Source organism: Lagenorhynchus albirostris, chromosome 20 (genome assembly GCF_949774975.1).
Source record: "Lagenorhynchus albirostris chromosome 20, mLagAlb1.1, whole genome shotgun sequence".
NCBI classification, from domain to species: Eukaryota; Metazoa; Chordata; class Mammalia; order Artiodactyla; family Delphinidae; genus Lagenorhynchus; species Lagenorhynchus albirostris.
In genome coordinates this window covers 9749422-10022245 of record NC_083114.1, presented here as the reverse complement: position 1 = coordinate 10022245, position 272824 = coordinate 9749422, and the positions used below count along the sequence as shown (strand labels likewise).

Sequence of the window (272824 nt, the reverse complement as noted above, 5' to 3'; positions counted from 1 at the left end):
TACATTTTCACTCCTTACTTTATCATCAGAGGTCTCACACCACAGGGAAATCTTGCAAATGGAAGAACTTGCTTGTAAAGCACCTACATCATCACAAAATTGTGTCCTTGTGTGTCTTCTTCAGCAGCACCAGGAATCTAATAACTTTTCCCATCTTTTTATCCATAATATGAACTGTACCAAGGGAATATAAGATAGGTGTGATATCCTGAACTCTAGAATGAATGGCTCTTCCTGGGACAGAGTCTAATCCAAAAGTCTGAAAATGGTCCTGATGTTTTCTCATTAGAATAAATGTCAATAAAAAGAGTAGATTAGGGAGTTTGAGCTTGTTCTTCCATTCCTAGTAAAATCAGATACAGAAGCAGCTAGTTTAATTAGGAAAAGGAAGTGACTAGTAAATCATAGGACAGTTACCTTCTTTCATATAAGGGTAGAAGTTGTGATGAAATCTCTTCTGTAGGATTTTAAAGTATAATGGCACTTTGGAATCTGACATACTGAAATCCAGGTTCTGTCACTTTTAATCTATGTAATCTTAGGCAATTTTTTTTTATGTTTCTGAGCCTTGGTTTTCTCATATGTAAAATCAAGATAACAATACCTCCCTTGGGCTATCGTGAAGATTAAATGAGACAGTTTTGTTAAGCATTTAGCAAAGTTCTAGACACATAGTATACAACAAATGATAGATGTTTTTATCAGTAGTTCCTATGGGCAGTGATTATCTAAGGCATTTTGAAGGAAAGGAGACAACATATTCTCCCAGGCTAAAGCCTTCTGGAAAATTACATGATTCTGCATTTCCTGATCCTACTTGAAGTCAGAAGGGGCTTGGCTTAGTGTAAGTAAATGGTAAGGATTGGGGAAAGTGGGGGTGGGGGGGATTTATACAAATTTTCAAGGATGCTGTGTCTTTTTTCTTCTTTTATTATTTTTTTTTTGTGGTAAGAACACTCAACATGAGATTAACCCTCTTAACAAATTTTTAAGTGTATGACACAGTCTTTTAACTATAGGCACAGTGTTGAACAGCAGACCCCTAGAACTTACTTATCTTCCATAACTGAAACTGCACCTGCCAAATAGCAACTCCCTATTTCTCCCTCCCCCCAACCCCTGGCAACCACTATCCTACGCTTTGCTTCTGTGACTTTGACTATTTTAGGTACTTCGTATAAGTGGAATCATGCAGTATTTGTCCTTCTGTAGGATGCTGTATCTTGGAATAATAAAGTTAGCAGTGAATCTGAGAAAAGTTATATAGCACTATAGAGTTGAATTAAGATTTTTCTTGGAGAGGCTAGCGTTAAGCTGAAAGTATTAAGAGGTCAAATCAATAAGTATCTTGCAAATATGATAGTGAACTTTAATTCCTGTAGGTGGCTTAACTGGTTTTGAGACAGTAATAATCAGAGAAAATAAGGAGGTCTCAACTTTTTCACATGGTAGAAGGCAACAAACAAAAGTCCAGGACCAGATGGCTTCACAGGCAAATTCTATCAAACTTTTAGAGAAGAGTTAACAAAACCCTGATACCAAAACCAGACAAAGATATCAAAGAAAGAAAGGAAGGAAGGAAGGGGGAGGGAGAGAGAGAGAGAAAGAAAGAAAGAAGGAAAGGATGAAAGGAAAGGGAAGGGAAGGAAGAAAGAAAGATGGAAGGGAGCAAATTACATGCCATATCATAAAAGGCAAATTGTAGTGAGTTGGAAAGGCTCTTTCGACCATCTGAACTATTTCAAAGGCGTCAAGGCACTGTTGTATGGTTTAATTTTTGTGTTCTTATAACTCATCGGGTCTCCAGTCCAGTGACCTTTCTATCCATTGTCCCTCCCTGGTTTTTACCCTTTCCTATTAGATACCTCTGTCCAACACTTCAGCCACTCTTTTACCAATATCCTTTTTGCCTCATTCTTCAGTCACGTGTACCTGGCCAAAAGAAAACTACCATGGACAGTCCTAATTGTCCTTCCCTGAGCCTGCACCTGGGTTGAGGAAGAAAATCACAAACCTAGGGAGACATAGGCCTTTGGGCACTCAACACTAATACAATTCTAGTCGGCACTCTCTCCCATTGTCTGTAATACCACTTAACACCTCCCCCTCTCTTTGCACATCTAACCACCCACCCACCGCCCTTCTTAGCACGCGATCTCTTCACAAAGAAAGTAGAGACCTTTGCACAGAAACATTTTTAACTTTCTGCTTCCATTCCTTTCCCTCACACATCTCTCATATACTGTACCCAACTTTGCTCCCTTCTTAATAGAACTGCTTTTTCTCATATCTAGGGGGTCACCTTTCTGTCTGTGCTTTCTATCCCACTCCCTCTGGGACCTCACCGCATCCCATTATCCCATCTCCTTCCTGTATCTTCACCTCTCTTCTCCACTGCCCCTTCCCAGCTGTGTACAAATATGTTCAAGTATCTTGCATCCTAAAAACCAAACAAAATTCAACCCCAACCCATTTTTTCCCTATATCATCTCCCTTTGTAGCCAGTTTTTGCAGGATCTTAGTTCCCCAACCAGGGATCAAAACCGCAGTGAAAGCACAGAGTCCTAACCACTGGACCACCAGGGGATTCCCACATTGTCTCCAATTCTTAACTCTCTTCCTCAACCCATTGAGGTCTCTCTCCCAACACACTATCAAATCTGTCTTTACCAAGCACACCAGTGACATTGGTCACTAAATCTCCTCTTGAGCTGGCTCCTTTCCTCCAAACCATTTCTTCCCTGAAGCAGGATGGGTTTGAATGTAGCAGTTGAGGATGTTGAAAATAGAGCAGGTAAATATGTTGATGTCCTTTGGCTGCAGCTAGAGTACAAATAATTTCTCCTTTCAGCTTCTGAATCTCTCATGAAATAAAGATTTGGAGGAAATTTCTCCCTACCTCTGATGTTTATGAGATTAGAAGACCTAAAATTCTGGTCAGTCATGTGACACTATGCCCATGTCTTGTATGGTTGGGCATGAGTTAAGCCTATGGTGAAGAGGGCCTTGAACAGCTGGGGACGAGCTTGGAAGGACTGGTTTCTCTGTCTCTGGAGTTTTATTAGAATCTTGGGTAAAATGATTTTTCCTCATTACCTCTGAAGGGTATCCATGACCATTTTTTGGATGTGTGATCAAGGAGACTGTACCCCCATGTGCTTTCTTTCCTCTTAGCATAAAGAATCTGGATCAGATCTGGCAGCACCTTGAGATCCTGAGAGTGAAAGTGAACTTGGCTTCTCTGAGCCTTGGTCTTCCATTGCTGTTCTACTTGCCTCAGAACTGTTCACCTTTTTAATCCATCATACACACCACTATTTGATTTTCTTGAAATACTGCTTTTATTATCCCACACACAGACATGCAAACTCACATTCAGAAAGTAGCCAGTGGCTGCCCATTACCTAAAGTACAAGTTCTTGGCTTGGCATTTAGTTTGAGGTCTGGTCTAATTACTGTCCCTAAACAGCTAATGCATTGTCCTGACTCTTATCTCAGGCTCTCCTGATCCCCTGCGGCATTCAGAGTCCCCACCGCTTAAACTAACTTTTTCTTTAAATACAGGCAACGTGTCTGACAGGTTCTGGCACACACTCAATTCTTTAAAGGAAAATGCCTTGTCGCTTTTTGTTTTTACATTGTTCATTGTAAGAAAAATTCAAACACTGAAGCATGACTTGTTTGAATGAACAAACCAAAGTCCTTTGTTTCTCCAGTCTCACAGCTTACAGGAAGCCATTATTACATTGTAAATCTTTTATGCATGTTCTTTTTTCTTCACACTCCCTACACATTTAGCTTTTTTTTTTTTTTTTTTTTTTTTTTTTTTTTTTTTGCGGTACGCGGGCCTCTCACTGTTGTGGCCTCTCCCGTTGCGGAGCACAGGCTCCGGACGCGCAGGCTCAGCGGCCATGGCTCACGGGCCCAGCCGCTCCGCGGCATGTGGGATCTTCCCAGACCAGGGCACGAACCCGCGTCCCCTGCATCGGCAGGCGGACTCGCAACCGCTGCGCCACCAGGGAAGCCCCACATTTAGCTTTTTGAAAGCAGGGAACTACGTTTTTGTATCCCCTCTCCTCCAACACAGACCTAGATTTACATATATATTTTTGTTCAATAAATGTTTGAATGAATGTCCGAGTTTATAATTTTCTAGTTTTGTGGCAGTTGTTGAAAACTATAGTCATCACAGGAGCACAGTATGTGTAATTTCCTTTCTTTTCTTTCCATTCCAGATGTGACCATAAACTAGTCACTGCAGAAAAAAATTCAGGTTAAATTATATTTTGCTTGCTTGGTCAAAGTATCCATTTATTTCAAATTAAACTTGGTGACTGGTTTCTAGTTGAGCGTTTTTGTTGTTTTGGCTGTGCCACGCAGCTTGTGGGATCTTAGTTCCCTGACTAGAGATCCAACCCGGGCCCGGAAGTGAAAGTGCCAGAGTTCTAACCACTGGACCTCCAGGGAATTCCCTCTAGTTAAGTATTTTAATGATTCCCATTTAAAACTCAGTTGTTTGCCGAAAGTGGTGCTTCATGTTACATCTAAATGTAATTGCTCTCTAGCACTTTCTTGGGGTCTTCTTACCCATCCCCTGCCACCCCCAGTCAGGGTTGTTTTATATACATTTGGCTGGTGCACAAAATTTTGGTAATTTATATTTTGCCAGAAGATCATCCATTTCATCTAGGTTTTCCAATATCCTACCCTAAAGTCCTACCCTAATGAAATGGTCTCTAATTCTTTTCATCTCTTCTGATTCTATGGTTATGTTCTATTTCTCATTCCCATTCTGGTTAATTTTTCTTTTTCTTAATAAGGCTTTAAACAAGTTTATCGGCTTTATTGCTCATTTCAAAGAAATTAGCATTTGAATTTATCTCTTCTTTTTAATTTTTCCATGTTTTTTTTAAAGTATTTATTTACTTATTTATTTGGCTGCACTGGGTCTTAGTTGCAGCATGGGGGATCTTTTTTTTAGTTGCAGCCTGTGAACTCTTAGTTGCGGCATGTGGGATCTAGTCCCCCTGCATTGGGAGCACGGAGTCTTAGCCACTGTGCCACCAGGGAAGTCCCCATTAATTAGTTTTTATCTTTACTGATTCATTCTTCTTTGCTTCTTTGGGTTTATTTTACTATGATTTTAAAGTTTCTTGGGACTTCCCTGGTGGCACAGTGGTTAAGAATCCGCCTGCCAATGCAGGGGACACGGGTTCGAGCCCTGGTCCGGGAAGATCCCACTGGCCGCGGAGCAACTAAGCCCGTGCGCCACAACTACTGAGCCTGCACTCTAGAGCCCGCGAGACACAACTACTGAAACCTGCGCACCTAGAGCCCGTGCTCTGCAACAAGAGAAGCCACCGCAATAAGAAGCCCATGCACTGCAACGAAGAGTAGCCCCCGCTCGCTGCAACTAGAAAAAGCCTGGGAGCAGCAACAAAGACCCAACACAGTCAATAATTAATTAATTAATTTTTAAAAAAAGAAAATTCAGCTTAAAAAAAAAGTTTCTTAAGGTGACTTAAATTGTTTTATATCTATTTTAATTAACAAGTGAGGTAGTTAAGGTTATACATTTTCAAGCATGGCTGTTGCTAGGTCCTATAGATTTTACCACGAAGTGTTCTGTTTATTGCCTGTCCCTAAACAGCTAATGAATTGTCCAAATTCTTATCTCAGGCTTTCCTGATCCCCCCTGCAGAATTCAAGAGTTTGTAATTTCGCTTTTGATTTCCTCTTTTGATCCAGTTGGATTCTTTTCTTTCTGATTTTTACTAGTTTGCTCAAGTTCTGGTGCATCCTATTTTTTCCCTTGTTAATTTGGACGTTCTACTGTACTTTTCCATTCTCATAATGGTTACCTCCCCTAGAACTCATAATCAGACGCATATTTCTCTCATTATTGGAAAAGAAGATGGCAGTGATTTCCTCTATCAACAAGTCCTTTTTCCCCTACCCCAGTAAACTGCAACCTTATATTTCTTCTTACTCCTCCGCAGGAATTGTTTTTTATTTACTAACGGACACGCATAGGCCGGTGGTTGGGAATATTTTCTCCCTGGGGGTAACTTCCTCCTCGGCTGTGACCCTTTAATCAGGTCTGGGAAGATGTAACGAGAAAACAGAACGCAGAGGAGGAAACGCTGCAAAGAGGCCACGCACAGGCTGGAATTTCCCTGCCGTTTAAATCGGCTTGGACGGCCCCTGGGCCTACAACTGAACAGAAAAGCGAGGCCCTCCAGCCATTAAGCCAAAAGGCCCGCTCACGCCAGCCCCGCTCCCCTGTCCAAGGACTGCGATTCCCAGAGCCCTCCGCGACCGGAGAGGTCGCGGCCGCGGGTGCGCAGGCGCACACCTGCCCCCGCGGGTGGGCTGGAACCGCGCTACGCAGAAGTGGTCAGATGGGAGCTCCGGGACCTGCGAGGTGAGTCTTAGCGGCGGCGCCCCGGGTGTCGCTCTTTGGCCCGCGCTGCTATGGCCAGTCCCGGAAGGCAGCGGCGGTTTCTGCAGTGAGCACACCCCGCAGGCAACCCTGTGAGGAGCCGAGGCCAGACCGCGCGGAACGGGGTCCGGGTCCCCACGGTTCCCGCGCCCGGTTGCACGGATTACGTCACGTGTTGTGGAGGGCGGTGGCTGGCCCGGTGCGCCTCTTCTCTTCTCTGGAGATCCCAGGGGTTAAAGTGAAGGGTGGGGAATTGTAACTGGTATGGAGGACAGCCCCCTCCCCAGGCGATCGGGCGGTCCCCTGCCCAGTGCCGTGCGCAGGAGTTCAGCTGCGGGCTGGCGCCGCCGGAACATCACCCCGAGAAACAGCCTTCTGCGCTCGTCTTCCGTGCTTCCTTTGTCCTCGGCCAGCGCCCCTGTTTGTGTGCCTTTAATGGCCTCTGGGTGCGTCCCACCTCCTTCCCTTTAGATTTTCCTGACGCTGGACACCTTACCCGAGACCACGTCTTGCCCATAGCAGCCGCATCTCAGGACCCTACTACAGATCCTGGGCGTTTGAATAAGATTGCCTCATAGGAATTTTAAATTTTTCTTTTGTTGTGGCCACTACAGAAACTTGAGAAAGAGTGGAGAGGCCATCTGGGAGGAGGCTGCCTCTTCAACACCTCTGAGAGTCAGTCACCTTGCACTGAAACGTTTCTCAGCTCTGAGCTCTGGAAACTTGGGTTTTGCTTAAGACTTGTTTCTTCCAGTGGGATCCCGGAACACTTTTTTTTTTCCTGCTGTTTTCTCCTGCTATAGCATTTATCTAGTTGTATTATCTAGTGTAGCAAACTCTACATATCTGTCTACCAGATTGTAAGTATCTCAAAGGCAATGACTCTTACTGGAATAAGAATCTGGAGAGGAATGGAGAAAAAAGTATTAAAGGGTATAGTACAAGGTTTGACTCTTGGTAGATTCTGAGTGTGTGTTAATGAATTAAAAAAAAAAAAAAAAAAGAATGGGACTTCCCTGGTGGCACAGTGGTTGAGAGTCCGCCTGCCGATGCAGGTGACGCCGGTTCGTGCCCCGGTCCGGGAAGATCCCACATGCCGCGGAGCGGCTGGGCCCGTGAGCCATGGCCGCTGAGCCTGCGCGTCCGGCGCCTGTGCTCCGCAACGGGAGAGGCCACAACAGTGAGAGGCCCACGTACAGAAAAAAAAAAAAAAAGAAAAAAGAATGATTTCTACTTATGTTACAGGGTGCCCCTGAAAGACTCCTGCTAGTATGGGCCTTCTACAGAGCCAGTCCAGGCTAGGATGGCTGGATCACTAACAGCAGCTGAAACTCTGGCCCTTCAGGATACACAGGGTCAAGAGAAGATTATGATGATGGAGCCAAAGGAAGAGGAACAGTCTTGGGAGTGTGAGACCAGGCTACATGGGAACCGCTCTCCCAGTCAGGAGATCTTCCGCCAACGCTTCAGGCAGCTCTGCTACCAGGAGACTCCTGGTCCCCGGGAGGCCCTGAGCCGACTAAGGGTGCTCTGCTGTGAGTGGCTAAGGCCCGAGAGGCACACCAAGGAGCAGATCCTGGAGTTGCTGGTGCTGGAACAATTCCTGACCATCCTACCGGAGAAGCTCCAGTCCTGGGTGCGGGGACATCACCCTGAGAGTGGAGAGGAGGCTGTGACTGTGCTGGAGGATTTAGAGAAAGGACTTGATGAACCAGGACTGCAGGTGGGAAGGGGAACATACGATCTGTTGTGGGAGCCAGATCAATGACCTTCAGGCTGGACAGAGGGGCAGCAGTAGGGGGAGTTGCCAAGTTCAAAACTCTTTTGGGCCAGGCAGAGCAGTGAGTGTGTGTTTCTGTGTGTTTTTTCTGCCCTCAAGTCCTGAATAAGACTCTAGCTCCTCTTCCTGCCCCTGTGCTGACTCTGAGGAGGCTCTCCAAAGTCTCCTTGGAAGCTTTGGCTCCACAGAAACCGAGTGGTGCCTGATCACCTCCAGGTCCCAGGCCCGGTACACGGACCTGCACAGGAAGAGCCGTGGGAGGAGAAGGAGCCTGTGGGAGCAGCCCAGGAGAAACCAAGCATCCAGCTCCAGCCTAAGGAGACCCAGCCTTTCCCAGAGCGTGGTGAGGAGCAGGATTCTGTGGGGAGGGAGAGGAGGAGGAGAGGGTGTAAAGGGCACAGAGGAGGTGGTCAAGAGTTGGCTATCCTCATCTTGCCCTTACTATTCTTACCTCTTAGGTGAGAGACGTAGCCTGTTTCATCACTCACAAAATTAGGAATAACGATAACCTACCTCATGTAGTAGCTGTAAGGATTAAATTTCAATCATAACCTGGCTGTAAAGCCTCACCAGCATCTCCGGGCTTTAGAGGGCCCTAAAACAGGACCAGAAAATACTTCATTCACTTCCTGCCTCATCATCTCCACTGCCCTGGGCTACAGGCCAGCCTGGAAATCTTTTTCAACTTTCTCATGACTCCCAAAACATACTTTTTAAGCCATAACACACTCCGCGTGAGACACAGCCTGTCATCACCTTTATCTACCACCTACGCCCCACCTAAAAACCCTATTTGATACTCTCTTCTATCTACACTTCTGCCCTTCAGATTCACCACAAAAACTTCCTTTCCGGCCTGCCTTCATCCCCACAAACATCCTCTCCTCCTTCCTACGGCAAACTCTAGAGGGAGAGCTTCAGGACCACACACTGGCCTTGCTGAGTGCTGTATAACCTCATGAACCATCGGGAACGTGACATGAATATTTTGCTAATCAAGAAGACTCTATTTAAATACTTCATTTTACACCACAACCCCACCACCATCAGACAAAAGCCTATGAAAATTCAAATTCTTGTTGGCAACAAAATGGGAAAAACTAGAAATGGAGATTAATCTTAGTGTCTGCTCCATAAGTATGTTTTTATTTCCCAGCACTTCCTTGCCTTTCTTGCAGAGTTCTCCTTGTCTCCTTTACTTCTGTTTTGTAAGTCTCTCTTCAAAGCTAACTACTGTTTGACTTTTTTTTTCAGCAAGCATGTTTCAGATTTCTTTAACCACAAGCATTTAACCTGAAAAAAAATGTATTTTTAAAGTCTTGCATTACCTTATAGCAATTGCTTTTTGTCCTCTTTAGACTACAGAAAGCATTACAATTAAAAGACAAAAAGCGTTAGAGATGTTTTAAAAACCAAAACGCAAAGCACTCTTCTCTTCGTTTTTTAAGGAGCAGGTCAAAGGGAAAGGCAGAAAGCACCAAGAAGGCAGTCGTCCCTTCAGTAAAGGAGCCAGCTGCTTGGGGATCCTTTTCTGTGGCTAGAGATTTGTGGGGCAGGGAATGACAGGGAAGAGGTGAAGGTCACGGAGTCAGGAGGAGCAGGGTCTTTGCGCGTTTAGGAACGTCCCTTTTCCCTCAACCTGTGATTCTCATTTTCCCCTTCCCACACAACATCACTCCCCAGTTTCTTGAAAATATTATTTTTGCTCATATTTTTTAAGAGTAAATCCTAAAAAAGAAGGTCCTGCCTTGAAATTTATTTTTCAAATAACATTTTTGCAGTGTTCCGTTAAGGAAAATTTAGAAAAAACAGATAAGGGGGAGGGGTGAGAAAAAAGGAGAAACCTTCTGCCCTACAAAATCCCATCACCAACAGATGACCAGTGTTCATATTTAAATGACTTTCCTTCTGAATTTTCTCGTGTGTGTATATTGAATATTTTTTAAGCTTTTATTTTCATGCCAGAAATCCTAATCCAAGTGTCATTTCTCTATACATCCAGAACAGGTATATTTACATTTTCCATCAGTTGTTGCAGAAGATGATGCAGAGCCCAAGGACAAAGGGTCGTTGCCAGAACCACCCATTACTGACGTGGAATCACAGGTGCTCAGAGAAAAACTCACCACCAGCACCTCTACATTTGAAGCTGCCTCTGAAGTTAAGGCCCCTTTAGAGCAGCAGCAGAGAAATCTCAAAGGGGAAAGGCTGAAGCAGTCCCCCGCTCAGGGGAAAAGCTTCAGGCAGATGGTCGTCACCCTTAAGACAACTCCCACAGGGAAGAAAGACCATGAATGCAGTGAATGTGGTAAAGCCTTCATTTATAACTCACACCTTATAATCCACCAGAGAATCCATTCTGGAGAGAAACCCTATAAGTGCAGTGACTGTGGGAAAACTTTCAACCAGAGCTCAAACCTCATTCAGCATCAGAGAATTCATACAGGAGAGAAACCCTACGAATGTCATGTGTGTGGGAAGTCCTTCAGGTGGAGTGCTCACCTTGTTCAACATCAGAGGGTTCATTCAGGGGAGAAGCCCTACGAGTGTAATGAGTGTGGGAAGGCCTTCAGTCAAAGCTCATATCTAAGTCAGCATCTGAGAATCCACAGTGGAGAGAAACCTTTCCTATGTAAAGAATGTGGGAAGGCCTACAGATGGAGTTCTGAGCTTATCAGACATCAGAGAGTTCATGCCAGAAAAGAGCCTTCCCAATGGACTATGGGTGAGAAAGTCTCCAGACAGAATTGTACTTTTGTCTGATCAGTTTTAGGACTATATTCCATAAAAGTTATAAGCACCTTAAGATTTTTCCTGTGTCTTTCTTGATTTAGGAAAAAATGTTTACCTAGTCCCACCTTCAGCTCATCGCCTCATGCCCTCTGTTTGAGATGACTGTATCAACTAGCATGCCTTTGGCTGCGAGTAACAGCCAAGATGCCGACTTCATTAGGGTTCTGGGCCTGGCACAGAGCAGCTGTGCAGGCAGTGGCCATCCTATATTAGTATTATTGTGAATGGGCCTTTGGTCCTGGCCCTTCCTCGGCCCCATACTGAGCTGCCTCTTGGGACAGGGTCACATCTACAAGTGTCCAGGCATGAGACAGAAACCACACTTGTTCTTTGAGCAGGAAACGTTTAATACAAAGAAGTGCTAGCTAGTAAAGGGGGATTATCTGTTAAAGGAGGTAACGAGATCTTAATATAGGAATAGCAGCATGGGGAACAGCTACTACCTCTAGGACTGAGGGAGAGCATCAGAGGAAGAAGCAGACCTAGGAGAGCCAACCCTCCCCCGCACCCCCAGCCCAAGACTGGACAGGTGAAATTCAGGCCTGACTGGACAGGTGTGGCTGCCCCAGGGGTATGTGCGAGCTGGTCTGTACAGGCTTGCAACAGCCAGTTCTGCACTTCTTTTTGCCAGCCTGCACTGAAATTGGTCATGGTGAGAGTATTCATGCCGTGGAAATCAGGAATGCTACAAATCAGGGCTTTTCTTTTTTAACTAGTTGTTAAATATTGACACTGGCTGGTGAAGTTCATCAAGGCGCTGCAGGTCAGAGCAGGAAGCCACTGGTCGAGGTGCCCGCAAACTCACCAGAGGACGGGTGCTGCACTGTAAGGACAAGAAGGAAAACTACCAGAAGGACAAGCCCCCTCCTCTTTGCTTTGTCCCTCCAGTGCCCTTTACTGGCAAAGCCTGACACTGTGCCAGCTGGCAAAGGGGAGATGTCGACAGTTCCAGCTCCAGTCTCATAGAGTACGGCAGGGGACGGCAGACTTGGAGTGAGGAGGTGATTACTTGCTAACTGGCCCGTGTTATAAACTCCTTTCCACCTCAGGACCTCTGTCCTCATTCTCCATTCCCTAACTCCATGCTCTCCTCCCAGATAGTTACATAAGTCACATTTTACTTTGTCTAGATCTCCACTTAAGTGTCACCTCTTGAGAGAGGCCTTCCCTGATTCTGAGATACAAGTTTTATTTCTCTCTCACATAAATGTCCAGACATGAGCAGGTGGTCAGCAAACAGCCCACAGGCCAAATCCATCTTGCGGCCTGTTTTTTTAAAGCCCACAAGCTAAGAATGGTTTTTGCATTTTTTTAAGTGTAAAAAGCAGGAAAGAAGAGTTAAGTGACAGACTGTGGCTCACAAAGCCTAAAATATTTACTTCTGGCCCCTTACAGGAAATTTTTTTCAAGCCCTGGTCTAAGGGACAGCTCAGTTTAATTTCACCAGGTACGTCAGGGACCCACCTTGCTCCTCTGTCCCCTGGATTAGGATGTGTTTGTCTGCATGGTTGATGCTGGATCCTTACCGTATCCACATTCCATTTCCCAGGAAGAGTGAAGAAATGGTCTCAAGGACTGGCAATTTCCTTTTCAGCAGGTGTCGCAGAAGGGGACCCAATCCTTTGGTGAAGATTCAACTACACAGCCACATCTACCTACCAGGGAGGCTGGAAAACACCTCTAGCAGGGTGACAATTTGCCCAATTAAAACTGGAGAAGGAGAGAACAAATTTGGGAAGACCATGAGCGTGCTCCACCCCATGGAACATCTCCCCACTTCTGCAGCCTGGTGCTGCGGACTGACTGGCGAAGGAGAGTCCTGGTCCCTGAAAGGGCAGAGCAGGATCTGGGAGGCAGATGATGTGGTCAAGACGTCAAGGGTATGGATTAGAGCTCTGGTCTTGGTGGTGGTCACTCCAGAAATAGCCATCATTTTGACTGCAGCACCCTGTATTCATCACTGAAAAGAGCTGAAACCAGAATATTTTGTAGGCAAAATGTTGACCTGAGGCCATCTCTTCTGACTTCCTTAGTGCAAAAGAAGCTATTCCAACAGCAGAGGTTCTGTATACTTAGTTTGGTTGTATTACAGGAACTAGTTCCGTATCCAAGAGGGGCTCCTGGGATTTAAAGGTGCCATACTGGTCCAATCATAATCTGTTCGTGTTTCTATGTATGAGTGCCCTGCTCACATGTGCATTTTGGAATTCACTGATAGCAGAAAGTTCCCCTAGCTGTGCAGCTGAATAAACAAAAGAACTTGTACCTGCTAACGAGTGTGGTCTTTTGTCCACAGCAGGAGATAGAGGAAGAAACAGATTGTTCCCCCTCTCAGGAAGCTGATAGGCAGCCTGTAGTTGAGAGAACCCTTTCAGCAGCAGTGGTCAGTTCAACAGTGGTGGGCTCTGCAGGCAGGCAGCCAGTACAGATCCCAAAGCTCAGGACTCACTAGCTGTGGTGATCCTGTGAGTTCATGAGGGCTGCCCGAACAAAGTACAATAGACTGGGTGGCTGAAACAATAGAAATTTATTTTCTTAAGATTCTGGAAGCTAGAAGTCCAAGATCAAAGTGTTGGTAGGGCTGGTTTCTTCTGAGGTCTCTCCCCTTGGCTTGCAGATGACCACCATCTCCCTGTGTCTTCACATGGTCTTCCCTCTCTGCATATCTGTGGCCTAAATTCCTCTTATAAGAGCACCAGTCATCATGGGTTAGGGCCCACCCTAATAACCTCATTTTAACTTCACTACCTCTTTTTTTTTTTTTTTTTTACGTACGCGGGCCTCTCACTGTTGTGGCCTCTCCCGTTGCGGAGCACAGGCTCCGGATGCACAGGCTCAGCGGCCATGGCTCACGGGCCCAGCCACTCCACGGCATGTGGGATCTTCCCGGACCAGGGCACGAACCCGTGTCCCCTGCATCGGCAGGCGGACTCTCAACCACTGTGCCACCAGGGAAGCCCTCACTACCTCTTTATAGACCCTATCTCCAAATGCAGACACATTCTGAGGTACTGGGGATTAGGACTTCAACATGAATTCTGTGGGACACATAACTCAGCCTTGGGTAAATCACTCTCCTAGTCTCAGCTTTCTCTTCTGTAAAATGGGGGAAATAATAGTACCCATCCATAGGTCGTGATAGGGATTAAATTCAATAACACCTAGCCCAGTGACCGGAACAGGTAACATTAAAAAATGTTAGCTTAGGGCTTCCCAGGTCAAAAATATTTAAAGGAATTAAAAAAAAAAAAAAAGTACCCAACAACATACAATTTACAATGCCTGGCACCCAATCAAAAAGGCATGCAAGAAAAAGGAAAACATGATCCATAATGAGGAGAAAAAATTGATAGAAACAGATCCAGCAATGACACAGATGATAATTATTAGACAAGGACACTGAATGCAGCTATTATACTCCGTATGTTCAAAAAGGTAAAGGAAAACATGAGCACGGAGAAAGACAGAGAAGAGATATTAACAAGACCCAAACTGAATTCTAGAGATGAAAGATATGTCTGAGATGGAAAATGTACTGGATAGAAACTATCCAAAATGAAATACAGAGATTAAAAAATACATTTTAAAAAAAATAGATGAACAAAGCATCAATCAGTAAGTTGTGAGACAACTTTAATCAACCTAATACATGTGTAATTAGAGTCCCAAGGGGAAGAAAGAGGAAAGCAGAAAAACATTTGAAGAAGTAACAGCTAACAACTTTCCAAATTTGCTGTAAACTATAAATCTACAGATCCAAGAAGTTCAACAAACACAAAGCAGAAGAAACGTGAAGACAGATACACCAAGGTACTATCAAAATCGAATTGCTTAAAGCCAGTAATAAATACATAGGCAGCAGAATTGGCTGAGATATGGAATTTCATTTTAGAAACAAGAACTAAAACTTATAAGCAGTAGAAAGAAGTTTTGACTTTTCCTATAAGCACTTCACAATGGAATTCCCACTTGTAAAGGAAGAAATCTTCTGTGGTAGACCTGCAAACATAATACATTGGCCCTGACAAAGAAACAGTGTTATAATGGTAATTAGATTCCCATGTCAACTCACAAGGGCTACTTAGTGTCCTTAAGGTAGATGAAATAATGTACATTTAAGACAAAACACAGAAAGAAAAAAAAAACAGGAAATAAAAATAAGTACAATGTAGTGGTTAAGATGCAATTTTTATTCTCTTTGAATTCTAACGCTTGTGGGAAAGCATCTTTAACTTGGGGTAAATCAGAGGAGAAAGAAAGTGGGTAAAAGAGAAAAAGAAACTGCATTTATTGGGCTCCTACTATACACAAAGCAGTGGACTGTCAGATATACCATTTTGTACTATACTCCCACAAACTTGAAGCGTGGGTATTTTCCCCACTTTATGGATGAGGAAATTGAAATTCAGGGAATAACCAAGATTAGACAATCCACGATGAATTCTGAAGGGATTTCTGGGTGTGTTTGGGGTCTTTACAGGCTGGTGGCACTGGTTATTTGGTTGTTTGCCTTAAAAACAAATGGCTACTTTTTCCTTGATTCACTTGCATTTCCTGCATTACTGCTGTTTCTTTGCTTAATTGGAATTTATTTCTAGCTAATGAACGGGTCCACGTGGCATAGAGAGAAAAAAGGGACACTTTTCCCCAAGGTACCTGAGAAAACATTTTAAGAGAAAAAGAAGCTCTCCCGCTCTCCCTCTCTTCCTTCTTTCCTCTTTCCCTCCCTCTCCCTCCACCATGTGAGGACATAGTGAGAACATGGTCACCCACAGCCAGGAAGAGAGCTCTCAGTAGGAACCAAATTGGCTGGCATCTCAATCTGGGATTTGTAGCCTCCAGAACAGTGAGAAAATAAATTTCTGTAGAAAGGAATGAAGGAAGGAAAGAAAGAGAGAGAGAGAGAGAGAGAGAGAGAGAGAGAGAGGAAGGAAGGAGGGAAGGAAGGAAGGAAGAAAGAAAGAAGGAAAGAAAGAGAAAGGAAGGAAGGAAGGAAAGAAGAAAGGAGGAAGGAGGAAGGAAGGGAGAAAGGAAGAAAGAAAGAAAGAAAGGAGTTAAAGAGGCGTTGCCTGTATTCAACGGACAGAACATCCAGCCTGGCAGGGTTCTGCTGTAGATAGTGAGGCTCCCAACATATGGTTTGTCCTGCAATAGATTCTAATCCTTTCAATAACAAGTCATTTAAAAACTAATTTTCAAGGAATTCCCTGGCCATCCAGTGGTTAGGACTCCACGCTTTCACTGCTGAGGGCCCAGGTTCAACCCCTGCTCAGGGAACTAAGATCCCACAAGCTGTGTGGCTCAGCCAACAAAACAAAACAAAACACACAAGAACAACTAATTTTCAAGATTATCCTGAGCATACTACTACATATGAAGAAAACATAAGCCTGTGATGATGCTGAAGCAGCTGCAAAAGTAAGAATACTGAATCCCAGCAAATACATTTAAGATATAGCTCACATGAAGAAAAAAATATAATATATCCAAGAAGATGGAAATAATGTATAAAAACAGAAACGAGATCAAGAAGTAAACAAAGCCTCTTATGAAAGAAAGATTTTGAGGATGGTACAGGTGAAGTATCTGATTTGGGTTTTGTTTTGTTTCAGTGCTGAAAGTTGCAAGGAGAAGAGGTGTGTTTAAAGCAATCTGTGGCTATCTTGTATTTGAGTAAATCGTATAGTGGATCAATTCCCTCAGCTAAAGAAAGGTTTTGGTTCAATGTTTAACATTTTACGTGTCCCCATATCACATAAAGAGATATAATTTATATTAGATGGGTGATATAGACCTTTAATGCCATGGCCATCATTTTAGGGGATAAAGGATCTGCATAGAAAAATAAAGGACAGCAAAGGCATTATGATTCTACATTCAGTTAATTAAATTTGAAATGTCCAATTCATCATTTATGGCCTCTTATTTATTTAAGTCATTCATTGGTTAATTTTTGAGTGGCAACCCTGGGCTGAATGCGATACGCTCTTCTACAACAAGGTAGCCCTGTCCTCAAGGAGCAGGACAAAATTAGCTGGCACAAAGGGCATTTCCAGTCTAGTGACATCGGTAGAGAAGAGGAAAGATCAGAGCAAAGTTTCAGGTCGGAATGAAAGTGTCCTACAGTGAGTAAATCCCCAGATCGCTGTGCACTGTGGATGCTCTGATGCTGAAACTGGTGAGAGTTCTGATCAGAGGCTTTTCTGCATTGGTATTCCAAGGGCCTCTCCAGTACAAGTTTTCTGATGAATTCCAAGGTGGGAATTCTGTCTGAAGGTGGAATTCATTACATTAGCAGGGTTGCTCACCAGTGTGAACTCTCTGATGCAGAGAATCTCAGCTCCACCCGACCGCATGAAGACCCCTCGGGTCTCTCCCACATTCGCCGCACTCCTGGGATTCCTCCCACTTGGGAGTCAATGAAGTGGAGTGTGGATTATAGTCCTGTGACTAAAGTTCCGCCCTGTCCCCACCACAACCCAGCTCAGAGAATGCCGACATAACCAGCAGATCAGGGGCACAGAAGCATTTTTCTCCTTTCTAGATGATGTTTTGGGTAATCTGCCCATCCAATGCTTAATCACCCTTCTTAGCAAAAGGCCTCAAATAATCAACTCTGCTGGCCACCCTGCGCTCATTCCCTCCACATCTGTCGTCTCAGTTCCTCCAGCAGCCTCAGAGGATAGTGCTTTCTTCCTTCTTTCTGAAGCAAAACCTGCCTTCTGTACCTTGAGTATGTCCTTTCCCACTGCCACTAAATTAAATTTTAATAATTAGTTATTAGATAAGTATCTTAATTGGCCTGGTTGGAAATTCGAAAGAACCTGGGCCGCGGCAAGGACTCCATGAACATCAGGGAACGGCGGAATAGATCCCACCCTGGGATGTGAAACGTCCTCACAAACGACAAATCACGGCGGCCTGAGAGCCGCCAGCCCAGGTCCCGTCCGGCGGGCGCCCCAGTACTTGACTTCGGGGTCAGCAGCGCGCAGTAGCCCACTCTCGGGGCCCTCGCACCTCAGCCTCCGGCCCCCACCGGTTACCAGCAAAAAGGCACCCCGGGCCTCGACCAATCACGCCGCGCGCCGCCCTGGCCCGCCCCCGCCCGCCAGGTGGCGCACGGACAAGGGTCCCCAGGCTTCCGAGAGCGGCCCCAGCCTCAGGGCTCGATGAGGCTCTTATCAGTACCTCTTGGTCCCGGAGGCAGTGGTGGCCGAGCGCTTTCGATGACTTAGAGGTTCGTCGGTGCCGGCAAAGTTGGGTCCACCGATGAAAACACTGTCTGCAAAGCGTAGTACAAATAAACATCAGCATTCTCGTCAGCGGCACCGCAGGAGAGATGCGAGTCGCGGCCGAGCCCCAGTGCGAGGCCCGGGCTGGAGAAAAGGACGTGGCAGGGACGGCCAGCGGGTGCAGAGGGGTGAGCTCGCGTCCTGGGGCTCGAGGAGGGGGCCGCGCCTGCCTCGTCGGCCGCCGCTCCCCAGCTCTCAGGGAGGAGGCGGGCTTCCTGCTCCGTGGGAGAATCGAAGCCTTCTCGCCTACTCCCCACTCCGCAGCGCTGACCTCTCCTGCATAGCTCAAGTCCCCACCAGCCTCTTAGCGCTTAGCCCCCCGCGCGTTGCACAGGTCCCAACGCGTTGTAGGGGCTCAGCAGGTGGTTGATGAATGTGCAGGGGCCCCGTTATTGAGGCTCCTCTCCTCAGGTTATCACCAGAATCACCACGTCCCGCTTCCCACTGGATTTTACTGAGGCTCCAACTCCCGTTCACTTTCAGGGGTTCACCCAGGCGGATAGTCTTGGCATAGCTTCATCCCCAAAGCTGAGGGATGTGATGAGGTAGAGGTTATTGCGGGTTACTTGGTAATTTGTTTTATAGGTAAAAGTTTGATTTCAGGACCGTGTAAAGGACTACAGAGGTCCAAAGATGAGTTTCAGATGGTCCATGAGTTCCCTGAATTTGCATGCACATTTTTCTAGATAGAGCTTTCCTGAGTCTCAAAGACCCTGTACCTAACAACCTAAGGAAACTGCCTCAGACCAGGAGTCACACAGGAGAACATGTCAAAACAAAACAATAATAAACACCAGCACAGAAATCTCAGTAACATTTTTTTTAAATCCAGAATATCTTTTTTTTTTTTCCCCTGCACCGCAAGGCTTGTGGGAACTTAGTTCCCTGACCAGGGATCGGGCCCTCAGCAGTGAAAGCACGGTGTCCTAACCACTGGACACCAAGAAATTCCAGATCCAGAATACCTTACATTAAGTTGATAATCCTGAAAAACTATCTATCTAGATAAACATTTTCCCTGTCATGAAAGATAAAAGACCTCACCAAGCAAAGCAGAAGATCAAGGACCGAGTAAACAGGACTTCCCTGGTAGCACAGTGGTTAAGAATCTGCCTGCCAATGCAGGGGACATGGGTTCGAGCCCTGGTTCAGGAAGATCCCACATGCCGTGGAGCAAGTAAGCCTGTGTGCCACAACTACTGAGCCTGCATGCCACAACTACTGAAGCCCACGAACCTAGAGCCCATGCTCCGCAACGAGAAGCCAAGCAATGAAGCCTACGCATCGCAACGAAGAGTAGCCCCTGCTCACTGCAACTGGAGAAAGCCCTCACGCAGCAATGAGAACCCAACACAGCCAAAAATAATTAATTTTTTTAAAAAAATAAATAAAAGGACAGAGAACAGCTTACGTAAAACCAGAAGCTACCAGAGCACATTGGGGGTACTAAGGTGAAATTTATAGTATAGCAGGAAAATGGCATACAAAGTCATATTAAGACCATAATGAAACAATGTACTTTGGAATATACTTAGAAAGGCATCAAATCAGTAAAATTGTAAAGAAATACTTTATTTACATAAAGTGTTAATATACCAGTAAAACTGTTTAATTAGGGAAGGATGAAAATGTACATGGTTAGGTCTGCAAAAATTCTGAAGGGTATTTCTGGGTATTTTGGTAGGTTTTTGAGATTGTGAGGCCTGGTATTTTTAATGGGTCTAAAATTAAGAAAATTCACATCTTTTCTTTCCTTGATAAAATTCTACTTGCACTAGATTATGACTACCAGTCAATTATATTATGGTCAGATTTTGGCTCCTAAGAAAATTGAGGGGGAGAGGGCAAACAAGGAAAAGAGAGAAATATTTCTGAGCTAGCTGGGTGTAAGGTGGATAAGGGCAGGTAGTGAGGTTACAGGATGTGTGTGTAGTGTATATAACAAGGTGGAAATAATTTCACTCACCAGAATTTCTCTTGGGAAAGAATTAATATATGTTGGAAAATTCTTCTTAGAATGAGAGGTGAGAACTTCTTCCCTTAATATGATCAGGCACAACAAAAATTGGTCACTAAATTGCCTTCTAGTGTTCCAATGAGCGGTCTGTTATTGAAGGGCCTAAAAAGGAGCTGAGGTGACAGCCCTGAGAGGGGAGGACAAAGAGAAAAACCTTCAGTGGCAGTTTGGCAAAGAAGGGACTGCTGAGAACGAGATGTCTAGTAGGATACAAACCCCCTTCTCCACCTCTTACACACCAGAATCTTGAGTAGAGTCCGTATTACTCATGGATATGTTTCTGTGAGGGGATCCTTTCTGGGGAGTTTGAAGAGGTGCTGAGTTCTATATTAAGGGCTGGCAAGGGGTGAATGTGCAAATAAAATATTCAAACACAGGAATAAGAAGTTAAGGGAATAAGTAACATCCAGGTTTCACATGAGAAAGATATGTTTGGGTATAATTCAATTTGAGCTTGAGTGATGAAAAAAGGAATGAGAGCACACTGCACTTGTAAACACCCTATGGAAAGAGATGAGTTAAAGAACTTCTACTAACGTCTAACTACTAGAGACAGAGGTACCTGGAAGGATGTGGAAACTGTGTAATCAGCTTTTTTGTTTGTTTTGAGATGGACTTTTTTTTGTCTTTACTGTATTTGTTACAATATTGCTTCTGCTTTATGTTTTGGTTTTTTGGCCTTGATGCTTGTGGGATCTTAGCTCCCCGACCAGGGATCGAACCCACACCCCTGCATTGGAAGGCAAAGTCTTAACCACTGAACTGCCAAGAAAGTCCCCATCAAATGTTTTACTTGTACAGCCCTTTTCTCAAGCCAAGAGCATGAGCCCGGGGGTGGGGGCACATATTGGGGTACAGAATAAACCCACTTGATGGGTTTTGGCTATGACCAATTATGTTTCCAAGGACATGATTTAAATCCATTATATTCAAATTCATGTAGTAATTAATAATGAATAGAAAATGTACAAAGGATTTCGAATACGGCAGTAATGCATGCACCTATTCACAGTACAACACAGTGCTTAGGAGCACAGCTCAGGGCTGGAGTCTTGGCTCTAGCACTTACCAGCTGTGTGATCATGGGCAAGTTACTTGACTTCTCCCCTGCCCCTCACCTTTCAAATTGGTGTAAGAGAACCCACATCACTGATGGTTGTGCAACTCTGTAAATTAACTAAAAAGCATTCAACTGAACACTTAAACAGGTGAATTTTATGGTATGTAAATTATACCTCAATAAAGCCGTTTTGTTTGTTTTTAAAAAAAGAGTACTCACACCATAGGGAGGCTGTGAAAACAAAAATGTAAACTGTCTGGCACTGTGCCTGGCACATAGTAAAAATTCAATAAATACTAGTGATTAGTATTACTGTAATAAAGAGATTAAAGAATAAAACACTGAAGATATATAAAGTTAAATTTTTTTTAAAGAAAAAAGGAATTATTGGGCCAGTTGAAACTTGAGATCACTTAGTTCAACTCCCCTCATTTTACAGATGAGGAAATTAGGGATCAGCAGGTGAAGCGCCTTATTCAAGGTCTAGTTCTAAGACCAGACCCCAAGCAAGCTGGATCCCCATTAGTGCAATTCCCACTACCATTCACTGCCTCAGAAACACTGACACATGAAAAATTGAGGATGTGTTTCCTTGAAGAAAAAAAAAAAAAAACACGTAAGAGAACACAGAAAACACATGTAGAAATGCTGAAGAAAGAGAATTCCAAAGCCAAGGGCAAATTGAGAAGAGGCTGTCATATCCCGGCCTATTAGCCAGGGACCCCAGCAGTGGGGCCCAGGTCATGAGCTTAAGTGCTTTGGCAAGGCAGGGTCCTGGTCAGTCAGGTGAACCAGCTCATCACCGTGGCCAGGTGCCTAGTGACAATGAAGCTGCAGTCCTCTTTGTTATTTCCTGACACAGGATCTGTCAGCAGCAACACAAGCTGGGGCCCAAAGTGAATGCAGAGGCCCAGAGTTCTTGGGAGCACTCAGTCTGAACGGCCCTGAAATGAGAAAGAGCTGCAAAAGAGCTGCTTCTGCCCATGCTGAGTAGTCTGGCCCCACTTGTTTATCCCCTGGCCTTGCTAATCAGCCCCTCTGGATTCTGAGGGCCTTCACTTACAATCCTATAAATTGCTTGTCAGTTTCCTCTATCATGGCACCCTCTCAGATGACTAAGGAAGCCTAGCAGGAGATGGGAAATGACCCAAGCTTCCCGCTTCTTCATTAATGCTGCCATCTTCCAAGGGAACTTGATAGCAAGTTTGGAAGATTTTGAAGCTAATAAAAGCTTACTAAATTCCAGTGCTGAACAGTGGGAAAGAGAGAGGTGTGTCTTCTAGGCCATGACTTTAACATTTCAGGGGTAATATTCGAGGGGTCAACTCTGTCATTCCTAGGAAGTGGTGGAATCATGTTCCTCCATTTTTCCTGAACAGTAACAATTTGGGCTACATGGCCAGTAAAGACCCCTAATGTTATGTGATCCACTAGTGGGGAGGGAGGAAGGAAAGGAAAAAGGGATAGTGGAGAATTAAGGCCTGAAACAGCTTTTATGATTTAACTCAGTACACTGAAACTTCTCAATGAATAGTTCATAAAAGTGCCTCAACCTTTTTGACCAACTGTTTAAATAAAAATCAGTAAAAGGACAGAGGAGGTTCTGTCCATTCATTTGATCTGAGAACTTGGGGTACAGACTGAGAACAATAAGTCTGACTTTAGCTTTTCCACAGAAGGCTTTCATGCTTTGCAGATCATTCCATACAGTGAACACTTTGATGTCGGAGGAGGTGAGAACTCCGACTAAAGGTCTTCTGACATTCTTGGCACTCGTAAGGCTTCTCTCCAGTGTGAATTCTCTGATGTATGATAAGTTGGGAATGCTGGCTGAATGTTTTCTCACACTCATTACATTCATAAGGTTTCTCTCCAACGTGAATTTTCTGGTGGAGAAGCAGCTCAGAGTTATCCCAAAAGGTCCTGGCACATTCATTACACTGATGAGGTTTCTCTCCAGTATGAATTCTCTGGTGGACAATAAGGTGAGAGGTCCGCCTAAAAGCCTTTCCACACTCAAAGCATTCATAGGGTTTCTCTCCAGTGTGAATTCTCTCATGTCTAAGAAGCTCTGAGTTTCCCCTAAAGGCCTTCCCGCATTCCTTACATACGTAGGGCTTCTCACCAGTATGAATTCTAATATGTCTAATAATCTCTGAGTTCTGGCCAAAAGTTTTCCCACATTCATTACATTCATACGGTTTGTCTCCTGTATGAATTCTTTGATGCCGGATGAGCTCAGAACTCTGACCGAAGCCTTTCCCACATTCATTACACAGATAGGGTTTTTCTCCAGTATGAATTTTCTGGTGTCTAATGAGGCCTGAGCTATGCTTGAAGGCTTTGCCACACTCATTGCATTCATGATATCTTTCTTCAGTATGAATTCTCTGATGCTGAATAAGCTGTGAGCTAACCCTAAAGGTCTTCCCACATTCATTACATTCATATGGTTTCTCCCCAGTGTGGATTCTCTGATGTAGAATAAGGGCTGAATTCTGACTGAAGGCTTTACCACATTCTTCACATTTATAAGGTCTCTCTCCAGTATGAATTCTGTGATGGTGGATGAGATGTGAACTCTGAATGAAGGCCTTTCCACATTCATTACAAGCAAAGGGCTTCTCTCCAGCATGAATTCTCAGGTGCCTTCGAAGGCTTGAGTTAGTTCCAAATGTTTTTCCACATTCTTTGCATTCAAAGGGTTTCTCTCCACTATGAACTCTCATATGCTGAATAAGATGTGAGTTTTGATTAAAGGCTTTCCCACATTCTTTACATGTATGAGCCTTTTCTCCCAGAGAATTTCTATGTGTTTTATTAGGTCCTAAATTCTCTATGAAGTTTTGGCCAGAAGCAGCAAATGTGCTAACTGCCTCTGCTGTAGTATCTCCCTGGTACGTGATCAGGTTTGAGCTAGGATTGTAGGCTCGCTCACTTTCATTATTCTCATGGTCTTTCTCACTTGAGGGTGATTTCTTAAAGATAATCAACCCTGATGCAAAGTCTCTCTCCTCAGGGGACACCTGCTCCAGAACCTCTTCTGTGGACTCTCTGGAATGCTCCTCCAATATGTCTTCTTCACATGCTGCTCCAAACTCGTAACCCTGATAAACCACCTTTGGAAGTTTTTCTAATATTGCCCCATGTGGTTCAGATTCTTCAGAAATTTCTTCCTTGGGAATTACCTCCTTGTTCTCAGTCCCCATCTCACAATCTGAAATGAGAGAGGGTAAGTCTGTGAAGTGGCTGTATCACAGCTAAATGAAGCCAATACTAGGGAGTATGGAGCTTGACATGGTTCTGACAGCACCCAAAAGCACTCTCTGTATCTGGTGAGATTACAGGACGCTGTTGAAGAGAAGAGAAAGACTTAGGATTATGGTGGACATGCTACACAAAGAGCAGACGCTGACTGAGAAGAGTGAGGGAAATTATCAGAGGAAAAGATTTAAGGAGAGAATAGGAAATGGATGGTAAGAAGATGCTGATAAAAGTTCCATAATATTAACAGTGAATTGAGGCAGAAACTGAGGTTGGTAATAAAAACATTTAAGGAGAATTGTGGCCATATTAATAGATGGTATATGGAAAAGGTTGGGAAAGAGACAAAAATGACTAATATAACCTTTGGGTTTATAGAGGAAGAAACCAGAAATGAGTAGCAAGAAGAAATATCTTTAGCCCAGTTCTGTGGCGCTCACCAACTCTAGAGAATAGGGGATTGTATATGTTGTAGACATTACCTATTCAAAAGGTTAATGTGACTTAGCTATAACAGGGACAGAAGGAACCACCCTTGGCTCCCATATATTTGGATAAAGTATGGTTCTAGCTTAATTTTCTCCAGATGGTTACTAAATTGTATCAATACCTAATTTTCCCTACTAATTTGAAATGCCTCCTATACCATAGTCTAAAGTTCCATATATATCTGGGTCAATTTCCAGGCTCCATTCAGTTCTATTGATCTATTCCCTCTCTAACACCAAACTGTTCAACCTACTGTAGCTTTAAATTTTTTAATATGTTAGAGAAAGTGCTCACTTGTTAGTCTTCTTTTTCAAATATTCCTGTCTATTCTATTTTTCCAAATAAATTTTAGTATAATTTTGTAAAATTTCCAAACTTACCCTGATGTTTTTATATCCATCACGTTTCTGTATGTCTTCTCTTTTAGTGAGTTTTTCTTATATTTTCTAACTGGTTGTTATTATATATGTGTGTGTGTGTGTGTGTGTGTGTGTGTGTGTGTGTGTGTGTGTGTGTATACACATATATATATACATACATATAGCAATGCTGATTTTTACTTACTAATATTCTAATTGGTCCCTTTATACAATTTTCTTAGCACTTTTTTTTTTTAGTTTTTTAAAAATTTATTTTATTTATTTTTGGCTGCACTGGGACTTCGTTGCTGTGCGTGGGCTTTCTCTAGTTGCGGCGAGCGGGGGCTACTCTTCGGTGCGGTGCGCAGCCTTCTCAATGCAGTGGCTTCTCTTGTTGCAGAGCACAGGCTCTAGGTGTGCAGGCTTCAGTAGTTGTGGCACGTGGGCTCAGTAGTTGTGGCTCGCAGGCTCTAGAGCACAGGCTCAGTAGTTGTGGCGCACGGCTTAGTTGCTCCGCGGCATGTGGGATCTTCCTGGACCAGGGCTCGAACCCGTGTCCCCTGCATTGGCAGGCGGATTCTTAACCACTGCACCACCAAGGAAGCCCCTCTTAGCACTTTTATAAATCTTAAAGCCTATACTTTTTTAAAACTTCTAAAAGGCTGTGGCAAGGATTTTTAGTTGTCTATCCCAATCTCCACTCTTCCCCACCTCATCAGCAACAGAATAATGAATTCATTTTTGTAGCAATGAGGCTGCCTAAAGAAATATATTCTCACACTTCTTTACAGCTAGATTTGGCCATGTAACTAGCTTCTGGCCAATGAGACAGTAAAATGCAAATGACAGCACAAGGGACTTCTGGGATATCTCCTTAAAAGTAAGGGGATACATTTCTTCACCCTCTTCTGTGCTGTGCCTGGGGCATGAAGTGATAGCTGAAGTGCCATCCTGGACCATGAGTTCACCAGCATACCTTACAGTGGGACAAGAACAGGAAGGCACCTGGGTCCCTGATGACTCTGTGGAGCTGCCATACTTGCCCTGGAACGCCTGCCTCTGGACTTCTTTTATCTAACAGAGAAACAAGCTTTTTCCTTGCTTAAGCTATTATGGTTTTTTAATTTATGAAGCCAAACTTGCTCCTAATTGGTACAATGGCCCCAAGGATTTAGCTGTCCCCTCACAGAAGATCCAAATGCTGGGGAAATGAGCCCAGCTTCTGTTCAGGTATTAAGCAACCGGGAGCTAATATTGAAGAGGAGAGGCCCTTTGCCTAGAGCAGTGCATCTGTGCACCACAGCAAATCTGAGCAACACAATCCTCCCATTGATAAAAGTGTTAATTGCAGAAGGTGATTCTCAAGGGGGAATGGGGCAGCTATGGGACTTCATCCTTATATTGCAGGGTCATGGAATGGTTTTTAAGCCAAGGAATGACACGGTTCATGGTCAGATTAGCATTTCAGGTAGATATACACAAGTGGCCATTTAGTGGCTGAACCAGAAAGCAGCAGACAAGAACATAAAGGAGATCAGTTAGAAGTCTGATGCAGTCATCAAGGCAAAGGGTGATGAGATCTAACTAGGGTAATAGTGGTAGTGTGAATGAAGAGGAAACAGACTAGAGAAGTGCTTGAGAGGACAAATTCTCTAAGACTTGGGGTATGATTGGATATAGGTGTAAGGAAGGTGTAATTAGATGGATAGTGATACCACCAAGGTTGGGAATATTGAGGAGCAGCTACGTTAGGGGGGAAGATGATAAATGAGCTGTGTTTTGGACAAGATGAGTTTCAACACATCCATACAGAAGTACCAAGGAATCAGTCAAAATATATTGGTCTAAAGCTTAGAGCAGTCAGGACTAAAGATACAGACTTGAGAGTACTCAGCATAGACAATAATGAGTATAGTTGTGGCAACTGTCAGATACTGAAGACAGAAACCTAGAAAGCCAAGGCCAACATTGAAGAGTACTCCAGTTAACTTCCATGTTCCCCTCCAGATCTTTCAACTTTTCTTCACCCTGTTCTCTGCCCCAGAAGGTAACCTATATAACACTCATCAAGGGGCCCTCTGGCTTCCAGTTGTGTTCCACCAATGGGGAGCCCTAGCAGGAGGCTGGAAGGAGGGAGGACAGTGAGGTCAGAGTATTTATCCTCCTGGTTCCTTCCTATGAGATCACCTTGGGTTCATGGTGTCCCTCAATTGAAGTTCATTACTCCTCTCAAGGAATCATCCTACCCAGTTGTCTCTGTGGGCTCCAGGCCCTCCCCTACCTCTTGCCTCTTCTGGCCTAGGGCTGGTGACTACTCTGCTATTGCCAATCCCAGCTTTCCGCAGTATCCTGCCTACACCTACATCTTTTATATTAACTTCTTTGCAAATAAACCCTTCTCAAATTATCCTAATTTGAGCGAAGTACCTGTTTCCTGTTAGGACCCTAATGATAAAGGGGTAGGTAGAGGAAGAGAAGCCTGCCAAGAAGAGAAAGAATGGTTAGTGAAGTAGGAGAAGAATCGGAAAAAGTGTCATATAAGTCACCAAGGCAATGGCAGAGGGAATTACAAAGCGTCACACACAGTTGATAGATCCAGTAGGATAAGAACTGGAAAACATCTGCTGGGACAATTAGATGGTCACAGATGACATGTAAAAACAGAGTCAATGGAATGACAGAAGCAGAAGCCAGGTGGCAGTGGACTGATTAATTAATTTGCTGCTTCTTTCAAAAAATCTGGGTGAAAGGAGAGGACCAAGATGGGCAGTAGTGTAAAAGGTCAAAGAAAGTCAAAGAAGAATTTTCTCTGATGGTAGAGATTTGAACATGTTTATATTAGAAAGGATGGTGCCAGTAGAGAGAAAGGTTAAGAGGGAAGAAAAGATGAGATTACTGAAGAAATGAAGATCCTGAGAGGCAGGAGAGACTGGGGTCAAGTGGTGAGGGAAGGGGAAAGGGGTGATTTTGGGGTGCCCTTTGTACTGCCCCTTTTCTCTGCCCAGCCTCCAGTCATCCACAGGATCATACCCTCTGGCCTCCCTAATCACTCAGGGGTGCAGCCCTGGTAAGCCCTCTTTCCTGACACCTGGAAGGAACCTGATCTCCTACTGAAATCCTGAAGTGTTGGAAGCTCTTTGTGCTACCCCTAAAAATGACCTGGAATCTTCTTCAACTTTCCCCCACTTAGCGCCTTCTCTAATTTTCCCCTGGAATAAGGGCAGGCACACAAAAACTGGATTTCTCCTTTTCACTGAAATTTTTGAAAATTATAGATAATGTGTACCTATGTAAATGTAAGAATCCATTGTAGAGAATTTAGCTATCTTCATCCATTGTACTATTTGAGTTAGAAAGCACTGTCTTAAATAAATTTCTCTCTAATGCTCAGCCAGGAACAAGTTCTACAAGCTGGTACTTCAGTCCCTATCTACTTCTGACCCCCTCGCTGGCCTTTCCTTTTCACCAGCATCTCTCCTATAGTTACTTCTTTTCCAACATCAAGCTCCATACAAAGTCAGCCTTCATAAAACCCACATCTGTCCCACACCATATGGAAAATCACGTGTCCACAGTAAAACAAGATGCAAGACATAGAAGTTAGGTATGTATATCTATCCCCAACTTCAACACCTGGTTCAAAATTCTAGTCCAGAAAGTCTTCCCCAACTAAAATTTGCCCCCTCTGACTATTCTTTTACTTTGCATTCCACCAGTGACACGATATTAATGCCATTTGTTAAATATTGTTTTGTTTAATAGACACCTTCTCATACACAAATCAATGCCATCCTCCTTTTTATTTTCTTTGGATGCACTGTGCGGCATGCAGGATCTTAGTTCCCTGACCAGAGATCAAACCCATGCCCCCTACAGTGGAAGCACAGAGTTCTAACCACTGGACCACCAGGGAAGTCCCAAAGCCATTCTCCTTTTGGTTGATTTTCCAGAGGCACAGATACACATTAGACCTCGTCCTCATATGGAAACACTCTATTACTCATAGCATAAATTTAAATTTCCAAACATAATTTCTTATGTTTGTCATTTCTTCACTTTTCTAAATTTGAAATTAGTTGTTTCTGGAGAGAGATAAGATGGATGTGCCATCTTAGGAGTAGGATGACCACTCTTGGTCCTCAGTCTGGGGGATGACAAGCATCTACTGGGTCTCCATAGTTCAGAATAGGGTCTTCAACTCTGCAGATCTGGAATTTTTTTTTCAATGCACTCAGAAATCCTCATTCACAAAATACTGATGCATAAACCAAATATCCACCTATTAATTAACCATGAGAAATAAAACTTCAAAAGGACCATACGGTCTACATGAGAAGCCACCACACAAAACCCTAAAAATTGTTTAGTTGGCTTACAATCACAGAAGGAAGATTTTTTTTTTTTAATGAACGATGCTTAAATAATGATTCTTGGCCTGGAATTAGGTTAGATGAAGAAACGTCAACTGGAAAATCTCTAAAAATACTAACTTCCAGGTCCCACATCAGACCTCTCAGAGTCAGAATCTCCAGGAGTAGGCAAAGGAATGTGTATTTTTAACAAGTGCCCAGGTGATTCTGATGCCCTATCAGGTTTGGGAACCACTGTGTTAGACAGTCTGAGTGACTGGAGTTATCTAACTCTCAGTCTGGTGCATCCATCTCTACCAAGGTCTGGTCCACCAAGCAGATCAACACATGTGCAAAGCAGCAGGATTACAGATAACACTGCCAGTTCTTGCTCTGCATTCTTTTTTCCTGCCCTCCAACTTGACCCCTCCCCCAACCCTACCCTAAACTTCTGGGAGCAGACAGGGAATATAATACAACTGATTAGGTCACATTTCCATTACGCTTATCAGACTGACCCTAGTTACTGTGACTGGACCTGAGTTTGCCCAAACTGCCTAAATCAGAGTTTACAGCAATCTCTTAGGATAGCAATATCACTTAGTCCTCTAAACTTATCTGCCAAAAACATATTGTGATTTTTAGTAAAAAATCATTGAATAATCTATCAGCTGACAGCCTGATTAGGTCTTTTTTAAATGTTGTTAAAAGCAAAGATTGGAAAAAATTTAAAAAAAGCAAAGATTGGGACTTGAGGTATAAAAGGTCCAAGAATCATTTACTCCCTCAGTAAATTGTCCCCCTGTGTGGCACTCCAGAGGTTTTTCCACCCCAGAGTGATATGCTATAGTAAAATTAAGGAGGGCATGGGTGAGAGGTATGTCTTTCTTCTGTAAAGGAGGAAAAGAGCAATTGTGAAAAAGGAGGTGGAAAAGAGAAATCTATAGGCCACAGGTCCACTCTCAAGCACACTGGTGGTAGGCAAGGGTACAGACTTAAGTCAAGGATCTAGAGACTGATGTCCTTTCAACAATCCATGCACTTACAGATGTTACAGAAAATGTTTGTGGACTCCCTCAATATATGTCATTTGAAGACTACTGCACTTAACAGCATTCTGGGCAGAGCATGGGGTGAGCAAAGCCTCAGAGACTTAGGAAGTACAGGAGGAATAAGAAAAGGAACAGAAAGAACATTCTGACCTCAATGTAGCATGTGCAGAGTTGGGGTAAAGAAGGAGAGAAGATAAGTGAGGACGCACTAAACTTCTGGGGAGTAATGAAAGCTCTTACTATGTGCCAAGCAACTTACACACATTCTCTTGTTACACCCTTACAACCTCTTGCTGAGACAAGTATGCTGGAGGCATCAGTGTAGAGAGGAGTGAAATCAGCCCATCGGAGTGCTTTCCTGACTTTCTCCATCAACACTTTTGACAGCCCCAGAGCAGGCTGGGAATCTGGGGACACGTGTGGTGGAAGAATGAGAAAGTGAGGGACTTGAGGATGTTAGCCAGGACACAGTTGAGATGACCAAGTGAGACAAGGAGACAAATGAAGTGGGGGAAGGAGGGAAGAGTGGAGGTTACAGACAGGGTGAAGGATGTGGTGAGCATACGGATCCAAGGGCAGGAATCCTGCCAACTGGCATGACGTTTAATTTTGAAATGTCAAAATTTATAACATACCAAAAGTAACATCCTTTGCAACTATTCAAATTCATGATGAAAAAATGATGAAACATTTTGGATGTCAACTTACAAACACGTAAGGGGATACACAAAGCTTTTCAAATTATTTTATGGGATATTTGAGCAAAAAAGTTTGCAGTGGCCTTGCACTCTTTGCAGGAGATCTGACCTCACCCAAGAGCTCCAGGAGTGAGCTCCAAATGAGTTAACCCAGTTAAGTTAATACCATTCCCCTTGCCAGTAACTGTTCAGAACAGTAGGGATTGTTTCAGGAATGGACAAATGCCTTCATCTGGGTCAATGATACTCTGAGGAAGTTTGCTGGGAACTTCTGGGAATAGTTTCCTGCCGTCCTGAGAGAACCACAGTAGAGACTTCTACATATTGTTGCCTGGAACCGCTGCTGCCATTTCACTACCAGCTGTGGATGAAGGCAGGACAAGCTGAGACAATTGAGGGGAAATGGAGCCAGCAGGGCCACTAGATTCAGTCATTCCTGAAACCACTTTACCTCTTGACTTCCAATTATGAGAGCTTATACACTAGTATTTTTTAGGCCAGCTTGAATTGTATCCTGTGACTTATAGACAAAAGCATCTTAATTCATAAAAATACTTTCCCTTAACTTCTGAAAGGTCAGATCCTACTAAATACTCAGTATCCAGTACAAGGATCACCTCCTCCCCAAAGTCTTCACTTACACCTGCAGGAAGGAGGTTATCTCTTGGTCCTCTGAATCAGCATTTCACTCACCTCTTTCTTTGTACTACAGTTATCATGTCGCTTCCTGTTCACTGCTCTCCAATGGCTACAGAATAAAAACTTCTTAACATGGCTCATCATGCCTTCCTGGCCAGGTCCCTGTCTCCCTTCCCATCTCCTGTCCCATGCTCTCCAATGACAGGTGGGAGCTGCAGTCATGCTCAGGGTGCTGCAGTTCAAACACTTCTTATTCTTTAAAGCTTCTCTGCCTTTGAGAACAGGTTATTCCCACTTCCTGGAATACTACTGCCCACCTTTTACACTTAACAAACATCTACAAGACTCAGCTCAGACACAGAGAGTCCTCTCTGTCTTCTTCTCTGTCCCTAAGACTCCTTCACCTTGTTGCAGCTACCTCATTGTACTGTTACTCTATTTTCATCTCTGCTTCCTTCTTCAGACCATGAACAAGGATGATGTTCTATTCATCTTGATATTCCCAGCGCCAAGCACATTTCGGGTACCTGCTAAATATCTGTTAAATGAATTTGTGTAAATATCTTATTTACATAACTAATCTGTGACACCCTTGAGGACTATCTGGATAGTTCATTCATTTTGTATCTAAAGAGCCTAGATCGGTGTCTGACACATAGCTGACGTCAATAACTATTTGTAAAAATAAGTTCCTTCTGCCAATCTGGATGACACTTAATTTAAAGCACTGTTATCCTCTTTTCCTCTGTCCTCCTGGTTTCCACAATCAAAAGGCTCTATTAACTCTGCACTGAAATCTGTCTCCTTTCCGTAACTAACCCTCTTAAACCAATATCCGGCCCTGGGCACAGTCTGCCAGGAGGCCTGAAGTTTATGACACTGCCCGCCATTTCGTCCCCGCAGCTTACTTGGGGATGGAATGTCAGAGGAAACCACAGCTCCCATCATCCCCCACGTAAGGACACCCCCGCGGAAGGGGGTGTCCCTGCTGCTCCTGTGCCCGCGGCTGACAGGCAGGGAACCAGGACGGAGACGGACCCTGGCCGCGTCCAGGGTATGTGCCGGTGGGGACCCGGTGCGGGGTGGGGAGACCATAAAGTCCAAGGTCACAGAGCGAACCCGAGTCAGGCACGGGCCTAAACGTCGGGTTTTCGCGGGGCTCGTGGGCCAGGGGTTCGGGAGCGCAGCACCCTCCACCCCCGGCCGGGACAGAATGAGGTCTCACCTCAGGCAGCTACCGCCCCACACACGCTCCCCTCGGGCTCCCCGCGCTGCTCCGCCCGCTGCCTCAGAACCCGCAGCTGTTGTCTGGGTTTCACTGGCTATGGGCATCAGCCACTTCCGGTACCCGGGCGGCACTCCAGCCAATCAACGCGCGCCGCACTCCCAGGAGGAACAGGTGGTCGGCAGGCCGGGGTCTCCTCACCCTTTCCAGGCTTGCTTTGCGCCGGTTCTCGCGCTCACCCTAGCCCCATCTCGCCGCTTCCCTGCCACACCACCTCTCTGAAGTGGCCCTGTGCGCCTGGCGATGCCCCACTTCAGCCCCAGGATCACTGACGAGCTAGGTCCTCCGAGTTTCCTAGAAAGGCTCCAAGGACGCACTTCCGCCCTGGGATCGGCCGCTCTGCGCGCTGCTGTTGCTACCCAAGCATTGATCTGTACTTGAGAAATTGAAAGTTGGCTTCGCTTTCTCACCGGGCAGAGATCACGCGCCCCCCTGCATCCCTTATCCCGTCACTCCCTCCCTTGAACTACACGAGTCTGGTAAACACAGACCCCTACATCCTAGGAACAGGCCAGTCATCTGCTGGGGGCGAAGGGAGACCCGCTTTTGAAGTCAAGGAGGGCTTACTGGAGGGAGTGATGTCTGGGCTGAAATCTGAAGGTTGAGCGGGAATTACCCGGGTCAAGAGTGAAGGGGACAGCGGTTCCGGCAATGGGAACGGCATTCTCCCCTAGCCTCCTTATTTCTTGAACAGCTTGACCCTTCTCAACTCAGCACCTTTGTGCTTGTTACTTCCTCTGCTTCTTGTTATTCAGGTCTCACTTCAAAGGTAACTCCATAGGAGAAGCCTTCCATCCTATCTAATGTTGCCTCAAACTATGATACCCCTCCCAAATATCAGTTACAGGGAAGGACTATGATTGGCCTTGTTTAGGTCTGGTGCTCACCCCTGGACTAATCATTGTATTCAGGGGAAAGGGATAGTAGGTTTAGCCAAATCTGGGTCACTTGTCTGCCTCAATTGTGGGGGCAGTCTTCTGTGTTTGCCTCACCATAATCCTACGGAACAGGGAAGGGAGTGACTACTCACAGAAAGTGATATTATGTATATATCTAGTACACCACCTATCAGGAAAAAAAAGAAAAAAGAAAGAAAGGGGAAAAGAAAGCTTTTGCTTGAGTTCATGGGATTAGGCCCTAGACTATAGGGTCCATCACTTTAGCCATTCTCACACCAATATCCTTAACTCCTTTGCCCTACTGTCTGCAACTGCATTGGAAGTTTGTTAACCCTGGATCAGTTGAAATGTCCATTTTCCTTGCCCAGGCCGCTGACAGCTGGTGGGGAAAATCGTACATTTTGGAGAAGAACCCCAAAATAAATTTATGGTCTCCACTTCCCAGAGGTCTTTCACTTCTGCCTAGAAATCATCTTGTTTCCCTAGTCAGCTTGTCTACCATTTTCATGATTGCTGTTTCAACCTTCTTCATTCTGCTTGAACCTCTGTCCAAGCCATGACCCACCATCACAATCACTGCCACCTGCATTCATCCCAAGGAAAGATGTCCATACTACGAGAGTATCCTGCCACAGACCAAGAATGGGAGACATTTGGTTCTACTGTATTTATCTAGTACACCTACATTAACAGTCTTCTGTCTCAAGAACCTAGATCAGTAATTCTCAATCTTGGCTGCACATTGGAATCACCTGGGGAGCTTTTTTTTAAGTATGTTTTTATTAGTGAGCAGTATTCAATTATTTGAATACACCACATTTTTTTAATCTATTCACTTATTAATGTTCAGGTGGTTTCTTGTTTATGGCTATTACAAAGTTGCTAAGAACATTCATGTACACTTCTTTATATGCACAGATGCATAAGCTTTTATTTCTCTTGGATAGCTGCCTAGGAGTGGAATGGCTGTATCATATGGTAAGCACATATTTAACTCTTAAAGAATCCAGCAAACCATTTTCTAAAGTGGATGCACATTTTACATTTTCACCAGCAGTGTATGAGTCTTTTTCCTCCACATCCTCGCCAACACTTGATCTGATCAGTTCTTTTTTTCTTTTTCTTTTTAAATTGAGCATTACAATAGAGATCTAGTGGCCTCTTATAGTGGTTTTACTTTGTGTTTCCTTACTGACTAATTCACCTGGGGATCTTTAAAAATATTGATGTCTGGTGCCACCCACATAGATTCTGTTGAAAATGATATGAGATATAGTCTGGGCTTTATTGTTTTGTTTATTTCCCAAGCAATTCCAATATGCAGCCAGCAAGGTTGGAAACCAATAGCTTAGGTCAGTGATTCAAAAAGTGTGGTGTCTGAATCAGCAGCATCTGGAATGATGGTTAGAAATGCAAATTCTCAGGCCCCACCCACAGATCTCCTGAATGAGAAACTCTGGAATTAGAGCTGAACAATCTGTGTTTTAACAAGCATTTCAGGAGTTCTAATGCACTCTAAAGTTTGGGTATCACTGGTGCAGACATTAACAGTGCTTCATTTGATCAGCCCCTGTACGTGGGTTAAACAGGAAAAAGATAGGCTGTATCCTCCTGGATATTCCCCTGCCTACCATCTGCTTCATTACACTAGCCAATTTAGGGGCCATCTGGAGTAATGGGGACCTACCAAGGGAAGGAGGCCAAGGCATATGGTCCACAAATACCATTCTCATGCCCAGTGTGTATGAGGATGTGTATGACTAGGTAGGGGCTGATGTTTCACTGTCTCCTAACAGGTTCAGGACTTCCATCGAATTGAGTCTTATTACAGGTAAGTATGAGAAGTTTTGCTCCTTTTGAAAAAAATGGCAGGTAGGAACGTTGGCCGCCCTCTTGAATTCACACAGAGACAGGTACATGGAAAATAAAAGCCATACTGCTCTTGCTCGACCTTGTCCCTTCTATCCGTGGAAGATGTGGGAAGGAGGGCTACCAGTACTGGCTACTCTCCTATCTTATACTTCAAAACCGTGTCATTTCTCAGATTAGTTTACAGCTCTGATGTGGACCTAAGTACTGATCATAATTATATTTTCTATTGTCTATGGACCATATTCCAAACTACTACCAAAATATTAGTAACAGCACTCAGTGTCCCCTGAGATTTAAATAACATTGTGAATGTAAGTCATTGTTAGGATTCTGGAAGAAATGACTAAAAGCACCAACCCTGCAAACTTTCAGGTCTTTCAAAACCCTTCTCTCCCAGGTGAATAACCCTGGGCCAGGACACAAGGACACTGGCTTGGATAGCTTTCTCTTCCTGTAAACTTCTCTTACCAACTCCCCACATCCACTTCTTTTATCACTATCACCTCTCTCCTTGATCCTGCCTTCCTTTCCTTTCAACTGCACCAACCTCATAGTACATCCTACAGACCAAAATCTCACTCAGCATGACACAAATGCATCTAGCCTTATGTGACTTAACCATTTCCTACAAACATACCTTTCCCCCCATATAGACAGAGCGTTCCTTGAGAGCCAGCACTCTGTTACATGTCCCAGAGAGGTGCTGGCTGTGCTGGGCCCATGTTTAGTAGAAACAGGCTGACCTGAAATATTCATATCTCACCTCCACACACTAAAGCAACTGGCTGAAGCTGAGTCGAGGCTCAGTTAAGTCTTCAGGGAATCCCCTGGCAGTCCAGCGGTTCGGACTCCACGCTTCCACTGCAGGAGGCACAGGTTAGATCCCTGGTGGGGGAACTAAGATCCCTCAAGCTTTGCAGCAAGACAAAAAAAACACAAAGTCTTCAGTGTTCCCCTTGCACCTCCAGCTATGAAGATGCAAGGAAGTAAAACAAAAAGGCAACTTCCTTTTCTAGAGTTACAATTACCCCAAGGAGCTCAGGGCAACCGATTCTGAGCCTGATCCAGCAAGGTCATGTTATCACTGAGCCAAGATAGCAGATCCTTCTTGGGCAAGTTCTAAACCTAAGAGTGTCCTCCAGGGTCCTTGTAAGGTCCATGTCTCTCTCTCAGGTGAAACCATGGCCCCTTTCACATGGGATAAAATGCAGCAACACCTGAAAACCTTACTCTCCCAGTACCTGCTCCATGGTTCAGTGCCAGGTGGAGAGACAGAGAAGAGAAGGCTGCCCTGGCAGAGGGGTCAGTGCTGGGCTTTGAGGAAGGCAAGCCGGAGGTGGTGGGAGGGGATGCACTGGAAATAGACAACAGCAGAATGTACAAGGGAGCAAGTGATCAGAGGACAAACCAGGAGCCCCAGGGTACAAGGTTCCTCCCCAGGGCTTTGGAGTCTTCACAAGGTCAGCAAGATAATGAGCCCACTGCCACCAGGGCTAAGACATGACTGAGCCCTGACAGTGCCCCTGCCCACCGAGCCTGCCTAGAGCCTGCTTATCACAACACTTCAGGAAACTGCTACTAAGTAGTCTGAATTCCCATATGAGTAGAAATTATTTGCCATCCAGGCCAAGGCAGTCCTACATGAATATTTCTGAGGCTCTATTTTGAGAAACAACATGGGAGGAAAATCAAGTCCAAGTGTCTCCCACCATCACAGGGACATATAAGTTTCCAATGTGACTAGTGAACCTGAAGGAGGCCAGAATGACTCCTCACTCTGTCTTCATGGTTTTGTTTTCCCAGCTCAAGATACAACCCCTAAAAATCATGGATGATATTCGGAAAAGATGAAAACTCTAACTCGAAAAGATACATGCACCCCAACGTTCATAGCAACACTATTTGCAATAGCCAAGACATGGAAGCAACCTAAATGTCCATCAACAGATGAATGGGTAAAGAAGATGTGGTGTATAAGAGACATTGGAATACTACTCAGTCATAAAAAAGAATGAAATAATGCCATTTGCAGCAACATGGATGGATCTCGAGATTATCATTCTAAGTGAAGTAAGTCAGAGAAAGACAAATCTCATATGATATCACTTATATGTGGAATCTAAAAAAATGATATAAATGAACTTATTTACAAAACGGAAAGGCTCACAGACACAGGAAACAACTTATGGTTACCAAAGGGGGAAGGTGGGTGGGGAGGGATAAATTAGGAGTTTAGGATTCACAGATACATACTGCTATATATAAAATAAACAAAAAGGACCTACTGTATAGCACAGGGAACTATATTTAGTATCTTGTCATAATCTATAATGGAAACAAATTTGAAAGAGAATATATATATATATATATATCTGAATCACTTTGCTGTACACTGGAAACTAACACAACACTGTAAACCAACTATACTTCAATTTTAACAAAATCTTGGATGCAATATTCAGTCCTTCAGCAAGATCCCTTCTCTATGATGCAACCTTTCTCTCAGGCTAATGCAATCCATTTGCCATCTCCCATGCTCTGTTTATTTGCTGTTCATAGTGTATTTTCTCTTACGCCACATGCCTGCCCACAATGCTGCCCTTGGGTCCACTGCCACTGAAATCCATAGCTGTGATGATACCTCAGGGTCTTTCTCAAGCAAAAGGATCCCTCTGTCTCTGAGGCTTAATTCTGCTGCCAACACCCACACGTCTTCTCTCTAGATTTATCTCGGGCTTGTTGCCTTCCTCCCTCGTTCAAACTCTCTCTGCAGTAGTGAGTCATTCAAATGATCCTTAACCTCACTACATTAATGCCATCCGTATATGATATCATGGTGTACAGATCTTATTCAAGTGGGCAAAATACAAGCTTTGAGACATGGTTTAAAAGAACGATAAATCCAAACCTTACAAATACCTAACAGTTTACAAAGCCCTCTCATATAAACTAGCCATGATCAGGGTCTCTGGAAGCTTAGGCTATCTATAGCAACTGTAGAAAAGTCTTTCACAGGTGATGGTGACCCAAAGGATTCAGCGACTTGTCCAGGTTTACTCAGGTCAGAAGAGGGGAGGGGGCTTCCCTGGTGGCACAGTGGTTAAGAATCCGCCTGCCAATGCAGGGGACATGGGTTTGAGCCCTGGTCCAGGAAGATCCCACATGCCGCGCAGCAACTAAGCCCATGTGCCACAACTACTGAGCCTGCGCTCTAGGGCCCGTGAGCCACAACTACTGAGCCCATGTGCCTAGAGCCCATGCTCCGCAACGAGCCCCTACTCCGCAATGAGCAGCCACTGCAATGAGAAGCCCGTGCGCTGCAACGAAGAGTAGCCCCTGCTGGCCACGCAACTAGAGAAAGCCCACACGCACTCAGCAACGAAGACCCAACGCAGCCAAAAATAAATAAATTAAAAAAAAAAAGACGAGGGGAGACTAGATTAGCACCCACATCTTCAGACTCTCCTCACTCCAATCTGGCTGCCCTCCTAAAGTCCCACTGAATACACATCTACCTCCATCTCTTCATGGGGCTCGGTTTTGTCCAGGCCTGTTTTGGCACTATTTTGACCAAGAGTCAGCTGCAGAGAGGAAATTTCAAATGTGACATCCAGAAAAATCCACATCTGCCTTACATGTACATAAAGTATCTCCCATCTACTGGAATAAAATCCTGCATGATGAGGGTGTTTGGGTTACTTATCTGGCTTCCCTACTTCAAGACCCGGTTCCAAAAAATCACATCCACAAAGACTTCCCTGATTCCTCTCTTCTCATTTCAGTCGCTCCTCCACTGACCCCTGGCATTTGGGCTAATTTGACCTTTTGGATCTTGTATTCTCTTGTAAGACTATTTGTCATCTCCCCACCTAGTGATAAAAACCCAACCTGCCCTCTGGGATTTTGCCCAGAGCACAGCGCTGAGCAGAGACAGTCTGTACATGTTGACTGAGAAATGTTTACCTGGAAAAGTCTTCTGTGATTAAACTGAATTTTAACAATGGCCTCAAGGAGCAGTACCTTAACCCAGAAGAGTAATGGCAGGAACTGGGGGCACAGGATAAAGCTGGTTACAAGAGCAAATATAGCCAGCTGGCTTTGCAAAGCTCCTTATATCCCACTAGATCAGTAGTTATCATGGGATTGGTAACTTTTTCACAGGGTGATAAGGAACATTAGCTGACCCTAGCGTCCACAAGTTCTACCGAATATAGGAGGGTCAGTGAACCAAAATGTAGCAACCAGATGGATCAACCATAAAGCTTTGTTAATTTCATTCTTTAATTTTGGATAGGGCCACCCCTGGATAAGCAACAATCAATCTTATAAAATTATACATTCTAGATAGTCAAACTAGACCTTTCCTTAATCATGATTGAGTATGTAATTTGACCTACCGTGCTGGACCCCAAGGGAGGACACACTGATTCAGGCAGTATCTTTGGTGCCAAGATGTTGAAAGAATCTGGGATTGTTTCCAGCACTAGAGGGCAACTGTTGAAAGTCTCCAGAGCCCAGAGGGAAAAGCAGCATCCCTGGAGGAGATGGGCAAACAACCTTAAATTAGGCAAATACGTCGCACCTCCCATCATCCTAACAAATACTGCTTAATATGAGATGTGGGTTGTTAGGATGAAAGAAGAAAGGGGCTGAACCTGGAGGAGACTGGGATTCATGGAGAGGGACATAAATGATTATATTAGGTCTCGTCAAAATCGGGGGATTCCCTTCCCTTGACAAGGCCTAAGTGTGAAATTACGTGAGACAATGTACATTTCAACCCCTCAGAGACCAGTCAAAGGTCTATCCTGCTCCTTTAGAATAGCACGCTCAACAACAGTGCGCAATGTCCAGGTATGGCTACATTTGTTTCAGCCCTCAGCTTGTGGGACTAGCCTTCCACCCTAACACCATCCAACAGATGAATTGTTTTATATCCTGAGATATAGAACGTCTACCTTGTGGGGAGGAGAGCCAAAGAGCTTTGCCTAAAGCCAGGCATTTGCTTCAAAGGGGGAGGTGTTCTGACTTCTGAGATCAGCAGCAGAAACCACATCCATGCAAAGCTCCATGACCTCCTTTGAAGCAGGTTTAATCAGCAGATCCTTTCCTATTCTTTGGTAGCAACATTAAACCACAAAATGTCATAATTTTAGGGAATAAAAAAAATCCCAGTCTGCTCTGTAGACCAAATATTTCAGAATTTCTGGAGGTGAGGTGGAAACGTCAGCAAAGCTCCCTTGGGGGGATTCCAAAGTGCCCCAACTTAAGAATCCCTGGTTAGACTATTGGGGAGCCACCTGGATCTGGGACCAAGTTGGCTTCTCTGGAGTTCAGGTGCTCCAGGCAGGTGTAGATACCTGAGTGAAAGTGGCCTCCTGACAGGAAGGAGGAAGAGGGGCAGGCGTGCCCTTTAAAGGGTTAGGTCCCAGCTCCTGCTTTGGAGAGGTGAAAAGAGTATTGGATTAAGCATCACAAGACCTGGATTCCGGTTCTGGCTCTGCCATTTAGCATTTCTGGGACCTTAATAAGTGACTTAACCTCTTGGCTTCCTTATCTGAAAATGGGCAGACGTGCCACGTCTGCCCATGATATGCCTGATGAGAAAACCACCAAGTACAGAGCTGACAGTTTTAGGCAAGAAATTAGTTTCTGGAGACATCACATAATTTAAGGCAATTTCCCCAAAAGGAATAAAGATAAAGTGAGCTGGTATCATCACGTAGCTCATAAACCTATAATCAATGAATATGTTTTGCTTGAAGGCTATGTTTATGATGTATACAATTTCACAAGGTACTCTCTCCTAAACATATAGGATCAAGTGGCATAGCAGTTCTTGAAACTTTTCTACGGAGTTTTATTACATCTCACTTTCATTTTTCAATGCTAACATTAGCACCATTACACAATAAGTACAAGGGTGAGGTTATAGAATGCAAAAACATTTAAAATTATAACAGTACATTTTTGCCACCTTTGTAATTCTTTGTTTTACTTTTTTTTTTTTTTTTGGCCGCACTGTGTGGCTTGCAGGTATCTTATTTCCCAGACCAAGGATCGAACCCAGGCCCCCACAGTGAAAGCAGCAAGTCCTAACCACTGGACCACCAGGGAATTTCTTTGTTTTATTTATTTTAAATAAACTTTTTAAAATATAAATTTATTTATTTTTGGCTGTGTTGGATCTTCGTTGCTGTGCGTGGGCTTTCTCTAGTTGCGACGAGCGGGGGCTACTTTTTGTTGCAGTGTGCAGGCTTCTCATTGCGGTGGCTTCTCTTGTTGTGGAGCACGGTCTCTAGGCATGCGAGCTTCAGTAGTTGTGGCGCGTGGGCTCAGTAGTTGTGGCACACGGACTTAGTTGCTCCGCGGCATATGGGATATTCCCGGACCAGGGCTCCAACCGGTGTCCCCTGCATCGGCAGGTGGATTCTTAACCACTGCGCCACCAGGGAAGCCCTTAAATAAACTTTTAACTTTAGAACAGTTTTAGATTTATAGAAAAATTGCAGAGGTATTACAGAGAGTCCCATATGCCCCACACCCAAGTTCCCATATTAACATCTTTTTATGTATTATTTATTTATTCATTTATTTATTTTTGGCTGTGTTGGGTCTTCGTTGCTGCACTGGGCCTTTTCTCTAGTTGCGGCGAGCAGGGGCTACTCTTCGTTGCGGTGCTCGGGCTTCTCACTGCTGTGGCTTCTCTTGTTGAGGAGCACAGGCTCTAGGCACGTGGGCTCAGTAGTTGTGGCACACGGGCTTAGTTGCTCCACAGCATGTGGGATCTTCCTGGACCAGGGCTTGAACCCATGTCCCCACATTGGCAGGAAGATTCTTAACCAGTGCACCACCAGGGAAGTCCTCCCACATTAACATCTTACCTGAGAATGGTACATATGTTACAATTAAGGAACCAGTTGAGCCACTGTTATTAACTAACATCCATATCTTATTCATATTTCCCTGGTTTTTACCTAACGTCCTTTTCCCATGCCAGGATCCCATCCAGAACACCACATTGCTTTTATTTATCATGCCTCTGTAGGCTCCTCTTGGCTGTGCAGTACATTTAAAAATAACAGCTCAATCCACATCACCACAGGAGGTGCAGAAGCAAATCAAAACAACTGCCAAGTTCTCATAATACTCACAAAGGAGGCGGTCATTTGTTTACCGGTTCATTAGTGTGAACAGTATCCAATTTCCTTCATGAGCTTTCAAATTGTGAATCCCAAAATTTTGTTTTAATTGGAGGGGATTGGCTTTATTTTGCTCTTTGTGTATTAAATGGATTTTATATCACATGCTTTCAAATTACTCAACATCTCATAAAATGCATCCAATAACACCACACAGATATAAGGCAGTTCCCTTACTGAGCAGAAGACAGATTCCATATTGTGGGGCCCACCTCAGAAGACTGTGCTTTTGAACGCCTAGGACGGGGTCAGAGCTATCTGTATTTTAATTCCAAGGTGGTTAAGTCTCCACGTTCCCAACGTAAGGGGCTCGGGTTCAATCCCTAGTTAGGGAGCTAAGATCGCACATGCCTCATGGACAAAAAAAAAAAGAAAAAGAAAAAAAAAGTCACCTTAATCCTAAGGAACATCCTTTCGATTTTTTTTTTTTTTTTTTTTTTTTTTTTTGGCTGCATCGCGCGCTTGTGGGATCTTGGTTCCCCGACCAGGGATCAAACCCGTGCCAGGGAATTCCCAGCCTTTCAATTTAAATTCAGTATCCGAGTAACACAGCCAGCCTGGACGCTAAAATTCACACTCAAGAGAATGAATGATGAATATTTCAGTGAACATGTGCCAAGACACATAAGTATACAGGCATCCTTCAGCCTACATGCAGGAGCTGCTCCTAAATTTCATTTTTAGATTAGTTATTGAAACCAGAAATACATTTATTTACCTTCAGAACATTGTTATGACTATTGGATAAGTTTTCCTAACAACCCACAAAAATGTATTTATCCATTAACACAATGATACATTTAAAAGTGCTTTCCAGGGACTTCCCTGGTGGCTCAGTGGATAAGACTCCACATTCCCAGTGCAGGGGGCCTGGGTTCAATTGCTGGTCAGGGAACTAGACCCCACATACCACAACTAAGGAGCCCGCATGCTGCAACTAAGGAGCCCGCGAGCCACAACTAAGGAGCCAGCCTGCTGAAACTAAGACCCAGTGCAACCAAATAAATTAAATAAATAAATATTAAAAGTGCTTTCCAGGGCTTCCCTGGTGGCGCAGTGGCTGAGAGTCCGCCTGCCGACGCAGGGGACATGGGTTCGTGCCCCGGTCTGGGAGGATTCCACATGCCGCGGAGCGGCTGGGCCCGTAAGCCATGGCCGCTGAGCCTGCGCGTCCGGAGCCTCTGCTCCCCAGCGGGAGAGGCCACAACGGTGAGAGGCCCGCGTACCGCAAAAAAAAAAAAAAAAAAAAAAAAGTGCTTTCCAGGGTTGAGAACGACTGGTAAAGCATGGACTTAGAGAGAGCCCTGCACTCTACTTACTGGCTCTGCATACTTGGGAAAATGACTTCAGCTTTGCACCTCAGTGACCTCACCTGTAAAATGGGATAATATTAGTACATAGGGCTCTTGGGAGAATTAAGTGAGATAATGCACAAAAAACACTTAGCATATGCCAGGCACTAGAATGTATGCAATGGCAGTTACCAATGCAGCAACTGCTGGTGCAAATAAAGGAGAGATTTTCGGGGATGAAGACGCAGTGTCCTCAATGGGCGTCAGGTGGCGCCACAAGCCTAAAAACCAAGTCCAGCCGTGCCTGGGAAAGTAGATGAGTGAAAAAGTTGAATCTCAGAGCACCTGTCAACCTGACATAGCTGCCACTTTGAATAGATGTGGTGTCTTAAGTCAGGTGTTAACATTTTAATGGACCCATAAAATTCAAAACATAGACCGTTCCCCTCATCCAGATTCTTTCTAGTTATTCCTATATCAAGGGACATGTTGAAACATGCATTACTGTATGTATATTACTTAATATAAAAGTAATATCATAACCGGCATCCCAAACAAGACAAGCCATTTCTGTTGGCAAATATGGCATTGAAACAATGGCCCTGGTGGAGAAAGAAAAGAGGAGAATGTAACAAACATTCGTGACAACTGTGGCGGAGATGGGAGGTTGCCTATCCCAATATCACCCACCCCTCCTAGAATCCCGGAGATTTAGCGGGGCGCATAGCTTCTTGCAATAAAGAGTACAATTCCTAGTTCTCCTTGAGCTGGTGTGGACGTGTGGCTAAGCCCTGGCCTGTGGGACGTGAATGGGAAGGGCAGCTTGTAGGAAATTTCCTTGAGACAGATGGCAAGTACCTTCCTCCATTCCCTGCCTGCAACATGGTTTTGATGCCAGCAACTCCACCTTGTACCTGAAGGCTGGGGCTGCACCCTACGGATGATCCCAAGAGACTATGAGGGCTCCATAGGAACTCTGAATTGTCTACCTCTGGCCTTTTATGTGAGAGAAAAATAAATTTAAATCACGAGTAAGCCATTATATTTGGGGTCTTTGGTACTCATAGCCAAACACCATCCAACTGATACTCCATGTAAGAACCCTGGTTTTGTTTTTAAAGAATACTTTCGTATTTTAAAAATATATGGATAAGGGACTTCCCTCGTGGCGCAGTGGTTAAGAATCCGCCTGCCAATATAGGGGACACAAGTTCGATCTCTGGTCTGGGAAGATCCCACATGCCGTGGAGCAACTAAGCCCGTGTGCCACAACTGCTGAGCCTGCGCTCTAGAGCCCATGAGTCACAACTACTGAAGCCCGCGCACCTTAGAGCCCACACTGCACAACAAGAGAAGCCACCGCAAGGAGAAGCCTGCGCACCTCAACGAAGAGTAGCCCCCGCTCACCACAACTAGAGAATAAAGACTGCATGCAGCAACGAAGACCCAATGCAGCCATAAATAAATAAATAAGCAAACAAAAGATGGGGGAACAACCTAGCATAAAATATATATATATATGGATAAAAAGAATGGAAGATGAATGGAGAAGATGGTGACAGAGATGTGAAGACAACTCTCAAACTTTTAAGACTGAGAAAGAGAAGGGGAAATGTGGACAATAATAAAGTAACAAATATCACTGATTTGAGTCTTCTTTCAGTGCAGTCTGAGAAGGAGAAGGGAAAATCCAGAGTGGGAAGACTAAGTGAAGACCCGCAAAGCTCCTGCTGTTGAAACAGCTGGGCTCTCCCACTAGCTGTTTGAATTAGTCACCAAACTAGTAACCAGTGGGGCTTAATCAAGGCCAAAGGTTTCTGAGATGAGAGAGTAACAAGTGGAGGTGAAGTTTAAGGTACTAATCACTCAATAAATCCTTATTGAGTCACCATGGACAGGCACTTTTCCAACAAGTAGTTGGAAAATATATATTTACAGAGACTTTCTGGGATGGTGGTAAGGACTATTAGATAATACACCGTACTTACATATTTAGTAGTAGTCATTTCCCCTGGGAAAAGGGATGCTTTGAGAGTAAAGACCAGAAGCCCATTAAATAGAGAAGTCACAGATGGGTTCCTCCAGATAGCCAAAAACAAACAAGGCCCGTTGCCTTGCCTCTAGCCCAGAGACATCTTTTGTTTGATATTTGGTGGAATTCGTCTTGGGCTGCTAGATTTAGCAACATATAGACAACTATAGCTGTTTGTGCTCTTTTTGATTTGCGTTTTTTTTTTGGAACCTTTATCTTTGGGTACTTATAATTGGTTTAAAAATAAAGTTCTGTGACTGAGTTGTTTTTGTTTTTTTGGCAACGCACCATGCGGGATCTTATTTCCCAGACCAGGGATCGATCCTGCGCCCCCTGCAGTGGAAGCATGGAGTCTTAACCACTGAGCCACCGGGGAAGTCCCTGAGAATTTTTTTGAAAAAGTAGAAGTCCTTCAAGCTGCCTTGGATCCAAAACAATCTGAAGTCTTCCTGTTCTGCTCTTCCTGGGTTCTCCTACAAGAATATCTATGTTAGGAGTCCCCAGGACCACCTTCAGATTTGATGATATGCTAGAATGACTCACCAAACTCAGAAAGCTGGTTTATTACAGTGAAAGGATGCAGATTAAAATTAGCAAAGAGGAAAAGGGCATAGGGTGGAGTTCAGGAGAGAGCAGACACAAACTTGCTTCTCCTTTTCCTGGGGAATCACATGGACAGTGCTTAATTCTCCCAGCAACAATGTGTGACAACCCATACAAAGTGTTGTCAACCAGGGAAGCTCACCCAAGCACTGGAGTTCAGGATTTCTGTTGGGGGGTCAGTCATGTAAGCATGGAAAGCCTATGTGACTGACCTTAGCTGTTCAGTCTCCAGCCCAGATGTGGCCCAAAGCCTCTAGGCATACAAAAACAGGTGTTCACCATGCATCACATTGTTAGCATAAACTATCTGGTATGGCCCAAGGCCTCAGATATACGAAGATACTTTCAGCAGGCAAGATATTCCAGGCTCAAAGGTTATCCCCCCAGGAGCTGGTTAAGGGTCAGTCGTGAAAATCTTGGGAATGTGCAGAGTTTGTGCAGCCCAGATCTGCTGAGTTCTCCCTCTATTTTTACAATAAAGCCATAAAAATTAATAATAATAATAATCCACCTAACATCTTTATAATAAAGAACCATTACATGAGCTAGCTTCTGAAAACCTCCTTGGAAAGAGACCAATCAAAGCATATTTCTAACAGCAATGTGTCTAGCGTGGCAGCACTCAGTAAGTGAGTCAATGAATATAGGGAGGGCCAATACCGGTGCCTCTGGAGATGTGAGATCTGTGTCTTAGAGCTGCCCAGTTTTTCCAGCTGTGGCTCTGTGCCTAAGCCCACTCCTACAGCTCTTTCCCTTGGCTAGCTTCCTCCCAAGTGTTTCCTTCATTTTTCCTTCCATCCCTTTCTCTCTCCTCCAGCTGTTCCAAGACCCCCAAGATCCAGATTTCCATTCAGTCCCCTCCAACCAACGCATCCAGGCTCTAGGGCTTCCCTCCAGGGCCAGGAGTAGGCTGAGGCAAGTGAGGCACAAGGCCACAGTATTTAAGGTGGCATCACTCTTAGGGTCATGCAAGAGAGCAAGTGCCTTTGTAAATTCTGTACCCCAGGCATTCACTCTCGTCCTGGCACCACATTTTGTCTTGAAAGAGTCTCTGCACGGGAACCTGTATCCCTCAGTTTTGTGTGGGCAGGTATGAGAAGAAACACAGAAGCCAGGCCCTGGGAAAGAGTCAAGCATTAATTCATATGAGCATGAATGCATCTTCATTTCCTCCTCTTTAATATACACCATCCCAATGGGTAATTCAATCAACATTAAATACCAGAAAATAACTTTAATGCCAGTATCCACTTGTCTCATCTTTACCAGGGCCCCTCTACTCTTCAACAGTTTCAAAGGCATAAGGGCTCTTTTACCACAGCACCCTGGAATCTTTCTTCCCAGTATAAACTACTTGGTAGGAGAAAATTTGCCAGGACCCTTCAATTCAAGGCCTTCTTGCATTTCCCTGATTCCAGGTAGGAAATTACTACAAGAGCTATCAGGAGCTTTGACCCTTATTGACAAGGATGTCTGAGCTACTTACATGGCATGACAAGTCAGAATGTTTCCATTAATTTCCAAGAATTGCAACCAGTGCTTTTCCAACTGATGTGGCACTTCTGATGATATAGAAAGAGGAACTGTAGACAAACTTACTTCCAGGTTTACCGTTTGATCCATTATTCGCATAAGAAATACATGAACCAAGGCAGTGCATACAGAAATAAGCTAGCAGCTTCGTGTCACAAAATAAATACACAGAGACATTCCAATTGCTCAAGTTTTTATCATCTCTTTTTTTCACAAAGCAGATTCTCAGGTACAAGTCTAGCTGAGGGTATCCTCACATTCATTACATTCATAGGATTCTTCCCTGAAATGAATTCTTTGATGTTGCTGTAAAGCTTGACCTAGGTCAGAGAACATTTCCACATTTATTACAGCCAGTTTCTCTCCCATATGAATTCTCCGGGTTTCAACTATAACCAAAGGCCTTCCAGCACTTATGATGTTATTCACAGGGTTTCTCTCCAGAATGAATTCTTTGATGTTGAATAAGACTCAAGAGCTGATTAAAGGTTTTACCACATTCAATAAATTATAGGGTTTCTCTCATGAGTAGACTCAGTGATGCAGAATAAGATGTGGGCTCTGAGGAATGGCTTTCCTGCAGTCATTACATTTACAAGGTTTCTCTCCTAACATGAAGTCTCTGAACTGGTAAGGCTGAATTATATCTAAATGTTTCCCCACACTCCTTACATTCGTAAGATTTTTTTCCAGTGTGAATTCATTGATGTTCAATGAGACCTAAGCTGTAGCTGAGGGTTCTTCCACACTCAGTGTACTCATAGGGGTTTCTCTCAAATGAATTTTCTGATGATGAACAATGTATGAACTCTTCCAGAAACTTTCCCCACACTCACCACATTCCTATGGCGTATTTCCACTGTGAATTCTCTTGATGTTGAGCAAGTCAAGATAGCCACCTAAAAAAGTTTCCCCACATTCCTTACATTCCTAAGGTTTTTTCCACTATGAATTCAATAATACCTAACGAATTCCATTTTCCCTTTGAAAACTCTGGTATTCATTAGGCTTATATGATTTTTCTCCAGTATGAATTACTCTATATGGAGTATGGTGCACATTTTTCAGCCACTCATGTCACATTTTCACCTAACTCATTGGTAAAGATTAAAAACAAAACCCTCATAAAACTTTGTTGGTGAGGCGGGGCGGGGACATGAGCCCTTGTTCACTGCTGGAAGAATGCCAATTGGTACAAATTCCAGGGAGAGCAAATTTTCCCAAATGAAAAATGCATGCACCTTTGACTGAACAATTCTAAGAATGTGTTCTACAGATAGGCTTTATTGTGTGTAAAATCACAATTATACAAAGTTATTTAGTGCAACATTGTTCATAATAGCAAATGGTTTGAAACAGTCTAAATGGATCCACAGGGAAGTGGTTAAACAAATTATGATACATACATAAAATGGGATACCTTGTAGCCACGACTAAGAATGAGGAAGCTCTTTATAAACCAATATGAAACTATCTTAAAAATAAGGTTCCGAATAGTCTTTACTGAACATTACCATTTGTGTAACCAAAAACACAAACAAAAACAAAGGAAGGAGGCTTCCCTGGTGGCGCAGTGGTTGAGGGTCCACCTGCCGATGCAGGGGACGCAGGTTCGTGCCCCAGTCCGGGAAGATCCCACATGCCACGGAGCAGCTGGGCCCGTGAGCCATGGCCGCTGAGCCTGCGCGTCTGGAGCCTGTGCTCCGCAACGGGAGAGGCCACAGCAGTGAGAGGCCCGCGTACCGCAAAAAAAAAAAAAACAAAAAAAAAAAAAACAAAGGAAGGAAAACCCCACAAACCTGATTGTATATGCACAGCCTATCTCTAAAAGGATGGAGATCCTTATTCTAGGGAGAAAAATTTCATTCTGATGCCCTTTTGTTTTGTTTTCTGTACCACACAAATGTACTGGTTATTTTAAAAATTAAATTGAAAAAACCCTGGAATCTAGAAAAGAGACAGATGAAGAGATGTGAATTCAGGCGGGCGATAAGGTTATGATAGAACAAGGAAGTCAAGAGAGTTCATTATTTAAAACTGTAATCTGTTGCAGTTTCTAGTTCCACATGTACAAAGCTTGGAAATTGCCACTCCATCCTAACAACAAGTAAAAAGCTAAACAAGCTGAAAAATCAAAAACTCTCCTAAGATCCATAAGAGAAGTGAGTTCACAGGGCAAACAACTGCCCCCCAAAATTGGAGAGACAGGCAAATACAGAGAATCAAAACATACTGGAGCAGAAACCTCCACTGGAACCATTGCTGGGCTAGGGAAGCCGCAACTGAAATTGATGAATTACTGGAGGCAATTCTGAGAGTGTGAACAAGTCTTAAGGGTTAAAAACTCTAGGGGTGGGACTTCCCTGATGGCGCAGTTGTTAAGAATCCGCTTGCCAATGCAGGGGACATGGGTTCAAGCCCTGGTCCAGGAAAATCCCACATGCCGCGGAGCACACAACTACTGAGCCCGCACCACAACTACTGAAGCCCACGCGTCTAGAACCCATGCTCTGCAACAAGAGAAGCCACTGCAATGAGAAGCCCGTGCACCGCAACAAAGAGTAGCCCCTGCTCATCGCAACTAGAGAAAGCCCGCACACAGCAATGAAGACCCAACACAGCCAAAAGTAAATAAATAAAATTAATAAATTTTAAAAAAAAAGAAAGAAAAAAATCTCAAGAGAATTTTAAAAATATTTTGAACTGAATGAAAATTAAAACACAACTTATCAAAATTTATAGGATGCAGTGAAAGCAGTGCTTAGAGGGAAATTTATAGCATTGAACGAATATATTAGAAAAGAAGATCTAAAATCAATCATCTAAGCTTCCACCTTAGGAAACTAGAAAAAGAAGAGCAAATTAAATCTAAAGTAAGAGAAGAAACGAACTAATAAAAATTAGAGCAGAGGGACTTCCTTGGCGGTCCCGTGGTTAAGAATCTGCCTTCCAATGCAGGGGACATGGGTTCAATCTCTGGTCGGGGAACTAAGATCCCACACACCTTGGGGCAACTAAGCCCGCGTGCCACAAACTACAGAGCCCACATGCTCTGGAGCCTGTGCACCACAACTAGACAGAAGCCTGCACACCACAACAAAGAGCCTGCCTGCTGAACGAAGATCCCAAATGATGCAACTAAGACCTGACGCAGCCATAAATAAATTAATTAATTAAATATTTTTTAAAAAATTAGAGCAGAGGGACTTCCCTGGTGGTGCAGTGTTTAAGAATCCACCTGCCAGTGCAGGGGACATGGGTTCGATCCCTGATCAGGGAAGATCCCACATGCCATGAAGCAACTAAGCCTGTGCACCACAGCTACTGAGTCCACGTGCCTAGAGCCCATGCTCTGCAACAAGAGAAGTCACCACAATGAGAAGCCCACGCACCACAACGAAGAATAGCCCCCGCTGCCCACAACTAGAGAAAGCCCACATGCAATAACAAAGGCCCAACACAGTCAAAAAAAAAAAAAATTAGAGCAGATATCAATAAAATTGAAAACAGGAAATCAATAGAGAAAATCAATGAAACAAAAGCTGATTCTTTTTTTTTAAATTTAATTAATTAATTTACTTATTTATTTTGGCTGCTTTGCGTCTGCATTGCTGCACCCGGGCTTTTCTCTAGTTGTGGCAAGCAGGGGCTACTCTTCATTGTGGTGCACAGGCTCTAGGTATGCGGGCTTCAGTAGTTGTGGCACAAGGGCTCAGTAGTTGTGGCTCGCGGGCTCTAGAGCACAGGCCCAGTAGTTGTTGCACATAGGCTTAGTTGATCTGTGGCATGTGGGATCTTCCTGGACCAGGGCTCGAACCTGTGTCCCCTGCATTGGCAGGTGGATTCTTAACCACTGCACCACCAGGGAAGCCCCTGATTCTTTAAAAAGATCAATAAAGGGAAATCCCTGTGGTCTAGTGGTTAGGGCTCTGCACTTCCACTGCAGGTGGCATAGGTTCTACCTCTGGTCAGGGTACTATGATTCTGCATGTCACGTGGCACAGCCAAAAAAAATTAAAAAGTAAAAAATAAAAAACAGTAAAAAGATCAATAAAATTGACAAGGCTCTAGCCAGGCTGACTAAGAAAAAAAGAGTGTTCTGCTAATAACAGAAGTAAAAAAGGGGACATCACTACAAAGCTTATGGACATTAAAAGGATAAGAAAGGAATACTATGTACAACCCTATTCCCACAAATTTGATAACTTAGATAAAATGAATCAATTTCTTGAAAGGCACAATATGCCAAAACTCACCCAAGAAGAACAGAAATAGGCCTGTTTCTATTAAAGAAATTGAATCAATAATTAATAACCTTCCAAAACAGAAAGTAGTTTGGGTTCATTGGTGAATTCTACCAAATATTTAAGGAAGAGCTTACACCAGTTCTCCACAATTTCTTTCAAAAGATAGAAGCAGAGGGAATACTTCCTATCTCATTCTATGAGGCCAGAATCACGTTAATAGCAAAAACAGACAAAGAAAAGAGAACTACAGACCAATTTTTCTCATAAACATAGATGCAAAAATCCTCAACAAAATATTAGCAAATAGAATCCAACAATGTATAAAAAGAATCATATGCCATGACTAAGTGGGTTTATTCCAGTATGCAAATCTGGTTCAACATTTGAAAATCAATTAATATAATCCATCACATGAGCAGGTTAAGGAAGAAAAATCACATGATCATATTAATATCAAATTCAGAAAAAGCATTTGACAAAATCCAACATGTATTCATGATAAAAAAAAAAAACCCTCAGCAAACTAGAAATAGAGGGAACTTCCTCTACTTAATAAAGAATACCTGGGACTTCCCTGGTGGTGCAGTGGTTAAGAATCCAACTGCCAGTGCAGGGGACAGGGGTTCGAGCCCTGGTCTGGGAAGATCCCACATGCTGCAGAGCAACTAAGCCCATGCGCCACAACTACTGAGCCTGCACTCTAGAGCCCGTGAGCCACAACTACTGAAGCCCACGTGCCACAACTACTGAAGCCTGCACGCCTAGAGCCCACGCTCTGCAACAAGAGAAGCCACTGCAGTGAGAAACCCATGCACCACAACAAAGAATAGTCCCCGTTCACCACAACTAGAGAAAGCCCGTGCACAGCAAGGAAGACCCAGTGCAGCCAAAAATTTTAAAATTATTTAATTAATTAATTAAAAAAATATATATCTAAACAACAACAACAACCCTGCAGCTAACATCATACTTAATGGAGAGAAACTTGAAGCTTTCCCACTAAGATCAGGAACAAGGCAAAGATGTCCTCTCTCACTACTCCTTTTCAACACTGTAATGGAAATCTAATGCAATAAGACAAGAAAAGGAAATAAAACATATACCACTTGGGAAGGAAGAAATAAAACTGTCCTTATTCACAGATGACATGATCTTTTAATGTAGAAAAATCTGAAAGAATTGACAAAAAAAGCTCCTGGAACTAATAAGTTATTATTGCAAGGTTGCAAGATACAAGGTTAACATAAAAAAGTCAATCACTTTCCTATATACCAGCAATGAACAAGCAGAATTTGAAATTAAAAGCACAATACCATTTACATTAGCACCTCAAAAATTAAATACTTAGATATAAATCTAAAAATATACATACAAGATCTGTATGAGGAAAACTGCATACATACTTTTCAAAGAAATCAAGGAAAAACTAAATAATCAGAGAGGTATTCCATGATCCTGGATAAGAAGACAATATAGTCAAGATGTCAGTTCTTCTCAACTTGATCTATAGATTCAATGCAAACCTGATCAAAATCCCAGCAAGTTATTTTATAAAGATTGACAAGCTGATTCTAAAGAGGCAAAAGGCCCAGAAGAGCCAATAAATATTGAAGGAGAAGAAAAAATTTGGAGGACCGACACCACGTGACTTCAAGACTTACTATAACGCTAAGTAATCAAGACACTGTGGCATTGATAAATGAATAGACAAATAGATCAATGGAACAGAGTGCCCAGATAGAACCATATAAATATAGTCAACCAATCTTTGACAAAGAAGCAAAGGAATACAATGGAGAAAATATAGTTTTTTTCAAGTGATGCTCAAACAATTGGATATTCACATGTAAAACATAATGAATCTAGAATCTATAAACCTTACACTCTTCACAAAAATTAACTCAAAATAGATCACAGACCTAAATATAAAATGCAAAACTATAAAATTTCTAGAAGGTAACATACGAGAAAATCTAGATGACCGTGGCTTTGGTCATGATTTTAAAGATATGACACTGAAGGCATGAGCCATGAAAGAAAGTATTGATTATCTGGAATTTACTAAAATTAAGATCTTCTGCTCTGTGAAAGGTACTGTCAAGAGACTGAAAGAACAAATGACAGAATGTGAGAAAATCAAAAGATATATGTGATAAAGGACTGTTAAAATATACAAAGAACTCTTAAAACTCAAGAATAAGACCTGATTAAAAAATGGGCTAAAGAGCTTAGCAGACACCTCACCAAAGAATATACACAAGTGACAAACATATGAAAAAATGCTCCATGTCATATGTCATCAGAGAAATGCAAATTAAAGCAACAATGAGATACCACTAACATACCTATTAGAATGCCCCAAATCCAGAACACTGACAACACCAAATGCTGGCAAGAATGTGGAGCAAAAGGAACTCTCACTCACTGTTGATAGGAATGCAAAATGGTACAGCCACTTTGGAAGACAGTTGGCAGTTGGCAGTTCTTACAAAACTAAACCTACCCTTACCATATGATCCATCAATCATGTTCTCAGTATTTACCCAAAGGAGTTGAAAACTTATGTCCACACAAAAACTTGCACATGGGTGCTTAAAGCAAATTTATCAACAATTGCCAAAACTTGGAAGCAACCAAGGTGTCCTCCAGTAGGTGAATGGATAAACTGTGGCACATCCAGACGATGGAATATTATTTATTGCTAGGAAGAAATGAGCTATCAAGCCATGAAAAGACATGAGGAAAACTTAAATGCATATTATTAAGTGAAAGAAGCCAATCTGAAAAGGCTACATACTGTATGATTCCAACTCTATGACAGGCTGGAAAAGGCAAAACTATGGAGGCAGTAAAAAGATCAGCGGTTGCCAGGGGTTAGGAGGAAGGGCGGGATGAATAAGCAGAGCACAGAGGATTTTTCTGGCAGTGAAAATGCTCTTGTGTGGCTGAACCACACCACACTGACTCCATTCTGTCAGCTCCATCTTAGGACCGCAATTCTATTCCCTCGCCTTTCTGCGTTCACAAAGAATGCGCCCAAGCCAGATAAGTTCCCTATCAACTTTCACCCTTACCTTCATCTGATATGACAGCTGGAAGAATGTCTTTTGCTGGTGCAGATAGTTAATGGTCATGATACCCCTCGGGGGGAGGAAAAACCCAGGTTCCAGTCTGTGCAGCCATGCTTCTCACTTGGTAGTCAGATTCTATTTTTAGCTTTGGCCACTTTACATCCCCTTGTACCCTCTGGATTGTCCATCTGCCCAAGCCTTCCTACGCATATGTAAGTTCTCCACAATAAACTTCATAATTGTACTTCGGAGTTGCCTGCTTCATTTTTCTGTCTCAAAGTTCCTTCTCAGTTTGGAGGATATTATTAAATACCTCCTCCTCCCTGTATCAAGTCGGTATGACACTATGGTGGATACAGGTCATCATACATTTGGCCAAATGCACAGAATATACAACACCAAGAGTGAGCCCTCAGGGATTCCCTGGTGGCGCAGTGGTTAAGGGTCCGCCTGCCGATGCGGGGGACGCAGGTTCGTGCCCCGGTCCGGGAGGATCCCACGTGCCGTGGAGCGTCTGGGCCTGTGGGCCGTGGCCGCTGGGCCTGCGTGTCCGGGGCCTGTGCTCCACGGCGGGTGGGGCCGCAGCAGTGAGAGGCCCGCGTACCGCAAAAAAAAAAAAAAAGAGTGAGCCCTCATGTAAACTATGTACTTTGGAACATGTTAATGATGTGTCAATGGAGGTTCATCAATTGTAACAAAGGTACCAAGCTGATGGGGGATGCTGTTAATGTGGGAGGCTTGGCATGGGATATCTCTGTACCTTCTTCTCAACTTTGCTGTTAACCTATAACTGCTCTAAAAAATTTTTAAATTGTGTACTTCCCTGGTGGCACAGTGGTTAAGAATCCACCTGCCAATGCAGGGGACACGGGTTTGAGCCCTGGTCCGTGAAGATCCCACATGCTGCGGAGCAACTAAGCCTGTGCGCCATAACTACCGAGACTGCGTGCCATAACTACTGAGGCTGGGTGCCACAACTACTGAATCCCGTGTGCCTAGAGCCCGTGCTCCGCAACAAGAGAAGCCACCGCAATAAGCCTGCGCACCACAAGGAGCAGCCCCCATTCGCTGCAACTAGAGAAAGCCCACGCGCAGCAACGAAGACCCAATGCAGCCAAAAATAAATTAATTTTTTAAAATAAAAATTGTGATCTTTCCCACAGCTCCCTCATTTTCTTTCTTTGCTTTTTCTCCATAGAATTTGTCACCATCTGACATACTATTTATTTCACTTATTTGCTTTCTTTATTGCTTTTTCCTTCCATGAGAATGTCCATTGAGGGAAAGGCTTTTTTTCTTACTGCTAAATATTTAGAGCCTAGGACAGTGCCTAGCACAGAACAAGTGTTCTATAAATAATTGTTGACTAAAAGTACAGTTAGGACATACCTAATCAATATGCTTGCTCTTCTGTCTTCAGTAGCAGATCTTGCCTCTACCTCACAATGTGGACCCACAAATCCAGGCTAAGTACTCCCCCAGGTAATTGTGGGGGTCCCCCAGGAGGTCTTACATGTACCAATGGACAAGGCTGGTCATCCACAGACTGACATCAGACATTTCATGCACTTTTCCTGCTCAGGACTCCTTCCACTGGGTATCAACTTGTCCTGGCTCCTAGAAACAATGTCAGCTATTATTCCTCTGTTAAATGCTCCAAACCTTTGAAAGCTGTATAGAAACTGCTATTATAGAGTTATAAAATTTTTTAAAGATTTTTTTTGATGTGGACCATTTTTAAAGTCTTTATTGAATTTGTTACAATATTGCTTCTATTTTATGTTTTAGTGTTTTGGCCACGAGGAATGTGGGATCTTAGCTCCCCAACCAGGGGTCAAACCCACACCCCCTGTATTGGAAAGTAAGTCTTAACCACTGGACCGCCAGGGAAGTCCCTAGAGGTATAAAATATTAATGCTGCAAGAGACTTTTGAAATCAGCTAGTCCAAGACTCTCTTTTAGTACTTGCACAAGATGAGACACAAAAAGCAGGAGTTTTGCTCACAGCTCAGTTTGGGGTCCAAGCCAAGCCCAGAATCCAGAGCCAGAACTAGACTCCCTGAGATTCCCAAGCACTCAACAGTTTGCTTAGATATAGTCATAGTTGTTATACTTTTTCACTTGGTTCATAGGTTATTTTATCTTTAATTTTCAAAGCTTGGTTTTCTCCTGTACTAATGGGAGGATAAATCAGCATCATTTGGGAAAGAAACAAGAGCCTTAAATGTGTCCATACCCCTTCACCCAATAATTGTATTTCTGGGAATTTACCCAGAAAAAAAAAAAAAAAGACCAGAATTTGAAAACTTTTGCAATGGGCCCTTGCTGTTTTTACCTACCCAGTGTTTCTTTTCCTTTTGTTGGTAACTATATCCTTCTTTCATCCCCCAATTTATGCCAGCAGGGTTTGAGACTCTCCCTGAATTCTAACTAACCAAAAATACTTATAGAATATGTTCTCCTTTGTCTTTCTTTGATACCTATTCAGAGAGAGCACTTTTTCCATATGCTTACTGGTCACTTGTACTTCCCATTTATTCATTGAATAATCCTTCCACTCTCCCCCTTCCCACAATTTTGTAATACGACCTTTGTCATTCTCATACTACTAGGGGATATCTCTGAGGTATGTCTCTTCTCTTATTAACCTCTCTGTGCTTGCAGGCGTGGCATTCTGAGCTGAGACTGGATGATGAGAATTTCCACGAACAGGAATGGGCAAGGAGGGCAGTCTGTAGGAACAGGGTGGACAGGCTGTGTTGACAAAGGGGCTCACTGTATGACAACATGGTGCTTCCCAACATTTTTATTCTCAATTTTACTACCCGGGAAATCTAAATGTGGAGTCCAACATATATTTTAGAACATTTTTCTAATATAAATACTTGTGTTTTAATTTTGTCAATAAAGATATTTGGCAAGGGGAACACTATCAACATCATTTTATTCAAAAAAAAAGGAAGAAAAAGAAGAAAACAAGGAAGGAAATAATTTCAGAATGAAGGAAAAGCCTTCCCAACAAAGGTAACCTTCTCATACACATTGCACACACACGGTACGGGGTACCCAAGCACTTCCTTCGGGTCCAGGGCAAACCCCAGCGTTCAGGTTGTGTTTGGAAACTCCTGCAGTAATAGAGGAGAAGTAGGGTCTACAACACTCAGAAATGGATCAGGACTTTTCCCCACGGGTTCAAAGGTGCCTCGGCGGGGAGAACCGAAGACTGTGGACAGTCAGACTAAGAGCACGGAGCCTGACTCTGATCTGACTGCCCCACGCTCCTTGATGTCTTTCCTTCTTTCTTCTCCCGGTCCTGCCTCCAGACCTGATTTCAGACCTACTGGGGGCCTATGATTCTTTCATGAAAGGCAAAGGGAGAATTGCCCTTTGCCTGACTTAGAGATTTATTTTGCTGTAGGTCTGAGACTTCTCTTTGGTCACTGAAAATCACCATCTAACTTGTGGGGTGCAAGGGGGATATTTTAATGATATTTTAAAAGTGATCAGGGACTTCCCTGGCGGTCCAGTGGTTAAGATTCTGCGCTTCCACTGCAGTGGGCGCGGGTTTGATACCTGGTTGGGGAAGTGCCGCGTGGTGCAGCCAAAAAAAAAAAAAAATGTGACCATCGTTTCCTTTAAAATAAACTAAGTGAAAAAAAGCAAGGTGCAAAAGAATACATACATACATACGCATGCGCGCGCGCACACACACACACACACACACACACACACACACACACACACACACACAGAGGTTTACCTCATTTTATTGTGCTTGCATTTTTTACAAATTGAAGGCTTGCAGCAACCCTGCTTCGAGCAAGTCTATTGACACCATTTTCCAAGAGCATTTGCTTGCTTTGTGTCTCTGAGCCACATTTTGGTAATTCTCCCAATATTTTAAACCTTCCACCAGCAAAAAGATTATGACTCATTGAAAGCTCAGATGATGGTTAGTATTTTTTAGCAATAAAGTATTTTAAAATTAAGATATGTATATTCCTTTTTTAGTCATAATGCTATTGCACATTAAATAAACTACAGTATAGTGTAAAAACAACTTTTATATGCACTGGGAAACCGAAAAATTCATGTGACTCGCTTTATTGTGATATTCGCTTTACTGCTATGTTCTGGAACTGAACCCACAATATCTCCGAGGTATACCTTATATATACATATACTCATATATATAAGAAAAAAGGTAAGTGTGTATACCTGTATGTGCGTGTGCACAAGCGCACACACAAACACACACATTCTGCATTTATAAGAACTGCTGGTGGTTTGGCGATTGTCTCTGGGGAATAAAACTTGAGGCCCTACATCAACTATACTTCAATAAAAAAAAGATTAAAAAAAAAACCAAAAAACTTGAGGTCCACCATGGGAAGGAGACCTACTTTTCCTTATACATATCCTTTCATATTAACATGAATTTTTTTTTTACCGTGCTGTTTTCAGAGTGATTGTTTTAAAATCTTTATTTCGTCTCAAAAAAGGTAACAGATTATTTTCACTTTGGCATTCTCTTGCCCAGCCATTCTCTAGCCCATTTTTTGGTATCTATAAAATAAAACTTGAATAAAGATAAGAAAAACTAGTGACGATGCAAATTATCAGCTATGGACCTTCTAGATTTCTTTTTTGGTCGGCCAGGTTCTCAATGCCTACAACAGAACCTGCTCTCTTCACGTTTCCCTGACACGTGAGATAACCCTTCTTTAGGTGGTAACTGTGGGATTCAGCTTTTACCATCGCCCATTTTCTGTCCTTCCATTTCTCACAGCATTTTAGGTGGTCTGTGTGTGTTTTAGTTTTTAAAAATTCATTTGACTTGTTACTATTGAAATTTTCAAACACATACCAAAGTCGAGAGAATAACATAAGGAACCTCCAAGTACTCATCACCCTCATTCAGCAAACATCAGCTCACAGTCAATCTTATTTCATCTATAACCCCATCCTCAGTGGGGACATGTGCCTCCTTAACTATAGTTAGATTTGGAATTTGCTTTTCTTGGGGGACAGGGTAGGGGAAGCTTTTATTTAATAGCTTTATTGAGATATAATTCACATACCGTAAATTTCACTCCTTAAAGTGTACAACTCAGTGGTTTTACAGAGTTGTGCAATCACCACCATAACCTAATTTTGGAACATTTTTTTCATCCCCAAAAGAAACTTTGTATGTACCCATTAGCAGTCACTCTCCATCCTACACCTCGCCCCAGCCCTAGGCATCCACTGGTCTGCTTTGTCTCTAGAAATTTAACTGTTCTGAATAGTTCATAGAAATGGGACCAGAGAATATGTTGGGATTGCTTCTTTATGCCTCTCATAACCTCAGTGACTCAACGATTTAGTCCAACGTCTGAAGCTCAAAGAAGTCTAACCTCTGAACCTCCTGAGGCTGTTAGTCTTCTTCAATCTGGATTCAGCATTCCAACACCGGAACGCTGCTTTTGGGAGTGCCGTGTCTCCATGGTTACTGTCCTGAACTCCCTCTCAGCTACAGGGGAGCACTCAGTGCATGATGATGGTAAACTGCAGTGTTCTTTTAATGGAAATATAAAACCTGCTCAGGATGCAGTTAAGCTTTCTAAGGTCTCTTCCCCCTTCTCCTTCCGTTCCCCCTTGCATAGCTATACAGAAGCAGGAACACGCCCGCTGCCTCGAAGTTCCTCTGATTGTCCAGTCCTCCATGGAAAATCTTATTATTTGTTTGTCAGAGCAGAGACAAAACAAATGTCCTTAAAAGGAAACAAGCAACTGCAGAGGAGGACAATGCTCACCCAGGCAGCCTCCTCCTTTCCCCACTCCAGCCTGTACGGAGCAGGGGACAGGCAGACAAGCTTGGGTCCATGCCAGGGCAGATCCCAAAGAAGGGTGTCTGTAGTCTGTCCCCTCCTTGAAAGAAAGCAGGGCTTGAAAAGGCTCCCTTTCCCTGCAGGCCTCCCCCTGGTGCCAGATGCAGGTACTGTGAAAAGCACCGCTCCAACCCAGGCCTTACAACAGGAAAAGCTTCTGAAACAAGTTATTTGTGGTGGAGGGCAGCAAAACAGGCTGAGGGCCAGCAGGACTTCGCCGTGCTTAACAGCAGAGAATCTCAATCAGAGCAACATGTTTCTTTTCCCTTTCACTCCACTACTTACGTTATCTCACCTCCTCTCCCTGTAGCATCTCAACCTCTTTCATCTGATAATCCAACCTTAGCCGGTGGAATTAAAAAACCTATAACACCAAATACTTTTGGTGTAGATAGAAGTGCTTAAGAAAGGCAAGCCCTGGGCTAGCCATTAACCTTGGTTTTCCAGAAATATAGGAAATAGGTGAGGAAATATTTACATACTAGGGACCACAAAATGTAAGTTAAATCTTTACTTATTCTGTATCCTGTCCTGCAAAAACTGGGGTTCAGGATCTTTTAGTTTTCTTTTTCTTTTTAACCTTCCCATTTTATTTACTTATTTTTTAAATTGAGGTACAGTTTATTTACAACGTTTCAGGTGTACAGCAAGGTGACTCAGTTATCAGGACTTCCCTGGTAGGGCAGTGATTAAGACTGCGCTCCCAATGCAGGGGGCCTGGGTTCGGTCCCTGGTCAGGGAACTAGATCCCACATGCATGCTGCAACTAAGGAGCCCGCCTGCCACAACTAAGACCAGGCACAACCTAATTAATTAATTTTTTTAAAGTGATTCAGTTATATATATATATTCTTTTTCAGATCCTTTTCCCTTACATGTTATTACAAAATACTGAGTATAGTTCCCTGTACTATACAGTAGGTCCTTCCTTTAGTTTTTCTAAAGGGTCGAAGAGCTTTTTCCATCAATATTAGAAGGGTTGTTTTCATGATTCTAAGAATCATTTGTCTGTAGCCTCGAGCCTGTGAATGTTACAGGAATCTTCATTTGTTTGAGTGTTTGGTATAGAAAGCTGTCTTTGTTCACTTAAGATGTAAACTGTGTTAATCATCACAAGACGTTGACTTTGCTCAGGGACCTGGTCACTATTAACCGTCTGGGACATCACTGCTCTATCTCTAATTAATTCCACTAATAGAGAAACCTCTGTGTGTTCTCAGGAACCTATCTAAAGGCACTCCTTCTTGTAAAAACAAAACAAATGCAAATTAACAAATAAATCTATAAGATTAACTGGAAAACACAATGCAGAATCTTACTTTCCCAAACTCACTTGTACACCCAAACCAAGGAATCCATGCAAATATCTAGAACAATGTAAAGCCGTCTGGGAGGATTTTACAACTAACCAGTGGTTCCGTCACAGCAGATTTGGGGATGGGGGAAGAAGTCACTAAGTCAGGGAGGGAAAAATTCAAATTACCTGTTGGTGTTTCCATACTGGTGACAGCATTTCCTGCTCTGACACTCTTCGAAGGAGGACTGGACTAATGCTTAACACAGTATTCCAGGCTAAGTGCTCACTGACTCCTTAACACAGCCTCATGAAGTAGGTACTACTATTCCCATCTACTGTTGGGGAAGCTGATGCACAGAAAGCTTAAGTAACTTGCCCAGAGTCACACAGCTTGTGAGTGGCTCAGAGTCCATGCCACTGGCCACGACTCTTTACTGAATAAAAGGGAATCTTTCTCTCAGTCGACAAATATTTGAGCATCTACCATAAATTAGGTAATAAAATAAGGGAGCTCCACAAATATGATCTTTGCTCTCAAGGAGAGGAAAATTAATGGGGGTAATTTAGTAGGAGAAACAAGAGAAGTTCATAAGTAAATAGTGAAGCAGAACAAGATTAAGTTTCCTAAAAGAGGTATATACATTTTTCCATAGGGGTTCAGAGCAAAGAGGAGACACCCTCACGTCATATCTGGTTTGGAAGATGAAGGCTTCACTCAGGAGACGGGATATGAGCTGGATCTTAAAGGAGACCAGTATCCTGACCAGAAGACAGTTGCAGAAGGACAGAAGTTGTTCTAGGCCGAGGAAAAGATATGACATGTTGGGGAGTCCCATTTGGCCAGTGGGCTCTCATGTGGAACAAAGTATGAACTAGAACCAGGTCTCCTGACACCCCGTCTTGGGCTCCTTCCCCTACTCTTCACCGCCTTGTCAATCAGAGCATTCACCTGTTGATGACTCGGGCTTCTACGCTTGATAGAACCTCCCCAGGACTCAAGGTCTTTAGTTTAGAAGGAAGTGACTCCTTCCCGGGCTACTTCCTTCAGCTGGAGGTGGACCTCTAGCTCTGGCCTACTGCCAAGAAGCCGATAGTGACGTAATGCTACTCTTTTACTGTTCTCGTGATATCTGCCACGCCCACCTTGATATACTCCTTTTATAAGCCTCATGATGGCTTCTCTCTCCTGCCAGTCTTTGCTCAAGGAGAATCTGGGTCTGACTCAAAGATAAACAGGTTCAGTCCCTAACCTCAAAGAGTCCACAGTCAAGGGGAGATGACAAAATTCACAATTGCATCATCACATGGTACATGTAGTGACAGAGATGTGTCCAGGATAAGCTGGAAAAGAAAAGGATCCCCAACCCAGACTGAGGGAATTGACGTTTCCTGAGATGACAGCAGCTAAGCTGAGACTCCTGGGTGACAGGAGGAAGCCAGTCGAAGGGGGCTATCAGGGGCGGAGGACCTTCTAGGAAAAACAAAGAGGCAGAAGAGTGTGAGGTCTGTAAAGAACAATTTGGTGGGAGGCAGAGAGCTCTCCAGAAAGAAGGCAGGAGAGGAAGATAGAGATATTTAATATGACTTTTGTGTCATCCAAAACACATAGGAAAATGCGTCCTAAGCAGTAGACCCTCCATAGTTTTTTTTTTTAATAAATACAATAAGATGACAGATTAAATGTTCTCTAAAGTTCCTTGCAGTCTCCCAAAGTCAATGCTGCTGCTCAAGGCCTCTTTGAGATTTGAGTTCCAAAGATTGCGAGTTTCTAATGGGAGATATCAAACCTCATCTATGGGCTTATTTTCCAGAAAGTGTGCTCCATAGAAGTATCTATTTGGGTGAGGGGGAAGGATGTGAAACCTACCTTAAAGGTAAGCTATACTGTTTGCTGGGTTTGCTCTGCCCTTGGGTGAGTTTTCAAAACAAGGCCCTGGACTGGGGACAATCACACGGGAGGGGTAAGAACTGTGACCCTTTGAAACCACCACGTTGAAGCAGAGGTAATAAGCAAGATAATTCCATATATATGTGTTAGCATACGGTATTTGTCTTTTTCTTTCTGACTTACTTCACTCTGTATGACAGACTCTAGGTCTATCCACCTCATTACAAATAGCTCAATTTCGTTTCTTTTTATGGCTGAGTAATATTCCACTGTATATATGTGCCACATCTTCTTTAAGGATCAGGCTGATTTTGGCTTATCTCCTCTGACCTCTGAAGCCAGTGTTCCTGAGATAGAGGGGAGGGGACTGGGGCGCTGTGCTGCCGGAGCAGAAGGCAAACAGCAGGAAGGTGGCAGCACTCACCTATGATCTCCTTCTTATGCGACTCAGACGTGGGATAAATCATCAAAATCAGTACGAAGGGTTTACCCCACACACAATGGCACACGAATTAAGGGCCTTCACAGTGCCCACCCCAAGGCCAGTCTTCACAAGACGATGAGGATTTTGTGTCCACCCTTCCTACCCACCCACAATATTAGAATGTTAAATGCTGCTGTGAGGTCTTCACAATAGGAACCCTAACAATTGTCTAGGATCCCAGGTACAGTAAGTCCCCTATGTACGAACCTTCAAGTTGTGAACTTTCAAAGATGCGAACGTGCGTTCAGGCATGAGTGAAACTGCAGCTCGCCCTCCGTCTCCTGTTGCTGACGATCCTTCAGCTCTACCATCTCCCACCTCCTCTCCCTCCTCCAGTCAGTAACTCTTCTTGCCTGTTCACTCGATGCCAGCCCCTGTATGCCAGCTGTCGTACTGTACTACTGTCCTTTTCAAGGTACTGTACTGTAAGATTAAAAATGGTTTATTTTTTGTGTTTGTTTTTAATGTATTATTTGTGTGAGAAGTATTATAAACCTATTACAGTACAGTCCTATATAGCCGATTGTGTTAGTTGGGTACCTAGGCTAACTCTGTTGGACTTACGAATAAATTGGACTTACAAACACACTCTTGGAACAGAACTCGTTTGTATGTAGGGGACTTACTGTACTTTGTGGCTAATAGGTAAGGAAATTACAGGAAAGGAAAAGTGAGGGGATGGAGAATCCTTACCACTTGCCCCTCCCAGCCATCTGGACTGGATATTATGAGGGACCACAAGGAACCATCATCTTTCTTGGCTGCAGAATGAAAACAGTGTTAGGTCCCCCTAACTCACTGACTCCCTATCTAAGAAGTGCTATTCAAAAAAAAAAAAAAAAAACTTTCAAACTAGAAAAAAAAGAAAACTGCTATTCCACCTGGCAGGTAAGAGCCTTAGGGCTGTTTAGGCACCGTGAGGCCGTCCGCCAAGAAGCACAGGGATTCTCCAGGTGAGACGGGCATGTTAGACCCCTGCTCCCCTTGGTCAATCCCCCGCCTCCATCCCCTCCCCAGGGCCACCACTCCTACGCCTTGTCCCCCAGCTTCTACTCTTCTGTGAAAATTCATGGTGAATCCCAGGTCTGAAGCACTTCCCACTGAGACCTATGGTGACCTTCCTTCCATTTACGTCCACCCTCTCACCCGAGACGTGAACAAGTGAAACCGAAGGTGGTTTTCAGTCAGATCCATGAAACGCTAACTTCCTTAATAAATAATACGCTGTAACCTACCTTCACTGATCAGGCTCACCTTGTTTTTACAAAACTTCCACGTCCTCTAAGCTTCACGTAGCCTAAACGATAAGAAGTTTGCCTGAGTTGTCGTCCAGTCAGCTGTGTCCAGTTTGAGCTCTAGCCGGTTAAGACTGGTTGAGACCGCGGGCCTTCCATCTGGGCATGCGCAAGTGTCCCCGCGGTGACCTTTTGACGTCAGCGGGCCCCCAAGTCCACCCTCAGAACGTGCTAATGGCGCCATTTTCTCAACACCCGGCCCATGAAGAACCCTGTAGCTTAGCTGCACCTGCGCAGAACAGAACGTGGATTACCTCGCCTTTTCTTATTCCCATCACCTTTCCCCACGCTCCCCAGGCCTCAGACGGCCTTGCTTCTTTATCCCATAAACACTCCAACCCCTCTCATTCCTGGAGGTGGATCTGAGATTTGTTCCCCTGTCTCCTCGCCTGCCTTGTGAATAACACTTTGCTGTAAACCTCGGGGTCTCTGCGTTTGGCTCACTGCAGGTGCCCAGTGATATTCTTCCTTAAGGAATATTCCACTTCCTACTTCAAGTATCCATTCCTCCCTGGGCTCCAAACAAGAGGTGCTCTTATAATCCTACAAGCCATGAGCACCCCAGGCACACTTAACTTCTTTTTTTTTCTTTCTTTTTTAATTTTTGGCTGCCTCGGGTCTTCGTTGCTACACACGGGCTTTCTCTCTAGTTGCGGCGAGCGGGGCTACTCTTCGTTGTGGTGCCTGGGCTTATTGCGGTGACTTATCTTGTTGCGGAGAACAGGCTCTAGGCATGTGAGCTTCAGTAGTTGCAGCACGTGGGCTCAGTAGTTGTGGCTCACGGGCTTAGTTGTGCCGTGGCATGTGGGATCTTCCCGGACCAGGGATCAAACCCATGTCCCTTGCACTGGCAGGCGGATTCTTAACCACTGCGCCACCAGGGAAGTCCCCAGGCACACTTATTTCTGATAATACCTGTTCAAAGCCCACTCCTTGACCCCCATCTTGTGGGTCTTGCCTCTCCTGTAGTCTTTCTAGCATCTGCTTCTCTTCAGTTACAGAGCTTCATTTCTAAGACACAGAGGTTTCTTTAGTCTCAAACTCATTCCCAGAAAAGCATCTGCACTTAATTATTTTCCTTTCCCCGCTCTGCAAGGCCCCTATCACATAGGCGACTTTGTCTATACATCGTCGTGATTCTTCTCATTTTTTCCAGCCATTTAAAAATGTAAAAACTGCCCTTAGCTCTCTGGCCATACAAAAACAGGCAGCGGGGACTTCCCTGGTGGCGCAGTGGTTAAGAATGCACCTGCCAATGCAGGGGACATGGGCTCGAGCCCTGGTCCAGGAAGATCCCACATGCCGCTGAGCAACAAAGCCCATGCACCTCAACTACTGAGCCTGCGCTCTAGAGCGCGTGAGCCACAACTACTGGGCCCTCCTGCCGCAACTACTGAAGCCTGCGTGCTGCAACTACTGAAGCCCGTGTGCCGCAACTACTGAAGCCCGTGTGCCTAGAGCCCGCACTCCGCAACAAGAGAAGACACCGCAATAAGAAGCCCGCGCACTGCAACGAAGAGTAGCCCCTGCTCACTGCCACTAGAGAAAGCCTGCGCGCAGCAAGGAAGACCCAATGCAGCCAAAAATTAAATTAAATAAATTTTTTTAAAAAAAGGTGGTGGGCCAGAGAGACCCCTGAGATGGACAATAAACAAGTGAAGAAGTACAAAGTAGCCTTTCAAAGAGAGAGGAAGGCTATGTGGAAAATAAAACAGGGTGAAATACACTAGAGAGTGTGGGTGTCTCTGGGTAACATGATGGGAAATCAAAGAAGGTTCTCTGAGAAAACACGATTCAGTTGAGACATAAATGATACACAAAGATGGGGAAAGAAAGTGCTTAGACACTCAGAGATAAAGTGAGAAAGGTGGGTGAAGACCAGATCCTGTGGGCCTCATGAGCCATGGTAAGGAGACTGGCTCTCAATCTAAGTGTCCTGGGAACCACAGATTTGAAAGAGGAGAGAGGCTGTGAGGTTGGGCCCCGGAAGCTTTACTTCTAAGAAGCTTCATATGTGATTCTGATGTACAACCAAATTAAGAACTCTATAGCATCCTAAACATTTCCCCTCAAAGGTCTGACTCTGGATCTTCTGTCTAGAATCTTTTCAAAAGGATATTTCCAAAGGCCTTCTTTCCCTTACCATGTAGTGTGCAGTAAGGGTTTCTAGCTGGGTCCTGGTCTCACAATCCCACATCCTGCCCATTTCATGACTGAAGAATGATCAAGACGTTCTGAATCATAGAGAAAGCAAGCTGGGTGGTTCCTCCATCATGGGAGTGACAGCCACCTGCCTGGTTCTGCATAAACTTTCACAGGAGCTAATTCAAGTGTGAATGCCCTGCCCTGGAAATTAACAAGGATAAGAATCCATCTGACTTTTTACCATATTTATTAAATGTATTTAGTTACTCTCCAATACAGCTCCTGCTGTCTACTACAAGTTATGATATAGCCAAAAGCTATTCATTATGTTTACAGACTATCTCCTTAGTGAGAATTATCCAAGAACTAATTATTATCTGAGAACTCAAGCTTTGATTAAATTTGTAGACTTCTTCCCTCCAGGATGAATTCTCTGAAACTCAATAATGTGAGAAATTCATTTAAAGCCAGAACCACATTTGCCTATTATGATACAACAGAAATAGTACCAGCCTGGAAATCTGAGATCTGGTCCCAGACTTACTGGATTCTAAGCAAGTTAGTTAGAATTTCTGGGCCTCATTTCCCTCATGAGTATTAAAATTCTGATAGTGTTTACAATTTTGTATACAATTAACATGCATTATTTTGTGACTTAAAGTCAAATAAAAACCTTACAAGAAAAAAATCAGAGAATTGGGCTAAATAATTTTCCCATATATATTCTCTCATGTGCAACTCAATTCAAATACAGGTTGTAATGCCTTTATCATTTTCACAGCTTCTCTCTTTTGTGGGTTTTCTTGTGTGTGTGGGGGGGGGTTTGGTTTGTTTTGTTTTGTTGCTGCTTTGTTTTGTTTTTGTCCCCCCCTCCCCCACCCCTCCCTGCAGGGCTTGCAGAATCTGTTCCCAGATCAGTGGATAGAACCCATGCCCGCAGCAGTTAAAGCACATAGTCCTAAACACTGGACCACCAGGGAATTCCCTCTGTGGGTTTTCTTCTCTGAAATCTTCCTAAGGTGACTGCCTCGCTTTTGCTATGGGAATTTCCCTTTAAGACACTAACATACACTCATTTGCAGATTTCTGAAAATCCTGTTTCCTGGTCATCATTCTTTTTCCTCTGCAGTCCCACACAACCTAACATGCTAAGCACATAGCTGGTGGGTGTTCAATAAATACTTGTAACAAACGTTTTAGGGTACATTTATGGGAGACAACAAGAGATCCTTTGTGGTGAGGAAATGTGGATTATTTCCATTTTCTTCCTTCTACTTTTCTGTATTTACCAAATTTCGAACAAAGCAAACCCCAATCCAAAAGTTCCTCTAGTATGGGGGCATCGTTGCCCCTAAGGTTGGTCCACTTCCCTTGCACCGTCCCTATGTCAGAGGGTGCCCAATGAATGTCCCTTCTCTTTCCCTTCTTTGGAATTCCTGATCGTCCATGATGGGGAAGAAAATACTAACTCTGAAGGGAGTCAGGTCGTTCCCTCTGGAAAACGAAGATGATAGCTGGTCTCGGAAGAAGAAATGCCCGCAGAGCTCCAGGCCCTACACTCCACACCCGTGCCGCTCTCCTCGGGCCCCCGAGTCCCCCAGCCTCAACCTTGGGCAGCTCCAAGCACGCGGGAAAACGAAGCCCACCCTAGCGCCGCGTCACGCCCAGCCTCTTGCGCGTGCACGCCCCCCGGAGACTCAGGAGCGCGCAAGGCCGCACTCTCTCAAGGCTCTGTGAACGCGCTAGCGAAAGCTACCCGCAAGCGAACGTGCGCCCTTTCTCCCCCTGGCGGACAACAGTGGAACAACAGGGCTTGGGGGCGAGGCTTTGGTGGATACGGGGTAACGGGCATCGTGGAGGGTTGAGCTGGAGAACGCCTCTGACATTTTGGGGGACCCGACCTCATTTTGCGACACCTCTCTTCTTTTTCCAGTCTTCATTTCCAGTTCATAACAAGGGAAAAGGGAAGGCACCAACCTTGAGCTCCCAATATGTGCTAGACCCTTTTCCTGTATTATCTCATTAAATCTTCCCATTGATTAGTCCTATTTACAAAGAAGGAAACTGAGGCCCAGAGGGGGTGACTTACCCAGAGTAACACAGCTAACTAGTGATGAGTCTGGAACCCAGGTCTGTGTGCTCCAAAGTTTGACTGCAGCCCTATCCTTCTGGAGATGGGGTCCTGGGCTTAAAGAACGAGACCCTGCTTCTCCTCTCTGGCTGAGAAGTCACTCCGTAAGGACAGCCAGAACTGTTTCCATGGTCATTTTAAAGAAGCTTAGCTCATTAGGCATGAGAACTTTTCAGGCTGGTCCATGTGCCTGGGGCATCAGGCAGGATCCCAGCTGCAGCCTAAGAGCTACGGGAGCTCAGGGCAAGACCTTCCCAGGTTATCGGAACACACAGTCCTTCTCCAGGTTCGGGGGCAGAGGGAGCATAAGAAAGGACCTGGAGGAGCCGAGATGGAAATCCTCATTGATGAGGCTATTGGGGCACTGCATTGTTTAGGGATGAGAGAAGCAGCTTCTACAACATCCATCTGGTGACCAGATCTTTAGGAGAGACATACTATCCAGATGATGCCACAGTCTCCTCTTGCCTTTCAAGAGAGACAGAAGTGGGTGGGAGGAGTGAGAATGTTTATAATGAGGCGGAGGCTGTTGGCCTGAATTTCCAAGGAAACCAAGGGTAAAATTGAGGGAGCTAGAAAGCTGGCAGGTTGTCTGCCATGACTTTTGTCCACGATCCTGGAGGAGGCTTACAAATAGTGGTTCTCATTTCTTCTCAGGGCAGCTTTGGAAGAGACCAGAAACTAGAGGCAGACTCACGTGAGGAGAAGGCAACGTGGTTTCTAGAAGGAAAGATGATCGTCCTAGAGGCATGAGACAGTCTGAGCTTCAGTCAAGTTGACCTGAGCTGGAATCCTAAGTTTGCCTCTTAGGAACTGTATCACATTGGGCAACTCATTAATCTATTCAAACCTCAGTCTTCCCATCTGAAAAATGGAGACAAAAAGAGTCCTTTACAGTTTTAAGGCTGATATGCATAAGGGATGCTAGCATGTGTAGAACAGATAAGAGATTAGTGGGCAATTCTCTGAATAAAATCTAAAATTCATCACATTTTAAAAGACTGAGCTGAGGGCTTCCCTGGTAGCACAGTGGTTAAGAATCCGCCTGCCAATGCAGGGGACATGGGTTCGAGCCCTGGTCCGGGAAGATCCCACATGCTGCGGAGCAACTAATCCATGAGCCACAACTACTGAGCTTGCGCTCTAGAGCTCGCAAGCCACAACTACTGAGTCTGCATGCCACAATTACTGAAGCCCGCACACCTAGAGCCCGTGCTCTGCAATAAGAGAAGCCACCGCAATGAGAAGCCCCTGCACCGCAACGAAGAGTAGTCCCCGCTCGCCACAACTAGAGAAAGCCCGCACGCAGCAACGAAGACCCAACGCAGCCAAAAAAAAAAAAAAAAAAGATTGAGCTGGAAGAGAGAAATGGATAAAAATGGTAGAAAACATTTATACAAGGTAGTCTTGAGGGGAAAATAATCCCACTGTATTTTAAATTAGTGAGCTATCTCTCCCATCTCAAATCCTACAAACTGTCTGTGCCACTCAGCTTGCTCTGACGTGCAGAGAACTTTGTAGTCTATCATTTTCTTGCTCACATTTAGTCTCTTTGACCAGATTATAAACTGCTCAAATAAACACAGTCGACAAACCATCCATTACATTCCAAATCTTGGGTCACTGTCAACGGATCCCTGAAGACCTGGCATTCAAAGTTGCCAAAATAAAGGTAGCCAGCATAAGGGTGCAGAAACCAATTGTAAACAATTGTAGCCTTGCCCAGGGCTGCGGTTTGGCTGCGACTGGGATAATGTCTATGGTTTTGGCTGCTTGCACCTCAAGACTGACATCAGGAAGCTGTGGGCAAGCAGCTCAAATTTTCAAATGGGTGGAAGTGTGTTCCTAAGGTTGAAAACATGGGGATTCTGGGGTTTGGCCTGGTGCAGGCAGAACAGTGTTGCGATTTAACCTGCAAAACATGTACAATACGGCACTGCCATGGACAGGCTCCTCCAAGCTAGAACGTTAAAACAAGCAGGCAGCATCCTCCTTGAAAGCAATCTTAAGACAAAATACTATTTGGAATACGGAATGCGCCCGGATAAAAGGCAGGAAACACGAACGGGATGAAATAATCAGGTGGGTGCAGTAAGCTTGATTAACACGTTCATTGTAAAACACACCCAAGACAGAACAGAACCTGGGGAAGTCGTGGCTGCTTGGGAGAACTTTCAAATAGCTAAGTGATTCAAAGACGCAGAAACACCCCCCCCCCGCCCTGTCCCCCAAATGCCTCTATTTCCTGTTAGGAACAGCCACTTGGGCGTTGCCAGGCTGAGACTCCCTCTTCCTCCCCTCTCATCCCTCCCTCACCTCCCTCCAGGACAATGACAGCAGTTTTGGGGGCAGAGATGGAGACACTGGGTAAGCAAAAATGACAGGGATATAAGGAATGGGTTACACACTCAAGAGGAGACGTGATGCTGAACATTCCAGAAACCATGATGGAAACATTCTTCTACCTTGACCTGAGTGGTGACCTACGCAAAAATTCACTGAGCCGCACTTGAGATCTGCGCACTTTACTTTTATATAATCTAGACCTCCGTTGAAAACCAAAACCAAATGACCACCAGCCACAAGCTCCCTCTGTTTTCCGTCCTTTATTGAAAGGTCCCACATCCTCAGGGACCCCAGGCAAACCAGACGCCAGACAGGTCCCCCAAATATAGCAGGAGGCCTGAAAGGGGAGAGGAATGACTTATGATCCCACCACACCTCCCTGGAAACAGAAACCCACCACAGACGGACAGACAGACAGGGCCAGGAGCGGGGAGACCTTACCCCCCTCTAGGTTCTCTCCCCTTTGCCCCCACTTGAAAAGAAAGTCAAATACCGACTACGCGGCACCCCAGCCCCCCACCCACCCTAGCAGCGTTTGTGGGACCCCCCCCCCACAAGGGGCAGCCCCGAGGCAGCTTCCCGTCACTCTCCTTCACTTTGGTTCGCTCCTGGCAGCTCCGTGCCCTCTTCCTTCCTCCCTCAGCCTCCGGCCCAGTTACCCCTACATCTTCTATCACCTACTCGGACCTTCTCTCTGGTCTCTAGGGCCTCCTGCCCCAGGGCTTCTGGGGAAGCAGCATCTCCTCCCAGCGAGGGGCTCCGCCAGGACCTCTCTGCCCAAGATGTGGGGCTCACACGGCCGCCCCACTCTCCTTGAGGTCAGGGGCTGAGCGCTGCCGTCTCATCCGCGGGGGCGTAGTGTATGGGGGGTAGCGGGGCCCTGGGGGCCTCTGGGCTGGGTATGGTTGGGGCTGCTGGGGATAATAGTTGTGCTTTTTGGGCTGGAAGTGCTGGGGTTCGGGCTGTGCAGAACCCCCTCCCCGGGACCGGCCCCCTCCGTCCAGGGAATTCCTGCGGGGACGGTGGGACCTGCGGGGACTTGGGGGCCTGCGGGCAGGGGTGGCCAGAGAGGGGGTGAGCTCCTCAGGGGGCTGGGGTGGCGCTGGGGACTCCCCGGCCCCCGCCCCCGGCCAGGACTCGCGGTGCTGGGGGTTGCTCTTGAAGGGGAAGCGCAGCTTGCAGTCGTGAGGGGGCACGAAGCGGGCGGGGGGTCTGCGCAGCCCCCCGCCCCGGCCCCCGGAGCCCTGCAGTCCCTGCAGCCGCAGCTGCTCCTGCTTGAGCCAGCGAAGGCGCCCCCGACGGAAGGCGGGGTCCTCCTCCATCAGCCTCGACACCCGCTCCCAGCTCGACAAGGGCGGCGAGGAGGGCCGCGCGGGAGGTGCTCGGTCACCGGGGGCTTCCTGCTCCGCTGCCTCAGACCCTTGGGGCTGAGCCCACGTGGCCTCACCGGCTTCTTCATTCTCGTCCTCGTGATCCTGGGAGGGAGAGGGGGTGAGAGAAAAGGGGGCACGTGAGGAGAGTGGAGTCCTGAGGACGTGCAGATTCGGGAGGACGTGCAGATTCGGGAGGACGAGCTGGAAGGCCCTGGAGCAGCTGGACGTCCGGGATCCTGAGAGAGAGAGGCATGGAGATGAGGAAGCTGGAGGGACACTGGTTTAGGAGCCCGGACCCAGAGTCGGGTGGCCGACGCAGTCCAGGTGTGCCACCTCCTAGCTGTGGGTCTGGATCTCCGGCTTGTAGCCTCTGTGCCTCAGTGTCCTCACATGTAAGATAACATCAACAATGACAGTATCTATCACATAGGGCTATTGTAAGATTACCTGAGAAATTCTACCATGCCTCACCTAGTGGGCACTCAGCAAATATTGCTGAATAAATGATGTGCCCTGGGGATACAGCAGTCAACAAAGAGGGAAGAAAAATACCTGCCATCATTTTAGTGGACGGACACAGTTGATAAATAAATAAGAAAAATATATGGTATGGTACATAAGCTGTACTTCCATGAAATGTTAAATATAAATATATGTATTTAAGTTATTTAATATATATTATTTACATTATATGTAAGTACCATGTTATATATTTTATATATATTTTATATAAATGCATATATGTGTATATATTTTATACACATATAAAAATATATATTCACATGGAAAAGACCAGAGCAAGGAAAAGGACAGGAGGCCAGGGTGGGGGTAGATGCAGTGAAAGGACAGGAAGAGATTCACAGAGAAGTTACCATTTTAGGGAACACCCAAAGGAACTGCGGGACGAGCTCTATGGCTCTGAGAGGGAAGGGCGTTCTGGGCAGAAGGAACAGCAGGTGCAAAGGCCTTGAAGCAGGAATGCACCCAGCAAGTTCAAGGAACAGCAAGGAAGCCCAAGGGTCTGGAGAGGGGAGAGTGAGGAGAGGCGTAAGAGCTGCATTTGGAGCCGTAAGCCTTCAACACCGTGACTACTGCTATAACTGGCTGCCTGTCATCCCCCTTTAGAAGGCAAGCGGGAGCGCGGCAGAAATTCTGTCTGTTGTGAGTAACCCCAGTAGCTAGCACGATGCCTGGCACACAGTAAACACTCAACTATTTACTTGTTGAGTGAATACATGGAAAACGGGTAGGTGATAACACTCCCACTCGCAGGGCCACTGTGAAGGTTTACACGGTGACACAGGAGAAGCACTCAGCACAGCGGCTACCAAAGGAAGGGTCACCCAGGAGAGGGGTGGTTCTAAGAGTGGTCACCTATGGGAACACTCATTAAGTGGTAACTTAAGGACTGTACCCTTTATATCAGTGGTTCTCAAACTTCACTGTATTTCAGAACCACCCAGGGTACTTACTATAAATGCAGATGTGTCCCCAAAGATGCTGATTCAGTAGGTCTGGGGCAGAACCCAGGAATCTGCGTTTTCAGTTAGTGCCCTGGTGATTGTGAGGCAGGTGATTCACAAACTATGCTGTGTTAAACTTCGGTAAGATTTTTTAAAGGAAGAGGAGGAAGGAGGCTGGACTCTGAGGTGGGAGGTTCAGGTTGCTACAGGGGAGAGATGCAGGCGGGGACAAGCCGGGCCGGGCCCGTCCTACCTGGGTCAGGGGGATGACCCTCTCCATGCGAAGCATGCGGTCCCTCAGGGCCTGCAGCTCGCGGTCCTTGCTGCTGTTCTGCAGCTTCACCTCCTGCAGGATCCCCGTGAGCTTGTCGATGTGAGCCCGGAGGTCCTCCACCTCTGCGCCGCGGGCTCCCTCCTCACTGCCGCCACCTCCACCTCCGCTGCCTTCCTCCTCGCCCACCGTGTCCCAGACATCCCGGGCCACGGCCCTCCAGGCGTCCCCGGGCCCCTCAGGCTTGCCGTAGGTGCGGCACAGCTCCCGCATCTTGAGGGCAGCCAGGGCCTCGATCTCGGCCCGCCCGTGGCGGAAGTCGGCCAGGGCCACCTCGTAGCAGATCTCCTTCACTGCCTGCATCTTCAGGTCGGCCATGGTGGCCCAGCGGGGGTCTTTGCCCTGCAGCCGCCGTCGCTGGGGGATCTGGTACACCCTGCGGGGGGCCCTGCGCTTGCCGCTGCTGGGCAGGCCGCAGCGCTTGACGATAGTCTGGACCGTGGTGGGCGGCAGCTGCTCACGCAAGGACGAGATGAGCCGCCAGCTCTCTTCGCAGGAGCGCTTGTCAGAGTCGTCCCCGCTGTCAGAGTCCGCGTACTGGGGCCACAGAGAGGGAAGACAGACGGGGAGAGGGCTAAGGGCACCCCAGAGCCATGTGTCCCAGCGACATGGAAACACCGTGGTCAGAGCGGCTCGGTGCTGGGTGCACGGCTTAACCTCTGCTCGTCTGCACAGTGGAGGTAATGACGGCACCTCCTCACAGATACGTTTTGAGATTAATGTGCTCAGAGCGTGTGGCACAGAGAAAGCGAGTATTAGCTGTAGCCGTACCAAGTATGGGTTTCGTGTGTATATATCGCTCAGGATGCGGTTAAAGATTTGAAAGTAAGTCCATTCAAAGAACAATCTTTTTTTTTTTTTAATATTTATTTATTGATTTATTTGGTTGGCTGCGCCGGGTCTTAGTTGCGGCATGCGGGATCTAGTTCCCTGATCAGGGATCGAACCCAGGCCCCCTGCATTGGCAGCATGAAGTCTTAACCACTGGACCACCAGGGAAGTCCCCAAAGAACAATCTTAAGTAAATAACAACACGGGCGGTACTTGGATTTGGTAAAAATCATAAAGGTGGCACAGGTTCAGCTAGAGTCCAGGAAGCCCCAGTCACCTGGGAGGAACCCTAGTTCCCTGCATGGGTTCCTCCCTGGGTCACATTTCTCTCCTGTCTCCTCCTAGATGCCACCTCTACCCCCTAGCCCCGGGCCCACTCCCCACTCTGGCTCAGGCAGGGTGACCAAACTCAGAGTCAGGCTGAAGCTCTGCCAGGCCGGCTGCTCCAGTGCCCCCCAGCCCACCTCCCGCCTCTGCCTGCCCCACCGCACCCCTGGCCAGCCCCTCACCAGCCGCTGCTGCTCCAACAGAAGATCAGCCTCCTCCTTTTCTTTGCGGTACTGGTTCTCCAGATCCTGCAGCCTGGGTTGGGTGAGGAGGGGAGGAAGAGCTCTGAGGTTCTGAAGCCACCTCAATAGGGCGTCTGACAGCAGGAGGGTGCTGGGGGCTGGGCACCCGGGAGGGACGGTCAGCAGGGCCCTGGGGCGCAAGCACCCTCCCCACGCACCTCTTCTCCATCTCCAGCTTGATATCAATGCCTTGCTGCTCCAGCAGTTCCTTCTGGGCAAAGTTCCAGTCGACGGGCTCGAAGGGCGGTCCTGGGGGCGGGGGGACCCCTCGCTCCCGCTCTAGCCGCGCCTGCTCCGGGTGATTGAAGCGGAAAACGTGGTTCTTGCCCATCACAATCCTATTCCCTGGAGATAGGAGGATGGAGAAGTGGACTCACTCGCCCACGGCAGCACACCCCTCCGCGTGCCCGAGGTGCACAGGGCCTTGCCCACAAATCCCAGGAGCCCCGACACAATCTCTTCCATCACCCCAAATCCAAGAGCGGCTGGAGCTGAGGCTCCCCTAGCTGGCCCCAGGAACCGCCCTGTCCCTGACAGCCAAAGGAAATCAGGAGCTTGGCATCCTCTTCCTGTTGCCCTGAGGCAGTGAGACAAACCAAAACCTGACTCCCTCTCTCTTCCCTTCCCAGTTCCGTCTTCACATTCCCACGCTGTTTCCTATTTGTTTCTGGGTCCCGCCCGGGAGTCACCCAAGAAGCTCCTCCTTGCACAGCCAGGGCCCAGGACCCTCACTGCCCCCTCCTCTACCTGACTTCAGCACCACAGGCTCAGTCACAAGTTTCCCATTGACATAGGTCTCGGCTCCTTCACAAGGCTCCAGGGTGACCACCACTGAGGCAGGGAGAGAGGAGAGGGAGCGATCAGACCCTGGGGGGGGGGAGGGGTATGGTCACAGATTCCCACCCTGCATTCCCCCCAAAACACACATACACCCCCAGTCCCACCACCCAGTACCTGTCAGGGGTGCCATGGCCCCTCTGGTGGCAGGCAGCACGGGAAAGGAAGAGCAGAAGGAGGGTTAGAGCCCCAGCTACAATTCCCAGGAGCCTCTGAGGGGGCTCCCTTCTCACCCTCTGCCATCCTCCCCAGCAGCGGCTTAGCAAGCCCGGAATCCTCAGAGGGCGTGGCCTCGCAGGTCCAGCTGGTCGGCAGGCCCTGTCATTTCTGCCTTCCAGATGACCACTCCTTCCTTCCCAAACAACACTGCTACTGGCCAGGTCTGGATTCCTACAGCAGGCTCCTAGCCCCACTTCTGTCTGATGCATCTTGCACACTGCGACCTAACTAATCTTCTCAAGCCACAGTCAACTATCTTCAGTCAATATCACTATTTTCATGGGAGGAGATAAAGCCAACCCAACCCAAACATCTCTCAAGGTGCTCCTTGTACAAATCACCAAGCCTGCTGCTTGCTGGGACATGAGGATGCCTGAGGCACTTCCCTGTCCTTGAGGACCAGTGCCCCGTTGTCACAGAGGGGCCCCCGTATTCCAAAGACCCAGACTCTATGACTCCTTAGCTGAGGGACATTAAGCAAGTCACCCGATTTCTGTGAGCTATAAAATGGGGTAACAAAGTCTTTCTTTACAGAGTGGCTGAAAGGCTCAAATAAAGGGATGTGGGAAAGAGAGTTCTTATTTACCTTACAAGGAACAGAGAAACCAGAATGAATGGTAACGTAAAGCAGAGACAAGCCTACGGACGCTGTAGGAGTACAAAAATAGCAAAGAGTAACTCGGCTTAGGGGCAGAGGACTGGGAATGATTATGGGAAAGTGGTAACTCCTGAGCTGATGCTCAAAGGGAAACTTGGATGAAGGGGCAGAAACGATGGAGAAGATGTCAGACACAGCTAAAGCATCACCACGTCGGTGACCAGCACTGCAAGAAGGTGGCAGAGAAGAGGATGAGGTGGCTAGAAGGGTACCAGTCTATCCCCGCCCTTATTTCCCACCACGCCCCCAATTCATCCATCCATTCCACAAATATATTGCACCCCTATGATATGCCAGGCACTATTTTAGGTCCTGGAAATACCGGAGAGATAAAAACCAAAATGCCTGGTCTTACCGAGCTAACTTCCACTTGGTAAGAAAGATGATAAACAAGTAATTGAGCAAGTAATCTAAAGGCAGGGTTGGGCGGGGATAGTTGTTATGGAGGGAAATGGGGCCAGGTGAGAACCCACACGAACCCACAGCGATCTGAACCGAGGCAGCCCAGGACTCACAGCACAGGCCCTAGAGTCTGCCATGCTGCGTCCCAATCCAGTTCTGCCATCCTCTAGCTGTGCAGTCTCGGGCAAATTCCCTAACCCCTGGGAACCTCAGCTCCCTCACCTGTGAGCTACGTGCGAAAATGCAAAGGCACAAAGTAGATGGTAAGTAATAACTATTTTTCTGTGTTCATACCTCTATCCGTGCTGCCTGCTCTTAGGCGTCTTTGGTCAAGTATTAAATCTTAAAGGCCCAAATGGACTAACCCTTTATACAGCCCCCATCATTTGGGGCACAGAACCATCTGCTGCTTCCACGGTGATGTAACCTATTTGGGCCTGTCACCTCCCCAAACACACCCTGAGCTCCCGAGGGTGGGCTGCCTCCACAGGCCTTGTGTGGTTTTGGTATCACCCCAGTACATGGCTTGAGGGAACCGCAGAACAGGAACTCGGTAATAACTCACTGGGCTGAACGGATTCAATAGCTCGCAGCCCACGGGGCCGGAAGCGTTCGCTGCTGCTAGGGACTTGAACGAGACCAGAACAACTGCATTAATCCACTGACCAGAAAATGGAACTGAAGTCCACCGGGCAGGTCTTCAACCTGAGCTGCAGGCCACACGAGAGCATCTTTTCTTATTTTAAGACACACGCTGACCACGGGTGCCCTGTCTCCTGTCCCCCAGAAGCATCAGACCTGAGGCACATAGCACGGGCTCCAGGTGAGGGAGAGCTCAGGTGTGACACGACCAACCTCCCTGCCCTACTCACTTCCCAGAGCTTAACTTCACTTGGGCACAACTGAACCCAAATCAGTCCATTAAAAAAAAAAATGACCTGGACTTCCCTGGTGGCGCAGTGGTTAAGACTCCACGCTCCCAATGCAGGGGACCCGGGTTCGATCCCTGGTCCAGGAACTAGATCCCACGTGCCGCAACTAAGAGTTTGCATGCCACAACTAAGGAGCCGGCGAGCCGCAACTAAGGAGCCCGTGAGCCACAACTAAGGAGCCGCCTGCTGCAACTAAGGAGCCCACGTGCCACAACTAAGGAGCCGGCGAGCCACAACTAAAGGAACCCTTGAGCCACAACTAAGGAGCCCGACTGCCGCAACTAAGGAGCCCACGTGCCACAACTAAGAAACCGGCGAGCCACAACTAAGAAGCCTGCCTGCCGCAACTAAGGAGCCCATGTGCCGCAACTAAGAAACCAGCAAGCCGCAACTAAGGCACCCGTGAGCCACAACTAAGGAGCCCACCTGCTGCAACTAAGGAGCCCACGTGCCGCAACTAAGGAGCCCACCTGCCACAGCTAAGACCTGACGCAACCAAATAAATAAACATTAAAAAAAGACCCAACCAGAACAAAACGGTGACCTCAGAATATGTCCTAAGTGGTACTTAACCACGAACATTGTTTTGTTACCTGTCAGACAGACTACTACCTACACCCTGAGGGCTTGTGATTCCTAAAAGCTTTTGCTGCTGTGGCCAAAAACAGCTAAAAACTTCTGCAAGTTTTGGAACCACAGGGAGACATGGGCTGACTAACTGCCTGAAACTTTCGTAGTCATAGCTACATAGATAATCAGGTTTTCAGAGATAAATTCAGATATCCCACTGAAAAACCTACAGGTTTTCATAAAAAACGACTAGGGTGCTATTTGAGGCTAAAAAATCAAGGAAGAGGGCAGGATCTCCTCTTCCCAAAACCTCACCCTCTGAAGCCACAGTCTTCTGTTTCTGCCTTGGGGACCCTCACCACTCCCAGCTCATAACAAGAGTCTGCGCCCTGAGGGCAGGTGCAGATAGCAGGGCCCCCACTCAGGGGGGGGCCAGGAGTTTGAAGCCCCCTCTCAGGGCGAGGACACATCCTGTCACGTGGCGGCTGCACTCCCAGGGCCCGAGCCAGGGCTCGGTATTCAGTGAGGGACCTGTCTCTCTCTGTCTGGTCACTCCAGTCTCGCCCCCTTAGCCATTACCTTCTCCGTCTGGCTGAGGGATGCTCCGGAACAGACAGTGCTGCTCCCGAATGAACTGCCCAGTCAGCTTGATGTCCACATCGACCTGGCCGACCCTGGGGAAGCAATGGCCAACAATTTCTGAGCATGTGCCAGTCATACATACACCAAGCCCCTTCTGAACACAAGTTCAACCAACTCAGTAAGCCAAGTATAATTATTCCCATTTCACAGATGAGGAAGCTGAGGCTCAGAGAGGTAAGTAACTTGCCCAAGGTCATGCAGCCCAGCAGTGGTGAAGCTGGGATGTGAGCCCAGATCTGCCTGGCTCCAAAGCCCACATCCTCACTGTTATACAGCAAAGGGGGAAGGGAACCTGGAGTGGGGTGGGTGCCCTCAGCCTTGGTTCCTGCATCCTTCCCATGATGATCACCAAGGACAGCTGAACAGCCTGTGTCAGGAGAGGAAGGAGCACCCTCACCCCTTTAACTCCAGGAGGTGACCTTGGAGGCGCTGAGCCCCAGGGGTTCATTAGCATTAGCCAGTGAAGTTACCTGTCATATAGGTACTGCCCTCAACAGCATTGGGCCAGGGTTATGTTTCCCTTCTCTCTCCCACCCCAAGGGAGGGTCCCACTAAGCGATGCCCAGGCAGTGGTGCTGGGGGCCAAGAACGCAGCGGTCCAAGCTCCCACCCACTCTCTGCCCCAGTAGATCAGGACCTATCCCCGCCAGTGCTGGTTTGGTTTGGTCCCAGGAGGGGTGTCACCCACACCAAAGCGGTGGGTGGAGGCAGGCTCAGCAAGTTCTCAGGAAGCCTGGAGCTAACAGGGCTGCAGAGGAGCTGTCCTGAGATGTGGGGTGTCCCCAAGAGATCATTAGAGAAGGGAGTCGCCAGCGTGGCCCTCCCTCTGCAACCACACCCTAAAAGGAGAGGCTGCCCCACGGGCCCAAGCAAACGCTACCTGGTGACACCATCTTTGATGTGGTAGAGCAGACATTCAGACATCAGGGGGTCTTCATTCAGGTTCACCAGGTGTGGAGTCTGAGGGGGAAGGGGCGGCAGTCAGGGGACAGCCGCCAGGGGTGCGGCCAAGAGGGAGGGAAGGCGCTTGGCAGACATCCCTGCAGGCTCCCCGCTGCGCCCCTCCCCCTCACTCGGAGGGCGAGCTCTCCCACCCCCTGCTCCCACTCACCCCAATGCCTTCGGGGCAGCCTGACCCACCCCCTCCCGGCACACAGGATGCCCCCACCCTTCCGGCCCCTCCCCAGGCCCCATTTCTTCAGAGGCACCTGGACACACCAATCTCCCTGACCCGAAACCTTAGAAGCCACCTGCCCTCTCTCTGCTTTCCCTGTATTCCCTCTGGCCCCAGGGCTCATTACTTCTTCCCTCAAAATATATCTTGCCACTTCGAGAGGGGACTGCTCAGACCTCTCTGGCCCACGCAACACATGCCTGCCTGACTTGAGTCTGCTTTTCATGCCGGTACTCCTGGGCGTCCTCCATGGCAGGGCCCCAGCCCACTTATCCAAGCCCCTTTGCGGGGCCCCCTCTCCCCTTCTGTGCTCGCATCCAGTGGGCTCTGAGCACTCACTCCAAAAAGCCGGGCTCATCCCTGCCCATCCCCTCGCCTGCAACAGCCTCCCTCCTGGCCCCACCCCCACCTGTCAAAATCATTCACTTCCGGTCCCTCAAGGTCTGTCTCAAATGCCACTTCTTCCACAAAGCCTTCCCAGGCCTTCCACCCGAACACAAGATCCCCTGCCTCTGTTCCGCAAGGATATACCGTGGCCTTTCTATGTGCAAGACCCCACTGTGGTGCCAGGCAGGACAGAGATGAGTCACACCTAGAGGCTGCTGCCCCGTTGGTCAGGAAATCAGAGCCAACTTGGGGAGATAAGACTTGTCGTGGAAACACCATTGCAGGTAAGAAACACATGCCTCATAATAGACTTCCTGAACTTTTCACGCCCTCAGTTAGCTCATTCATTCATTCATTCATTCATCCCACTGTATCCTGGGAGGGGCTCATACACAAAAATGAATAAAATGAAGACCAATGGGAGCTCATGGGGGTCAGGGGAGCTTCATGCAAAAGGCAGTATGGGAGCTGGTCTCTGATGATGAGGAGGACGTGGACATGAACAAGGAAGAGTGTTTCAGGTGAAAGAGGAGTCTGAACAAAGGCACGGAGGCAGGGGAGCACAGGGTGTAGGGGAAGACAGCCAGCAGTCAAGGCCCCATCTTTCTGTGGGAGCCCCCTAACAGGAAGCCCAAGGCTACGTCCACAGTGGATGCGTTGTGTATCTGTGCATCGGCCCCTCCAACGATGACTCTGCAACACTTCCTCTTCTCCTGAGGGATGACCATGCCCCTCCCGACACTGCAGTGTCAGGCCTGCTTGGGAATGGCAAACACGGATGGGTCCTGGAAGCAGAAAGCGATCTATCCCTCGGGAGAGGGGACATGATTTAGGGCAGTGCTTTTCAATCTTTATTCAGCCCTGGAACCCTTTGTTCACAGGAAACCTTACCTAGAAGCCTAACACGTCAAGCAGATAAGCAGAGAGCTGCTCAGGCCGAGGTGGGGGCAGGGGACCCAGAGTCCAGTCCTGCCCCCGCCTCCCCATTCCCTGTGAAGGAAGCTCCGAGCCAGGTTTGAAAATTACTGACTTAGGAAGTCCTTAGGCCTGGTGGCGAGGTCTCAGGAAAGAAGGGGCTTTCCCTAAGGCCCTTGGCTCTCTCCAGGACAAACTGGAGCTTCTGCTCCAAGGACCCAATTCTCCACTCGACGTTTCCTAGGTTGGAGTCACCCCCACCAAACCCGTTTCTCCTGTGAGCCTAACAGCTTTCTCTCTGAAGTCCACATGACTTTTAAACTTACGAGAATGTCTCGCCACCTGGAGAAAATGCCGAAGTTACCTCCCCTAAGATGCTTTTTTTTTTACCAATCAGATGGGCAAAGATCAAGAAGTTGAAGAGGATGAGGGAACACGGGCTGTCTTGTATGATGCTCTTGGGAGTGTAAGTGGGCATGGTTAAAATCTCTGGAGGCACGCTGGCAAAAGAGATCAAAGTTTTACCTGGCTACTGGTGGCCCCCAAATCTCCACTTCTAGGAATATGTTCTACAGACAGCAGACCATTAGTAAGACTATCTTCTGTAACGTTGTTTATAGTATCAAAGAATGGGAAACAACCTAAATGTCCATCAGTAGGAAGCTGGTTAAAAAAAATTGTCCTACGTCTATACAATAGAATATTCTGACACTGTGGGGGAAAAAAAAAAAACGGACAGAACTGCAATACACTGATACGTGAAAAAGTAACATGTCAAGTGTGGAACCAGCACCACGGCAAAGAGGGGCGATGTGTGCATGCGTACGTGGATGATTGTAACACACGCCTGTACGTGCAGAGACTACCTCCAGAAGAACACATCAGGAGCCAGCAACAGGACTCGCCTCTGGGAGGGGAACCCGAGGGTGGGAAGGAAGGAGATTTCCTTTGCACCTCACTGTACAAAGTAAACGTTCCCGGTGGGGCGTGCCACCTTTACAAGAACAACTAAGAACAAAACAGAACAGAAGTCCCTCCTGTTGGTCCCAAGCTCTAGCAGGTGGCACCTTGCACAGTGTGAGCCTCTCCAGGAAAGAAAAACCCATCCATCAGCCTGTCCATCCCTTTCTACCTTTCCCTAGCCCTGCAGCTGTGGCAGAAGCTCCACAGGTACCTGGCACCCCCAGGTGGCTGGCAAGCCATGCCGAGAGCCCCCTGCAGTCCCTCCTCTCAGATGTGCGCCTCTGGGGGATCCCAAAGCCCTGGGTGCCCAGCCCCGGACCTGACCCCTCAGCCCTGCCTGCCACCCTCAATCACCCACTGACAGCTCTCTCGCCCCTGGCCGTGCCTCAGGCCAGGCAAACCCCTCTCCTCTGTCTGGATCCCTGTTCAATGGTCCCTGCTTGCTTCGTCACCCAGACGCCATATCCGTATGAAAATCGGAGGGGTCTCCTTCCAGTAACTGCCTGGAAGAGGTGTATCTCACTTAGAGCCTGATCCTATGATGCTTCATACCACAGCCCTGACAGGCGTGTCTGGCTCCATTCCAGGGCTGGGACTGGAAGTTCCTGCTTTGCCCAAACTGGCCTCTGCATCACCGTTTCACCAGTGTGCACCGCTACAGCTGTGCTGGCCGTCGGAAGCCAGCGTCCACTCTGACTGGTTGGTCCCCGTGCTGTGCTGGTTGCTAAAGGTTTTGAATACCATTCCTGCCTCCAACTGAGCCTGATCACTCCTGCCCTGCTTCCTTCCTTCCTTCCTCTCCACAAAGCCTTACTGAGCGCTTACTACACAGCGGGCACGTGACAGGTGCTGGTGCGCCCCACTCGGCCGAAAATACCCCACATTTGCTCGGCCCGATGTTCTAGAGAGAACATCCTCTCTACCACGCCCCCCGTCCATCTTTCAGGCTCCACTTTCCAAACCACCTTCTCCAGGAAACCAGTTTCCATACGCCTCCAGGCCGCACTGACGCTTCCATCTTTAAACCTCTCGCTGCGTTTACAAGCAACATCCTACAGGTTAGTGCTTACACTTCTATTCCTTTTACAGTCTTGTCTTCCCAAGTTATCCTTTCGAAACGTACTTTTTAGGTTTTTTTGCATTTGTTTGCTTGTTTTTGAATAGCTAACACATACACAAGTTACAAAATCCAAATGATACAGAAGTGTACACGGTGGACAAGTCGCTATCCCAACCAACCTGCAATCTCCCAGGGTCCTCTCCCTTCCCCCTGGGGTAACCACCGTAACCAGTTTCTCATGAATCCAGAGATACGTTCTACGCGTGAACTCATACGCGCACGTGTGTGGGTGTCTATTTATAAATACCTAGATTCTAAGCAGCTCTTGAAATCCCCCTAAGGGCAGGGACCCTGGCATCCTGTGGTCCCTAGATGGAGGCAGAAGACAGGGACGGCCGGACAACAGAGAGGGGAGGAGCAGGAGTGGGGACAGAGGTGATGGAGGGACAATTCAGAGACCTGAGATCAGAGTTAAAACTCATGACCCTGCCACCCCAACCCTCTTCTTTCAGCATCCAGAGTCTCTGAGGCCTCCTCACTCACCTTCTTTGGAGAGAAGACGCCCACGGTTCCCCCATCTTCCCGGACAGCCACCCCCATCTCAGCCAGCAACGCTTCTCTGTAGGCAAAGGAGAGGCAGATATTGGTCTTGTCATCGGTACCCACGAACCCCTCCCCTGCAGGGCCTGACCTTCCCTCCCCACCTCACTCCTTCCAGGGCTCCAGCTGTCGGCCCCACCCTCACACCTCTCCATCCTCAAGGCCTCCGTCTTACGTAGCTTCTCCTCCCAGGTCTCATTCAGCTCAGCTATAATCTTCTCTGTCTCCTGGGGGCACAAGACGGGCAGGGGTCAGGACAGACTGGGACAAGCACCTCCCGGGGGTGATTCCCAGCAGCCCCCAGAGCCCCACCCCTTGCCTGCTCCAGCTTCCCACCTGCAGTCTCTCCATGGCCTCCTCAGGCCCAATCTGGGGCTCGGCACTGGGGGAGAACGATGGCTCCAGCTCCCCGTTGTGTGCTGCGGGGGACGAGGGCGAAGCTGGGGCAGAGGGAGACGATACAGCTGGCAGAGCACCTGCGGGACTCCCCTCATCCACCTTCAGGCCTAGGAGGGAGAAAAAGGTAAAAGAAGGAGGCCAAGGAAAGATGGAACTGATCGGAAACAGAGAAGGTCTCACAGGGGACCAGCTTGGAAGGACTGCAGAAGACCCATGGGCCACCTCCACAAAGTAGGGAGCCCTCCTACTGCAGCCTTGACAAATGGACACCGAGTCTCTGCTTGTTCCCCTCCAGGGATGGAAAGCTCATTACTGAACAAGGTAGCCAGTTCCTTCCATTGCAGGATGACTTGTACCATCAGAAAGTTCTTAGCTGAGAATTTTCTTAGCTGAAATCTGCCCCATGTTACATGTAGCTCTGTTTCTAGTTCTGCTCTCTGGGATGAGAAAGACTACACTGCTTTTTTCTTTTGCAACACTACCCTTCAAATGTACACAGGTGAACATCGTGTCTACCTTCTCTTCCCAAGAACCCTTATTCTCCCCACCGTGCCCCTTAGCACCCCAACTCCTCAATGGGATGGACCCCAAGACTGAATGCACAGTCCACACCGGACACAGCCAACACTGATCACAGACTATCTAATACAGATGCCATTTCACAGTAAGGAGGCTGAGCCTTACGTTTCAGAAATTAGTCCACTGTTGACTATTATTATGCTTACGGTCAATTTAATTCCCAATGTTTCACAAGAACTTCTGTCAAGGCAGGTGCCCAGCAGCCTATTCTTAATGACTTACTGTTCAAACCATAAACGCATGACTTGCCATTTACTCCTGCTCCTGTCGTTTCAGTAGTTCCAGGAGCCTGTCAAGGTCCCTCTGAATCCTGCCTGCCTCTCCCCAGGAGGACCAGTCCCTCCCAGCTCTGTAACACCTAAAGGCGTGACCTGTCCCCTCTCCACATCTGCATCTAAGTCAAGGGGCACTTGCTGGGCTTTCTGGGCAGTGGTCCCTCCCTGGTCCCAGGCCTGGGCAAAGGCAAATGAGGAGGGATGAGCTGGGCCAAGAAGCCTCCCTGAGCTGACCCTCCTGGAGTCCCACCTCCCAGGGCAGAGGCGGAGAGCCCCTGGGCCATCAGCAGTTCGCGCAGCCGGGCCACCTCCTCCTGCAGCTCGCGGATCAGCCGGGCATTAGGGTCCTCGTTGATGATGGCATTGCAGCGAATCTGCTTGGTGCGGTCGGCGTACCTGGATGAGGAGGGAGGAGCGGGACCGGTGAGGCCTAGACACGGGTGACCTTGGTCTGCTGCCCGATTCCCTCTCCCTCCCAGGTTTCATCATAGTGCAGTAGAGCTGAGGGTCAACCCTATCTCATGGGGAGGGTCCTGAGCTACCAGCTGCTGAGCTCCTGGCACTTTTCGTGTCCCACCCCACCTCTACTAGAGCCCCACCTGAGGGTGCTAAGAGTCTCCTCGTAATTGATGTCCGCGGGGCTCAGGGCCGCAATCATTGCTGTGCGTGAATTCCCACCTATAAATGAAAGGAGGGGAAAGCTTGAGCTGGGCAGGGTCCTAAGAAAAGTCAGACTGGGTCACAGGGTCAGGGGGGCCTCATCGCTCAGGCAGGGGTCCAATAGGGTCACTGTCCAAGGTAGGGTAAAGCTAAGAGTTGTGGAGCTAATCGTGAAATCTGGTGGTCAGAGGAAGTGGGGGTGAGGTCAGGGAGACATCAGACATCTGTGGGACAATCAGCGATCAGTGGGCGGAGGATGAAGTCAAAGGCGGGTGTGAGGTCAGAGAGCAGTCAGGGGGAGCCAAGTCAGTGAGGCCCTTGGCTCGGCAGGGAGCGTGTGGCCTTGATCCCAGCATCAGGACACTTTCAAAGGATGCCCCTGGGGATGAGGGGGAGAGTCAACGGACCACTGGAGGATTTGAGGTTCCAGGGGTGTCCATGGGACTGGTATCAAAAGGGGGTTGGCAGGAATGGAGGCAGGGTCGCCATAGAGAGACAGAGAGGAGAAGCCCCTCACCCAGATTCTCCTTGAGCAGCCAGGTGAGCACAGAGTCCCTGTAAGGGATAAAATCCGACTTCCGCTTCTTTGATTGCTGAGGGACAGAAGGAGGAAGGGGGTTACGGTGGGCCACCCTCTTTGTCCGCTTTCCCAGAGCCCCGTCTCTTCACACGCCCAGGTCTTACCATATCCGCAAGGGCCGAGATCACCTTCCCTAGAGTGGTCAGGGACTTATTGATGTTGGCGCCTTCCTGGCAAGAGGAACGTGGGGAATGAGGCCTTCTTCTCCCACTCCGATCCCCTTCCCCCGCTCCCCCCACAGCCAGAGTCCCAGTTATGATTTGAGACCACTGCACACAGCCCCCAACACTGCCCTGTCCGACCCTCCCAAGCCCCTCACCTTCAGGCGCATGCCCCGGGCCCCTGAGGAGTCAGCCCGCTCACTGCCAGCAAGGTCCACCAAACTGATCTTACTGACCTGGGTCAGAGGAAAGAGACAGGAGGTGACTGGGTCAGTGCGGGGCAGGCATATCAAGGGAACACCCAGCAAGGGGACTAGGCAGTTGGCAAGGGATGGAGAAAGCCAGGAGTGGGGGACGGAAGGGGGATACATAAGGTAACAGTGAGGGTTTGGTTAGTTGTCCTTTTCTTCATTTATTCAATCACAGATATTCACATGCCCACTGTGTGCCGGGACAAGGCACACAGTGGGCTCCAAGGAGCCTAGCTAGAAGAACAAACATGCAAAAGGAGACTATCCCACTGATCTGATAGGGGAAGCACGGGGGGCTATGGAAGCTCAGAGGAGGCACTCAACCAAGCCTGGACAGGGAGGGAGGACGCAAGGCCCGCTGATCACATCTCTGTCTCTGTTACCAAGTGGGATGGGGTTGCAGCGGGTGGAGGGGGGGGCCTACTTTCTCTGAGTCCAGTCCAGTGAGCTGATCGTGGCAGCGCTGCGTGAAGACAATGGTGAAGACGGCGTGGGAACGGCTGCTGGTCTCATTCATGTTGGTGGCGGCCACAGTCCTGGGGGGGAGGGAATGGTCAGTGGGTCCGGCCCCTCATCTTCCTAACCCTGTCTGCCTTGCCCTCCACCCCATCAGCCTGCCTCACCGCGCTTTATTTCCACAGTCCATGAGGTCAGCAATGTCTGCGTAAGAGGTCACAGCCAATTTAGACAGGTCCTGCACGTAGGGGCCCAGGATGGGGTGCTCTCGGACCCTCAGAGAGCCCCGACTCTTGGGGTTCAAGAGGTCTCGTACCCTCTCACAGTAGATCTCCATGTAGCTCACCTGAGCGGGAGAAGCAAATAAAAAGTAATAAAGGTGGGCTTCCCTGGTGGCGCAGTGGTTAAGAATTCGCCTGCCAATGCAGGGGACACGGGTTCGAGCCCTGGTCCAGGAAGATCCCACATGCCGCAGAGCAACTAAGCCCGTGCGCCACAACTACTGAGCCTGCGCTCTGGAGCCCACGAGCCACAACTACTGAAGCCCGCGTGCCTAGAGCCCGAGCTCCTCAACAAGAGAAGCCACCGCAACGAGAAGCCCGTGCACCGCAACGAAGAATAGCTCCCGCTCAACGCAACTAGAGAAAGCCGCGCGCAGCAACAAAGACCCAATGCAGCCAAAGATAAATAATTAATAAATAAATTTCTTAAAAAAGTAAAAAAGGTAACAACCACACCCAATGGGAAACTTAACCTGGACTCCACTGGATACAATACAGGTAACCTACACTGAGTGTTTACTATGTGTCGCTAAACATTTTACATGTGCAAGCTCACTGAGCCTTCCAACAACCCTAGAAGGGGACCCCTGATCATTATCATTTCAGAAAAACGCTCTGGAGCCGAGAGAGAAGTCGTTTGCCCAAAGCCACAGTTACTAACTGGTAAAGCCTAGAGCAGATCCCAGGCTGGCTGACTCCAGAGACTGCACTTGGTCTTAATCGCTCTGCTCACCTCCTCCCTACCCAGGGGACACTGTAGCTCCCCTCCCAGCCCCCTCCCAAGACCTGGGCTTACCTCCACAGAATAGGATAGCTGAGCGCTCTGGTTCTTACTAACACGAGAGAAGAGGTCCTCACAGAGCTGGAGGGGGACACAGAGAAGCACAAAGATGCTGCTGTTCATGGCACACCTGTGGCGCCCAGCACCCAGGCCAGGCCAGGTCTCAAGTGACCCTGTTTAACCCTTACCACAGCCCCAAGGGAGGGATGGGATCGTTCCCATTTTACAGATGGGAAAGCAACCTCTGAGAGGTTCACACTTGCCCAGGGTCAGAGGCTAGTATTCAGTGAGCCAAAATGCAAGCCCGGAGCCTGTATGCAAGGTCACTATGCTGCGGTCAGAGAGATTATGGTCAACTCTCAGTTATCCACAACTGGCTTTTCCTACAGTAAACACCTTGACTACGGTACACAAGCCTACATGGGAACTACACTCACAAGTAATTACGAGACAAGGTAAGACAACAGCAAGTGGTAGAAACAAAGTTCAAACCCTGGGCGCTCTGCCGCCAAAGGTGTGGCTGTTCTCATTGAGCTTTCTTGGCCCTGATGTCCAGGTTGGAGCCATCCTCATCCCCCATCACCTTCCCTATTACTAACAACCAGAGAGCCAAGTCTCTGCTCCACAACGCTTAGAACCCAGCCTACTCCCCTAGGGGCAGCTGAAGATGCTTCAGCCCTGGCCGCCCTGCCAGGCCCCGAGTGTACCTGGGGCACGATGCCCTGCTGCCCTGGCTCCTGCCGCCCCATCATGGTGTAGGATTTCCCAGCCCCCGTCTGCCCATAGGCAAAGATGCACACGTTGTAGCCTTCAAAGGCATGGAGCAGCATCTCTTCTCCAATATCCCGATACACCTGTTGCTGAGATGCAAACTGGGGGTCCTCGGCCTAGGTAAAAGGGGGGCAAGAAAGACAGCAGGAACCCTAGATGACTTTGTCCTTGGTATCTAGGTGCCCAAAGGTCTTGTGTGCCCCCACCTCGATCACGGTCCTAATCATCCCTGAGGATCCTATCTAGTCTCCTGCCAGCCCTAAATTATCCCAGGGATTCTGCCTCCCCCTTCCTGGTCCTAGTCACAAGTTCAGGGTCCTACCCACCCCCACCCAAGGGTCCTGGTCCTCCCAACCAATTCCCTGGAGGTCCTATTTCCCAGCAATGCTCCCTCCCCAGGACCTGAATCCCCCATCCCTCTTTGCTTAGCTCTTCCCCCAACCTAACAACCTCACCGAAGTGTGTGACCAGTAGGAGTAATCGAAAGTGAAGCTTTTGGGGGCATCCTTGCTCTGTCTGGGATTGATGATGGCTGAGAAAGCAAAGGAACGAAGGCCAAGGTCAGGTACTCCCGACCGCTGCCCACTCCCCACAAGCCCTCAGAAGCCGGGCATCCCACTCCCCTCCTCCATCCTAGTTCATCTCTCCCCTTTAATACTCCCCACCCCCTCCAGCCACCAAAGCTAATTTTGGCTTCCCAGGACCCGCCCCCCTCCCGGCTGCCTCCCTGGATTGGGCAATGGAGGGCTCCAGGCCAACATTCCCCCTCCCAGGGACTGGGAGCACGGAAAGGCCAGCCTGTCCCAGCCTCCTTCCTTACAATTAGCACCTGCTCCGTGCCCAGCACAGCCCTCCTCCTGGTTCGGCCCGCCAGGACTGGCCCGTACAGTGGGCCCGGGCTGCCCTGCCTGTGCCCAGACGGGCCCCTGGGACTCACTCACAGGTGGTGCTGCCCTGCATGCTGACCACACACTTGGCATCCTGGCTGGTCTCACGGGCGTTGAAGGGCCGAACCCTCACTGCCACTTTCACCGAGGCGCCAGCCATGGCTCCAGATACTCCCACCCTCCTCAGCTGGAGGACAGAGATAGAAGAGAAGGTCAGAGCTGTTGGGAGGCAATGTCTGGGTCCCCCAGACATTGCCTCCCAACTTCTCCGAGGAACCAGTCTCTCCACACCCCCTTCTCCGGCGACCCAGCCCCTCAAGGACCCAGTTTCTGTTTCCTTGGCCTTCCTCCCCAATGGCAGTCTCCTCAGGGACTCCCGGAGGTGTTCCTGACTCTCTCCCCAGCCTTTTCCCAGCAGGCAGGGACCTGGGATGTCACCCCAGAGTTACCTGGTGTCCTGGCCCCAGACCAGGGGGGCTGTATCAGTTCTGGCTGCCACCGGCCCTCGTAGGAGGAGCCCCATCCTACACTGGGGGCCTGGCCACGCCAGCTGGGGCTGTAGGGGAAACCCTGGTTGCGGGGGAAGAGTGGTTAGGAGGCACCCGTGGCTCCAGAGGTGTGTCTGGGGTTCCAGGGTTGGAGGACAAGGGGTGGGGGGTAATGTTAGGAAAGGTGAGGATGGCTGTTCCTCTGGAGTGGTCGAATGCAATGTGAATCCAAGGGCAGGGACGGTGATATTTTTATTCCTCGTCACTCACAAGTGCACTGAACGTTCAGAGAGAGAAGAGAGAAAGAGACTGGACAGAGAGCAATTCAGAGAGAGGGACACATGGGCAGAGACACTGAGGGTGGTGGGAAGCGGGGAGAGGAGAGGCAGAAAGTCCCCAACACCAAGAAAATGAGAGAGACAAGAAGACTGAGGTCATGCTACGAAGAAACGTAAGGGGACACACAGAGGACAGCAAACACAGAAATGTTAAACAGGTAGGGGAAAAGCACAAATTGGAAGCCCAGAAGAGAAACAAGATGCAAGAAAATCCCAAACATAAGACCTGCCCTAAAATTCCCCCACAGGGTCAGCCAGGGAGAAGTAGAAACCAGCTCCCACCTAGGGTCCATAACCTCCACACAGAGGGAGAGACTGCTGATGGGCAAAATCCAATGGCTGGAGGTACAGCCCAGAACTGGGATCCACAGGGCCTGCCTATAAGCCCCAAATCCCTTGACCAGCCCCCAGCACTTCCTCCTTAGGATCCAGGACAATGGGCAGGAGAGGGTGGGGTCATCCTGTAACCATCCTACCAACCACCAGGGTCCTCTGTTGGAGAATCCAGAATACCTGTGTTTATGGGAAGGGAGGCTAGCAGTAGGGTCCCCCTGAGGAGGGAGAGAAGGGAGAGCAAGCAGGCAGGTCCCAGCTCCAGCCTGGGGCTAGTGCTATGGCATCCACTGCCCTGGGGAAAGTGCCAGTCTGGAGCCCAGGAATGTGGGTGACCCGGTGCCCACACCCTGGGAGGAGAGGCTGAGCAGCCCACACCCACGGACAACAGGGTGGGAGGGTTGTGAAGAGAGATCAGAGGTGTTGAGCCTCCTTCTGTGGCCCCAAAGGGCCTCAAACCCCTGTCCTGCTGGGCCTCACCACACCAGCCTTTCTGGCCAGGGCATGGGAGGGGTGAGAGGGCTGGTCTGTCCCAGGACAGGAAGGGAGTAGCTGAAACCACAGAGGCTGTCTCAGGAAGAACAGCCCTGACCCCCAGACCCTGATCAGGGGAGGGAAAGGACACTGATGGAGACACGCAATTGTAACGCCGTTATGGCTAACGGGGCAGGGAATGAGATGGCACTGCTGGTGGATGGCGGGGTAATGGGCCAGGAGAGAGGTACAGGGGTCGGCTGGTGCAGCGTAATGGGTCAGTGGGGTACAGACAGTAGCCGCGGCTGGGGTGAGGCCGAGCGACCCGAAAGGGGGCCTAGGGCCACCTGCACCTTGCTCACCCAGAAGTTTTCACACAGGCCCCCGTCCCGGCCTTTCTGGGCGGCCATGCGGACAGTGTCCTCCGGTCCAGCCAACCGACGGCCGCCCCGGGCCTGGCACCTCTCTGCGCCTCCGCGGGACAAATAGCACATGATCCCGGCTCCCGCGGCCAGCCGGCCCCCGCCGGGTGGTGCAAACCGGGACCCCGGCTCCCCGCCCCCCAGCCCGGCACATTCCTCCGCGGGCGTCCCCTCCCTCACCCCCCCTCTCCCACAGCTCTCACCTCGTCGCGGCGGGGCTCCCGGAGCGGCTGGGCAGAGTGCAAAGGGACAAACTTCCCGTGAAGCGTGAGGCGGGAGCGGGGGCAATCCGGGGCCGCTTCGGGGCTGCCCCCGCCCCTCGCCGGGTCCCCGGGCGGCGGGCGGCGGACTCGCGCCCCGGGGGCGGCAGCAGTAGCGGCGCCAGCGGCCGGCGCCCGCCCGGGCAGCACGAGCTGGGGCGGGAGCGAGGGGCGGGGGACCGGCGGGCGCGCGCGCGCGGTTGGGCGGGCGGGCGCGCGCCGTCCCGAGAAGGGCTAGGCAGCGACCCGGACAGCTGTTAAAGGGGCAATGTCCCCAGAACTGCGGGGCCCACCGGGCGGAGACGGGGTAACCGAGCTGCGGACACGGGAGGGCGAGCAGGACGCAGGCACTCGGGAGGGTGACCAGCACCCAGAAAGCCGGGAAGAGTTGAGGCCGACCCCGGTAGGAGACCCAGGACCCGGACCCGCGCACGTCGCCGCCGTCGGAGGCGCGCTTAGGGGGCGGACCCGCGCGCAGGGCCCCGCCCAGGAGGTGGCTCGGCGCAGGCCCCGCCCCAGGCGCGCGGTGCCGGCCGGCTCCGCCCTCGGCTCCCGACGCTGCCTCGCTCCTCCTCAGGGCCCGGCGTATATAGTTCTAGAACTGGCCGCGCAGCTGCCTCAGGTACCGTGGCCAAATGTAGTCGGCGGCGGTACGGCCACCCGGGCGCTGGGTCCCTGCCTGGCTCTCACGTTCGACAGACCCCGCAGGCCCGGGTCGTCCCCTCAGACTTGGGTACCTTCTCAGGCCCAGGCCACCCCTGCCTACCCAGCCTGGCCCCCATGGTCCTCAGGCAGTCCTTCAGGCGCGGGCGCACCACCTGGGGGCCACATCGACTCCTCAGGCCCCCAATTGTGCCTTTGGGCTTAGCTGTTCCCCACGCCCCAGTCTATCTACCAAGGGTCCCCTGAGCCCGCTAAGGCCTGGCCTTCCCTCCAGGCAGGGACCCACCCCCAAGACCCCCAGGCTCTGGCCAACTCCTCAGACCAGCCGGACCCCTCAGGTCCACAGCTGCCTCGTCAGGCTCCGGTTGCCCTCACAGCCTTGGCTGCCCCCGGGCCAACTGTCCAGTCCTCTGTCTAGCTTCCTTAGGCCCATTCTCCTCATAGATCTGGGTCACCCACCTAGACCCAATGACCTGAGGTCTGAATGCCCCTCAGCTTCCACCTGCCCTCTAGTCCAGCTTCCCCTGCTCTGGCCCAAGACATCCAATGTAGACCCCATCTGCCCTTTCAGCCAGATTTTAACTACGGCATTTGCCACCTCAGCTCTAAATACTCCTCTCTCCATTCTTCACTTCGCCTAACTCCTTTCTCAGCCCATCCTTAGTTGCCTTTGGATAAATACTTATTCACCTGCAACAGTTTCCAATTTTCTGACATTTATGCTGCCTACAGTCACTCTTCTAACTCATCTAACATTCTTATCTGCCTTTTCTGCCAACCCCCCACTGGCTGTCAGGTCACCTTTGGCTGTCCCGAATTCTGGCTCTGTATAATTGACCTCTCTGCTCACCTTCTTCACCTGTAGACATTCCCAACTGCCTCCTCCTTCCTTGTCACCAACTGACCACTCTTACCTTTTTTTTTTTGCGGTACGTGGGCCTCTCACTGTTGCGGCCTCTCCCGTTGCGGAGCACAGGCTCCGGACGCGCAGGCCCAGCGGCCATGGCCCACGGGCCCAGCCGCTCCGCGGTACGTGAGATCTTCCCGGACCGGGGCACGAACCCGCGTCCCCTGCATCGGCAGGCGGACTCTCAACCACTGCGCCACCAGGGAAGCCCCACACTTACCTTTTATTAATCCCTCATACCTGGTTTATTTACCAACCCTGAATTCTCTGACCCCAGCCACCAGTTCTGTACCAACTATCCCCAAATGCCTCTGCCCTATCTAGTCCACCGGTCACCCTTTTTCGTTTCATTATCCCATGTTGCCAGTTAATTCACTCCACTGCCATTTGTAAATTTCACTTACTCTGTATGTTTGGCTTCACAACATTTATTTTTCTCTTTTACCACATCCACATTTCCTGTGTCTGCCATCTTGAAATTGTATGTTCAGCTAATAGAAATGTTCGGTACTTGAAATACCTTTTCAGCTCTCTTTCTTCTTTTCTGGCCCCATACATCTTCTTTCCAATCTCTAGACCTGCTACAGGTTCATTCCTACAGCCATTACATGAGTGAATGATTCATTTTCCATTATCCCCCCAGCACCAATGAGGAGACTCAGTCCAGCCACCCAGCCCAGTCCAGTCATGCAAGCGCAGGAGGATGGAGAAAACCTTATCCCGTTTGTCAAGTGAGTCCTCTCCACCCAGTGGGGAGGAGGGAAGATTGCATGCCTGGGTTCTTCCCTAAGAGGAGTAGGAAATAAGGAACAAGAAGCTCAGTGCCTGGTCTCAGGGGATTGGTGATTTATTAATTTATTCGGCAAATTGCTTTTGAACACTACAATGTTCTAGGCACTGTATATTAGGCATTGAGAATTCAGCAATTAGAACATAGGGGTCCTGCTCATAGAGCTTACCTTCTAGGGGGAGGAGATAGAAAGTGCATACAAATAAATATAATTTCAAATAGTAATAAGTACACGAGGAAAATAAAATAGACGTACAACATAATGTAAAACAGACTGTCTTGGAGACACAAGTTTATATAGGGTGATTGTGGAAGAGGAGGAGGAAGTGAGTTTGAATTGAGATCTGAAAAATGAGAAGGAGCCAGTCTGATAAGAACCAGGAAGCAAAAGTAGGAATAGTAGGTTTAAAAAAAAAAGCCCAAGAAAGAAATTAGCTTGCTGTCTTCTAGGACCAGGAAGCAGGTTAGCGTAACTGAAACTTAGTGATTAAGGGAAAAGTGGAGTAAAGTCAGACAGGCAGAGGCCAGATCATATAGGAGCTATAGGATCTTATAGGCCATTGAAAAGAGTTTGAATTTTATTCTAAGAACAGTAGAAAGGTTCTAAGTAAGGAAATGACATAAGCAGACCTTTTATTTTCTTCAACTTTTTTATTATGGAAAATTTCAAACGACTGCAGAAATAGAGAAAATAGTAATCATGAACCTGGAGTATCCTTTTTAGTCAGGTGCAGTAATTATCATTACATAGATAATCTTTTTATTGATACACCCATTCAGCCTCTTGCTACTCAGACTATATTGAAGCAAATCTTAAACCATATATCATTTCACATAAGCATTTTTAAAAGATTATTCTTGGGACTTTCCTGGTGCTGCAGTGGGTAAGACTCCATGCTCCCAATGCAGGGGGCCCGGTTTCGATCCCTGGTGGGGGAACTAGATGCTGCATGCATGCCGCAACTAAAGATCCCACATGCTGCAACTAAGATCTTGTGCAGCCAATATAAATAAATTTAAAAGAAAAGATTATTCTGTGCAGAATAGATTATTGAGGGATTCAGATGGAAGCAGGGAATGGAGGAGGAGGCTATCTCTGTAGTCCAGAGAGGGGAAGATAAGCTGGAATATGATGGTGGGAATGGAAATAGTGAGGAGTAGTCAAATTTGAGTGTATTTTATGGGGGAATTCCTGGGCAGTCCAGTGGTTAGGACTCCGTGCTTTCACCTCCAAGGGCCTGGGTTTGATCCCTGGTTGGGGAACTGAGATCCCACAAGCCGTGTGGAGCAGCCAAAAGAAAAAATGATTTTTTTTTAGTGTATTTTAGATGTAGAACTCACAGAACTTGCTGATAGATTGGATATCGGAGGTGAGGGAAGTAAGGCATACCAGATTTTTGGCTCTAGCAACTGGGCATTTGGGGTGCTTTTCAGCGAGATGGGGAAGGCTAGGGAGGAGATGTTGAGTGGACAGTTGAACCTGCAAGTCTGGAGTCTAGGGGAGGAGCCAGAGCAAGAAATGCAGATTTGGGAGTTGTCAGCACATTGGTGGTTTAAAATCATGGCCTGAAACAACAAGGTCTTACTGTGTAGCACAGAGAACTATATTCAATATCCTGTGATAAACCATAATGGAAAAGAATATTTAAAAAAGAGAATGTGTATAACTGAGTCACTTTGCTGTGCAGCAGAGATTGGCACAGCATTGTAAATCAATTATACTTCAATTAAAAAAGAAGATAATAGGGCTTCCCTGGTGGCGCAGTGGTTGAGAGTCCGCCTGCCGATGCAGGGGACGCGGGTTCATGCCTCTGTCCGGGAAGATCCCACATGCCGCGGTGCGGCTGGGCCCGTGAGCCATGGCCACTGAGCCTGCGCGTCCAGAGCCTGTGCTCCGCAACGGGAGAGGTCACAACAGAGAGAGGCCCACGTACCGAAAAAAAAAAAAGATAATAAAGTAAGTCATGGCCTGGGTGAGATCACCTAAGGAGGAATGGAGATAAAGAAGATAAAGTGCCGAGGACAAAGCCCTAGGACACTCTTCTAGAGAGCAGGAGAGCAGACATCAGTCAGTCTGGGGGCTTTAGGAGTGATGAGAACTGTTCTCAAACAGCTTTGCACACCCCTCCCTACCTAAAGGATATTAGTATTTCTGAGATGGGGAGATAAAGCAGGGGTGAACAGAGGCCCTGCTCTCCTGGATACTTGCATTGACTAAAAGGAACCTGTCACTTCACTTGAGTAGTTGGGGCCTTCGTCTTTGACAGCCCTGCTTGCTCAATATGATGTTCCCTGGTTGTGAGGTGTACTTATTTGAGATTCAGTGAGATCTGAAGCTCAAACAGTTGCTAATCTCCATGCTCACTCCAGCTCCAATCTCCTTTCAAATCAAAGGCCTCACCACCTTCCTCAGCTAAAATGGATAAGGGAGGACAAGGCCTGAGGGAGCCTGGGCAGCTGTATGGTCCCGTAGTAAGATAAGACTCCTAAATTCCTGGAGTGAGTAGATGCTGTAAGGGAAGAGCCAGACCTGAGCCTACCTTGTCCTCACCTCAGGTGTTCCAGGGTGGTCAGCCGATCTCCACCACCCAGCTTGCCTTCCCGGAGCCTCAGACTGACGCCCCAGCGCTATGGAGACACCTTCTGGGAGAACCTTAGTCAAAGGCCCAGGTGGGTAGAAATGGAGAAAATGGGGATTAACTGGAGGTAGGGAGGGGAAGCTCTACAATTTTAAACTACCATAAAGCCTTATGGTAGCAATAAGCTTTAGTCTGGGGATAATTGCCCCACCAGCTGATGGACATTTTAGCTCCTAATGCCAAATAGGTGGTTGGGAGAGGTTGTTAGAGAAACAGTATGGATGGGGGTGTTCTCTCTGTATTAGCCCCCTTTTTGTGCTTCACAGCCCCACCTGGATGGAGGAACAGTACATCCCACCCCTGCTGGTATGACAAACTTTCTGCCCTTTGACACCTCTCGGTTAAAGTTGCACCCACTGCTATCCTAGCCCCAGCTCTCCTTATTACCCCTTCCCTCTGGTGTCCCCCAGCCAGTGCACTGACCAGGCCCTCCTTCCTATGAATCAGTCATCAGGTTTTCCAGATCACAGCTATGTTTTTGTGATCTGGGCTTCCCAAGACCCCTGACTCCCTATTTCAGTCCCAGCTCCCCTGAAAGACTCAGTTCTGCCTTCTAGCTCCTTTTCCCCATTCTCTGGCACAGAGAGCCACTGGTTGCTCCCAGCCTGGCCTGTACCCCCCTGAGGGGCTCCCACCCCCTGAGGTGCTCTGCAGAAGAAAGAGAAGGAGGACATATTTGGCGGGAATGCAGCAAGGATCTGGGGGCATCCCAGCCCGGGTAAGGGCTGTCACTTATCACCTGGAGGATCTAAGGAGGCGACACAGAATCATCAATGAGTAAGGAGAGACATTTGGGCTCTGGGAGCCAAACAGGTTATGGGGACAGGACGGTTTGAACTAAAGAAGAGGTGGAGAGCTTTGAAGGAATTGGAGGTTGTTTGGGAATTTTGTGGAGGTTGTTTGTGCCACGGTCTTGGTGAGATCGAAGCAAAATTTCTATAATATGGGAAGGAGGAGGGAACTAAGGGATGGGGGATGAGCCACATGAGCTGAAAGGAGTGGAAACCAGGCCACTGAAGACAGGAAAGCACTCCATACAACTGGACGATAGTGCAGAGCTAGAGGTCACCTCTTGAGCTCCTGAACTGAAAATACTTCAGTCTGAGGGGAGCAGAAAGTTGGGAGTGGAGAGTTGGAAGTCAGATGACAACACTCCTGGGTCCCAGCAGGAAGTATTTCAGGGCAGGAAGGTGAAGAATGGAGAGACAGGAAGCCTGGCCTCCAGGCACCTCTTTCCTAAGTCTGAAGTCTCCACAGACTGAAGAAGGCCCAGTGGGGCAGCTCTAGGGCTCCGTCTGAGCCCCTGGTGCTTGACGACGACGGCTGTGGACTCCCCAACTCCACCGAACACCCTGGTCTGGAAGAGGAGAGGGCAAACTCTCCACAGGAAGAGGAGCACTTCCTCGCTCCTGGCAGGGCCCAGGTATGGTTGAACAGGAACTTGGTGGGGCGGTGGAGGGTGATGCAGATGCCTGGTCTTGCATGGAGAGACAGCGGGAGCCAAGAGGCACGTTGGATAGCTGGATTTGAGAGGAACAAAAATAAAGTAGACGAGAGCCAGAGACTTGGGAGTGCCTGGGTTTGGGGACTAGGAAATCTGGAGAGAGACCTATTTTCTGATTCTTCCTTTTTTTCCCTTCAATTTCTCATCCTTACAGCTGCTTTGGTCTCCCTGGAGTCCCCTGGGCCAGGAGGGGTCTTGTCTCTCCGGACGGCCGAGCTCTCTGGGCTCCTTCAGCACGGCCACAGCCAGTAGGGACCCCCTTTACAATCCCTGGGGGGTGGAGTGGCAGTCTGAGGAGTAAGGAGAAACCACCCACGCCCAAGATGCTAGCGTGCTCCAGGACCCACGACTAGTTCTGGGCGCTGGAATCTCCAGCATTTCTGACATCAAGGCATTCCCCCTTTCCCTGACCTTTCTCACTTTCCTCTCCCATCCTCTGAACTAGGCACGAACGGGGCTCCCTTGGCCTCCCATCTCTACCCGCCCGTCTCACAGGAGCTCCCCAAGGCCTGTCGTCCCGCAGGCCGGCTCCCTGCCACTGTGTTCTCTTTTTGTTCTGTTATTAAAAAGCAAGCATGTTGAGCCCGGAGTTGTCTTTCTCTCCGCGAAGTAGTGATGGAGAGGCTCGTGGGGCGGGAGGGCTCCTTTCACCTTCGTGAGGACCCCGCTAAAATGAAGTCGGGCTGTGTCCCCCAAATTCAAGGAGCTGTGCCCGAAAAAAGTCCTGCCGGCTCCAGAGTCCCCCGCCCAGCGCTGTCGGCCGCCCGCGCCCCACTCCCCCGGCCGAGGTCACGTCGATCGGCCCAGCTTCCGCCTCCGGGACCCCGCATCCTGCCCCTCAGCGCTGCTGCCCCTTCCGGGACTTCCCGGCAGTCCGTCCCTCCGCCTGGCTCGGGGCCCTGGAAGACGAGTCCCTCCAGCCAGCGCCCCACCCAGAGCCCCACGTGTGCTGACCCCAGGTTCTCGTCCCGACCCCCATCCCCTTAATTGGGAGGCCCCGCCCCGTGCGCAGTGACGTCGGACGCCGCTGTCAGCCGGCGCTGGGGGGGGTCGGTGTGGGGTAGAATGGCCGCTGCCGCCGTCACCCGCGGGACCCCGGGAGGTAAGAGCCGGGGCCTCTCGCCCGCCTCTCCGCCCCGCGCCAGGGGGCGCAGCTCCACCGGCCCGGACGTTGCGCGCCGCGCCGGGGACCACCGGCCCTCTCCCGGTTCGCCCCCACTCCCCGCTTCCGTCCTCCTTCCCCGCGCCAGGGGGCGCAGCTCGGCGCAGGGCCCCACGGCGGACCTGCCGGGCAGGACCGTCCCGGGGACCCCCGCACCCCGGCACCCGCACTGTCCCTTGCCCGCCACGCGTCCGCGGACTTTGCTCCGCATCTCCTGCAGGACATCCCTCCGTGCGGGAGGGAGGCGGGACCCTCCCACCTCGGAGCGTCTCCGGGGACCACCGCCCCGCCGTGGGGGGGCCGCCCCCGGGCCCGCTTCGCACCCTGACCGGCTCCCCATCCAGGACTGCGCACCTGCGCCCTAGGGCGGAGTCCTTACCACAACCCAGGCTCCAGTGCTCACAGCCGAGCTCGGACGGGCCTCTTCCTCCTCCCCATCCCCGGACACCTGGTGGAGCCCGCGCTGAGAGCATCCTCCAGCCTCCATCTGTTCCCCCAGGAGGGTGGGGGCTCAGGCTGGAGCCAGAGTGGTAGATGGGCTAGAGTAGGCCTGGAGGCCGAGGGAGGCAGAGGCTTTGGGGAGAGAGGTGCGGCGGGGTGCACAGGGCGGTCAGCCTCAGGATGGAGGATGGGTTGTCCTGAGGGTGGGTAGCTGGGTCCTGGTGTCTAGCCCACATTCTACCAGGCCCTGACCAATCTGGAGGGAAGGGTGTAAGTTAAGATCAGTTGTCAGATCTGCCCTTCACCTTCGAAAAAATCAAATAGAGAAGTAACTCAGGGTGTGTCTTCTAAGGCCTAGCTCTCCACCCGGACTTAGATCTCCTGCCCTCCCCCCAGCATCCAGGCTCTCATTTGCCAAAGCATCCTCCAAGAACCGGATGCTCTGAGTCCCAGCCCCAGGACCTGACCTCACCGTAGCCCCAGACCCGCAAGAGCCCAACGCCAGCCCCGCCGGCCTTCTCCCCTCCCCCACCCTGCCGGTCTCTTCCTGATTACTCTGTTCTGTTGTGTCTCCCGCTCGTGTTGGTTCCTGGCACCATGTCTGGGTTCGCCCTCTCCTCCATTCCCTGGCTGTACTCTGACATCATAGTCCAGCCCCTTCCTCTCGCTTCCTCATCTTTCTTAGATATCACGACCCAGTTCTGTACCTGGTCTCCTACCTCATTCTCCTCATCCTGGATAGTGTGGAGGCTTCTGCCATGACCTTGTTCTCTCCCTTCCCAGCACAGACTCCCCCTCCCCCCGGCCCCTCAGGCCGGGGGTGACCTTGCCCCCTGGAGCCCTCACCATGAATACCAAGGACACCACCGAGGTTGCTGGTGAGTTCACAATCCAGGTTCCCAGTTTGGGCACAGCCTTTTTTTCTCCCCAAGTGGTGGTGACCTAATTCTTGGATCCCTGCTCTCCTTGTCATCATTTCATCCCACCCTCCCACCCCGCCCCGCCCCATGCTCTGGATTTGGCCCTTTTCCCCTGGATTATCACAGGGATATCAGGAGCAGCGCCCTAAGTCCTCCCTTCTCATCCTCTCTAGAGAACAGCCACCACCTGAAGATCTTTCTACCCAAGAAGCTGCTGGAGTGTCTTCCTCGCTGTGCGCTGCTGCCTCCAGAGCGACTCCGGTGGAATACAAATGAGGTTTTCTAGGGAGCCTGTGGGATTAGGGCGTAGCAGGGCCTGGTGGGCTGGAGGAGTGTGAATGGGGGTCTTGCTGTGCCTGTCGACATTCTCTAGGCTCTTTGAGGATCATAGGAGAGGTATAAAGCCCTGCATCTTGTAGTAGCTCGCTTCTCCTTGGCATATCCACCTGTGTAAAGATACTATCTACCACTTACAAAGTATTTCCTACAAACCAAGCACTGTGCTTAGTACTTGTCCTGCATTATCTCATTCAGTCCTCCAAGGACGCTGTAGAGCAGACGCTGTTGTTATCCCCGAGGTATAGATGGGAAAGACCAAGAGGCCAGCCTGAGACTTTGGAAAGGGGACACGCACCTGAGTGCCTCTTCTCCTGCAGGAGATTGCATCCTACTTGATCACCTTCGAGAAGCATGATGAGTGGCTATCCTGTGCACCCAAGACAAGGTGAGAACTTTTGTGAAGGTGGGGAGTGGCAGGGATCCTGGGTTCTGTACACAGAACTCGAGGCCAATCCTTCCCTTCTCAGGCCTCAGAATGGCTCTATTATCCTCTACAACCGCAAGAAGGTGAAATACCGGAAGGATGGTTACCTCTGGAAGAAGCGGAAGGACGGGAAGACCACCCGAGAGGACCACATGAAGCTGAAGGTCCAGGGCATGGAGGTAAGCGAGGCCTCCAGCTCACCTGCCCTGGTCCTCCTTCTCCCCGCTAGCTAGGTTCCAGCCCTGCCAGGGCTTGGTGACATTCTCTGTCTACCACCCTCCCAGTCACTCTTCCCTTCTCACTCACTTTAGATCCGCTAGGTGGTTGCTTAGCCTACTCTCTGCTTCCCATTTCCCTCCGTGACCCAATTCTCCAGGACTTAGGCCACACCTCCCTCTGGAGGACACAGATGCCCAATCCCCTTACTTCTCTTGCATTTCCCGCAGGGGTCCGAGTACTGACCCTCTAAGCACAGGTTTCACTTCCCTCAAATCATTGCTCCTCATCTTGGATGCGTTGTTGCCATGCCCTCTGATTTTTGGATGGTCCCATATGGCAAATCTGGTCCTTGTTGTAAGGCCCTGGCCCCACTGTTCCCTCCTCTCCGTCCTGGGGTGACTTGGGGTACTGGGATTTGAAAGGTGTGGGGAATAGGTGGGGGTGGGTGAGGGTGAAAGAGGAACTGGTGGAAAGATTGGGATTCCTGCAAAGGGACTGAACAGAGGAAGAGTTGGGGAGCAGACTAGCCCTCCCCCCACCCCAGCCTGTCTCCTGGCAGTGTCTCTATGGCTGCTACGTTCACTCTTCCATCGTCCCCACATTCCATCGGCGCTGCTACTGGCTGCTCCAGGTGAGGATGGAAGAGCTCAGGGAGACAGAGTCTGCCTGGCTCTTTGAGGGAGGTGGGGGCCTGCAAGAATGAAGTGGAAGGATGACTAGGTTCTGAGTGGGAAAAGGAGACTGGGAAGAAGAGAAAGGGGTTTGGGGATGGAGAGAGCCAGAACTTGGGGGGTGAGGTTGGGGGTGCCTGGGAAGAAAGTGAGGACTAGGAGGCTGAACCCCTGGGCGGCAGGACCCCCCCCATAGCACTCTGCATGTACCCTTGTGCTCTCAGAACCCTGACATCGTCCTTGTGCACTACCTGAACGTCCCAGCCCTGGAGGATTGTGGAAAGGGCTGCAGCCCCATCTTTTGTTCCATCAGCAGCGACCGTCGAGAGTGGCTCAAGTGGTCCCGGGAGGAGCTGTTGGGACAGCTGAAGCCCATGTGTAAGGCAGCAGGGCTAGGACAGCTCTCAATGGGGAAAGTGGACATAGGGAGCTCCCAAAGGGGCCAGGGTTCTATACTCAGGAGTCTGTGGGGTGACCATTTCCCCCCAAGCCAGGAGGGGTCTTTCCTGGGTGGGTGGGTGGGTACCAGGGTCCCTGGTGTGATCTAAGGTGTTGGAATATGGAGGGCAGCTGTGAGCTATGGGAGCTGTCTTGAGGCTGCTGGCCTCTGTTCACCTGGCCAGAAGTCTTAGATCATCTCAGGTGCTTGGAAGAGCCATCAGGATTCCCTGGTGACTATTTTATGGGGGTCCCATAGCACTTCCCGCCAACTCTCCTCTAGTTCATGGCATCAAGTGGAGCTGTGGGAACGGGACAGAGGAGTTCTCTGTAGAGCAGCTGGTGCAGCAGATCCTGGACACCCACCCGACCAAGCCTGCACCCCGAACTCACGCCTGTCTCTGCAGTGGAGGCCTTGGTTAGTGACCCCTGACCTTGGAACCCTCCTCCCTCCTAGTGTGCTGCCCTTACTCACACCAGGGGGATAGCTGGGATTTGCATGCTTATTTGCATGTCTTTTGCATGTTCCAGAAAGATGGGCCAGATGAGCAGAGGCCTTCCCATCTGCACACTGACCAGTTCCTTTTACTTGATTCCTGGCAGCCCAGGCTCTCTATTTGCTTTCTTCATAAAGCAGCTCCTGGCCACCCCAGCACTACCACTTACACACAGGCTCAGCTTTATTCTTAGTTGGTACCCACTTGGTTCTGTTCTTTTGTCCTTTTTCTATGCCTTTACCTATTTCTCTCAGCTATTCCGCCAAGCCCTCTATCCTCTCCTGCAGTGCTCCTCCAGGGGGAGGGAGGGGGAGGAGAAATATTTCTGCCGCCTCCCAGTGGCCATAATCAGTATGACACCTCTGGTATTTAGTGACATCTCAGGAAATGCATGAAAGCTTTCCAGTAAGGGAAGGCTGGAGAAAGATGTGTCGTATCCCTTCTCTCCCCACCACCCCTTCCACTGCAGGTTCTGGGAGCCTTACCCACAAATGCAGCAGCACGAAACACCGCATCATCTCTCCCAAAGTGGAGCCCCGAGCTTTAACCCTGACCTCTGTCCCCCATCCCCATCCCCCTGAACCCCCTCCACTGATAGCCCCACTTCCCCCAGAGCTCCCCAAGGCACATACCTCCCCATCTTCTTCTTCCTCTTCCTCCTCTTCTTCCGGCTTTGCAGAACCCCTAGAGATCAGACCTAGCCCTCCCACCTCCCGAGGGGGTTCTTCGACAGGAGGCACCGCTATCCTCCTCTTGACGGGACTGGAGCAGCGAACTGGGGGCTTGACGCCCACCAGGCACTTGGCTTCCCAGGCCGATCCTAGGCCTTCCATGAGCTTGGCTGTAGTCGTAGGCTCTGAGCCCTCTGCCCCGCCAGCTCCTCCCAGCCCTGCCTTTGACCCGGATCGTTTTCTCAACAGCCCACAGAGGGGCCAGACGTATGGAGGAGGGCAGGGGGTAAGCCCAGACTTCCCTGAGACAGAGGCTGCCCATACCCCTTGTCCTGCCCTAGAGCCCGCTGCTGCCCTGGAGCCCCAGGCAGCTGCTCGGGGTCCCGCTCCACAGCCCAGAGCAGGCGGGAGAAGAGGAAACTGCTTCTTCATTCAAGATGATGACAGTGGGGAGGAGCGCAAGGCCCAGGGGGCTGCCCCACCTGTACCTTCACCCCCTCCTTCACCCACACCATCACCTGCCCCCTTGGAGCCATCAGGCAGAGTAGGAAGAGGGGAGGCCTTGTTTGGAGGAGCTGGTGGGGCCAGTGAACTGGAGCCCTTCAGTCTTTCATCATTCCCTGAGCTCATGGGAGAACTCATCAGTGACGAAGCTCCGAGTGGCCCTGCCCCAGCCCCCCAGCTCTCTCCTGCTCTTAGCACCATCACAGACTTCTCCCCAGAGTGGTCCTACCCTGAGGTGAGTCTCAGGCTTCTCTCCTCCCTCCTGCATCCCTCTTACCCTGTGGTCTGTGACCTAGTTTCCCTCAGTTCCCACGGCTGCTTAGTTCTCTTCCCAACCTCATAGAGTGTAGCTTGTTTCCTGTTTTCATAGGCCCTCTGACTAACCCTTTCTCCCTCCCTCCTCCTTCTACCTGTGAATTGTGATTGTGTGAGTCCCTCAAGTGCCCCAGGGGACTTCATTCCTTGGTGACTGTTTCATGGGGTGTGGTGGGGCCGGGGAGGGACTGGGACAGCTCAGCCTGGAGAAGAGAAAATACAACTGGGATGTGATTGCAGACTTTGGGAAGCTGAAAGACTGTGTTCAGCAGTGGAGAAGTTCTGCTTTTTGCTGCTCCAGGGAGGGAAAGCAGGAACTACAGTGGGGGTCCAGAGGGGGCCTGAGAAAAGGACTTCCTTCCAGTGACAGCTATCTGCAAATGGGTTGGTAGCCTTGGGGGAGGCAATCAGTTCCCCATTTCTGGCAGATTCAGGTAGAAGACAGGAGTGTGGGGAGAAGGGACAGTGGGTTGAGTTCACTCTACTGGGTCCTGTCCAATCCCTGCACCCCAGACCCAAGGGTGTACAGAGGACAGTAGATCCTCTCTCAGGGTCTGAATGAATGAATGAGTGACTGAGTGAAGGGACAATCAACAGAGAGAGCTCCAGTCACACTGCTCTCTGACTTCCGTCTGCAGGGTGGGGTCAAGGTGCTCATCACAGGACCTTGGACAGAGGCCGCCGAGCATTACTCCTGCGTCTTCGATCACATCGCAGTGCCAGCCTCACTTGTCCAGCCTGGTGTCTTACGCTGCTACTGTCCTGGTATGGGGACTGGGAATGGTAGGGGAAGGGACTAAGATAGGACAGTTAGGACTTCCAGGAAGACCTGGGAACAAATGTGTTGGGTTGTTCCTGAGAGTGGAAAGACCTCATCCAGTCCTGGGGCTGAGCCCTGTGGTCCACCAGCAGGCAGATGACTCTGAGCTTAGGTGTCAGAAGGTCTAGTTCTGGTCTAAGAAATCTACTTCTTAGCTGATTGGTGACCTTGGGTAAGTCTGTTCCTTTTTTAGGTCCTTGGCCTCCCCTCCTATAAGGTCAGGCATTTGACCCAAGGAGTCTCTAATGTCTGTCCAGGCCCTCTGGCTCCAGTCCAGGGAGTTCTTAGGAGAATGAGAAAGGAGAGATGTTGGTCTCCTCCAACCAGTCTTGGGACTGAAGGACATTGGCTTCTAGACCTGTGCTGTCCAATATGGTGGCCATTAGCCACATGTGCCTATTGAAATGAATTAAAATTAAATAAAATTTAAAATTCACTTCTTTTTTTTTTTAATTAATTTTTTTTTCCTTTGGCTGTGTTGGGTCTTCATTGCTGTGCGCGGGCTTTCTCTAGTTGCGGTGAGGGGGCTACGCTTCGTTGTGGTGCGCGGGCTTCTCATTGTCATGGCTTTCTCTCGTTGTGGAGCACGGACTCTAGGTGCGCAGGCTTCAGTAGTTGTGGCACGTGGGCTCAGTAGTTGTGGCTTGCGGGCTGTAGACCTCAGGCTCGGTAGTTGTGGCGCACGGGCTTAGTTGCTCCGTGGCATGTGGGATGCCCTTCCCGGGCCAGGGCTCGAACCTGTCCCTTGCATTGGTAGGTAGATTTTTAACCACTGTGCCACCAGGGAAGCCCTAAAATTCACTTCTTCCATCACACTAACCATATTTTAGGTGCTCAGTGGCCACATGTGCTAGTGCTACCCTATTGGACAGTGCAGATGCAGAATGTTTCTATCACTGAGGAAAAGTTCTTTTGGACAGCCCCGGTCTAGATGTCATTGCCAAGGCTCATCTCTGCCCTTTTGCCACCAACTTTGCCCCTTACTTTGCCACTCAGCAATGTTGCTGTGGGACCCTAAGGACCACTAGAGTGACAGGTTGACAGCTTTGCTGTCTATGAGTGTGTCCTCCCCCAGTCTCAACAGCCCTGTTTAATGGTGGATTGCAGGAGAGGGGCTGAGACCAGAGAAGCTAGGAATTGGGAGTCTCAGCTTCTGGTCTTGGGGCCAGGGCCTGGTGGTTTCATTCTCAAGGCTATAGACATTGAGACCCTGGGAAAGAGCTCTTATTAGGCCCTGTTGGTGAGCAGCTAATTCCTTTCCCGCATCTTAGTAACAGGGTTATGACCTCTGGACCTTGATCTTGGGGAATCAAGAGATTTCACCATCATCAAATTGTTTATAAGTATAGGTGTTTCTTGATCCTCTGCTTCTATACCTTGGTGCTGCACAACAACATCCTTAAGTACAGGGTCTAGAATCCAAGGGGTATCTGGCCTATAGTAGGTATTAAGTTCTCAAATGAAGGGAATCCCTCCCCAGTTAGTGCCAAGGCCACTGAAGCCAGGAGCCTCTGGGGCCCACAGCAGGGGGAGTAGGGGAGGTAGATGTGAAATGATCACCTGTGACCCTGACACAGGGGGTCAGAGAAAGAGCCCAGGAAAGAGAGCCCCCTCGCTGATCCTTGCCCTCCCCAGCCCATGAGGTTGGGCTGGTGTCTTTGCAGGTGGCAGGGAGGGAGGGACCCCTTTCTGCTTCTGTGCTCTTTGAGTATCGAGCCCGCCGATTCCTGTCACTGCCTAGTACTCAGCTTGACTGGTTGTCACTGGACGGTGAGTACCCAGCCCTCTGACCCCACAACCTTTGAGCATGTCATGCTCCTAGACCCCTCAGGACTCAGGCAGCCACTGCCTTGCCCCTACTTTACTGCTCTTCCCAGCTCCTGCTTCATTGGTCATTTCTGAATGAGGCAGCAAGCTTCCTTCATCTCCTCTTCCCTGTAAATCTTGGAGCCAGCTTTGTCCCAGTGCTTGTCCTGTCCTCTGCATCTCAGAGGATGGGAGGGGCAGCGACAGGGTGTAGAGCAACATACATGGGATACACATGAGTGTATATATGTACCTAAACACATATTTAAACTTTCTTACCATTTTTCCCTCTAATTATAAAGATAGGCATTTATTATAGGAAATTTTGAAATTACAGAAAAGCACAAAGTAGAAAATGAAAATTGACTATAACATTGTTCAGTAACATACAGCACCTTTAATATATTTTTTATACAGAGGTGCACATACATACACATGTATGTGTGTACATGTGTGTATTTGTTTAAATTCAGAACTGTGTTTGTCCCTTTTACTGGTTATCCCTCCTGTGGCTTTCAGAATTGTTTCTCTCCACATCTGCTTCTTTCTCAAGGTTTGCTTTTCTCCGTCTCCTCCTGTCCCTATCTAATCTGTGCTTTACCGTCTCTCCTGTGGGTCTCCTGCCTCCCTCTTCTTTCCATTTCTCCAAGGACCCTTGTCTTCACTTCCCCTCTTCCTTATCGCCTGTTTGGTACGTCCCCCAGATCTCCTTTGTGCTTTCTCTCCTTTCCTTGTTTATCTCTTCCACACTCTCCTGTCATACCTGAGTCTCTGCTCATGCCTCTCCACCTCCTCCCCACTGTCCCCTCTCTACCTTCATGCCCTTCTGTCCTGGCATCTCAGAACATCCCCAGCCTGCACCAGTTTCTCTGTTTCCCCATGGCTCTGACCCCCTCCTGCCTCCCCTCCTTGTCCTTGTGTGATCTCAGGAGGGAACAGATATAGCTTGGGACGTGTGCATGTGCGTTTGTGCATGGGGTGGGGGAGGAGGAGGAGGAATGGATGTGACCATCCATCTCTGTCGCCTCCCCTCCCCGCCATCCTCTTTGTGGACAGCTGCGGGGGGCCAGGAGGAGGGGGTGATGCTTTTCAAATCACAGTCTCTGAGCTTTTTGGGGCAGTGGTTAACAGAGAGGAGGGACCCTGGAGGCCTTGAGCCCCAGCCCACTACAGAGGTAGTGTCTGGAGCAAGAAGGGACAGAACCGTCACCTGGGAGAAGGCTGGGAGCATGCGTGTGTGTGTGTGTGTGTGTGTGTGTGTGTGTGTGTGTGTGTGTGTGAGATCTGGTGCAGCTAGGGCTGGATTCCCTGTGGGGAGTCCTACTGTCTGTGTGTCTTGAAGGACACAGTCTTGGTTCTGGATTCAGGTCCTAGGTCGATGGATAGTATGAAGACCCCTAGTTTGAGGACTGGTCATGGGGGGCTGTATTCAGAAGGTGGGTGGGTAAAGGGCCGTTGTTTGGAGAGGAGGAAAGGATATGATTGTGTCTTCACCACCCAGACTCTGGAACAGGGTCCAGTTTTGGTGTCCAGGGCATCCCCTAGACTCTGCCCACTGAGCCCCCATGTCCACTCCCTCTCAGACAACCAGTTCCGGATGTCCATCCTGGAGCGACTGGAGCAGATGGAGAAGCGGATGGCAGAGATTGCAGCAGCTGGCCAGGCCCCCTACCGGGGTCCTGATGCCCCTCCGATTCAGGTACCTCCACGAGGAGGGCACTCGACGGTAGGGAGCAGGGGGAGGGTCTTCCTTAGACATAGGCTCTAGTGTGTGACTCCCCTAGCTCTCCGGCCCCAGCCAGCCCTCCTCCCTGTCCCTGACGCCATCCTGCTCCCACCCCCGCCCCGCGGCAAGAGTGGTTATTCTGGGCACCCTCTTGGCATGACAGGCTTCAGACTATTTCTGGCCTGAAGGAGGGTGGAGGTGAGGGAGAGGGTGGGGGAGGGGATCCAGGGAGTTGGGGCTCAGTGCTCCGGTGGTCCCAGGTCTCGGAGGGAAGAAGGCTGGGAGAGGACTCTGAGTTCTGAGTGGGGGAAGTCATCTGTGGATATGGCATTGATCTGAGCCAGAGTGAAGGCACAACATGGGCAAGTGGGTGTGAGGTCTGGCCTGGAGGAAGCTGCCTGTGGGCGGGGGGGACACCCAGGAACTTGAACTGGGAGGACTGATGGGCCATCAGAGATCCGAGTGGTGGGAACCTAGACTGGGACGTGTAGGGAGAGGGCAGAACTGGAAGCTGAGAGGACAGGCGTGGGGTGGCTAAGGCCATTCCAGGCTGGGGATGCTCACGTCTCTACCTAAGGGTGTGTGCACCACAGGATGAAGGCCAGGGACCCGGGTTCGAGGCACGGGTGGTAGTCCTGGTAGAGAGCATGATCCCACGCTCCACCTGGAGGGGTCCTGAACGTCTAGCCCATGGAAGCCCCTTCCGGGGCATGAGCCTTCTGCACCTGGCCGCTGCCCAGGGCTACGCCCGCCTCATCGAGACCCTGAGCCAGTGGCGGTGAGCCGGGGCCAGCGGGTGCACGGCGGGGGTGCCCAGGGACTGAGGAGGAACTGGAGCTCTGCCATGGGAGCTGGGGTCACTGTGGAAAGGAAGAGGGGCTGGAAGAGGGTTTGCACTTGGCGGAGTTTTAATGTCCCCTGACTTACAACGCTGACCTCTTGACCTCCTTACATTCATTAAACTCTTTGACTGCTTATCCCACTGACCTTAGTGCTTCCCAGTCCCTTCGATTCTGAAGTTCCTACCGGGCGCCCTTTCTCCCTGACTGGACCCTGTTGTCCCTTTCCCAAACCCTCCAGGAGTGTGGAGACCGGAAGCTTAGACTTAGAGCAAGAGGTTGACCCACTCAACGTGGACCATTTCTCTTGCACTCCTCTGGTGAGGATGCTGGGTTCCTGAGTGCACGTGGGCAATGGGAAACGGGAATGGTTCTTCAAAGGGAAGATCCTCTGAGGGATACAGGGGAGGAGTGAGGACGGGCCCCAGGCCTCACCTCCACCTCCACCCTCTTCTTCTCAGATGTGGGCTTGTGCCCTGGGCCACCTGGAGGCTGCCGTGCTCCTTTTCCGTTGGAACAGACAGGCACTGAGCATTCCCGACTCTCTGGGCCGCCTGCCCCTGTCCGTGGCTCATTCCCGGGGTCACGTGCGCCTCGCCCGCTGCCTTGAGGAACTGCAGAGACAGGAAGCTTCAGCTGAGCCCCCGTTTGCCCTGTCGCCGCCCTCCTCCAGCCCAGACACTGGTGAGGGTTTAAGAGGGGACTGCGGGTGGGAGGACACGCCAGGGGAAAGCCAGAGGGTGGGAGACAGAGTGCGAGAGGAGGCAGCGGGGATGGGGAGGTAAGAGCAGCAAGGGGGCAGGTGGCGCCTTCTGCCCTCACCCCCTTCCCTCACCTCGCAGGTCTGAGCAGCGTCTCCTCGCCTTCGGAGCTATCGGATGGCACTTTCTCCGTCACATCAGCCTATTCTAGTGCCCCGGATGGGAGTCCTCCCCCTGCTCCTCTGCCAACCTCTGAGATTACTATGGAGATGGTCCCAGGCCAGCTCTCCTCTGGTGCTCCAGAGGCCCCCCTACTCCTCATGGACTATGAAGCCACCAACCCCAAAGGGCCCCCACCCTCACCGCCTCCTCTCCCACCGGCCCCAGATGGTAGGGCTGCTCCAGCGGAAACCGACAGCCCACCAGCTGTGGACGTGATCCCGGTACCGCTTATGCCGATGGAATTATGAGGGCTCGAAGTAGAGTGGGGCGCGGGGTGGGGTGATGCCGACCATTCCATAAAACAGAATCAGTCTGGCTGCAGTTTGGGAAGAAGGGGCCATTTACTCTCATTTAGGGACAAGCAAGTTTATCCTCTGCTTAGCTCCTGTCAGAGCTTGTGACTCAGAAGTCATGAGGCATCAGGGGTTAAAAATTCTGGGGAATATCTTCAGTTAGAGCCAGGTTGTAGGGGTTACTTGTTGATCCACGAAGGGACAAGGTTCTTGGGGAATGAGAGCAATGGCAGGAAGTTGGGAGGAGTGAGGAGCAGAGAGGTTGGCAAGATGGAAGCATCTGGCAATGACCTGGGGCAAGGGGGTGGGGTGGTGGGCGGCTTGCACAGGGTAAGAGCTAAGAGAGTCTTGTGGAATGAATGAACACATGAGAGAGTGGATCTTCAAGTGCAGCAGCGTACTCCTCCACTAGGACTGGGGACATATCTGCTTTAGAAAGGCTAATGGATTAACTGGGTAGCACTGGAGTACAAAAAATGTAGACAGCTCCACAAGGTAGGCTGCTTTACGTGTGGCCAGCAGGAAGTGCTGCAGGCTTCAGGCCTGGAGCAAAGGCAAGGCTGGAGCCATTCAATAAGGTGTCGTGTGATTGGCAGGCTCTGAGCTGATTCTTGGAGAGTGGGATGGGGTGGCGGGCATGGCCAGGTCTGTGGGAGCTGGCATGGGGCAGGCCGGGTGGGACAGTGGGCAGCCAGCCTGGAAGGGTAAGCCCTTCATTTGCCCAGCTCCTGAATCCCCATGTGGTATATGTCCTTCCTAGCCCATGTTTCCCATGCCTCAACAAAGAGGGCTGTACTCCTGAGTGGGACCTCAAGAAGTGTAAATGAATCTGGAACACTGGCGGAGAAAGACAGGGTTAGCAGGGACAGCCGTCCCTGAGGCCTCATCGTCTGGTGCTGAGAGGAGGAACAAGATAGGAAGTGGACTGACGCTACGGCCTTGGCCGGAACAGGCCGGAACAGCTGGTAGTCAGGGCTCCTCAAGGCTCACCCAGCTTCTCCTCCATCCAGGTGGACATGATCTCACTGGCCAAGCAGATCATCGAAGCCACACCAGAGCGGATTAAACGGGAGGACTTTGTCGGGCTGCCTGAGGCTGGAGCCCCAATGCGGGAGCGGACAGGGGCCGTGGGGCTCAGCGAGACCATGTCCTGGTTGGCCAGCTACCTGGAAAATGTGGGCCATTTCCCCAGCTCAGCCCCTCCCAGGTGACCAGCTCAGGACAAAGCCTCCAGATCCTTCTTCAGAGGAACATGGGAGGGAGGGAGGAAACTTCCTCATGGCCAGAGCTCCATCCTGGCTCAGGCCCCAGGGCCTTTGAAAAGGGGATTGGCACTGGCTGCTGAGTTCTGAAGTCACTCTGCAGGCTCTGTTGCTGGGGCTGTGCCTTCACAGCAGTCTCCAGGTGGGTGAAGAGAGACTGCAGATGCCCCATGGCCTCCCTTCTCCCTGTCCCTGCAGCGAACTGCCCTTTGAGCGGGGTCGCCTGGCTATCCCTCCGGCACCTTCCTGGGCAGAGTTTCTCTCTGCGTCCGCCAGTGGCAAGATGGAGAGTGATTTTGCCCTGCTGACCCTATCGGATCACGAGCAGCGGGAACTGTACGAGGCAGCCCGAGTCATCCAGACAGCCTTCCGAAAGTACAAGGTCAGGGGGCTGGGTGTTTCAGGGGATGAATTACACAATCTTGAGTGGGGAGATTACAGGTTCCCAGGACTTTAGGAGGGACAACAGTCATCCACACAGGCCTGGGATGGGGTGAAGGGTCGGGGACCCCAGGCAAGTCGGAAGGTTAGGTCACATGTCTGTTAGGTGGGCAGCTAAGTGCTGAGACCTCCTTCTCTCCCCTTAGGGCCGGCGGCTGAAGGAGCAGCAGGAGGTAGCAGCAGCTGTGATCCAGCGCTGTTACCGGAAGTACAAGCAGGTGAGACCATCCTCTCTTGAAAGCATACCCACCAACCCACACCCACACACACCCATTCCAGCCCAGAGCATCCAGAATGCTGCCGGAGCCCTAACTCCCCTTCTCTCTCCACAAGCTGACCTGGATTGCACTTAAGGTATTAGGCGTGGGACCTGGGTGTGAGGTTGTCTGTGATGATTCAGCCTTTCCATGAGTGTGTGGATTAGAGAAATAGAGTTGCATCAACTGAACTTGGGGGTGACCCTCAGGGGTTTGGGTCTCTGTCCATTTCAGCCCCTGCCCCTCCTCCCCACTCCTGCAGTTTGCACTCTATAAGAAGATGACCCAGGCGGCCATCCTGATCCAGAGCAAGTTCCGAAGCTACTATGAACAGAAGCGGTTTCAGCAGAGCCGCAGGGCGGCGGTGCTCATCCAGCAGCACTACCGTTCCTACCGCCGCCGGCCCGGGCCTCCCCACCGGCCCACGGGCACCCTGCCTGCCCGCAACAAGTATGGCGTTAGCTCTCTGGCCCTTCGGCCCTCTCTGCCCACCCACTGTGTCCATGCCCACTGTCCGTGGACTCCCGACTCATCAGCCTGCCCCCCTGCCTTTCCTTGCCAGGGTCCCTAAGGGGCGGAGGGCAGAGGATGCCTGAGTGTCCTGTGAGGTCTCATCTTTTCTTTCTTCCACCAGAGGCTCCTTTCTCACCAAGAAGCAGGACCAGGCAGCCCGGAAGATCATGAGATTCCTGCGGCGCTGCCGGCACAGGTGCTGTCCTTTCCCTCACTGGATTTGGGCCTGCCACCTCCCCCACCCGACTTCCCCGATCTGCGGGTCTCCTCTGACTCCTTCCTTGTTTCTCCGCAGGATGAGGGAATTGAAGCAGAACCAGGAGCTGGAAGGGCTTCCCCAGCCCGGACTGGCCACCTGACCTCTCCACTGCCTTTCTCATCACCCTGGGGGCCGCTTCTTGCAGTCTTAACAGGGACAGGGCTCTCTGGGGGAGGGGGAGCCCCCTGTCGGCAGCTTTCCCGTCACTTCTCTTGGAGCCCGTCCTCGGTCTCCACCCCCTCCCCCTCCGAAGTGCTGAACTCCCTTTCCCACCCCCGGCTCCTTCTCCTCTTCCCTCCGGGTCGTGCCCCTCCTCTTTTAGTCCCTGGCTCCAGAAGACCCACGCCCCACATACCTGCATCTTCAGCTGTGACCTCCGGAGCCCTGCCTGCCCCTTCTCCACAGCTCCCTCCCTGCCTGTACCCACCTCGGCCCCTTCCTGACTTGCCTTATTTATTTGTTCGATGCGTCTCTGAATGTATCCGCCTCGGTCCCACCTCTGCCTTCGCTACGCGCACGCCCCTCGTGTTTCAGGGCTGACCGTGCCCCCACCCCGACTCCGCATGTCTGCGTCTGTTTTCTCCCTTTCTGGCCCCGTCTTCCCCAGTCACCCCGACCGACTCTGGCCACCAACCTCCGGGCCAAAGGGGGGTGTATATAGGAACGCGTTGCGGAGTCCCGCCCCGTCCCCGAGGGGAGGGGGCTTGTACATAATGTAACATACAGAGTATAGTGAATAATCTATTTAAGGCGCCGCAGGGAGGCCTGCACGGCCGGGCTTGTGGCTCCAGGCGCGGCGGGTGCCTCCTGCCGGCTCCACAAGCACTTTCTACTTGTGCATGGGCTTGGTTTCTACGAATTGCCATTAAACATCGCTGCACCAGCCAGCCTCCGGCCTCTGTCTGCGGGGGGCGGGGCCTCGGCCGGCGGGAGGCTGCGGGCGCGCTGGGCAGGGATCTAAGCCGCGCCGGGGCGGGTGCGTGGTTTACCGCCTCCGACGTGTTTCCGGCCTTAAAGGCATTTTGCCCTTCCCTTTAAGACGCGCCGCCCCCCTCTCAGTCACTCCCAAGATGGCGGACCTACTGGGCTCCATCCTGAGCTCCATGGAGAAGCCACCCAGCCTCGGTGACCAGGAGACTCGGCGCAAGGCCCGAGGTGAGGATCCCAAATTCACAACCGGCTTTCTTCGCCCGGTTCTCAGGACCGCACTCCTACCCCTTTGGACGACCCCGCCTTCTCAACCTTGAAAGACCCCTCACGGGCTCCTTCAGAGACCCCCCGAGTCCCTAAAAGGGGTGCCATCTCGCCCGCTGTTCTTAGCGGACGATGATTGGCTACCTGAAGCCCAGCGCCAGGCCCCTGGCTCTTTCTACCTTGGCCTTCCGCAGTCCTTGTTTTCAATTCGCCGATGGGCCCGCCTGTCCGCCGGTGGCGTGCTCTGATTGGTAGACTGCCTTCAACCCCACCCAACCCCTTGGTTTTCCTCGGCCCGCCTTCGGATGGGGGGGGCGAGTTCGACCGCTCGGCCCCGCCCACCTCCCGGCGCTCGAGTCCCTGAGCCTCGTCCCCTTCCGATTGGATTCAGGACACGCCCATCCGCAGTCCTTTCTCCCCTATTGGCCACCTCAACTTAAAGGTCTACCTATTAAGTTTTGTTCGACCTTCCTCTTAGCCCACCCTACCCTCAGCACCTCTAACTGGCTGCTGGGTGCTTTCAGCGCTCTTATGCCCCGCCTACTTGGGGCCGCCCTCCAACCTTTCTCTCATCTGTACCCTTAAATTCCCGAGCTCCCCGGGCGGGTCGTGAATGTTGATTGGAGGGATGAGAATGCCCCTACCCGGTCCGATTGGCCATGGTTTCCCCGCCTGTGTTCTCCGAGTAACTTCCCAGCAGGAGGCTCAAGTTGGGCTGCAAGCTTAGGGCGCGGCCCGCCGGGCGGTAAAGGCCTCTCTTGCTCGCTTTGCGGAGTGTGAATGAGTCTGATAGAATGACTGACTACCTTGCGGAGGACACCGGCTCCCCACCCGTCCGAGGGAGGCCAGGGCAGCCTGGGTGCCTTCAGAGGGCTCAAGTGCTGCTTAATATCGAACTAACATCCATATTTACTGAATGGTTGCTAGGGGCCAGGGTACCCTCAAGGAGCCCACAGTCTGGAGTATCGATGAAATGCGCATTGATGAAACGATCACACAGGAGTTTAATAACCAACTTTATAAGTGCTCTGAAAGAAAAATAACTGTTATGAGAGGGGCTACCTAGGGGTCCTAACCTAGTCTGCAGTGAGCTGAGATGTGAAGAATAGGTAAGTCAGTAAGTGAGAGGGGAGCACAGTGCTCCAGGCAGAGATTTGAAAGCTCTGAGGAAGGAGGGAGCATAATGGGACCTGGGAACTGGAATTATTTAACACCATGACTGACTAGGTGGGTTCACTAGCGGCCGTTGACAGACTAGGAAGCTGAAGTTCAGAGTTTAGTCAGTTGCCTGCCGTTACACTGTTACTAAGTGGTGGGGTTTCAAACCCATGTGTGACTTTTAAGTCTATGTTCTTAACCATAATCTTACGCCACCTCCTCAGATGCAGAGAGATGATTCATAAGCCAGTTCGAGAACAGTCAGTGACCAATATAGGGTGTGCTGATGGTCAGAGTCCTTGAGGTGGGAGAGAGGGGAGCTCCTGAGCTGTCGGGGCCCTGGGGCCACAGAGAGTAACTGGAAGGAGATGAACAGGGTCTGTAGCTTCTGGGAGCTCATAGTGGGGTAGGGAGGACAAAAGTTACACTCTGTTAGCTCTCAGCACATGCTGTAGTGGGTGTCAGAACCGAATGTGCTTGGGCCCCAGAGGAGGAAGTGAGTAACTGACTCATGGTGGATCTCAAAGTTTGCAAGAGGAGGAAGAGCATTTCAAGCAGTAGGAACAACATGTGCAAAGACATGAAGTAATTAAGAAAATGGGAAGAGGTTCAGTGCAGCTGAAGGAATTCCAATCCTGTGGAAGAAGTGGGCCTTAAGGATATAAAGAATTTGAAATGGCGGAAGAGAGAAGAGGGGACAGTGAGACCCAAGGGTAGGGAGTTCCCTTTACAGCTCACCTCAGACACCTACACTCACAAAGGAGAAGAGTGTCAGACTGGCCATTTCAGCTTCATCTTGGCTGTAGAAGTAAAAAGTGGGGGTACGTGAGCCACGGCCGCTGGGCCTGCGCGTCTGGAACCTGTGCTCCGCAGCGGGAGAGGCCACAACAGTGAGAGGCCCGCGTACCGCAAAGAAAAAAAAAAAAAGTGGGGGTGTTACACAATATAGGAAGTTAAATACAGACAATGATATGATAAGCTCCTTGAGGCCAGGGCTCGGTTTGTTCTCGTTACCACCCCAAGTGCTTTATAGTTCTTGGTGTGTCGCAGGCATTAAATGTTTGTTAGTTGGTTTCCCCAGTGGGTTGGGAAATGGGGTTGAGCATGATTCTAATCTTTGTTACTCCCACTAAACTGTGAGCTCCTAAAGGGCAAAGCTATGTCTTAATCCTCTTTGTACTCCAGGTCCTAGCACAGTGCCAGGTATAGAGGAACTATCAATAAATGCTTGGCAAATAAACAGTAATCCTACCTTCCTAGCCTGACACCCTCCCAGTGGACATGAGATCCCTTTTGAAGCTTTACAAACTCTCCCCACCCATGCTTCCACCCTGGCCTCATGCTGCCATTTCTCACCCCCAGAGCAGGCAGCCCGCCTGAAGAAACTACAGGAGCAAGAGAAACAGCAGAAAGTGGAGTTTCGTAAAAGGGTGAGAACAACTGGAGAGATCAAAGGCAGCCTCAGAAAGGACTTCCAATAAGTTAGAATTGGAAGGTTGAAGAATCAGTGTGTTTGGAAACTGTCTTGAGAGAGGTGAAACCCAGAAGCCAGTGGCACAGCGGCTGGGAAAGGCGTGGGAGGCCAAGGCCTGTTGGCCCGGCGGGGGAGAGGGATATTTGGGTGGGGCCATCATCTCATACCTTCTTCACTTTTCCCTTTACCAAGATGGAGAAAGAGGTGTCAGATTTCATCCAAGACAGTGCGCAGATCAAGAAAAAGTTTCAGCCGATGAACAAGATAGAGAGGAGCATACTGTGAGTGTCTCTGGGCTGGGGAGGCAAGAAATGGGTGACCAAGGAGGCATGAAAGGGCCAGACAGGAGAACCCTCCAGAGGAGGACGCTGGGCCCCCTCGTGGCTCTACATAGTCTTTCCCCTTCGCTCCCCCCTTCCCAGACACGATGTGGTGGAAGTGGCTGGCCTGACATCCTTCTCCTTTGGGGAAGATGACGAATGTCGCTATGTCATGATCTTCAAAAAGGTAAAAGGGGGACCTCCCTGGTGATCCAGTGATTAGGACTCTGAGCTTCCACTGCAGGGGGCACGGGTTCGACCCTGGTTGGGGAACTAAGATCCTGCGTGCCACGCCGCACTGCCCCCCAAAACAGGTAAAAGGCCTGAGTTCCCCGCTGTCTCCTCTCTCCTTTTCAGCCTGTGCCCCACGCTGGGGGAGAGGAATGAGATAAAACATGTATGTGGAACCTTGACCCCATCATCTCCTTCTTTCCCAGGAGTTTGCACCCTCCGATGAAGAGCTGGACTCCTACCGTCGTGGCGAGGAGTGGGACCCCCAGAAGGCTGAGGAGAAACGGAGGCTGAAGGTGAGTTACGGCTGGCAGTTCCTGGGGCCCTGCAGCCCCCCACCTGGGAGGGGTTGGGGTCAGGCCCTGAGCTCTGGTGCCCCACCTTGGCACCCCTAGGAGCTGGCCCAGCGGCAGGAGGAGGAGGCAGCCCGGCAGGGACCTGTGGTGGTGAGCCCTGCCAGCGACTACAAGGACAAGTACAGCCACCTCATTGGGAAGGGGGCAGCCAAGGATGCGGCCCACATGCTGCAGGCCAACAAGACCTACGGTTGTGGTGAGGCCGCAGTGGGGGCTGGGAGGGCAGGGCAGAGGAGCACTGGATGGGGGGAGGGGAGGGAGGCTGAGGCACAGGGCTCCTAGGCCCTCCCACCCTCCCCTCTGCCCCCAGTGCCTGTGGCCAACAAGAGGGACACACGCTCCATTGAAGAGGCCATGAATGAGATCCGGGCCAAGAAGCGTCTGCGGCAGAGCGGGGAAGAGTTGCCACCTACCTCCTAGACACCCCAGCTCCCTGGGGCAGGGCAGAGGGCAGGGAGGGACGAGGCTGCTGCTATTAGAACCCATCCTGGAGCCCCACCTCTGAAGCACCTCCTAACAGCTGTCACTCAGGCTGGGGGAAGCAGGTGTTTGATTTGTCACTGTTGGAGAGAGAGAGAGAGAGAGAGAGAGAGAGAGAGAGAGAGAGAGAGAGAGAGAGAGAGAGAGAGAGAGAGAGAGAGAGAGAGAGAGAGAGAGAGAGAGAGTGTGTGTGTGTGTGTGTGTGTGTGTGTGTGTGTGTGTGTGTGTGTGTGTGTGTGTGTGTGTGTGTGTGTGTGTGTGTGAGTGAATGTACAGGTGGGTATTTAATCTGTATTATTCTCTGTTCTCCCTGGAATTTTCTTCCCCATGGGGCTGGGGTTACTTTACATTCAGTAAACACTGTTTGACCCAATGTCTTGGTTTGTTTGAACAGAGAAAGGTGGGTTCTAGAGAGGAAGAGAAACAATTATAGATTGAACAGTATAAGATTGTTTTTGTGGGCCAAAGATGGCGAAATATTGGCACTTTTGTAGAAATTTATGAGATAGTATTTTAAGAGCACAGTCACTACAGCCAAATGGCCTAGGTTTGGATCCTGGCTCTGCCACTTACTGTTACCTTGGTTAAAGTATTTTACCTTTTCGTGCCTCAGTTTCCTCACCAGTAAAATGGGGATAATAATGGTAACTATCTGATAGGACTGTTTCAAAGATTACATAGGCTGGTGTATGTCAAATATTTAGAATAGTTTTACATCCTCCAAGCTCCATGGAAATGGTAGCTGCTCTGGTTACACTCTCATCCTCACCAAGCTCTTCGATTTCATAAGGATGAACACTCAGACTTAACACTGCAGTGCCCTCTGCAGACTTCAACTTATGGGCAGGTCTGATCCAGCTTCCCCCTCATGGTGATGTCAGGCCTTGGCCCCCCACCCTGCTCCCCTTCTCTGGAGCTGGTTCAGTGTTCTGTCAGTTCCTCTTCAGCTGCATTTCACATAATACACCTGCTTCCCCCAGCCTCCTTCCATATTGTGAGCTTTGTGGTTCTAGATCCAGCCCAACTTTCTCTCTGGCCAGTCCCTCACTTCCTCCTTGTCCCAGCAGGTTCCATGTCCGTTTTCCCTTCCTGCCCCTACTTCTTCACCTCCTGTCTCATCCAGCCCAGAGACCAGCGTCTCCTCCCTCCCTCCCACAAACGAGCAGGCCACTGCCTTGGTTGGCACCAGTGTTTATTTCAGGAGGAAGGGCTTGAAGGCCTAGATCTGTCCCGTGGAATCCTGGGGCCTCCAGCTTCTCACTTGGCCTTTGGGTTACGGAACTTGTGTCCAGCAAAAACAGCCTTGTCCCCGAGAGCCTCCTCAATCCTGGAAGGCAGACAAAGTCAGGGCTGTGATATTCCAACCCAAGAGCCCTCAGCTCCTTACACCCAGGCCTACTGCACCCACTGTACCTCATGAGCTGATTGTATTTGGCCAGACGCTCTGAGCGGCAGGGGGCACCAGTCTTGATCTGAAGAGGGAAGGGGAATTCCAGGAGTTGCGTGAGACCAGGGACGAGGGATTGGGCCTGGCCCTGAGGGAGCAGCCTGTGGTGGCATGCAACTCCAGGGCAGGAGGCCAGGGATCCCAAGAAAACTCAGTCAGTCGGCAGAGGGGGGGCCATGAGTACCTGTCCTGTGCAGAGCCCAACCACGAGGTCAGCGATGAACGTGTCCTCGGTTTCCCCGGAGCGGTGGCTCACCATCACCCCCCAGCCGTTAGACTGAGCCAGTTTGCAGCTAGGTGGAGAGGACACTCAATAAGGTCCGGTGGGACCTCCTCAGTGGGAAAGCCAGGCGCTAGGTGGGGCTTTTCCCTTCTGTTTTGGGGAGTGGGAGATTTGAGGGGAGGGTGATGACTAAGTTCTTTGGGAAGCAGGAGAGAAGGGGAGATTCTTGATCTTGAATTTGGGCTCCTGAATGCTGGTGGGAAGAAGCAGAATCTGGGAGACAGGGATGGCATAGGGTCGGGGTGGGGATGAGGCATGGCAAGGCAACAATGGCAAAGCTCTTGGGGTGAGGTCAAGAGTTAAAGCCTTGAGGTTGAAAGCGTGGGGTGGGTCAGGAGCCAAGGGGAAGTCAGACTTGGAGTTAGTGGGCAATACTGTAGCTGGACTGGGTATGGGTGGAGGGAGGCCATGACGCCCCAGGGCCAGAGGCACTCACGCCTGGATGGATTCGGTCACTGAGCCGATCTGGTTGACCTTCAGCAGCAGGCAGTTGCAGGCCTTCTTCTCAATGGCCTGGCTAATCCTCTTGGGGTTGGTGACTGTGAGGTCATCCCCCACGATCTGGATGTTGACCCCCGAGAGGAATGAGGTCCAGGTAGCCCAGTCATCCTGGTCAAAAGGGTCCTCGATGGAGACCACTGGTGGGAAAGGGGAGCAGATTCAGGTTAAAGGTCAGAAGGGCCTCACAGGGGAGTGACAGGTCAGAAGAGTTTGGGTGGAGATTGCAATGGCGCTAAGGATCGGAAAGACTGAGTTGGTGGCAGTGGAGATGCCGAAGCCAATGTGTAGGGCAGCTGCTGGAGACTCAAGCAGGAGCGATGGAACATCCAGGGTCTCACCAGGATAGTTCTTGATGAAGCTCTTATACAGCTCCCCCAGCTTCTCCCCAGTGATGTGCCGTGCGGGGTCATCAGGTGACTTGAAGTCAAGATCATACTTTCCGTGGCGATAGAACTCAGACGCCGCCACATCCATGCCAATCACCACCTTGTCGGGGTAACCAGCCGCCTGGATGGCGGTCTTCAGCAGCTCCAGGGCTGGGGGAGGGAAAGAGAGGACCTGAGGCTCCGGTGCCCCCCGTCTCCATGGGAACCCAGGGGTTCTGCCCCTCCGAGTGCTCACACTGACCTTCATTGTTCTCCAGGATGTTGGGTGCAAAGCCGCCCTCATCACCCACATTGGTGGCGTCCTTCCCATACTTGGCCTTGATGACCCCCTTGAGGTGGTGGTAGACCTCAGCACCGATGCGCATGGCTTCCCTGAAGGATCGGGCTCCCACGGGCAGGATCATGAACTCCTGCATGGCCAGCTTGTTTCCAGCATGGGAGCCCCCGTTGATCACATTGAAGGCCTGAGATGGGGAGAGGGTGCTTAGACCTGGGCATCGATGTGGAATCTTGGATCCCCTACTTACTGAATGGTCTAGGATGAATAATTTTACTCCTCAGAGACTCCTTCCTCATTTCCATAACATGGGGACACCACCTGCTTACCTGCAGGATCTTATGTGTTAAATTAGAGCGACTGGATGTAAAGTTCTTCGCCTGTGCCTGGTGTGGCAGCTAACACTGATTGGCATATGGCACTTATTACAGGCCAGGCACTGCTCTAAGTGCTTTACGTATATTTTATTGGCTCATTTCATTCTCAAAACTACCCTGTAACTAGGTACAATTTATTATCCCTCACTTTACAGCCAAAGAAACTGAGGCACAGAGAGATTAAATAAACTTGCCTAAAATCACACAACTAGTAAAGGGACAAAACCAGCATTCGAACCCAGCAGCTTGTCTCCAGAGCTCAGGCTCTTATACAATCTAGCCAGTAAGTAACAATAAATGGTAACATTATTATTGCAATGAAATTCAAAGGATTTCCATAAACAGCAAATTTGGTTTGATAAGTATTAAAGAAGATACAAAAATAAAATGCTAAGATCTTTGCCATGAAGAAGCTCTCAATCTGATTTGGGGTTGGGGCACAGGGCAGAATGAGAAATTGGAGTTACTGAGCCTGGGATTGGAATGTGAAGGAACCCGGTTACATCAAGGGAAAGAGGCAGAGAGAGGTTAAAGGGAAGGTTTGGATTGTGGGAAAGGGGGAGGGCTGGACCGCAGCAGGAGAGGTTCCATTTCAGAAAACCATTTCTTTGGAGCTGGGTCTGAAAGGTGGACTTTCCACGGGCTGCTTCTGCCCTCCCTGCTGGGTGGGGTCACCGTGGGATGCGGCGGGGCAGCTGCACTCACAGGGACCGGGAGGATCAGGTCTGGGTTCCCGGCGAGATCTGCAATGTGTCGGTAGAGTGGGACCCCCTTCTCAGCTGCTCCGGCCTTGCACACGGCCAGGGACACACCCAGGATGGCATTGGCCCCAAACTTGGCTGGAGGAAGCAAGTACAAAGAAAGTGTGAGAGCGTCTCACACAGGGTTTAGGGTCAGCTCCTAGAACATCCCTTCTGGTCACCCCAGAAAGAATCCAGAACTCCAAACCACTGGGCACTGAGTTTGTTAACAGATCTCTCCCCAACAGCCTGAGGTGCTCTGGGAACACCCAGCCCAGGGGAATGTGTCGGCTTCACGGCTGTGTCCACAGCCTGGCCCAAGCCTCGCACAGGGCAGGCATCAGGAAATGCCTGTGCGATGAATACAAATCCAGCCAGTTACAGTGTGCCCCAAAATGCGAGACACAGAAATAATCCTAACCAGACCTCAGTCCGCGGTCTCTCCCCCGCCCCTCCCACAGCCCATCCCGTCCCCTGTCCCTAGCCCTTCACTCACACTTATTCTCTGTCCCATCCAGCTCAATCATAAATTTGTCAACTTTTTCTTGATCCACCACGCTTAGTTTCTGGAAGGGCAGGTTTGAGGAGGGGAGAACAGAGGTTAGATTTCTCAGGAGTCAGGGCATGTGCTGGAGGAAAGAGAAGTGCAGGTATTTGGGGCAGATGGGATGGTTGGCCAAGCCTGAGCTGCTTGGGACTAGGTAGCAGGTGAGGGGGAGACAGGGTCCTCCACTTGCCTTTTCCAGCAGTGCGGGGCCTAGAGTCTTATTGATGTGTTCCACGGCCTTCAGGACCCCTAGAGGCCGAAGCAGGGGGTTCAGATCTTCTGTTCAATTAGGTCTCTTCCCGTGGCCCCCAGCTCCTCAAGAGCTTTGGGTTCCCGTCCTCTACCCTGTGCAGACATCGCATACCACGTCCTGAAACCACCCCCTTGGTCTTTCCTCACCTTTCCCCAGGTAGCGAGATTTGTCTCCATCTCTTAGTTCCAGAGCTTCATAGATACCTGTGGAAGCTCCACTGGGCACAGCTGCTCGGAATCGGCCTGAGGTGGGAGGAATTGGAAGATCACAGAGAGTCAGTCCCATTCACCCCCCCAAAGGACAGATTGTCTCCTCTCTGAGCCCAGGGACAGGAGGCAGTGTAGAGAGACTCGTGCTGCTCCCTGCTGGGGAGCAGGCTGGGAGAGGGGATCCCAGAGAAAGGAGTGGATGTGGCATAGAGTTGGGGGGCAAAGGCAGATGGAGTTGGGGTCTTCCCAGGTAAACCCATTCAATGGGCCTGTGTTACCCTTGGCCGTGTGCAGGTCCACCTCCACTGTGGGGTTGCCCCTGGAGTCCAGGATTTCTCGGGCAAAGATTTTCTGCATGGCCATGGCTGCAGGGCGAGAGGTGTGAGTGAGTGCGGACCGTTGACCCCTTAAGAAACCCGAAATCCCTTGCCCTTTAAGAGTCTTCCCGCCCCAAGAAGGCAGGTGCTGGAGCTAAAAATATCCCACAAAAAGGTCACAGACCAAAGTGGCAGGCGCAGCCCCTCCCCCACTCAGAACAGCTCCCATTCCACTCTCCCGTCTTAAGAATCTGGAGGCCTCTCTTAAAACTCCACTACTTGCTCAACCCCACCTCCTGCAAAGCTGCACTTCTGCCTTCTCCCTCCACCCTCTGGCCAAGTACTCTGTTCTCCACGGATTCCTAGCCCTCGGATGCTCTCCTGTTAGTCTACCTCATTTTCTTGCTCCTCAGCCTTCTCCAAATCCTCAGGGGCCCCAGATTCCCCCACCTGGCTCCAACTGTAACCACGCTTCTCCATCGTCTCTGCCTGCCTCTCTTCACAGTCTCGTTTGTTTCCCTGTCCTTGGGCACCCCCATCCTGCTTGCTCCAACCCCTCCAGGCTTCTCAAGCACCCCCAGTCCCAGAAGGAAAAGAATGCTGCCATTTCCCCCCCTTCTCCAAGCGGCAGCACCCTCACCTTTTACCACCCCTATCCCCCGGGACTGAAAGATTCACCAGACCTGGGATTTCTTCGCTGGGCTCCTGAGTCTAGGTGGCAGCTGGGACAGTGTCAGCTCACCCCCTCTCAGGCTGGGCATTTATCCTCCAGCCACCCTGTACCCCAGCCAGCCCCGCCTCTCACCCTCTCCATCTTCCCCCTCCAGCCCAGCTGGCAGCCAAGTGCCCACTATAGCCTAAAACAGAAGTCTTTGGCCCTAGACACCTGCCCCCTTCCCAAAAGATCAATGACTACCCCCTCCTTTCTGTTCCCCAATAAAAGTCCTTATTTTTAATTCCACTCCTGGGTAGAAACAGGGGAGGGGCTTCAGAGTGGGGGGGTTTCTCCTCTCCCCAGGATTATATTCCTCTTTTGCAAAGGTTAAAGAGGAACTAGTGCCCTTTAGGAAAGGCCAGGGGTAACCTGAGTCCTGCAGGACTGGGGAGGGGGCCTGGAAGAGGGGCTGCAGAAACGACATCCACACGTGCACAGCTCACTTGGAGGGCGGGGGGCTGCCTCTGTCCTCAATGGGGGCAGGGGCAGGGGGTTCTGGGCAAGCTCTGAGCTCTAAAATTGAACTCCCCACTCAGAAGGTGAGAGAGTCTCACCTCTCAGGGTCCCCATTGCGGCATCCCTCGGCTCCACCCCACCCTACCCTCTCTCGGCCAGCAAGGGCAGTGGGGGAAGGGACAGGCTGACGAATTTAGACAGGCCCTCAGAGTTGGCGCGGCGCCCTACTGATAGCGCTAGGACAGCACTTATCGCCCTGCGTGGAGAGTCAGGAGCCCTTTCCCCACCGACCGCGGGCGCTTCAGGTCGTGATCCCAGCCCATCAGTGAACGATGCTGAATCAAAAGTGAAAAAAATGAATGGACGAGAGGAGGGGGTGGCCCTTTCCGAGCGTCTGACCGCCGGGGGCCAGTCAGGTGGTCGGCTAGCAGCATTGAAGGGAAATGGGTCTCTGCACTCGGTGACTCACTCCGCCTCGGCGGGCCTGGCGGGAGTGAGGTCTGCCCCGACTTTGGCTGCAGCCCTTGCCGGGAGCTGAGGGTACGCCCGGGCTCCGGCCGGCCGGCCGGCCGGCGAACGACGGTCATCGGCTTCCCTGCTCGTCGCCCCCGACTCGGAAGACCTTCCCGCCGGCGCCGCCCCGGCGCCCAGTGACTCAGTCCCGGGCTCTCTCCCGAGCTCCCCTCCCCGCCCTGCCTGCCCCACGGTGTGTCTCCCAGCCCTCACCTCAGGATCCCTACCCCCGGTCTTCCATCTCGCCCTCCCCCCTCTTATCTCTGGCCGCTCCCTCTCCGGAGATTTCCACCCTGGGGAAGGGGGTGCGGCAGGCCAAGGGTCAGGAGACGGCGCGGGGGGGGGGGGAGCGCCGCCACGTGCCCGCATGAGGCCCCGCCCGAGCCGCCCAGTGACTCAGCCACCGCGGCTGTCGAGGAACACGGGTTCGGGGAGCGTGGATGCCCCTGGGGTTCGGAGTGGCCGCAAGGGCACCACGTCCGCTGGCGAGGACCCGAGAGGACCAGAGCCCCTTCCCGCCCGGGAGGCGCCCCTCCCCCGAGGGACCGGAAGTGGCCAAGCCCCTCAGCTGCCCGGGCGGCCAGCAAGGGCTAGTTCACCTAAGCAGGCCGCGGGTCCTGCCCCACCCTCTTCCCGGTGGGCGGTGAGTGAACTAATCGCACACAAGTTCTTACCATAAGTTTTACTGAAAAAGGAGAAAAAACTTAACGGGCCAACGTAGAAGGGACTTTCCCCTTCTTGAAAAAGTTGCAATCTTGAAACCGCTTAGTATTCTTCCGCCTTGAAAAATAAGCCCGCCCGTCTCGCCCCACGGTCGCTCCGTGACCTCTGCAGAGACGGGCCAAGGGGCACGGCCGGTGACCCAAACTGCTGACCGGGGGACGGGCGGAGCTGTGACGTGGGGGTGAGGCCTGAGGCTGGAGTTGATCCAGCGCGACGGATAATCCCCTGGAGTCGAGGTGGGCTCCAGCCAGTGCCACTTGTGCCGACCGGGTAGATGCTGGGGACAGAAGTGTCCCTAGTGGATGCCTTCAACTCTGAAAACGGCCGGGGTATTTTGCCAAATTTCCCTTTACTCCCTTATTTCTTGAATAAATAAAATCAAGGGGGGGCAGAAGCGGTAATGCGCACGCCTCGCCTCCGCCCCTTCCGCCCGGCGGGAGACACGTCCCCGGCCGGCCTTCCTTCGCAGGAGGTCCAAATCCGTCCCGCCCGGTGCGCCCGGGCGTGCGCCCGCGAAGCCAGCCGCCAACCCTAACCGCGCCACGCGCTTTCCCTCCCGGCCCGGGCGCAGGCGCGGGCGCAGGCGCCGCCGCCGCCGCCGCCGCCGCCGCCGCCGCCGCCCGCCGTTCCTTTCCCCCAACACCCCCCCCGGCAGAGGTGGGGGAAGGGGGAGTCATTCCGTTTAACCCTGAGTTACCCGAACCCTCTTTAATTTGCTAAATTTGCAGTTTGCTAATTCTTTCTCTTTTCACTTTCCTTCCTCCCTCTGGCTCACTCCCTTTCCGTACACCGAAGTCTGACTGATATTCTATGCGAAGTGGAGGGAGCCCTAACCCTAACCCACCCCCGTCCCCCCATCCTTTTTGCGTCGCTTTCCATCGAACTTGCAAATTTTGCAGTAGGGGGAGGGATTTTTAAAATTGCACTTGCAAAGTTCGCTATCTGGGCAGGCGAGGAGAGGGAGGGAGGGAATGGGGAGCAGGCCCCGCCCCCACCGCCCTTTGCAAATAAAAATCTAGGGGGGTGGGGAGGAGCAGGAAGTGGCGGTGCGAGGGCTGATGCACTGCTAGCAGAGCCGCGGTCCGGACAGCAGCGCGTGCCCCAAGCTCTCCGCCTTCCCCCGCCCGCCAGCCCGAGGCAGCCCGAGCCCAGCCCGTGGCCCCAGCAGCAGCCCCGAGAGCACCCCAGTAGCAGCGCCATGGCCGGCTGGAACGCCTACATCGAAAACCTCATGGCGGACGGGGTGTGTCAGGACGCGGCCATCGTGGGCTATAAGGACTCGCCCTCCGTGTGGGCCGCCGTCCCCGGGAAGACCTTCGTCAACATCACGGTACTGCGAGGCCTGCGCGGAGACTGGCCGGGCTTGCACCCTGAGGGAGGGACTTGGGTAGTGCCGGGCGCGGTCTGGGGAGGGCAGCGAAAGGCCGTGACCCGGTCCTTGCCCTGGAGGTGGCGCGAATGGCGGCTGCACGTGAGCGGGTCCCTCCGTGGCCTCCTGAGTCCTACGCCCCGGGCGGCGGCGCCCAGCCAGCCCGCCGCTCCGCTTTCCGCGACGGGGCGTTACATCCGGGACACAGGGCGGGGAGGGGCGCACCGCCCGGTGCGGCGGCCCACTTCCGCCTCCTCCAGGGTGGGTCGGGCACGCACCGCAATTTCCGCTCGGGACTGTGATTGAGAAGGGACTTGGGGACCCCTGGACCCCCTAGCTCTACTTCCGGCCGCCAGCTCGCGCCCCCTCCACCATTGTTCCTCCTTCTGGGGGAGGGAGCCCCAGTCGCATGGCCTGGGTCCCATGCCCGTCCTCCGTGAGCTCCCTGCCCCTCCCAACTCCGTGAGAGGGCTAGGCCGCCACACGACCTCCCCCCACCCTAAGTCGGCACGTTGGACTCAACATGCCTGGGAGGCCAGCCCCGGAAGTCCCCTCGCCCTCCTTTCCCGCCATCCGGCGGGGCCTGGAGCAGGGGAACTTTGTGAGAAGTTCTAGGACAGTATATAAGTGAAGCAATAAGGGACGACTACTGCTGTCCTCATCACCACCTCCTCTGTCCACACTGCCCGGAAGTGGGGAGGGGGAGCGGAAGTTCGAAATGGGGGGGAAGGGGATTTCCGGGCGGGAGGGGACCGGATGTGGGGGTTTGGGGTGTTAAGGGGGAGGGGGAGATACGTTCCCTGGGGTATCTAGACCCGAGGGCTGGCTTGCCGGGTCTAGTCCCAGGGCCCCTCCAAAAGTTTTTCAACTTTCCCGGAAAGCCCCCAAGCATCTGCTTCCTCATCTTAGAGCATAAATACCTGGATCTAAACTCTAGGTTACTTGGAGACCCAGGCGTCCGGGCCCCTAACAACTCCTGCAGAACCTTTGACCAAATAAGGGCAAAGTTGCTTCGCCTGCTTTGCCCGCCCCCTCCCTTTCCCTCTTCGCTTCTGCTTTTCCTGAAGGAGTTCTGAGCATCCAAAGGCTCCCCACTCCATTCCACTCCATTCTCTTAACTGCTTTTTGGCCCCCTTTATTTCCTGGGTTTGCTTTCCTTATTAAACAACATCTAAGCCTTAAGAGGAATATGTTGTCCCTTCTTATTACCGTTCTCTAGGTTTGAAGATCATGATATTTTTGTGTACTAACTTCCAATAGTCTTGAGTCTCTCAAATTTCACGGATGTGTACAAAGCACATTAACATACACATCTCCCCCCAAGGGGGTTTAGCTTCCCGGAGAAATGGAAGGCAGGTGGGTCCTTGGAGAAGAAGGTGGGAACCTTGGTGTACTGACTAACTTGATGGGTGCTTGATTCCCCTTCCAGCCAGCTGAGGTTGGTACCCTGGTTGGCAAAGACCGGTCAAGTTTTTTCGTGAATGGGCTAACGCTTGGGGGCCAGAAATGTTCTGTGATCCGGGACTCACTGATGCAGGAAGGGGAATTTACCATGGATCTTCGTACCAAGAGCACCTCCGGAGCCCCCACCTTCAATATCACTGTCACCCTGACTACCAAGAGTGAGTTTGAGTCTTACCCTTTCTCTAGCTACAAAATCTCTAATATACTTCCATCTATTAATTTTTTGGGTTCTTCTGTGTGGATCACCCAGTATGAAGGGACCAGACCAGGTTTCTACTCCCAGCCTGCTGGATCCTGGGACATTGGATTGTCCCTTCAGTTCTCAGTTCCTCATCTTACAATGTAAAGAAGTTGAACTGTATTACCTCTTAAGTTCCTTCTTGCCTTGAGCCTTTTCACATGAGAAACTTCTTATTTTCTTGGAGGAGGTAGGCTGCTAGTCATAAGCCAGCACTTAGCTGTTGTGTTTTGAGCTCTTTTCTTAAAACTTGGAGGTGGCAGGCTCATCCACAGCCGTTTCTAGCCTGAACACAGGAGTCAACACATTGTCCACAAGCCTTTGACCCCTAAATTTTACTGTGTTCCTTTCCAGCCTTTAAGCTTGATTTTCCTCTTTTGAAAAGCCCTATTGTTTCAGGGTGACTGACAGCCTGCCTGTGTGTGGGGGGGGTTGGGAGAGATGAGGTTGGGTTACAGCCCCCAGGGCTGGACAGCTGCTGAACAGCTGGCCGGGGGTGGGATTGTGACACCTGGGTCCTAGCCTCCTTTCTCTTTCCTCCAGCGCTAGTCCTGCTGATGGGCAAAGAAGGTATCCACGGTGGTACGATCAACAAGAAATGTCATGAAATGGCCTCCCACCTGCGGCGTTCCCAGTACTGACCTCGTCTGTCACTCCCCACTGCTTTTGCACCCCTCTCCTTCCCACACACACATACACCATTTTTATTTTTTGGGCCATTACCCCACACCCCTTATTGCTGCCAAAACCACATGGGCTGGGGGCCTGGGCTGGATGGACAGACACCCTTCCCCCAACCCATACCCCTCCTGTGTGTGGCTGGAAAACTTTTTTTTTTGTTTTTTTTTCCTGAATAAAAAAGATTATACTGAAAAGGTGCTGTGTGGTTTTAGCCTGGGTGTCAGGATGGAGGACAGCCACTGTGATCTGCCTCCATCCTGGCTTGGGGTCAGAAGCAGCAGAAGGGTTGAGGCACTACAAAGTCTAGGGTTTTGAGCTTGCTTTCATGTCCAGGATTAAACACCTGCTTCAGGCCTACCTGGCCAGGTGGGCCAGCCCTACCTAGGTCCTCAGTGTGCTAACTGAATTGGTGGATAATGGAATAGAGGCATCCAGACCAAGAGAATGGGTCCAGGCCTGCGGGCAAGGCAGAGGCCAGTTGAGTCATCCTCACATGTGGGTGGGGCTCCCCTTCTCAGAGTCACAACAGATGCCTATTGGGGCTGCCCTTAAGACTACAGGTTAGGGCTTCCCTGGTGGCACAGTGGTTGGGAGTCCGCCTGCCGATGCAGGGGACACGGGTTCGTGCCCTGGTCCGGGAGGGTCCCACATGCCACAGAGCGGCTGGGCCCGTAAGCCATGGTCACTGAGCCTGCGCTCCGCAACGAGAGAGGCCACAACAGCGAGAGAGGCTGGCGTACGGCAAAAAAAAAACAAAACTAAAGGTTAGCCTCCCAGCACTCCCTTGCCCATGTATGGCAGAAAGGGGCAATGCCCCAAAAAGATAAGAAGTTTACCTGTGTGAGAATGATCTCATCCTTAGTCCACAAAAACAATTTTATTAACCCAATAAATGAAAACCCCATCCCTTTGTACCCCCAACCCCTTCAAGAGGATAGAGTTGGGTAAGGGAGAAACCTGGGGTGGAAACGACTCCTATCCCTCGTCTCCTATCCCTCAGTGTAGAAGACAGTAGAGAGGAAGAGGAGCTGTGCAAATAGGTCATCAGAGATGGAGGGGAAAGGGGACTACTAGACCAGGATGGCAGCTACAGAGGTAGAGGGTGAGGGATCTGTGGAAGACCCAGGAAGGACTAGGGGAGCTGGGGCTAGAGAACCAAAGGAGGTGGGAGGGGTGGGGGTGCAGCCCAGAAGTGGGGTCCGTTCGGAAGCAGGGTGGTCCCTTGGCTCCCCTTCCTCGTCACCCTCTTGTCCCTGGGTTTCTTCCTCCTGCTCCTCATCCCCAGGACCCCGATGGACAGGCTGCTTGCAGATGGGGCAGGTCTTCCGGGTCTGAGTGAGCCAGGGGTCCACACAGCGGATGTGATAAGCTGCCAAGAGGAATGAGGTGAAGCGCGTGGTGCCTGCTGGTGGCGGGGGTGGGGGAGGGGGCGGGCACAGGAAGTGAGGGCCTCACCGTGAGCACAGGGGAGCACCCTTAGCTTGTCCCCATCCTCATATTCATCCAGGCAGATGGCACACACATCATACTGGTCTCCTGGTGGAAGAAGAAAGGAGTTCTTTTACTGAGCCATCCTGGACCAGGGCCCACAAGAACTCACTGTGAGAGGCCTGTGGTGGAGCTAAACCCTGCAAAAGTTATTTTCTCTGGTTCTACAGAGCCAGTGGAAGAGCTGAGACTGGAGCAGGGTAGAACGTGAGGAAACCGGGGTTAGAACAAGTAAAGAGAAACAGAGGTAAGAAGGGAAGTGGGTTTTTTGGGGGAGGTGTGAGGCTGGAGAGAGAGGGGGTGGGAGGAGCAGAAATGGGGCAGCACTTCTGCCATAGCCTTATATGGGCACTGAAGGCTCCAGTGCCTAAGACCCAGCCCCTCCTTACCTGTGTCTGCCTTCTCTGGCGGAATCTTCCCCACTCCTTCCATTTTTCTGCTTTCTCCACCTTCTCTCTGATGAGCAAGGTCCTCCACCCCCCTCCAACCCCAACTATTACATTTAATCATTTTTGCTTTCCATTTCCTGCTCTAATCCTGTCCTGTCCTCATTTTACGTATGCGTAAAAAGAGGAGCAAAGGTGGTATCTCAAGCTGACACCTCCCTGCCATCTCTGCTTCTTTTCTCCTGGGCTCCAACTCCTTCAGAACCAGGGAAATAGTGGGAAAGGCCTGCTCTCCTCCACCCTCCTCACCCTTCTGATAGTCATGTGTAGGAATCTGTTTCAGTTGCTCTTTGGTCAGTCGATTCCTCTGGAGCCGTTTCCTGTGCTGGATACAACGAACTATCTGGTGAAAGAGGGGGGTGGATGGATCAGTCTTAGAGAACAAATCTGGACAATCCCATACAAACCAGCCCTATCTTGCAACCCCAGAGCCAGTCTGGCTTTAAAGGCCTCAGCTCTTCCCGTCTTGGTCCCTGAACTACTCACCATCACTGCTCCCATGGCCAAAACCAGCAGTCCCACGATCCCTGTGAAAGGGATGAGGTAATAGCCCAAGGGGAAGCTATTGTCTGGGACCAGAAGCACCCGAGCCCTGGGAAAAGGAAGACGAATATCAGAGGGGCAGGAAAGGCAAAGGGACAAAGGAAGAGGGACAAAGTAACTGGCTCTGGACAGGGCCCACGGAGGGGGAAGGGGATGGGAAGAAAGTACCAAGAGGCAGAGCATGATGGGCCTGAGGCTGGATGGTTGGGACACGGGCTTGGACTCCAGGTTGGCATGGAAGTGCTGAAGGAAGAGTGGGAAGGAGGGACACGTCCTACCCCTTCTCGTAGACAAAGAGGGCACGCAGGTACTCGGAGCTTCTCTCCCCAATAAACACAGACGGGATCCAGATCTGCTGCTGGATTTCCTCTGCAGGGATTAGGGCATTACACTGGGGACCCAACCTTCCACATGAATCCTTTGGTAACTCTGGCATTTGACTCTCTTGCCCCATTCCACCTAAAGGACTGATTTCTTTTCCCTAAGGCTTCAGCCCTCCCGCCATCTCTCAGTCTAAGCTCTACTGAAAACCCAGCTGTCCAAATCCTCCAACCTTACCACTATTCCACACCATATTCAGAAGTTCATTGGAATTCACATTGTGTACCACAGCTGCACCATACCCAGCCTTCTGAGCATTTAGGACCTAGGGAGACAAGGCAGATAAGGAGCCATCATGGGCCTTGCCACCTTTCATTCCTGGTGCCTTTTTTACCCTCAGCCTCCCAGCTCCCACTCCACATTCAGCAACCTTGAGGTCAAAGTTGCAGTCGAATCTTCGAAGCAGTGCAATAAAGACTGACCCGTTGACCGGGGCTGGGGGTGGTGGGGCAATGGGACTGCAGGCATTGTCTGGGTGAGCCTCCACAAGGAAGCCCTGGAGAAGAGAAGCAAACAACAGCTGGATTTCATCTCCCTAGGTGCTGCTCCCCACAGGTCCCACCAAGCACAATGGCCCCCACAGGTCAGTGGGGTCTGAGCCCACTGGGGTCTGAGCTCATTCCTGGGGTCTGAGCATCCCACCAAAGTCAGACATCTACCTCTTCTCTTAGCCTCCTGAAGATGCAATCACATCAAACAACATCCCTTTCCCACACCCTCCATCATCCCTCTCCCTTTCCCAGATGAGCTAATATATACTCCACATTCCTAGCTAATTGTTTTGCCTTCCAGTTTCCCACTGATTGTAATTCAATTCTCCATTCATCCACGTCACTTTCTCAAGTTGTTTCACATTCCCTGCTCTAATACATACTCTTAGGGAACATATTCCCCTGTTTAAAAAAAACACAAAACCAAACACAAATGGAGTTACTTGTGCTGACTCCCATGTCACCAAACTCAATAATTATAAATTTTAGCCTCCCCCAGGAATGGAATCTTAAACCACTGTATCTGGAATTACTTGGTCAGCACTAATGAGGTAATCTGCCTGGTAGACCCCTGCAGTCCCCTAAAGAAAGGAGATCTTTGCTACTAGCAAAGACAATCAAATCTTTGCTAGTATAACTTCCTTGCCCCACCCCCTTCTGGCTATAAGTCTTTCATTTTGTATAGTTCTTCAGAGATCCTTTCTATCTGCTAGGTGGAATGCTGCCTGATTCATGGGTCATTAAATAAAAGCCAGTAAGAGCTTTGAAATTTACTCAGTTGAATTTTTTTAACACCTCCCTTTAATTTTCCAATTACTCATCTCACAAACAACTATACTGATATCTATGGCCCAACTGAGTTCTTGCTATGTGGCAGTCTTTGTGAAAAACTACTACAAAACTGCTTATCTAATTCTCACAATAATACATCTGATACCTTCTATTATTATCCCATTTTACAGTAAAACAAACTAAGGCTCAGGTAATTTGCCCAAGGTCATAAAACCAGTAACTGGCTCTAGAGACCCTATTGATAGGCACCACTCGTCCTGCCTTTTATCTTAGTCCACTTTCAGTCTCCCTTCTAAGGCTCAGAGTTCTAGAAGTAGACTTTGTATTCTCCCTTCAGATTCTGGATTCCACCACACTAGATGTGTTCTTGCACTTAGTTCCTAACTTGACTCTCTTCCTACCTCCAGCTTCCCCCAAGAAAGGCTCCTCAACCCCTACCCAGCAGGGAGAATTCAGGGAAACAGGAAAGAGGGAAGAAAATCACCTGAAGTCCCTCCTGGCTCAAGGCAGCCCCAAAGAGAGCTGGGAGGTCTGCAAAGTCCATGCTGGCATTGTGGTCCGAGATCTGCGGACAAAAGAGTCCATGTTTGTCCTTCAGCCTGCAATCTCTCCCTTCAGCGCCCTTCCCCTAACGTCCCCTCAGACTCACCGCTCGAATGAGCCCCCGGGTGGGGGCCGCTCCCCACAGCACAGTGGCCACAACCACAGGAAGCGGGAAGGCCGCAGGGTGCATGGCAGCGAGACGGGAGAGGCGGAGGAGGCCGCGTCCCGATAACAGGAGCAGAAACGGAGTTCTGCGCCCTCTCTTGCCCTCCTTCAGGATCCCAGGGGTCCAACCACCCCCAGGTCCCACTTCCCAGCTACATGGGGTCGCGGGGAAGGACCCCCGACTCGGGGATTGAGACAGCCAACCCGTTTAATGGAGCTGGGAGGGAGACACCAAAAATACTCCTTTCTGGTACAGGAATAATACGGGGAAAGAGAACGGAGGCAAGCACAGGTGACAGAAAAACTTCTGGAAGGGTGGGGGAGCTCAAGGAGGTGGGACTTCCGGCCAGGTGGGCCGTCTTTCCAGCCCCTGGAAGAGGATTTCCGGCAAAGAAAGTCAGGCCGCTTCCAGCAATGGACGCTCAAGACGAAGGACTTCCGGTCCTAAAAGGCCGATTAAAAGAAAGGTTAGAGGTGGAGAGAGTGCCTGTGGAGATGAAAGGAGCACCGAGGCCCCAGAAGACGACTTAGTCGCTTCTCCGCGCTAGTGCCCGGGATCCCTCAGCTGCCCGGTTTACAAACCTCTCTTCCTCTCTCTGGCGGCCGCCACCGTACCTTCAAGTCTCGCGAGAGTCCTCACCACACTCCCTCCCACCTGCTGACAGCTTCCTGTATATATCGCGAGAAACCGCCTAACTCTGGCTAGTCTAACTCACTCGATCTCGCGAGATCTTCAAATACCCTCCTCTCGATTTTCCCGCGACTCCAATTCGATAAAAATTGCACCTATGCTCTTGTTGCCTAAATAGCTGCACCCCGTCCCCTCACCCATTCTTGAAGCTCCTCCTTCAGCTCCGCCTTACTCCCGGACGCCTTTGCGCTCGCGCCTGCGCCTGCGCCAACTTCCAGCTGGCGCTGGCCCTGAGCGCCGGGCCGTGCGCGCGCGCCCTCGCCCCTGTTGCGCGCGCGGTGTCACCTTGGGCGCGAGCGGGGCCGCGCGCGCACGGGTCCGGGAGCTGAGGGCCACTGAGTGGCGATGGCGGCGACGGCGAGTCCCGGGGCTAGTGGGGTGAACGGGAAGCCCCGTACCTCCCCTAAGTCCGTCAAGTTCCTGTTTGGGGGCCTGGCCGGGTAAGCTCAGGCCCCAGGGATGGGACAGGAGGAGGCAGGGACGGGTGCCAGGAACCGGGCCCTGTTCTTTGGGTGTGCTGCAGTGAACCGAGGTGACACGGGGTCATTGCTGTCCCCATCGTATTACGAGGTCCTTGATGGGCTGCTAGGATCTTTTCACCCATCGCAGGGCCCCTTCTGGGCTGCATACACGGCCCCCACCGGGCCACCAGAGTTTCCCAACCCATTGCTTGGCTCTGCGGGGCTGTTTGGGGTTTCAGGTCATTGCATGGCTCCTGCTGGACTACGTGGAGTCCCAGGTCATGAATGCCCACCTCTCCTCCTTGGGTCGGACTGCATGCAATCTCTCGGTCACTGCTTGACACCCTGGGAGCTGCATGGAACACTCATTGCATGGCACCTACTGGACCGCTGGACTTTTCAGACCCATTGCTCTTGGTACACGCAGAGACTCTTGTACACATGCCCACCAGCCTCCTGAACATGTAGTCAATCGCATGGCAGGCCCTGCCCTTTGTGATCTCTTGTTGCCGGGCTCCAGGGGGCTTTGGTAGATCTGGGACACCTAGCTCTTGACTCCACCCCTGTCTTCCCCCAGGATGGGAGCTACAGTTTTTGTGCAGCCCCTGGACCTGGTGAAGAACCGGATGCAGCTGAGTGGGGAAGGAGCCAAGACACGAGAGTACAAAACCAGCTTCCATGCCCTCACCAGCATTCTGAGGGCAGAAGGGCTGAGGGGCATTTACACCGGGTACTGGGGCCAAAGGATGGGGGTAGCGTGTGGGTTGACAGCTCTAGACTTTGGCTTGATGCACTGACTCCTTCGCTCCCCAGGCTGTCAGCTGGCCTGCTGCGCCAGGCCACCTATACCACTACTCGCCTTGGTATCTATACCGTGCTATTTGAGCGCCTGACTGGGGCTGATGGTACACCCCCTGGCTTTCTGCTGAAGGCCCTGATTGGCATGACTGCAGGTGCAACTGGTGCCTTTGTGGGAACACCAGCTGAGGTGGCTCTTATCCGCATGACCGCTGACGGCCGGTGAGTTCCAGGTCTGAGCCTGTCCCCAGCCCCATTCCCTGGAATCTAGAATGAAAGAACTGATTTCTTATTCTAGATCTAGAGCACAGCATTCACCTGTTCACAGCATTCTGGCCTCCATTTCTTTGCTCCTGTGGGAGCAGGGTGGTCTATCCCAAACTTGGCCTCTCCCTACCTTCCCACCAGGCTTCCAGCTGACCAGCGCCGTGGCTACAAAAACGTGTTTAATGCCCTGATTCGAATTGCCCGGGAAGAGGGCGTCCCTACACTATGGAGGGTGAGTGAAGGGGCTGGAGACTGGGGATGTGGGGTCAGGTCTTGGGCATTTCTGACTTCTCCCCCATCCCCCCCCACCCCAGGGCTGCATCCCTACCATGGCTCGGGCCGTCGTCGTCAATGCCGCCCAGCTCGCCTCCTACTCCCAGTCCAAGCAGTTTTTACTGGACTCAGGTGAGAGCCAGAGCTGGGGCCTCAGCTCCCAGCCTAGCCTGGGCCAGCTCTGAGCTGATTGGCACCCCCTGCTCTGCCTCCTCCAGGCTACTTCTCTGACAACATCCTGTGCCACTTCTGTGCCAGCATGATCAGCGGCCTGGTCACCACCGCTGCCTCTATGCCTGTGGACATTGTCAAGACCCGGTGAGTGTGCAGACCCGGGCCTGGAGAAGGACGGGGGAGCCCTCCTTATGTCCCTCATGCCCCTGCCTCCTCTCCTTCAGGATCCAGAACATGCGAATGATTGACGGGAAGCCGGAATACAAGAACGGGCTGGTGAGGAAGAAGGGCTAGGGGCTTGGGCTGCCGGATTGGATGCCCTGGGAGTGGGGGTGGGGGATAGCTGGGTAAGAGGAAGAGGGTCCCAGAGGCCAGGTCCCAACCTCAGTGCCGTGCCTGCCTGGCTGTCTAGGATGTGCTGGTGAAGGTCGTCCGCTACGAGGGCTTCTTCAGTCTGTGGAAGGGCTTTACACCATACTATGCCCGCCTGGGTCCCCACACTGTCCTCACTTTCATCTTCTTGGAGCAGATGAACAAGGCCTACAAGCGTCTCTTCCTCAGTGGCTGAGGCGAGCGAGGGGCCTGGAGCTGCTGTGCCGGGGCTCCCACTCGCCCGCTGCTCCTACAGTCAGTGTGCCCCCCGGGGGACCTAGACTCTGCTGCCCTGGGCCCCGCTATTTATTTTCCCTCCACAGTATGGTTCCCTCCTCTGTGATAAGGGACTTGTGGTCTGTCCTGCCCCTGCTCCAGCTCGCCCTCCTTGCCCTAATCATCATGATCTCTCTGTCCCTGCCTGTGCCCTGCACAGAGGTGGGAAGCTCCCTGCAGATTCCTGGTCTCCTCTTGGGTATTAGTTTCAGGGCACATAGTACAGCAGAAGGCCCCCCCTTCTCAGTGGGGAAACCAAGGCAGAGCTGAGGGGACAGGAGAGAGCCGAAGCTGTCAAGATGATCAAAGGTCTGCAGTGGGAGGACATGGCCCTTCTTTCTTCCACGTCACTGAGGACGTAATCAATAAATTGGATTGATGACACCACCCCCAAATCTGGAGAGCTGTGGGCGCAGGAGGGGGAGGAGACTGGACAAAGAAGCGGATGCCCCTGGAGAACAGGAACTGGAGTTCTTAAAAAAAGTTATTAAAGAAAAAGTACCCGCTGTTTTTATGCAAATGTTATGTAAGTCAGTCATGTTGCAGCAACTGAAGGGTGAGAAAAACCCAAGCTCCAGGCCTTGTGTGTTGCTTCCTAGCTCCTCGTTCAAGAATACAACAGACGCCCAGGTCATCTCATGTAATCCCCAGGAAAAATCTCTGGGGTCTGGTGACTGTTTCTGCAGCCTGAAGAGGGAGGGAATAGAGTCTGAGAGGGGAAAGCTGACCTGTCGGGGGCAGAGTGGGCATGGAGCCGGGCCCCCAGAGCCTGGAGGCTTGATGTGGGCTGTAAGCTGGGGAGAGTGACTGCCTTCTCCATTTCTTTAGGAGATGTGTGACTCCCAGGCCCTGCCCTAAAGGAGCTTAGGAACCTCTTGGGGCATAAAAGGGCATAGGAAGGTCAATTGGAAGGAGGGCTGGGCGGCACGAGGCCTGAAGGTTTCTCCTGAGCCAGGACAGGGGACAGGCAGGCCAGGGGACAGGCAGACGGCAGGTGGGAACTGTCACCTTGGCAGAACCTCGTCAGTAGAAGAAGTTGAGCTCAGCAGCCTGGCGGTGCAGCCGGGCCCTCCCACCTCTGCCTCTTTTCTTACCCTCTCCATGCACATGCTGGCCTGGGCCACAGGGGCCGCTTTGAGACACTTGAAGCCTGGACCTTGTCCTTAAGGAGTGCCAAGTCCAGACGGGAGGATGACACAGGGAAACTGGGAGTCAGCAACAGACCGCTGCAGGGGGATGTGGGGCACCCGGGCCAGCCTGGGCGAGGGGAGACAGTGCACAGTACCCGACTGGCCAGGGAAGTGGGGCGGGGCAGCACTCCTGGCCCACTGAGAGCAAAGGCTTAGAGGAGAAACGCGGGGGAGCAGGTGATCTCTGCAAAGTTTGTAATAGCTGGAGCACAGGCTGTGAAGTGTCTGCTGTGGGAGGGGAAGCTGCATTGTTAGATGGGTTGGTGCACGGAAATCCTCGATCGCCAAGCTCAGGAGTTGTCCTCTATCGGAAACAGTTCAGAGCAGGAGAAAGATGCGGTCAGGGTTTCAGGTTAGGAGGATTCTTCCTGCACCATCTGGAGGAAGGGGTCTCCGTGGAGCCAGAAAGGCTCAGCCCTCACTCCCATTCTCTGGGCCCTAAGTGCTGGCTTGGGCTGGAGGCAGGAGAGAAAGCTCTGCCCAACGTGGTCAGGTGAATGGCAGAATCCATGGCACCAGGGGAGAGAACTGGGCTCCATCTGCCTTCCTCCTGGCTTGACAGCAGGAAACTGAGAGTAGTTCAGTAAAACCCACCAAGATGGTACTCACTGCCAGGCCCTCCCCTCCCCTGTCCTGCTGCCCTGGGCAAAGCAGGAGAGCTGCGTTTCTGAGGCCACAGGTGCCAGGAGGCACCCACCTGTCCTAGTACGGCAGGTTGCAGGCAGATAGCCTCAGTAGTACCACTGAGCTCCCAGGAAACTTCTGGATCTTGAGCTGGAACTTGCTTGTGGTTGGCCTGGTTGGTGGTAGAGGGTGTCAGCTTGGAGGAGGGAAAAGGTGGCCCAGGCAGGGGAAGTGCAGGCCAAGACTAGAGCTTTTGGGGGTGAGCAGTGCAACTAGGGTGGGGCAGCTGGGACCTTGGGAATGCTGGTGACGGTGCCCCAGCCTCGTTTCCCTCTCCAAAAGAACGAACATTCTATTTTTAAATTATTTTTATGATACAAATAATATATGATGGTGGAAAACCAGAAAAAGCTAAGCAGAGGAATAGAAAATAAAACCACCCGTATTTATACCACCCAGAGACAATCAGGGCTCACATCGTGACATCTCTTCCCAAGTTTCCTTCAATACACGGATACATGTGAGAACTGTGCTATATTCTGTTTGTTGTTTGCTTTTTCCTAAAACTTCCCCAAAGTGATGGTAATAACCTAGTGTAGTGGTCTGGGAACCCCACCGTCCATGCAGCATCAGGAGCTCTCTTTGTTCTGTGACCCACCCAACTTCTCCATCTCACTACCTCTCCAGATATGCTGGGTCTGGGATTGTGTGCCCGGGGTGTGCAGAGGAGGCTCCTGACAAAGAAGCAGTAACGAAGCCCTCCCCCGACCCTGTACTCTGTACCCACCCGCCCCCAGCTAGATCCCAATAGGAAAACCCATCAGAGTCTCTCTCGAGGTCCCCAAACCACCCCCCCCTCAGAGGCTGTGGCCAGAGTACCTAACAGCCACTGTCCCCAGCAGGTCCTGACCACGACCCATGCTCAGGGCTGAGGGCCGCCGTCCTGCCAGCAGAGGCCCCACACGGCCATTAGGCCGCACCCACAGGAAGAGGCTAGAGCGGAAAGTGGGGAGCGAGCCTTGGAGGAAAAGCAGCCAGGCCCGGGCCACTGTCACTTGCCTTCCCCTCTGCAGCTCTAGATGCGAGGTGTGCGTGACTGTGGCCAGGGCCTGTGGTTTCACGTGCTGGACCCAGAACAGCAGCAGGATGAGGACCACAGAGGCAAACAGGAGCCAGAGGAGACCCAAGATATAGAAGCCCAGGAAGAGGCAGCAAAAGTCAGAGTTGAGAAAAGGGTCGTTTCTGGAACTCTCCACATTCCACTGAGCCACCCCCTGGGCCTTCAGGAGGTTGACAAATTCAGAGATGGTGGCTGTGGTGGATTCTAAGATAGTGGGAAGTGAAGTGGGTTCAGTGGAGGTTAAGGATACGGTGGGTTCTGAGGTCTTGCTTGTGGGCTCTGGGGTGCTCGGGGCTGTGGGCTCTGGGGTGCTTGGGGCTGTGGGCTCTGGGGTGCTCGGGGCTCTGGGCTCTGGGGTGCTCGGGGCTCTGGGTTCTGGGGTGCTTGGGGCTCTGGGCTTTGGGGTGCTCGGGCTTGTGGGCTCTGGGGTGCTCAGGCTTGTGGGCTCTGGGGTGGGTTTTAGAGTTTTGGAGAATGTGATGGGTCCTGTAGAAATTCGGAACGTGGTCTGTTCCTTAGTTGGAGGCAAGGAGGACACTTGGGGGCCTAGCGGAGCAGTCGGCAGTGAGTAAAGCAGGCCCCAGTGGGTGGTGTGGGCACTGGTGTGGGTAGAGAAGCTGCCCGCAGCCCTTGTGGTAGGCACCTTGTCATCCTCTTCGTAGACATCGTAGTCTATGCTGTCCCTGTCGCCAGGGGTGTGGCAGCCCTCCCCTGAGTAGGTGTAGACAAACGTGTTGGGCAAATTGACACACCCCACGCTCGTCACGTTGGGGGTCATGGCCTTGGCGTCCACACCCTCCTTCCATATGTACACGTTGTTGGCATTGTCCTGCAGCCAGTGGCTGAAATAGAGGATCCCGCAGTCACAGAACCAGGTGTTGTCGTGTAAAAAAGCAAAAGGCAGGAGGAGGTCCCCAAAGAAGCCCTTTGGTATCGTGCGCAGCAAGTTCCGCTGGAGGTAGAGGGTGTCAAGTTCCTCCAACCCATCCAGGAACCCAGGGGGCAGCTCACTCAACCCGTTTTCAGCCAGGTTGAGCTTCTTCAACTTGGGCGTGGGCTGCAGGAGCCCGGGGGGCAGAGTCTTCAGCTTGTTGCCACGCAAGTAGAGCTCATGGAGGTGGCTCAGGCCATCCAGGGCATCAGGAGACAATGAGGCCAGCTCGTTGAAGGAGACGTCCAGGGTATAGAGTGCTGGCAGCGCCCGTCCCAACAAGGGCAGGCTTCTCAGTGTATTGTGGGATATAATCAGGGTCTCCAGCCGGGGCAGTGTCGCGTCAGTCTGCAGGCTGGTCAGCTGGCTCTTCTCCAGGTGCAGCTGAGTGAGGTGAGTCAGACTCACCATGGACACCGTGGAGAAGGTGCCCAGGGGGTTCCCACCCAGGCGGAGGATGTTGGTTTCTGCTTGCAGATCTGGAGGCGGCGCCTTCAGCCCCTTATTTTCACAGTTCATTTCCACCTCGCTGGCCACTTTGCTGATGCCACAGATGGGGTGGGAGTGCGAAGGGCTTGGCAGCAGGAGCAGCAAGAGGAAGAGAGGCATGGGGACCTGTGGGCAAGGGGGGCTTGAGAGTGGGCACCCCTCCGCCCCCCGGCAGTATTCCTCCAGGCCCTAGCCCCCACTGCAGCCTCCAAGATCCCTTCCAGAAACTCAGCTCCCACACCTCCCCCCTTCCACTCCCTTTTCCTCCCCTTTCCCCCTGAAGCCTAAACTGCTAGCTCCAGGTCCTTGGCTGGTATCCGTCCCTCAGGCCCCCTCCTGCCCCGGCCCCAGCTTACAGGCCAGCAGAAAGACCTCCGGAGCCACAGAGCTTCTTCCAGGGTGTGACTTGGGCCTTCTCTCTTCCAGCTCCAGGGAGGGCCTGGTCAGCGGCAGGAAGGGGGTGGAGATGGGGAGGAAATGCCAGCCTGATAGGGGCTCCTGGGACCCGGGGAACGGTCTCGCTCCCGGACACAGGCCTTTATCACCTCCTTCCACAACTTTCCCCAAGCCCTCCTTTTGGTCCTGCTCTTGCCTACTGTCCTCCTACACCAGGAGATTGGGGGTGGACTCCAGCCACCACTCTCTTCCAGCTTTTAAAAAAACCTCTCCAGCTGCCCCTGTCATTTCCGCTTCACAGCTGCATTCTTTTTTCTTCTTTTTTTTCTTTGTTTTGGCCACACCACACGGCATGCGGGATCTTCCCCGAACTTGTGCCCTCTGCATTGGGAGTGCAGTCTTAACCACTGGACCACCAGGGAAGTCCCACAGCGGCATTCTTCGAACTGCCTAACTTTTACCCTCACCTCCCCCTCCCTCCTCATCCCACTCTAGGCTGTTTCTCCCCCACCCCCACTCCATGGACTCAGTTCTTACCATGGTCGCCATTGACCCCCAAGCCTCTCTGTCCACTGGGCACTCCTCCACCTGATCTTGTTTTCCGAAGCCTGAACACCTGTGGCCACTCCTACTTTGGGACTCATGACAGTAATTTTTTCCTTTTTTATGTTTTTCTTTTTAAATTTATTTTTAAGCTTATTTTTTATTGAAGTATAATTGATTTACAATGTTGTGTTCATTTCTGCTGTTACCGCAAAGTGACTCAGTTATACACATATACACATTCTTTTTCATATTCCTTTCCATTATGGTTTATCCCAGGGTGTTGAATACAGTTCCTTGTGCTACACAGTAGGACCCTGTTGTTTATCCGAGAGTAAGTTTTTCTTGGTTTTCCTCTTGCCTCTCTGGCTGACCCTTCTCAATGTCCTTTGTGGATTCTTCTTTCCCTGCCCTTCATGAAAAATTAACATGCCCCCAGAATTCGGTCTTTGGCCCTCCTCTTCTCTTATGCTGCACGAACACCTGAGAGTCTCCTCGTCCATTCCCTTGCCTTCGACCACCACCTGTCCCCCAGTGACTCTCAAACCTTTGTCTCTAGCCCAGGCCCCTCTCCTGAGACCCGAACACATATGTCCCACTGCCTTTTGGATTTCTTGGCTCTCCCAAAGGCCCTGAAGCAATATGTTCAAAACTGAGCTCATCATCTGTCTCCAAAGAGCTAATCCTCCTGCGTTGTCCAACCTGGTGAGCGGTTCTGTCATCCACTCATTTATCTATAGCCTTTCAGCCAGAACAAACATCCCTGATAGTCATCTTTAACTCCCCCCCTCCACTCCCACGTGCAACCTGCTACCAGGTCCAGCTGATTTTACCTCCTTTTTTTTTTTTAAGAATTCTTTTTTTTAAATTAATTAGTTTATTTATTTGGCTACGCCGGGTCTTATTTGCAGCACACGGGATCTTCGTTGCCTCATGTGGGATCTTCATTGTGGCATGCGGGATCTAGTTCTGTCCAGGAATTGAACCCAGGCCCCCTGCATTGGGAGCGTGGAGTCTTAACCACTGGACCGCCAGGGAAGTCCCTGATTTTACCTCCTAATGCCCCTCAAACCCACCCCTTCCCATCCCCCCTGCCACCATTCCTTGTCCAGGGTGCCATGTTCTCTCCACTGCTTCACTGCAGCAGCCTCCCCAATGCTCTCCCAACTTTCTAACTCCCCTCCTTCTCCCCACCTAAGTGGTCGTTCAGAAATGCAGATTTGCTCATATCCTTCCACTGCCTGAAAGTCACCAATGGCTCCTTGTAGCCCTCAGGAGGGAGTCTAACGTCCCTAACATGGCCTACGGGGTCCTGCGTGATCTGACCCTTGCTCACCTGTCCAGCCCCATCTCTTAACACTCCACCCTTCACTCTAGGTTATTCTCTTTCTTGTGCCTGGACCCTTCTTCTCACCCCTTATCCCCTTCTGCCCAACTCTTACTTATCTGGAAGGTTCCAGCCCAGAATTTCTTCCTCTGGAAAGCCTTTCAGGATTTCCCAAGACCAGGTAAGGTGCCTGTTTCAGAAAGTCAGCCATCATATCTGTTGGTCCATGGCCCCTTCCAATGATGAAAATGTCCTATCAACTGTCCCTAGAAGGGGCACCATGCAGCCGCATGAGCCTGCTCCTATCTGCTGACTGGACAAGGGGTGGACACTTGAGCCAGATGCAGTTAATCCATAGACTTGCCATGTATATAATTTGCCGGCTGCAAAAAGTACTTGAAAACATGGAGGAAATGAGGCACTAAGCAGCAAGAAGTGAGGGGGAGAGCTGCATACACAGAGGCCCTGACCTGGAGTAAGGCCCCTAAGGTGGTTGGTTTTTTTGCTGCTTTGGCACCAATTAGGATTTTTAGTTGTAAGTAACAGGAAATGTTCTGCCTAATTTAGGCTGAAAAGGAATTTATTAAAAATACATTTTGGACTTCCCTGGCAGTCCAGTGGTTAAGACTCCACGCTTCCACTGCAGGGGACAGTGGTCAGGGAACTAAGATCCTGCATGCCGCGTGGTGCGGCCAAAATAAAAATAAAAATATGTTGGCTACTTCACAGACTTCTCAGTGAGGGCTGCAGAACCAGACGTGGGACTGTGTAGCTAGGAGCAGTGCCCAGAACCAGGCTGCAGAACCAGTCTGGTGAGCAAATCTCTGCTCCTGCTGCAAGACCAGGTTGCTGAAGCTTGCTCCACTGCAGCTGCTGAGCCAGGAACTCAGTGTTACCACAACCTCCCGGCTGCACAGAGAGAATCCTGCATCATCCCTACCCCGTTGTGATACTCACTCCTGATTCAGAGTCTGGGTGTGAGTCTGATTGGTCTTGTACCTGTGACCCAGCTGCAAGGGAGTCTGGGAAAGCAAGTATCTGGCATTTTCAGCTTCTGTAATAGGAGGCAGGTTCTGCTTCTCCAGAGATTTCTAAGTTGAAGGATTTTGCAGACATAGAGAAGAGAGTCATATACTTTGGGACCTACTGAAATGGTCCTAATGTTTTATTTTCGTCACATGTCGACATCCTGAATTGTTGCTAATATTACATCTTTGAATGTTTGGGAGTAACCCTACTTGGCCATTATGAATTATTCTTTAAATATAATTATAGGTTGGTTTGCTCACATTTTAGTTAGAACTTTTACATCGAAGTTAGAAAATAGGAGTGGCCCATAGATTTCTTTTGAGGGGACTTTGTCTTATTCTGTTCTTTTATTTTGTTGTCAGAGTTATACTGGCCTTGTAAAATAAATTGGAAATTTTTAGAGCCTCTGGAAAAGTTAGAGATCATAGGGATTTTCCATGCAGTTTTGGTGGAATTCATCTATGAAACCGTCTGGACCTGATGACATTTGGGGGAAAGCTCCTTGAATACCTTTCCAATTCCTACTCTGATTGTTTGTCTATTGAAGTTTCTACATCTTGAGTCAATTTTGGTAACTGATATTTTTCTAATAAAATATCTAGTTCATGTGGCAGTTCAATTTATTATTGCAAGTTTGAGCATTTTATACTTCTATCATTTGTTAAAATCTCCATATCTGTAGTTATGACCCCTAATGTTGTTTATTTGTATTTTTGCTCTTTCTCTTTTCTGTCTTCCTCCCTGCCCTTCTTTCTTTATTCACCAGACTTGCCAAAGATTGGTCTATTTTATTGGACTAAAGAACCAGATTTATTATTTTACTAGTCAATTGTTGGGGTTTTTTATTTGATGACAGGTGTCTACTTTTATCTTTAATAATTTCTCATACTTTGAGCTTATTTTCTTTTTTTAACCAATTTATTTTTAAAGGATTGTCTTTTTAAACAATATTTTTGTTTATTTATTTATTTACTTGGCCGCGCCGGGTCTTAGCTTTGGCACACGGGATCTTCATTGTGGCATGCGGGAATGTGGGACCTTTTTTTTTAGTTGCAGCATGCAGGCTCTTAGTTGCGGCGTGTGGGATATAGTTCCCCGACCAGGGATAGAACCTGGGCCCCCTGCATTGGGAGCACAGAGTCCTAACCACTGGACTACCAGGGAAGTCCCTAAAATTTATTTTATTGAAGTATAGTTGATTTACAACATTTTGTTAGTTTCTGATGAGCTTATTTTCATGTTCTCTTTCTACCTTCTTGAGTTGAAATCTTCGTTGACTTATTTTCAATCTTTCTTGCTTTTCAGGTAAATTCACTTAATTTATACTTTTCATTTGAGTGCTGCTTTGTGCCATCTCACATTTTTTATCATCTAATACCCAAGATGAATATTTGCAATTTTTATATCCAGCATCTATTCCTCTAAAATAAGAGGACCCCCATTTCCTTTTAAGAGATTACACCTCCCCAGATTAGTGCAAACTTGATGGGTGTAGGTATTCTGGCCTCTTGCTTTGGAAACCAAAGTGTCCTTGGAAGTTCCTTCCACTAGACCCTTCCAGTTACCACCTGAGTTCAGCCCAGAGATGTGACCTAATCATGGACAACCATACTCCCTCTCCTAGGATTTCAAATGGTGAATGAGGTGATAAAAGAAGAGAAAATAGAACTGGACTTGATTCATTTCAACAGAGTGCTCAGGAAAAGCTGTAGAATAGTTCGTGCTACTAACTCCTCAGCCTGCCTAATCCCTGAGCAGTCCTGGATTTCCAGTGTTCACTTGTACCCCGTGAGCTTCTGCATCTTTCCAAGAAGTCTGTGTTGGATTAAGTTAGGTAGAGTTGATTTCTGTTGCATGCATCCCAAGAAATCCAATTCAGGGCTCTGGTTGTGGTTCATTTTTAAAGAGTTTGAGCAGAAGTCGTTAGCTGGAGGTCTACTCGAGACCCATTCAGCTTTTCCTCTTCTTTTTTCTTTTGAGAAATTACTCCTTCCCCACCCTTAGAATTTTTCGTGCGAATGACTCTATCCCAGCTGCGTGAGTGAACCTAAGTCAGTCACTAGACTTCCTCCCCTTTGACAAGGACCCTGATACAAGCTGGTCAGGGTAGTCCATGGTCAGAATGATTGGTCCAAGCACAGACACAGGAAGTAAGTTGGTCCTTTCATAACGAAGCCCAAGACTTCTGTTGGATGCTTGAGGTATGCATACTTTCTCTGGCTGTAGACAAGGAAATATGTAACCCCAGGTGAGCTGTTGGCACACATCTTGTGATCACAAGGGGATCTGGCCTTAGGATGAAGCTAATGTCAGGAGAGGTATAATGAAAAAACAATCTCCTTGGCATCATTGAAATGCTGTGTCAAACCAATTTTGAAGTTCAGTGAGCCAAAACTCCTCTTATTTATTCCTTAAACTGATTGGTATTGGAATTGTTACTTGCAACATAATGGGCTTAAAGATTGTATTTTCTATTTTTTCTTTTCTTTTTTTAAAAGTAGAATTACTTACAAAGATATTTTTTTTAATTTCAGGTAGACTTTTAAAAATTAAACTTTTTGTTTTGAGATAATTATTGATTCACATGCAGTTGTAAGAAATAAGACAGAGATTCCGTGTACTCGTTACCCAATTTTCCCTAATGGTAATATCTTGCAAAACTGTAGTACAGGGACTTCCCTGGTGGTCCAGTGGCTAATACTCTGTGCTCCCAAGGCAGGGGGCCCCGGTTCGATCCCCCTTCAGGGAACTAGATCCCACATGCCGCAACTAAAGATCCTGCATGCCGCGACTAAGACCCGGCACAGCCAAATAAATAAATATTTTTTAAAAACTGTAGTACATACAATATCACAACCATGATACTGACATTGTTCTATCAGAACATTTCCGTCACCATAAGCCTTCCTCGTGTTGCTCTTTGATAGCCTTACCCTCTTCCTTTCTACCTCCCCACCCCTCCTTACCCCCTGACAACTACTAATCTGTTCTTCATTGCTATAATCTTGTCGTTTCAAGAATGTTATATAAATGGGATCATACAGTATATAACCTTTTGGAACTTTTTCTTTCCACGCAGCATAATTCTCTGGAGATTCGTACAGGCTGTTGTGTGCGTCAGGAGTCCATTTCTTTTTATTTCTGAGTAGTCTTCCCTAGTATGTATGTTCTGCAGTTTATCTGTTTACCAATGGAAGGACGTGTGGACCGATTCCAGCTATTGGCTTATTACAAATAGATCTGCTATAAACATTAATGTGCAGATTTGGGTGTGAACATAAGTCTTCATTTCCCTGGGAAAAATTGCTCAGGAATGCAATTTCTGGGTCATGTGGTAGTTGCATGTTTATTTGGGGGGGCTTTATCTTTGGGTTATTCTTTGACTTTATCCTGTTTGGGGTTTGCTCAGCTTCTTACATGTGTAAGTTTATGTTTCTTGCCAAATTTGGGTAGTTTTCAGCTATTATTTCTTTGAGAACTGTTTCAGCCTCATCCTCTTTCTCCTCTGTTTCAGCCTCATCCTCTTTCTCCTCTGTTTCTGGGGCTCTGTTGACACAATAGTAGATCTTTTGTTATAGTCCCACAGCTCCCATGGGAGACTATGTTTTTTTAGTCTTGTTTCTCTCTGTTATTCAGAATGGGTGATTTCTATTATTCAATCTTTCAGCTCACTGATTCTTTTCTCTGTCCCCTCCATTCTATTGTTGAGCCTGTTCCCTGACCTTTTGTTTCAGTTATTATATTTTTCAGCTCTAAAATTTCCATTTGGTTCTTCTCTAGATCTTCTATTTCTTTGCTGAAGCTTTCTATTTTTTCATTTGTTTCAAGCATATACATAATTTCTTGTTAAAGCATTTTATCGTGGCTGCTTTAAAGTATTTTTCAGATAGTCCTAACATCTCTGTCCTTTGTGTGGTGGCAGTTACGGATTGGCTTTTTTCATTCAGTTTGAGCTTTTCCCAGTTTTTGGTATGATGACTAAATTTTTTTTAAAATAAATTTTTATTTATTTATTTTTGGCTGCGTTGGGTCTTCGTTGCTGCATGCAGGCCTTCTCTAGTTGCAGCGAGTGGGGACCACTCTTTGTTGCAGTGCGCGGGCTTCTCATTGCGGTGGCTTCTCTTGTTGCGGAGCACGGGCTCTAGGTACTCGGGCTTCAGTAGCTGTGGCTCACGGGCTCTAGAGCGCAGGCTCGGTAGTTGTGGCACATGGGCTTAGTTGCTCCGCGGCATGTGGGATCTTCCCGGACCAGGGCTCAAACCCGTGTCCTCTGCATTGGCAGGCGGACTCCTAACCACTGCGCCACCAGGGAAGCCCCATGATGACTAAGTTTTAATGAAACATGGACATCTTAAAGTTATTTTATGAGACGCTGGATCTTATTTAACCCTTCTGTTTCAGCTGGCTTTTTCTGCCGCTGCTCTGGCAGGGAAAAGGGTGTTGCTGCCTTTTTACTTTTACTGCCAGGTGGAGGCAGAAGTTCAAGTTTCCCATTCAGCCTCTGTTGACATCTCATGGATGAGGGTGGGAGTTCTAGTTCCCCATGTGGTCTCCACTGCCCCTTGGGTGAGAATGGCCTCAGTACTGCAGAAATGAGTGAAAGTTTTCTCTCCAGGAGGACTCCTCGAACACCACCCCAGCAGGGATGCCTTGTTACTGCCAGTCTGGATGAAGTCCAGGCTCCCACATAGTCTCCATGGACCCTGGGTGTGAGAGGCCACATTACCAGCGGGCTGGGGTGAAAGTCCCCTCACCCTCCTTGGCCTTCTTAGAAACCACCCTGGCAGAGATGTTGGGGTGCCTCATGGCAAGCCTGGGGAGGGTGGAAATCTATGCTCATCACTTGGTCTTTGCTGGTCTGGGTGTGGGTGGGGCCGAAGTTTTTCTGTAATATTTGGCTGGAATCGAGTGGTTATTTTCGAAGTTTTCTGTCTTATTAGGCTGCCCCTTTCCTGCCCCTTTGGCTAGAGAGAGCAGGCTTTTGTTGGGGCTGTGTCTGTGGTGATTCCAGGTTGCTGATTTCTTTACCTCCAAGTCTGGGACATTCGAGGCAAAAAGAAAACCCAGGGAACTCACCATCTTCGTGCTATTCCGTGGATCCTGAGGTCCCTAGCCTTTCTGCCTTCCTCTCTCCATCTTTGTCTCTTGATGTTTGCTTTATATATAATGTCTAGTTGTTACTCAGCAGGTGGAATAGGAAAAAGTAAATCTATTCCATCATCCCAGGAACAGAAAGCTCTCAGGTGGATTTGGCTAACTTTTTATTGCAAACTTCTAAGTTTATTGCAGTTGACAATAAACATCACATGTAAATTGTGATGGTTAATTTTATGTATCAACTTGGCTGGGACTCACCATTTGTTAACATTTTGTCTCGTTCGCTTTATCACTTTTTCTCTCTTACGTGTTTTTTGTTTTTGTTTTGTTTTGTTTTGTTTTTGCGGTACGCGGGCCTCTCACTGTTGTGGCCTCTCCCATTGCGGAGCACAGGCTCCAGACGTGCAGGCTCAGCGGCCATGGCTCACGGGCCCAGCCGCTCCGCGGCATGTGGGATCTTCCCGGACCAGGGCACTAACCCGTGTCCTCTGCATCGGCAGGCGGACTCTCAACCACTGCACCACCAGGGAAGCCCATCTTATGTGTTTTTTCCTGAACCATTTGAGAGTAAGTTGGAGACATCATGTCCTTTACCACTAATATTTTAACATATTTCCTAAAAACAAGGACATTTTCTTACATAACTGCAGTATAGTTATTAATTTCAAGAAATTTAATATTGATACAATACTAGTATCCAATACATAGTTCATTTTCCCATCTTGCCAATTGTCTGAAATACGTCCTTTATAGCTTTTTTCCCCAGTCCAGGATCCAATCCAGGACCATATCTCTTAGTTTCCTTTAGTTCCTTAACCTGTTTTTATTTTTCATGACTTTGGCATTTTTGAAAACTGTCATCCAGTACTTACACAGAATATCCCTCAGTTACGTAGAGTTTCCCTCAATTTATCTGATGTTTCTCACGATTGGATTTGGGTTGTTTTTCTGGCAGGAATATTACAAGAGTGGTGTGTCTTTCTCATTGAATTATTTCAGGAGATATGTTATATCAATTTGACCCATTACTGGTGATGTTAAAACCTTGAGAGCTTGGTGAAGGGGAATCCACCCAGTCTCCATTATCAAGATACTATTTTTCCTTTTGTAACTAAGAAGCACTTTTGTGGGGAGGTACTTTGACAGCATGTAAATATTGGGTTCCTAATCAAACTTTAGCCAGGATCACCCATTGCACGAATCAATTATGGCTGTGAAGGTTGAAAAATGTGAAGGTTGTGAAGGTTGAATGATTCAACTTCATTCCTTTTCCTTGTAACCAAAAGAACCCAACTAAAACAAAAATTAGAATCAGAAGTGTGGTTTCGGGACTTCCCTGGTGGTCCAGTGGGTAAGACTCTGCACTCTCAATGCACGGGGCCTGGTTCGATCCCTGGTTGGGGAACTAGATCCCGCGTGCATGCTGCAAGTTAAGAGTTTGCATGTTACAACTAAGGAGTCCACATGCTGCAACTAAGAAGTCCACATGCCGCAACGAAGATCCCGTGTGCTGCAACTAAGACCTGGCTCAGCCGAAAGAAAGGAAGGAAGGAAGGAGGGAGGGAGGGAGGAAGAAAGGAAGAAAGAAGTGGGGTTTCATGGAACTGAACCTGAGTTTCAGCAGGTGGAATGGAATATTTCTATCCAGTGTTTGTATGGTAAAGCCACTAGCTGGGCCAGCCCCTGGGGCCTCTCGGACTCTAAGCGTGAGTGCTCCGTCAGGGGGGCTATGATGGTTTGGTGGCTCTAGCTCTGGATCATTTCTGGGAGGGATGAGTAATTGTTCTTTGAGCTCCCTAGACTGGATTGTTACTGCATGTAAGTTCCCTACAACCCTGCCAAAGCTATGATGATACTTTGTTTTAATGTCTGTCTACCCCTCTAGACGGCAAGCTTTGGGACAGCAGGCACTCAGAAACATGGCCCGTGCTCTAGGGGGTAGAAACTGCTGCATGGATTGAAGGGAATGACCACATCAAATAAGACACCGCCTTGGCTTGTCTCTCTGTGTCTCATACCTCACTTTTATTTGCTTCCTCTAGTGTCTTTTTATTATAGTCTTAACAACGATCCTGCCAAAATACTACCTGCACATTTTGCTGAAAAGAGGCCGTTTTTGGAGAATGTACTGGCCCTGCTCTGTCACTCAACAATGCCAGTCCAGCCACATTTCTGCAGGGATCATGTTCACTGTTGTGTATTTTGTTCACTGTTGTAGCTCCAGTGCCTGGCATAGTGTTTAATAAATATTTATCGAATAGTGAATGAATGTAAGCAGAGGAGGCAGAAAACAGTGGGTAGGGTCTGTGATGTCCTTTGTTGAACAGAAACTCTCTTCTTATTTATTTATTTAAAAAATTTATTTTATTGAAGTATAGTTGATATAGGATGTTGTGTTAATTTCTGTACAGCAAAGTAATTCAGTTTTGTATCTATATATATGCATTCTTTTTCATATTTTTTTCAATTATGGTTTATCACGGGATATTGAATATAGTTCCCTGTGCTATACAGTAGGACCTCTTTTATTTATTGATTTATTTATTTATTTATTTATTTATTTGGCTGTGTCGGGTCTTAGTTGCATCATGCAGGATCTTTTGTTGCGGCCAGTGGGCTCTTTGTTGCGGCGTGTGGACTTCTCTCTAGTTGTGGCGCCTGGGCTCCAGATTGCACGGGCTCAGTAGTTGCGGCACATGGGCTTAGTTGTCCCGAGGCATGCGGGATCTTAGTTCTTCCACCAGGGATCGAACCTGTGTCCCCTGCAGTAGAAGGCGGATTCTTAACAACTGGACCTCCAGGAAAATCCCCAGTAGGACCTTGTTGTTCATCCATTCTCTATGCAACAGTTTGCGTCTGCTAATCCCAAACTCCCAATCCATCCATTCCCCCGACCACCTGCAACCACAAGTCTGTTCTCTATGTCTGTGTGTCTGAACAGAAATTATTTTTTTTTTTGGAGCAGGGAAAGGTTTATTGCAGGACCATGCAAGGAGATGAGTGGCTCAGGCCCAAAGAAACTCCAGGCTCCTGAACAGAGATTCTCAATTTTAATGTATTCAAATCCATCCATGTTTCCCTTTATGGTTTGTGGGTTTGGTATTTTGTTTAAGAAGATTCCACCTCAAGGTCACAAAGATACTCTCCTACATTTTCTTCTGTTAGCTTTGTAGTTTTACCGTATGTTTTAAAGTCCTTAATCTCTCTGGAGTTTACTTTTGTATATGGTATGAGGTAGGGATACAGCTTTTTTTTTTTCTTTTTTCCTCCGTAGCATGAGGTGGCTACGTACCCTATCCGCTAACCTACCTTGATCCCACTGACATCATCCGACCTTTATCCTATATCAAGCTTCCATAGGCACATGGGCTGTTTCTTCACTCTCTGGTCAGTTTCCTCCTCTTGTCAGTTACTGAGCAACACCAACTGTGTGTGTGTGTGTTTGCTGTTGTTTGTTTGCTATGGCTTTCATGATATGTTTTACTCTTTGGCAGGGTGATTCACTCATCTTTTCTCTTCTTTTTCAAAACCAATGTGGCTATTCATGTACCTCTATACTGTCATATACATTTTGGAATAAGTTTGTCAAGTTCCTGAAAATATAACATATATTATTTTAGGGAGAATTAACATCTTTATAATATTGAGTTGACCCATCCAAACAAATAGTTGATCTATTTATACCGAAACTTCATGTCCTTTAACAGTTTCAATTTTTTTCCAAAAACGCTTTATGTAAATGTAAAGGACATTCTTAATTAAGTTCTGAATACTTTATATATCTTATTACTGTTATGAATGATATTTTGTTTTCTATAATTCCTAGTTGATTAAAATTGTAATGGATAGCTATTAGTATTAAATTTTTCCTGTAGCCATCAAAATCCCTGACTCTCCTATTGGTTCGAATAGTTTGCTTATTGTTTCTGATAGATTTTCTACATAGGTGATCATATCATCACAGGTGACAACAGGTTTACCTTTACCTTTCCTGTCTCTATACTGCTTATTTCTTTTTCTTATCTTAGCACATGGGTCAGGACCCCCAATGTTGCAGTAGTGGCAATCCCATCTTATACCCAGGTTTACAGGGAGGGAATCATTAAATATGTTAATTATAGGGTTGTTTTGTTTTGTTTGGCCATGCCACAAGGCATGTGGGGGGTCTTAGTTCCCCAACCAAGGATTGAACCCATGCCCCCTGCATTGGAAGCATGGAATTTTAACAACTGGACCACCAGGGAAGTCCCCTATAGGTTTGGTTTTTAAATTAATTAATCAGTTTATTTTTGGCTGCGTTGGGTCTTTATTGCTGTGCACGGACTTCCTCTAGTTGCGGAGAGCAGGGGCTGCTCTTCGTTGTGGTGCATGGGCTTCTCATTGCGGTGGCTTCTCTTGTTGTGGAGCACAGGCACTAGGCGTGTGGGCTTCAGTAGTTGCAGCATGCAGGCTCTGTACTTGTGGCTTGCAGGCTCTAGAGTGCAGGCTCAGTAGTTGTGGTGCACGGGCTTAGTTGCTCTGCGGCATATGGGATCTTCCCAGACCAGGGCTCAAACCCGTGTCCCCTGCATTGGCAGGCAGATTATTTTTTTTTAAGTTTATTTATTTTATTCATTTATCTCTGGCTGCATTGGGTCCTGGCCACTGCACGCGGGCTCCCTCCAGTTGCGACGAGCGGGGGCTACTCTTTGCTGTGGTGCGCAGGCCTCTCATTGTGGTGGCCTCTCCTGTTGCGGAGCACGGCCTCCAGGCGCTCGGGCTTCAGTAGTTACGGCACATGGGCTTCAGTAGTTGTGGCCTGTGGGTTGTAGAGCGCAAACTCGGCAGTTGTGGCGCACAGGCTCAGTTGTTTCGCAGCATGTGGGATCTTCCCGGACCAGGGCTCGAACCCGTGTCTCCTGCATTGGCAGGCAGACTCTCAACCACTGCGCCACCAGGGAAGCCCAGCAGGCAGATTCTTAACCACTGCGCCACCAGGGAAGTCCCCCTACACGTTTTTAATATATGGTCTTTCAACGTAGATAAGTTGTTTCTATTCCTAGTTTTCTGAAGTTTTAAAGATTAAAATTAGGCTTCCCTGGTGCCGCAGTGGTTGGGAGTCCGCCTGCCGATGCAGGGGACATGGGTTCTTGCCCCGGTCCGGGAAGATCCCACATGCTGCGGCGCAGCTGGGCCCACGAGCCATGGCCGCTGAGCCTGCGCATCCGGAGCCTGTGCTCCGCAACGGGAGAGGCCACAACAGTGAGAGGCCCGCGTACAGAAAAAAAAAAAAAAAAAAAAAAATTAGGCATTGCACTCTGAGCTTTTCCTATTTCAAATTATGCAATCATGTGCTCTTTCTCCTTTATTCCACTAATGTAATTAATAATAGTGGTAGATTTTCTGATGATAAACCATTTGAATCGGTAGAAATGGTCTCAGCTGCATGTAACAGAATACCAGTAATTGTATCTTAAAACCTAAGGGCAGTAACTTCTTCTAATTTTTTTTAAAATTTTATTTCTTTATTTTGGCCGCTCATTGTGGCTTGAGGGTTGCCAACCAGGGATTGAACCCAGGCCCTTGGCAGTGAAAGTGCGGAGTCCTAACCACTGGACTGCCAGGGAATTCCCAAAGGGCAGTAACGTCTTAACAAGCAGTCTGGAGATGGACCATCTCAGGTTGGTCCAGCAGCTTGATGGTGTCATCCAGTAGAAGGGGTCCATCGCTCTATTTTGCCATCCTCAGCACACTGGCTTTTTGTCCTCATGCTAGTCACCTCATGAGTGCAAGCTGGCTACCACATTCAAAGGCATAAATCTGGTGGTGAAAGGGAAAGAGCAGGAAAAGAAGCACAAAACTGCCTAACCATAAGTGACTCTCCTTTCACCAGAAAGGTTAAAGTTTCACAGACTCCTGCTCCCCCCGCTGACTTGTCCTGGTGTCATTAGTCAGAAACGGATCATGGTGCTCTGACTGCAAGAGAGGTTTGCATTCTGAGTGTCTGGCAGGGGAGCAGGGAATGGCTGTGACTAATGGTGACTCAGCCCTGGGGTCTGGGGCACACATGCTATTCCCAGCAAGATGGGGTTCTGTCAGGGAGGAAGAATGTGGGGTGGCACATCATCCTGGCATTCCCAGGGCAAACTTGACTTAATCAGTTTGGATAATCTCTTTTCCAATAAACTTTGGATTTGGTTGGCCCGTATTTTATATAGGATTTTCACATTTAATGTTCCTAAGTGAGTGAAGCCTATATTTTTATTTTCTTGTCTGTCCCTAGCTGGAGTAAAAATTTCATAAAACTCGTTGGCTTGCCTCCTTTTTCTATTTTCCGGAACAAATTATATAAAATACAGATGATCTGTTCCTTGAAAGTTTGGTAGAACTCATCCATAAAGCTACCTGGGTGTGGGTTCGCTGGGAGAAGAGATCTCTCACCATTTCATCACTAGCTATTCTTTATCACTTCTTCGTTCTGCTTCAGTTTACTGATATTTCCCCCGTTTGGGGGTATATACAGTCAGCCCTCTGTATCCACAGGTTCTGTGTCCATGTATACAGAGGGCTGACTGTATTTAAAATGGCCTTTTAGAATTATAATACCGAGGTCTATGCTCTAGTAGTAGTCCTCTGTTGTGCATTTAAACAATGTCTTACTTTAATTTTTTAAACTAATAACCTTTTTAATTTTTTTTTTTTTTGGCTACACCACGTGGCTTGTGGGATCTTAGTTCCCCAGGCCCTTGGTGGTGAAGGCGCAGAGTCCTAAACACTGGACCGCTAGGGAATTCCCTAATAACCTTTTAAAATTGAGAAATAATTTATATATGCAGAGAAATACACAGATCTGAGGTGTACAGTTTCATGAGTTTTGACAAATGTGTCCATCCGTGTAATCACCACCCCATCAAGATAGACGACATTTTCGGGCTTCCCTGGTGGCGCAGTGGTTGGGAGTCCGCCTGCTGATGCAGGGGACACGGGTTCATGCCCCGGTCCGCGAAGATCCCACATGCCGCGGAGCGGCTGCGCCCGTGAGCCATGGCCGCTGAGCCTGCGCGTCCGGAGCCTGTTGCTCCGCAACGGGAGAGGCCACAGCAGTGAGAGGCCCGCATACCGCAGAAAAAAAGAAGACAACATTTTCATCTATTCCCTTGTGCCCCTTCCTATTGGTCCTCGCAGCCAAGCAACACTTGATCTGGTTTGTGTGCAAATCTTTGGCAGACATAAGCTTTTCTCTCTCTCAGATAAAGTCCTAGGAATGGAATTCCTGGCTCAGGTAGGAAATACATGCTTTTATAAATTTATTTATTTTGGGCAGCTTTGGGTCTTGTTGCTGCGCACAGGCTTTCTCTAGTTGCCGCGAGTTGAGGCTACTCTTTGTTGTGGTGCACAGGCTTCTCATTGCAGTGGCTTCTCTTGCGTGGAGCACCGGCTCTAGGCACGTGGGCTCAGCAGTTGTGGCGCACGGGCTTAGTTGCTCCGCGGCACGTGGGATCTTCCCCGACCAAGGCTCGAACCCATGTCTCCTGCATTGGCAGGAGGATTCTTAACCACTTCCCACCAGGGAAGTCCTGCCACTACTTTTAATATTAATAGTATAAATACTAAGAGTGTTAATAGTGAGAGTTTAGGAGTATGAACCACTGGATCTAACACACTTCATTTATAATTGCCTTTTGCACCCTCTTGGCTTGAGGAGTCCCATTTCATCAGGCTGTCAGGAACTGGGAGTTCTTAGTTGTTTTTCTCTGACTTTGAATCATTTTCTCCTGGGCCTTCAAAATTGGCGGAATCCCGGTGGCACATCTACGCATCTACGGTGGCATCACCTCTGAAGCCAGGCCTGCGAGGTGTAGAAACTTCCCTTGAAGGTGCTCTCTGTTCCTGGCTGATACTGAGACTTTCCTTCCTGATTCATTTTCTTGTCTTCTGTCCTGAAGTGAAAAGTTGATTGGAGGGACTTCCCTGGTCATGCAGTGGTTAGGAATCCGCCTGCCAATGCAGGGGACACGGGTTCGAGCCCTGGTCTGGGAAGATCCCACATGCCGCGGAGCAACTAAGCCCGTGTGCCACAACTACCGAGCCTGTGCTCTAGACCCCATGAGCCACAACTACTGAAGCCCGTGTGCCACAACTACTGAAGCCTGCATGCCTAGAGCCCATGCTCCACAACAAGAGAAGCCACCGCAATGAGAAGCCCGCTCACCGCAATGAAGAGTCTCTGGCTCAATGCAACTAGAGAAAGCCCGCGCACAGCAACGAAGACCCAATGCAGCCAAACATTAATTAATTAATTAATTAATTAATTTTTAAAAAGTTGATTGGAGATCTCATTTAACAAGGTGACAAGTATGAACTTTCTTTCCTGTACCAAGTCCCAAGGACTTTTTTCTTCTTTACCCAAGTCGGTACAGAGAGTGCTGCCCTGGGAGAGCAAACCCTTCACTGTGGGCCTCCGGGCGCCCTGGGTGCGCTCAGCGTCCCCAGCTTCTCAAGGGTCCCCCAAGGGGACAGCTGTGCTGCCTCCCTCCTCTTCCTCTCTTTCTCTTTCCCCTACCCCTTCATTTCCGCCCTCCCTTTTTGAAGGTATTTATTATGACTCTTTACCCTTTTCATCTCTTTCCAATGGAGCCAGCCACCCTTCCACTCTGGCTGCCAGTTCCCTCCGACACCAGGACCAACCACCTCCTCTCTCCCCGGGGGTTTCTCACAGTTTTATAGCAGAGCGTCTACATTTGAGGACAGAGCCAACAGCCCAAGTGAGTTCACCATCTTGTCAGCTTTTTAAGGGCTTCTATGAGCACTTTATTAATAAAGGAGATGTCACTGGTTGCAGGTATTTTCTCCCACTTTGTTATTTGCTTGCCTTTGATTTTTTTGACCCTACAGAAGCTTTCTGCATTTTTTTTTCTTTTTCCTTATGGCCTCTGATTTTGGGATCCAGGGAAGGGAAGAAAGACCTTCTCTCCAGGATGATGAATACATCAATCCTTGTTTCATTCTAGGACTTTCTTGGCTTCAATTTACATTCAAATATCTGATCCACCTGGTAGAAAAGATGAGGATCTGGTGGCTATTTTGATGATTGGTTCTCCAGTTGTCCCAAAGCATTTATTTGATTAACCTAGTTTTCAAAAAACAAAATTTTTTTTTTGCCACACCATGGCATGTGGGATCTTAGTTCCCCAACCAGGGATCAAACCTGCGCCCCCTGCAGTGGACGCATGGAGTCTTAACCACTAGGAAAATCCCCTAGTTTTCAACATTGGTGTAATATTTTATCTTCATTATAGTTCAGATTCTCATATACTAGAATAAATATTATTTTGTTCATTGATATGAATGAGCAGGGTTTTTTTTAATATATACATATAGATGGCCAAGATAACTGCTGAAAAAACCCTCAGTTTTCTTAATCAAGGCATGTAAATCAAAATAATGAGAGAGCAATGTTCACCTGTTGGTTTGGCAAAAAATTTTATGTTTGGTAATAGGCTATCCTGGGGAGGGTATGAGGAAACAGGTATCCTCATGTTGTGTCGGTGTGAATGTAAGTGTGTGCATGCTTTTTGGAGAACAACATGGGAAAAGGCATCAGTAGTTGCTTTTTTCTAATGCATGAACTCTTTGCTCTAGCAATTTCACTGCTAGAAATTTACCCTATGGATAAAGGTCTGCCAAAGATAAATGCATGCATATGGTTGCATAGTATGTGATTGCAAAACCCAAAATGGTTAGCTTCTTAAATGTCTATCCATTGGGAACTGCATAAATTATGTACGGTACATGCATGCAATAGAACACTGCGGCAGTTAAGGAGAATGGGGAAGACTTGTGTGTGATGATACAAGCCAATCTCTACAATACACTGAGTGAGAAAAAGCTACAAAATAGTAAACATACTCTGATGCTTCTTGTATATGTGAAATAAATAAGTAAACATGTATGTATGTATATATACATACATATATTCACACACATATGCTTGACTTTGGTCTTGGAGAATTTGATTTACAGGAAGCTATTAACCTTTGGGAAGAGGAAAGTTTTTGATTTTCACTGCTTCTTTCTGGACTCTTGCATTTTTCTAGCGTTGGCATGTATTGCTTTTTTATTGTCAGAGAGGTTTTTCCTGGGCATTTTTGTTTTCTTTTATACCTGTTTTGCTTTCTTTTTTTAATAAATTTTTAAAAATATTTATTTATTTATTTAATTGGCTGTGCTGGGTCTTAGTTGTGGCACACGGGCTATTTGTTGCTGCGTGCGGGATCTTCGTTGTGGAATGCAGGGTCTTTTTTAGCTGTGGCGTGCAGAATCTGTAGGCATGTGGGACTTAGTTCCCTGACCAGGGATTGAACCTGGGCCCCCTGCATTGGGAGCGTGGAGTCTTTACCGCTGTACCACCGGGGAAGTCCCTCAGTTTATTTTTCTTAAATCTTAATATTTTTAAGCCAAGAAAAGGGGGATTTACTGGAAAGATACTGAGGTACCTCATTCAATCAAAGGAATCGTTGGGCAACCAGCCTGCAGGAGGAGACAAGCACACCTGGGCCTCAGGAATTTCTGGAACCAGGGGCTGGGATGCCGGAGGCCCTTTCTTGTCTCTACTCGTCTTTGAGTATCAGCCACATTCTCTCTTACTCCACGTAAAATGCAAGGAATGAACGTGGCTGCCTCACGCATCTGAATTTCACTTCTTGGATCTCCTACAGCAGGGAGAGACTGACTTCCTGAGTTCCTGTTTAACAAAATTCCCAGGAAGGACTTTCTGTAGCCTGGCTGGGGTCAGGTGTCCTGCCCTGGACCCATGACTCCGGCCAGGCGGGGGAGGTGTCTCTAAGTACCTGGCAGTTACTCTGGGGTCACATGGTTTGAGAAGAACACTTCTCAGTAGAAGGGAGGGTGCTGAGAAGATTACACATTCATTTATTCTTACTCATTCATCCAGTAAACGTTTATGGAGCCTGTTATGTCCTGGGCTCTGTGTTTGTGCCGTGAACACAGGAACCCAGCAAAGTCTCAGCGATCCAAGAGCTTAGGTCCCAGTGAGGGAGATGGCCTAGAAGTCACTGCCCTGTCCTGGCTCAGCCAGACCCACTCTCCCTGTTCATGAAAGAAAGAGGAGCCCCTCTGTTGCCTGTGGCGGGGCCTCGGCAGGCCAGCTTGGGGACGTTTCCCCTGTGAGGTGCTGATGGCTAAGGAACCCAGCCGGCAGGCCTGGCAGCCGGGGGCAGCGCAGCTGTTCCGAGTTACCCGCCAAGAGCCAGGAGGTGAAGGAAGTGGCTTCCTGTTGAGCTGAGATCTTTGGCTCCAGCTTGGAAGTCAAGGCGTCCCCAGAAACAGAAGTGCCAGGCAGCCCACCGAGGTTCTGTGGAATTTTCGTTATAACGCACAGAACCCGGGCCTAGATCAGGTGCTCGACTCCACCAGTGTCGGCGTCTCAGGCCCTCAGGCAATGGTCATCCTGAGCAAACACGGGAAAGGTGCTGGCTCAGCTCTGGGCCCAGCACTGGCAGGAAGGGACAACTGTGGGGTGGGGGAGGGGCGGGGGTAGGTCAGAGCCCTTCCTGGAGACTCCCCAGATTTTCTGATGTGCTGACTCTGCAAGAAATGCCCACAGGAGTCACTGGTCTGAGCAAGACCTCCACCCACGAGTTACAGACCTGGCCGAGGACTGCAGCAAAGCGCTCTCCTGTAGAGCGTGATAGATGCCTGGGGCCAGCGACCCAGGCTGCGGTACCTGGGTTTGGGCATCAGGGACGAGGATTTCTACTCACTGTACCTCCACCCCAGACTACTCTGACACGCAGGTTGTTGGTCCAAGTGTGGTTTTCTCCCATTATCGTATCTTATATGATGTGAGTGTGTGTGTGTGTGTGTGTGTGTGTGATGTATCGTTTATACATGATGTAGTGATGGTGATTAAACTGAGGATTTAGCCCGTAGTTTGGGGAATGGACAGAAATCACTCCTGGAGGAGACTGTATGTAAATCTGACGACACTGGACTCGGAGGTTGAGAGCTTTTCTGAAGGGCCCCTGCCACCATCACTTTTGGCAGCAAGATATCACGTATCATTCCTGCCGGGAAGGATATAGTGCATCTTCAGTTGTGGCAGTGAGAATGGAATCATGACAGGGTGTTTTGGGAGCTAAACGTGTAGGAGGCGGGCTGGGTTGGTAAGGGATGGAAGGCACTGGTCGAGTGGCCACATACACCACCCTCGGTAAACGGGGTGTCTTAGGCCTACCCCAGCACCCTTCCATGCCTGCACCCGAAGCCTCATGGCGTTGGGCAGCAAAGGCTGAATTGGCTGCACCTGAGGAGAAAAGCCGAGGTCAATTTGTGGCCAAAACCTTAGATGAAATGATGCAGAAGCCACGAGAAAGCGGAGACCACACAGTAGAAAGAGGATATACAAAGTAGAGAGAAAAGGCAGGTGTGAGAGGAGCCCAGAGCAGACAGAGCAGAGGCAGGACTGGTGGGTCCCCAGGGCTGCCTTGGTCTCTGACATTGGTCCATGTTGTCCCAGTCCATGTGGAAACCTACAGGAAACCTAGCTGGTGGATCTGACTCTTGCAATGCAAAGAAGCTAAGTGACACGGGACCCTACCTACAGCCTCCGTGGTTTCTGCTTTTCACCCTGTGAGGTCTCTCCCTCCTCCTTGCGGCCATGGCTTATTCATCTGTTTAATCAGAGCATCTGGCCCTGTGCAGGGAACGTTGTAGGTGCCTATTAATGTTTAAATACATATCTGTACTTATCACAACAAGCCTTGGCCCAGCCCTCACCGAGAGGCTGTGGAATAAGCAGCAGCACAGATTTTAGATTCAGTACCCGTATCAGCCATGTGCAGGGAGGTGAGCTGGGCCAAGGAGATTCTTTCTGGGCGTCTGAAGTGGAAAACAAGTAATGAAAAGGCAGTTAACAGTGGGAGCCAAGGCTTCAAGGACATGTGGAGAAATGGACAAGCAGTGTGGACATTCAGTGTTCTTGCTTGTAACAGGGGGATGGTTATGAAGGAGCTCAGAAGTAGAAGAAGGAGATCCCAGAATGGTGGACCTGAAAGTGTTTTGCGACCTGTGAAACGAACACAGGTATCCGTGATCAGTAAAGCTGATTACAGGGAGCTCTCCGGTGGTCTAGTGGTTAGGATTCCAGGCTTTCACTGCCGTTGGCGAACTGAGATCTCACAAGCTGCGAGGCATGGCCAGAAAAAGAAAAAAAGAAAGAAAGAAAGAAAAAAAAGCTGATTATAATTCTCATGCATTTTTTTGTTTTTGTTTCTTGTTTTTGTTTTTTCAGTGTAAATATCAGGATAATCTCTATGCTTTCTTTTTTTTTAAATTTTTATCAGAGTATAGTTGATTTACAATGTTGTTAGTTTCAGGTGTACGGCAAAGTGAATCAGTTATACATATACATGTATCCACTCTTTTTAAGATTCTTTTCCCATATAGGTCATTACAGAGTACTGAGTAGAGTTCCCTGCGCTATACAGTAGGTGCTTATTAGTAAGTCTCATGCATTGTTGCCAATCTACTTGTGTGACTGTAATAGGGAGAAGAAACTTTGTATTCTCTTACAAGTTTGTCACTAAAGGAATGTTGCCTATAAGCTTAAATTATACATAATGGCCCATCTCTGGGAACCCTGCCTCCCAGGTAATGAGCATTAAGCTAAAATACCTTTGTTTCGCTAACAAGGAAACTTCCTGACCAGGCCCACCTGTGAATAGCTGCCGCAAGGAATAAGTCCCTTCTGGAGTCTGACCAGAACCAGGATTTTATCCCCTCCTCTTAGTATAAAAGAAGCCTGAATTCTAACTCGGGGAAGATGGTTCAGTGGGACGCTGGTCCGCCATCTTCTCAGTCTGCCAGCTTTCTGAATAAAGTCACGATTCCCTGCCCCAGCAACTTGTTACTCGATCTGTTGGCCTGTCGTATGGCAAGCAGTATAAGCCAGCCAGGGCTCTTGCTGCCCGTGGCCAGCCAGCTCTGCTTGGGGAATTTTTGGGTGAGGCCCTAGCAGCTGCTGGGACCGCTTGTCCTGAGGATGTTCCTTTTAAAGTTCCCTGAAGCTGCACTGGCTGTCCCAGCTCTTGGCAGTTGGAACAAAGGAATCAACATCTGGGAGCCGATGGGCTCCATACTGTAGGGTAAGTCACTCCAGTGTGTAAAGCTGGAAACTTTATTTCCTCTCTGTTTGGGGATTTTTTTCTCTAGAATAAGCTAATTTGTTTTGTATTTGAATGGGGTACCATGTTGGAAAGAGGATAAGAGGAAATAATTGGTGGACTTTTACCTGATTTGTGAACTGGTTCGTTTCTTTGGATGTGCTGGTTGGTGTGTGCTGGGTGTTTTTGTTTTTTGGGGTTTCTGTTGTTGTTGTTTTTGGCTGCGCTAGATCTTAGTTGCCCCATGCAGGTTCCCCGACCAGGGATTGAACCCGGGCCCCCTGCACTGGGAGCGCAGAGTCTTAACCACTGGACCACCAGGAAAGTCCCTGCGCTGTTTATTTCGTCTTGTATTTATGTCTTTTAAAAATGAGGGGCTTCCCTGGTGGCGCAGTGGTTGAGAGTCTGCCTGCCGATTCAGGGGACACGGGTTCGTGCCCCGGTCCGGGAAGATCCCACATGCCGCGGAGCGGCTGGGCCCGTGAGTCATGGCGGTTAAGCCTGCGCGTATGGAGCCTGTGCTCTGCTACGAGAGGCTGCGATAGTGAGAGGCCCGCGCACCGCGATGAAGAGTGGACCCCGCTCGCCACAACTAGAGAAAGCCCACGCACAGCAACGAAGACCCAACACACTCAAAAATAAATAAATAGGGCTTCCCTGGTGGCGCAGTGGTTGAGAGTCCGCCTGCCGGTGCAGGGGACGCGGGTTCGTGCCCTGGTCCGGGAAGTTCCTACATGCCGCGGAGCGGCTAGGCCCGTGAGCCATGGCTGCTGAGCCTGCGCGTCCGGAGCCTGTGCTCCGCAACGGGAGAGGCCACAGCAGTGAGAGGCCCACATACCGCAAAAAAATAAATAAATAAATAAAGGAGTTCCTTTAAATAAAAATTAAAAAAAGAAATTGGGTCATTTTTTGATGACAGTGGTGCTGCTTTAATCCGAGTGTGACGATGAATCCGTGGCTTTACCCCAGCTAACTTTACAGACAAGTGTGTGGTAAGTAATACTATGTGTGGTCCTATTCACCTTGCAGTCAACTGAAGTTCAGGCCCTGGTTCTCTCCAGGTTTTAAGGAAGACTCGGTCCCAGGTCAAAATGGATGTAAGGCTATGTTAGTTGGGTAGGCAGACCTGCTGGAGGCAAACTCATGAACAGAGGTTAGTATAGTGCCCAAAGTTTTAATATAATTGGCAATTGCTGGGTCTTTTAGAGCATTTGCAGATTCTCCTGTCTGGGCAGACACCTTGAATGGCCTACTGTACAGCATTTCAAAGGGACTTAATTTAAGCCTGCTTCTGGGAGCCACTCTGATCCCAGAGTTGCAGGGCAACTGGCAAGGCCTTATCCCGAGTTAAATTAGTCTCTCGACATATTTTAGCCATGCTCCTTTTTAATGTATCGTTCATTTCCTTGGTTTTTCCTATCAGTTGTGGTCTCCAGGATAAATATATTTTCCAATTAATTTGTAATGCCTTAATCCAAGTTGGGGGATTATTTCCTCAAGGAGGGCTTTAAACACTCCTGAGGCTTTTTCTGTCCAGGTGGGCTATGCTTCCACCCATCGTGACAAAGTGTCCACTCATACTAACAGGTTATCTGAAATTTCCTGCAGCTCGAGGATTTGAGTGGTCTATTTGCCAGGTTCCTCTGTGCTGAGTCCCCACCTGGGGAGGTCTGAAACCCCACTCTTTGGCCCTTCTTTGTCCTTTTCTACACAGGAGATCTTGCCCCAAAAGATGGACTGGATACTCTGGCATCTATAAGAAACTATTTCAGGGTAAGGTTCCCTACCTGGCATTCTGAAGGTTGTAAGAATGAGCAATTTTGTGCCCCTCCAAGGACTCCTGTGACTGGGATGGATTGAGATGTTTTCTGTGCCACCTTGGTGTTTACCAGAGGATGTTGCACCTGTAACAGAAAGTTAATCAGCTCGTTCCCCACTGTCAATTTTACGTGGGGCTCCTGTGGGGAAATTGGAATTGGGCACCTCAAGTCCAAGGGAGCCCTCCCGCCGGGCCTCTTTGTTTATCAGGGTGTTCCTCTCTTTCTACCATCTGAGAGCCTCCTGACTTTTATTGGTTTCCTTTCTATTTAGCCTATGGCAACCTTTTTTTCCAGTACCTTTCCTCCTTACAATAAGTGCATTTGTCCCTTTCCCAATGGTGGCTGACCTCTCTTTGGGTCACTCACCTTCTGGCGAGTGCCACTGACAGAAAAATGGCGTTGTCTTTTGCATCTTCTTTCTTCTGTTGTTCTGTTGTTGAACCCTTTAAAAGCAAGATCTACCAACGGAGAAGGGTTTGTTCCAAATTTACCATCTAACTTTCGTAATTTTGTTATGTCTGGGGCGCTTTGCCCAATGAAGATCAAATTTACCATTCCAGTGTTTTCAGGGGCCTCAGGATCTGCATCAGTGTAACATCTGTAGGCCTGATAAATCTTCATTTGGTTTTTGCTGAATTTCGTTCAAAATCTTGCCTGGATTCCCCTTTTCAAAGCCTTGCCAAGATGCACTCATGGTAGTGCTCTGATAAGGGCATTCCTCTCTCATCAGGGTCCAGCGGGCTTCAGGTGTACCACGTGGGTCTGTTAGGTGGAGTTGCTTCCCTGGCCTGATTAACGACCATTCTCCTTTCATACAGCGGGTCCTCCCTATGAACAAGTCTGAGGGGGAGAAAGGACTCTGCATCTGTAGAAGCCCAGTCTGCTGGCCGTTTGCCTTCAGACCCCTATGGGATAACAGCATAAGGGAAATTGCCCTGCCCCAGGAGTGCCTCCTGGCCCTAATTGGGTCACATCTTAGATCGTGATATCACACCAGGTCCCTGTGCCCCAGGAACTAACACAGGATTTTTTTAATATATAAATTTATTTATTTATTTATTTTTGGCTGCGTTGGGTCTTCGTTGCTGCGCGCGGGCTTTCTTTAGTTGCAGAGAGCGGGGGCAACTCTTCGTTGTGGTGCGCGGGCTTGTCATTGTGGTGGCTTCTCTTGTTGTGAAGCACGGGCTTCAGTAGTTGTGGTGCTCGGGCTTAGTTGCTCTGCAGCATGTGGGATCTTCCCGGACCAGGGCTCGAACCCGTGTACCCTGCATTGGCAGGCGTATTCTTAACCACTGCACTACCAGGGAAGCCCCATTCCCCCCCTTTCTTTTTTTTTTTTTTTTGCGGTACAGGCAGATTCTCAACCACTGCGCCACCAAGGAAGCCCATGACCCAATTTCTGAGATGCCTAGAGAGTAATGGGTTTGTGAACCCTTAGATGACTTAAGGTTGCTCTTTATAATCTTAATACTTTAAAAAATTTCATTGTAGCTGAAGAAGGGTCAACCTATTTGTTTAATTTTGTCCAAATAGCACAGGAATTTAGTGTAATTCTGGCACCAAGTTAATTAATAGATAAGTATTGGGAACTGGAACCAATACCCCAAATTAAATTGCAAATTAGACAACAAAGGGCTAAGGGGTTTCATCAGGTTCAAACAGTGGTAGATAAAAAAGGAAAGGGGATTGTACAACTGACTAAAGATTTTAAGGAGTCCCTGTCCAAGGCTGATCAGTTCCATCCCATAATCACCTCTTTGTCACCCGTGTTCAGCAGGTAGTAGAGCGGTCTTTGTCCTTTTTCCCACAGGATTGTGGAATGGATCATTGACAGTAGGGAAGAACCTTTGTGTTCTATTACATTAATTACTAAAGGAATGTTGCCTATAAGCTTAAATCATACATAACGGCCCATCTCTGGGAACCCTGACTCCCAGGTAATGAGCATGAAGCTAAAATACCTTTGTTTAAATCATACATAATGGCCCATCTCTGGGAACCCTGCCTCCCAGGTAATGAGCATTAAGCTAAAATACCTTTGTTTAAATCATACATAATGGCCCATCTCTGGGAACCCTGCCTCCCAGGTAATGAGCATTAAGCTAAAATACCTTTGTTTAGCTCACGGGAAACATCCTGACAGGGTCCACCTATAAGTGGCTGCAGGAAGGAAGAAATTTTTTGTTTTCTTGGCTGTGTGTTTGGTCTTCGTTGCTGCACACGGGCTTTCCCCAGTTGCAGCGAGTGGGGACTACTCTTCGTTGCGGTACACGGGCCTCTCACTGCGGTGGCTTCTCTTGTTGCGGAGCACGGGCTCCAGGTGCGCGGGCTTCAGCAGTTGTGACCCACGGGCTTAGCTGCTCCGCGGCATGTTGGATCTTCCCCAACCAGAGCTTGAACCCGTGTGTCCTGCATTGGCAGGTGGACTCCCAACCACTGCACCACCAGGGAAGTCCAGGAAGGAGGAAATTAACATATCCCCTCCAGAGTCTGGCAGGAACCAGGACTACCTCCTCACCTTTTAGCATAAAAGAAGCCTGAATTCTGACTCAGGGAAGATAGTTCATTGAGACACTAGTCCACCATCTTCTTGGTCTACTGGCTTTCCAAATAAAGTTGCTATTCCTTGCCCCAACAATTTGTCACTTGATTTATTGGCCTGTCATGAGGTGAGCAGGAGGCGCTTGGACTCAGTAACGTGACCTTGGACCTGACCTGGAGTCCTCTTTCATACATTCTGGACGAAGGTAACTGCTTTGCTGGATCGGTGTGAGGAAGCAGTGTGTAAGGCAGCAGAAAAAGTGCTTCCTACCCCGTAAGGGAAACATGGGGAGTTTCTTAAATAAAGCAGATTCCTGGCACCCCATCTCTGCCATCTTACTAAATTGGGCTTCTTTGGGGATGGAGCCTAGGAAACTGAATTTTAAATAAGCATTTCCAGTGACTGACTAGGGTGGTCCAAGGAGACTTAGGAAAGACTGAAGAGTGTGTGTGTGTGTGTGTGTGTGTGTGTGTGTGTGTGTGTGTGTGTGTGTGTGTGTGTGTGTGTGTGTGTGTGTGTGTGTGTGTGTGTGTGTGTGTGTGTGTGTGTGTGTGTGTGTGTGTGTGTTTGGGTGGGGAAGACAGTACTTTCATATGTGGCCACAAGGTGGCAGCAGAGAGATGAGAAACTGATGTCTCCGGTGAGTGCTCCGCCCACCCCCACCCCCCCGACCGGCTGAGAGTGGGCAGACATGGGGATGGGTTGCAGGAGAAGGTGGGCCCTGTACTGTGGCACCCTCTCCTTTGCCAGGTGGAGTTTGTTACTGCAGACTAACCCCCTGTGACCACCTGTCTCATTACCAGATTTTATGGACGCTCTGCTTTTGCCAAACTCTGCCGGCAGAAACTGCATTAGCGTGACCTTGGCTGGGCTGTGGGTGGTGGTGAGTATGGGCGGCAAGCGATGTCACCTGCACAGGGCAGCTGACTCAAAGGACACCAGTGCATTACTGGAAAGCGGGGCCCTCCACCCCCACTGCCAGGCTTGTGGTTCCAGGTGTTTCTTAAAAGACCTGTCCACCTGCATCAGGCCTGTTTCAGTCATGAGGGGATTGGGTCTGTGGCTGGGGAGCTGGCCGAAGCCCAGGCAAAGGCTGCTGGGATGGGGTGAGGGCAGGGAACTCAGGATGGGGCAGCTGCCTCTGGAAGAAGCCAGGATGTCCCTGGCTGCCGCCCTAGGGGTAGTAAGAGGATTAGGTGTCAGTCCCTAACCCAGCCCGGAACTAACACCCTCCTCCACTAACAGCCCCTTCCCCCGCACTCACAGCACTCTGGCCTGCCCCCGTCGGAGCTTGCCAAACTCAGAATAACCCCGGGGACCAGACCGTGGGATGGCAGGGACTCTGCTCAGTGCCCTGCTCCTCTTGCAGCTGCTCGGTATGGACCAGGGTCGGGGGAAGTGGTCGGACACACACACAGGATACTGACATAAAGGGACAGGACAAAGACAGACTGAGTTGTAGACAGAGACACGATATTTGGTCCCCAGGCACATCACTGGTTTGGGAGACACACGGACAAATACACAGCCTCAGACAGAGACAGACAGAGAAGCAGAGCCATGCAGATCCAGAGGCAGAGAGGAGAGGCTCCTTAGCCTCTCCGTTTCCAGTGACCCCACTGCTTGGCCCCACCCCCAGGCAGAGGTGAAGGGAAGAACGAGGAGCTGCGTCTTTACCACCACCTCTTCGACAACTATGACCCAGGACGCCGACCAGTGCAGAAGCCTGAGGACACTGTCACCATCACCCTCAAAGTCACCCTGACCAACCTCATCTCACTGGTAAGATACCCCCACCGTCACCCCAAGCGCCATCTCTGAGCCTAAAGTCCCACTTCTGGTCCCAACCGCTGAGCTCTATCCTAAAGCTGGCTTCCATCATCCTAATCTCCCATCCGCAGAATGAGAAAGAGGAGACCCTCACCACCAGCGTCTGGATTGGAATCGTGAGTGGAGTGTGGGGAACAGTGTGAGGTCTTGTCCAGGGGACCCTTTTCTCCCAAACTCCTCTTGGGTACCAAGGCACACGTCCTTCCGTCCCCCTCCCCTTCCCCCACCCTTAGGACTGGCATGATTACCGACTCAACTACAGCAAGGGCGATTTTGGGGGCATAGAAACCCTGCGGGTCCCTTCAGAACTCGTATGGCTGCCAGAGATTGTGCTGGAAAACAAGTGAGGACGGGGCCAGACTGGAGGGAAGCCGAGGCCCGGGGGCTGGGCTGGACCTGGTTGGGGCAGGTTGCTTGGAGGGAGAGGGGGCCACAGATCTGCGCAAACCCTTGGTTTCCCGGAGCCCACAGTATCGACGGCCAGTTCGGTGTGGCCTATGAAGCCAACGTGCTGGTCTCGGAGGGCGGCTACGTGAGCTGGCTGCCCCCGGCCATCTACCGAAGTATCTGCGCCGTGGAGGTCACCTACTTCCCTTTCGACTGGCAGAACTGCTCTCTTGTTTTCCGGTGGGAACCGGCCCGGACCTTTGTGGAATTACGGGGGCAGGGGGTGGGGTCAGGTGTGGGCGGGGGCGGGGAAACTTCTAATCCGGGGCGGGGCTTTGTGGTGGAGGTGGAGCTAGACATTCGAATGGGGTAAGGCCGCCCTAGCGGGTTAGAAGTAAGTGTAGAAACCCAGGTGTGGGGGCGAGGCCTGGGTTGCCGGGTAGGGCGGGGCCTGAGGCTGAGGCCCGAGTCCCAGCCTCTGTGGTGGGGGGGTCATGGCCCCGGCTCCGCAGCTCGCAGACGTACAATGCAGAAGAGGTGGAGCTCGTCTTTGCTGTGGACGACGACGGCGACGCCATCAGCAGCATAGATATCGACACTGAGGCCTATACTGGTGAGGCCCCCTCCTGCTCCAAAAAACTCGCTTCTAGACGGGTCCAGAGAGGGGACTTGCCGAGTGGGGCTGCCCCAAACCATCGATGCTGGGATTGACTTGGCAACCCTGCTTTCACTTGACCCTTTCCTGAAATCATTCTTGATCGTTGGACTAGTCCAGCTTGCTCGCTTGTGGTGGTTCCCTAACCTCTCTGGGAATGCCCCTTTCTGACCAGCCCAAGCAATCCAGACCACCTGCCCCACCCACCTTTGTCCAGACGGTTTGCATCCTCTCCTCGCCTGGAGTTGCAGGCCCCCCGCGATCAGATGAGGGGACGGAGAGCAGGGCAGCGCGCCCCACCTCCGAGAGCCAGCTGACCGCGCCTCCCGTCCCGCAGAGAACGGGGAGTGGGCCATCGACTTCTGCCCCGGGGTGATCCGCCGCCACGACGGTGGCTCTAATGATGGTCCAGGGGACACTGAAGTCATCTACACGCTCATCATTCGCCGGAAGCCGCTCTTCTACGTTATTAACATCATCGTGCCTTGCGTGCTCATCTCGGGCCTAGTACTGCTCGCCTATTTCCTGCCGGCACAGGGTATGGAGTCGCCCAGACCCCAACCCCGGGCTCCCTCCTGGGGGGCGGGGCCTGCTCTCACCAGGTACCCCCTCCAGCCGGCGGCCAGAAATGCACCGTCTCCATCAACGTCCTGCTCGCCCAGACCGTCTTCTTGTTCCTAATTGCCCAGAAAATCCCAGAGACATCTCTGAGCGTGCCGCTGCTGGGCAGGTGGGCGCAGAGTGGATCCCGGTGGTGCCTACGTGGGGCGTGGCCAGTGTGAAGGGCGGAGCCAGATGAGCATGGGGTGGAGCCAAGGGGCTCGTTGGGAGGGCCCAAACCTAATGACTCTGGGAGAAGCCTCAGCTGCATCATCCCCGCCTGGGCTTTATTTAGATGCGGGGTGGGGCTGGGATGGTGGTGGCTTTTCCGGTCCCCCGTCCTCCGTAATGCTGCTGGACGCCACCTGGAGGTCTCCGGAGTATCTCTGTTGGGAGCGGGCCGTCTTAGTGCCCACCCAGCCCCACCGCCCCTGGCCCCCACCTCTCCCCTCATCTTGAACTCACCGGTTCCCCGGGGGTGCCGAGGCCCAGCTGCCGTCGCCACTGTTGCAGGAATGAGGCGGATCCCTGCAGACCTCGTCCACACAGGCAAAGCCGCGCCCCCTGGAGCAGAAGCCGGGCGCTCGCGCCTGCCGCAGACCCCGCTTGCCGAGCCCCCTGCCCCGCGGCCTGGGCTACCCGGGCCAGGGCTCCACTTGGATCCCCGGCGTCTAGTCGCCGCACCTCCTGCTGCACCCACAGGGCTGAGATCTGCAGCGGGGGTGCAGGAGTTGGCGGGGGTGCAGAGGTCCCTGCTCCTGCCGCTCGATCCCCCTTCCCCGCCCCTCCTCAGCACCCCCGGCACCCCACCTCTAACGAGGTGGCCCCGAAGTTCACTACGGTGGCCGCGGCTTCTCTTAGCACCAGCCCCAGGGTGGGCTTCGGGGTGGGCGGCTTCTCTGGCTCTCGCGGCTCCAGAGACTTCGGCTCTCTGAACCGATGCTCCAGATATTCATGGGCCGCGGCCACAAGTTCCAGGGAAGATAGAAGTGGGGGCTGGAGGGCCGCCTGGAAAAGCACAGGGACTGTGGGGTCATCAGGTCAGAGGTCAGAGGTAATGGGGGGACGCTGGAAACCTTCCCAGAGCGTTTCAAGGTGCCACCCTTGGGGGTGGAGGGTGGGTATCGGTGTAGGCGCACCTCCGTGGAGCTATGGAAGTGGCAGACCCACAGCAGGGTTTCCAGGGAGCTGGGGGTACCCTTCATGGTTGCCACCGGCGGTGCGAGGGGGGAGAAGGGCGGGGGGGACGCGTCTGGCCCCGCAGAGGAGCAGCAGCTAAGGGGCGTAACTCTACCCCTTGCGGAGAGGTGCGTTTGTGAGGTTAGAGGACTAGTGGCCCCCTCTGTGGCTCAGGGGAAGTGGGGAGGCTGCGACGTCACGAACTCCGGGCTCCCCAGGTACCTCATTTTCGTCATGGTGGTTGCCACGCTCATTGTCATGAATTGCGTCATCGTGCTCAACGTGTCTTGTCGGACGCCCACCACTCACGCCATGTCCCCGCGGCTGCGCCACGTAAGCACCGGGTGGAGGGGGCTCCGGGCGGGAGGCGGGACTTCGAGCTAACCTCCTGGCCGCACCCCCCCCACCGGCCGCCCACCCACCCACCCAACCCCAGGTCTTACTGGAGCTGCTGCCCCAACTCCTGGGCTCGGGCGCACCCCCCGAGGTCTCCCGGGCCGCCTCGCCCCCAAGGCGGGCGTCGTCCTTGGGCCTACTGCTCCGCGCGGAGGAGCTGATACTGAAAAAGCCGCGGAGCGAGCTCATGTTTGAGGGGCAGAGGCACCGGCACAGGACCTGGACTGGTGAGCAGTGGTCCGAGCGGGCCAATGGAGGCACCTGCAGCGGGAGAGGCTCCTAATCACCCCCCACCCCCCGGGGTCGCTCCCACCAGCTGCCCTCTGCCAGAGCCTGGGCGCCGCCGCCCCCGAGATCCGCTGCTGTGTGGATGCCGTGAACTTCGTGGCCGAGAGCACGCGAGACCAGGAGGCCACCGGCGAGGTGGGGCAGGAGCCGGAGAGGCTGGGTGGGGAGCTGCTGGGGGCCTCCGCTCTCCCTGACTCGTGCACCAGGCTCCTGCTGCTTTTAGGGACTCAGCTTTGCCCGCCCCTTCCCCAGGAGGTGTCCGACTGGGTGCGTATGGGGAAGGCCCTCGACAACATCTGCTTCTGGGCCGCTCTGGTGCTCTTCCTTGTTGGCTCCAGCCTCATCTTCCTCGGGGCCTACTTCAACCAAGTGCCCGAACTGCCCTACCCGCCCTGTATGTAGCTGTGAGCCTGCAGCCACGGTGACAAACGTTCCCACCCATCTCCAGGAGGAAATCTGGAAAACAAGTTGCTCCCGCTGCTTTATTACGATCCTTTCGTACTGCCAACGATAAATCTGTATTCAGCCTCGCGAGAGTCGTATGTGTGCACGTACGTAGGTCTGGCCACCGGGCAGACAGCAGCCGGAGTTGGCAGATGGTTCAGGAAGGCTCTTGCATGTCAGCCCTCCGGAAGGCAAGAACCATCCTCAATTCATTCTTCCCGACCTCCCAGTTTTTCTTGGGTCCCAGCTCCATGTGACCCTCTAGCCCTGTGAGCCTCTAAGAGATCTTTATCCATTTGTTGCCAAACAGGAGCGACCCCGCCCCATGCAGGACTTGCATATAGAGAGGCTGGAGCCAGGCGCCTTCATGGCCTGGCCAGGCTGGAGTGGGTGGAAACCAAATGGCCCCTGTGCAGGGCCCCACAGGTTTAAGCCTGAGGATGCCCTCGCCCTCCCTCAGTTGTTTCCTCTAGGTTTTCTTGGCCCAGCAGTGCCCATCCACCCCCTCTCCACCAAGGCTCACTGACTGCAGATTCCACACCACCGTGCCCCCTTCATCCCAGCAATGCTGGTGGGCCCTGGCTAGTACCTGGGATGCTGAGAGAAAACAGAATAACGTAAGGCCTGAAATGGTGGGAGCTGGTTGAATGGTCTTTATTAACAAACGGAGATCTCCAAGGCCACTACATTGGGGAGTGGTGGGGGCAGGGAGGGGCCGGGGCTACTCGCTGCTCACACTATATACAGATGCAAGCAAGGGGGTATGGAGGGTGAGCGCTCCCTGCTCCCTCCCTCCACCAGGGAAGGGCAGAGGCTACAAGAGACAGGGGTTGGAAAGGGGTAAATGTTTTGGCTGGCGGGGTCCCCCCTCCATTCCCTGGGGTTTGGGGGGAGGGGAATCATTAAAGTGCTTTCAGAAAATGAGGAAATGGTCCCTGCCCCTGGAGTGGCTGGTGACCCCCCTAAAACCTAGGGCCCAGTGACCCCCCCCAGGGTCTGGTACATTCAAGGGGGGAGCCGGCTCCCCTGACGTGCAAATAAAGGGGCCCAGGGCCCTGCCGAGTCAGCAGCAGTGGGGTATGGGGTCCAAGCCCCAAGCACTCTCCTCTTAAGTGGAGAAGGGGGGGTGGGGCTAGGCCCACTCAATTCCTGGTAAGGGGAAGCTGTGCCTCTCCCCAGAAGTTGGGACAGGCACAGTTTTGGGGAGAGAACATGTTGGGGAAGAGGATGGTCACGTGATCACAAAAGCATCAGGGGTCAGAGGTCACGTTCCCAGCAGGCTCCAGTGAATCAAACCAGTAAAAGCAAAGCCCAGGGAGGGAAAAGAAGGGCGGCCCGGGAAGTCTGGGTGTTGGGGGGGGGGAGAGCTGGTCCACGCGGGACAGCCCCGTCCAGGGCCCCGTCACCAGTTCATGATGCAGTTACGGTTCAGGGTCATGAAGTAAACTTGGCTGCTGCCCCCGGAGCGGACTGAGGCAAAAAACACCTGGGTGGAGTAGGAACAGAAGTCATCAGGGATGCGGGGGGGGGGGGGGGGGGGAAGCGTCTCAGTTAACCAGGAGGAGGGGAGAGAGAGACTGCAGAGCGGAGTCCCTCAGAGTGCCCCCCAGCCCCTCCGAAAGGCGGAGACACTCGGGGAAGTGGGCAGCAGGCCGACCTCCCGGATGAAGGAATCTGGAGAGTTCTCAGAGAGGGAAGACGAGGGAAGGGCAAGCTGTGACCACACAGTGCGCTCCCTGGAGGCCTCCTTCCAGGAAGACCCAGAACCACCCCTCCCCCAGCTCTGCCCAGGGACCCAGGTCCTGGGGGCCCACCCAGTGCAGGAGCCCGGGCCCCTTGTCATTCCCACCTTGTCATTCCGCTCACACAGGAACTTGAGCCTCTGGGCTCGTTTGTGCATGAAGACCCCGTCTAGGTGGCCCGTCTCCACGGAGCGGATCTCAATGGCTTTCTCACCCCAGCCCATGATCTGGTTGGAGCAGATATAGGCTGGGGGGGAAGGGAGTGGAGGGGCAGTGAGTGGGCTGTAGCCCAGCTCGGTCGGGCACACAGGCTTGGAGGGCGGGCACCTCACTCACCCACAGAGGTGGGCATCTCTCCCCACTGCAGCACCACGTCCTTAATGATCCGCCCATACGTGTTGACATAGACGCCCTCATCCTCGTAGCACAGCAGCATCTCCATGCCATCCGTGTTGGGGAGGAAGATGATGGCGTGGGGCGTGATCTGGCTCTGGATCTGGGAGGAGAAGGTGGGCTGGAGGCCCCAAGTCTGGGGCACAGACTGGTGGCCCCAGTCTGTCCGCAGCCCTGCCAAGCTTACGTGCACAGGGATGTAGATGTCATAGCTGTTCCCCGAGTCGACATCCACAGCATGGAAGCCGGCGCTGGAGCCATAGATGACCTTGAGCCTCTGTCCCTCCTCTACCGTCAGGTCCACCAGCAAAGGGCGGTGTGGGAGGTCAGCAAAGGACTATGGAAGACAGAAGAGCTCAGGGGACGCGGGTGGAGGAGACAGACCTCGAAACAGTGTTGGGGGCTGAGGCTGGGGTTACCTTGAAAGCCATGAATTTGTGGTAAGGTTTGGGGGCCCAAGCATACACCTCCACAGAGTTCTTCAGGGCGATGACCAGGAATTTGATGCGTTCATATTTCACTGGGGGCAGGAAGGAAGAGGGATGCAGCAACTTCCCTTCTTGGGCTGCAGCCCCTCCCACAGGTCTGTCTGTACCCCCAACTGTGTGCCCCCCATCTCTGGCTACAAGGCTTTCTTAGCCAAGGCCCCTGTTTCTTTCTCTTCTCATAAACAAAGGTGCCCCGGCCACTGTGTCGTGACCTCCTCACCAACACGGTAGTGCCCGCAGCCCTCCATGTCCCCCACAGTGGTCCAGCCCTGCTTCTTCTCCACTTCTGGGTCATTGTGCAGGATCTTGTTCCGGAGCCAGGACAAATAATATACCCGCAGTTTGTTCCTTTTCCCTGAGGGACAGACACACACACCCCTCTCATCGGAGGTCCAGCTTCTGCCTCCCCGCCGTCCTTTGGGTGCGAACCACGAGGGGTGAGAAAGTGCGGCCCCACCTTCCAGCTCCTGGACCAAGGCTGCCCTCCTCCCAGACTGAAGGTGGTGACGGAGGGCCCAGGGGCTGAGCCCTCCTCCCGGCCCTGCCCTCCACACACACCTGAGATGGTGATGAGCAAGTTGAGTCCCTCCAGCACATCCATTTGCTGGAAGCGTCGCCGCCCGATGAGTCCATACACCTTGCCCTGCCCACTTCGGTCCAGCAACATCAGCCCGTTCTCCGTGCCCACCAGCAGGTTGACCCCTGCAATAGGAGCCCTTGGGCAGATCAGAGGCAGAGCCAGGCCCTCGCCTGACCAGGAGCATGGGGGCACACCAGGCCCCTCCTTTCCTTCCCAGTCCTGGCTTACCCCAAAGGGCCGCACAGAGGATCTCGGAATTGAACCGCTTCTTGTACTTCCGAATCTCGGGGGTTTCGCTGTGGGCCCGGGTGTTGGTGGGGTTCACGTTGACCACAGAGCCTTTCCTCACGTCATACTGCAGCTGATCGAGCCGACTGCCCTCTCCACCCACCAGGGCTGCCAGAAGGATGAGAGGAACGGGCAGTAGGCTGCAGCCCTCTCACCCCGTCTCTCTTTACTCCACACCCCAGGATACTCAGAATGAAAGGGAAAGACTGGAGAACGGAGGAGGCACCTGGAGGAGTTTAAACAGGGCCAAAAGGACTGGCAAAGTCCTCGTTCTGTCATGCGAGTCCCTGAGCCACCACTGAGCATTTTTTCTCTTGGGTCAAGGGGGCCCCTTGGTGCCAGGGCAGGTTCAGGCCACAGGGGAGGCCGTGACCGCTCTGTGAAGCCCAGTCATCAGAGGCCCACCCATGGCCATCTCCAGATCTCTCGTCTCACCTGTGATGGGGATGGTGTCCCCACTGCCTCCAGGCTGGTAGATCCCCAGGTCCACAAACATCGTGAACGAGCTCTTGCCAGGGGCCTTTACCAGCCCACGAGACTGGTACTGCGGGGTGGGGGCGGCAGTGAGGCAGACACACCAGACCCCAGCCCTTGCCCTCCCCCTCCTGTTGTAACCTGGCCAACCAGCTCCCCGGGGCTCCACCCTGCTGACCACAGTGCCCCCAGCACCCCTGGGTCTCCTGCCCACGGCCAGTGATCTCGTCTCGCCCTGTGGAGCCACCTTCACTGACTTACATCACTGCCTCCATCCTTCAAGGGGGGGCTTTGACCTTTGCTGCTCTCGGTGGGCGAGTGGCTGGGCTGGACCACATCTGGCAGGTTCGTGTAACCGTTGCTATCAGCATGCAGCAGGCTTCGCTCCTCTTCAGGGGTCTAAAGGAACAGAGAGAAGGGGGCCAGTGCTGGGGCCAAGGAGGTGCACGGCAGGCTGGGGAAGAACGGGGGGGTCCACTCACGCGCTGGACCACCATGGTGCCACCCCCATAGGGGGTCTGGGTCCCGGCTATCTCCTCCACGTCATGGACCACCATGGTGCTGACACTGTCTGTGTCTCCATCGCTGCTGTGGGAGAGAGGAAGGTCAGGAGGCCCTCCAGGCCCTGCCTGCCACCCAAGTGCCACCCGAATGCCACAGGGAGCAAACGAGAGCCGGAGGACTGGCGCCTTCAGTGTCTGTTGGAACACGACGCACTCAGCCCTCACCCGGCAGCCCTTGCCCCCTGCCCAGCACTCGGGGAGGGCTGGCCGCACAGAGGCCCCTGAAGAGGCCCCCCCGACTGACGGGACAGTGAGAGAGAGCTGGGGACACCAGCCCCCAGCCCTGTACCCCATTCTCTAGGGAAGGGGAGGAAGAACTGACCAGCAGTGATAGCCAGGGACCCTCCTCTGGGAAAAGGGAACCACCTTCCCTCAAGCTGGCTGCAACTCCCCCGCCCCCAGGATGCCCCATACCGGCCCCCAGGGGTATCTCTGCTCCCCTCCGACGGTTCGCCGTTGCTCTCCTCCTCGTCGTCCTCGCTGCTCTCCACCTCCTCGCTGGACGACGAGTAGTCCATGGCCTTCTTGGGAGGCCGGGGGGCCTCGTCCAGGGTCCGCTCTTTCAGCAACACAAAATCCTGCAGGGGAGGAGCTGCGTGAGGGGAGAGGCGGTGGTACGAAGGAGGCCACAGAAGGGCAGGGTAACAGGAGGGGCTCCCGCCAGCAGGCCCCTGCTCACTAACCTCACCAATGGCTCGCTTATAGCTCTGGGAGGGGCCGTGGGGGAAAAAGGGCAGCCAGGAAGAGGCAGGAGAGAGGTTAAGAAAGGTTAGTAACTGAGAAGCACCCCCCTGTTAGCCCACAGACCCTCCCGTCACAGATTAATGAAGGCCCTGACCCTGGAACCCAGCTCCCTGGGGCTCAGAGGCTCCACATCGGCCCCAAAGCCCCAAACCGGGAGAAGGCAGGGCCGGAGGTGCCACCCGATGACTTACTGCGGGCCGGCCTGGCCGCGAGCGGTGGTCATCGGGCTTGGCTTTGCTCCCAGGGGAGAGCACGGGGGAGCTGTCCAGTTTGGAGGCTAGAGGTGGCGGGGTGGGGGAAGGGAGGTCACTGACACCTGCACAGGGGGTGGCCTCAAGCCCAGCCTGCTCCCCACCCCACCCCCACCCAGTCGGGAGCAGCCGAAGGCAGGGTCCACCCTGATGGAGGCTGCCCCTGAGGCCTGTGCACGTACCTCCCACCCGGTTCCGCTCCAGTGAGCCAGCCTGGGGGAGGTGCCCGTGAGAGGCGGGGAGGACGCTGTCCGAGCGCTCCCAGCCAGGGTCGCTCCTCCTGAGGTCAGGATTACTGTGGGAGGGGCAGAGGCAGGGTCAGGGAGATGGGGTGTCTCTGCCTGGGGAGGCTGAGCTGCACCGCAGAGGGAACCATCACCAGGAGGAAGCAGGTGGCAGAAGTGGGGGTGGGAGTGAGTAGTGGGGGGACAACTCCATTACCTACAAGCGTTGGGCGGGCCAGGGGGCTGAGCAGGGGGCCCTGGAGGCTTGGGGTTGCCCCGCTCTGCCCGCCTTTGCAGATAGATTTGCCAGGCGGAGTTGCTGCGAGGTCTGTGGAGGGAGCACAGGGGTGCCGGGGGCGGGGGCAGGGAGGGGGCTGAGGTGACTGGGTCGGGGCTTGCCCACCCCTAGGCGGGTAACCTGGCAAACTCCCCTCTGCCCCCCACGCCGCTCCCTGGGCTGCCGCCTGCCCGCACCCAGGGGTTACCTGGCACGGACAGCCTGGGCTGGCCGGGACCCTCCAGCCCCACTGGTGTTAAGGGCAGTGGCGATAGATGAGGTCCTCTGAGGCACCTGAGGAGAGAAGAAAGGAGTCAGTGCTCTGTGCTGGGCGCCTGGCGGACACTTGTCCTCATGGAGATGCTGGAAAGGGCTCTCCCCACCTTTACGGAGAAGCAGACTGAGATCGAGGAAGCTAATGAATTTGTCTAAGGTCACGAAGCTGAGAAACAGCAGAGCTGGGATCTGACCCAGAAAGTCTGGCCCCTGGCGCTCCCCAGACACCCTGGGCACTCTTCCACTCCCATATGCACCACGGAATCACCGGGACACACTCGGGTGGCGGCCCGCCCACCAGACATCAGGGTAACGCCTGCAGGACGCGCCATGCTAGACGCCTCGCCCTTCTGTTCCCTTCCAACCGCGAACCCATGTCTACCTCGCCTGCCGCCCGCTCCCCCTCCGTTCCCCTCCCGTACTATTTCTCTGCCCTTGTGCGGCTCAGCAGGGCTGTCCTTACCTTGGGAGGGGCCTCATTATCAGGCCGGACCCAGGCTGGGGGGTTCGGGCTGGGGCCAGGCCCTTCGGAAGTGGGGTCTGAGTTCTGGCGGACGACGCCTCCTCGGGCACTAGGCGTGGCAGTGGGTGCGGGCACGGCGGGGTCGGGGTCATGTGAGGCTGGGAAGGCAGCCAGGTTTCGGGTGGGCTGGTCCTGCAGGGACTGGGATCGGGGTACAGGCGCTGCATATGGCTTCAGTGGGACCCGGTGTGCCACCAGGCTCTGCGGGGAGAGACCAGGGAGGGTGGGCTGCCTGCTCTGTGGCATGTCCCCACCTGGGAGCTGGGGCTTGGGCTGGGAGGAAGGGGCAAATCAAGCCTCTGGCTTCCAATTATCCATTGAAAGGGGCTCCTAGAGCCCAAGAACAGGTAAGACACAGAAACAGATGTGTGCAGCCGCCTGTCTCTGCCCACGTATCCTGAGGTCTGTGATCCCTGGCTAAGGGCGTGTGCATGTGTGTACACGAGATGTAGCTGTGCTGCGTGAGGCCCCCTGCGTCTGCGTGTTAAGACAGGAACAGGGAGAGACTCACCTTGTGTGGTCCCTCCTGGGGCTCCACCGGCCTCTGCATAGGAGGAGTTTGGGAAAGGGGTCCTGGGGGCCCAGGGGAGGCCTGGGGGACGGGGGGCTCAGGCCCTGTGCTGCCTGGCTTGGTCTTGGCCAAGGGAGAGTTCTGCTGCTTGTTCATCCTCGTTCTCTCTTCTACCTGTGATGCAAGAGGATGCCAAGCAAGACAACTTTTGTCCTGTTCTCAAAATCGAGGTCCAGACCTCTCCAGCCCTCCACCTGCGCTGCGTGCCCCTTTCCCCTTCCCAGCGCCCGCCTGTGCGGAAGGACCATGCTTGCAGCTATCAGGCCCCAGGCGGATGGAGTCTCAGGCGGCAAAGGGGGCAATGAGTACCTCTCGGGCCCAGGCCGGTTTGTCAGCAGGGTTAATGCCCCGACCGTAATGATACAGGGGCTTCCTGTCCCCGGGCAGGATCTGCTGCTGTTGCTGCTGCAGGGACTTGAGGTAGGCGTGCTCCTGCTGCAGCTGCCTCTGCAGGCGCTCCGACTGCCGCTGCTCCTCCAGCTGCTTCCTCTTGTATTCCTGGGCCCAAGGGTAGGGAGAGAGGGCTCAGCAGGGTGTGGCCCCGGAAGCTAGAGCACGCATGCCCTTCCTTTTCTCCAACTGCCTAGAGAGGCGATGTCTTCCCTCGATGCTGGGGTGAATCCCTTCCCCTGAAGGGTTCCCATCCCATTCCAGCAGAGACACTGAATACGCATCTTCCCAGAGGAAGCTGGGGACCCCGTTACCAGCAGTAGGGCCTGTTCCTGGAGCAGCTGTTGCTGAAGGATCTCGAGCTGTCGCTGCTCCTCCTCTAGCCTGTGACGGATATACTCCTGGGGGGGCGGGGTGGGGGGCAAAGGGCAGGGAAAGAGGGAGAGGCAGAGGGGGGCGGCGGCGGCAGCGGAGGAGTGGGCGGACAGGGTCAGTGGGGTGAGGATGAGGAGGCGGTAGAGTAATAGAGAGGCCGGGTTGGGGGTGGGATGAGCCCCGCAGAGAGCAGGGAATGAGGAGGAAGCCGGGGTGCAGGCCCCACGAGGGAAGGTGCAGGGGCCAGGGGGCAGGGGTGGGGCAAAGAGATGGGAATGAAGGCACAGAGACAGGAGGAGGGCAGGGAGCCAGGGTGGGGGGTTGAAGGGTGGGAGAGAACAGAGAGAAAGAGTGAAGCTGGAAAAGATAGGAGGAATCTCGGGGTAGGGGGAGAAAGGGAAGGGGGCTGGGGAGCAGGGGAGGCAGGCAGCGGGAGCGGGGGCGGGGGGGGGGGTGTCCGGTGTGCGCTGGGGGCGTGCGCTGGGGGCGCTGTACCTGCTCCCGCTCGGCCTGCCGCCTCTCCTCCTCCCGCCGCAGGGCCTGCATGTCCTCGCGCCGCCGCTGCTGCTCCTTCTCCTGCAGCTTCCGCTGCTCCCGCTCCCGCCGCTGTTGCTGTGGGGGTAGAGCCGTGTGGCCTTAAGGGCTGCACCAGACACGGGGACAGCACAGCCCCAGAAGGCGGACCCACTCCGGCCCACTTCTGGAAAGCGGATCCCTACTGGACAGTGCGGGCTGGTCTCCATCTCACTGGGGATGGAGGTGCGAGAGGGTGGCTTCAACTTGTTTCTACAAACCTATCTACCCTCACGTAAGCGCCCACGGGGGGCTTGGCTTGCGAGAAACTTCTGTCTAAGGTGGCTGTGAGCTTCAGACTACAGCCGCTGAGAGGTTGACTACTGCCCTTGGGCGGGCCGAACTGCATAAAACTGTCTGCTATCCACTCCTCCACCAAACAAACAGAACCTAAAGTCAACAACAACCTCCCCGCCCCCCAGCCCCACTCCTGGCCTCTCAAATCTCGGCCCAAAAGCCCGAAGGGAGTGGGCCGTAGTGCTAGCCCTCAGCCACCAGAGGGCACCAGGGGCCCATGCACAGAGAAGCAACTTCGGGACCTGGCCGGCAACCTTAAGTGAATGTGACCTGGGCTGCATCACTACTAGCCCAGGTCACATTCACTTAATAACTTGCACAATCTTTCTGCTTAAAAAAAAAAAAGAAAGAAAGAAAGAAAGGGAAGGGAAGGGAAAGAAAGAGCACAAGCCCTAAGGATCCAGCAGGCCTGCTTCAGGAAACACCTTGGTAGACACAATTTTTGGTTCCTCTGCTACCTGAATACAGTAAGAAGTTTTCCTGTAAATCATTCTTTTGTTCAACAAAGATAGGGGCCCACTTTGGGGAGTAGTACATGGGCAGTGCGGATGCTTCCACCTATCTCCTATTGCTTAGATAACTTTTAAATTAAGTTCAGCTCTCCATGAACTTTGGCATCATGTAATTGTCTCAACAAAAAACCCATCATTGAAGGCAAAATGTTAACCCATCTATACACCTCTTCTTCCCCCACCATGACCCCTCCAAAATAAATACATTTAAATATAGATGCATCAGATACAAAGTATTTTTTAAGTCGGTGATTTAAAAAACTGCCCCTATTTAAAAATGAGATTCTCAAAAATAAATAAATAAGATTCCCTATAAATTAAAATGAACTTCTCCCACCCACCTCCAACGAGTGCAATTGACAAGCCTGTACAGAGCAAATGTAAGCCCAAACAACCAAAGGTAAAAGGAGGGTCTTTAGAAGGATCTTCTTCATGTTCAAAGGGAGCAGCTGCTGGAGAGACCGATGCCCAGGGCACTGAAGTGTTAGTACACAGACCCCCAGATCCCCGGGACTGAAGGTAAAGGAGCAGACAAACCCGGACTGGAGGTTTACGTGCAGAAACAAGGAGGGGGGACAGTGTGGCTTTTCAGAAAAATCTCTGCTCTGAAGGGACGCTGATGGCACAACCACCCACGTAGGGCTGGCGGGTACGCCTAACAGAGGACAGAGCCCTCCTATACAAACCTGAGAGCAAGAGGCTGGGAAGGCCCCACTCACGCCCTCTTTTCCCTGCTGTCCTAGGGGGACCAGGGGTAGGACCAGTAACCTGGTCAGGAGGCCCTTCCGGGAGGACCCCGCCCCCTCAACACCCTCCGCCCCTCAAGTGCCCCGCCCCCTCAACACCCTCCGCCCCTCAAGTGCCCCGCCCCCTCAACGCCCCCACCCCACCCCACCTCCTCAACCCGCCGCCGCTCTTCCTTCTGCTCCTCTATGCGTCGCTGCCGCTGGTGCAGCAGGTGCTTGATGTGCGCCTCTGGGTCTCGCTGTTGCTGCTGCTGCAGCTGCTGCTGCTGCTTTAAAGCCTCAGAGTTGCTCTTGTTCTCCTGCTGGAGCCGGAGGAATTCCCGGCGGAGGGTCGACTCCCCCGGCACATTCATGATGGAGCTGGGTCAGGACCGCACACGGAGGATCGGGGTCAGAACCCACCCTCATCCCTGGGAGCCCTAAATGGGCGCTTCACCCGACCAGGCCAGACGGTCTGCCTCTGGCCACTCCCGGGGGACCTGCCCTCCCTCTGCCCCCTTTCAGGCCCTGATTCCTTTAACATCCCAGCCTGCAGCCCTGAATCCCCCTCGCACACCTCTTGCTCATTCGTTCGTTCCATTCCATCTAGCACCCAGGGATTCCAACTTATGGGTCTACCTGTCTGTGCCCACCACCCCCAGACTGAGTCCCCAAGCCAAGGACCACTGTTGCCCCCGCAGACGGTAAGCGATGGTCCCCAACCTCCGCCTGCCAAGCCCACCTTGGCTCTCCTTCCTCTCCATGGCTGTCGTCTTCCTCTTCGCTGCCACTGTACTCATATTCTGTCTCCTCTGCAGGGGGGGAGATCACTGCTGTTTCTTCACCCAGTGCCCCAGACCCCACCCTGGGCTAGGGAAACCTTAGATGGGGATAACCAATAAGGTCTGTCTGGATGGCCACGCTCCTGGGTCCCCACCCGCCTCCTTGGAGTAACGGGGTGATGGTGGGTCGCAGGTTTGGGCCTGGACACAGATGCGGGATTAGACCCCACCGTGGGCGGGATGCGGTGGGAGATGTACACGCACTCACACATGCACGTGCTCAGCATGAGCCCTCATGTGGAAGGCGGACTTAAATCAGGTGGTGACAGAGGAAAAAGCCCTCTGGGGTTAGAAGTTTGGGAAAGGAGGTCTCTTTGGACAGGGAGAGCTGGGGCTGGAAGGGGGCCTGAAGGGGAGCCAGGAGGAGCCAGGGCTGGTGAAGAGGAGCAGGGGCTGTGTGTGTCCCAGACCCGCCACCTCCCTCTGCCCACTGACCTTTCTCGCCTCGTTTCTTCCGGGATCGGTCGATGTGGTCCTTGAGCTGGATGCGGACCTGCCGCTCGGTGGGCTGGTCGCGGATGAACGGGAACTTGAGCAGCTGCTCCGTCGGTGGGCGGCTCAGGTAAGTCTTGATGAGACACGTGTCAATGAAGTCGATGAACTTCTTAGACCTGGAAACGATGGTGGCTCACACTGGGAGGGCCCCCTCGGAAGGGGGGTGATTCCAGGAGGAAGGGGGGAATCCACCCTGACTTCCCTCCTGTCTCCCCCGTATCCCAACACCAGGCTCCTGGCTCCCCAGCTGCAGTGCCGCCCCCGCCCACCCCCTCTTCTCTGGTGCAGACCCACGCCTGGGTGCAGGGGGTGAGGTGGAGGCCTTGTCCGAGGGCCTCCTTCCTAGACGCCAACCCCGCAGAGACCTACCATTTCTTGGACTTGAGCCTGGGTGGCGGGTTCCGGGGGATGAGGAAGAGGGCTCGCATGGGGTGCATGTCACACAGAGCTGGCGCACGGAAGAGACGCAATCAGCCCCTCCCGCCCGGCCAAGAGCCTGCAGTCCTTCTCGCCACAGGCCTCCCACGACCCACCTCCTCCCTATAGCTCTTTCTGGGCCCTCCCTTCTCTCCCAGGCTCCGCACTTACGGGGGGCTCCCTCTGCCATCTCGATGGCTGTGATTCCTAAAGACCAAATGTCACTCTGTGGAGGCAAAAGAAGAGGGACAGGTGAACGTTCCCGACCACTCTTCCTGGTCCACGCCCTTCGTGAGGCCCCTGTGCTCCAACCTGCGCTGTCCTCCAACTCCCCCAACCTTCCCATCCGTACTTTCCTGACCACAAAACGTTCCTCGACCTCTCACTGCTAACACGACCCTAGGTCGTCATTTTGCTCCCCAACCTGCTCAAGCTCCCCCTAGTTTTCAATCCACCCACTGCCCCCACACCTCCTTCCTGCCCTTGGCTGCCTGCACGCGCCTACTCTCTGCTCCGTACCCTGTAATCGTAGGTGGCATCAGGGTTCTCATCGCAAGCGATGACCTCGGGGGCCATCCAGTAGGGGGTCCCGATGAAAGTGTTCCGCCTGCCCACGGTGCGGTCCAGCTGCGCGCTCACCCCGAAATCCACTGGGAGGACAGAGGGAGAGGCTGTGATGGAGCACCACGTCTGCTCCCTCGTCTGTGCTGGCGTCCGCGAGTCCTACCTGGCCACTCCCGGCCATCTCTTCACCCCATCAACATCCCAAAGACCCTGACTTAGTCTTCCTGCGTCTGGGGGAAAAACCAAGGTGAAAGGACCAAGGGACAGCATTCCAGGCGGAAGGAGCCAAACAATCCCATCTCCCCAGAGGGGCCTGCACAGCACCTGGGACCTAACAGGGAGCAGGAAAAACAAGTTCTCGGGTGATTTTCAGCAGAAGGAGAGGAGCAAACCTCCCAGCCCATGGGTAGTTGGACTTGGGCCACCGGAGGGAATGAATAATGGGGCCCATTCCGTGCTGGAGGTCAGAGGGCGTCGGCGTACCTAGCTTGACCTCGGCATTCTCTGTCAGTAGCACATTCTGCCCCTTGATGTCTCGGTGGATCACCTTGTGGGCGTGGAGATGGGCCAGACCCTGGGGCAGGAGAGGGGGAAGGAGCCTTGGTGTTAGAGGACAAGGATGTGAGCCGAGGGGAGGGGGAGGCATCAGTCTGGGCTGGGCTGGGCTGGGCTGAGGGAGCTGCCCCTCTCCACCCAGGGGCCCAAGTACAGGCTGAACTTTGCGGGGAGCTTCCTCAGAGTGGTGGCTCTGGAGAATCCAGCTGCCAGGTTGCAGGTGGAGAAGGGGCGGTGCTGGGAAACAGAGGCGCCCATTTCCTCTGAGTGTTCTCTAAGGTTGGCACTCAGCCTCCACCCCCACCGGCATCAGGCCCTCTGCTCCTTCAAGAGGGCACAGTTCCATCTCCTTCCCCGTGCGTGCGGGGAGGGTCCACGTCCAGGGAGACGCTCCACAGGGGCTGGCCAAGGAGGAGGAGGCGGGGAGGGCCCTGGCACTCACCCGGAGAATCTCCCTGCAGATGTAGGCGATACAGTCCTCCTTCAGGGCGTTCCCTTTCGTGTTCTTCACCAGGTCTGTCACAGAACCAGCACCACAGAACTCCATCACCAGCTATGGTCCCAGGGAGGCACCGGAAGGAAAAGCATCTGTCAGGCAAGGCCTCCTTCCCCTGCCAGGCCCCTGGAGGAGGACTGGAGTCCTTGGGGCCAGAACTGGTATGAGCTGGAGAGCAGGGGCCGTGAGACCCCTCATAAAGGCTACAGAACTTGCTGAGATCAGGGAAGAAAGGGGAAGGGGACACACCTGGGAAAGGCAAGGTGGGCGGGCTGAGGGAGATGGTCTGGGTCCTGAGTAGGAGCCCAAGGAATCCCTAAAATTGTAGACAAAATGATGTGGGTTTGTGCATTTTCCCTGGGGAAGGGTCCGAAGCTTCCATCAGATCCTCACTGGGATCCGTAAACCCCAAACGGTTAAGAACCCCTCCTCTGGAGCAGGGGTCGGCTAAGAACCACTCCTCTGGAGCAGGGGTCGGCTAAGAACCCCTCCTCTGGAGCAGGGGTCGGCTAAGAACCCCTCCTCTGGAGCAGGGGTCGGCTAAGAACCCCTCCTCTGGAGCAGGGGTCGGCTAAGAACCCCTCCTCTGGAGCAGGGGTCGGCAGTCTATGGCCAGGAAGCTAAGCGTGGTTTTTACATTTTTAAACGGTTGGAATAAAAAAATCAAAGAAACGGGACTTCCCTGGTGGTCCAGTGGTGAACATTCCATGCTTCTACTGCAGGGGGCGCGAGTTTGATCCCTGGTCAGGGAACTAAGATCCCACATGCCACGGCCAGAAAAATTTTTTTAATTTTTAAAAATATCAAAGGAAGACTCGGATGAAATTCAAACCTTAGTGTCTTACATAAAGATCTTTGGGGATCCAGTGACACTCCTATTCCCATGTATGAGTTATCTATGGCTGAGGTGAATAGTTGTTGGAAACTTTATGACCCACAGAGCCCCAGATATTTACTAGCTGGCCCTTCACAGAAAAAGTTGGCCAATTCCTGACCGAGAGAGAAGAAAGGGGCTAAGAGTCAGAAGTCCCCAGGTCTGCTAGAGACAAAACAGTGCACGGGGCTACCAAAGAACTGCAGGAGGGAACCTGGGAGACTTCGGCAGAAACTATGCAAACAGGCAGGGCCAAGGCAGGGAGATGAGAAGAGCTCCCGGCTGGTCTCCTCTAGGGACCCAGAGGCAGCGGCCAAAAAAGTCCCAGGGGATCAGTATGCCTGTCCAAATGTTTTCACTGTACATTTTCTAAAAGCCGCATCTAACGCAAAAAAAAAAATGTTGGCTGGGATACATACATTTGTGTGCACACTAGAGGTAATTTGCATACGGCCCGCATCTGGGGCCTCCAACTCCCACAGCAGAGCACAGGGGGAGGAGGGGAGGATGGTGTCCATCAGGTCCGCAGCGGGGCACCTGGTCACTAGCGCTCAGCTTCTAGCCCTCAATGACCACCCACTACACACTACCTGACGTGTTACTCACCTTTCTCTGTGTGTGCGTGTGCGTGTGTGTGTGTGTGTGTGTGTGTCTGTCTCCCCAAAAAAGACTAAGTGCCTTGGAGGCAGGGACCACAACTCATGACGATCTGTGCAGGGTGCATAGAGGGTGCTCAACAAGTACTTGTCTGGCAACTGCTGGGGGGGGACCTGGCATGAGCTCCCGCCCCCCCAGCCATGGCTATGCTCCCTTCTGCGCTCTCCTCTGTGCTGGGCTGGGCACCAGAAAGGGTGAGGCTGGGGAATCAGCTGGCACCAGTGCCCAGGCTAGGGAGGGCGACGACTCTTAGGAACGCTCTTGGCCAGGAGAGAATCTGGGGGAGGCCCAAAAGAGCTACAGCAAGCTGTGGCTGAGTAATCGTCCACAGTTTTGTGCACTGCCAGGAGGGGTTCGGGTCTTGCCAACACCCACAAATATTTTGACGTGTTGCTTTCCCAGGAGCTGTGCACAAAGGCGGGAGAATGGATGGACTAACTGGGGGAGGGGCAGGTGGGCAGGCCAGGGGCGCGTCTCACCCAGAGCTGGTCGTCGTTCCCAGGGGGGCTCTTCTTGATGAAGGCCCCGTAGTAGGTGGCGATGTTGCGGTGGTGAGAGTATTTTTTCAACATGTTGATCTCCTGCTTGATCTCTTCCTCCTCATCCTAGGTGAATCCGGGGAGGTGAGCCCTGAGAGTCCCTCCCAGCCCCCTTCTCAATGCTCTGACCCTCCCTCTGCCCCACACAGCTCCCTACCTCCGTGACATCCATGACCTTGATGGCAGCCAGCTGCCCGGTCTTGACATGCCGACCCTGCGGGACAGAGAGCCAGGCATGGAGGGATCAGGGTCTATGCTCAGGAAGGGCTTAATATGGGAGAGGCCACAACTTTTGGCTGTCTTCTGTCTTACAAAGTGCCCCTCGTGGTGGCTAGACACCTCAGTTTATGGGTTGGTCATAGACAAAGGGCTACAGGAAAACCACCGAGGCTGGATTCCACGTGCTACGCTGGATAAAGATGAAGGGTCTCCTCCCCTGAAATGCTCAAGAGGGATGAGTGAGAGACCCTTGGGCTCTGCTCCAGGCACTCTGGCTTAGACGTCCCAGTTTGAAAGTTAGAATGAGGAGTAAAAGATACCTGTCCATCCTCAGACGGAGCTGGAGGGAGCTGGGGGACGAGGCTGGGAGGGCTCTGCCTCTCCAGCATCCTCTATGCAAGACAAACTGCCTGGGTGCTTTCCTGATCCATTCCCTCTGGTCAGGAGGCCTTTCCCAGAATCACCACCCCCACAAGGCTTTTTATTATTGTCCACAGGAAAGAACAGAGCTGAGATTTTAGGGAACTCGGAGAAACACAGAAGGGCTGACTGACATGTCAATGCCATCACCAGTGCTAATGGGAAGAGACTTCTTCTAGAGTGTGTCCCTGCCACCCCCGCCCACCGCCCCCCATCTTTCCGAAATTCCTAGCAGGAGCCATCTCAGGCTTGGGTATGAAAGTCCAAGGCTTCCTGGGAAAGAGTGGGGTCGGGGTATTGCCAGCCATGGATTATTTTTATCCTCAGCAGTCTTTCACGACCCCAAGCCCAGAGAAGCAGTAGAACACAGAGCTGCTATTTCCATGGCAACAACTAGGCAAGAGATGGGGGGATGGGGGGGCGCCTGCATCCCAAAGCTTACAGGGAAGAAGGGTAAGAGACAGGCAGGTGGTCCCAGTGACCCAGGAATCGCAGGCCCCTGAGATGCAGAGGAGACTTGTGAAAAGACCGAGCATCGTATCTGGAGACAAGGCAGCCAGGTATGTGCTCGGGGGCAGCACCTGCCTTGAACATCTCTCTGCTGCAACTGCCTCCCCCCAGTCAAGTGTGACCAGTGGTCAGACCACGTGAAAGGGCTGGGGTGGCCAGGCTAAAAGCCACAATCAGTGGTCAGGGAAATGCCACTTCTGTGGGGGGAGAGGCGGTCTCAAAAGCAGAGGGCCTGAGCGCAGGCTCCAGCCCTGCAGGCAGCCACTCAGGGGAGCTCAAGAAGGCTGCTTCCCCTCTGCAGGTTACCCACTAGGTCCCACCAACCCTGAGTCATGTGGTCTCAGGAGAAGCCAAAACTGCACCTCTGAGCTCCGACACACACGTCCCCAGACCCCTCCCCCTGCTCCGTGTCCCTGTCCCATACCCCACCCAGCTCCAGACTGTTCCTGCCACACCCAGGACTAGTTCTAACCTCAGAGCCCAGCCCAAACACCCCACTTCTTGCTGCTTCCTTCCCTCATGACGTTTATCCCTCTCCTCTCCCTCCCTCCCTGGCCTTCCCCTGCCCTTTGCCAGGGCCCCCCGCCCCCCTCAAATCTCCAGGCTGGGGCCCGCTCCAGAGCAGGCCCATGGGGGTGGGCCCCGCTGCTGCACACAGCCTCACCTTGTACACCTGCCCGTAGGTTCCATTGCCGACCACCTCCACCAGCTCAAAGATTCCAGCAGGGTCCTGGGGGGGGGAGGGAGGAAGAGTAAGGCGCCAGCACCTCAGAACAGGGCCATGTAGCGAGAAACACGGAAGAGCTATTCAACCAGGAGACGAGGGTGAACACGACTACGTGGGGCTGCGGGGGGGTCTGGCGGCCAGGTGCCCTCTTCCTGGCCTGGGCCAGAGTTCATGTTCTAGGGGAAAAGTCAGAAGGAGGGGAGAGAAAACGGAAGTCAGAGCCCCTCTGGCTATCCAGACACGCGGCTGCTTCCACACTTGGTGACAAACTGAGAGCCTGTGGCCTTGTCTGCACCACGGGGATATCTGAGTACCCACCTCTGGGCTGGGGTCAACTTCAAACGAGGCGATGCCCATAAAATGCTTAAGACGGTGCCTGGCACCAGTTATTTCATTTTAGTTTTTATTAGTTCGTTAGTTAGTTAGTTAGTTTTGGCTGCATTGGGTCTTCCTTGCTGCGCGTGGGCTTTCTCTAGCGCGGTGAGCAGGGGCTACTCTTCCTTGCGGTGCACGGGCTTCTCGGTGTTGTGGCTTCTCTTGTTGTGGAGTACAGGCTCTAGGCACCTGGGCTCAGCAGTTGTGGCTCGTGGGCTCTACAGCGCAGGCTCAGTAGTTGTGGCGCACGGGCTTAGTTGCTCCGCGGCATGTGGGATCTTCCCGGACCAGGGCTCGAACCCGTGTCCCCTGCATTGGCAGGCAGATTCTTAACCACTGCGCCACCAGGGAGGGCCCTCTGCTTCTTAATAGCAGCACAATCTCCACCAAAGTCCACCTCTGCAGCATCTTCTTCTCCCTCCCTTCCTTCTCCGCCTCACACTCACCCTGTCCTTTCTCCCTTCAAGATGCCCATTTGTCTCCTCCTCTCCACTCCTGAAGGTGCCACCCCAGACCCATCCCTTCACTCCTCCTTCCTGGAGCGCCCGCCTCGCCATCCTGCCTTCTGCTGCTGCTGCCAGAAACAGCACTTTCCTGATCTTACTCCTCTGCCCAGAACGGGCATGGCCCCCCGCTGCTCACGGAAGGGAGTCCCAGCACCTAAGCCAGGTATTTGAAGTTGCCGCATCATTAACCAACCGATAAATATTGCCTGAGTGAGTGTCTATATCGGCCCTGCACTGGGCTGGGCCCTAATCAGGGGAGACCTGTCAGGTGACTTCACCTTCTTTCATTTACCCATTAAATATTTATTGTGCACTGACTGCGTCACAAGTCCTCAATTAGGCACAGTGGGGATCTCAATGGTATATGAGAACCATGGATGGTCCCTCAAGGGCCTTATGATTTTACAGACAGGCCAAGCACCCCAACGTGGACATGTTGCGGTTTATGATTACACGCCATGAGAGCAATCGACGGCACTCAAGTCTGGAGTAGAGGCAAGAGCGCTGGAGAGTGACTTTCTAGCGGGAACGGAGCTGTGTGTCTCCGAGCAAGTATTTAACTGTCTGGGGCCTCATCTTCCTCACACAACTGAGAGGAAGCTGGACTGGGTAAAAAGTCTGCTCTGCAGTTTCTGGGGACAGAATTAAATTCAGAGTGGGAAATCTCAGGCAGCCTCCCTGGAAGAGGTGGTATCTGAGTGGTGACAAGAACTGAAGAGTGGGGAAGGCCAGGCCCTGCTAAGGGACAGTAGTTTGGGTTTGGATGTTGAGTGTGAGATGTTAGGGGATGCACAGAAGTAAATGTCTAACAGGCAGCTAGAAACAAGGGTCTGGAGATAAAGATTTAGAGGACGTTTGTGAGTGTGAGACACAGTGTCCAGGGTGAGTGCACAGGGAAAGAGGACTAGAAGGGCCAAGGCCAGCCTCTGAGGAAGGGCCACGTGCTGCACACCGGCGAACAGAACAGACACCAGAGGGGAGGCGGTCAAAGAGGACTGAGAGAAATGCCACTGGCCTTAGCACTGGGGGAACCACTGGGCATCCCTGTGGAAACTGCAGCTGTGAGAGCAGAAGGCAGACAGCGGGGGCTGGGGAGGCAGGGTGATGAGGAAGTGAAGGCTCTGGGTGCAGCACCCTCTCTGGAGAAGTCTGACTTTGAGAGGAAGGGGGAAAAGCAGAGGAGGCAGCAGGTCAGACACAAGGGTTTGCAAAATAGGGAAGATCTCTTATGCTTATGGAAGGGAAGAAGACAAAAAGAGAGGAGACTGATGATGCCTGACGAATTGATTTTTTAAATGATATACATGTGTGCATATGTATGTATGTATGTATTAGTATGTAAACTGTATCTTCCACTGGATTACAGCAATGATGAAATACAACAGTGCCTATTTCTCCCTGACGCACATACCCAAGGATTCAGAATGCCCAGAAATGAGTAATACCACAGTTCAAATACGATTTATGCCATTGATCTGGCTTTAAATGTGGGCCCTTCCAATATCTGCCTGTCCTTGTGCCTGGCCACCCTCTTCGATGATGATCTAGAAGAGGCACCCCCAGAGGGAGGTGCTCTGCTCCTGGGAAGCCACCAGGCTGTCTTGGTCGCCTCTGCACACAGGCACAGCTCTGTAGTGATGCTACTGTAGGCCTTCTCCAGCTCCTTCCCTTGGCGCTCAGACTCTTTGTTCTCAGCAGCCTGCTTCTTGTCCAGCCAGCTGCTGGGAGGTGGAAAGGGATGGGGACAAGGGTGCGGGTAACTAATGAAGGAGGGAGAGAGAAGGACAGGAAGAGATGAGACGTGAAGGGACACTGGTCCCTGCCTGAGATTCCCACTCTGAATTTAATTCTGTCCCCTGAAACTGCAGAGCAGACTTTTTACCCAGTCCAGCTTCCTCTCAGTTGTGTGAGGAAAATGAGGCCCCAGACAGTTAAGGACAGGAAGAGATGAGACGTGAAGGGACACTGGTCTGTTGAGGTCAAAGAGGAAGGAAGATGGGGAAGCTCCGTGAATACCCAATGACCTTGACGTAAATGATTATGTCAGAGGGAAGATCTTCTGCTAAGTAGGAGTGTGGGGCTTGAGGAATGAGGTGGAAAAGCTTGGAACAGATGCTACACAGGGCCCTTTAGGATATGTAAGAATCCTAGGATCCTACTCCAGAGATTCTGAGTTAGCACCGTAGGTCTGGCGTGAGGAGCAGGAATCTGTATGTTTAACAGATCCCCTGGGTGATTCCAAGGCAGAGGGTCAATGGACCCATTCAGAGAGACCGAGCTGCTTTAGGGAGTTAATAACAGGTGAATGGAAGGTACAGGACTGTCGGTGAGCAGCAGAGATCTGAGTGGAGTCACAGTGCTGGAGTGCTACAGCTCTCCTACAACAGCTCTGCGGCAGCTCCGTCTGCACTGACTCAACTCATGCCCCTTTTCCCTATGTTCATGGGGCCGACCCTCCCTAAAAATGACCTCTCTCGTCAGCCAAGCCATATCCCAAGGTTTTTGTTTATTTGATTGTTTTTTGGTTTTTTTCAAGAAATCTTCTCTAGCCACTCTAGCCCACCACAAGCTATCCAACCCATGAATTTCAACTTCAATTTCACATATTAATCCCATCCATTAGACTGATCAACGAGTTCAGCAAGGTTGCAGGATGCGAGAACAACATATGAAAACCAATTCTATTTCTATATACTACAATGAATGAATTTCCAAAAAGGAAATTAAGAAAACAATTCCATTTATTTACAATAGCGTCAGAAAGAATAAACCGAACCAAAGAAGTATGAAACATGTACACTGAAAACTATAAAACACTGTTCAAAGAAATTAAAGAAGCCCTAAGTAAATGGAAAGCTATTCCGTATTTATGGATCAGAAGACTTAGTATTGTTAAGACCTACACATTCAGTGCACTTCTATCAAAATCCCAGCTGTTTTTGTTTTTTTTTTCCGCAGAAATTGACAAGCTTATCCTAAAAATCATATGGAAATGCAAGGGATCCAAAAGAGACAAGAAATCTTGAAAAGGAAGAATGAAGTTAAAGGACTCACACTTCTCAACTTAAAAACTTACTATAAAGCTACAGAAATCGGCCTTCCCTGGTGGAACAGTGGATAAGACTCCAAGGTCCCAATGCAGGGGCCCTGGGTTCGATGCCTGGTCAGGGAACTAGATCCCACATGTATGCTGCAACTAAGAGTTTGCATGCTACAACTAAGGAGCCTGCCTGCCGCAACTAAGACCTGGAGCAACCAGATAAATAAATAAATATTAAAAAAGAAAGATATCTTTGGGCTTCCCTGGTGGCGCAGTGATTGAGAGTCCGCCTGCCGATGCAGGGGACATGGGTTTGTGCCCCGGTCCGGGAAGATCCCACATGCCGCGGAGCGGCTGGGCCTGTGAGCCATGGCCGCTGAGCCTGTGCGTCTGGAGCCTGTGCTCCACAACGGGAGAGGCCACAACAGTGAGAGGCCCGCGTACCGCAAAAAAAAAAAAAAAAGCTACAGAAATCAAGACAGCGTAAAAAAAAAAAAAAAAAAGAGACAGTGATACTGGCATAATGATAGACATATATCAATGGACTGGAATTGAGAATCCAAAAATAAACTCTTAAATTTGTGGTCAATTGACTTTCAACACGAGTACCAAGACCGGGACTTCCCTAGTGGCGCAGTGGTTAAGAATCCGCCTGCCAGTGCAGGGGACACGGGTTTGAGTCCTGGTCCAGGAAGATCCCACATGCCGCAAAGCAGCTAAGCCCGTGCGCCACAACTACTGAGCCTGCACTCTAGAGCCCGCGAGCCTCAACTACTGAGCCCGCGCGCCTAGAGCCCATGCTCCACAACAAGAGAAGCCACCGCAATGAGAAGCCTTTGCACTGCAACGAAGAGTAGCCCATGCCTGCCGCAACTAGAGAAAGCCCACACACAGCAACGAAGACCCAACGCAGCCAAAAATAAATAAATTTATTAAACAACAAAAAAAAGAGTACCAAGACCATTCAATAGTCTTTTCAACAAATGGTGCTGAGACAACTGGATATCCATATTTAAAAGAATGAATTTGGACCCGTATCTCATACCATACACAAAAAAATTAACCCAAAATGGATCACCTAAAAAGGTAAGAGCTAAAACAACAAAAAAAAAAATCAAAAGAAAACACAGGAGTAAATCTTCGTAATCTTGGATCAGGGAATGGTTTCTTACATATGACACCAAAAGCACAAGTAACAACAACAACAAAAAAGGTGAACTGGACTTCATCAAAATCTAAAACCTTTGTGTTTCAAAGAATAGCATCAAGAAAGTGAAAAGACAACCCACAGAATAGGAGAAAACATTTGCAAATCATATATCAGCGATAAGGGACTTGTGTCTAGATAAAAGTCATATCTGATAAGGGACTTGTATCCAGAATACTAAAAGAAACTCAAGAATAAAATAACTCAACAATAAAAAAGAGAAATAACCCAACTTAAAAATGGGCAAAGGATCTGAATAGACATTTCTCCAAGAAGATATACAGTGGCCAATAAGCACATGAAAAGATGTTCTACATGAGTCACTGAGGAAATGCGAACCAAAACCACAACAAGACACCACTTCACACCCACAAAGGTAGCTATAATCAAGATGATGGATAATAACAAGCACCGACGGGGATCTGGAGAACTTGGAACCCTCATACATGGCTGGTGGGAATGTAAAATTGTGTAGTTACTTTGTAAAACAGTTTAGCAGTTCCTCAAGATGTAAAACAGAGAGTTATCACATGACCCAGCAATTCTACTCCTAGGTAGATACCCAAGATCATTGAAAACATATGAACACACCAAAATCTGCACATAATATGTTCACAGCAGCTTTATACATCACAGCCCAAAAGTAGAAACAATCCAATGTCCATCAACTGATGAATGGATGTGATATATCCATTTATGGATATTCCAGTAACATGATATTCCAATAATGGAATATTATTAGGCAATCAAAAGGTATGAAATAATGATACATGCTATGGCATGGATGAACCTTGAAAACATTACACTAAATGAAAGAAGACAGTTAAAAAAAAAAACCCACATATTGTAAGGCTCCATTTATGTGAAATGTCTATAACAGGCAAATCCATAGAGACAGAAAGTAGATTGGTTAGTGGTTTCCAGGGGCTGGGAGGAGGGAGGAATTGTAGTGACTGCTAATGGGTACTGGGTTTTATTTGGGGCTGAAATGAAATGAAAATGTTCTGAAATTAGATAGTGGTGATAGCAAGTCTGTGAATACACTAAAGACCACTTTAAAATACTTTAAAAGGGTGAATTTTGTGCTATGTGAATTATATATCAATAGAGCTGTTATTAAAAATAATAATCCCAAAGCCCCTCTCATAATGCTCAATAAATTATTGTTGATTAGTGACAATTCCCATTCTAAGAAAGCTACCCTACTAACATGAAAGGGAGCCCCGCAAAGTGCTTCTGGTCTAATAACACATGGGAAAAAGTCCTGAGACAAACACAGACAATGATAAAATATAACCATGTATATGATATAGAATTAGGCAACCTGGTTTCTATTCTTGGCTCTGCTGCTAACAGGCTGTGTGTCTGGGGGCAAGTCACTTAACCTCTCTGGGTTCCCTTTCAACAAGAAAACTTTCCAGTTCTAACTCTATGATTCTAAATGCTCCAGTCCACACTCCACAAAGCTGCCAACCGGATGACTGTGTATTACTTCCTTACTGTGTGCCAGGAGTTGTGTTGGGCTCTGGAATACAGCAATGAGTGAAATGGGGCAGTCCCTGCCGTAAGGGTGTTTCCCTTCTGATGGGGGAGGCAGACACTAAACAAGTCTACAATCCTTTAATTATAACTGTGGTACCGCGCATGGGCCACGGAGAAGCACAGGGTGCTAAGAGAACAAACTTGACCAAGTCTGGGGAATCAGGGGAAGTCTCTACTAAGGATGACATATTTAAGCTGGGTCTAAAAGCCTTCCCAGGACCCTCTGAGCAATGAATGCTATTACCTGTCCCATCCCTGTGGCCCTTATCTTGACTACCTCATGAGATCTCCCACATTTTCTGTCTCACAGATGTCTTTCATTGCCCACCCTCCCCATATCCCTCTAATAATTAAACAGCTAACACTTTTTGAGCATTTTCTTTGGTCCTGGTACTGCTGAGCACTTTAGAAGTATAATCTCATAGCAAACTCTAACGTAGGTGCCATTGGCATATTTATTTCACAGGGAAGGAAGTTTAGAGCAATTAAATGACGTGCCCAGGATTACACACAGCCAGGAAGTGATGGAGCCAAGGTCTGACCTCAAAATTTGAGGGGCCTGCTTTGCCCTGATCAAAGCTCCTGTTGCCTAAGGGACCATGTTTTCAATCGTTGGATCCCTTTCTTGCCCTAGTCATAGCTCATGAGTCCAAGAGATGGGCCCCTGGTCCAAAGGTAGCCAGTCCAAGACCAAGAGAAGAGACGAACGAGGGCAAATTTCCCTCTCAGCCATTCCAACTAAAACCCGGAGGGAAGATGCCAGATAGGTACCCGGAGAGTCAGGGCTGCAGAGGCCATTCTTATCTCAGTAAAGGAAATCAGAGGCTGTTTGTGAGCAGAATGGAGGGAGCGGGAAGTGGCGGGGAGACTGACTGGTTCTCCCCGTGCCCTGGTGCTACCATGACCCAGCTCCACCCTACACTTCCACCTCCAAGGAACTGGCTACGTATGCTGCATGCAGTTCATGAGCTCGGACTGCGGTGAGGTTCTGGACCTTGAAGGAAATAAAAAATCAGCAGTGATAGCCAGTGCTGTTCTAAGCGCTTTACACATACCACTGAATTTAACCCCACAAAACTCCACGACACTGATACTATTATGATTCTCATTTCACACGAGTGAACTGAGGCTCAGCGAACGTAAGTAACCTGCCCAACAGCTAATTAAGTGGCAGAGCCAGGATTTGAATGCGTGTAGCCTGGCTCCAGAGTCTGCTCTAACCATCCCTTTATTCAACCTCACTCAAGCAGGTTCCCTGCCACCGAACAAGCCCGATCGCAACATCGCCATTTACTTTTCTCATGATTCTGTCTCATCTCCCCAAGGAGAAGAGAAGCTCTTTCAGGGCAGGAACCACGCTCAGGTGATACCTGGGTACCATGTGGTGTGAGAGCTCTGCAGACTTGCGCCCAGATGTTTTATTATATTACCTGGGCAGCTTGGAATCTGTATCATACGCAAAATCACTTTTGTTGCATTGTGAGCACGTGGAGTGACAGGCTGTGGCTACTTTCTTTCACTCACTAGGGTTTATGTTACTAAGCATTTCTTATCCTCCATGTATTTGATACATTAGAACTCTATAAAGCCTTCAGTTGGTGGAGAGGTTGTGGAAGGCAGCATAGAAGTGTTGGAATCCATTACTGAAGAGTGGGGCTCTGAGCCACCTGACAGACGCCCTCATCCAGGCCAAAAACTGCCAGAGATGTTACACGGCACCGGGCTTGATGTCATATGATGTCATTTACGATTTATAATTGTACGTGTTCAGGTATGAAGAGACAGCAGTGACGTAACCTGCAATCACTCTCCGGGTAGATGTGCCTCCAGGTGCAACACAAAGGACCGCGTTCCGCACGCGCATTTCATCCCGACACGCACGTGCACACGTGCAGTGACATGCAGCTCATGCAGGATGCTGCCCTCGCACGACTCTCGAATCGCCTGGCGCCTATTTCTGTTTTCCTTACAGCACCAGGTGGGTTTCTAAGTACCCGGGAGGTGCTCAGGTGCTTGTTGGTTTAACCTTTAAATGCCAGCAGAGCAAGGTAGAGGTGGGTTTGGTCAAGGAAAGCGTTCTGCAAGAAGTGGAGGATAAAGAAAAGAGCTGGAGGGGCTGGAGGGAGAGAAGAGGTGCCGAGCTGGGTGGGTAAAGAGGAGACACGCAGCGGGACGCAGGGCAAGGGGGCAGACGGAATGGGTTGTCCCTTCAGACTCTTCTCCTCCAAGTCCCCCTTTAACGATTTTGAGTGAGTTAAGTCTCCCCAGCTGTAGCCCGAAGACTTCCTGAAAGGCACTGCCTTGCGCTTCAGAATCTCCCCAGCATCTGACATGCTATGTGCTCGATAAAAGTCAGCTAAACAAGAGAACTGGGCACGGAGCCTTGATCCCTCCCAAGGCGCCGACCTGCACCTTCGTCGTGGGCTCTGCTCACCAGGACTAGCCAGGAGAGAACTGGGCACAAACTGTCTTTGGGCTCTTTCTTCCTTGCTCTGCAGACCCTCAAGGGGCTCCCTGGATCCCCCCACCCCCGCCAGCTCGTATCTGGAGACAGCACAAGGGGAAGATGGCGAACACAGCTCTGACAGACAACAAAGCAGTTACTCTGACCCTGGCCAGCACCAACTGGCATTCTCCTTTTCCTTCTCTGGAAACCAAGGAATCATTTTAATGCAGGAGTAGGACTGAGATTAGGTGAAAAATGAACGCTGTGACTATTTCCCAAGAGAAAAACGTGAAAGAGTTTATGCATCGATGTTTGAGGACTGGCTGGGATGGGGTGGCAGCGGGGATAGTAGCTGAAGCTCAAGGACAGGGAGCCGTGAGCCACGGCTGCAGGACACGGGAAGGAGAAAAGGAGAAAACCCCAACTGCTCCCTCACAATTAGTGTGTGGGTACCTAGAAATGTACAGGTGCGCTCTGGGGTCACGGTGGAATGAGGATGAAGGGGTGGACAGAAGGGGCAAAAGGAGGCCAGCTCCTCAGGTTTGGGGTCATTTCTTTCATTCATTCATTCATTCATTTATGGCTGCGTTGGGCCTTCGTTTGGGGTCACATTTCTATCTATCTGTCTACCTACCTATCTATCTATTTATTTATTTATGGCTGCATTGGGTCTTCGTTGCTGGGTGCGGGCTTTCTCTAGTTGCGGCGAGCAGGGGCTACTCTTCGTTGCAGTGCACGGGCTTCTCATTGTGGTGGCTTCTCCTGCTGCGGAGCACAGGCTCCAGGCGTGCGGGCTCTAGGTGCGTGGGCTCAGCAGTTGTGGCACGCAGGCTCAGTAGTTGTGGCTCGCGGACTCTAGAGCGCAGGTCCAGTAGTTGTGGTACACAGGCTTAGTTGCTCCGCGGCGTGTGGGGTCTTCCCGGACCAGGGTTTGAACCCGTGTCCCCTGCATTGTCAGGTGGATTCTTAACCACTGCACCACCAGGGAAGTCCCAGGGTCACATTTCTTGAAGTGGCCCAGAGCTGGCAGATCAAACCCTCAGCCCCAGGGCTGTTCCACCGATAACACCTCTTCCAACACACGTGTCCCCCTGTGCTGCTTCAGATCGTCCACCTCCAAGTGGGGAGAGACGTGTATGCTGTCTGCTCTGCACATAGATGAAATCCCCTGAGGGGTACAGGGGTTTTTGAAGTATTTAACAAATGCAAACTGTTATTATCAACATTTGCAGCATCTTTTTAAACTGCCTGCCAAAGACTGCCTTCTTAAACCTTGGGTTTACCTTCTAGGAGCTTATAAATCAGACACTAACACAGAGAATTAACATGTGGAGAAGAGTTACATATGCTAAAACATGAGGGGTAAGACTGCTTGTGAGGCAACTGCAGGAGAAGCAGGTCGGATAGGAAAATCTGTCCCCCGCTTTTTTTGCTGACCCATGAGTCTTAAAGTTACAAGATTTCTGAGCTGGAAGGGCCCATCCATTAAGAATTCCAGGAGATTCTAGGAAGCTGCTGGAATGGTAGAAAGAACTACAAAGACCTAGAACTCTAAAGCTTGGGAAGGGCTGAGAATCCTTGGGAAAGAGACGAGGGAAGGTCTGGTCTCTCCTGTGCTTCAGGCCCAGCAGTGATTATTCACTGGGATAGGCCCTGGCAGGTCCTCCTGCTGAAACCAGTGTGGTTCCCTAACCCGGGCAAGGTGCCATCCTACCCCAAATGGGGGAGCACTGCCAGGAGGCGGGTGCCCGTGCCAGGGTCGGGGGGATAGGAGGACAAGTGCTGGGGAGGGGGGCCACAGCCCCACCTCCTCCTATTGCCGAGCACACCAGGACTCCACAGAGGACCACAGACTCAGAGAAACCTGGGATACAGATGGGGGACGGGAAAAAGAACCGCGGGGCCACTAGGGAAAGAGAATGGGAACTTGCGGTCCACAGAGGGAACCAATGAGAGCCGGCAGGATGGAGTCCAGAGCCACACCGCCCTCTTGCCTGGAAGAGCGGGTCTGCCAGAGCCCGTGGAGCCTCTATTTATCTAGTGCTGAGACTAGGCTGGGTGGAGGGGCCCTCCCGCCCTCCCTCCCTGAGGAAAACAATAGGCCCGTTTTCCTGAGCTCTTCCTGTGACCCAGCAGGCCCACACAAAGAGGAAGAGGCGGGGGCAAAGGCAGGGCTGGTACCAAGGCACAGCCTGGGGGAGGGGGACCTTCAATCTGCTAGAAGCTCATCAGCGGCCTCAAAACCACCCGCCCCCCCACACACACCAACCATCTAAGCACTCACACACTGGCCGCCGCACAAATGCAGCTTTAAACCCCATCCCTTAGTCCCGCCACCAACCAGATCGCTAACCCTAAAGCCCTCCTATCGGGGCCGCCACCAGAGTTTCCCCAGCAGCTCGAATCCCACAGAGATGCAGTCACACTCAGTGCTGGCAGAGGTTGGGGGGGCGGGGGGGGCGGCAGAGGGCGGGTGTTCTGGTGGAGGGTGGACACTGGATGTCCTTCAGTTAGCTGGGAGCAGCTATATAGAGGATGTCCGTGTATGCATGCACAGGAGAAGAAATATGGGAGGCTGTGTGTTTGGGAGAAAGAACGTGGGTTAAGAGGAGGCAAATGGGAATGAATGTGTGGGCTGGGGGTAGGGGAGGGGCAGGAAAAGTTTCATCAGGTCACCTCTTCCTTCATCCCCAAGCAGAGAAAGCAGACACAGCCCCACGGACCCAAGGGGTCCAGACGCCTGCCTCGGCCAACAGAAGGTGGCCCTCCGAGGCCTGAGTCAGCCTCCATCTACCCTCTGCCAACCCTGCCAACCCAGGGAGCGTGTCGTGTTACGCCCATTCCTACCCCAAGGGCTCAGTATGGAAAGCGGGCCCAAGGCCAAAGCATAAAGACAAATACTCCCGTGGGAAAAAGGAAGCCGGCAGAAGGATCGTCATGGCACCTCCTCACTGAGCCAACAAACTGGACGGGAGAGCTCGAAAGGAAGGCTAAAACCTCCTCAATTCCCCATTGTCCGCAAGATCCAGTAATAAACTGGCCGGCCTTCAAAAAACTCCTTTTCCAGCTTTCATCACTCTCTAACACTGACGCTCCACTCTGCTCTGGATAAACCTGCCCCTCACGCTGCGGAACTGAATTGCATCCTTTCATTCTGGTTCCACACTGTGAAGTCCTAGTCCTCTGTTTATCGGCATATTTGAAGTATTTTTACGGGAAAGGAGGGCAGGAGGGGAGGAAATCAAGTATGCCCTGGGAGTAGAGGGGCGGGAAAGAAACCAGGAGAGATATTTATGTGCTGGCAGAAGGGTAGTTTTTAAGTCACTCCTCCTGGGTCTCTACGCCAGAAGGACATATACACGAACATGAACGAACGCACGTGCGCGTGCACGCGCACACACACGCACACGCACACACAGATACATGCAGAGGCAGAAGCAAGTCCAGACCCGACACACACATAGACACAAATACCATGCTGATCAGAAACCACTCAGAGCAGACAGGAGCCCTGCCTGAGCCGGGCTGGGAGCAGTTCCCCTCCACACCTCAATGCCCAGGTTCCCCACAGACACGGCTGCCCCAGACACAGGCCCTGGGCTGGGGGCTTTATCCAGACCAGAGGTCTTCATGGATGGAGAGGCCCACAGGAGGCGGGTAGCAGGGAGTTAGATGAAGGAGCAGAGGAGAGAAAGTCAGGCAGTAGGGGAGAGAGGGGAGGAGAAGAGGGGCCTAGACTTCAAGCAGCCTTGTTCTGGTTCTAAAATGGCCGCAAGCAAGGCAGGGGACAGATGGTCTCTTTCTGATGCTGAGCTGGAGAAGTGGGGAAAGGGAAAGGGAAAAAATTACCATTGCAGTCAGAAATTTAAAAATAAACCAAAAAACCTAAAAGATAAACAGCCTGCTTCTGAGGTTCCGCCTGCCTCCAGAACCTAAGGGAAAACAGAGAACTGCAGGCCTGGGGGGAAAACCCCCAGCCTCAGGTCTGAAGACTGCTGGAGGTCATGCTAGCCACCCCCCTGCCCAGAGCCGGAAGATCCTGCGAAGTCTTCTAGGCAGCTGAGGTGGCATCTTCCCTCTACCTCTCTAATACTCACTTCTCAAGTCTCAACTTTTTAAGGCCTTTGCATTTAAAATGTTACAAGCTATCAGAGTCTGACCTTGGCTCCGCCACCAGAATCAGTCTCTGTAACCAGGAGAATCAAGTTCACCACCTCCCAGCTGCTGCCACTGCTGCCATCAGCCAATCACCTAGCTCTCCACAATCCACAGGTGCTTTCACAGTCATTATCTCATTTGCGCCTCTGACCTGTAGGGAAGCCAGGCAGGAATTAATACCCCATTTCACAGATGAGAAAACCAAGGCTCCAAGACGTTAAGTGTTTTCAAAGTGGAACCTGGTTAGTCTTCTGATGGCAAATCCAAGGAGGCATGGCACACACACCCCAGAGCTTTGTCCACTGGATTCCATTTGCCTTCTGTGGGCCAAAGAGGTTCTTCCTTAAGCTCCGATCTGACTGCCTTACAGCTGATGATCCCAGGGATGGTTAATCTGGAGCCCTGCCCGTTCCCATCCTGAGGTCATTTGTTTCTTGCTGGTGTGGGGAGGAGGCAGAGAAGCAGCAATGCACTCTACTGGATTTCTCTCGGTTCTTCTAATACCCCTTGCCCCTTCTCACCTCTGGGTCTTTGCACGTGCTGTCCACCCTTCCAAGGGCATCTCTCCCCTCCCCTTTACCTGCATGCCCCATGCCCATCATTCCAGACCTCAACACAGACATCACCTCCTCCAGGAAGTTTCCCTGACTATCCTGCTCCCACAGTACTCTGTACGGCCCCTTTCAGGGCACCAATTACATTTTTGTGATTGATTCGTTAATTGTCCGTCTTCTGCAAGACTAAGCCTTAGAGGTCAAGGCCACATTCAATACCCTTCTGTTGAATGAATAAATATAGAAACAAAAGGAAGTTGGTGTTATCCAGAAGAACCATCCCCTTTCCCTCCTGCAATGGTTTCTAACACTAGGTTTTGGGTTTATCTCCATTTTTCCAAAATAATCCATAAATATTCACTTAAAAGCAATGTACTAGGGCAGCTACTAAAAGTGAATCCTCTTTTGTTATGTGAGTCAGTGCCCCTAATTTATATGCTTGGTAAACATGTATTACTAGAAAGTGGACTTTCTTAAGGCACAAACTCCTATATAGCTGGCTAAACCCAAATGAAAACGTTAATAAGGACCCAAAGACCGCAGGAGGCAACAGGACAAGAAGAGGTAAAGGGGAAGGTTCCTGAAGGAGAAAAGAGCAAAGCATTTTGGAAAGGAGAGAGGAATAGGCAGAGGCTGGGTTAGGTGAAGGGCAGAAGAAAGATGCACCTTAGACAACTTAAAAGAAGGTTCAAAAGTATAAGACGATAACTCGGGGAAATATTTTCTTAGCTGAAGCAGAAAGGCAGCCAGGAGTCTAGTAATATAGAATGACAGGGAATGCTTAGTGTTTATATCTCACTAAGAATCAGAAGGTCTGGGCACTGGTTCTGATTCTTTCATGTAATGGAGGCAAATCAGCAAATCACTTAAGCTCCCAGAGCCTCTTTCCTTACCTACCCAACCCCATCCCACAAGAGTTCATGGATGTAAAAACATTTTGATATCCACAAAGCGCTACAAATTTGCACAGTCATTATGAAGAGACTTGCCTCCCATAGAGCAAGAAAAACACTGTCAAGAGGTGATTTACCAAGACTGCTGGTGTTACTGGGATTTAGAGTGAAAAGTGGCAGCTCGGGAGAAAAGAAACAAGATGAAAAAGTAGAATTATGAGGAGGGCAGGTGAGAGAGAAGGGAGAAAAAAAAGAACGGTGGCCTTGGAGGTAGGGCTGAAAGGGGTGGGGGGAGGGGTGGTCCCTGGGAAGCAGATGCTCGGGTGAGAAAGGGCAGAGCACGGAAGCAGGAGGAGGCTGGAAGGGGGAGATGTCGAGCCCATTCAGGCTGGCAGACACCAAGCTCACGGAGGAGGACAACAATAATCACGGGCTGGATAATAATAAGGCTTCTCACTGCTGGTTTTCCACTGCAGCACAAACAAACCATTATACCTCATGGCCAACAGCCTCCTGCGGCAGCCAGGTGTCCCCAGACGCGAGGCAGGAGGCTGGGGAGGCTTCATGACCGAGAGAGCCTGTGACTCGTCTAACCCCCGTGTGGCTTCTATCTAATTCCAGATGCGGGACCAACCAGATCCCATGAGAGAGGACTTAGGAAGGAAGGCTCTGACAGGGGACTATGAAAAGACACCTTGGAAGGAAGGGTGGAAGGAGCAAAGCTGAGTCAGTGGGGAGAAGAGCAGGCGGAGGGTGGGGCCCAGGGGGAGGGGCAGGAAGGACTAGTCATCTGCATCACAGACTTAGAAACGGTTACTCTCCAAAGGGTGGAGGCCAGCCACTCTCTGGCCCCACCAAGGACCAACTCAGAATAAATTACAGCCCAAAGGATATAGGTGAGACAGAAGGAGGAATTTCCTGACCAGCAGGATGGAGCAAACATGCTCACCCAACTTTTCACCAGGCCCGTCTCGCCTCTTTTTTTCTAAGAAACCTTCCCTGGCTGCATTCATGCCAACTTTAGGGCCCTGTGACCAGTTCATGCATTCACTCAACAAACATCAAGTGCCTGACAGATACTAGAATGTGGCAATGAACAAAACAGAAATGGACCCCTCCTTCGTGGAGCTTACAGGAAGCAGACATTAAAGATGCAATTACACAACTACATAAACTCAACTGTGAGTTTATGAAAAAGTAAGAAAAAGTACAGGGCACTATTAGAAAGATTAAAGGGAGGTCATGATAGGGGTTGGGGCGGGGTGGGGGGGGCAGTAAAGGGCTGCTGGGGAAGTGATATTTGTTCTGAGACCAAAAAGACAAGTCGGGGTTAACCGAGCAAAGGTCAGGGGTGAGGAAGGCCCAAGGCCCTGAAGCAGAAAGAGCCTTTAGTCTCCAGGCAAGGCCAGTGAGGATCCTCGTGGCTAGGCGCCCCGCCTGAATCTGTGCCTTTCCATAAAGCACTTTACACATTTTTGTGCGAAATTCCTGTCTCTCACATCTGAGCAAAGCCATGTATTCCCAGCAGAATGTCCCGAAGGGTGAGGTGCAGGTCTCCCCACTCTGGCTGACTGCTTCCTCCGGGTGGGCCCAGAGCTTTCACACAAAAGGGCAGGCAGGGCCTGAGGCACTGCTCAGCCACTGCTGGAATTCCTGACTCAGGGGGCAAGACAAACAGGAGTTTCAAGTTCAGATATTAGATTTTGAAGTTGCTCTTTCTTCCAATGAAGCTGGAAGATGGTAGAAAACTCTAGGGTAGGGAAGGGGAAGCCAGGCCCACACCTGGGGACTTAGTGACTCACCCACCCACGGCCGTTAAGATTGCACTCAATACACTGGGTGGTTTTCTCTTTCCCAAATGAAATGTGAAGGAGGAGAGGAATGTTACCAGAACCTTTCTGGTAACTTTCATAAGAGACACCCTTTCTGGGCACTTTCACAAGAGAAATCATGTGGCTACCACCTATCTAATGAGCAGTTACCAAGCTAAGCACTTTACTTACACTTTTATTTAATCCTGAAACAGCCCTGTTAGGTGGGTCTTGTTACCCTCATTTGACGAATGGCGAAAATGAGGCATGGGGGTAGTTATGACCTTGCCAGGGGTCACACAGTAGGTGACAGATCTGGGATTAGGATTCACATCTGTCTCCAGCGTCTATGCTTTTGGGGGTGAGTGATGATGGGGAAGGCCTCACTATACCAGGTCCCTCCCTATCTTCAAAGACCAAGTCAAAATGCCCTCTTTCCAGGTCAGTCCTCACTTGGTCTGCCTGCTCTTCCCTCGGCACTAACAGACTCAGGAAAGTCTAAGGAGTGCACGTGCATATACTGAAGTTCATACTTCAAATGGTCCTTCAGACCCTTTTCTGAACCTTCCCTCTATTTCGTGTTCTTCCCGGATGCCCAGCCCCACGTCCACACCCCAACTTCGCCCCACCCTGAGCTCTCTCCACAGTAGGTGCTTGTGTTTCCCAGACCAGCTGGGAGACACCATGCTCAGTTATCCCACCCTGACCGACCCCTCCCCCAGTATTGTTTCTCTCAACTCCCCCTTTGCCCAACTTCACACACATAAGTGCACCTTTCCTTACATATACTACACTGCAAAGCACACATCTGATCCATTCATGTGTTTAAGTCAAGAGAGCACAAACAGGCCACCCCACACAGTAGGCACACAAAGATATTTAGGAAGGAAGAGAGGAAAGAAAGGAGGAGGGGACTCTTGGATCTGGGGGAGCTTAAGGATTATCTGGTCCAGTAGTTCTCAAAGGCAATCTGCATCAGATCACCCGGGAAAACACACATACCAGGGCCCCACCCTGGACGGACTAAATCACCTCCGGAGGGCAGGGCCTGGGTTAAAAAAAGGCTGCCCAGGTGATTCTGACTGAGCCTCTGATTAAGAGTCACTGTTCTCATCCCCTTGTTTTGCAAGTAAGGAAACCAAGTCCCAGAGAGATAACACGCATCCTGTAAACTAGAGCGAACTGAAACAGGAACCACGTGTCCCAGCTCCTAATTCCACACTGGCTCTATGCATCACGTTGCCTCAACTCCAACAGCCCCTGTGTCCGCAGGCCTCCGTCAGGGAGCTCTCTGGAGACGTCAGTATCACCCTATCTGAGCAGGTTACAAGGCCAGGGCAGGGGATCTGGGGAGCAGCAGGGGCATTAATCATTGACTTGTGAAACACACCTCATCTGCACAGAACGTACCTTGGACTCCAAGCTGACCAAACACACACAAGCCCTTCGTTTCTGGTGGGGCCTCGACACTGCCGCAGAGCAGTATGGGTATCGGAAGTCAGATCTAACTAGCTCTGGGCCCCTGGCCTGCTGCTGGCGCCTCTGGAAATGTAAGATGGTCTACGGATGCTCTGCTTTAAACACAGGCACTTAAACCACTTTTTGCTTTTATGTATGGTGGGGATGATAACCATGCCCACAGGCAGGCACGACGCCAGACGGCGGGATAACAACTGGGGAAGGCCGTGCTTCCATGAGTCAGGGAGTGGGACGTTCCTTCATTCACGCTTGGAGTACCAGGGGTGGGTGAACAAGGCTCAGCCCAAGAAAAACAATCAACCCCAATTCATACCTGGCTCAATCTAAGAAAGAAATAGGCTTTAGTGAGAGGGACTGAGGTGAGAAGGGCCACTGGGCACACCCTGGAAGGTGATGCTGAATACATGTAGCTTCCTGTAAGCTTGTACACAGAAAACAGAGAAAAGACTATGATTCCTCAGAACCTGGGATCCGACTCGAGGACAGGTGATCTAGGGAAACAGCCCTGAACGGGGGACCCTAAGTTGCCACCCCCAACCCACTGGCTAGAGGCCCCTGTGGCCTGGATCTTGACCTGTTAGGCCTCTCTATGACACAAGGCTCTCCTGCCCTCCTCTCTTCCTGGGTGACTCGAGTGCCAAGCGTGTCTCTCCTTCCTTTTTCCTTCTTTCCCCATGAAGTCTGATGAGAAACTATAAATCGTGTGGACAAAGTGAGGAGGCCGGGCAGGCCACCGAATTGGTCACCTCTATTCTAAGAAATCCAACTCAATTCTAGGTCATGCTTTGGGTCTGTCCAGGGGTGCGGACACCACAGAGGGATACAGCCTGACCCGGCTCCAGACTGTGCAGGCCTGGAGGCCCAGGAGGGTGACATCAAAGGGGCCTCAAAGGCTGCCCATGATTTCCCCAAGACATCTTTAGCAGCTAACCACCCCTTCCTCCTGTAAGCATCTAGGCCTTTTCTGTGGCCCATCGTTCCACAGGAAAGAACTCCTGGGCTCATACTGCCTGATACTAAAAACCTACCCTCCCTTTACGTGATGTCACCCATGTACGAGCTTTCAGTTACTACTGACACATGAATACGTGATGTTGAATAAAGCCTCCAGCCAAAGTTGCACCGCTGGCCACCCCTCGGGAAAGGTGGAACCCAGGAAGGACAGAGATACCCCACCGGGTCCAAGGTACTCATCTAGGGATGGTTTTCTTCTACTACCAGAAAGACGCCCAGTTAACACACGAACCCCTCACACACAAACACATACATGTTGTTACCTTTTATTATCTTCATGCCCTACATGATCTTCTTTCCACCTTCCTATAGCAGCTCCCCACCAGACCCCCAGCGGGAAAAGTAAGAGCTGAGAACAAGCAAGATGATGAATATAAGTACAAGAGAACCAGAAAGCAAATGACAGCTGGGAGACGGCAAAAGGAGCTGAATGTGGAAGAGAAACCCTCAACTTCTCTTTCTGCTGCCTAATTCTTTTGTGATTCCATGTAGCCATTTCATCTACAATCCCTCTCAGAGGTGACCGCCTTGCACTGGAGCCAGGCGGGAGGGGGGTGTCCTGAGTTGGCTGATGACACATGGACTTCTGAAACAGGCCACCTCACCTGACTCAACAAACAGTAAGCATCTGCTATGTCAGCCCTCTGCTCAGCTCTGCACACACAGAAAGGGAGGAGACACAGAAAGGGAGGAGACACAGAACGGTGGTTGCCAGGGGCTGGGGGAGGGGAATGGAGAGTTCATGTTTAATGGGGACACAGTTTCAGTTGGGGAAGATGAAAAAGTTCTGGAGAGGGATGGCGGTGATGGTTGCACAACAACGCGAATGTACTTAATGCCACCGAACTGTACACTTAAAAATGGCTAAAACGAAAAAAAAAAAAAATGGCTAAAACGGGGGCTTCCCTGGTGGCGCAGTGGTTAAGAATCCACCTGCCAATGCAGCGGACACAGGTTCGAGCCCTGGTCCGGGAAGATCCCACGTACCGCGGAGCAACTAAGCCCATGTGCCACAACTACTGAGCCCACAGTGCCACAACTACTGAAGCCCATGTGCCTAGAGCCCGTGCTCTGCAACAAGGGAAGCCACCACAATGAGAAGCCTGCGCACCGCAACAGAGTAGCCCCTGCTCGCCGCAACTACAGAAAGCCTGCCCACAGCAACGAAGACCCAACGCAGCCAAAAAAAAAAAAAAGGCTAAAATGGTAAATTTTATGTTATGTATATTTAAATACAATTTAAATAAATTTTTTAAGGTGGGAGGGATGAGATGGTCTTCCTCTCCTCCCTCTGAAGAACAGGCCTTCGGAATCATTAACTCTTTCCTCCAGAATAAATCTAAATCCTTGTGCATGCTTTCCCCTCCTATCATCAGAGTACTGTGCCCGGCAGCCTGACATCTAGAAATCGTAGAGTTCTGGGCACAGGCCCCATGGAGCTTTGTGTTCCCAGCGGTGCCCACCAACGCCAACCCACCAGCAGTTCACAAAGGCTCAGGCTAAAGTCATTTACTTAAAAAAAAAAATTTTTTTAAAGTCACTTAATCCATCAATCAAGTCACTCTCTCTTCTCAAAAAATGCGCCCATGTGATTAAAACCTGTCCTCTACCAAGACGCAGATCTAGACCGTGTGCTCTTGCAGGTGGTGACCACTTCTCATACAGGCTGCCTCCAATCCATGAAACAGGCCATGTTCCTAAGTCTCCTCATACTTCACCACAGAAACTTTACGGACAGTGTTATATCCTCCCAAGTGAGCCCACAAAGCCTGTTTCCCACAGGCCACACATTCATGATTAAAGCCAATTGAAAACACTACTGCTCCAGGTACATAGTCCAGAATGTCAGCTGCAGGGTGCCCTCCCCTCAACACACACCCACAGACACAGACACCTGCCACCTGGGCGCAGGCCTCCACCAGCACAGGCGCGCACAGGCTCAGGTTCTGGGGTGAGTCTGAACCCGAGTCTTTTTTTTTTTTTTTTTTTTACTTTTTTTGGGCATGCCACTCTGTATGTGGGATCTTAGTTCCCCGACCAGGGATCAAACCCATGCCCCTGCATTGGAAGCGTGGAGTCTTAACCACTGGACCACCTCGGAAGTCCCTGAACCCGAGTCTGAATCTGAAATCCGCCGCTTACTGGCTGTCCAACCTTAGGCACGTTATTTAACTTCCAAGTTCTGTAAGCCTTGGTCTCGTCACCTTGAAAATGAATAAAATATCCCACTTCAAAGGGTTATTGTGAGGGATAATGAGATTATATAAGGAGGGAACATACTGCATAGTAAGTATTCATTATTATTCCTATTCCACCCCAGAACCCCTTCTGAAATGAATCCACATTAAAATACAAATGACTTGTATCAGAGCAATTTTTGTTCTGAACCGAAGAGAGAGAGAAAAAGAGGGCTTCCTAGAGGTCTGGAGGGATAAAGGAACCGGCAAACTTCTGAACCACAGGCTGCCTGTGCCCCCCAACCCCGCTTTGCGGGGTTGAAGGTAGTTTCCACGGTGAAGAAGGACCTTGTGAAGATTAGAGGGACCTTCTCCAACTTCACCAAACCTTAGCTAGACTAGACCAAGAACCCATCCAGTTCTGCCCTCCTAAGTTGGATTCAGATAGTGAGAAGTGATGGTGGCTCTGCTGCACGGCTGCATCAGTGCATCCCCACCAGCCACTCTACTCCCAGCCACTCACCCACCCCCAAAGCTCTGTTCTTCTCCAAAGGATACTAGGCAAGTGGTCTTCCCTCTAGTTATTCCCTGCAATTTGAGCAACGACACTTACTCAGCACACCTCTGTCTTCAAGGGGCCAACCGTAGGATGCAAAGACACGAGAGAAGAGATAGGTACGCCAGCCTCCTCTCTCACACTGTGACCACACACCTACCTCCGCCTCCCCTCCCGCTGCTCAGGCTTTTGGGTGCCCCTGCCCAATTGTTTTGTTTTTGTTTTAATTGAAGTATAGTTGATTTACAACATTATATCAATTTCTGGTGTTCGGTAGAGTGATTCAATTATATACATATATATTTTTCAGATTATTTTCTGTTATGGGTTATTACAAGATATTGAATATGTCTGAATCTCTTCTTGAAGACTCTCTGGTGAACATGCAGAACTGAAGACCAAGTACGACATGCTTTCAACCACTTTCTTACAAATGTGCCTTGAAAGAGAGAGTGGGTAGGTGGTGAAGAGAGAACATGAAAATCTTCTTCCTTGCAGTCTGGCTCTGGAGCCTGCCCAGTTTACCTCCAGAGGTGTTCGGGCAGACAAATAAAAGCTGTGAGAAGAGCTAGGCGCCATGCACACAAGTAATTTACAGCCTACATTCCTCTCTCCATCCAGCAAGAAGGAAAGGAGGGGACTTAGGACCTACTTCCGACTTCATGGAAGAAAACATGTCTAGTCCTTCACCTGACCTTTCCCACGTCCATAACAAGTTCACAAGAGGCACATTGGCAATTTCGGTGGAAAAACAATTCTTCAATGTGCTGTCCGGTCATGGCAGGGTGGTTAACATCCGTGATCCCCACATACTAAATGCTGTTAGTGCTTCCCAGACAAAGTGACAATGAAACCTCCCTCCCCAACATTTCCAAACACCCCCAGGAGGGCAGTGCCACCCTAGTTGAGAAGCACTGAGTAAGGACCTGTACTGTTTTGTGTCACACGGTGCCCAGCACATACAAGGCACTCCCGTGGGAAAGTCACAAGAATACTTAGCTCCAGGGACTTCCCTGGCGGTCCAGTGGTTAAGACTCCATGCTTCCACTGCAGGAATCTTAACCCTGGTCAGCGAAGGGTTTGATCCCTGGCCAGGGAACTAAGATCCCGCATGCTGCACAGTGTGGCCAAAAAATTAAAACAAAAAAAAAAACCACAAAAAAACTTAATTCCATATCTCTACCCAGCGAGTAATTACTGAACCCCTACTGTGCGCTCAGCGTTTTTGTAGGCACTGTGAGCATCAACAGGAAGTATGGATCATGGCTCCTATATGTAAGGAAGTGACAGGAAACGCATGACCATGAAATATTCAATATGGGTAACATACACTCAAATGCTACGTTACAAGGTCCATGAAAAGGTGGAGAAGGTGACCAGGGAGGGCTGGCTCGGTCAGGGGAGGCTTCGTGGGAAAAGTGGAAGTTGAGGTGGCTTGAAGGAGGTGGAATTTTCTTCACAAAGCCCTGCTGATCCTCAATTCGTCCCTGCAAAGACCGCTGTTCAGAGAAAAGCCCTCCAAGCCTGTGGTTCCAGGAGCAATTCAGCAAGCCCAGCCCTTCAGATCCTGTCCTCGGATGATTTCTGGTGCAAGAGGGTGTGAGACGTTTCCCCTTCTCTCTCAGAAGACCTGCTGCTGTCAGGCCTGCTTTCAGGAGGCCCTTCTCATCCTAAAGGCAGAGCGGAGGCGCAGTCACTGCCACACGCACTGACTGAGTCAACAGACTCTGAGTGGTTGGGACGCTTCACTCGTCACCCAGCCGGCAGCGGAAGCCTCTCCTGCCCCGGGGACACGCACTTGCCTCCTCGGTCAAAGGACTTCTTGCTCCCTTACCAGCCTTCAACCTTCCTCTCAGGCAGAGTCTCCACGTCCTCCACTCATCCCTCTCTCCACGGCGTGTGCCACCAAACGCTTCCCACAGCCCACCCCGCCCTCCTGACATTTCACCTGCTCCTGGAGGCTGGCTCCTCCAAGAAGCCCAAGACTGTGGTTCTCCAGCCCTGTTTCATTTCAAACGTGCAAAATCAGCAACACTCCCTCTACACACCTCACTCATCCTTGACTTGTACAACAATGTTAAACTGAGAGTTGCATACACACACACACACACACGTGTGTGTGTGTATATATATATATAGATATACAGTATCTACCTAATGTTACGAAGAATCCCACATCCCACAACCACAAAAGCTGAGCCAAGGATGGGCCTACTTGTGCTTATTCCTGTGAGACTTACCGAACTTCCAACCCTGGACACTCAGGCTAGTAACATCGATTCAAACACACATACACACACACACGTGAGGAGATGAAAATGTTACGTAGCTTGACGGTAGTTATCATTTCACTATGTCTGTGTCTATCAAAACATGTGGTACACCTTAAATACACAGAATTTTTATTAAAAATACAGCATGAAACATCTAGCGGTATACCCTTCTCCCTCATACAGCCGCTTTGGCCAATCGGCACACCCACGCACTCTCTGCAGAGCGACATGCGAGTCCACACAGACCCAGTACTCGGAGACGCTCCTCCCAATAAACAAAAATGACAGTTATATGCCCTTTCCATATAATACCCTTACCCTTTGAAACAAACTTTTTTTTTCCCCTCCCATAGGAAGGTTCAGAAGAAATCCTTTTGGAAATTAAGCCTGGAGTTTCCACCGCATCCTCAGACCCCTGGCCCTTGGTTGCTGACGAAATGCTCCACCCTAAGAATGGCCCTGATCCAAGGTCTCCCAGTTCTGGCCGTCGCCAAATTCCACCTGCTGGTTCACCTCTATCTACTCTTTCTGTGGCAATGCTAGCTTGGTTTTTCAACGTGTGATTTGTCTCTCTCTCAATCTACCAACCAAATATTTGTCTTGCAAAAACAATTCTTTTATGGGCTCTCACGGCATGCCAAAGTTTTCTGCTACAGTCCTTATCATGACTTGCAATTTTATGTATATGTAATTATATATATATATATAATTATTTTATTAATGTCTCTCCCCACAACTAGACTGTAGGAAAACCATGTCTATCTTGTGTGTCACTGTATCCTCTGTGCCTAGTTCTAGCTCTTTCCTCAAGCAGAACAGGAAATTCTACCCACCATTAGCAAGCACATCCTCAGCTGTCTGGCCACTGGGCAATATCTCTAGGGGCTCCTTGGATCACCACAATTCCATCCCTTTCTTCTCTCCTCCCTCTGCCATTCCCTACCCTGATTAAGAACAAAAAGCCTCAAACACCTTTTCAATTACCCTCTGGAGGAGCTTCCCGTAGATGGAAGAATCCCAGACTCAAGTCAAGAACTGGTTGGTTAGGAGAAGAGCAGGAAGAACAGGAGAGACGAGAGAATGAATATGCGCTTCTACCAAGTCATGTTCTTGTATCTTCCTAGATCCTGTGGGCATTCAGGAAATGCTTTGAGAGTTGACTTGTTAACCTGATCACTTTTTGTTCAATTTCTTCAACCTGCTAAAGAAAAAACTGAGGGAGCTGTGGTGTAAAGTGAGTGCTGGGGGAGGGGAAAAGACTGCATGTCAGATTTCAAGATGACTGACCACAGGACAACAGAAAATGAGTATAATTCACAGCAAACAGATTTAACAAAAACTTCCTGACCCTGAGGGTTCTAAGATAATGAGGAAGGCAGTAACAGTTTAAAAAAAAAGTGGGGGGGGGAGCCTCAGCTTGCAAAGGGCTTGCTTAGAGGGATGCTTCCAGGGGTCTGATTAAATAGCTCAGAATAGTATGAACACACCATTACATACTTCCCGTAGTATCTAGAACCTGATTCTCAATAAAACAGACCAACAATGCTTGGTGACTGACTGATGCAGGAAAAGATATTAGTCATAGTTTTCTCTGGTACAACTTTGGAGACAGAAAGATTCGTCTGGCAGACTCTCAGATGGCTTCTGGAGATGCTCCACAGCCCCAGAACTGTTTTATGTTCCTGGATGGAGCGGTCACTGCATTCCTTATTTATAAACCAATGCCAAAGTCTAAGCTTGTAGAGAGTATTTGCACACTTCCTGCTATCTTGTCCCCAGGACGACAAGCAAGGACACTCAACATACCCAAACTGTGTGAGTTACCCCCTTTTAGGCACACAGTTCGGAGTTGAAAGGAATGGAGGCCATATCTGAAATCAGGATTCTACACAGCATAGTCTTAAGTGAGCTCCTGGGATAAGCGTGAGGGGGTGGGCCAGCCTGCTCTCTTGCTGACCTTACTGTTCTCTTAACTGTGAAAACCTCACTTCTTCAAAGACCCTCCCCTCCGTGTGTTACGAAGGGCCAATGGCTCTGTCCTATCCCGCAGCATAAAGGGTGGCGACGCCTCTTCCCTCGTTTGGGGGATGGCTGAACACCCAGTTCCAGCAAAGTTCTCCGCAACCTTCCTTCCATCCTCTTGCCAAAGCAGCTTTTCACTTCACTCCAAGTGCCACTAGCTCCCCAAACAGCCCCACTCCCATCTGTGGTTCTCTAGGAAAAAAGTCCCCAGTCAATGCCATTGCTTCTGCTGCAGGAGGTCAGTCTCCCCATCCCCTGCCTGAGGCATCTGTCGTCAACATTTGGACAGCAAGCACAGCGGAGTGCAGCAGTTGCTCAGCAGCCTAGAAGTACATGCCCAGAACTGCCAGCTTTCTGAGTGGAGCTGGCTCCACAGCCTCGTGAAGGAAAAAGGAAGGGGAAGCGACTCCTCCAAAGAACAGACACAACAACATAAGATCATTGGAGAAAGAACATCTCTGTCAGCACTACTACCCGGCAACAAGTCCCTCCTGACTGCACGTCATGGTATTATTTCAATACAGCCACACTGCGCACAGCTCCATGGTTCCAAGGACACTGCAGTCTAAAACCTCCAGCTGGCTGGACAGTAAAGAGAGGCTGCCTGGTTTATGAAGTGGGTCAACCAAAAAGAGCAATGCAAAAGGACAGAGGTCAGCCCGGGGTCTGCTCCCTCCTTGTCCCGTCCTCTTCCACTGATACATATCCTTTGTGAGAAGCCAAGGGTTCCAAGTCAGAAGATTCTCCTGGAATGTAACCAAGCCTGGACACAGAGAAGGTTTGACAAAAGAGGCCCGCTTTTTCTCTTGGAAGGTCCTAACTTTACTTCAAGGACGTCGCTCCGATGGAGGCTTCCAGAACTCTTGTTTACCACAAGGTCTGATTCCAAAAACAACCCAGAAAAGATATATTCTTAATTATGTGTATATAGACAGCAAGAGAAAGCCTAACAAGCATGACACTTACTGAATGCTTACTCTAAGCAAGACTGTGCTAAGACCTTTCACTTGTTATGATACGCGTTTATTCAACAAACAGCTGAGCCCCCACTATGTTCAAAACACTGTTACAGGCACTGGGGATGCAAAAATGAACAGAACAGTCAAAATCCTAACTTGCGCTGAACTTATATTTTAGTCGGGGTTGATATATATAAATATATGTCAGCTGGCGATAAATACTATGAAATAAAATAAAGCGGGCTAAGGGATGCTATATAAAAATTTATATGAAAACGAAGCAGGGGAGGAAGTGCTATTTTAGATACACTTGCGCTGGAAGCCTTCTCTGATTGTCATCTGATAACAATTAACAGTAAGGGCGAGGGCTTCCCTGGTGGCGCAGTGGTTAAGAATCCACCTGCCAATGCAGGGGATACGGGTTCGAGCCCTGGTCCGGGAAGATCCCACATGCCGCGGAGCCACTAAGCCCGTGCGCCACAACTACTGAGCCTGCGTGCCACAACTACTGAAGCCCATGTGCCTAGAGCCTGTGCTCCGCGACAAAGAGAAGCCACCGCAATGAGAAGCCCGTGCACTGCAAAGAGCAGCCCCCCGCTCGTCACAACTAGAGAAATCCCGCGCACAGCAACAAAGACCCCATGCAGCCAAAAAACCAAAAAGCAAAACAACAACAACAACAAAAAAACCCAATAAGGGCGATCATATAGTCATGATGTGCCAGGAACTGAACTAAGTACTTAATATGCAGTATTTCATTTAATCCTCAGCAACTCTGAGTTCAGTACCATCACCACTATATACAGATGGGCAAATGAAGCCTTAGAGAGGTAAGGCTCTTTGCAGACTCTGCAGCAAACTAGGGAAGAAGGGGGAGAAAGGCCAAGGTTACACAGTAAGTGAGAAAGCAGGGACTTGAACTCAGGAACACAACCCCATGCTACTGGGCTGGTGGACAAACAGAGCCTCAAAGAGGTCAAGCGTGCCTGTGGTCACAGTGAGGTAGGTCCACCCGCCTCTCCGCACATGGCTACGAGATAGTGCAATTCAATCTTCCCTAATATCAGACTATTACTCTCATCACCAGCTGGAAGCCAAGCCCTATCTTGAAATAAGAGAAAGCCAACTTGGGCTCTTTGACGCCGCCTAATAAATGCTGAATATGTTCCTCTCCCATCCCCTCCCCAGGCCCCCAACACGAGATGATGTAGTACAGGGAAACACGCTTTTCTGCTAATTCTCCAGGTTGCCGTTTCTCACTTGGAAAACAGACAGAAACAGAACAAGAGATGACTGAAAGAGCTTCTCAACAGTGCCACAGGGGCTCTCCGAGGTGGGGTGGAGGGGACAGGCTCTGAGCAAAGGCCAGCAGCAAGGAGAAAGCAGGCCTTCTGCAGCCCCATTTCAAAGAAAGCACTCCCTCCAGCCCTGGAGTACTGGGGTGGTAGTGGGGGAAGGGCAATGCTTTCTTAAGCATCATGAGGCAGGAAAGACATACACACTGGGAGCAGGTCACAGGGCTCTCTTGAAGAAGGGACAGGAGAATAAAGCAGGAGGCGACTGAGGAAAGACGCTAACATTGCTTCAAGTAGAGAAGTCCAGAAGGGAAATACCAAATCCAAGGTCAGATGGTGTTTGCAGAATTGCTGGAAATCCCAGGTTGAGGGTCCAGGCCAAACTACCAGAAGAGGCTAAAGGGAAAGAGAAGCCCAAGGAGAGTCCCACAAGGTTTAAACCAAAGGTCATGGTTTGGACCCGCCTTCTCTTTTATTATATTTAAGTCACCACAGCACAGGAACCTATAGCCAGAGTTAATCAACAACCAAGGTGGGAAGGGAAGATGGGGGCTCATCCTAAAGACAAGCTCATTAAGGGGAGCCTGGATTTCCACCTTCTATCCCAGCTGGCTTAACTTGAGAATCGCAGTTTAAACTGATCTTAAGAATCTCCCTCCTGGGCTTCCCTGATGGCTCAGTGGTTAAGAATCCACCTGCCTAATGCAGAGGACACGGGTTCGAGCCCTGGTCCAGGAAGATCCCACATGCCGCGGAGCAGCTAAGTCCATGCACCACAACTACTGAGCCTGCGCTCTAGAGCCCGTGAGCCACAACTACTAAGCCCGCGTGCCACAACTACTGAAGCCCACACGCCTAGAGCCCGTGCTCCGCAACAAGAGAATGAGAAGCCCGCGCACCACGAAGAGTAGCCCCTGCTCGCCGCAACTAGAGAAAGCCCACCAATCTCCCTCCTAAAGCCTTCAGACCCTCTTGCCACCAACACACACACACACACACACACACACACACACACACAGAGTGAGAGAGAGAGAGAGAAATCAATGTTCTGTCTCCCTCCTCAGCAACTTATCATCTTATCTCCAGCAAGTCAGGTCTCCTAGCCCAACACTGCACCAACCAAATTATGACCTGAATGGCAAGAAAAACTGTGTCACCTAGAGAAACCCAATTAACGACATGACTCTGCTCTCTTAATTCGCCTCTCCCCTCCAGTCATATCCGGGGCACCTGTGTGGCTGACCGCCTTTTCCCACTACTGGCCATGTTCCCTGGCTAACTCAAAAGCCAGAAGACGATTTCAACAGGGGCCTCCAGAGCAGCTAACCCAGAGATGGGAAATCTTGCTCTCCCCAGCACCTTGGCCTGTTGAGAAAGCCGGAAGGACACAGGACAAAAACACCCCCTGGGGGACAGGCGGGAGTCTTCACCTTGAAACCACTCAGTTGCCCCTTAAGCCAGGGCTCCCTGCTGAAGAAAAACATATAAATGCTGCTGAAAGCCCCCAAATGAGGGCATGCAAGAGCCCCAGGAGGGAAAACGAATATTTCGAAGAAATTCCGGCTGCAGTTGTTTCCTCTGATCTCTTTTCTAATGAACCCCTCACTGGAGAAATCTCCATCGCCTCCCCCTCCCTCCAGCAAAACCAAGAATACCCAGGCTTTTCCAAACCACATGCTGCATGTGTTTGTGTGTGTACAGACATATAAACATCCTCTTCCCAGCCCAGGCCAGAGTTTCTGAAGACAAGAAACGCGTCCCCTCCTCCCCCAGTGCACTTGTCTCTCCTCCCAGCCCCACGCTGCTGCAGAGTTGGTAATGTAATATGCGGGGACCCTGAGACCGGAAATGCCTGGTTCTGGACTGCTGCACTTGAAACGCCAAGGCACGGGGAGAGCTGAGCAGGGGATGAGGGCGGCGGTAGGAGGTGTGCGGCGGAGAGGGGAGGCTGAAGTGCCTGCCGACCGGGAAGAGATGCAATTCAGGGCTGGGCGAGGAGGAGAAAGGGTGATGAGGGGGAGGCTGGCAAGGCAGTGGCAAAGTCAAAATTCGAGGAGCCTAAAAAGAGGAGGGGGAGGAAGAAGAGCTAAGTAGGAGCAAGGGGGGAAAGAGGCCTCAAAGCATGTCAGGGGCCAGGGAGGGGCATCACGGTAAAGATTCTGCAAGCTCAGGAGAACCAGAGGGTGACCCTCAAACACCTGGGAGGAAGGGGATCCGGAACCTGAGTAAAGGTAGAGGAGGAGGGAAGAATGGGGGCGGGGCACCCCAGGGCGGGGACCGAACTGGCTCCCAGAATCTGCAGCGCGTGGAGAGCGTAGGGGAGCGGAGGGCGGAGGCCTGGCAGCAGCGGGCGCCCGGAAGGGGGCGGGGGTCGCCGCGGGGCGAGGCTGGGGGGCAGCGCGCTCACCCGCAGGGCGGACAGGTCGATGTCGTCCAGGCTGCGGGCGGGGGCTGGGTCGCCCATGGCCTCCGCCGGGAACGGGGCCCCGGGGCCGCTCACGCTCCGGCTCGGTTATTCCGCTGCCGCCGTCGCCGCTTCTCCCCCATCGGGGGATCCCGGGGGCGGACTCCACCGCGCCTCCCGCGGAGAACCGGGAGGGGGAAGGCCGGCGGGAAGACCGACCCACCGACTGACAGGCGATATCGCCCCAGAGCCTGCAACCCGAGCCTCCCGACTCTCCCGCGCAGACGCAGAATGGCCGAGCACCGGGGAGGGTGGAAGAGGGAACGTGACGCGAGCGCGCCGGGTTCCCCCTCCCCCTCGACGCCGACACCTGCGCGCAGGCGCAGGAGAGAGAGCGAAAGGCGCGCGCGAGGACTGAGCGACCGCGCGAGCCTAGCGTGAAAGAAGTGGGCGGTGGCCGGGGCCGCCGGGGAGCGCGCCCACCAGCTGTGCGCGTGCGCACACGCGTTTCGTTCCCTCCCCGTATTTTTTGCCCTTTCTCTCCCCCGTTTCCTTCTGAGCTCTCCTTTGACGCCTTTCCTTCCCTTTCCCTCCTCTTTCGTGTGCCCAGCTGCCAATCAAGCCACCCACCGCTCTATTTGCGGGGGGAGGGGGGCGGGACCCAGCACCCTCTATTACTAGGGGGGTTGTTATGGTAACTCCCCACGCGAGGGCTGGGTGGCCTCTAGATAGGATGGGCTGTCCACCCACCTAATTGCCATGGCAACAGTGGAGCCGCTGAGGGAGGGGCCTCTTCGTGAGAACTTGGCTGGAGAAACCACCTGGGGGATGGGGAGTGGAGAAGAGGACTGGCTGCCTCAGGAATGCCCCTGACCCCCTTCCCCGGATGCAGTGGGGAGGGTTGAGAAGGGGATCTCAGATCTCAGGATAGGGAATCCTACCGCAGACCTTTGTCTCTGCACCTCTTGTTCTGTACATAGGAACTGTTTCAACAATTATTCATTGACTGATCCCTGGAGCTCTGTGAGGGGGAGGGGGTGGCAAAGGGAGGTGGAAGGGAGGAGAAGGGATCTATGTCCAGCCCCTTCAAATCTTGCTTGGGTCACCTCAGGTCTAGTCATGTTGGCGTAGCACCCCCAGCCATTAGCCTCACTGGAGGCTGGGTAATGCTATATAAAGAGCAAGGAGTCATGTTCTGCCACTGACATGCTGTGTGACCTTGAACAAGTTGCTTTGCTTCTCTGGGCCTTTCTTTCATTGTGAATTTGAAAGAAAGAGAAGGCCGTTTGATCTTTGAGATCACTTCCAGCAATGATGGTATCTCCAAAAGACCCCACTGTCAGCCTTAATGTAAACATCACTTAGAAGAGTTTGAATGAAAAGTCCTTGGAAAGAGGCAGACATCCTCCTTTCTGGACCCTTCTCCTTTGCACATTCCGGTGTACATCCAGTCTTGCTCCTCTCCCGCCCCCCCCGCCACGCCCAGTTTACCTTGCTGTTGTCCTTGTCCAAGCTATAATCATCACCTACCTCCAATACTCTTATTAGCCTCCTACTTGGTCTTCTTGACTGACCTCCTTAGGTCAATTCTCTATACTCAGAGTGCATGATTTTTCTAAAACTCAAATCTGATGTCACTCTTCTGTTTAAGATCCTTCACTAGCTCCCCACTGTCTTTGGAGCCTCAAGTGTGGCAACCATGATCCTTCAAGATTCTGCCTGCTTCTCCTGCCCTGTTTTTCAGTACTCCACCGTTCAACCTCACATGTTCTAGCCATATGGAAATCCTCTACATGCAGTTCCCAGAACTCAAAAGACCCTCCTCAACCATTTCTTCTCCCCCAGAATATTCTGACCATGCCCATTCTCACTGACTTTTGCTTTGTCCTTCATGTCTAAATCACCTCCTCCATGAAGACTTCCTTGACCCCCTGAGACTGAGTTTGGCTCTTCTGTTTTAGCTACCTGGCTTCAACCCATAGTAACATTTAACACTTTGAATTGTAAATGTTGAATCTCCTTAAAGGCAAGAATTATGTCAGCCTTGTTCAACACAGGGCCTAGCACCCACTAGAGGTTCAGTAACATGCAAGTGAATGAAGGCCTCTGTGTCTGGGTAGGCACTGTGAAATATAGTAACTCCAGGACAAGAGCATGGGATAGTAGGAAAAAACACAGTGCTTTGTGCAAATCATTAATCTCTCAGGTTCAATTCTATCATCTGTAAAACAGAGATAATAACAGGAAGGTTAGGATAAAATAAAATTAGGTATGTGAAGCACTTGGTATATTCAAGGTCCTCAGTAAATTTACCAATGCCTGACTCAGGCAGTGTTTAATAAAGACATACTGAATCAAAGAATGAGCAAATTAAGATCACAGAGGTAGGACAGATGGCCACCCAAACCTCAAGAGGCAGTCTAACCTGGGGGTTGGGGAGGATAGAGAAACAAGATTGGCCCTGTGCTGATAATGATTGAAGCTGGAGTATTGATGTGTGGGTACCTGAGGTTTCAGCAGTCTATTCTCTACTTTTATGTATATATGAAATTGTCCATAATAACTTTAAAAGAGACAATGTGGTAGAGGAAGCCCTGGATCAGTCATCAAGAAAAGTTAAACTATTAAAAATAAGACAAATTTTAGGGCTTCCCTGGTGGCGCAGTGGTTGGGAATCCGCCCGCCAGTTCAGGGGACACGGGTTCCTGCGCTCTGGGGCCCGTGCTCCGCAACGGGAGAGGCCGCCGCGATGGGAAACCTGCGCACCGCAGCTGGAGGAGGCCCGCGCACAGCGGGGAAGACCCAACGCAGCCAAAAATAAATAAATAGATAAAAATAAGACAAATTTTGGATCCCTGGGGGTTGGACATTTTGCACAGACCCAGTCACCCTCAGGGCCTCCCACCCACCTTGGGAGGCTGGATTCATTCTCTTCACCCTGGATCTAGAGGCAACTCTTCTGATTGCAGGCCCACTGCTTTTTTTCCCTACACTGTGCGGGCCTCCATTCAAGAAACTCCAGGACCAATGAGTGGGGAGCAGATAGACCAGCAGACAGTATGAAGCAGAAGCCCACCTGCCCCTGGCCCAGCCCTGGGGCAGCTGCTGCCTCCACTCCACTCCGCAGTTAATGAGGTAATGGTCCCCTAGGGAAAGAGGCCCTGCGTGCTGACAACGAGGCTAATTAGCAGAATGCCAATTAGTACCTGGGGACTGGCTCTACATGGGAGGGGGAATTTCTTGTGTGGAAGTGGCTTCTTCAGAGGAACGGGGGAGGGGGGGGCTGGACTCAAAGGAGAGGATGGGAGCAAGGCCACAGTATCCCCTCTCTCCACGCAATCATCCACAAGCACACCCCTCCTCCAGGAAGTCCTCCTAAACTGCTCACTCTATTCCCCTCTGTTTCTTCCTGCTCCTGTGGTCAATTCGGAGATTGGGGAGTGAGGCTGGGGGAACAAAGGGCAAGATCCAGAACTGCACTAAACTTTTTTCTAATTGCAAAATATTTCAGATATACAAAAAGATATGGAAAAAAAATATAAAGTTCATATCCCACCACCCAGCTTAAGAAATAAAAGTCACCAATTCACTCAAAGAGCTCTCTCTGTATACCCCTGTTATCTTATCCTTTTCTCCCCACCTGCCGTGGCAGGTAACCCTCCTCAGTCCAGCGTGAACTACATTCTCTTGTAGACTACACCATCTATTATCTCTCTTCCCTCTGGAGCAATAGAACTCTGTGCAATGTGCCAACTGATAGAACTCTGTGCAATGACGGAAATGGTCTGTACCTGCACCGTCCAATATGCTAGACACGAGTGGCTCCTGAGCACTTGAAACATGGCTGCTGCGAGTGAGGAACTAAATCTTTACCTATTTCTAATTGTAATTAATTTAAATGTAAATAGCCAAATGTGGCTGGTGGCTACTGTACTGGACACTGAAGCTCCAGGACATACGTGCCTGTCCCACGAGGGTGGGGACTTTGTTGTACTCACTGCTGTGAGTTTAGAATGGTGTCTGGCAAAGAGCAGGTACTCAATAAATATCTAAGTCAATGACTGAATCTTTACAGCAAGCCAGCTGTTAAGTATTATTCCCATTTCCCAGTTGGGATCACCGAGGCCCAGAGAAGTGATGTGACTTGAGAAGGTCACCAAGGTAGTAAGTGACAAGTCCAGGATTTGGGCCCAGTTCTTCCTGACCTCAAGCCTTATACCCTTATCCACTCCCAGGGGCTTCGCTAAGCCTCTCCCCTTGCAGTCACTTGAGGAACAAGAGGCAGCCCCTCTGGGCCCTTCTTTGGGCGCCTCCCTCACCTGAAGCTGCACCATCAGCTCCACTGTCCTCCAGGAGTCCTGGTTTGACCCCGCCCTTCTTTTACCCAGGCATCCCTGTGTGAACACCTGGTCTTCCCAGCACCTACTGACGGAGCTCCCGAAGCCACAGACGAGCGGAGCGGAGCTGAAGTCACAGAAAGAAGAAACCAGTGGTGTGGAGAGAGGATGAAGGGGCCTGTGCTGCTGTGTGTAGACCTGGGGGGGGCAGCTGAGACGAGCACTCAGTTCAGCCCAGGAAGAGGCAAGGACCTTTTCTAGGCTTTTATTTATGAAACGCTTATTGAACTGATACAGAGTTAGTGCCTGTCATCAGCTGGTGGGGGGGGTTAGTGTGCATCCCCCCACCCCCCGTCCCCTCCCCACCATGGGCACTGAAGCCGGAGCGGCTGCATCCTTCCCTCCACCTTGGCAGTAATGAACCGGGAAAGGCCCTGGGGCAGGGAGGGTGTTCAAGGGCAGGAAGACGAAGGGAGAGATGGGAAGGCCTAGGGCAGAATCTGGTCCTCCTGGAGTAGGAGGCTGGCCCCAGGCATCCTGGCAGGTGTTTTGCTTCTCCTTTGTAGCAGTGGTTTGAACTGGGCAGCGAGGAGGATGAACTTCTCTGGACCCTCTCCTGCCTCCCCAGCCCGGGCTTGAGAGTGTCCCCTTTGGCTACTTCTCAAGAAAGGGTCCTCTGTGACTTCTCTAGTTCCCTCCGGGGATGCCTGCCTCCCCTAGGTCTCAAAGGCACTGCCCTCGGTGCTCAGGGTGAGGGGGCAGGGAGCCAGATGAGGTAGAGCCCAGCGGCTGGTGACCTCTCCCGGGCTGGAGCCGCAGCTATGTCCACACTTCTAGGGGTATCACGCCCTCCTTGCTCCCCAGGGGGGGCAGCAAAGACTCATCCTCCAGGAACTTGAGGGGGAAGTGGACCAGGTGGCCCTGGACCTGGGTGAGTTCAGACCGGGCCAAGGGAGGGCTGACCGTGGCCAGCGGCTCCACGGCCACATACTCCCGGAGTGCCCGCAGGGAGCGAATGGCGTTGGACGGCAGGCAGCGGAAGATCTGTGGGCGAGAGGCATGGAAGCCAATAAGGCTTGGGGAGACTGCCCAAGAGTCCAAGCCCAACTAGGCTAGACGCCCTCATGCCCACCATATCCCTCTACACTGACCCTGAGCCACTGAATCCCATGATGTCCCCAGACCCTCATCCTCTTATGAGGATGGCTGTGCGGGGGCTCCTCTCTATCCCACCCTAGACAGGATAATCCATGAACTTCCCCCTGCCAGCACCCCTGCCCACCCCCCTTGCCCACCTGCTCATAGATATTGGCATTGCTCTCAGCTGTGTCTTGCCACGACTGGAAGAAGTCATCACAGACAGGGTCTCGGAGATCCAGGTCCGGCCGGGCATCTGCCCCGAGAATCACGCTGCGGGAGAAAGGGGTCCCAGCAGGGCCAGATTAAGATCCTTTGAAAGCCTGAATACCAGAAAATTATAATGTGCCTACCCAGATATTTCAAAATAGAAGCAATGTTAAACAGTACAATAAGCGTAAACGAGTCCAACAGAGCTTTAATTTGTCTCTACTTTGGCGACTACTTTAATGCTTTAAAAGATACACCAAATTACTTTTGAAATATTTGTTTCTCATTTTTTCGGTATCCCTGCTTTGCCGGTACCTTAAACTGGATGAGTCTGCCTCTTGGGAAATCCAGTACTACCTCTAAGCAATCCTCACACTTGCTCAAAAGGCAGACCCTCCCCCTTTCCACCTCTCCCACTACGCTGTAGCACCCCACCCCGGCTCTACCTGAAGCAGTGTTTCCGCAAACTCAAGGCAAACCTGCCCGCCTCATATTCCACACCATTCATGAGGGATGCCTCCATCTCCGTGTCCTCGATCAGCACAGCCAGCTCACTGTCCCGCTTCCCCAGTAAACTCCGATCATTGATGTTTGCGGAGCCTGGTGGGTGGTGCGGGACACACTGCGTCCTCTGAGCCCAGGAGACCCCCATCACCTCTACCCAAGAACCAGCCTGGGGGCAACACGCCTTCTTTGGCCTCCATCCCCAGTTGGGCCTCAGCTGCACTCTCCACCACCCACCTCCAACCCGTTGCCCCTGGCTGGGCCCTGCTCCACTTCTCCCCACCCCCCTCTCGTTGCCGGGGGCCGAGATCCAGCACTGACCAATGATGACCGTCCGGTCATCTGCAATGAGCATCTTGCTGTGGATGTAGATGAGTTCTGAGACCGGGTGCCTACCCAGCTCTCCGTGTGTGCGAAGCCCACAGATGGAAATATAGTCCCGCCACGCTGTCCCCACTGTGAGTAAGAGATGGGGGGAAGGGGAGTGCAGAGAGGTAATCTCCATGTGCAGACAGAGCCCTGTCCCATCTACCTCCTCACTTCAGAAGCCCTGGTCTATATACTTCTCTCTGCAGTGTAAGGCCACCTGCGGGCTCAGGCAGTAGCCCCAGAAGCATGCAGGAGTGATAGCCTCCTTCCCTCCATCCCTGGGGCTCCAGTCCCTCAGTTGCCCCCTCCCCGGGGGTCCAGGGCTTGAACCCCCAGCTCCCAGCACTCACTGGCTGCTTTGAGGCGATGTAGAATTGAATATTCCCCACGACACAGCGTCCTGAGGGAAGAGAATGGGTGAGGGAAGTGGAGACTGGGGAGGAGATGGGGGATGTCAGGAGAGAGGTGGACCTCAAAAGTCTAGCAAGAAGGGATCAGGACGGAGTCAGGATGGAGGCATAGGTAGGATGGGGCCATGGAGAGGTAGAGTCTGGCTGAGGGGGGCGGGGGTCACCTGTAAGTGAAGTGCAGAATGGCCTGGATGGAGTTACCACCACCTGTGGAGATGTCGCCCTCGAACCCCGGGAGCAGGGGCAAAAGCATGTAGACTCGGAAGCACTGCCCCTGTCTGGGAAGGGGTGGAGTCAGAGGTGTGACCTCTCCCCCAAGCCCCACCCATCCAGTTGGGCTTAAACCACGCCCACAATCTTCACACTCTGGCTGGTCTGTCTTACTTGTGGGCCTTCAGGATTCTGTCCACAATCTCATCGCCCACCTTGTTCAGCACCGTCCGCCCATCTGAGCAGCTAATGAAGAATTGATTCTGGGGCAGGGACCAATGAGAGACATCAGCAGTCCGGCCCCAGCCCCTGCCCTCAGCTCCCCACTGCCATCCCCAGTCCCAGGCTCCAGGCCCTGGCCCCAGGCTTCTGCATTTCTCCAGGCCCAGTTATGCCAGTCCTCAACGATTGATGCCACTGACATCCTAAGTCTCTCCCCTGGGATGTCCCCTCCGTTCTCTGCCCCACCCTCATCCCGGTCAGACCTCAATGTAGAGGAAGTGCTGGCTCTCCCTGATGGTGTGCAGGTAGGCATTGAGGATGGAGTTCTCCAAGGTCCCCGCTGACCAGCGGTCCACTGACCGCAAGACCTGGGGGGGGACGGCGAATATGATGTGGCTCCTGAGCCCGGGAGAGGAGGGGTCTGGCAGGGGCTCTCAGGTCAGGGAGAGTGGGCCGGGGCATTGGGCTGAAGGGAGGGAGGCGAGGGCAGGCTGAAGTCGGAGCCTCACCTGCACGGTGGCGCACTGCACTCCCGGGAGCATGAAAGGGAGCTGGTTTGCGGTGCTGGTGGACTTGGGCAGCAGGTAGGGGTACCTGGGTATCTTGTACTTGGCCTTGGTGGTCTGAGGAAGAGGGATGGCAGAGTCAGAGGGAGGTGACGAGCTGCCCCAGGCTCCCTCCCGCCGCCCTCCAGCCTCACGGGAGGGATGGAGCACCTTGGTGAAATTCCAGCGCTGGATGAAATGCCGGGCAAGGTCCCTGGCGGGTGAGCCATGGACCACCACCCCGACGTCCCGCCATGGCATCCGGGGTGTGGTCTCCCTGTCAATGAAATCTGGGGGTCCCAGGAGAGTCAGGGGAGAGGTCAGGGATGGTCTCTTGGGGACACTTGGGGCAGAGAGGAGAAGGGTGCATTACCCTTGACCCAGTTCATCCCATCCTCAGTCCCAGCCCTGCCTTCTACCCCTGCTCCCCGCTCTCACGGGCTTTGGAGGAAGGGGACCCCTACCCTCAAAAGGTCGATCCAGCTGGACCCAGTCCTTAGTGATAAGATTGCTGTAGTCCTTGCCCAGCCAGAAGAGTTGGTTGTGAGAGAGGTCTGGTGTAGCTGGAGGGTCTGAGCATGAGGTGGGAGGCTGTAGGGGGAACACACCCAAGCCAAGGGCAAGGAGAGGTCATGGGGCTGTACAGAGCCAGGCCAAAGAGAAGAAAGGAGCACTGGGAGACTGGGAGACAGAGAGACACACAGAGTAAGAATGAAGCAGAGAGAGTTTGATTCCCCGGTCCTCCCCTTCAGATGCATTTGAAATCCCTAGAGGAATGGGGGGAGGGGTGGGTAACGGACATGGAGAGGGGACTGGGTCATAGTATATTCAAAGCAGGTTCTTGGGGTCCCAGAAAGGCCAAGGAACCCTGAGTGCGGGCTTGGAATGACTGGAGGGGAAGGCTGGAGCCGGGAAGGGGTGTGGATTTAGGTTAGCTGAGTTTGGGGGAGCTCAGGAAGGCCTTGGGGGGTTACCTGGGGGGCAGCTGACTCAGAGGAGTCCCGAAGGTCAGTTAGTCTGTAGTGCAGGTCATCCCAGCGGCCATAGGCGAGGTCCAGCCCCCCCAAGAAGGCCACTGCTTGGTCCACCACCAGGAGCTTCTCATGATGGGCCCACAGAGTCACCTGGTCTGGGTGGCGCATCACCTGGAGCAGGTATGGGGGAGTTCAGGAGAGTGAGCTTAGGTGGGAGAAGAAAGAGGAGGCGTTGGGGGCGTTGGAAGGATGAGATGTTCAAGAAAAGGGAGGGTTGAGGGGATGGGAAAGTGTGGTGAGGAGGGCTGCAGGGAAGGGGTCTCTGAGGCCTGAGAGTCACCTTTATGTTGGGATGCAGTAGCATTAGAACCTTCTTGCTATAGCCACTGTTGATGGCCAAGGCCAGCTCCACTTCCTTAAACAGCAGTACGGACACCCGGACACCCTCCTCCTGGTGGTCAGTGAGAGAATCAGATCCTAATGCTTCTCTCGGAAGGACCCCTTCCCACCCTCCCAAACCCTTCCCCATGCTCAGGGTTCCTGTATATTCCTCCTCCCTGCGTGGAGATCCTCAAAGCTCTGCCACTTACACCCTGCTTCGATGCTTACAGCAAACCCAGATTGAATGTCATCTATCTGCTCACCCATCCACCCATCTACCCACCTACCCAGCATTATCTATCCACCCATTTTCCCCAAAATTTACTCATCCCCTTATCTACCATCTATTATTCATCCATCTACCTACCCACTCTCCTACTGATCCACCTTCCCAACCTCACGTCCTTCTATCTATCTCCCTTTTCATCATCTACCCATCCATTCACCCACCCACTCTCCACCACCCACATATCTTTCCTCCCACCCATCAACATCTATGGAGGCTCCCAACATAGCAGACACTATGCCTTGTATTGGAACTAGTGATATTAATCAGCCCAGGGAGAGAGACAGACGTGTCCACCCTGCAGTAACACAACAGAGTGTAATGGATACTGGGAGGAAAGTCTATACCACGTAGAGGAAGGGCAAGAACAGGGAGGTGTCAGTTCTCCTTAGGGAAGGGGAGGCAGCGATGTTTGCCAGACACTGAGCCAGGATGGGCATATTTCCTCCTCCTCAAGTTTCAGATTCCCTGCCTTCCCCCATGCTACAGTCCCTTCTAACCAATCTCCACCCACAGGCCACCCCGCCACCATGCTTCCCCTCCGGCCCAACCACTCTCCTCACCGCCTTCTTCTTGAGCATAATGTCCAGTCTCCAGTCATCTGAATGGGCCGGACGCTTCAGGTAAATCTCAGGACTCAACCTGGGATTCAGGGCAGCGGGTAAGGGCAAGCTAAGCTCCCGACAACAGTCACTCCTCCCCTTCCACTCCTTTTCTGACCCATAAGCTGATGTGTTGCAGGCCCTATCCTACCGCTTCCTGCTCAGGCTTTTTCCCCACTTACCACCAGTCTGTGATGAAAATCTCCTCTTGAGCTCGCAGGATGGCATCAGCTGCAGCAGCAAAGTAACCTGCCCCATTCACAAACCTGGGGGGAGGCCAAGCCAAGGAGGTCAGGGGAGTCAGAAGCCAGAAAGCTCTGGAGAGTGAAGACCGGAGGATAGTCATGGGTCAGAGGTGACAGCAGTGTCAAAGACCAAGAGAGATCAGAGAGGTCAGACAGTAGCAGATATATCAAAGTGGGATAAATTTGCCAGTACAAGCTAAATAAAATTACAAACTACAAAAGACACAACAAACCAAAGAAAATGACTAAAGATTGGGAAGATTAATACATCACATATAAAGAGTTCCAACATATCAATAACAAAAAGACATACAGGGGGCTTCCCTGGTGGCACAGTGGTTGAGGGTCGGCCTGCCGATGCAGGGGACACGGGTTCGTGCCCTGGTCTGGGAGGAGCCCACATGCCGCGGAGTGGCTGGGCCTGTGGGCCATGGCCGCTGAGCCTGTGCGTCCGGAGCCTGTGCTCCACAGCAGGAGAGGCCACAACAGTGAGAGGCTCGCGTACCGCAAAAAAAAAAAAAAAAAAAAAGACATATAGGCCAACTGAACAAAGAAAAGTGCTTTCACTGCGGAGGGCACGGGTTTGGCCCCTGATTGGGGAACAGGGTCCCACAAGCCGCACGGCACAGCCAAAAAAAAAAAAAAGAGAACTGATAGTTCACAGGGGGAAAATGGCCAATCATAGATGAAAAGATGTTCAACTTCATCACTAAACAAGGAAATTGATATTAAAATGAATAACACTTTTTAAATTCACTAGATTGGCAAAAAATAAAATTGCAGGTTACATTCAATATTAGCATATGGGGAAGTGAGTATTCTCATAGTTTGTGAGAATATACATTGGTTTTATAGCTTTTTTAGAGGACAGTTTGGTATTACCTATCAGAATATTAAATCCACATACCCCCGATACCATTAAATGCACTTCGTAATTCTATATCTAGGAAGACATCCTATTAAGTGCTTAACCAAAGATTATGTTCATTGTAGTATCGTTTATAAGACTGAAAGTGGGAAATAATGTAAATGCCTAATCTCTGATACGTGTTAAGTGAAAAAAATAAAACAGAGAGTGCATGATCTCATTTACATTAAAACAAAAAGTAACATATATGCTAAGCACATGAAAATATGCAGGAAAAGATCTGGGAGGATAAATATCAAACTATCACCAGGATTACTTCTGGGGAGAAAAATGGGATTTGGGGGAGGCGGTGTAGAGAAGAACTAAGGGCCAGGGGGTAAAGGCTTGTGCAGTGAACTTTAATTTTTTTACTTAATGTGTTTCCGTATTGTTAGACTTTTAATAACTAACAGTCCTGTTTGATGGTGAAGAGCAGGGTCTTGACCCAGACTAGCTGGATTGGAATCCTGGTTCCACTGTTTACAAGGTGTGTGACATTGACAAGTTACTTAACTTCTCCTTGCCTCAGTTTTCTCACCTGTAAAGTGGATATAACAACTGTACCTGCTTCACGGGGCTGTTGTAAGTTCATAAACATAAAACACGCAGAATGGTTTCTGGCACACACTAAGTGCTACATAAGTATTAGCTATGATCAGTTCTTATGTTAAAAAATAAATCTCAGGCTTCCCCGGTGGCGCAGTGGCTGGGAATCCTCCTGCCTATTCAGGGGACACGGGTTCGAGCCCTGGTCCGGGAAGATCCCACATGCCACAGAGCAACTAAGCCCGTGCGCCACAACTACGGAGCCTGTGCTCTAGAGCCCGCGAGCCAAAACTACTGAGCCTGTGTGCCACAACTACTGAAGCCTGTTGCCTAGAGTCCGTGCTCCGCAACAACAGAAGCCACTGCAATGAGAAGCCTGCGCACCGCAACAAAGAGTAGCCCCTGCTTGCTGCGACTAGAGAAAGTGCTAGCCAGCAACGAAGACCCAACACAGCCAAAAATAAATAAAATAAATAAATTTTTAAAATAAATAAATTAATTAATAAATCTCTATCCCACCCCTCTAGGTCGTCACAAAGCATTGAGCTGATCTCCCTGTAGGGAGGGTGGGAGGGAGGCTCAACAGGGAGGGGATATGGGGTTATATGTATACATATAGCTGATTCACTTTGTTGTACAGCAGAAACTAACACAACATTGTAAAGCAATTATACTCCAGTTAAAAAAATCTCAACACCACCTCCAAGAAAAATTCTTTCCATGACTCCTCTCTGCCTATGATAAAGGTTAACCCCCTCAGCTTAGTGGGAGAGGCACTGATCAGACCCTGCGACCCCCAGACTCTTTACTGACCACTGCTCCTCACGCTGCAACAATGGTCCGTCTTTGTGGTTCCCAAACACGCTGGGCTATTTCTAGCTTCTCTGCACGGACTGCCCTTCTCCATTTTCTTTATCTTGCTAAGGTTAACCTCAGGGTTACCGCCTTCTAGAAGCCAGTCCTGACATCCTATGCTGGGGCAGATGCCCCTCCTCTGTGCTTGGCACCCTATACCTACCACCAGCGTGGCAAACTCCCATTGTTTCGGGACTGAATCACCTACTGAGTCTTATCCCTGCCACTGGACCTGGAACATAGTGGGTGCTCAGAAAATGTTTATTAAGTGGACGAATAAATCAGAGACATTTTAGATCACTGAGAACAGAGAGGGTCAGTGTGGTGAAAGGAGGTTAAAAAGGTCACAGGAGGTCGGAGAGGTCGGGGTCAGAGATTACCCAGTTTGGGGTTCAGAAAGATCAGAGGGGAATCAGAGGGATCAGCATGATTAAACAGGTCAGGGGGTCAGGGAAATATGAGAAGTCAAAGGGGGAGGTTATTGAGGTCAGAAGGGGTCAGAGGAGATAAAGAGGATCAAGGACTCAGAGAAACCAAGGAGGTCGGAAAGGCCACTGACGATTTCAGAAAGGATGTCAGTGTCTCACCACCGGGCCAGGGTCCCAGGCCGAGGTGGAGCGTAGCTTTCGTGCCGGTGCAGCTGTACAAAGTCTCTGCCCGGGCCATGGGCCAGCTCAGTGATCTCCTGGGCCCACCACCGTGCCTGCCGGTAGCTGCTGCACTTGAGAATCAAGGACCTGGACGGGAACAATGGGTGGACCACAATCCTCACCCTCCACACCTCTGGCCTGGCCCAGAAACCTCCCCTTTAGCTATCACCTCTTTCCTACCTCTTCCCTTAGTCCCTACTTGACTTCACAGGGACAGGGAGTGTATCTGCCTTATTCACAGTTGGGTCCTTGGCGCTTGGTATCGTGCCAGCCACTTAAGTTTGTTTTTTGGGGGGTTTTTTTGGCCATGCTGCACTGCATGTGGGATCTTAGTTCCATGACCAGGGATCAAACCTGCTCCCCTTGCAGTGGAAGCATGGCATCTTAACCACTGGACCACCAGGGAAGTCCCTTAAGTTTGTTGAATGAATAAATGGATGAATGCAGTGCCCTAACTTTTGCACCAAAAGTCCTTCCCCCAGGCTTATACTCAACTCTCTTTCTCTGTGCCCAGCCTCTAAGAGCAGCCCCAAGCATCTGACTAGAACAGTTCTCTGGTTCCAAATCATGGCCGGCTCCAGGGAGGTGGGAACGCCTTCCTTTCTTCCATGGTCTCTTCCACTTAACTCCCCTTAGGGCCCCAGGCTGGCTCTTCACTCACCAGGTGTCTGTCCACACCAGGGAGGCCTTACCTGTGGGAGGTGTCGATCCGGACCCCGTACCGTGCCTCTGTGCTCCTTTTCCCCACCTGTACCTCGAAGCCAGGGTCGAAGAGCTGAACAAATGTGATGGTGCCGGTCTCGAGGCACATGTACAGCAGGAAGGAGTCCTTCACCACCAGCCACCTGGAGTGGAAGGGCTCTGACCATTCCTCCATGCCCCTGGCATCTCCTTCCTCACCCCCACCCACTGCCCAGCGGCTCTGCTCAGGCCTCACCGCTTGGACCAGCGATAACAAACTTGGTCTCGGCCACAGCAGGTGAGGCCAGGAACACGGTGGCCACCTGAGCGCTTCCGGATCACCCCCTCCCTGTGGGGAAAACCAGGAAGAGATGTTGGATGAGGCTGGATGAGGGATCCAGACCTCCAGCCCGCTGTGCACTGCTCTTTCCCTATTCTCAGCCAGGGAGAGATCCAGATGTTGGCAGATGGCGGGTGAGGGGTGTCAGACACTCACAGTCCTTTGGATCCAAGGTCTGGGATAAACGACAGCTGACTGACTTCCAGAAACTCTGTCTGCAGAGGAAGAAAAAGGCCCAGAGGAGAGACTCTTATTTTCAGCCCCTCAGACTCTACCGACCCTGGTCCTCTGCCCCCTGCTCCATCTCAAGAGACCTGGCACCAGCCTCTTGACCTTACCATGGCATGGTAGTTGCGGTAGAAAGACATGGTCAGGAGGCGGTTGAGGTAATCCTCCAGGTATTTCTGAAGTAGGGATGGGAAAAAGGGAGAGACAGATGGGACCAGAACCATTTGCACCCAAACACCTTCCCAGAGGACCTGGTGTCCGGTCCCACCTGTTTGCTGGATGCATGTCTGGCGGAGCCCTCAGGACCTGCCCGGGGTAGAGAGGGCATCTGTCTGTTGTTTGCCTCTTGGGCTGGAGAAGAAGCAACGGCAAAGCTGTGGAAGTGATGGGGGAGGGTCAATAGGAGGATGGGAGGATGGGTGCCTAGGTTCCTGAAGCACTGGAGGTGGGGTCTTGGAGGAGGCGAGGGGCTGGCAGAAGGAATGCCCCTTACCCTGAGGATGGAGACAGAAAAAGGTGGGAGGCTGCCAAGGGTACTTTGGGCATCCAGCCCTGCTGAGATACTGGCCCAGAACCATGGACAGGGAGAGCTGAGCAGGGAAGGTTTCCTGGTAACCGGGGTCAGAGGAGCAGGTCCAGTGGCCAGAGTTGGGGGAGGAAAGCAGCTGGGGGAGGAAAGGCTGTGGTCTGGGGATGAGACAGACGGAAAGCAGCAATGGGGGCTGGGGCAGTGACATCCCATGCTGCCCCGCGGTGAGGGGGCACCTGCCCTTCACAGGAGGCAGTCTTGTCCCCCTCACCGAGCCAGAGGGAGCAGACTCATCAAGACTTTGTGTCTCAGGAGGTCCCGATGCAATTCCTGGAAATGACGGAACTTCTTCTTGGTTGTCCAAGTAAAGTCACCGTGAGTCAAGCGGACAGAATACAGAGTGCAGGTGCCCACCTGGGGGAGTGAGGAACTGACTGAATGGATGTTCCCTGGTTGGGTGGCAGCCCCCACTCTGGCCAGCCCTCCCCTTAGCCCCCTCCCTGGTGCCAGCCCAGCCACCTTGGATCCACTGGTGTATCTTTCAGTGCCCACCACCTGGGCTATGACGGGAACCCCAGGGGCAAACACCAAGGGGTGAATTTTCAGAGGCTGGAGGTCATAGATGGCCAGAAAGGGGTGCATCCGGTCAGCTGACAGGAGAGAAAGTGGAAGAATGTGGACTCCAGGAGGTCTCAGCCCCTTCCTCCTCCTCTCCCTGAGGGCGTCCTCCCTGTGTACCTGAGTCCTCTCCCTCCTTCAGAGTGTCCACCTCATCGGGCTCCATCTGTAACTGTCTGGAGTCCAGGTCACCCCCAGAGGGGAAGAGGCTCTCGGAGGTCGCCGCCATCCTAGGAATATGGGGAGGCCTCAGGAAGGTGACCTGCTTTGCAGAACCCTGCCCGCCATCGCACCCCACGGTCTTCCATCTCCCACAGGTCCCCCGCTACCCCCCACCTGGCTCCCGCTGACTCCCCGTCTCTCTGATTATGGCTTATCGGTCTGCAACGTCCTGCCAACCCGCCTCTAATCTCCATCCCCTATCTCGATCCTTCCTGCATCCAGAATGCCTGAGTCCCGCCTCCCGTCCCGTAACCAGGGTGCCGAGGAACACCCGGCCAGGCCTGGATGGCCCCGAAGTGGGGCAGAGCAGAAGCCAGGGGAGGGGCCCCGGGGGTTGCCAGGGGTCCCGAGCCACCGGGGCTCCAGCCAGGCCAAGCCAGCTGGAAGAAGGGGTCCAGGCGGGAATGAGGAAGTTATGCGTTCCCCGTCCGGGAGGGAAACCCCGAAATCTGAGCATGAGGCTGAGTCAGGAGGACCCGCAGCCCAAGCTCATTTCCGTCCCCGCCCGATTTCCTGGGCCCGGCACCTCCGCGGCGTCCCCTCCCCGGCCCCCTCACCCGGGCAGCCGAGCCGGAGGCAGCGCAGCAGAGTCAGAGCGGGAGCTCACAACCCAGAGGGCCAGGGCGGGGCGGGCGCTCAGGGCCTGCCCTTGGGGGCGGGACGGCCCCCGGCCTCACCTCCTCCGGATTCTCGTCGGTCCTGTCCCGCCCCCGCCGCCCTCGGCCTGTCCTTGCAGTCCTGCGTGCGGCCTGGGCGCTGGGGCCGCCCTCGGCCCTGCGGGACGGCGCTACCCTCCCCGTGCATCGGTGCGGCGCCGTCTGCCGGGCTGTCAGTCTGTCCCGCGCCGTCGGTCCGTGCAGGCCCGCTCCTCCCTGTGGGCCCTCGGCCCTGCGCACCCTCCTCCGCTCGGGCGCCGGCCCCCCCGGGGCCTCTCCGGCCACCGATCCCGCCAGGGCCCCAGGCGGGACGCGCCTCCGCGGCAGGGACCTGGCTGTGTCCCCTTCCCGGGCCGGCTGAGAACCGCATTGGCATTTGTAGATGGAAGGAATGACGAAAGGCCCGAGGGCTGGTGGCCACAAATTCATTAACGTACGCAAGCTTGCATTCTTTCATTCATTCACTACTTACTGCGTACTTGCTCCGCGCCAGACTCTGAGCATACAGTAGTGAACAAAACTATCACGGGACTTGCTCTTCTGAAACTAACAGTCTAAGGGGAAACAGGAAAAATTTCAGGTTCTAATAGACAAAATATTTCATTTTTTTTTAAAGTAGATTTCTTTATCTCTTCTAGATGGAAGAGTGGGCTGATGGATATTTCTTCACGGACATTTGGGTTGTTTCTAGTTTTTGCCTGCTGCGAATAAAGCTCCTATAAACATTCCTGGGTAAGTCTTTGTGTAGCAATATGTTTTCGTTTCTCTTGGGTAAATAGCTAGGAGTGGAGTTGCTCCATCGTTTTAACTTTTTAAGAAACTAGCCAAACTTGTTTGATCTCTAATTGCACACATTTATATAGAGGCAGGGTGAAGAAAGTGACAAATAAAGGCTATTTTAAAATGGTCATTAAAAAGCACTTTTTAAACAATAGATCTTCATTGGAGTATAATTGCTTCACAATACTGTTAGTTTCTGTTGCACAACAAAGTGAATCAGCCACATGCATACACATGTCCCCATATCCCCTCCCTCTTGAGCCTCCCTCCCATCTTCCCTATCCCACCCCTCTAGGTCATGGCAAAGCACTGAGCTGATCTCCCTGTGCTCTGCTGCTTCCCACCAGCCAACTATTTTACATTCGGTAGTGTATATATGTCGATTCTACTCTCATTTCGCCCCAGCTTCACCCTCCCACCCCAAGTCCTCAAGTCCATTCTCTATGTCTACCTCTTTATTCCTGCCCTGCAACTAGGTTCATCAGTGCCTTTTTTTTTTTAAGATTCCATATATATGCATTAGCATATGGTATTTGTTTTTCTCTTTCTGACTTACTTCACTCTGTATGACAGACGCTAGGTCCATCCACCTCACTACAAATAACTCAATTTCTTTCCTTTTTTGGCTGAGTAATATTCCATTGTATATATGTGCCACATCTTCTTTATCCATTCATCTGTCAGTGGACATTTAGGTTGGTTCCATGCCCTGGCTATTGTAAATAGTGCTGCAATGAACATTGTGGTACATGTCTCTTTTTGAATTACGTTTTTCTCAGGGTACATGCCCAGTAGTGGGATTGCTGGGTCATATAGTAGTTCTATTTTTAGTTTTTTAAGGAACCTCCATACTGTTTTCCATAGTGGTTGTATCAATTTACATTCCCACCAACAGTGCAGGAAGGTTTCCTTTTCACCACACCCTTTGCAGCATTTATTGTTTCTAGATTTTTTGATAATGACCGTTCTGACCGGTGTGAGGTGATACCTCATTGTAGTTTTGATTTACATTTCTCTAATAATTAGTGATGTTGAGCATCTTTTCATGTGCCTCTTGGCCACCTGTATGTCTTCTTTGGTGAAATGTCTATTTAGGTCTTCCGCCCATTTTTTAACTGGATTATTTGTTTTTTTGATATTGAGTCACATGAGCTGTTTGTATATTTTGGAGTTTAATCCTTTGTCTGTTGTTTCTTTTGCAAATATTTTCTCCCATTCTGAGGGTCGTCTTTTTGTCTTGTTTATGGTTTCCTTTGCCTTGCAAAAGCTTTGAAGTTGAATTAAGTCCCATTTGTTCATTTTTGTTTTTATTTCCGTTACTCTAGGAGGTGGGTCAAAAAAGATCTTGCTGTGGTTTATGTCAAAGAGGGTTTTTCCTATGTTTTCCTCTAAGAGTTTTATAGTGTCTGGTCTTACATTTAAGTCTTTAATCCGTTTGCAGTTTATTTTTGTGTATGGTGTTAGGTAGTGTTCTAATTTCATTCTTTTACATGTAGCTGTCCAGTTTTCCCAGAACCACTTATTGAAGAGGCTGTCTTTTGTCCATTGTATGTTCTTGCCTCCTTTGTCATAAATTAGGTGCCCATATGTGTGTGGGTTTATCTCTGGGTACTCTATCCTGTATCATTGGTCTATATTTCTGTTTTTGTTCCAGTACCATACTGTCTTGATTACTGTAGCTTTGTGGTATAGTTTGAAGTCAGGGAGCCTGATTCCTCCAACTCTGAAAAAGCACTTTTTAAATAAGTGAAATATTTTAAGATAGGGGGTAAAAGGAACTGCCAAACTGTTTTCCAAAATGGTTGTTGTGTTTTATATTTCCAAAATCTATGTATGATAATTCCATTTGTTCTGCAGCATGGCTAACGTTTGATATTGTCTATCTTTTTAGTGTTAGCCATGCTAATAAGTGTAAAATAGTACATCATCATAGTTTTATTTGCATTTCTCTGATGACTAATGATGTTGACCATGTTTCATGTGCTTATTGACCATTTTTATATCTCTTTTTAAGTGTTCAATTCTTTCACTAATTTTTTAAAAAACCATGTTATTTGTCTTATTATTGATTTGTAAGAGTTCTTTATATATTTTGGATACAAATCCTTCATCAGATATATGTATTGCAAATATTTTCACCCAGAACGTGCCTTGTTTTTTTAAAATAATGGTGCCTTTTGGGAATTCCCTGTTGGTCCAGTAGGACTTGGCTCTTTCACTGCTGGGGCCCAGCCACTCAGCGTGGCCAAAATAAATAAATAAATAAAATGACGGTGCCTTTTGAAAAGCAGAGGTTTTTTATTTTGATTAATTTGTGGCCTGTAGACTATTACTCAGCAATAAAAATGAATAAAGTGTAAAATGGTACAGCCACCTCGGAAACAGTTTCAAAATGTTAAGTGTAGAGTTACCATGTGGCCCAGCAATTCCACTCCTAAGTATATGCCAAAAAGAACTGAAAATGTATGCCCTCACAAAAACTTGTACATGAATGTCCACAGTAGTATTATTCAAATAGCGAAAAAGTAGACACAAACCAAAATGTCCATCAAGTAATGAATAGATAAACAAAATGTGGTGTATCCCTACCATGGAATATTATTCAGCCATAAAAAGGAATGATGTACTGATACATGCTACAACAGGGATGGACCTTGAAACATTATGCTAAGCGAAAGAAACCAGACACAAAGGACCACATATTATATGATTCCATTGCTATGAAATGTCCAGAATAAGTAAATCCAAAGAGACCATAGCTGGGACAGTAGCTGGGGAGAAGGACAGGGGAGTGACTGCTCATGGGTACAGGGTTTCTCTTGAGGGTGATGAGAAGGTTATAACATTAGTTGTGATGGTTACACACCTCTGTGACTATAGTAAAAAACCACTGAATTGTAGACTTTAAAGGGTGAATTTTATGGTGCATGAATTATTTCTCAATAAAGTTGTGATTACAAAAAATACAAACTGTTAATACATACAACACGGGTGAATTTCAAAACCATTATGCTGAAAGAAGCGTACACAAAAGAGTAGTACTATATGATTCATTAATATAAAGTTCTGGAACAGAAAAACCAATCTATAGTGATGGAAATCAGATCAGTAGTTGCCTGTGGCAGGGAGTGGGGAAAAAGAGGGAGAGTAAAGGCCACACAGGGAACTTGGTGATGGAGATGTCCTATATCTTGATTCGGGTGGTGATTACATGGGTGTATGCACTTGTCAAAACTCATAGAACTGTACACTAAGATGTGTGCATTAAATTGTATGTAAATTTTTACTTCCATAAAGTTAATTTAAAAAAGATTTCCAATATAAAATAAAAATTAAATTTAAAAAGAAATAAAATAAAATAACAGATTTCAGTCAGGCAGCATAGTCAGCAGTGCTTTCCAACCTTTCCCACATCATGATACCCTTAGGGAATGATAATATAGCTCTTGGAGGGCATTTAGGGTCCTTGGTTAGCATACTGTGGACCCGAGGCTCCCAGCCCGGGCTCTGGCTGCCTTAAACCTGGCTGAGGGCAATACCTGTCAGGAACATGCTTGGGAAGCTCAGTGTGGCAGTTAACAGAGTGGACTCTGGGGTCAGACTGAAGAGGGTGAGGGAAAGTACTGCTCTTCTGATAACTGCCTGTGTGACCTTGGGCAAGCTACCTAATCTCCCAGTGCCTCTGATTCCTCATCTCTGAGATCAGCATAATAATAACACTTACTTTAAAAGATCATTGACGTTAAAAAGAAAAAGGGACTTCCCTGGTGGTCCAGTGGTTCAGACTCCCAATGCAGGGGGCATGGATTCAGTCCCTGGTCTGGGAACTAATACCCCACATGCTGCACGGCGTGGCCACACACACACACACACACACACACAAATCATTGACACGATCAAGTGAGATAACGTAAAAGTCCCTAGAATCTACCTGGCACAGCATAATTAATCAATTACAACTATTTTCATAAAAGGGGTCGAGAGCTACTGGACCATTTGAGAACATAACATTTCCCTAACTAGTAAAGTTTCTTGTTCTAAAAAAATAAACTATTCTTTAAATTTTTTACATCTTGGGCATTCTAAATACAAATGAATCTCATTCTAAAATATAAACGAGGGACTTCCCTGGTGGTCCAGTGGCCAAGACTCTGCACTCCCAATGCAGAGGGCCCGGGTTCAATCCCTGGTCAGAGAACTAGATCCCACAGGTCGCAACTAAAAGATCCCGCACGCGGAAACGAAGATCCCACATGGCGCAACTAAGACCCGGCACAGCCAAATAAATAAATAAATAAATATTAACAAAAAATAAACTAACATACAAATGAATCCCCAGCAGGGTCCAGCCTGGCACCCTTGTCGTCTGGCATTGCTACGATGAATTTTCACTGCGTCTGTCTGTGCCGGCACTTGTGTGTCTGTCTCTACCATGCCTCCCCTCCTAGTCTCCTCCTGCTTCTCCATGGGGATCAGAGACGACCCCAAAATTAAGGGGGTACAAAAGGATAGGCATTTGAGTGGGGGATCCCCCACCCCTTCCCTCCTCCCTCTTCTCCCCCTTCCATCTCCTGGCGCCTGTAATCACCAGGCGGTCTGAGGCTAAGTGGTAGTTTTGCCCACAGTGGAGGGGCTTGGAAACCACACCCTTCCTAGGGCGCTCCTGGCCATTGTCTGCATCCCAGTCTCGTCCATTATTGAGATGGATCTGAAGGGGGCATGGTGTTTCCCATGGTGTGGGTGCCGGAGACAGCGGGGGACTGAAAGAGGAGCAGGTACGGGGGAGACAGAGGAAAAGGTGGGCTGCCAGGCAGACAGACAAACTGCACTGGGGAGAAAGGCAAATGCTCAAATCAGGGAAGGGAAAAGGATAATCTGCCCCCTGGACAGGAGGTGGATTTATCACTTTGCCAAAAGATTGGCTAAACACTTTGCAGGGCCCAGTGCGAAATGAAGTGGGACCCCCTTATTAAAAAAATTATTAAGAATTTCAAGACAGTGACAGCAGAGCATTACACCAAGCATGGGGGCCCTTCTGAGTGTGGCCCCGTGTCCAGTGCATAGGTCACGGGCCAGGGAAGCCAGCCCTGCTGCCAACGTCCACTCTCCTCTCCCTGCTGATGCTAGCGACACTCACCCCCTAGGTTCCCTGGCCTCTTTCCTCCTCCTGACACACAACTCCTTTCTTCCCCCTCCAATCTCCCTTTTAGGCCTGGATCCAGCTGCCCCCCCAGATCCAGATCCCAGCCCAGCTGTAGCCTCCATCGTGGCTGAAGGAGGGTCCCTTGGGTCTGGCGCCTACTTCAGCAGGAAAGCCCGTCTCTCCTTCCGCCACCAGCTGCATGACATAGCATCGGCCAACGACTCCACCATTTGAAGGGGACAACCAAGGGCTGAACTTCCAGGAGGCCTTGGCAACCTTCCTTCCCCCGCCTTCTCAGTCATCCCAGTGTCCAGCTCCCTCGGATCCCTCATGACCTTCTTATTAAATACACTGAGAATTGCCAAGTGCTGTGTGTATGTGCATGTTTTGGAGAGGAGATGGGGACCATGACACCAGGGCTGTTATGGGGCTGAGGTGGGAAGTGCAGCATGAGGTGGGAGTGAGGACGCAGGATTGGGGAACAGGAGGCAGCTGATCTCATGCGGCGCCCAGGTGTGCCTAGCAGGAAGTAGGTTTGCTGAAATCAAGCTTCAGAGTTGAGTGTGGTGAGAGCAGTTTGGAGCGGGTGCGGGGTAGGCAGGACAGCAGATGGGGCTAGGGAGCGTATTCGTTCAATGACTATCAAATGTCCACTCCCTGCCAGGCATTGAAAATATATCAGTGAATCAAGCACAAGGAATTCTCTCTTCTCACTGAATCTGCTTTCTGGTAGGGGAGGCAGACAATAAATAAATAAGCATGGTAATAGGAGACAGCGGTAAGTACTGCTACGAAGAAAATTAAACAGGTAATGTGAGAGCAGGGTGGAGGAGGGTGGTGTTTCTTAAAATTCAAGTGGCCAGGAAAGGCCTTTCTGTTGAGGGATGTAGAGTTCTCAGGATTTTGGAGTACAAGGGAAAGAGGAATCAAAGATGCCTTGAGACAGGGAGAACCGGGAGAACAGGTTTTGCAGAAAATCAAAAGTTCCGCATTGGTTCTTTTGAGATACACATTTGGGGTGAGAGATCCTTCTTCACTTAATTCAGGACCTCACCAACTCCTTAGGAAGCCTCCTCTGTACCCCCCGAAATCCTCCAGGGTAGGATTATATTCTAGAACCAGGTTTTCAAATGTGGCTTCCACAGTTCCCTTATCCATAGACTGGAGAAATGTAGATTAGGGCAAGACTGTCGGTCACTGTCAATGAGCACTTGGCTGGAGTGGGGACCGTCTTGCAGGGCCAGAGCCAGCTCTGTTTCTCATCCGTGGGGCTGAAAGGTAACTTCCCATCACCTCCCCATGGGAATGGTGGCTTCTGGAGCCAACCCACAGCACTCCCAGTGGCCGCCCTCTCCCACTCAAGGTCAAACTTAAACTCCATGTGCACCAAGGTCCAACTTCCTCCCGAAAGCCAAAGAAGTCACACTGCTGCTTCTGACAAGATGAGGTGACAGAGGTGACTGTGAAGAGAGGGGGCTGTGAACCTGGGTCGGACATGTGGAGTCCTTCTGACTTTAGGGCCAGTAGCCTCCCAGGAGGCAGGAGGCAGGCTGAGGGGAGGTGACTCCAGTCTCTCTCAGAATTCTGAGTTCCCCCTTAGGCTTAAACAGGGAGGGGAGTGGGTCATTTGCTGGGAGCCCCTACACCAACCACACTAGTGTCACAGAGACCTGGATATGGTAACGAAAGTGTGGGGCATGATGGCCTGGAGAAGGGTCCTCTCCAGCTCCCTCAGGGCAGTGGTTTATACAAACAGAAATGGGCCAGAGAAGTTCAGGCTTGAGGTTAAGAAAAGAACCCCAAAGCACACAGGTTCTCACTGACAAACTATTTATTGAATTTTGTCATCAGTATGGGATGTCTCTTGTTGTATCTTAGAATCCTAGGATTCAGGGATGTGGTAAAGTGGCAATGGTGAACTTGGGAATCTGGTCTCCCAAAAGTACCTGCCGCTCTACCCCTGATTCCGCAATGGCTGCCAGGCGGATCACCCCTCCGCTGGAGCCATCCCGCTCCATGGCCAAAGCGAGAGCTGTGGAGAAAAGAAGAGAGTTGGGATTGGAGTCAGATGCTGGGATCGTGGCAAGGAAAGAGGAACGCTGACCTGGCTCGAGTATGGGGGTTTATGCTCACAGACCCAGAAGCCGCAGTTCTCACCATTGGCAGTGAATTGCAGACATTCTTCCTTGGTCATGCCCTCCCGGTAGGTAGCATCGACATAGCCATAGATATAGGAACTCCCGGAGCCCCCGATGGCAAAGGACTGTCTTACCATCATACCCCCCATGGGTACTGAATACACCTGCCAGATGGAGGGAGGAGAAGAGTGTCACCATTTGTACCCTCCCCACACACACATATGTTCGCCTGTCCACTGCGGAACTGGTATGTGAAAAGTTAATAGTAAGTGATGTAGAGACTGGCAAGAGAACTAGAAAATGCCTGCGGTGGGGAGAGAATGAAAGGCATGGTTCCAATGTTCTCGGGGTGGTGGTATCTGACCTGCCCCCCTTCTTGGGGGTCCCAGCCCGCAATGATGATTCCTGCCATCAGGTCTTCTCGGTATCGGTAACACATCTCCTTAAAGAGGCTGGCTGCCGTGTGTACCAGCGGAGGCTCATTCAGCTCAATGCTAGAGGGTGAAGGGAGTCATAGGGAAGGCAGTGTCAGGACCTGGAAGTCAGACTATTCCGCTCCTCAGGTCCCAACTCCTTTCAGATACTTGCTCCCCCAATGCCCACAAGTACCTGTGGAAACCAAGCTGATAAGTGACTGCGTCAGCTACTGCCTGGGTATCAGCTGCTGAGCCTGAGCGGCAGCAAAAAATACGGTCGTGAATAGGGGTCAGCTTGTCAGTCACTCGATTGGCGATGTACGACCTGCAGGATAGCAGAATAGTGAGGGAAGGACCCCACTTGTCTCCCACTTGCATCTTTTACCATCCACTCCCTCAACAGGAATTCCAGTATTTCCTGTTAGTTCTCATCTAAACTGAAGCAGGCTGGAGAACAAACTTTTGCAAGAAGTTCACCAAAAGGTGAAGAGAACTACGAAGCAGTAGAAGCTGGAACAAATCCTTATCTCCCGGGAGGGGCGAAACCTCCCTTCCCACAGTAGTCTATGGAGGGTAAGGATGGGCTGGCAGGCAAGGAAGGAAGGAAGGGAAAGACGGGAAGAAGACCTTTCACATATCTGTCCTGAGCTCACCCAGTGGTTGTTCTGGAGTCGGCTCCTAGAACCACGCCCCCTTCAAATTGCACGGCCATGATAGTGGTCTGGAGAAAGAGGAGAAAGGGGTGAGTCTGGGCCTCTCCATATTCCCCAGCATACACAAACCTTAAAGATCCGTCTATCCAGTCCCTAGAGTATAAGAAAAGTCGTGCGCCACCAACACATCGTCAAATCTCATGGGGTTCTCAATAACCCGCAGAATACCAGAAATTCAATCTTCAAGTTCCCAAAGGCCCACCCTGACCTTAAGCTTTCGTCCTGCAAGATTCCAGAATTCCACGCTTCAGCCTACCTTCCACCTCCTCCCACACCACTCCTGCGTCCTTAGGATACCCCTCCCCTGCCTGACAGCATCACACAGACCACCTCTCTTCCCCGCCCCTCCAGTTCTCCCAACCCACTCCAGCCTTATCTTTCCATCGCTTCAATCCTTGTGCACATCTCGTGAACCCCGAGTCCTTCCTTACCCCTGTTGAGACTTCTCGGTTTTCCCAGTCGGGGGTAATGGCCTCAGGCCCCCAGGCTGGTGCTGGCCGCGCTCCCCGAGCAGCTACTAAGGTGGCCGCCATCTTCCTCCTCCGGTACGGCCACAAAGCAACTGTCGTAAAGCGCTCCGTCACCCTCTTTAGTCGTGCTCTGAGGCCTTCTGGGGGCGAAGCCGCGCCACGGTTGACGGCAGAAAGGAAAAGAAATGTGTAGTGAACCTTCTTTGCGACCGTGAGAGCTTGATGGCAGCGTGGGTGGCAAACAAAGAAACAAGAAACAAACAAACAAAAAAACCCAAACAACAAACAGATCCAAACCGTCTGGAAAAACTACGTTCCTATCGGTATACGCGGGACTGATCGGAGTTGCGATTCAAAGAGGCTTCAGGATAGACTTGAGCGTCTCCGATTTAGAATGACCGCACTATGTTTTCGTTTTTCTTAGGTATATACTTAGGCGTATATACTAGGAGTGAAATTGTTAGGTCATTAGTAAATTTTTGTTTAACATTTTAAGGAACTGACAGCTTTTCCACAGCAGCTGCCTCGGTTTACATCCTCACCAGCCATGAATGAGGATTCCGATTTCTCCACTTCCTAATTCTTGTGGTGCATTTTTAATTTTACCCATCCTAGTGGGTGTGAAGTGGTATCTTGTGGGGTTGTTGTTGTTGTTGTTGTTGTTTTTGCTTTTCCCTGTGATGAGTGACATTGAACATATTTTCATGCGCTGATTGACCATTTGTATATCTTCTTTTGAAAAATACCTATTTAAGTCCTTTGCCTGTTTTAAAATTGGGTTATCTTTTTATTGTTGAGTTATGCGGGTTTTTTTTTTCCCTTCACGAGCAAAGCATCAAACTTTTTCTTTTCTTTTTTTTTCTTTTGCCGCATCGCGCGGCTTGTGGGATCCTAGTTCCCCCACCAGGGACTAAACCCCAGGCCCCTGCAGTGAAAGCCCGGAATCCTAACCACTCGGTCACTAGGGAACTCCCAACATCAAACTTTTTAAAAAATTGAAGTATAGTTGATTTACAATATTGTGTTAGTTTCAGGTGTATAGCAAAGTGATTAAGATATATATATATATATATATTTCCATTATAGGCTATTACAAGATATATGAGTATAGCTCCCTGTGCTATACAGTAAATCATTGTTGGTTATCTATTTTATGTATAGTAGTTTGCATCTGTTAATCCCATAATCCTAATTGTTCTTTTTATATTCTACATACTACACCTTTATCAGACATACAATTTGCAAATATTTTCTCCCATTCCATGGACTGTCTTCTCACTTTCTTTTCTTTTTTTTAAAGTTAATTAATTTATTTATTTTCGGCTGCATTGGGTTTTCATTGCTGCGTATGGGCTTTTTCTTAGTTGCAGCTTAGTTGCTCCGCGACATGTGGGATCTTCCATGTGGGATCTTCCCAGACCAGGGCTCAAACCTGTGTCCCCTGCATTGGCAGGCAGATTCTTAATCACTGCGCCACCAGGGAAGTCCCAGATTTTGTATTTATTCTTGAGTCACGTTTGGTAGTGTGTGTCTTTTTAGGAATTTGTCCATTTCATTTAGGTTATCTACTTTATTGGCCTACAGTTGTTTACAATATTTCCTTATAATACTTTTTATTTCTGTAAGATCGTTAGTAATGTTTCCTCTTTTTTTTTTTTTTTTGCAGGATCTCAGTTCCTGACCAGGGATTGAACCCGGGCCACAGAAGTGAAAGCCTGGAATCCTAACCACTAGGCCATCAGGGAACACCCGCTCTTTCTTTCTTCTTCTTTTTTTTTTTAATTAATTTATTTATTGGCTGTGTTGGGTCTTTGTTGCTGTGCGTGGGCTTTCTCTAGTTGTGGCGAGCGGGGGCTACTCTTCGTTGTGGTGTGCAGGCTTCTCATTGCAGCGGCTTTTGTTTGTTGCGGAGCACAGGCTCTAGACACGCAGGCTGCAGTAGTCGTGGCATGCAGGCTCAGTAGTTGTGGCTTGCAGGCTCTACAGCGCAGGCTCAGTAGTTGTGGCACTCAGGCCTAGTTGATCTGCGGCATGTGGGATCTTCCTGGACCAGGGCTCGAACCTGTGTCCCCTGCATTGGCTGGCGGATTCTTAACCACTGCGCTACCAGAGAAGTCCCTCATTTTTTTTTTTAATACTCTTTTGTATTTTCTTCTATAAACTCTTTTTTTTTTTTGGCTGCATTGGGTCTTCATTGCTGCGTGCGTGCTTTCTCTAGTTGTGGCGAGCAGGGGCTACTCTTCGTTGTGGTGTGCGGGCTTCTCATTGCGATGGCTTCTCTTGTTGTGGAGCACAGGCTCTAGGCACACAGACTTCAGTAGTGATAGCACACAGGCTCAGTAGTTGTGGCTCACAGGCTCTAGAGTGCAGGCTCAGTAGTTGTGGTGCATGGGCTTAGTTGCTCCACAGCAGCCCCTCTTTCTTTTTTTTTTTTTTTTTTTTTTTTTTTTTGCGTTACGGGGGCCTCTCACTGTTGTGGCCTCTCCCGCTGCGGAGCACAGGCTCTGGACGCGCAGGCTCAGCGGCCATGGCTCACAGGCCCAGCCGCTCCGCGGCATGTGGGATCTTCCCGGACCGGGGCACGAACCCGTGTCCCCTGCATCAGCAGGCGGACTCTCAACCACTGCGCCACCAGGGAAGCCCCCCTCTTTCATTTTTGATTTTAGTAATTTGAGTCTTCTCTCTCTTTTTCTTGGTCAGTCTAGCTAAAGGTTCGTCAATCTTAGTGGTCTTTTCAAAGAGCCAACTTTTGTTTTAGTTGATTCTATTGTTTTTCTGTTTTCTATTTCATTTATTTACACCCTAATCTTTATTATTTCCTTCCTTCTGCTTTCTTTAGATTTAGTTTGCTCTCCTTTTTCTTTTCTTTTCTTTTTTCTTTTCAGCTGTGACACGTGGCTTGCAGGATCTTAGTTCCCCAAGCAAGGACTGAACCCAGGCCCCATGCAGTGGAAGTGGGGAGTCCTAACCACTGGACTGCCAGGGAATTCCCTGCTTTTCTTTTTCTAGTTTATTAAGGTAGAAGGTTAAGCTGTTGATTTGAGATCTTTCTTCATTTTTAATATAGGCATTCATAGCTACACATTTCCTTCTGAGCACTGCTTATGCTGTATCCCAAGTTTTGGTATGTTTTGTTTTCATTTTCACTAACTTCAAAATATTTTCCCTGTGATTTCTTCTTTGACCCAGTGGTTGGTTAGGAAAATTCACATACTTGTGAATTTTCTAAATTCCCTTTTGCTATTGATTTCTAATTTCACTCCAGTTTAGTTGGAGAATATTTTGTGACTTCAACCTTTTTAAATTAATTGAGACTTTTTTGTGGCCTACCCTATGGTCCATCCTGGAGAATGTTGCATGTGCGCTTGAGAAGAATGTGTATTTTGCTGTTACTGTGTGGAGTAGTCCTCCTATGAACCTGCCATACTATTTCTACATACTGCAGCTGGAGCTGGTGGGTTTTTTTGTTTTTTTTTTAAGTATTTATTTATTTGCCACGTAGGGTCTTAGTTGTGTCACGCAGGATCTTTCGTTGTGGTGCGTGGTCTTCTCTCTAATTGTGGTGTGCAGGCTCCAGAATGCACGGATTCCAGAGCACAGGGGCTCATTAGTTGTGGCGGGTGGGCTCTGTAGTTGCAGCACTTGGGTTTAGTTGCCCCGCGGCATGTGGGATCTTAGTTCGCTGACCAGGGATTGAACCAGCGTCCCCTGCATTGCAAGATGGATTCTTAACCACTGGACTACCAGAGAATCCCTGGAGCTGGTGTTTTGAATTGAAAATATGATCCAGACAATCCCCCACTTAAAATTAACTCTCAAGATAAAGTCCTGTCTCTGTAACGTAGTTTATAAGGCCCTTCATGTACTCACTCCTGCCACCTGTCTGGAATCACATCTCTTATTTACTTCTAAATTTTTTATTGTAATAAAATATAAATAACATAAAATTTAGCATTTTAACCATTTTTGGTGTACGATTCAGTAGCATGAAGTACATTTACTTTGTTGTGCAATCGCCTCTTTTCTTTTTGACACACTTGTCTCCAGCCATCTGAACTATTTTTAGTGCTCATACATTCATTCAACAAAAGCTGTTGAATGTCTACTGGGTGCCAGGCACAGTTTGAGGCACTGGAAGTACATCAGGGAACAAAGTAGACAGAAATTCCTAGCCCCATGGAACTTACATGCATTAAGGGAGACAAAAAAGTAAGTGCAATATACAGCCTGTTAAATAGTGAATCATATTAAGAAGAAAAAGCAAAGAAGGGAGATAGGAAGATATATGTGTGTGTGTGTGTGTGTGTGTGTGTGTGTGTGTGTGTTGAAATTTTAGAATAATCAGGGAAGGTCTCACTGGAGAGACATTTAAATAAAGACCAGAAGGAAGGAGGGAAGTCATTTGTATATTTTGGGGAAAAGCATTCTGGACAGAGGGAAGATCAAGTGCAAAGTCATGAGGCAGGATCATGCCTGACATAGTCAATGAATATTGACGAGGTCAGTTTGGCTAGTGCAGTCAGATCACATAGGGCCTTTGAGAAGCTTTTCATCATTCTCAACTGAAAATATGATCTAGAAAATTTCCTGCAATAGGAAGCCATTGGAAAGTTTTGAGCAGGGAAGTGACACGATATGCTTTATATTTTAAAGATCACTTTGGCTGCTCTATTGAAAATACACTGTAGGGACGCAAAGTATGGAAGAGAGAAACAATTAGGAGGCTATTGCAATAATCCAGGTGATAGATGAAGTTGACTTGACAAGGTTGGTAGCAGTGGAGATAGTGAGAAATAGATTCTGACTGCTTGGAGGTGGGTACGATGAAAGAGAAACCAAAGAGTCAGGATGACTGCAAGGATTTTGGCTTAAGGACTTGGAAGAATGGAATTGTCGTTTGCTGAGCTAGCAAGGACTGTGGAGTATTTTGGGAGGAGAGAATATTGGAAGCTCAGTTTTGGACTTGTTAAGTTTGCTATCTCTAGTTGAAATCCAAGTGGAGATGTGGAATAAGGAAGTGATATATAGTATTCTGGAGTCCAGGGGAAAGTGGGTTGGAGTTATAATTTGGGAATGATCAGTGTGTAACTTTACTATTGTGGGAGTGGAGTCATTTAATAAACATACATTACTGAGCTGAGCACCTGCTTGGTGTGAGGCAAGACGCACAGGTTTTAGCCTTGGGTAGTTGACAGGAAAGGGTGTCATTTATTGAGATAGGAAACACAAGAAGAGGTGCAGTTCTGGGAGGAGGTGACTGGATTCGTGTTGGATGTGTTGCATTTGTGGTGTCTGTGGAGGTGTCCGGGAAAGAGTTTGCTTTATGGGGGCTGCAGCTCAGGGGATAGGTCTGGTCTGGAGACTTGGCACGTAGTTGGCAACTGAAGCTGTAGGAGTGGTTGACATAGGCCAGGGGTAGCATGAGTCTCTCGGCGGCCGGAAACAGGGATGACACATCTTCCCACATCTATTTTTTCCTGTTTCCCTTAAGCGCCTGCTGTCATCACACAAAACGCCCTAAATCGACGGCTACCAAAGAATACTTGTTTTAAAATAAATTTATTTATTTATTTTAGGCTGCGTTGGGTCTTCGTTGCTGTGCACGGGCTTTTCTCTACTTGCGGCGAGCAGGGGCTACTCTTCCTTGCCGTGCAGGCTTCTCACTGCGGTGGCTTCTCTTGTTGCCGAGCAAGGGCTCTAGGCCTGTGGGCTCAGTAGTTGTGGTTCGCTGCTCTAGAGCACAGGCTCAGTAGTTGTGGCTCACGGGCTTAGTTGCTCCGCTGCATGTGGGATCTTTCGGACCAGGGCTCAAACCCGGGTCCCCTGCATTGGCAGGCGAATTTCAACCACTGCCACCAGGGAAGTCCCAAAGAATACTTTTTATTCCCCACAGCTCCTCCCTTCTCCCGGAGATTGCGGATAGAGGCAGGGTCTAAAAAACCCACCCCTATCAAGGTGAGCCTCCGGGGTGGTGACGTCACCAAGGAAGCGGGGTATATGGAGACCACGCCCCCGGCACCGGGAGGCGGGGCCAAGGGCTCAACCCGGAGCTGCACCGACCCCTCCCCAGGGCGCTTCCTTCCTCCGGCCAGTAGGCGTCAGGCCAGCTCGAGCAGGCCGCCGTCGGCCAACAAGCCCTGAGTACGGTTGTAGACGTCCTCTAGGGTGCCCGCGGCCCGGACCAGCGCGTTCCGCGCCTCCGCCTCTTTGGAACCCGGACACGCCAGCTCGAGCAAGCGGCCGCGACTCGGGAAGGCGAGGAATGCGAGGTGAGCGGCCTGACGGACGAACCAGGGGTGGTGCGGAGCCAGGGCCGTGCCGTAGGCGTCGCTGCACTGAGCGCCAGCGTCCGGGCCTCCGAGCATCCCGGTAGCCACCCGGTGGAGGCAGAGCTGGGACCAGCGTAGCGCACGGTGCAGCAAGAGCATCGTCATTGAGCCCGGGCACCCGGCCGAGAGTCGTGGGGCGATCCCGGGCCGCTCCCACGCCACCATGGTCGCCAGCGACGTGTAGTGCGCGGCCTCTGGGCCGTGCACCAGAGCCTCGAGGGCTGTCACTTTGGCGGAGGCCTCGCTTGTGGCGAAGGCGAAGATGGAGCCGAGGGGAATTAGGAACCTGTGTGTGATGGTGGGAAGGGTAGGAAGGTTTGAGAGAGGGCGATGGAGCCACAAAGAGGCGGGGACTGGATGGGGTTGGGGGAGAGACCACTCACCGGACTAGCTCCCTCCATCCTGCCAGGTACTGCGACAACTCCACATCCCTTTCCGGGTTCAGACTGGCGCGGAACGGCCTCATCATGCGGCCCAGCATCCCCTGAGGGCCCAGACACTGAGGCTCTTCCCGTTCCGGGGCCTCCAAGGGTCCCGACTGTTGCCGGACCTGGGGGTGAGATAGGAGGGGAACGGAGTGGGAGCAGAAGCCCTAGCTTGCTGGGTTCGCCAAGCAGCCCAGTTGGGCTCTGAAGAAATTATTCCTAAAATCTAGGTGGTGTCCCTCTTGCTGTATTCTCAGCTTCTGACGGGAGAAGGGAGAGGAGGAGGAGGGCCTGCCCTTCATCGGATCCTCAGCCTGGTGCACTTCCCCCTGCTCAGGGTCCTACCTGGAGCTCCCAGTCCCAGCCCTTCCGGGAGCATACCTGGAAAGGAGGCGGTTCCCTGGCAATGCAGGACTGGGCCCCAGATCTGCAGCCTGAGAGGGCACCTGAGGGAAGTGAAACAGAACAACGAGGGCTTGAGGAGAGACCTTAGGTCTCAAGGGCCTGGATTCCCCGGTTCCTCCCAGAGCAGGTGAGGGAAGGGGTACTCACGGAGGCTCCGAGCCCAGAGATAAACAAGCAGTAGTGTGAAGACAGCAAGAGGAATCGCACTGCGCAAGCAGCGCCGAGGGACCGGCTGAGGCAGTGCGACCCGCATGGCTGCTGCAGGGACCACCGCCCCCTCACCAGCCCCTCGCCAGGCCTTGTCCCTTCGCCTCCAGGAGGGGAGAGAAGCCGCAGTGCCTGAGGCGCAAAGGGTTAATAATTAACCTACTAAGTCCCTCTCCCCTGTGCCCTTTGCCCCAGAGGGCAGCATCTGAGGAGAGAGGGAATCAATGAAGAGGATTTGGGGGATTCGGTAGCAGTGACACGTCGCTACATTTCCCTTCCCTGTAAGGCCAGGTTGTAGTAAGAGGAAGGCTGGTTATTGTGAGGAGAGGCTGAGGTCAGAACCAGTTCCCCCACTGAGCAATGGTGGACCCTAAGTTGACTCTGGGCCTGAGTTCCCTCCACTGTACATTGAGGATAATATGTTCTTTTGCAGGCTTCATGTGAGGATTAACTGATATCGTATGTGCAAACACTGTAAATGGAAAAGCTTACTACAGCTGCTCCATAAATCTTACCTTTTAAGTTCAAGCATGGGGCACCTGGGATTCAGAGAACACCCTCTTCTAAATTCTCTATCCTGTCCCCAGGGGACCTTATCTTATTATTATTTTTTATTTTATAAATTTATTTATTTTTTGGCGGCGTTGGGTCTTCGTTGCTGCGCGCGGGCTTTCTCTCGTTGCGGTGAGCCGGTGCTACTCTTCGTTGCGGTGCGCGGGCTTCTCATTGTGGTGGCTTCTCGTGTTGTGGAGCACGGGCTCTAGGCGCGCGGGCTACAGTAGTTGTGGCACGAGGGCTCAGCAGTTGTGGCTCGCGGGCTCTAGAGCGCAGGCTCAGTAGTTGTGGCGCACGGGCTTAGTTGCTCCGCGGCATGTGGGATCTCCGCGGCATGTGGGATCTTCCCGGACCAGGGCTCGAACCCGTGTCCCCTGCATTGGCAGGCGGATTCTCAACCACTGTGCCACCAGGGAAGCCCAGGGGACCTTATCTTAATCTGGATGCCTGAGGTCTCAATTATATAGTTTAGGCTGTCACCTTTTACATTTTTGTAGTTTACTTTTTTTAATCTCCAAATTGATTCCTCAATCATTCATCAAACCAACCTTTATTAACTACCTCCACATGCCAGGCCCTGTACTAGGCCCCATGAAGACAAATGTGCCTTCACAGAGCTCAGGGTCCATTGGAGAATTTATCATCTGTCTCCCCCACTGGAATGTGAGCTCTGATGAAGACAGGGGCCTTTTCTTGGTGGCTGCTCTATTTAGCATTTAGAATATTGCCTGGGCCCAAACACATTATTTCTAAATAAGTAATATTGAATAGACAAAGGAATGTGTTGTATGAAGGGCAGGCAAATCAGGGCTGGTACTCCCCACAACAATTTTTTGTTTTTAATTAGGAGTCCCCCTGGTGGTCACAGGGGGAAAAACATGGAGGGAAAGGCTACAGGAAGCGATGAAAGAAATAGCGTCGTCTCCTGTTCTCAGTTCCCTGTCCATAAACTTTTTAAAACTGTTCCTGTCTCTGTGTACATTTTCTTTTGAGGGGAAGGAATGTCCCAGATTCTCAAGGAGTCGGGGCCCCAATCACTCACAAGATGCTTCCCAGCTCCCACAGTTCATGGATTCTTGCCCTGTCTCACTTCGATGCTCCCTCACATCCTGGAGTTCCCTGGGGTCCCTGTCCAGTGGGATTCTGGAACCATCACTTCCATCCCTAGCCGTGGGTTCTCCATTTCCTAGTGCTGGAATGTTCCCTGGTTGCTGACTGTGACCTGAGGCAAGTCGCTTGCAATTTCGCAGCCCTAGTTCCCTCACTGGCAGAATAGGAATGGTAATTCTCACCTCCTAAAATTGTTGTGTGGATTAAATAAAACATGCCAGCAAAACGCTAACCACGATTCGTGGCCTATAGTCTGTAAACGTTCGGTAGGTTGGTGGTTATTTAAACCCTCCTCCTCTGGCGCTGGGAGCGTCAGTCTCCCTGAGCTGAGAAACAAGTTTGTAGGCTTCCGGAACGGATTAGTTTTGAGTGTCACTTAATCCAGGTGGCCCTTCCGCAGTCGGAGCCCTCTTAGGGCAAAGGTGGTATACACCTGCACAAAGGGCCTGGGCTCACAGAGGCTGCGGGATGGAGCGGGGCGCGGGAGCCAAGCTGCTGCTGCTGCTGTGGGCGACGTGCTTCGGGCGTGCGAGAGCAGATGCGTCCAGCGGCTACACATTGGTCATCGAGGTGACTAACGGGGGGCCCTGGGGCGACTGGGCCTGGCCAGAGATGTGTCCTGACAGATTCTTCGCCAGCGGGTTCTCACTCAAGGTAGGGGCTCAGGCCTAGGTCTCGGTGGGGACCCCAAGCAGAGGATGGCAGTCTTCTGACTCGTCCTCCGCCGCCCAGGTGGAGCCCCCCCAAGGCATTACTGGCGACGACACGGCTCTGAACGGAATCCGGCTGCACTGCGCGCGCGGGAATGCGGAGCTCAACACGCACGTGGTGGAGTCCCAGTCTGGAAGGTGGGGGGCAGGGGCCGAGCATCCCCTAGGGTCGGTGTATGCCCCTTACTCTCCATTACACGCATCCCCTACCGATAGGCAGGTTCCTCCAGCGCTGTGGGGAGGTTTAGACCTGGGAAGCGGGTGGGAGACTCCCAGCTCCGCACCTCGGTGGAGGTCAGGTGACTGGAGCACCTGACTGGGAAGCCCCGAGGCCTGGGTCCGGCTGGAGGTGGGTGAGGGCGCCCGCGGAGACCGCGCGTCTCTGCTTTCCTCGCAGGTGGGGCGCGTGGAGTGAGCCGCTGTGGTGTCCCGGCGGCGGCTTCCTGGTGGCTTTCTCGCTTCGCGTGGAGGCACCCGTGACCCCCGGGGACAACACGGCTGCGAACAACGTGCGCTTCCGCTGCTCCGACAGCACGGAGCTGCAGGGGCCCGGTCTGTCCTGGGGAGACTTTGGAAACTGGAGTGAGCCTTGCCCTAAAGGAGTGTGCGGCTTGCAGACCAAGATCGAGCGGCCTGGAGGCCTCCGCGATGACACCGCTGTTAACGACGCGCGCTTTTTCTGCTGCCGCAGTTGACACCATCGCCGCCCTCTCCCAGCCCAAGCCTAGTCCCACCTCCGCTATTAAAGCTTCTCTGTCTTGGCTTTGGTCTCTCTTGTTTTAGGGGTGGGAAACTGCGTAGCCCCATCTTCCTCCTAACCTAGCATTGGGCCAGGCCCAATTAGGATTTGGTTTCAGGAGTCCATGGCAAGCTACTGAAAGTTACCGACCCATAGTTCAGAAAAGACACACTTAAACACAATTTTGTGTACAAGTTAAGGAAGTCCCTGCCTTTCTGTGAGCCTCTGCAGACACATCGTCCCCATTAAGAGACCAGGTTGTTTCCTTTCTGAACCACCAGTGACCCCAGATCAAGAAATTTCTACCAAATTAGGAGGTGACAATGCTATATCGTGTTAAGGTTTCATTTTCTAGAACTTAGGAGGCTAAGATGTCTTTTCCATAGTTTTCCTTCCCTGCTGCGCCAAAACTCAAACAGTGGCTTTTCTGTATACTGAGTCCCATTGAGGGTCTTCGTCCTTGCTGCCCTCTCTGCCTGGAATCCCCCAACTGTCCAGATGGTTAGCCCATCCACCAGATTTCAGCTCCAATTTCTCTTTCTTGGACTTTATCTTATTAAAAAAGTCCATCCATCAGTCAATATCTATCCCACTACCTCCGTGTTTTTTTTTTCCTCCGTGTTTTTAAAAAGTGCTTATCACCAATTAAAATAATCAATTGCCTCTTTTAAAAATTGCCCATCTTCTACCCCTGGAATGTTAAATTCTTTAAGAGCACAGAACTTGCCTGTCTTGTTTACACAGTATTTCCAGTGCACTAATAGTTCAATAACTATTTATTAAGGAAATAACAAGCGGGGTGCAAGGGTCCCAAACACGAGAGCCCCAAGCCACGGTGTATATGGAGACCTTCGGACACTCCTTGTAAAGGGCACAATCCGAGACGCGGAAGAGAGCTCTAAATAGTTTATTCCAGGGCGGGGGCGGGCCAGGCGGGTGTCCAGGAGCGACGGACCAGGTCCGTGGAGCCTCAGTGAGGGGCGCCCTGCGGAAAAAAAGTGAGGACTTAGTCATGTAGCAAATAGATTTCCTCGACAGCTCCATCCCACACAGTCCCACCTCCTTCTTCCGACAATCGCCGCAGAAGACACCAATGGACGCGTTCACCAGCTGCACCCCACACAGCAAAATCTCCAGGCACGAGGCGGCCACCAGCAGCGAGAAGAGTGTCACGTTCCAGTAGACCACACGTGGCGGCTGCGCGCACGAGCTCCACTGAGTGCGGTTGAGCAGATAGGAGCCTCTGCGGGCGGGGCAGGGTCACGTGAGAGAAGGAGGTCACGAGGAGCGCGCCCCCCTCGGGGCTCCCCGCCCCGCGCAGGCGCCGAGGGGGATATGCAAAGGACTCGTTCGGCCCACGTGGAGGAAGCTGTCTCGAAGCCGAATCCCACCTAGGTTTCTCGGTCCACGTGGGAAAGGCAGGTGGGCAGTAGCAGAGAATGGGGGCGGGGGCGCGAATACAGGCTGAGGCTTACGCGGTGTGTTGGAAGTGGTAGTCCCAGGAGCCGTGCATTAAGCATCGCGGTCCAATTCGGAGCCCGGCTCCTGATACCGAGAGGCAGTAGATGGCACCAAGCATCCCGAACGCCGAGCAGAAGACCGATCGCAGCATCTGGATACAGAGTGCGAGGAGAGGTGAGTTGGGCCGTCCCCGCCCCACTCGTGGGCAAAGCGCGCCTAGTTCCCCCCGCCCCCCGCTTTGTTACCGAGCTCTAGCCAGTCTCGTTAAAAATACATTTCCCGTCAAACTCCAGGGCTTGGAGTTCGGCTAATTCTAAGAGCCACTGGCCGCGGAGGTTCATGGGGATTGTAGTTCCCTCCGGTCAGGCCCACTGAAGCCTAAGATGTGCGGGTGCGAGGGAGCGGTAAGATGGAGCCTAGGACTATGCAGAGGACCTCGTGAAGCTGGGAATTCTGTGGAGGGGTTTAGGTGTGATTCTTCGAAGACAGATTCAAAGACGTATGCTGAGTGCCGTCTTAATTTGCATCTTACCCTGCAGCGATTCCCACAGCAGCCTGCACCACAACAGCCTTTGCCCCCTGCCCGGACGGCGGAAATTCCTGGACACAGTACCTGTGGGATCAGAGTCGATGTGATAGCGAGTCATCCAGGTCCCCAACTTGGATCAGCACTTACCCCGTCTTGTGACGAGGTAAGCTTCCTGTGATGCCTTCAGCCATTTGGACTATAGGGAGATCTTATCTCTACTTCTCCTGGAGCACTGTGGGGCTCTGCTTTAAATTTATCTATATTTATGTGCCTACTTATCTCTGTCCAGATTGTAGCTTCCAGGAGGATAGGGCGCAATATCATTATATCCCCCATAAATCTCAGCATACAGTAGGTGCCCAACTGAATGGGAGTCAGGAGTCCTGGGTTTAATGCCAACCTTGTGCTCACTTCACACTCCGTGAATTGATTCATCTCTCTGGGTCTCAGTTTTGTCCTCTGTAAAATGGGCTGTTCTCAGGATTTAATGAAATAACAGGTTGCCTTGATGTCAAGACTTGCTCAGAGTAAATGGTCAATAACTATAGAGTCCCTCAGCGGCAGGGAGGAATAGTGGTGTTGGAATGCCTGGTGAACTGGGGTTATGATGGAGGGTGGAGGAGCATGTAAGACTCTGATGGGAAGAGTAGGAGTCCCCAAGATACAGCCTTGATCCTCTTTGTCTTTCTTTCTCCCGTGGCCCTCCTCAGAGAGCCCATCCCCTTCCAGGGCATCAGCTGCTTCCTCTAACAATTGTTGTCTCCTAAATTGATGCCTCCAAATTCAAATCTAACTGCCTGAAGGGTATGTTCGTTTGAATGTCTTGGTTTTAGCTTAAGTTCATCCAGCCTCATACTAATCTCACAATTTGTTCCCCCCAATTCATCTCCCTTTGGCTTTCTTGTCTCCATCAGTGGAAATACCCTGCAGGTCACCCCAGCCTAAAAACTTGAATCCTTCACACCTAGCCAGACCTCAAGTCTTTGGGACTTTTCCTTCAATGGCTCTTGAATCTGTCAGTCCTTTTTTCTTCCCCACGGTCAATCCCCAATCACCTCCCATGAGAAGGATGTGCTCAGCCTCCCTACTAGATTTTTGTATCTCTTGCCCTGTGCCAACTCACATTCCATGCTACATTGCTACCGCCAGATTAAACTTAGCTTTCAACTGGTCTTTTCCGGATCCAATCCTTTAGGGTCTCCTCAAAGAGTAGCCTATCAAGACTGAACTCCAGGAAGGCGTTCGAGGCGTCTCACTTTTGGCTCCAGCCTTAACTTTGTTGCACCAGACCAGGTTCTTTGCCTGTCTTCCCGTCTCTGGAATTCCACAGCTCTCTGGATCTGTGCCTCCCTGTCTTCCTTGTCTGGCATACACCAACAAGGCGGCATTTTGATCTTCTCCAAAGGAGGGGCTGAGAGTTTTAGTTCCATTATATCATCCACAGCAACCTTACAGAAACACCTGCAGAGTTGAATGAACTTTCCACCAGACACTCTTCCCTCTTCCATGTCTCATGGCAGGTCTAGGGCCAATGCTGGCCCCCTTGCTTAGCCTTTCTGTTTACATCACTTACTCAGAAGCTCCTGGATCCAAAGACACCTGGAATTTGGATTTACCAATTTCAAACGACCTCTCTGTTTGTGTTTTTTTTAAATATAAATTTATTTATTTATTTTTGGCTGTGTTGGGTCTTTGTTCCTGCGCACAGGGTTTCTCTAGTTGCCACGAGTGGGGGCTACTCTTTGTTGAGATGCGCGGGCTTCTTACTGCGGTGGCTTCTCTTGTTGTGGAGCACGGGCTCTAGGCACGTGGGCTTCAGTACTTGCAGCACGCGGGCTCAGTAGTTGTGGCTCACGGGCTCTAGAGCACAGGCTCAGTAATTGTAGCGCACAGGGCTTAGTTGTTCTGCAGCAGATGGGATCTTCCCAGACCAGGGATCGAATCCTGCATTGTGTCCCCTGCATTGGCAGGCGGATTCTTAACCACTGTGCCACCAGCGAAGCCCTGTTTGTGATTTTTAAAAGAATATTTACTGATTTATTTGGCTGCACCAGATCTTAGTTGCAGCATGCGGGATCTTTAGTTGCAGCATGTGGGATCTTAGTTCCCCGACCAGGGATGGAACCTGGGCCCCCTGCATTGGGAGCACGGAGTCTTAGCCACTGGACCACCAGGGAAGTCCTTGATCTTTACTTTTCTAGCCAAAGTGTTTCCTTTTGTTGTCTGAACTCGTCTGTCTTGCTCTCTGCTATCTCGTCTCATTGAAAAGAAAAGGGTAATTGAAAAGGCAGGAGGAAGTACTGAGTTTATAGCTCGAGTCTGTTTAATTTTCTCCATCTCCATGGCCACTGGCCTCATCTAAGCCACTATCATCTCCCCTGGACAACTGTAGTGACCTCAGTCTGGTCTTTCTGCACACAGTGCTGACCTCCTACTGTTTACTCACCACCCAGCAGCCAGCCATATCCAGCGGGATATGGAGCAACTAGAACTCTCATCCTTTGCTGGTGGGAATACAATTGGCATAAGTACTTCAGACAACTCTTTGGTAATATCTGTTAGCACTGAACATTTGCATACCTTAAGAATCAGCAGTTTTACTCCTAGGTATCTATCCAACAGAAATGCAAACGTACATTCACCTAAAGACATTTACAGGAATGTTTATAGAGCATTATTTAGAATAAACCCGAGTTGGGAACTATCCAAATGTCCATCAACAGTAGAATGTTTAAATAAATTGTAGTAATACTTACACAATGGAAATAATTGTGTAAATATTAGAAATAGTAAACTACAGCACTGTGTAACAATATGGATGAAACTTACAAACATAATGTTGACCTCGATAAACCAGAACAAAAGTGTCCACTCTGTATGATTCCATTTATATAAAGTGCTAACCAGACAAAACTAACCTCTGGGATAGAAGTCAGGATAGTGAGGCCCTTGTCGGTGTGGGGTAGGGCCTGGTGGGAGGCATGTCTGGGGTTCTTGTAATGACCCACATCTTGATCTGAGTGCCCAGAACATGGGTGTGTTCCTTTTATAAAAATTCACTGAGCTATATATTAAGGATCTGGGCATTTGTCTGTATGACTTTCTAAAAAGGTAAAAAGTCCTTCAATAGTTTTCTGTGCACTTATAATAAAATTCAAATTCCTCACTGTGCCTTTCAAGGGTGTAGGTGCTCTGGCCTCTGCCCTCCTCCGATTGGCAGCCTCTCCAGCCCTGAGATGTGCAGGCCTATTCCTGCCTTACACTTTGTACTCACCTGTCTGTCATGCTGATTCCTTATTTTTGTCTTTTGGGTCTCAGTTCAGAAGTCACCTCATCAAGGCCTTCCTTGAAAATGCTATAAAAAGTGCCCCCCCCCCGCCCCCGCCGCCTTGCCTCAGGAGCTCTTTACACAGCATCCTGCTTTGTTTTCTTGATGGTCCCTACTTTTATCTGAGATCATCTCACTCGTCTGTTTACTTTGTTCATTCGCTATTAATCCAGTGCCTGTTAATCCAGGCCTAGGCGCCTGGCACACAGCAGCCAATGAAACAGGCAGCCCTTCCTCCTGTGGGGCGTACATTTTTGCTTCCTTGATACTGTGTGTCTCTCCAGCAGAAACACCTGCTTCAGGGAGTGCAGGGCCCTCGCCTGTGTCCCTGTGGTATAGCAGTAACTGTGAATACACTTGAGAACCTTCTCCAGGGTGGCTGAGAGCATGGAGGCCGGAGGGAAGCTGGGAATGAGCATGTTGGGGGGGCATCCTTGGGGGTCTCCCCAGAAGCAGGCAAGTAGGATCGTGGGGAGGTGGTGGTGGTTTGGGCTGGAGGAGGGGTGTGATGTGACCGCGGCGGAGAGGGTGGGGTTGGGAGGAGTGTGACGTCTCAGAGAGGGTTGAGGTCAGAGGTATGGCATGGAGTCCAACAGCCATAAATCCATGGGTGGGGGAAGTAGGAGGAAAGACCTGGATGGGTAAGAGGGGATTGTTGGGTAAAGGAGAAGAGGTGTCCCCATTAGCTAACAGACTTGTGGCCAGTGAAAGAGACAAAGGTGAGGCATCCTGAGAAGTGGGGAACCGTGCCGGGTAGATCTTTTATCTTCACGCCATAAAGATGTTAAATCGCTTGACCTTCCAAAAAGTTCCCCTAGGGACTTCCCTGGCGGTCCGGCGGTTAAGCCAGTGGGCACGGTTTCAGTCCCTTGTGGGGGAACCAAGAACTTGCATGCCACGCGGTGCACAAACAAACAAAACAACAAAAAAGTTCCCTGAGTGGGGAGGGGGGTGGCGAATGGGGGTTAGAAAGTCCAGGAAGTCTGTGTCTCCCCTTCCCCAACTTCTCCTGACAGATCCTAGTCTCCAGGAAGCCACGGGGACCCCCTCTCCACCATACTGACCCGAGTTCTGAGTTTGTCCTTAGTGCCCAGCGCACAGTGGGCATCCAGAAACCTGGGTGGAGAGTGAAGGGACATGGAAATGGGGGAAGTGACACCGAGTTGATAGGTAGAAAGACTGATGTGCGACATCTCTTCCTGGCTCCAGATACTGTCACTGTAAACCACACCCGCACCAAGCCCATTATTGTCTTAACCTGATAACCTCCCATGGAACCAGCTGTTCCTTCTGCCTCAACCCCTGTAATGAGGTGTTTCCAGCATCTGCTCAGCAGTGGGGATGGCGAGGGGCTGGTAGGACATACTCCCTACCCAGGAGGGAAGAGTTTCGAGCAGTAAGGCTCCTTCCTTCTCATCCCCCTCAGACATTCAGCTCAGGACCCTGGGGCTGAGAACCTCCCCTACAGAGTGCTCAGTGTTTGGGGGCAGCCTGGGCAGGCTCCGGTTCCCCCCCAAGCTACCGCCATCCCTTCCCGGGCAGCCATCCTTTTCCCTCACTCCCTCTCCCTCCTGTTCAGGACCCCGGAGAGTGGCACCCAGCCCCCTGGCCCGTGTGCCCTGGCCAGCCCTCTCACCATCAGGCCCCCGCCGATGAAGCCAGCCATGAGCCAGACTTGCAAGCTGAGGTGGTCCTTGGTCCAGGTGATCTGACCGTTGGGCACTAGCAGGAGGGCGTTGGCCACAATGCAGATCAGGGAGAGGGGGATGAGGGAGAGCCCCACGAAGCGGGCGCACTTTCCCGTGCACATGCTGAGGCTGTTGGAAAGGACAGGCAGCAATTGAAAGTGAGCCCGAGGTTCCCCGGTCCAGAGGGAAAAACAAGCCCGGAGCAAAGGTCGAGGAGGAGGTGTGGTGAAGCTGGCAGTAGCTGATGATAAGGGACAGAGGCAGGAGACACGGGGCCGCAGCAGAGACGCAGGCAAATGGGGAGGATGTGGTGGAGGAGGTGGGGGAGCTTGACACACAGAGGACGTTGCCTGGGCTCAGTGTGTTTCCTCTTTTTCTGCACACACCTCTCCACAGAACCTCGGTCTGCTCCTTACCTGCTTTGTGACTTAGCCAAGCCCCTTAATGTCTCTGTCTCAGTTGCCTCATCTCTACAAAGGGTATACAGCCAAGGTATGCCCTCGGCTCGCGGG

At 50.5% G+C, this 272824-nt stretch overlaps 20 protein-coding genes, 4 long non-coding RNA genes and 1 pseudogene across 60 annotated transcripts; 13 read left to right on the top strand and 12 right to left on the bottom strand.

Moving 5' to 3' along the window:
* The window catches only part of LOC132511484 (zinc finger protein ZFP2-like), a 12808-nt pseudogene extending 5788 nt beyond the window's left edge, over window positions 1-7020 (top strand).
* ZNF232 (zinc finger protein 232) lies at window positions 6139-13288 on the top strand. Of its 5 annotated transcripts, none has more exons than XR_009537389.1 (5): window positions 6139-6424; window positions 7688-8165; window positions 8439-8565; window positions 10225-12016; window positions 12613-13288. XR_009537389.1 is itself a non-coding variant. In XM_060132823.1 (4 exons), the coding sequence occupies exons 2-4, from the start codon at window positions 7746-7748 to the stop codon at window positions 10983-10985; spliced, it is 1308 nt and encodes a 435-aa protein (XP_059988806.1). In that variant the 5' UTR covers window positions 6139-6424; window positions 7688-7745; the 3' UTR covers window positions 10986-13288. The 5 variants fall into 5 exon arrangements, 1 of the variants encoding a protein (XP_059988806.1); XR_009537386.1 differs by having other exon boundaries at window positions 12610-13288; XR_009537387.1 differs by having other exon boundaries at window positions 12565-13288.
* A 6570-nt stretch (window positions 13289-19858) lies between these two features.
* On the bottom strand, window positions 19859-33726 carry ZFP3 (ZFP3 zinc finger protein). The gene is made up of 2 exons (XM_060132822.1): window positions 33460-33726; window positions 19859-24601 (listed from the first exon to the last, which is right to left on the bottom strand). Exon 2 carries the CDS (start codon window positions 24591-24593, stop codon window positions 23082-23084), a length of 1512 nt encoding a protein of 503 aa, XP_059988805.1. The 5' UTR covers window positions 24594-24601; window positions 33460-33726; the 3' UTR covers window positions 19859-23081.
* On the top strand, window positions 33204-42409 carry LOC132510662 (uncharacterized). The gene is made up of 4 exons (XR_009537390.1): window positions 33204-33288; window positions 36215-36249; window positions 38094-38360; window positions 42327-42409. It is a non-coding gene; the product is annotated as an uncharacterized LOC132510662 (long non-coding RNA).
* A 16908-nt stretch (window positions 42410-59317) lies between these two features.
* Window positions 59318-72223, bottom strand: LOC132511193 (uncharacterized). Its single transcript, XR_009537546.1, has 5 exons — window positions 72078-72223; window positions 67064-67333; window positions 66503-66570; window positions 66017-66232; window positions 59318-59395 (listed from the first exon to the last, which is right to left on the bottom strand). It is a non-coding gene; the product is annotated as an uncharacterized LOC132511193 (long non-coding RNA).
* Window positions 72224-73971: 1748 nt separating this feature from the next.
* KIF1C (kinesin family member 1C) lies at window positions 73972-96170 on the bottom strand. 3 transcript variants are annotated; one of them, XM_060135595.1, is made up of 24 exons: window positions 95992-96168; window positions 95729-95832; window positions 94183-94303; window positions 93788-93920; window positions 93302-93378; window positions 92783-92962; window positions 92091-92156; window positions 91181-91359; window positions 90982-91093; window positions 90465-90542; window positions 90250-90315; window positions 90083-90158; window positions 89505-89583; window positions 89156-89301; window positions 87989-88158; window positions 87800-87879; window positions 87596-87671; window positions 83434-83513; window positions 82491-82585; window positions 79041-79124; window positions 78452-78638; window positions 78234-78306; window positions 76816-77430; window positions 73972-75201 (listed from the first exon to the last, which is right to left on the bottom strand). In XM_060135595.1, exons 4-24 carry the CDS (start codon window positions 93891-93893, stop codon window positions 74518-74520), a joined length of 3309 nt encoding a protein of 1102 aa, XP_059991578.1. In that variant the 5' UTR covers window positions 93894-93920; window positions 94183-94303; window positions 95729-95832; window positions 95992-96168; the 3' UTR covers window positions 73972-74517. The 3 variants fall into 3 exon arrangements, with proteins under 3 accessions (XP_059991578.1, XP_059991577.1, XP_059991580.1); XM_060135594.1 differs by lacking the exon at window positions 95729-95832; XM_060135597.1 differs by lacking the exons at window positions 76816-77430; window positions 95729-95832 and having other exon boundaries at window positions 95992-96170.
* An 86-nt stretch (window positions 96171-96256) lies between these two features.
* INCA1 (inhibitor of CDK, cyclin A1 interacting protein 1) lies at window positions 96257-103133 on the top strand. Its single transcript, XM_060135600.1, has 7 exons — window positions 96257-96670; window positions 98262-98349; window positions 100965-101078; window positions 101314-101353; window positions 101631-101824; window positions 102305-102470; window positions 102706-103133. Exons 2-7 carry the CDS (start codon window positions 98267-98269, stop codon window positions 102850-102852), a joined length of 744 nt encoding a protein of 247 aa, XP_059991583.1. The 5' UTR covers window positions 96257-96670; window positions 98262-98266; the 3' UTR covers window positions 102853-103133.
* A 313-nt stretch (window positions 103134-103446) lies between these two features.
* CAMTA2 (calmodulin binding transcription activator 2) lies at window positions 103447-118641 on the top strand. 10 transcript variants are annotated; one of them, XM_060135583.1, is made up of 22 exons: window positions 103452-103653; window positions 104938-105032; window positions 105248-105351; window positions 105731-105798; window positions 105881-106016; window positions 106601-106687; window positions 106952-107105; window positions 107449-107583; window positions 108132-109072; window positions 109791-109917; window positions 111608-111742; window positions 113362-113477; window positions 114098-114282; window positions 114585-114663; window positions 114805-115027; window positions 115186-115487; window positions 116570-116766; window positions 117020-117203; window positions 117409-117480; window positions 117782-117969; window positions 118154-118228; window positions 118328-118641. In XM_060135583.1, the coding sequence occupies exons 2-22, from the start codon at window positions 105002-105004 to the stop codon at window positions 118389-118391; spliced, it is 3603 nt and encodes a 1200-aa protein (XP_059991566.1). In that variant the 5' UTR covers window positions 103452-103653; window positions 104938-105001; the 3' UTR covers window positions 118392-118641. The 10 variants fall into 10 exon arrangements, with proteins under 10 accessions (XP_059991571.1, XP_059991570.1, XP_059991566.1 ...); XM_060135584.1 differs by having other exon boundaries at window positions 103453-103653; window positions 106616-106687; XM_060135586.1 differs by lacking the exon at window positions 106601-106687 and having other exon boundaries at window positions 103453-103653.
* Window positions 118642-118832: 191 nt separating this feature from the next.
* SPAG7 (sperm associated antigen 7) lies at window positions 118833-123877 on the top strand. Its single transcript, XM_060135601.1, has 7 exons — window positions 118833-119446; window positions 122006-122073; window positions 122310-122398; window positions 122540-122624; window positions 122875-122964; window positions 123064-123220; window positions 123335-123877. Exons 1-7 carry the CDS (start codon window positions 119362-119364, stop codon window positions 123442-123444), a joined length of 684 nt encoding a protein of 227 aa, XP_059991584.1. The 5' UTR covers window positions 118833-119361; the 3' UTR covers window positions 123445-123877.
* Window positions 123878-124679: 802 nt separating this feature from the next.
* On the bottom strand, window positions 124680-129594 carry ENO3 (enolase 3). Of its 2 annotated transcripts, none has more exons than XM_060135598.1 (12): window positions 129525-129594; window positions 128803-128889; window positions 128462-128557; window positions 128253-128311; window positions 128012-128081; window positions 127481-127614; window positions 126363-126585; window positions 126074-126271; window positions 125671-125872; window positions 125136-125244; window positions 124918-124976; window positions 124680-124831 (listed from the first exon to the last, which is right to left on the bottom strand). In XM_060135598.1, the coding sequence occupies exons 2-12, from the start codon at window positions 128885-128887 to the stop codon at window positions 124762-124764; spliced, it is 1305 nt and encodes a 434-aa protein (XP_059991581.1). In that variant the 5' UTR covers window positions 128888-128889; window positions 129525-129594; the 3' UTR covers window positions 124680-124761. The 2 variants fall into 2 exon arrangements, with proteins under 2 accessions (XP_059991581.1, XP_059991582.1); XM_060135599.1 differs by lacking the exon at window positions 129525-129594 and adding an exon at window positions 129482-129506.
* Window positions 129595-132279: 2685 nt separating this feature from the next.
* On the top strand, window positions 132280-135194 carry PFN1 (profilin 1). The gene is made up of 3 exons (XM_060134461.1): window positions 132280-132578; window positions 134047-134239; window positions 134863-135194. The coding sequence occupies exons 1-3, from the start codon at window positions 132447-132449 to the stop codon at window positions 134958-134960; spliced, it is 423 nt and encodes a 140-aa protein (XP_059990444.1). The 5' UTR covers window positions 132280-132446; the 3' UTR covers window positions 134961-135194.
* A 668-nt stretch (window positions 135195-135862) lies between these two features.
* On the bottom strand, window positions 135863-140485 carry RNF167 (ring finger protein 167). Of its 2 annotated transcripts, XM_060135486.1 has the most exons (10): window positions 140432-140485; window positions 139791-140293; window positions 139626-139706; window positions 138229-138354; window positions 138036-138123; window positions 137756-137846; window positions 137421-137526; window positions 137184-137277; window positions 136456-136536; window positions 135863-136369 (listed from the first exon to the last, which is right to left on the bottom strand). In XM_060135486.1, the coding sequence occupies exons 2-10, from the start codon at window positions 139872-139874 to the stop codon at window positions 136071-136073; spliced, it is 1050 nt and encodes a 349-aa protein (XP_059991469.1). In that variant the 5' UTR covers window positions 139875-140293; window positions 140432-140485; the 3' UTR covers window positions 135863-136070. The 2 variants fall into 2 exon arrangements, with proteins under 2 accessions (XP_059991469.1, XP_059991470.1); XM_060135487.1 differs by lacking the exons at window positions 138229-138354; window positions 140432-140485 and having other exon boundaries at window positions 139791-140418.
* Window positions 140006-143681, top strand: SLC25A11 (solute carrier family 25 member 11). 2 transcript variants are annotated; one of them, XM_060135491.1, is made up of 8 exons: window positions 140006-140316; window positions 141579-141731; window positions 141815-142021; window positions 142208-142298; window positions 142381-142471; window positions 142558-142657; window positions 142738-142789; window positions 142926-143681. In XM_060135491.1, exons 1-8 carry the CDS (start codon window positions 140006-140008, stop codon window positions 143079-143081), a joined length of 1161 nt encoding a protein of 386 aa, XP_059991474.1. In that variant the 3' UTR covers window positions 143082-143681. The 2 variants fall into 2 exon arrangements, with proteins under 2 accessions (XP_059991474.1, XP_059991473.1); XM_060135490.1 differs by lacking the exon at window positions 140006-140316 and adding an exon at window positions 140748-140980.
* A 2074-nt stretch (window positions 143682-145755) lies between these two features.
* On the bottom strand, window positions 145756-148113 carry GP1BA (glycoprotein Ib platelet subunit alpha). The gene is made up of 2 exons (XM_060135484.1): window positions 147872-148113; window positions 145756-147641 (listed from the first exon to the last, which is right to left on the bottom strand). Exon 2 carries the CDS (start codon window positions 147633-147635, stop codon window positions 145833-145835), a length of 1803 nt encoding a protein of 600 aa, XP_059991467.1. The 5' UTR covers window positions 147636-147641; window positions 147872-148113; the 3' UTR covers window positions 145756-145832.
* Window positions 148114-159180: 11067 nt separating this feature from the next.
* LOC132511812 (uncharacterized) lies at window positions 159181-164723 on the top strand. Its single transcript, XR_009537754.1, has 2 exons — window positions 159181-159294; window positions 164528-164723. It is a non-coding gene; the product is annotated as an uncharacterized LOC132511812 (long non-coding RNA).
* A 10974-nt stretch (window positions 164724-175697) lies between these two features.
* CHRNE (cholinergic receptor nicotinic epsilon subunit) lies at window positions 175698-180297 on the top strand. Its single transcript, XM_060135485.1, has 12 exons — window positions 175698-175807; window positions 176071-176213; window positions 176333-176377; window positions 176495-176604; window positions 176733-176888; window positions 177161-177261; window positions 177641-177841; window positions 177919-178033; window positions 179301-179415; window positions 179519-179705; window positions 179795-179901; window positions 180019-180297. The coding sequence occupies exons 1-12, from the start codon at window positions 175762-175764 to the stop codon at window positions 180166-180168; spliced, it is 1476 nt and encodes a 491-aa protein (XP_059991468.1). The 5' UTR covers window positions 175698-175761; the 3' UTR covers window positions 180169-180297.
* C20H17orf107 (chromosome 20 C17orf107 homolog) lies at window positions 178354-179108 on the bottom strand. The gene is made up of 3 exons (XM_060135493.1): window positions 179043-179108; window positions 178714-178911; window positions 178354-178614 (listed from the first exon to the last, which is right to left on the bottom strand). Exons 1-3 carry the CDS (start codon window positions 179106-179108, stop codon window positions 178354-178356), a joined length of 525 nt encoding a protein of 174 aa, XP_059991476.1.
* A 551-nt stretch (window positions 180298-180848) lies between the features above and the next one.
* MINK1 (misshapen like kinase 1) lies at window positions 180849-228809 on the bottom strand. Of its 14 annotated transcripts, none has more exons than XM_060135469.1 (33): window positions 228506-228808; window positions 197729-197794; window positions 196073-196129; window positions 195856-195981; window positions 193792-193902; window positions 193278-193368; window positions 192750-192880; window positions 192402-192456; window positions 192183-192261; window positions 191754-191929; window positions 191219-191288; window positions 190647-190857; window positions 188865-188981; window positions 188309-188395; window positions 187914-188102; window positions 187545-187718; window positions 186974-187234; window positions 186443-186528; window positions 186175-186285; window positions 185916-186028; window positions 185674-185759; window positions 185153-185316; window positions 184658-184763; window positions 184437-184574; window positions 184137-184245; window positions 183642-183809; window positions 183392-183535; window positions 183054-183188; window positions 182765-182865; window positions 182533-182682; window positions 182289-182448; window positions 182060-182199; window positions 180849-181696 (listed from the first exon to the last, which is right to left on the bottom strand). In XM_060135469.1, the coding sequence occupies exons 1-33, from the start codon at window positions 228560-228562 to the stop codon at window positions 181613-181615; spliced, it is 4053 nt and encodes a 1350-aa protein (XP_059991452.1). In that variant the 5' UTR covers window positions 228563-228808; the 3' UTR covers window positions 180849-181612. The 14 variants fall into 14 exon arrangements, with proteins under 14 accessions (XP_059991452.1, XP_059991453.1, XP_059991449.1 ...); XM_060135470.1 differs by having other exon boundaries at window positions 184658-184760; XM_060135466.1 differs by having other exon boundaries at window positions 182289-182682; window positions 184658-184760; window positions 228506-228809.
* LOC132511813 (uncharacterized) lies at window positions 188836-192653 on the top strand. The gene is made up of 4 exons (XR_009537755.1): window positions 188836-189128; window positions 190194-190270; window positions 191087-191180; window positions 191295-192653. It is a non-coding gene; the product is annotated as an uncharacterized LOC132511813 (long non-coding RNA).
* Window positions 228810-231363: 2554 nt separating the features above from the next.
* PLD2 (phospholipase D2) lies at window positions 231364-245532 on the bottom strand. Of its 5 annotated transcripts, none has more exons than XM_060135481.1 (25): window positions 245188-245532; window positions 244409-244518; window positions 244190-244320; window positions 243942-244084; window positions 243410-243515; window positions 243252-243317; window positions 243070-243128; window positions 242830-242922; window positions 242585-242737; window positions 241830-241979; window positions 238872-238955; window positions 238651-238729; window positions 237761-237871; window positions 237421-237591; window positions 236911-237037; window positions 236618-236736; window positions 236411-236524; window positions 236165-236269; window positions 235854-235942; window positions 235634-235747; window positions 235410-235459; window positions 235012-235146; window positions 234633-234786; window positions 234135-234249; window positions 231365-233883 (listed from the first exon to the last, which is right to left on the bottom strand). In XM_060135481.1, exons 2-25 carry the CDS (start codon window positions 244515-244517, stop codon window positions 233659-233661), a joined length of 2802 nt encoding a protein of 933 aa, XP_059991464.1. In that variant the 5' UTR covers window position 244518; window positions 245188-245532; the 3' UTR covers window positions 231365-233658. The 5 variants fall into 5 exon arrangements, 4 of the variants coding, with proteins under 4 accessions (XP_059991465.1, XP_059991464.1, XP_059991463.1 ...); XM_060135480.1 differs by lacking the exon at window positions 245188-245532 and adding an exon at window positions 245068-245148; XR_009537752.1 differs by lacking the exon at window positions 245188-245532 and adding an exon at window positions 245068-245148 and having other exon boundaries at window positions 233862-233883; window positions 234688-234786.
* Window positions 245121-251446, top strand: C20H17orf114 (chromosome 20 C17orf114 homolog). Of its 2 annotated transcripts, XR_009537753.1 has the most exons (3): window positions 245121-245599; window positions 245805-245898; window positions 251157-251296. XR_009537753.1 is itself a non-coding variant. In XM_060135492.1 (2 exons), the coding sequence occupies exons 1-2, from the start codon at window positions 250649-250651 to the stop codon at window positions 251321-251323; spliced, it is 240 nt and encodes a 79-aa protein (XP_059991475.1). In that variant the 3' UTR covers window positions 251324-251446. The 2 variants fall into 2 exon arrangements, 1 of the variants encoding a protein (XP_059991475.1); XM_060135492.1 differs by lacking the exons at window positions 245121-245599; window positions 245805-245898 and adding an exon at window positions 250649-250721 and having other exon boundaries at window positions 251157-251446.
* A 1456-nt stretch (window positions 251447-252902) lies between these two features.
* PSMB6 (proteasome 20S subunit beta 6) lies at window positions 252903-254941 on the bottom strand. Its single transcript, XM_060133301.1, has 6 exons — window positions 254788-254941; window positions 254297-254364; window positions 253837-253968; window positions 253592-253721; window positions 253247-253391; window positions 252903-253121 (listed from the first exon to the last, which is right to left on the bottom strand). Exons 1-6 carry the CDS (start codon window positions 254887-254889, stop codon window positions 252979-252981), a joined length of 720 nt encoding a protein of 239 aa, XP_059989284.1. The 5' UTR covers window positions 254890-254941; the 3' UTR covers window positions 252903-252978.
* Window positions 254942-260383: 5442 nt separating this feature from the next.
* On the bottom strand, window positions 260384-262238 carry GLTPD2 (glycolipid transfer protein domain containing 2). Its single transcript, XM_060134661.1, is given in 5 exon segments — window positions 260384-261441; window positions 261539-261705; window positions 261962-262027; window positions 262030-262127; window positions 262130-262238. Coding segments are annotated over 5 exon segments (957 nt in total). The 3' UTR covers window positions 260384-260924.
* Window positions 262239-263078: 840 nt separating this feature from the next.
* VMO1 (vitelline membrane outer layer 1 homolog) lies at window positions 263079-265330 on the top strand. Its single transcript, XM_060134462.1, has 3 exons — window positions 263079-264511; window positions 264590-264705; window positions 264965-265330. Exons 1-3 carry the CDS (start codon window positions 264326-264328, stop codon window positions 265260-265262), a joined length of 600 nt encoding a protein of 199 aa, XP_059990445.1. The 5' UTR covers window positions 263079-264325; the 3' UTR covers window positions 265263-265330.
* An 892-nt stretch (window positions 265331-266222) lies between these two features.
* On the bottom strand, window positions 266223-272434 carry TM4SF5 (transmembrane 4 L six family member 5). The gene is made up of 5 exons (XM_060134988.1): window positions 272261-272434; window positions 267300-267380; window positions 266782-266918; window positions 266366-266549; window positions 266223-266291 (listed from the first exon to the last, which is right to left on the bottom strand). Exons 1-5 carry the CDS (start codon window positions 272432-272434, stop codon window positions 266277-266279), a joined length of 591 nt encoding a protein of 196 aa, XP_059990971.1. The 3' UTR covers window positions 266223-266276.
* Window positions 272435-272824: the final 390 nt, after the last annotated feature.

Excerpts from the sequence above, each read along its gene's own strand:
- ZNF232 (XM_060132823.1), top strand. The coding sequence starts at position 7,746 with ATGGCTGGATCACTAACAGCAGCTGAAACTCTGGCCCTTCAGGATACA. Across the intron at positions 8,166-8,438 it reads TTGATGAACCAGGACTGCAG|GTCCCAGGCCCGGTACACGG; the intron begins GTGGGAAGGGGA and ends GATCACCTCCAG. Across the intron at positions 8,566-10,224 it reads CCAGCCTTTCCCAGAGCGTG|AACAGGTATATTTACATTTT; the intron begins GTGAGGAGCAGG and ends CTATACATCCAG.
- ZFP3 (XM_060132822.1), bottom strand. The coding sequence starts at position 24,593 with ATGGGGACTGAGAACAAGGAGGTAATTCCCAAGGAAGAAATTTCTGAA.
- KIF1C (XM_060135595.1), bottom strand. The coding sequence starts at position 93,893 with ATGGCTGGCGCCTCGGTGAAAGTGGCAGTGAGGGTTCGGCCCTTCAAC. Across the intron at positions 90,316-90,464 it reads CCCGGGGCATGCGCCTGAAG|GAAGGCGCCAACATCAATAA; the intron begins GTGAGGGGCTTG and ends TCCTCTTGCCAG. Across the intron at positions 78,639-79,040 it reads GCCTGTGGTGCTGAAGTCAG|GGAATAGGATTGTGATGGGC; the intron begins GTAGAGGAGGGG and ends TCCTATCTCCAG.
- INCA1 (XM_060135600.1), top strand. The coding sequence starts at position 98,267 with ATGAGGAGACTCAGTCCAGCCACCCAGCCCAGTCCAGTCATGCAAGCG. Across the intron at positions 98,350-100,964 it reads AACCTTATCCCGTTTGTCAA|GTGTTCCAGGGTGGTCAGCC; the intron begins GTGAGTCCTCTC and ends TCCTCACCTCAG. Across the intron at positions 101,079-101,313 it reads AACCTTAGTCAAAGGCCCAG|CCCCACCTGGATGGAGGAAC; the intron begins GTGGGTAGAAAT and ends TGTGCTTCACAG.
- CAMTA2 (XM_060135583.1), top strand. The coding sequence starts at position 105,002 with ATGAATACCAAGGACACCACCGAGGTTGCTG. Across the intron at positions 105,033-105,247 it reads GGACACCACCGAGGTTGCTG|AGAACAGCCACCACCTGAAG; the intron begins GTGAGTTCACAA and ends CATCCTCTCTAG. Across the intron at positions 115,028-115,185 it reads CTCCTCCAGCCCAGACACTG|GTCTGAGCAGCGTCTCCTCG; the intron begins GTGAGGGTTTAA and ends CTCACCTCGCAG.
- SPAG7 (XM_060135601.1), top strand. The coding sequence starts at position 119,362 with ATGGCGGACCTACTGGGCTCCATCCTGAGCTCCATGGAGAAGCCACCC. Across the intron at positions 119,447-122,005 it reads GACTCGGCGCAAGGCCCGAG|AGCAGGCAGCCCGCCTGAAG; the intron begins GTGAGGATCCCA and ends TCTCACCCCCAG. Across the intron at positions 123,221-123,334 it reads CAACAAGACCTACGGTTGTG|TGCCTGTGGCCAACAAGAGG; the intron begins GTGAGGCCGCAG and ends CTCTGCCCCCAG.
- ENO3 (XM_060135598.1), bottom strand. The coding sequence starts at position 128,887 with ATGGCCATGCAGAAAATCTTTGCCCGAGAAATCCTGGACTCCAGGGGC. Across the intron at positions 128,082-128,252 it reads GCCCCGCACTGCTGGAAAAG|AAACTAAGCGTGGTGGATCA; the intron begins GCAAGTGGAGGA and ends CTGCCCTTCCAG. Across the intron at positions 124,832-124,917 it reads AAATACAATCAGCTCATGAG|GATTGAGGAGGCTCTCGGGG; the intron begins GTACAGTGGGTG and ends TCTGCCTTCCAG.
- PFN1 (XM_060134461.1), top strand. The coding sequence starts at position 132,447 with ATGGCCGGCTGGAACGCCTACATCGAAAACCTCATGGCGGACGGGGTG. Across the intron at positions 132,579-134,046 it reads AGACCTTCGTCAACATCACG|CCAGCTGAGGTTGGTACCCT; the intron begins GTACTGCGAGGC and ends TTCCCCTTCCAG. Across the intron at positions 134,240-134,862 it reads TGTCACCCTGACTACCAAGA|CGCTAGTCCTGCTGATGGGC; the intron begins GTGAGTTTGAGT and ends TCTTTCCTCCAG.
- RNF167 (XM_060135486.1), bottom strand. The coding sequence starts at position 139,874 with ATGCACCCTGCGGCCTTCCCGCTTCCTGTGGTTGTGGCCACTGTGCTG. Across the intron at positions 138,355-139,625 it reads TGAGCCAGGAGGGACTTCAG|GGCTTCCTTGTGGAGGCTCA; the intron begins GTGATTTTCTTC and ends TCTCTTCTCCAG. Across the intron at positions 136,537-137,183 it reads TACACATGACTATCAGAAGG|GAGACCAGTATGATGTGTGT; the intron begins GTGAGGAGGGTG and ends TTCTTCCACCAG.
- SLC25A11 (XM_060135491.1), top strand. The coding sequence starts at position 140,006 with ATGGGGTCGCGGGGAAGGACCCCCGACTCGGGGATTGAGACAGCCAAC. Across the intron at positions 142,022-142,207 it reads CGCATGACCGCTGACGGCCG|GCTTCCAGCTGACCAGCGCC; the intron begins GTGAGTTCCAGG and ends CCTTCCCACCAG. Across the intron at positions 142,658-142,737 it reads GTGGACATTGTCAAGACCCG|GATCCAGAACATGCGAATGA; the intron begins GTGAGTGTGCAG and ends CCTCTCCTTCAG.
- GP1BA (XM_060135484.1), bottom strand. The coding sequence starts at position 147,635 with ATGCCTCTCTTCCTCTTGCTGCTCCTGCTGCCAAGCCCTTCGCACTCC.
- CHRNE (XM_060135485.1), top strand. The coding sequence starts at position 175,762 with ATGGCAGGGACTCTGCTCAGTGCCCTGCTCCTCTTGCAGCTGCTCG. Across the intron at positions 175,808-176,070 it reads GCTCCTCTTGCAGCTGCTCG|GCAGAGGTGAAGGGAAGAAC; the intron begins GTATGGACCAGG and ends CCCCACCCCCAG. Across the intron at positions 179,416-179,518 it reads TGTCCCCGCGGCTGCGCCAC|GTCTTACTGGAGCTGCTGCC; the intron begins GTAAGCACCGGG and ends ACCCAACCCCAG.
- C20H17orf107 (XM_060135493.1), bottom strand. The coding sequence starts at position 179,108 with ATGAAGGGTACCCCCAGCTCCCTGGAAACCCTGCTGTGGGTCTGCCAC. Across the intron at positions 178,912-179,042 it reads ACTTCCATAGCTCCACGGAG|GCGGCCCTCCAGCCCCCACT; the intron begins GTGCGCCTACAC and ends GTGCTTTTCCAG. Across the intron at positions 178,615-178,713 it reads TCGGGGCCACCTCGTTAGAG|ATCTCAGCCCTGTGGGTGCA; the intron begins GTGGGGTGCCGG and ends CCCCCGCTGCAG.
- MINK1 (XM_060135465.1), bottom strand. The coding sequence starts at position 228,562 with ATGGGCGACCCAGCCCCCGCCCGCAGCCTGGACGACATCGACCTGTCC. Across the intron at positions 193,369-193,791 it reads TCTGCAGGGAGATTCTCCGG|GGTCTGGCCCATCTCCACGC; the intron begins GTGAGTGCCAGG and ends CTCCTGCCCCAG. Across the intron at positions 188,982-190,646 it reads AGCGGCGGCGGGTTGAGGAG|CAACAGCGGCGGGAGCGGGA; the intron begins GTGGGGTGGGGT and ends CTACCCCCACAG.
- PLD2 (XM_060135481.1), bottom strand. The coding sequence starts at position 244,517 with ATGGCGGCGACCTCCGAGAGCCTCTTCCCCTCTGGGGGTGACCTGGAC. Across the intron at positions 243,516-243,941 it reads AGTCTGCTCCCTCTGGCTCG|CTTTGCCGTTGCTTCTTCTC; the intron begins GTGAGGGGGACA and ends TCACTTCCACAG. Across the intron at positions 235,943-236,164 it reads AGCACTTCCTCTACATTGAG|AATCAATTCTTCATTAGCTG; the intron begins GTCTGACCGGGA and ends TCCCTGCCCCAG.
- C20H17orf114 (XM_060135492.1), top strand. The coding sequence starts at position 250,649 with ATGGATCTGAAGGGGGCATGGTGTTTCCCATGGTGTGGGTGCCGGAGA. Across the intron at positions 250,722-251,156 it reads GGGGACTGAAAGAGGAGCAG|GCCTGGATCCAGCTGCCCCC; the intron begins GTACGGGGGAGA and ends TCTCCCTTTTAG.
- PSMB6 (XM_060133301.1), bottom strand. The coding sequence starts at position 254,889 with ATGGCGGCCACCTTAGTAGCTGCTCGGGGAGCGCGGCCAGCACCAGCC. Across the intron at positions 254,365-254,787 it reads ACCGAGAAGTCTCAACAGGG|ACCACTATCATGGCCGTGCA; the intron begins GTAAGGAAGGAC and ends CTCTTTCTCCAG. Across the intron at positions 253,392-253,591 it reads ACCCCCAAGAAGGGGGGCAG|GTGTATTCAGTACCCATGGG; the intron begins GTCAGATACCAC and ends TCCATCTGGCAG.
- VMO1 (XM_060134462.1), top strand. The coding sequence starts at position 264,326 with ATGGAGCGGGGCGCGGGAGCCAAGCTGCTGCTGCTGCTGTGGGCGACG. Across the intron at positions 264,512-264,589 it reads CCAGCGGGTTCTCACTCAAG|GTGGAGCCCCCCCAAGGCAT; the intron begins GTAGGGGCTCAG and ends TCCGCCGCCCAG. Across the intron at positions 264,706-264,964 it reads GTGGAGTCCCAGTCTGGAAG|GTGGGGCGCGTGGAGTGAGC; the intron begins GTGGGGGGCAGG and ends CTTTCCTCGCAG.
- TM4SF5 (XM_060134988.1), bottom strand. The coding sequence starts at position 272,434 with ATGTGCACGGGAAAGTGCGCCCGCTTCGTGGGGCTCTCCCTCATCCCC. Across the intron at positions 267,381-272,260 it reads TCATCGGCGGGGGCCTGATG|GTACTGTGTCCAGGAATTTC; the intron begins GTGAGAGGGCTG and ends CTGATCCCACAG. Across the intron at positions 266,550-266,781 it reads TACCACTTCCAACACACCGC|AGGCTCCTATCTGCTCAACC; the intron begins GTAAGCCTCAGC and ends CCCCGCCCGCAG.